Raw genomic sequence first — 288,358 nt, 5'->3', positions numbered from 1 at the left:
CCGAGGCCTGGAGGACGCCGGCCTGCTTTTGGTGTCCTGCTGTGGGGCAGGTGCGTCCCCCTTAGCCAGAGGAGCTGGAGTTGCTGGGGTCACAGGCAGGGGTGGCTGGTGGCTGGACAGCCCAGGACAGTCCTGAGTGGATTGCCCTGAGCCGTCTAGCGGATGCTCCTTCTCCCTCTGGGTGCCCGAGTGCGCCCCTGACTCCTTGAGGAGAAGGGGCTCCTGGAGGGAGATTGAAGTGCCCCATTCCCTTCTCATTGAGCCACTGCTGGAACGTTGTCAAGACTGAAGCGATGGTGTGCAAGTCCGAGCTCATATCTGGCACAAACTGCTGGACCAATGTCTCCATGGCGGTTGTCACCCTTCCAATGGTAACCTCGATGTTCTGGCATGTTGGTGCCACAACATCAGATTGAATGTACATGGACTCTTCCATCCTCCATTCTAATCTGGTGATGGCCTCTGACAACATTGCCTGCTGTGCCCCTGCCTGTCTTTGGAGCTCCAACATTTCTCTGAGGGCCAATTCCAGAGGCTTGCCATGGGATTCGGACTCAGCAGTAGCCTGGTCTCCAGCAATCCTCCCAGTGTCGGTAACCTTGGCTCTCACTGCCTCTGCCTGCTTGGACCAGAATCTGTGTTTTGCTCACCAGATGGTGACCCCGAACCTGCTCTAAAACCAGGTCCCACTGAGATGTGTGTCTCTGGACTGGTGGAGGTGCAGGTGAATGCAGTGAGGCCTCTACATCTAGTGGGACCTCAGCAGCCTCATCTGAGGTGGTTTGGGGGCTGGGGCTGATGGGCATGTTGGCAATGTGTTCTTCCTTTTCTTGCTGGTGCCTATAATAGAAGTGAAAATTAGCAATTGGCTGGATAGTCACCTACATTAAAAGGCACTCACTGTTTCAGTGGGTGGGAGAAGACTAGTGGATGGGGCCTCACTGGCTTGTTGGGAAAGCACAATCCCAGTTGTCACCAGCCAGTTCTGCCACCTGATCTTCAAAGTGGATGAGTGGCCTGAGATCCAGTATTCCCCCCTCTGGTCTGGTGTTATGTCCTCTGTTGTTATGGGCAATGTTTTCTTGCATAACGACAGATGGACAGACTGTGAGCAGGACAGATATCAAAGCAGATGATAAGCTTTCCTGCCTTCTATATGTGCTGAGTGGACTTGTGCAAGGGCTGAACATGTGGCTTGTGCAGGATGTGACAAAAGATAAAGATGTAAAAGTGTGTGTGAGAGATCAGTGGTAATGTCCCTTGTGCTGATGGTGTGTGAGATTCCTGTGAACTCTAACCCTGTAAATACCTGATGCCTATGGAGAATGTGAGTTGAGATTCATGAGAAGTTCGACTTACCCTGGCGGAGTGGATGAGATCTTTCGTCCTCTCCCTGCACTGGATAATGGTCCTTTTCTGGAGTCATTGGCTCTGACCACTCTGGCAAACTCCTCCCAAGCCTTAGTGGTGAGATTAGTGAACCTCCAGCTCCGATCACAGGGGTAAAGGATCTCCTGCCAGTGTTCAACTGCCTGGAGGACTGCCACCATTGCCTTGTTGCTGAACTTCGGGGCAGAGTGCTTGTCCCTTCTCGGGGCCATTACGGTACTTGCCACGACAGGTCTTGGGGTGCAGAGAGTGAAGGTGTGTGCAGGTGCCATTTAAATATGGTGCCCGGAAATACAATCTGATGAGCTAACGGCAGGGTGGATGAATCCCAGCCCACCCCGCCACAACCTACGATGTGCTGCACATTTATGCATACATAATGAGCTAAAAAGTGGACAATTTGGTGCGGCAGCCCACCATGCTGGTCTGCAGAAGCCACACTGTCTTTCCCACCCACCATTGCACTTATAGTCTTCAGAGCATAAAATTCTGCCCTAACTTTCTGTGTTCCTTTTTTGAGTACTCTGCTCTTTGTGTTCCTCGTATGAGTACATCCAAGTCTCTCTGAACATCAACATTTACAAATTTGAAGCCTTTTAAAACAATTCTGCTTTTCTATTCTTATTACCAAAGTAAATAACCTCACACTTCCATACATTATACTCCATTTGCTACTTTGTTGTCCACTTCCTTAACCTGTCTATATCTCTTTGTATCCTCCTCAGCACTTACATTCCAACCTAGCTTTTACTATCAGGAAACCTAGATATATTACTCTCGGTCTTTTCATCTAAGTCATTAATATAGATTGTAAATAGCTGAGGCCCTAGCACTGATCTTACAGCATTCCACTTATAACGCTCCGCCAACTTGAGAATGTCCTGTTTACTCTTTTGATTGAACCAATTAAACTAAATTACTAAAAATTAGGGACAAATTAAGAAGCAGCCCCTTAAAGGGATACTGCACAAAACAAAGACAAATCTTAAAGGAAACTTACAAAATTTAAAACAAAACGCAATTAAGGGGATCAATAAAGCAGCCCACTCCCTGAGGTACCCACCGGGCATGGAAGGCCTGGATGGACACCACGTCCTCCATCTCCAAGGACACCCGGCCACGAACACAGCTGCAGAAGAGGGAAGGCAGTCAGGACGGACGACCCCCTCGGTCGTCCACTGCTTGGACCTATTGATGATCAGCATGGCCAGGCCCAAGAGCAAGTTCATGAGGAGGTCCTCCTCCCTCCCCACCCCTCTCCACACAGGGTGCCCGAAGATCAGGAGCGTGGGACTGAAGTACAACCAAAAATTAAATGAAAGGGTTTTTAAGAAGCTGAAAAGGGAGTGCAGCCAATGACCTACATACACGTGGTCCATGGACTCCACAAGACTGCAAAAAATGCAAATGTCTTGGGAGCCCGTCCTACTCTCTCTTCCTGTCTGTTAACCGATTCTCTATCCATACTAATATATTGCCTCCAACTTCATGAACCCTTAACTTTTTGTGTAGCACCTCATTGAATATCTTTAGGAAATCTAAGTATACTACATCTATTGCATCCTCTTTATCTACCTTGCTAGTTACATCCTCAAAACACTCAAATTTGTTAAACATGATTTTCCTTTTGTAAAATCATGTTGACTTTACTTAATCATACTAAGATTTTTTAAATGTATCACTTCACATTTCTCATAGAATGACAGAAGAGAATCATAAAAATTTACAGTATAGAAAGGAGCGATGTGGCCCATTGCATCTGAGGTGGCTGAAAAGAGCTATCCAGTCTAATCCCACTGTTCAGCTCTTAGTCCCAAGTGCCAATGGCACTTCAAGTATGCATACATGTGCTTTTTAAATATGATGAATGTTTCTTCCTCTACAACACCTTCAGACAGTAAGGTCATCACTCTCTGTGTGAAAAAAATCTCAACTCTCCTCTAATTCCTGAACAATTACTTTACGTATATGCCCTCTGGTGTATGACTGCAGCAATGTTATTAATTGAGCAAGCCAAATCCCAGAGGGGAACTTGTTTTACTGATCATAACTTTTTTTTTGTATTTTGAAAATGAGGGGAAAACTACTAATCCCAGTAGCATAGAATCCCAGTAACACTTTTAGGATTTGAAAATTAGAAGATTTATTAACAAGAAGTAAAATAACAAACACGCAAGACTAAAATTACACAGTTAAACAGTCTCACAAAACATTCCCTCTAAAAAACCCACTTGGTCAAAGCACACATGTAAAATACTTGGCAACATTCCTTTAAAGATTCTAACCATAAAAATCCAGTAATATTATCCAAAGCAAAAAACTTCTGCTACTTTAATAAAGTACACCACGTGACTTCTCACTCTCTTCCACTGTGTTCTGGAACTGAAAGAAGTTCAGAATCAGATTGCTTTTGGAAAATAAAGGCTTTTCTGGCTTGAAACTGGGTGGCTAATTCAAATTCACAATTTTTCTCAGTACAGAGCTGGTCTCAGGACATCTCCCCCACACAGCCAACACTAAACATCTTTTCTTATATATCCTTTTCCTCTTTGATCTTAGACCCCATTGTTCTAAGCAGCTCATGAAACTCAATTTCCCAAAATATAAAAACCTTTCATGTTTTCCTTTTGCCCCCACTTTCAGGTAAAATAAAATTTAATAACTTTCCCTTGTTTACTTACAAAACCTTTGTAAGTTGTAAAAGTCCCTTATCACTTCTAACCTCCCTTTGAAATTTAACATCTGAAAAGCTAACTTCCTCCTTCCTTATAATGCAAATTTAAAACTCAACCTATTTACTCGTACATTCAACTTCACCATAACCTCTCATTAGAAATGCATGTATTTAGCATCTTTACCTTTCATCTCTCTGCTCCCAAAGACAAGCTACCTTTACTAACCTTCCCCCCAGTTTAATTCACACGCACTCACAGCTTTCTTTATGGAATCCCACCATATTCCCCAAAATATTTTTAAAAATATCCATCTTCACACAGGTTATTGACCTTCTTGCCAAGGGAAATAGGTCCTTCTAACCACAGCCTTTCTAATTTTCCCTCAAACTAAAATTTTCCAATTCTGGCAGCGTTCTCATGAATCTCCTCTGTAAACTTTTTTAGTGCAATCACGTCATTCTTGTAATATGGTGACCAGAACTATATGCAGTACTCTAGTTGTGGCCTAACTAATATTACATACAGTTCCAGCATAACCTCCATGTTCTTATATTCTATTTCTCATCAAATAAAAGAAAGCATCCTGTATGCCTTGTAATGGACAGGGATGAGAGAAAATTGAAACCCCTTTTCCCTTTCCTTATTGTCCGTAATAGTGTGTTTTTGAAAAGGAAGATGTGGGTGTCTCTTAACCCAAATATACGATCAATTTGAATAACCAGGAGCATGCTTTTTGTGGGTTTAAATAAAGAGGATTATTTATTTACGTGTTCACCCCAAAAATCTAATGCTAGGTCATTCACTCACCACTCACTTGAGGAAAAAAAACAGTTTAACAAAGGAATAGTTCATAATTCACATCGTGGTGCAGGCCAAGACTTTTCCACTCTTGAAGTATAGCTAGGTGAATTCAATAACTAAAGTTATGTCTCAAATTCATTACAGGATTCCCTTGAACAGGTGAATTTTTCAGCAGGTAACAAAGTTAGTTGCTTGTAGTCTTATTATTAGGAGGTCAGTTTTCTGTGATGGTGGACTTGAAAAGGAACAGGCTTGGAGACCTGACAATGTTGCAGAGTCCAGTTTTCAGAAATAGTTGTTGCTGCCTCTGCTGCTGATACACTTTCTTGCTGTGTTGTTTGCACACTGACTAGTTTCTCCTGGAGCTTGGAGTAAGACCGGTTATCTGAAGACAGTTTTGGTCAGGTGATCACATGATTAATACTGCTATTGTCCACCCAGAATTTTGATTTGAAGTTCAAAGCCATTGCTACACAATGGGGGATGGATGGTGGCCATTCACATCCACTTAGGATTTAAGTGGTTTCTGCGGCTCTCTTGGTTACACATCGAGCTCTGGGACAGTGGGTCTGCGAATGCATTGATTTTGGGTTCCAGGCAAGTTAACAAACAATAGGAGGTGTGAATTCCACAAAAGGTTTTTGTCTTGGTATGTCCATTCAAGGGATGACTATACCTATGGACATTCAGTTAGGACCCTAGTAGTGCACTCAGAGGAACCCAACTGGAAACATCCTTTCAGTGACAAAAACACCCCTTAACCTTAATTCTTTACTTCCTGCCACTGCTTGCCACTTTCCTTTGGATCTCATGGACTTTTACGGTTTTGACCAATGTGTCACGTGGGACCTTGACAAAAGCCTTGCTAAAATTAATATGGACTATGTCAAATGCACTAACCTCATCAACTCTACTTGTTTGTTTCTCTTTGTTAAATTTCATCTGCCATGTGTCTGCCCATTTCACAGTCTGTGTCTCCTGAAGTCTGTTTCTATGCTTCTTTGTTACATTACTACATTTCCCAGTTTCACTAATCTGCAAATTTTGTAAAGCTATCCTGCAAAACCTTATCCAGGTCATTAATACATATTAAAAAGCTTAGTCAGTGGTCCCCATTATAACCTTTTTAAAGGTATTTATTCTATTGAAATGTTGAACAACTTTCCATATTTGGTTTATTTCGTTTCATTGAATTTATCCTATTGAAAGTTCTGTACCTAGCTCTTGACTTTTATATTTCTGACTTTCAGAGCATGTTAAAATTTCTAATTCTGTGTTTCTATGACTTTCACTTTGGGTACATTTATGGTTTTATTTTACCTGAGTGACTCATGCAAGTGCTTTAAACCCAAAAACTGATTTCTATACTTTTTATACTGATTTTCTTTTGCTAAGTGGCACTACAGTGAATTCCATCTCTTACACCAGCATTTAATAAACATTCTAAACCCCTAATATTAATTTCCATCCTCTAGATTTAACCATGTCTCTGCCATATTTTAGTTTCTTGGTAATATAGAACTTGAATCTTGCTGAAAAGAGACATGTTCAGAATCACAGAATTGTCTGAAGCTTTTCGTCTTGCACTTATCAGCACAAACTTAAGAATGCCAAATTTCAAACGATCACAACAATTTATGCTACAGGAGAAAAGGGTGCTGATTGGTTGGCAAGACAACTCTGATTGGCCGAGGCATTGCCGTGGAGAAAGAACAGGAAACTATAGACTCAGTAGGAGTCTTCCCAAGCTCCTGAGCAATTCCAAGTCGACTAGCCAACCACTCAACACTCTTTTCTCCTGTAGTATATCCAATATTAACAAAGAGTTAATAAGATCCTTTGAGCAATTAAGTAGTAAAGTTCTTGGCTCAAGTCCAGGGAAGAAGCACCTCATGAATTGTAAACATGTCATGACGCCTCCCAAATATGTGGAACTCTATGTTGAAAGTAAGGCAGTAAAGAAAGGTGGGGAGGGGAGATGTTGTATAAGTGAAGGTTACTCATCTGGAAACTGATGCTTGAGTAAATATTTGTTGGGGATGATTGACGTAAAAAGGACCAAACTTTGATACATGCATCACTCAGAAGCAGAATTTTACTTTGCCTTTAGGTGAAGTAGAAATCTTTATTCATCTGTGTTAATTCAGGGGTGTCTATTTTTCTTCTGTAGGAACTTTCACATAGCAGATGTAAGAGGTATCCTTAAGTACACAAGTACATGACGCCTTTAAGGACAGAGGCCAGCTTGAGTGTGGCCAGCGGCCAGAATCAAGGACCGCTGGGGTAGAAATCCTGCTGCCTAGAGCTGCTGGCCAATCAGAGGCCAGCAGCTCCTCATTGTTGTCAGCACCACTGGGGGAGCGGTGATAGTTGCTGGGAATGCACACACAAGAGGCCCAGGATCAGCGAGGGACCCAGGCTACAGGTGATTGAGGGCAGGACGAGTGTCGCAGGAAAGGGTCACTAGCTAGGGGGCAGAGAAGTCAGAAGAAAATGTAAGGGAGTGGCTCTCAGTGGGCCCCCTTCCTGATGTTGGGTACCTCAGTCAGGTTTACCAGAGGTACTGGGATGAGGCCCTTAAGTGGATATTAATTGCCCATTTAAGGGTCTCAACTGGCATCAGGGCAGGAAGGCTATCCACAGGCCTTCCTGCCCTGGACTTCACTGGGGCAGAGGGGAGAAGGCGGTGGGGTCCCCATCTGTCACCTTCCCACTCTGGACAGAATTAAATGCCCTCCCCTGAGGTAGGTTTGGAGGCAGGGAGAGCATTAAATTCGGCCCAGAATGGCATTAAAAGATAAATTGCAGTTACCCAAACCTGTTACAACAGAGCTCAGAGGGTTACTTAATTGCGAATGGTCTAAGATGGAGAATGGTGAGAGGGAAGACAGCTCTGATATTGTCATTTGTGTGTAAAGTGGGTTCTGTAAGTGAACTGTAAGTCCAAGTGAGTCCATCAACTCAACACTCCAGAGGCTAATTCCTGTGTTCCATGGAAAGGAGGAAGTTGATCCAACCAGACCCAAGTGAGCGTGGGGCTATGTTTTGAACTTTGTTAATTAGACATAGACTTGAGCTGTGATAGACTTACTATTCAACTAACTTGTCAGCTATCTGAGAAATTACTCTTGACCAATCTTACTAATTTATCACTTCAGACTATAGTCACTGCTATAGTCAATACCCCATTTATGCTGATTTATAGTGAACACTGAATTGCCTTTGTAATCTTTGCAAATAATTTTGTTAAGTTGCTCTAAGCATTACTGATTGCTGCTCAACTGCTAATTATGAGTAAATTTATACATGTCTATTAAGTGTTTGTGAATGTAACTTTATCTTTAAGTTGTGATTTGAAATGAATAAATAGTGTTTAGCACATAACTTGTGTTCAGGCTTCTTCCTTGATGAATTGGCAACAAAGAATTAATTCAATTACTCAGCAGCTCGAGGGTAGCCTAATTGAGGGTTAGTGAATTAAATTAATTTTGATCAGTTTCCTCCTACTGAGCCCCATCCTCTCCCTCCTTACATCTGCCTTCACTGCTCTCCTTGCTTAGCGAAATATTGCATTTGGTCTTAATTCCATGTTTGTAATGGACCATCAACTGCTTGTATATTAAGAATGCTATGTGGGTCACAACATTCAAGTTAGATCTGAATGTGTCACCTAAGGAACTGAATCCTGACACACCCTCCTGCCATGACTTCGGTCCATCTGTTGGGTTCCTACAACATGAAAAGAAATCCAACATTATATGCTCCAAAACTTTATCCTTATTGTTATTTTTTTTAAATGGTCTTTCTGCTGAACAAAGAAAATATGGCTGCTGAAGTCACCTGACCACAGGGTTGGCCCTTTGGCTGGAAGCTACTCCCAGGAGTTTCAAGAATAAAAGCCTTTGTTTCTCAAACTTCTGGAATCTCACACCTGACATTGTTCAAACCCACTTTAAAGAGAACTACAGAGATGTTATTTTCACCTGTTAAGCTCACCTTGCTAGCGGAGTCTGTGGGTCTATCTAAACAATGGCTTCCCAAACTACAGACCCTCAACATGGATGGTACCTCTTTCAACAACAAATGACTGGGACATTATCAGTCCTGAAATCTAAGCCAATTCCAGACACTGGATAAACATCCTTTGAAGTCATTGTGGAGATGGAAGGTCACGTGACTCAGGTGACCACTTTGAAATCCCTATGAGAACTGAGAAATAGTCTGTCTGCTGTTTTAACATTCAACTGGTGAGCCACCAAGAAGCAGGCTCCTCCTGGCAGAACAAGAGCCTGCCCACCAAACCTGGCTCTGCGTACTTATGTTATCTTGCAGTATCAGTGCCAACTGAAAGCTAATCCTACAATCCTGATCTTCGGTCAGCTTAACGCAAACACCTACATGAAGGAATTCCTCATTGGAGTCTGGAACTCATGTGAACTAATATTCATTTTCCTGTGGTCCTTGGACTGTAAAACTCCTTTTCTTTATTCCCGACCCCCAATCCCCCCACTTTACTCTGTGTGTGTGTGTGTGTGTGTGTGTGTGTGTTTGTGTGCGCATGCACACGCGCAGGGAATGGGACGTTGCTAATGCTCCTTTTTCCAGGTTTTGAATGTGAAAAATAAACTAACCTTCTGAGTAAATCCTAACTCAAGATTGCTGTGGGTTATTAGTAAAATTGGATCACAAAAATAAAACCGAGGGATTGGGAAAACACGCCACCGCGTATTCTTTAAAAACTAATTCAAAACACCCTCTCTTTACAGACAGGTGGTAAGAGCAAATCAGTGCAGATTGACTGTGTCTCTCCTGTCCATAACACCATCCTAAAAGTAATAAATCCAAACAACACCCCTCCACCATTGAACATCAAAGACAACCCAGTATAAATTGGCGTCACCCACTCACCGAGTAGCAATTCCAACTTGGAGGAAACTAATACCCTCTTTTCAGCGAATGTAACACAATCCTAAATTGCTCCAACCCCACCAAACACCAAATTCAATCAACTCTTCCTCCCACCCCCCCCTCCATTGAATACCAAATTATCCCAGGACGGAAATGAATCTTCCATTTTGAGTAAATTTATCTGACAAAACAACTCCCTTAACACCCTTCCTTTATAGAATCATAGAATGGTTACAGGATAGGTGACCATTCAAGCCCATGCCATCTCTTTGAAAGATCAATTTAGCTAGCCCCACACCCCTGCCCTTTCTCTGTAACACTTTATTATTTTTTCCTTCAGGTTCTTATTCAGTTCCCCTTGAAAGCCACATTTGAATCTACCTCCACCAACCTTACAGGAAGTGCATTCCAGATCATAACCGTTTCCTGCATAAAAATGTTTTCCTCATCTCTCCTTTGGTTCTTTTGCCAATCACCTTAAATCTATACCCTCTAGTTCTCAAACCTTTCATCATTGAAAACAGTTTCTCTCTTCTCCTCTGTCTAGATGCCTTAAAATTTTGAGTACCTCTATCAAACCTCCTTTCAACCTTCTATATGTTCAGCTTCACCAATTTATCCACATGGCTGAAGTCCCTCATTCCCTGAACCATTCTCATAAATCTTTTCTGCACCCCTTTAAAGCCTTTATATCCTTCATCAAGTACAGTGCTCAGAAGTGGACACAATTAAGGCCAAACCAGTGTTGTATAAAGGTTCAACATAAATTCCTTGCTTTTGTTCTCTATACATCCAATTATAAAGTTCAGGAACTCATATGCATTTTAACCACTTCCTTAACCTGTTCCTGTCCTGTCACCTTCAATGATTTGCATACATATACAACCAGATCCCTCTGTTAGTGCACTCTCTTTAGAAGTGTACTTTATTTTATACTGTCTTTCCTCATTCTTCCTACCAAAATGTTTCACTTTGCACTTCCCTGCTTTAATTTCATCTGTCACATGTCCTCCCTTTCCACCAGCCTACCTTTGTTGTCTTGAAGCCTTATCATTATCCTTTTCACAGTTCACAACACTTCCAAGTTTTGTGTCATCTGCAAATTTTGAAGTTGTGTCCTGTACACCCAAGTCCACATATATATCAGGGAAAAAGTATTCCTACTATCAATCCCTGAGGAACACTACTGTATGCTTTCCTCCAGTGTGAAAAACAACCTTCATCACTACTTTCTTTCCTATCACATAGCCATTTTTGTACACATGCTGCCACTGTCTCTTTTATTCCATGAGTTTTTACTTTGCTGGCAATCCTCTTATGTGCCTTATCAAAAGCCATTTGGAAGTCCATATTCTACAAACAACTACATTACCCTCACCAGCTGTCTTTCTCTCTCTTCAGTGACCATGCTGTAAGAAGGTGTTGATGACTATGGACTTCCATGTATTGGTTCATGGTTATGCTTGGCAAGGTACTGCAGTGGTTTACCATTGCCCTCTGCAGTTCTTGGCTGACCAGGGAGATTCTCCTGCTCTTACCACCTGCCATAGGCATATTGGAAGGATTTGCAAATTGACAATTAATCTGTTTGATAGTGTTATGAATGCACCTTCCATGGCCATCATGGGACTGGAACCCAGAGCTTCTGACTCAGAGATAGGAACATCACCACTGCACCACATGACATCAAAAAACTCAATCAAGCTATTTGGCTTTAACAAGTCCACGTTGGCTTCTCCACACTTGTCCAAGTAACGTAATTTTGTCTCAAATTATCATTTCTAAAAGCTTTCCCACAAAGAGGGTTAAACTGATTGATCTGCCTTGAATCGTTTTGAGTTCTTGCAATACCACAGGAAATAGTAGCCTATAGGGAAAGGTTATATTATGAGGTTGCTGTCCATAACACTGTAGCGTTACATTTGTATTGTGCTCTGGAGTCATGATGAACTGAATTTAATGTATTTTTTAAAAACTCACTCTCTGTATCCGCCTGTACTCATGGAAATTCATGGCAATCATCCCAGCCTTGAAAGTTAATCAAACCTACTTTTTTCCCCCAAAATCTTTTCATTCTCCATTTTCTTTCTCTCAGCAACTGCAATTTCTAATATCCAACATAAAGTAACATAGTGACTATGGTCTGTCTCCCTTTCCGAACGCTTCACATTTTTTCAAAAAGCCTGCCACCTGGAGCCGTTAGGCTCGAGCGACAACGCAATTTGACCTGACAGCCGAGCGCGCGGCGGAGGGCCAAAGTAACCAGAACACGCAGGATAAAGGGGAGGGCAAAAATGGCCATGAATCCAAAGAGGAAAGGAAAAAGGGTCAGCTTCGAGGTCGAGGACGTGAGTGAAAGTGCAGGAGGGGATCGAGATGACCAGAGAGTAGAAGGTGAAAGTGCAGGAAGGGATGGAGATGACCAGAGAGTAGAAGGTGAAAGTGCAGGAAGGGATGGAGATGACCAGAGAGTAGAAGGTGAGAATGCAGGAAGGGATGGAGATGACCAGAGAGTGGAAAGTGAGAGTGCAGGAAGGGATGGAGGTGACCAGAGAGTGGAAGGTGAAAGTGCAGGAACGGATGGAGATGACCAGGGAGTGGAAGGTGAAAGTGCAGGAACGGATGGAGATGACCAGAGAGTGGAAGGTGAAAGTGCAGGAAGGGATGGAGATGACCAGAGAGTGGAAGGTGAAAGTGCAGCAAGGGATGGAGGTGACCAGAGAGTGGAAGGTGAAAGTGCAGGAATAAATGGAGATGACCAGAGAGTGGAAGGTGAAAGTGCAGGAAGGGATGGAGATGACCAGAGAGTGGAAGGTGAAAGTGCAGCAAGGGATGGAGGTGACCAGAAAGTGGAGGGTGAAAGTGCAGGAAGGGATGGAGATGACCAGAGAGTGGAAGGTGAAAGCGCAGCAAGGGATGGAGATGACCAGAGAGTGGAAGGTGAAAGTGCAGCAAGGGATGGAGGTGACCAGAGAGTGGAAGGTGAAAGTGCAGGAAGGGATGGAGATGACCAGAGAGTGGAAGGTGAGAGTGCAGGAAGGGATGGAAATGACCAGAGAGTGGAAGGTGAGAGTGCAGGAAGGGATGGAAATGACCAGAGAGTGGAAGGTGAAAGTGCAGGAATGGATGGAGATGACCAGAGAGTGGAGGGTGAAAGTGCAGGAACGGATGGAGATGGCACAGTGGAAGGTGAGAGTGCGGGAAGGAATGGAGATGGTCAGAGAGTGGAAGGTGAAATTGTAGTAAGGGATGGAAATGGTCAGGGACTGGAAGATGGAAATGTAGGAAGGGATGCTGGTGGTCAGAGAATGGAACATGAGGACACGGGAAAGGATGAGGATGGCCAGAGAATGGAGGATGAGGACACGGGAAGGGATGGAGATGGCCAGAGAGTGCAGGATGAGGACGCGGGAAAGAATGAAGATGGTCAAATGGAGGATCTAGAAGGCGAACTTGGTCAGAGCGAGGATCAGGTAGCCGGAAATGACAGGGGAACAGAAGGCGAGAAAGAAATCAGAACTGTAAGCAGTTTAGATGTTGCAGTGGAAATGATTAAAAGGAGGAACATTGACACCCCCATAGACAATGCAGATTCAATCTGCGTAGAAGTTTTGAATAATGAAGAGAAACCAATTAAAACGGGCATGGCAGCGGGTATTCGCCATAGAGCGATGAGGTGCCTGAGAAAATTAATGGAGCGCCTAAAACAACCTCAAGTAAATAGATTAACTTTGTACATTTTTGGCAGTGAAGACGCTGTGTTGAAAGAATGTGAGCGCGCCAGAAGTTTAGATACTTTCGTCATTCACCCTTACAGCACACTCAGGTAAACATACATTAATATTTAAGGTGTAACCCAAAATCTTGCATATTTACTAATTCGAGTTTGATTTAGATACCAAAATGTTGATTTCGCAGATTTCAGGCCTACATGAATCTAGCTGAGAGTAAAGCTTCAAATTGGTTAGAGATAAGCATGAAGGCCACGTTACCTTGCCAGAGAGACAAAACTGCAACTGCTCTGCTGAAATAATCTGTCTTGTCTGGATTAAATGTTTTCAGCAATGCGTCACATGCACTAGAACTAGTAACAAAATGAGATTTCTTGATGTCGAAGTAGTTTTCATCAAATTAATTTTAAAAGAAATCATAGTTACTACTGCTTCAGTAAAAGACTATGTGGTTGCTAAAACCAAATGACCTAGTCGTTTATCCCATTGCTACTTGTGGGGCCTTAAGGTCGCTGCCTTTCCTACATTCCCCACTTCAAAAGTACTTTATACAGCACTGTAGATGACATGGGGTGGCCAGAGGCTTTTACTGCTGTGGGAAAATATTAAGGCTGCAAAATTGAGCTTTGTGGTGCCAGCCCATCCTGCCAGACCATAGGCCTCACTCCTTGCTCATCATCGTGAACATTCAACCAATACTTAAACTTGCCAGTAGCTTTTCCTGCACATCCCCAGTTGTCACATCCCTCCATTCATTACACCCCTCTGGAATATATGTCACTCAAGTACCCACTTTGCCAATTGGCCTGTAGATGTCATAGCTCTGTCATATGTGCCACTATCCAACCCTTGATCTACCACATTCTGTATCTCAGGACCCTTGTCACAAAATATATGGGCATTTGGGGTACAAGGTGCCTTGTTTACTTTATCAGTTGCTCAGTCTGAGTTTTTGTAATTAATCCAGATTAATCATGAGAAATTAACTTTAAAAGTTTGCTTACCATGTTTGATAGAGTACTATCTTACCATCACGAACTTTTACCTTACCCAGAGCCTTTCAGTTTCCTGTGACCCTCTCCTTTATAAGCCACTAAATCTCCTGAATTGAAACCTGTCTCAGATGATCCCATATAAAATCTCAGCCTCTGAATTTTCTCCAAGACCACAGTCTGATAAAAGGCATTCGCCCTTCATGGAAAGCTTTCAAATGTGCAGAAAAAATTGAACCAATTGTAGTACATTCTAAAGCAGGACTATGGCACAGAACAGAAGGCAATTTAGAATTTTGTCCACAGACTAACTGATAAGGACTGTATCCTCCAATTGTCTGATGTGAATTCTTTGCATGAACTGCTAATGTAAAGGCATTTGTCAATTTGCAGCCTGAATGATCAGCTAAAATTTTATGCAGATTTCATCCATCACAACATGATGTATTTTACAAATACCATTGGTAAAGGGACACAGGTGCAGTATTCATGGCCATCATACTCAGATTTTCACACATATCTTTAAACGCGTCATTATCAAATTGCCATCCATTATAAGTCAGAGACTTTGTGGGTATCTCAAGCACACTCCCTATCTACTTCTCCATAATTGTTCTACAATAACTCTTTCTTCCTTAATATGTGCCATTGTAGAGATACTAAGTATGGTATCTGTGTTAACAAAATGTAGAATGAAAATATTTCTGCCGTTTCCCATACCTTTAGATCCATGGCAACTACCTTATTAAAGTGAGGTGGCCCATCTGAATATTATGTATGAGTAACGATTGTAGGGCATTGCTGATGGGTGAGTGATGGGTGTGGTGCATTGAGCAGTTTGTGTGGTTTGTGGTGTGATGGGTAGGAGAGGACAGTTGAAGATGCATTCACCTACCTTGACCATTCGTGTAAGGTCATTGAATATTTTGTGGCACTGGAGTCTGGTCCTTAGGGCCCACTCCTAGAGTTCACCTATGTGACTATCTGCTTCCATTCCCATTGCAGTTTATGCCTGGAGGGCAGCCTGTGGAAGGATGACCACTCTCCTCCTTTTGACCTCCTAAACTGAAGCTGCCAGCAATGTATCAGAGAACTTGGGAGCCCTCTGTCTGGCCTGTTTCTCCATTGGTCCCCTTATTCCTTCTCTGAAAAAATTTCTTAACCTGCTGTAGCCTGAGTGCACCTCCCCTTTAAGAGATGCAAGTTGCATTTAAGAAGTGTAGTAGCTGGAACTTGTGCTAGCCACGCAAGCACCAGGGCCCCCTGCTGAGCATGCAGCCAGTCTGCCGGGGTTTAATGTTGGGTTGCATGCCCCAATCATGCTGATGAGCAGATAGCATGAAGTTGCATGCTGCCTGCATCACATCAACCAAGTAGGATGGTGCATCGCAGCCCTCAAGTCCGAAAACATGTAGTATCACATTTTTAGCCCAGAAGTCAAAAGATTGAACAAAAATATCAATTAATTGAAATTCAACAGGTCTGACAGCATCTGGGGAGAGGAATACAGTTGACATTTCGAGTCCGTATGACCCTTCATCAGAACTAAGACATATAAAAATGAGATGAAATATAAACTGGTAGAAGGGGTTGGGACAGGAGAGCTCGACAGGGGGCCAGTGATAGGTGGAGGCCAAGAAGAGACTGCCAAAGATGTCATAGATAAAAGGACAAAGGGATGTTGACGGTGGTGATATTATCTAAAGGATGTGCTAATGGGGACATTAAGGGAAGCAAGCTGGTGGCAGATGGCCCTAATGCGGGTGGGGTGGGGGGAAGGGATCGAAATGAGCTAAAAGGTGGAGATGAAACAATAGATCGAAATAAATTTAAAAATAAGAGGGAAAAGAAAAAAAATAGTATAAAAAAATGATAAATTATTGGAAAAAGGGGGATCGGAAAGGGGGTGGGGATGGAGGAGAGAGTTCATGATCTGAAATTGTTGACAAGGCACTTTGCAGCCTTACCCGGAAGGCTGCAAAGTGCCTAGTCAACAATTTCAGATCATGAACTCTCTCCTCCATCCCCACCCCCTTTCCGATCCCCCTTTTTCCAATAATTTATCATTTTTTTATACTATTTTTTTTCTTTTCCCTCTTATTTTTAAATTTATTTCGATCTATTGTTTCATCTCCACCTTTTAGCCCATTTTGATCCCTTCCCCCCACCCTACCCGCACTAGGACCATCTGCCACTAGCTTGCTTCCCTTAATGTCCCCATTAGCACATAATATCACCACCGTCAACACCCGTTTGTCCTTTTATCTATGACATCTTTGGCAGTCTCTTCTTGGCCTCCACCTATCACTGGTCCCCTATTGAGTTCTCCTGTCCCACCCCCTTCTACCAGTTTATAATTCATCTCATTTCTATATGTCTTCGTTCTGATGAAGGGTCATACAGACTCGAAACGTCAACTGTATCCCTCTCTGCAGATGCTGTCAGACCTGCTGAGTTTTTCCAGGTATTTTTGTTTTTGCTCTAGATTTCCAGCATCCACAGTATTTTGCTTTTAATTAATTGAAGTTTTTAGTGTTCACCTTGGAATGTCGATGTAATTTTCAGATTTGCCAACAGCAAGAAAAATAGTCAGAATGAAAGTTATGGTTGACATAATTGCTATATATTTAAAACTGGAAATTCCAACCAAAGAACTGCAAATGCTGGAAACCTGAAACAAAAACAGGAATTGCCGGAAGCACTCAGGAGCTCAGTAAGCATATGTGGAGAGATATAAATAAAAAATGAGAGGGATGAAGAAGCAACATGGAAATAACTTGCATTTATTTACTATCTTTATCACCTAAGAAGCTCCTAACATGCTTTATAGCCAGTGAAGTACTTTTGAAGTGTAGTTATTGTTGTAATTTGGGGCAATACTACAGCCAAATTGCACAGAGCATGGTGAGATAGTGATATTTCTTTTATGTGATGTTGGCTGAGGAATTAATTTTGACCAGGACTTTATAGAACACTGCTCTTCTTTGTAAAGTGCAGTAGGATATTTAAAATCCATTGGAGAGAGCAGATTGTTTAAATTTGCATCCAAAAGATGATATGCACAACAGTGTCAACATAGATTATGTACTCAAGTCTCTGGAGTGGGATTAAAATTGTGATTCCCATATCAAGAGTCAATCCCATGCTACTTGGATGAAAACCAGAAATGCCAATTAACATTGGGAAATAAGGCAGCCTGTTTACACATTGCAAAATCCCACAAAAGGCAATGATGTAGATAGCTGGCTAATTTATTTTAGTAGTATTGGTGAGGGATAAATGTTGGATGGACAGAGTTTCCAAGAACCCGACTTAAACCAATTCTATTGACTTGACTGTTGTCTTTGTTAGAAATAAAAGCAATGTAAAACGTAGGAATGCAACCAGATTTAGAAGAATTTTGATTTTTTTTAGGAACTGGTTAAAAGGTGGCAGACAGAAAAAAATGTGGTTAAATCGATATCTTTAGCTCCTTCTTCATTATTCTTCCCAGTTGCCATCTCAGTTGAAGCCCAGAAATACAGAACTTTGGTGTCTTGCTTAAACCCGGCTTCTTTTCCTAATACTCTATCCACATTAACACTGTTTTGTTTCACCTATGACACATCAGCTGCCTCTGTTCTTATCCCTCCTGACTACGGCAGAAATCCTAATCCACACTGATCTATCAGCTGAACTTTTCTAATTCTTCCTTGCCAGCCTCCCAGCCTTTACCCTTTGTATTTTACAAGGCATATTGAATGCCAAGGCCTGTGTTTTCACCAAAACTAAGGTCTTAATTCCGAATACCCCAATCCTTGCTAAGCTTCTTATGTAGATGAGCGGTAAATCCTATGAGTGTTGTATTGGAAAACCCAATAGCCATTATTAGTCATAAATGTCAAATTTAGTTTTCCTAAGAAATATGCATTGCAAAATCAGATTGACACCTATCATTTATGTCTAAATATGTAAGATGCCTACATTAGCCCATCCTTTGAAGTACATATCACATTGATGGTTATGGAATAGGTGAGTCTGGAGGTGACAATCGTATGAATGGATATTTTAACAGCATATGAGCTGAGTTAGGGGCAGAAGCAAATGATGTTATGGAAGTAGAAGTAAGTAGTCTGAATGACAGATCGACTATGGGATTGAAGGCTTATTTTGGGATTGAGTAATCCACAGAAGTTGCAAACAGTTTGGTTCAGCAAGAGACAGTGGCTGGGGAGGGGGTGGACCTTTATGGTGAGGATTTGGAGTTTGTTTTGGGGGTCAGAGTTGATAGATGGAGGAAATTACAGCTCATCTAAGACTTTATATCAGGGCCAGGGAGATAAATCATGGGTCCTGGTGCTTCTCCCATTTCCAGACTCCTTATTCCACCCCCCCCAACTTTAATCCTCTCCCTCAATCATTAATTTCTTTCCCCTTTCAAGATTCACCAATCAATTCACTAAACAATCACAGAAATGTCCTCATAACATGATAGCACCCATTGTTGGCATCTGGTTACAAAGTATCAGCCGATATATATGCAGTATGGTTCAGTAATATTAAGAGTAGCAATGGTATAATGCAGTGATAGTTTGTGTACGCCCATCAGGTGATCCCACTTCGAATATTAAACAAACCAGTGAGTACAAATTTTATTTTAACAGTATTGTGCATTATTGTTAATTTGACAGGTAAATACCATATTATTATTTATAGCACTGTGCAGATGATAACATTAATTTTGGTGACTGCCTCAGCCCTCATTAACATGTTCTGTACATTGCACCACATGTACACGGTGACAGTAGATTCAACACTGGGGAAAGGATTGAATACTTGCAAGCCAGATTGCCAGAAAACTTTTCAAGTTTTGTTTTATTTATTTTGACTACCTGTTCTGTATAGAAAAGAAAGACCGTCTCCATGCTGCAGCTTGCGTTATTTCATTGTTGGAGAGTTGTGGAAGGGAAATCGCCAACAGGTTCATACAAACTTTTGAATTAGGAATAGGCCATTCAGTCCTTTGAGCCTGCTGCGCCATTCAATAAGATCAAGGCTGATCTGATTGTGGCTTCAACTTCACATCCCACCTGTCCCCAATAACCTTTGATAAAAACAGCCCTCTAGCTCTCACTCCCCCCCATGCCCTCCATGCCAATTTATGGCACTTTCATGCCCATTCACCCAGCATACATTCTAAACACAACCACTGAGCCCTATAGGAATAGTAGCATGTGTGAAACCAATGGATTTGCCATTGCCTTCTGCAGCATGGCTGATGAGGAAACTTCCATATTTACCACCTGCCATCAGTCATATTGGAAGGACTTACAGGCTGATAATCAACCTGTTTGGTCACATTGTGAACACATCTTCCCTGGCCATCAAGTTGTGGAGAGGGACTTGAACCCGGAGCTTTGTGCCTAGAGGTAGGGATGCTACCACTACACCACAAGACCTCCCTTCAAAGCTTTATAGATAGGGACTGATGAGAGAACACCAGAAGAGCTTTGGTAAACCACAAAAACTGTTCTTTTGGATGTAGCAAAGGAAATGGTGGGATTTGTGCAGTCTGTGTAATGGATAGGATTGGTATCTGGTGATACTTTTTCCCTGGTTGAAGCCAAGAGGGACACAAAGAGGAAAATGGATGTGGATTGTTACAAAGGTCTACAGACAGAAATTTAAAGAAAGCTATGAACTTTATCCCTCTTCTGAAGAAAGGAGACCTGAAACAGTGCAGTGGGATCTTGCTCAGGATCAGCCTGGAATGGACAGATCCAGAAAAAGACAGAGAGTGAGATTGCTGATGAGCAAGCTGGATTTCGAAGTGGAGGAGGAACCAGAGATCAAGTCACTAATCTTAGAATCATAATACACAAAGTCCAAGAACATCAGCAGGCAACTTGAAATGTCTTGAAATGTATCGAATGTTTCTGACATGATGCATCAAAATGTGATTACTTGTTCTACAACAATGACTACAGCAGACATGGTAATTGAATTCCTTTGAAATATAGAGTGAGCAGGACTTTAAGAATTCGCTTTGCCAAGCAGAAGCAGAGAAATCTGGAGAAGCTGCTAATGGTGCAGTTAGGAATCTCTCTCTCTGTCTCTTAAGTAAAGCCCTATCTCTACAGTCGAAAAATCAAACAGATGAGAAATATTGAATGTCCATCGAGACACCATCAGAGAGATTTTGGAAAAAGACTTGAGCAGAGAAACAGACTGAAGAGATTTATCTCTCTTGCTCTTTCTCCCTGTTCAAGAAATCAGTGTACCCAAGACCTACCAATGAACTGAGATCTTGTAAGAATTGCAACATCTTCTACATCTACCTGCTCCAAGGAACCAGATAACTTAAATTGGCCGCAGTGTTTAACGATCTACGCTTCAAAGACAAGCAAAGTACTTATAACCCTATATTCTGTTAACTTTCATTTGGTCTCTAACTTTCTTTACTTCTGCTACGTGTGTGTGTGTGTGTGTTATTAATTTTTCTTGGGTGTAGTGGCTAATAAACTTGCTCTGGCTCAAGAAAACCTTGGTGACTGGCTCCTTATTGTTCACTGAATAGATAGTAAAAAATACATTTGGATTCCCACATCCATGGGAAGAAAAAATTTAGAAACTTTTGTTGTGACTGAATTGAGGGGAGCCAGTTCACTCCTCCTCACCTGGTTGTAACACGTGGACCATGCTAAAGGCTGCGGAGAGGTAAAGGAAGACAAGGAGGAATAATGCACAAGGTCACACTCATAGAGTGTTGTTTGTTGGGTCTATTTCAGGGAGCACAAACCTGTTTGGAATGATTACAAAGAATCACCTTCAGAGGGGTTTCATGAGATGTAGACATCCTTGAACCCCCCTACTCCTGTTCTGTTCTGCTCCCTTTTATTGAGTGCTATCCGATCCTGCAAGGGGGAAGGCGAAAAGACAGTGATTGTATTGCATTGCGTCTGGGTGATGTGCCTAACAGAGCTGAATAGCTGGAGGCATGCGGACGCAGCAAGAGGTGGGTGTGAGCTGGAACCTTTGGAAGGTGTGTGAAGATGAGGTGGGATATTTAGATATTAGACCTGAGTTCTGAGTGCCTGGGATTGATGCTGAGTGAGTGATAGGTTTGTAGTATATTGAGCAGTATGAGAGGTTGGTGTTGGCGGGTAAGAGTTGCCATATGAAAATGCATTCGTTGGCCTTGACCACCACATGAGGTCATTAGACTTCTTGTGTCATTGTTGCCAGGTCCTCAGGTCCATAATCCAGAAGTTGACCTTCCTGGCCACCTGCTCCCAGTCCACCTCCATCTGAAGAAGTATGGGCAGATGATGAATCACAAACCCTGTGCCTGGAAAAATAGGATAACTGAATTTCTGACCCCCTTCTTCCTTTCTAAGACTACTTTCTTGACCTCTACATCTTCATCATCATCTTTCTCCTCATCTTGCTTTCAAAACTCTTATCTGTTCTTTCATCAGACAATAAGACTTATGCAAGAAGAATGAGTTGGGGGAAAAATGGGGTTTTTGAGAAGATTTTTAATGGTATAGAGTAAGATGGAGAGCTTGAAGCATATAGACATGGGACAGAATTTTACATCCCCCAGGTGGGTGTGCGCCCGACTTAATTGGATGTAAAATTGCGCAAGAAGACTTCGGATGAGCGTCCCGACGTCTTTGCACACTTGCGTGATATTTTGTTCAGCGAGCACGCACATAAGTCAGAAGCGCACCCGCCAACAATTAAGAGGGCAATTAAGCCCATCAAAGGCGCAATTGACTCTCATTTTTCATTGCCCATCCAACCTGGTGGATGGGTGAGTCAGCCAGGCAGCTTTTGCATTTTTCATCAAACCTCATCCAAGGGTGGGATGAAATTTTCGTGATAAAATAAAATAAAAATAAATATCATATCAAATATCACTTTTATCAGCTATATTTTCAGGTGATTGATTATGATGCATGAACACTTTTTTTCAGCTTTTAAAACCTTCATTTTAGATCTCCAGCTCCTTGAGGCAGCTGTCTGCCTTCAGAGAACTTTCTCGCAGCACTTACCTGTGCCCGCAGAAATGTTATCGGCCGCCCTTTTCCTGCCCCCAGCGGTGAGCATTTCACTGTGAATTTCACACTGGCTGGCCGTTAATTGGCCAGCCAGTGTGAAATCATGGTCGGGGGCCAGTCATGGTCAGGGGCCCATTTCCTGATCGCTCCTGAGCTCGCTGATTGGGTGCACCCACCAAAGGTAAAATTCAGGTCATGGGGTAGCTGTTGAAGCTGCTGCCACCACTGGCGAGACAGAGGGAAATAAGGATTCAGAAAAACAGACTGAGGACCAAAAGGTGTGGAAGGTGATGTAAAGCTACTCAGATAGGAGTGGATGATAAATATGATAAATCTAATGAATGATGGGGTGGGGGAAGGCAAAGGGGGTGGCAGGAAACAGATGTTGGTTGAGGAGGACTGGTGTGATTATGAAACAGGACTTCAGTGTGGACTAGGATAGGGACAACTGAGTTTTGGAACAGTTGAAGTTTATTGGAGAAATCAAATCTAGGGACACAAAAGAATGAGTCAGGATTTTAGCAGCAGTGGAGTGAGGTAAATTTGGAAGTGGGTGATATAATAGAAGTGGAAGTAAACAGCCTTTTACTTTTATTCATTCATTTACAGGATGTGGACATTTCTGTTTAGGTGAGCATTTATTTACCATCCCTAATTGCCCTTGAGAAGGTACTGAGCCGCCTTCTTGAAACGCGACAGTACATGTGGTGTAGTTACACCCACAGTACTATTAGGAAGGGAGTTCCAGGATTTTGACCCAGTGACAGTGAAGGAATGGCAATATAGTTCCAGTCAGGATGGTGTGTGGCTTGGAGGGGAACTTGAAGTTGGTAGTTCCCATGTATCTGCTGCCCTTGTCCTAGGTGACAGCAGTCACAAGTTTGGGAGGTGCTGTCGAAGAAGTCTTGGTGAGTTGCTGTGGTGCATCTTGTAGAGGGTACACACTGTTGCCACTGTGTGTCGGTGGTGGGGGAGTGAATATTTAAGAGGGTGGAAGTGGTGCCAACCAAGTGGGCTGCCCTTTTCCAGGATGGTGTCGAGTTTTGTGAGTGGTGTTGGAGCTGCACTCTTCCAGGCAAGTGTAGAGTATTCCATTACTCTCCTGACTTGTGCCTTACAGATGGTAGACAGGCTTTGGGGAGTAAGGAGGTAATTTACTTGCTGCCGAATTCCCAGCCTCTGACCTTGTTGCCACATTATTTATATGGTTGGTCCAGTTCAGTTTCTGGTCAATGGTAACCCCAGGATGTTGATGGTGGAGAATTCAGCGATCGTAATGCCATTGAATATCAAGGGGAAATGGTTAAATCCTCTCTTTTTGGAGATGGCCATTGCCTGGCACGAATGTTATTTGCCATTTATCAGCCCAAGTCTAAATGTTGTCCTTGTCTTGCTGTATATGGACTGCTTCAGTGTCTGAGGAGTCACGAATGGTGCAGAACAAAGTGTAATCATCAGTGAACATCTCCACTTATGACCTTATGATGGAGAGAAGGTCGTTAATGAAGCAGCTGAAGATGGTGATGTCCTGGAACTGAGAGAATTGACCTCCACAACCATCTTCCTCTGTGCTAGATATTACTCAAACCAGTGGAGACTTTTCCCCTGATTCCCATTGACTTCAGTTCTGCTAGGAGTCCTTGATGCCACACTCAGACCTAAATTTTCACAATGAAGGAGAGCCTCTCCATCATTGCAAAAATGGTGAAAGGGACGGAAATTCAGAAGCCCCCCTCCTGAACACGGCATCTTCCATTTTCCTGGGGGCTGGAATGGGTCTGCATCAGGATTTGCTCATGCGCATTTTACAGAGGCAGCTGCCCATATAAAATAACAGGTGCCTCCCGTCATGTCTGATGTTTGTTAGCCAGGAGTGTGAAACAAGATGTGTGCAGATTAGAAATGTGGAGAGGATGTTTCCTCTTGTGGAGAAATCTAGAACTAGGAGTCACTGTTTAAAAATCTAAACTTTGCAGAATCCTTTGGGAGGTGGGGTACCCTTTTGGAGAGGTATGGTCACCCTTTGGATATGGTCACGGTACAGCTTTGGGAGCGATAAGGTGCCTTCTGGGAGTGATAAGATGCCCTTTAGGAGAGGTATGGCACCCTTTGGGATTGTTGAAAGTGGACATGAATGTGTGTTATAAAGTGCACAAACTCATTAGAACTGTCGAGATCTGTCAAGAGGAACTGTCAAAAGCAACTGTCAAGAGAAACTGTCAAAAATGTCAAAAGCAACTGTCAAGAGGAACTGTCATAAATGTGGAGAGGATGTTTCCCCTTGTGGAGAAATCTAGAACTAGGAGTCACTGTTTAAAAATTAGGGGTCGCTCATTTAAAACAGAAATTAGGTGAAATTTTTTCACTCAGAGGGTCATGAGTTTTTAGAACTCTCTTCCTGAAAAGGCGGTGGAAGCAGAGTCTTTGGATATTTTATGGCAGAGGTGGATAGATTCTTGGTAAGTAAGGGGGTGATAGGTTATCGGCAGTCAGTGGGATGTAGATTTCAGGTTACTATCAGATTAGCCATAATCTTACTAAATGGCAGAGCAGGCTCGAGGGGCTGAATGGCCTCTTCCTGCTCCTTGTTCATATGGTGGATACTGGCTGAGTTGATGTGGTAGGTGTAAGGGCAAAGAGTGGTGGGTGGGGGAAGCATGGATTGACACAAATTTGGCACAGGGACTCTAAATGGACTTGGGGGGTGGATAGAGGGACATAGGTTGGTATGGAGGGTATGAAGTGTTATGGGGGCGGGTGGAGGAGCATAGGTTGGCATGGAGGAAATGGGAGTGTGTGGAGAGGTGAGTGGTGAGGGCTGGTGGACTGTTTTTTGTTTTAATGCTTTTATAAAAATCTTGGACAAAGATGCTTGGTGTGTATTGAGGCAGACCTACTGCCCAGCCCACCTCCACACCCAGCAGCCTCTGCACTTGTTCCACGGTCACTTGGTCCGATTCCCAGAGAATCCTGCCAGCCCAGAACAAAAATCCCAACTTCCGGAGCACTTTCTCCCGGGTTGGGTTTATGGAGCCAGGAAATGTCCCAACTCGGGAGCGAAAATTCAGGCCTTGGTCAAATGCTTCCTTGACGTCAAAGACAGTGACTCTCACCTCACCTCTTGAGTTTAGCTCTTTTGACCATGTTTGGACCGAGGCTGTAATGAGGTCAGGAACCCAAACTGAGCATCTGTGACCATGTTATTGCTGAGCTTGATAGCACTGTCAATGACCCCTTCCACCACTTTGCTGATGATCAAAAGTAGAGTAGACTGATGAGGCAGTAATTGGATGGGTTGGATTTAACCTGCTTCTTGTGCACAGACCATACAGATACCTGGGCAATTTTCCACATTGCCAGCTAGATGCCAGTGTTGTAGCTGTGCTGGAGCAGCATGGCTAGCTCTAGAGAACATCTTCAGCACTATTGCCAGATTATTGATAGGGCTCATAGCCTTTGCAGTATCCAGTGCCTTCAGCTGTTTCTTGCTATCATGTGGAGTGAATCGAATAGCTGAAGTCAGATATCTGTGTTCCTGGGGACCTTAGTAGGAGGCCAAGGTGGTTCATCCACTTGGCACTTCTGGCTGAAGATGGTTGCAAATGATTCAGCTTTGCGTAAGTAAACAGCCTTATTGATAGAAAGGATGTGTGGTTTGAAGCTCACTCTATGTCATGCAGGATGCCAAGATTTTGTATGGTCTGGTTCAGCTTGAGACCAGGAATGGAATGGCATCAGTGGAAAGGGAACAGAGTTTGTCATGGGGCCCAAAAATGATGGCTTTAGTATTCCCGATGTACAGTATCAGGAAATTTTGACTCACCTATGTCATTCAGGCAACCTAGTAGCATAGAGGTTATCATTGAATTGAGATCATTGGTGGAGAAGGGGAGTTGGGTATGATCAGCATGCTCCGTAAGTGATTGCTTTGTGTACGTTTTAAGTGAATAATTCATTTGTAATATAAATTTGTGACATGAGTTAAAACTGGGAGACTAAACTGCACAGCAAGAATGGGGAAAGATTGGTTAAAGAGTACTTATCATTTCAGAATAATTTCAGTTTTTATTCCACTCTTCACTAATTTTCACATGCTTCATCTCCAACAAGCTCCTTCCCTATCTCAATTTCTCTGACTCAATTTTTGGGCATAGGCCATCAATTAATATTCATTCTAAGCCCACCCACAGCTACCTTGACTGCACTTATTCATACCATGCCTCCTGTAAGGACTACATTCCATTCCCCCAGTTTCTCTGTTTCCATTGTGTCTATTCTGATGATACAACCTTCCACAACAGCCCTTCTGATATGTCTTCCTTTTTCCTCAATTGGGAATTCCCCCCTACACCACCACCACCAACGTCCCCCCCCCAACCAAACTGTGGTTGACAGGGTCCAACATGGATGGCACTGCAAAGCTGCCACTTTTTGTGATAGGAAAGTCCAAGGAGCCAAAAGAAAAAAAGAATTACCTGGAAAAACTCAGCAGGTCTGGCAGCATCGGAGGAGAAGAAAAGAGTTGACGTTTCGAGTCCTCATGACCCTTCAACAGAACTAATTCGTATGTTCATATATCAGGAAAGTAGACAAAACATATCAACAAAGGAAAAGGAAGATGATCATAATTACAGACAACTGCCCTGCACGCCCTCACACTGCTGGCCTGAAGAGCACTAAACTGTTGTTCTTGCCTCCCAATACCGTGGCCAAGCTCCAGCCAATGGATCAAGGGGTGATTAGGAACCTGAAAACCCACTACTGATGGCAGCTGATATCTCAGATTGTCGAGGCCATTGATAAAAAACAGGAGTACAATCCAACTCCAGTAGAGGCCATGTTCATGATGAAGAAGGTGTGGAAGATGGCGATGGAAACCACAATTGCCAACTGCTTTCACCATACTGGGTTCAAACAGATTACGACTGCAAAAGACGTTAAGAACTAGGAAGAACAGGGCGAGGTCAACCAACCCAATGACAAGGCTCTTTTCACTCAGCTGTGGGACACCAGCATGGAAATTCCAGCAGAGATAACCATGGAAACTTACGCAGAGATGGATGATGCCATACGGTGCACAATGGAACTAACAGATGCTGCTATCCAAGATGCAGTACATTCCTCAACAAAGGAGGCCAATGACCCAGAAGAGTCCAACGAATGCCTGCTCGCTCACCTGCCTGTTTCCCTTGCCGATTCCACAAAGATCATAGAGATGCTCCAGGATTTTGCACTGTAGCATGAAAACACCGAACACATATTTGCATTGAAGACATGATGGACTGTGTTGCTCATGCCCAAAAACAGCATGCTAAGCAGAAAAAGATTATGGAGATTTTTGGGAGCTAATTCTCAGCCTTTCTCAATGCAAACCCCTGGCCTTTTGCAAAGTCAGGTCATTATAAGGTGTGAACAAATTGAATAAAGTCTTTTTCACACATTTACTGCTTTACCATGTTTTCATTTGACAATTGAATGTGTTGTTCGTAGGCATATCAGGTTGCATAGAGAAGCATTCATGCAGGAACTCTTAAGCTATTACGAAGCTCCGCTTAACACAAATTAGGAGGGGGATCCCTTTGAGATTTTACTGTACTTCAGATTTCCAGCATCTGGAGTATTTTGTTTTTATTTTAGTATTTATCTCTTTGATTCTATTGTTTCTGATTGAGAATTGCCAATATCAATAGTCGTGATCTGATACCATCATTAAATGCTTTCCATTTGCAGGAGCTACTATATCGTGTATATGTTGGTGCTTACATTTGCCAATCTTATTATTACGCCCCTTGGAATCACTTTCTTTGATAAAGATCAAGGCATTAAAACAATAGGATGGAGAACCTTCAGTTTTGTATCTGACATATTGTATCTTGTCGACATCCTTATAAATTTCAGAGTGGGTTTCTTCAATGAAGATCGTGAGGTAAGCAATATAGTCTTCATAAATATGCATCACTGCATACTTAGTGAAAAGCCAACTCAAATGATTTCTCAGCAGATGCTATTTCAAAGTAGACCTCTATATTGAAAGAATACAGTAAATTTCAAAGTTAGACAGTGCAGAAGCTAAATAATTTACTGGAAGTTATATGCAATTGTGCCTGTCCTTATATAATATGCTTTAATTGACTATTTTTTCTCTTATTCTATCCCTGAACCAGCAAACTATTGGGTCAATAATGCTATCTGTTCCCCTAGTCACTGCTATGCATTATGTGCTGGCTTTTTACATTGTGGGGCCTGATTTCTGAGTCCTTCTAAAAACATTGTGATGCAACACATTATGAATGCCAGGCCTAGGAAGGTTCTTACTTTTTTCATAATTGAGGAAATGTGTCCATAATGTATATGGAACATCTAAACAGCATTTCAAATGCTCACTGTCCAGATAAAGGAGAAAAATTGGGCCTAAATTGGATAGCCCCCACCTGTTCAAAATGAATAAAGCAGCATGCAAACTTTGTGCGGCCTGCTAACTATAATGATTGTGGTGTGCAGTCCAGCAGTGAACATTCTGTTGAGTGACTGCACGAATCAGGGCCCCAAGTAAGCTAGCATCACTTAAAGTTAACCTGAACTAATTAAAGCCAGACTGTATCCCTGAAAGCTGAGATGCAGTATGGCTACAGCAAGGAAGGGAAGAGGGGAAAGAAACAGCAGGAAAAACATAAATAAATGGCGCAACAGGTCAGAGAGCATGCCCCAAGTTCTCCAATATAGATTTGGAGGTTTTGATGCAGGAGGTACGCAGGAGGAGAGAGGTTCTTTTCCCTTAGGGGCCCTCCAGGAAGATACTAAGAATGCAGTGGGAGCAGGTAACCATTGTAGTCAATGCCAGCTGTTTAGCTCCATGGACCTGAATGCAGTGCTATAAGATGTTTAATAATCTTATCCAAGTGGTCAAGGTGAGTGAATGCATCTTCAGATGCTAAAACCTACTAATTGCGCCACTAGTCTTACATGCTGTTCCATTCACCACGATGTTTCCATTGCCTACCGACAAGCTATCACTCACAATTCATACCTCCCATTTAAATGCTTCTCCTCACCCCTCACGCATTTAGCACTGCTGCAAGTTGCATACACACAACTTGCACAAACTGTCAGCTACTCAACTGTCGCAGATACATCACCAAAATACCAATGTGCCACACTCACTGACATAGTTCCTTCTCTCTTGCAGGACAAGGTGGCCAATAATAGGCAGCAGCTTTCTGGTGGGGGGCAGTCACGGTTGCAAGCACTCACACCTGTGGGTGAGAGGACGTTGCTGGCCATTTTTGCTGCATTTTTAGGCATGGCTGACGGCATGGCTGAAATCATCGAAGATATAGATGGGTTGGTGGAGTGGGCGGTAAGGTGGCAGATGGATTTTAATATAGAGAAGTGTGAGATCATACATTTAGGGAGGTCAAACAGTTACAGGGATTACAAAATAAATGGGAATATATTAAGAGGGGTAGATGAATTGAGAGATCTTGGCGTACAAGTACACAGGTCCCTGAAGGCAGCAGTTCAAGTAGACAAGGTTGTAAAGAAGGGATATGGAATGCTCTCCTTCATTGGTAGAGGTATAGAATATAAAAGTAAGGATATAATGTTGGAATTGTATAAAACATTAGTGAGGCCACAACTGGAGTATTGTGTGCAGTTCTGATCACTGCATTACAGGAAGGACGTAATAGCTCTGGAGAGGGTGTAGAGGAGGTTTACAAGAACGTTGCCAGGGTTAGAAAAATGTAGCTACGAGGAGAGATTGGATAGGTTGGGGTTATTTTCCTTGGAACAAAGAAGGCTGAGAGGTGACTTGATTGAGGTGTACAAAATTATGAGGGGAATAGATAGAGTGGACAGGATAAAATTGTTTCCCTTGATGGAGAATTCTAGAACCAGGGGACATAGATTCAAAATTAAGTGGCAGAAAGTGTAGGGGGGACATGAGGAAGAACTTTTTTACGCAGAGGGTAGTGGGTGTCTGGAATTCGCTGCCCAAGTTGGTGGTAGAGGCAGTAACTTTAAACTCTTTTAAAAAGTACCTGGATCTGCACCTAAAGTGCTGTAAGTTGCAGGGCTATGGGCCGGGTGCAGGAAGGTGGGATTAGAAAGGGCACCTGGGCTGGCATGGACAAGATGGGCCGAATGGCCTCCTTCTGTGCTGTAACTTTTCTATGGTTCTATGGTTATTATTTTCCTTCCTAATCTACATCTGATATTCCGCTTCACCCCATTCTGAAATCTGTTATGATTTACAGTCTATAAATGGTGTAACAATACACCACTTCCCTTCTCCCCAGTTCCCCCACCCAACTGTGACCTTGTGCCTTTATGTAGGAAATATAATGTTGTGGTGATAATGACAACCTGGCTCAAAAGAAGGACAGAATTGGATATTAAATATTCATGGATACAAAATGTGCATGAAAGATAGTGAAGGAAAGGCGACAGTATTGATTAAAAACAATATTACAATTCTGGAGTGAATATATAAATTAGGAGCAAGAGTAAGCCACTCAGTCCCTCGAGCCTGCTCTGCCACTCAATAAGATCATGACTGATCTGATTGTAAGCTCCCACCTAACCTTTCACCCCTTGTTTATCAAGAACCTATCTACCTCTGCCTTAAAAATGTTCAAAGATTCTGCTTCCACCGCCTTTGAGGAAAGGACTTCGAAAGACTCATGACCCTCGGGGATAAAAAATCTCCCTTCACCTCTGTATTAAATGGGTGACTCCTTATTTTTAAACAGCGACCGTTTGGCCTAAATTCTCCTACAAGAGGAAACATCTTCTCCCACAAGAGGAAACGCCCTCTCTCAGGATCTTAAAGGTTTCAACCGAGTTGCCTCTTACTCTTCTAAACTCCAGTAGATACAAGCCTAGCCTGTCTAACCTTTCCTTATAAGACAATGCATCCATTCCTGATATTCGCTTAGTAAACCTTCTCTGAACTACTTCTAACGCATTTACATTCTTCCTTAAATAAGGAGACCAATACTGTACACAATGCTTCAGATGTGGTCTCACCAGTGTCCTGTACAACTGAAGCATAACCTCCCTAATTTATATTCAATTCCCATTGCAATAAATGATAACATTCCATTAGCATTCCTAATTACTTGCTGTACCTGTATCCTAGCCTTTTGTGATTTAAACACTAGGATACTCAGATCCTTTTAAATCTCAGAGCTCTGCAATCTCTCACCATTTAGATAACATGCTTCCTTTTTATTCTTCCTGCCAAAATGGACAATTTCACATTTTCCCACATTATATTCCATTTGCCAGATCTTTGCCCACTCACTTAACCTATCTATGTCCCTTTGTAGCCTCCTTATGTCCTCCTCACAACTTATGTTCCTACCTGTCTTTGTGTCCTCAGCAAATTTAGCAACCGTACCTTCGGTCCCTTCATCTAAGTCATTTATATAAATTTTAAAAAGTTGAGGCCCCAGCACTGATCCCTGTGGTACACCATTCGTTATACCTTGCCAACCAGAAAATGACCCATTTATGCCTACTCTCTGTTTCCTGTTAGTTGGCCAATCTTCTATCCACGCCAATATGTTATCCCATAGAAACATAGAAAATAGGAGTAGGTCATTTGGCTCTTTGAGCCTGCTCTGTAATTCAATATGATCATGGCTGATCCCCTATCTCAATGCTATACTCTCGCTCTCTCCCCATACCCTTGCTTAGCAATAACCTGCTCACTGATGCCCAGTTTGGGTTCCGCCAGGGCCACTCAGCTCCTGACCTCATTACAGCCTTGTTTCAGACATGGACAAAAAAGCTGAACTCCCAAGGTGAGATGAGAGTGACTGCCTTTGACATCAAGGCCACATTTGACCGAGTGTGGCATCAAGGAGCCCTAGCAAAACTGGAGTCCATGGGAATCAAGGGGAAAACTCTCCACTGCTTGGAATCATACCTAGCACAAAGGAAGATGGTTGACGTTGTTGGAGGTGAGTCATTTTAGCTCCAGGACGTCACTGCAGGAGTTCCTCAGGGTAGTGTCCTTGGCCCAACCACCTTTAGCTGCTTCATCAATCATGATCATCATAAGGTCCCATTAATTTCTCGAGCACTATTGTTTTTTGCTAATGCTAATTTCTTTCAATTGCTCACTCTCACCAGACCCTTGGTTCCCCAGCATTCCTGGGAAGTTATTTGTGTCTTCTTCTATGAAGACAGAACTAAAGTAGTTATTTAATTGCTCTGCCATTTCCTTGTTTTCCATTATAAATTCTCCCATTTTGGACTGTAGGGGACCTACATTTGCATTGACTAATCTTTTCCTTTTTACATACTTATAGAAGCTTTTACAGCCTGCTTTTATGTTCCTTGCAAGTTTACTCTCATACTCTATTTTCCCCCTCGGAATCAATCATTTGGTCCTCTGCTGAATTCTAAACTGCTCCCAATGCTCAGGCTTGCTAATTTTGCTAGCAACTTTATATGACTCCTCCTTGGATCTAATATTATCCTAATTTCTTTTGTTAGCCATGGTTGGGCCGCTTTACCTGTTGTGTTTTTGTTCCTGTTATGACGTGGCAGATGATGTGTGCCAGGTGGACCAAATCTCTCAGAGTGTCATGAGTCTTTGGAATTTTCTTTCTCAAAAGGTGGTGGAAGCAGAGTCTTTGAATATTTTTAAGGCAGGGCTAGATAGGTTCTTGATTAACAAGGGGGTGAAAGATTATTGGGGATAGGAAGGAATGTGAGTTATAATGTGGTTATAATCAGATCAATCATGATCTTATTGATTGGCGGAGCAAGCTCGAGGGGCCGAGTGGCCTACTCATGCTCCTAATTTGTATGTTCATATCTTTCTACTTCACTTCCCATTCTAATGATGATTTCTATCATGTTATGGTCACTCTCCCCTGAAAGACCCACTCTAGGATAGCCTGTTCCCTAGTTGGCTCCTCAACATACTGGTATAAAAGACCATCTCGTACACATGCCAGGACTTTATCTGCCACAGTTTTATTACTAATTTGGTTTGCCCAGTCTCTATGCAGATTAAAATCACCCATGATTACCGTAGCACACTTGTTACATGCATCTCTAATTATCTGTTTAATGCCATCCCCTACTTTATCACTACTGTTTGGAGGCCTACAGACAGCTCCCTCTAATGTTTTCCATCCTTTGTTGCCTCTTAGCTCCATCCCGACTGATTCTACATCTAGATTTTTTGAGTCAATATCCTTTCTCAGAACTGCATTGATTTCATCCGAAACTAACAACCCCACCCCACCTCCTTTTCCTTTTTGCCTGTGCTTCTTAAATATTCTTGGATATTCAGTTCCTAGTCTTGGTCACCCTGCAACCATGTTGTAATCACAATCTTATTGTACCCGTTTACATCTTTTTGCACAGTTAATTCATTTGCCTTATTGCGAATGCCCACTACATTCAGATACATCTTTATTTTGTACTATGGCCCTATTTGCTGCTAGCCCTTGTTTCCTTTGCTTTCCACTTTTGCTTTTTACTTTTCTGCCTTTCATTTTTATCTTTGTTTCTCTCTCTTGTATCTCCCCATTCAGGTTCCCAGCCCACACTAGTTTAAACCCTCCCTCATAGTACTGTTGAATACCTCTGTGAGGATATTCGTCCAGGTCCTGCTGGGGTGCAACCTGTCCAGCTTGTACAGGTCCCATATTACCCAGAATCGGTCCCAATGTCTCAGGAATCTAAATCCCTCCCTTCTACACCATCTCTCTAGCCATGCACTCACCTGGTTTATTTCCCTATTCCTGATCTTGCTAGCACGTGGCACTGAGAATAATCTTGAGATTACTTACTGCCTTTGAGGTACTGCTTTTTAATTTGTTTCCCACCTACCTATATTCTGCTTGCAGGACCTCATCCCTCTTTTTACCTATTTTGTTGATACCGATATAGACCATGACCTCTGGCTGTTCACCCTCCCCCTTCAGAATGTCCTGCAGCTGCTCAGTGACATCCTTGACTCTGGCACCAGGGAGGCAACATACCATCCTGGTGTCACGTCTGTGGCGTCAGAAATGTGTATCTGTTCCCCTTACAATAGAATCTCCTATCACTATTGTGCTCTCACTCTTTCCTCCACCCGCCCCCATGTATGGCTGAGCAGATTGTGGCTCCATGTTATGACACAGCAGATCGTAAATGCTGAGTTGTTCAAATCCCAGAGGGAAATTTGAAACAGCTGTCGCAATTAATTTTCAAATTGTATAAATTTAGAGATGCGTGCCTTGAGTTCAGTAGTAATAAACCACGAAGTTTTATAGGTTTTTACAAAACTAGATTAAACATTTATTAATAAGAAAAATTATTTTAAATACATACATGGATCTACAAATTACTACTATTATAACTTCTAACTCCCCTAATCATTCTAACTCCCAGTTACACTTTTGTTAAGGCAAAGTAAGACACAGATCTTAAAAGACCCAGGCAAAGAAACATGCTACCCTGAACAAGTCGAATTCAAAGTGAGTTCTCTTCACTTCAGTCCATGGAGACAGCAGCTTGAAGCATAAATGCTGAAGGCTTTTTCACACTTTTAAGATCTTAAAAATGCTTACTCTTACACACAGCTTTTGCTCCTTTATACATATTTTCTCCTTTGAATGCAAATACCCATTGTTTCACTATGTCATTGGACTTTATCTCCCTGATAAGAAAACCCTCTCATAGCACTAAGTTTTACCAGTAATCTTTGGGGAAAATAAACACTCTGTTTTGGAACTTAACCTGGCTAGGTGACACATTTCACTGCTCCTTTGAAAACAATCAAGCCTGGTTTATTTCAAAATGCAACTGTTCCCTTGACACCTATGTTTTTAAGCTCCCCCATGTTTACCTAATTAATATTTCAAACCTAACCTCTCTTTTTACATCAAAACACCCAGACTAATTCAATTCAGTCACAAACAAACACACACACAGCCATACACATATCCCACTATTACTCTGTTTTACAATAAATTCCAATAACATTATGAGAATTATTATATATTCTTCACATCCCCCTCCATATTGAAAAATGAACCGTCATAATTTAAAAAGGTGGCTTCATTTTTATTAACCCATCTTATACTATCTCCTATACTTATCTATATACTTACACTATGACATTACCAGGTGCATGCATTAACATAATATATATATACAAATCCTTTGCATCAACAGAAATCATTCCAGTTCAGAGTCCAGGTTTTTAAATGTCCAATTTCCCTTAAGCTTCAACTCTTGATAAAGCATCTGCAATTAGATTTCCTCGTCGAGTGACAAATATAATCTGTAGATTAAGTGGTTGCAGTAATAAACTCTCTCTGAATAGTGTTGCACTTCTGTATCAAAATTTGCCCAGAAACTTTAAGGGATTGTGGTCTGTATAAACAATTGTTTCTGACGAATTGTTTGTCACGTAAATTTCAAAATGCTGCAATGCTAACACCAAACTCAAAGCCTCCTTTTCGATCATTAAATATTTTCTCTGTTATGCATTCAACGTCCGTGAAAAATACCCTATCGGTTTTTCAATTCCAGTGTCACCTTCTTGTAACTGTACAGCCCCAATGCCTATACTACTTGTGTCAATGGCCAACTTAAATTGCTTGGCCTAATTGGGTACTGCCAAAACTGGTGTCGTAGTTAATACAGTTTTCAAATGCCTTCTGACACTGCTGTGTCCATTCAAACTTCTTGTTCTTTTTTAATAGTTCAGTCAGTGGAGCAACCACACTGCTAAAATTTGGTTCAAATTTTGGATAAAACCCACTCATGCCCAGAAATCTCAAAACTTCTCATTTTGTTGTAGGCACTGGGAAATCCATGACAGCCTTGACTTTCACATCTCTCGGAGTCACCTTACCATGCCCAATGGCTGATATATATAACTTGTGCTTTTGCAAAATCACTTTTAGCCAAGTTCATTACCAAATTAGCTTCTTGTAATCGAGTAAATAATTCTTCCAGATGTTGTAAATGCTCCTGACACGTCGGACTGAAAACTATTAAGTCGTCAATATAAACAGCACAATTGCTCAGACCTGTAATTACTTTGTTCTTCAGTCTTTGAAATATTGCAGGTGCATTCTTCATACTAAATGGCATGACTTAAACTGAAATAGTCCATTTGGCGTCACAAAAGCCGATATCTCCTTTGCTCGCTCCAATAATGGTACTTGCCAATATCCTTTTAGCAAGTCAATCTTTGTGATAAATTTTGATTATCCCACTTTCTCAATACAATCTTCCAACCTTGGTATGGGATATGAAGCTGCTTTTGTCACCGCATTCACCTTTCGATAGTCTACACACAGGGCAGAATTTTGCCCTTGATGGGCGGACGCGCCCCACCGGCTCGTCGGCAGGTGGGCAGCAGATCACCTCCACTGAAACAGGCCCTGCTGCCATTTTGAGTGGGCGGGCCAACCACCCAACGGGAAGCGCTATGCGCTTCCTGTGTTGGTGGGGGGGGGAATTCCCCAACTGTCAGAGTGCGCTGTTTCGCACACATCTCCCTGAGATTTAGGGCTGCCTCAGGGAGAGCGCTGACAGAGTTTCAAACTTTAAAAATAGAAAAATAAAAAAATTATTAACATCTCTCCCTCATGTAACGATGTCCCACGAGCTGGGACATGTTAATAAATATCATGAAAACTTTATTAAAGTTTTTTAAAACAGACATGAAACCTCATCCTGCCAGTGGATGAGGTTTCATGTTTTTTCAGAAGCCCGCTGGGGCTCCTGGCCTGCCCGCCAACCTTAAGGTTGGACGGGCAGAGCCTTTAATTGGCTTAATGATCCTGTCAATGGCCTCAACTGGCCATTGACAGGTTGGCGGCTGGACAGCTGATTGTGCTGTCCGCCTGCCTTCCTTAATATTTAAATGGGGCAGGATGATGTCGGGGGTTCCCCCCGACGTCATCCCACGTCATTTTTGTGTCAGCGAGCAGGCCCCACCCCCAGCTCGCTGACGGAAAAATTCTGGCCACAGTCTTTGTGTTCCATCCAGTTTAGGTACCAGTACAATAGGCAAACTCCAGTTACTGCAACTAGACTCAGTGATATCATTTTGAAGCATGAAATCAATTTTTTTCTGTGCTTGTGATAACTTTGCCAGATTTGATCTACAAGGATGTTGCCTTACCGAAGATGCAACTTTTACAGACACATCATGTATAGCTAAACCTGTCTTCCCCAACTTATTTCCACAAATATCTTTATGTGACTGCAATAGCTTTTCTAAATCACTTTGACATTTTTCTGGAAGGTAACTCAATATTACATTTACATTTTCAAGTACCCCCTCATTATCCAGTTTGATTAGAGGAAAATCAATTTCAGAACCCTGAATTTCTACTTCTTTCTCATTATCTACTAATGCTAACACCTCCTCTTGGTCCTCTTCCCTGTCAAAGTACTTTTTAAGGATATTTACATGACACACCCTCTGCTTCTTTCTTCTATCTGGAGTATTTATTAAATAATTTACTTCACTCAGTTTGTTTTAAATCCTGTAAGGCCCACTAAACTTTGCCTTTAATGAGTCACCCAGTACTGATAACAGAACTAGCACTTTCTCTCCAGCAGCAAAATTCTGAGAGGTAGCATTCCTGTCTGGGTTCATTTTCATCACTTGGTGTGACATATTTAAATGTTCCTTTGCTAACTCACATGCTCAGTCCAATCTTTCTCTGAAGCTTGATAGGTAACCCAGGAGAGTAGTTTCTGAATTTTGACCCACCAATTTCTCACAAATCAATTTCAATGGTCACCTTACCCCATGGCCATAGACTAGTTCGAGAAGACTAAAACCAGTCACTGCATTAGGAGCGTCCCTAATAACAAATAACAAGGATGAAATTCCTCCATCCGAATCCTGACTGTATGCTGTCATCATAGCTTTTAGAATTTGATGCCATCTTTCTAAAGCCCCTTGTGACTCAGGATGAAAAGCTGTTGACTTAAATTGTTTTATCCCCAAACTGTTCATTAGTTCCTTAAACAGCTGTGACATAGGGCGGAATTTTCCATGCCGGTTGGTGGCAGGCATGATAGGTGGCGTGAGTGGACAATGTGGCGCAATTGGTTCCACCATGGCGGGAAGGCAGGTCGCGATTGTCCACTCAGCCCGCTGACAGTGAACCGCATTTCCTGCCACCAGTTGTCGATGACCTCATTGTAATACATCAGCATATTGTTATCAGGCCATCCTGCCAGGGTCTTGCAACCCCGCTGGATCGTCCGTCCACATCGGTGGGAAAGCACACTGACGTGTTTCACAACAGCACAGAGGCCGATGTGCACTTGGCGGCCTGCACTTTGGGTGAACTGGAGGTGAGTTCACAGCAATGTTCTGCAGAGCTCGCCAGGGTCGCCTGTTGCTTTGCAGGCTTCAGGCTTGTTAAGTGCCGCCCTGCTTCGGAGGTGACTTTTGAGCGTGAGGGGGATTGGGGGGGCAAGTGCAGCTTTGCCTCTGAGGCAACTGGTGGTGGGGGGATGGTGCAATGGTAGCCCTGCAGTTGAATATAGCGCAGAAGCATTTGGGGTTGGGGGTGTGGTAGGGTGGGTGAGGGAAGGGTCACACATTCGGGAAACCTGTAGAAAGTGACCATTCCTCTGCAACTGAGACAGTTCAGGCGCAGCCACATTGATATGATTGGAGTTGGGTCTCTAGCTTCTCTGCCCAATCGAGCAACGCAGAGGCACCAAAGTGCCACCAAGTGCTCCAGAGCTTTTCACCCTCGGGCACAGACTGCAAAGTAATGAGCGCTTTATTGGACTGTAGAACAGTTGGTCGACTGGACATGTTGTACAATCTCCATGCTAAAGCTGGCATTGGAGCAGTCACTGATGGAAACATTCACAGCTCCTTGCAATGTCATCATCCTGGTTTGGACCAGTCCCCCCATAGTTCAAGATAAAGGTGCTGCTTTGCAGCATGGATTAGGAGAATGCCTGTGCCTGAGCTGAGAGCACAGCATGCAGTCCAATGGGCAAAGCTGCAGCCAATCAGTCAGGTGGAGTGGGACAGAGATGGATGGGGTTTTGGACAGCCATGCAGCGGACTAATATCCAGCCATCCAAATGGTGGCCAGCATTTTGTGGGATGTGTTAAGGAGCCTTCAGACTTAACCAAGACAGGTTCTTAGTACACCTATGCTAACCCACGCATCTCTCTCTTTTGTCCTGCAGGAGGAGCACATCAGGATCATGGAGCCTGGTGACCTATTGTATGCCTTGTGGTTTACAAAGAGTGAAGACGATGGAGAAGAGAGCAACAGAGGCGCCTGGCTATGCAGAGGGAGGGACAGCACCCTCAGGAATCAGGGGCGGCTGGGGCTCCTGCACACATCGCTGAATAGCCACAGTGACCCGTTGCTGGTCGGCGCCTAGCTAAACCCAGTGCCCAGTGTCTATAGATGCCACCTTTCATTCCTGCAGATGACCGAGAATCCCTGTCACCGAAGACCGTGCATATCTAGGGAACTGGTCAGTCACATCTGCCAGCTATTGCAAGATTTGGTGCCACAGGGATATGGAGGGTATCCACTGCCAGTGGCAGTGAAAGTGACAGTGGTGCTCAATTTCTATGCCAGTGGCTCCTTTCAGGGCACCACAGGTGACATTTGTGGGATACCACAAGCTTCTACCCTCAAATGCATTCATGAGATCATGGATGCCAACTTCATAAGGACACACAATTTTGTGCATTCCACCTGGGAGCAGGACAGCCAGGATACAAGAGCGATTGGATTTTCCCAGATCTCGGGTTCCCCACAGGTGCAGGGTGCCATTGACTGCACTCATGTGGTGCTCAGATCTCCACTGCAAAATGCGGTCAACTATGTCAACCACAAAGGATTCGATTTGCTGAATGCGCAGCTACTGTGTGACCACCACAAATGCTTCCTGCCTGTCTGCGCACGGTTTCCGGGGATTGTGCATGACTCCTAAATTCTCAGTTGGTCACAGGATCCCTGAAGTCTTCCAAGGTCCACAGAAGCTGCAGGGATAGTTCCTTGAGGACAAGGGTTACCCACAGAGGACATGGGTGATGACACCTGTGCGGCGGCCTCACTGCAGCAGAGAGAAGGTATAATGAGGCTAATGCTGCAACTTGCAACTTGGTGGAGCAGACCATCGGGATGCTGAAAATGAAGTTCCAGTGCCTGCAATATAGTCCACAGAGGGTGTCACGCATCATTTTTGTCTACTGCTCCGTTTACAACCTGGCACTGCAATGGGGAGAGGAGCTGGCTGAGGAGGTGATGGAGGAGTTGGAGATCTCCACCGTTGAGGAGGATGTCGATTGTGATGAGGGTGTGGAGGTCTTGGAAGGTGACAATGATGGCGATGAGGCTCTTGCACTGGCCAGATGAGGCAGGCGCGCTCGTGAGACCCTCATAGCTGCTAGATTTGTGGAAGATGATGACGACATGTGGTGAACAGGCACTATAGATTCTTACATTGCATCTATGAACGTTTGACTCCAGTCTGGCTTATGGCAACACACATACCCTTTGTGATAATGCTCCTGTCATAGAGACACAGCAGAGGCCCTAATAGTCACTGAATTACAGGAGAATGATGCTGACATGCAGTGAGGACACTACATAGATCTTCATATAGCTTCTGAGAATGCCTGATGCCTGTCTGGCCGAGGGCAGCTCGCTTGCGCTCTGTGATCAAGGTCATATCATAGAGAGGCAGTCATGAAACTTTAAAAGCATGTGATCCTTTGTCTGCCTTCAGCACCTGAGCCCTTCAGGAGCACAGCGTCACTGGTCACCGATACTGAAGAGATGGAGGCCAGCCTCATCTTAAAGGTACTGAGAGCACACAGAGGGAATGACGGAACTCTGTGGTGCTTGCCTACGACATTCTGGCAGCAATGGCAACCACCGTCGAGGTGCAGGCAACAGTAATGTGTCCAGGGAGTGTGAGACCTGACCATCAGTTTGGTCTGAAGGCTGCACAAAGCACAGAGAAGAGGCCCTGGACTGAGACACCTTTATCTTGTGCAGAAAGGTTTCATATCTGAGTGACACGTACACTGTTCATTAGAACAAGGAGCCATAGGCAGGGAGACATTCTTGGTAGTTTATTGGCAGTAGTGAACATTATGTAGAAGTGATTAACACCTGTGCCCAGGCTGTGTAACTATATCTTCTTAACTTTCCTAACCCTGCAGCTACGTCTTCGTGCTCCCGGGCCATCCACAGCAGAGGTGGAGGCAATCTGCTGACTGCTATGTCCTGTCTGTGATGTACTTGGTGGACATCCTCTGAAGGGCTGAGAGCTGGAGGGCCCGGCCTGCTTTTAGGGTCCTGCTGTGTGGCAGTGACACTCTCCTCAGCCTGTGGAACTGGAGCTGCTGAGGTCACAGGAAGAGGGGATTCTGACGGGCCAGACACTCTGAGAGTCACCTGGATGGATGGTCCCAGGGTGTACACCTGCTGATCCTCCTCCCTATGGGTGCGCAAGGTTGACTGGCTGACTCCTTGAGGAGAAGGGGTAGCTGGAGTGAGATTGAGCTGCCCTGCACCCCTCTCACATACACAGTGTTGGAGGCCAATTATAGCATCAGCGATGGAGTAAGTCCACAAAACAGTGCAGGAGCGATGTCCTGGACCAAGGCCTCCATGGTGGGCACCATCCTACCAGTGTTGACCTCGGCATGTTGGCATGCTGGCGCTATTACCTCATCCAGAAGGCAGACGGTCTCCTCCATCGTGCCTTGCAACCTGAGGAGTGCAGCACACATCCCTTCTTGATGTTCCTTAGCTTGCCTTTGCAGCTCCAGCAACTGTGACGCGACCGAATCCAGAGGTTTGTCATCTGACTTGAACTCCGCAAATTTCTGGCTTCCAGCTCCTCCGAGTGCCAGACACCTGTTACAGATCAGATGGTGTGATGTGCTCACCTGAGCCTCGAAGAGATGGATTGCTTCATCCTCATTTATTCTCTTGATATTTTCAATAGCAAACAGTGTCCAGCATGAACTCCTCATAGGGAATCAAGGGCTTGTTGTTTCTGTGACCTTCCTCCAATATGAATCTATTTCTCTTCATTATGTGCTCTCTTGTCTTGCAAGCAGAGTCAAGATCATACAAGTTGCAGAGCTCAGATTGTGACAGGCAATGGCCATCCTGTCTATTTGTAGATTAATAGCAACATATTGCTAAATTATTTGAGAAGGATTTGTTGTCTTTTAATATTTAAATATATTGAAATTATGACATTTAAACAGACCATTCGAAGCTGCCAGCCTATGTTGACTTTTACCTGCCAAACAAATTGTACAAATCACAATTATCTGTCCTGCCTTGGTATCCATTTATCTCATTTTTCCTCATCCATCCGTGCAGTCTAATTTTGAATATTGATGCAGTTTCTGCTTCAATTGCTAATCTTGGAAGTGAATTTTACAGCTTCGCAACTCTATATGAAGAAGTTCTGTTTTCTCTTTTCTTCATACCAGATAACATCCCAATGAATATACAAAGTATGCTTTTTAAAGTATCAATATTCCTCCTGTAATGTGTTCCCAGTATTGGAAAAGATACTGTGTTGAGGTCTGAATAAGATTTTATGTAAGTTCATGATTATTGTTTGGCTTTTATGTTTTCTACTTCTTGATAAAATCCAGAATCCCATTTTACACTGTGATGTGATATGAGGAAAAGATTTTTCACCCAGAGGGTGGTTGGAATCTGGAACAAACTTCCTGAAAGTGTGGTGGAAGCAGGTTCGATTGAAGTATTCAAAAGGGAATTGGATTGCTACCTGAAAAGAGAGAAGGTGCAAGGTTATGAGGATAAGGCAGGGGAGTGCGACTAGGTGGAATGCTCTTTCAGAGAGCCAGGACAGATTCGATGGCCGAATAGCCTGCTTCTGCACTGTAAAGATACTGTGATACTGTGTCTGTAAATAAAGTGGTTTAGGCACCTACAAGCGGGGCCATATACCTCTGATGATCCTGTCATCCCTTTGTTTCTCCTCTAATTTTCCAATTATTTATCTCCAAAGCAAAAGATAAGGTGGAATCTTTACGAAAACATCACTGTGCTGTGTCTTAACTGAAATAATTTACCTAGCATCAATAGCAGTGCTGCAGCTATTAGGAAGCAAGAGTTAGAAAAGTTACAACTAATTCTCCAGTGGCAAGAACACTGTCTTAATAAGAAGGCCTTCAAAAGTACTGTCTAATATTTTATTTCACTAGATTTTTGCTTCTTAAGGTAGACCACAGGTGGTAAGAGAAGGAAAATCAATGATATACATCAGTACATAATATAAATCTGATCTGCATGTATTTGGTGGAACAATGACAGGTGCAAACACAATGGGCAGAATTTTGCCCTTGATGGGCGGGTGGGCCCGACCAACTTGGCAGCGGGCAGGCAGCCGATTGCCACCACTGAAACGGGCCGCGCTGCCATTATACGCGGGCGGGCCAGCGACTCCCATGTAGAATGGGAAAATCATTGCGGAGGTGAGCGTGCTCAGACCACTGGTTCCAATGGGGAACCGGCAGTCTGTATAAAGAGTGGCCAGCTGGCCTCGCTGAGGCAGTGCACCATGGTCACTTGAAAAGAGAGAGCGGCTGCTCTCAGAGGACAGGAACAGGAGAAGGAGGAGGGGGGCAGCCTGCAGGAGAGGCCAGCAGGGGGCCACTGTGCCCCTCGCTTCTCAGGTGCATGCCTTGCTGTCCTCCTCCAAGAGGTATCCAGCCGTCAAGATATTTTCTATCCAGAGGATGGGAGGAGGAGGGCCCCCTATGTCACCAGGCAGGCATGGGAGGAGGTGGGTGATGCAGTAAGCGCCCATGATGATGTGCGGTGCACAGGAACACAGTGCCGCAAACAATTCAATGATTTGCTGAGCTCTGGAAGGGTGAGTAACATGTTGGCCTTGGCCATTTGACCCAGCAGATAGCCTTAGCCTTTGAGCCTCCCCCCCACCCCCACCCAACATCTTACTGTCATTACTGCATTGGGCATTTGGCGCATGCAGGCTGAGCAAACAGGTAGAGACCATGCTTACATCAGCCTTGGTGGTTGATGAGAAGCTGGGTTCTTCCTGCAGCATATGTTGATGTTTGTCGCATTTGAGTAGTCTGGGGGCAACCTGCAGGGGATGCAGCTAGACACATACTCAGAACTCCAACACAGGTCATATTGATGGTGATGAGATGTGGAAGGGGAGCCTCAAGGTGTCGTGGCCAAGAGCCATCTGCTGGCCTCGGCGCTACGCCTCCTTGCCATGGGCGCTAAGTTCCATGTGTTATTCAAAGTGATGGACGCCGAATGTTACCAAGGTAGCCGTTGGGGTAGGGGGTTGGGACCAGCCATACTATCTTCTGGGGACTGATCACCAGTGGTGTGGACAGGAGCCGCTGGAGGCCTCAGATGGGCCACTGTGGTTGGGATGTGGCATGCGCGTGCAGAGTACATGAGCGATCAGCCCCAATAAATTCTCTTTTCTGTTCTGCAGGCAAAAACTAAGCACAATCAAAGGGAGTGCCAGAGGACTGGTGGTGAGCACGCACTGCTCCAGCGCCTCACCACCTTCGAGGAGCAGTCCATGGAGCTGGGGAGGAGGCAGGCAGCCAGGGCGGCAGGTGGCAGTGAGGCTGGGGTCCAGCGGCCAGGTATTTGAGGTCCACAGTCCCATCCACTCTGTTTGCCCACCATCCAAACCACTGATGGTTGCTGCAATCGTTAATGCTGCAACACTGCTCATTCACAGACTGAGACAGTCTGAGGTGTGGGTCATACACAAAGGTCCCTCGTCCCGTTGAGGATGTGTGTCTCCAGCACCTCCCAAAGTCACCTTATCCCATTTGTGACCACTATCCCCATGGCCTAACATGCCATGGCATCGCTGCTGCACAGCCAAAGGCATTTTGCATCTTAGGGGGATTGGTACCTCCACCACCCTTTCAGCCAGTGTGCCCCACATTATTCTGTCCAAAAGGTCCTCAGCACCTCACCTGTGAACCTCTTGGCACTCAACTTAAATAAATGCCACCATGTAACTCATCCCTGCGCCAAGGGGAAATGTTGCTTTCTGCCCACCCGTTCTATGCCCCTCATAACGGTATGAAGGTCAATAATGTGACCTTGCAATCTCCTGTGATCCACGGCAAATTTCACAAGTGTTTGCAATGTTTCCTCATAACTGCAACTATCCAGGCCAGTATGCACCCAGGTCAGGTACCTCTGCACTCTCCCCACTGCAATGGCACATAACATGCCATGTGGCATTCCTGAGGCCATCTGATCAGCCTGTCTGTATGCGCGTCTAATGTTTGGGCCTCCACTTGACTCTTTTCCACCCCACCAATGTTCGTCTCCTTAGGGTCTTGAAGGGTGAGCAACTTATGAGGCTGGGGGGGGAAAGGGATGAAAGATTTAACTGACTGAATGCTAATTGATGCACTGTCCTTGTTGTTAATTTCAGCATCACCACCGCATGGCCGTGCCCAACGACACCGGAGCCCCCCTTCCACACCTGAGGGCCAAGACGTGCAACTTGTGGCACATCATTTCAGCCAGCCAGGCACCAGCGCAGACACAAACACTTCAGTGGGGAATTTAACGTCGGCTAGTGTCCCGGTTCACAGGAGAAGGCACTTCACAATCGCTGGAGGAGATAGTAGGGACAGAGAGTGCCGATAGCGTCAGCAGCTGGAGGGATGCAGGGGACCAGGCACATGCTCAGTCCTGCACTGATGATGTGCCTCTGGAGTTGTCACCAATGCAACAGCTGCAGGACCAGCGGCAGGAATCGCGTTTGCATCTGGCAGGGTTGCATGAGGGTATGCTTCAGTTGGTCTCTGCAGTGGAGGAGTCCAGGCAGAGTGTAAGTGAAGGCATGAACCTCAGGACAGAGCTTCACGCCTCCTCCACTGAGAGATTGGCGACTCTCATGGAGAGGGTCTTTGATCGGATGGAGACTCTTCTGATTGGGTTACGCTCTGACGTGCAAGCCCTCACAACGGTAATGGCCATGGGTGGTCTTTCCACAATGTGGGAGATGTTCTGGGCACCAAGTGTTGGACCTCGGTGCCCATGTATCTGCAGTGAGCAGGGAGGTCCAATGTGACCTCACGTCGGCGCAGCAGCTGCCTGTCGTCGCTGCGAGCTCCTCTCAGGGCACTCCAGATGAGGGCAGCAGCTCCTCCACACCTCTGCCAGTCAACGTTGCATCCATTGAGGCTGCGACAACTGGGGAGGTGCCAGTTCTGGAACTGGCCACTCCCTCCCAGGCGGGGCCATCACAGGCTCCACGGGCCAGAGGACATCCGCCAACAGGACAGCAGAGTCAGCAGGCTGTCTCACAAGCCACTCCGAGTGATGGGGCTCGGATAGACACAGCACCCGTAAACGAAAGCATAAGGCACATTAGACACTCCATGGATATGTCATTGGTGATTTTGTGTTGGCCTTAGATTAGGGAACAAATTCTTATGTTTGTCATAGAGATGTTTCTGTTTTATGTTGGACAGAATGAAGTCCACTTTTCTGACCATGGCTGAGGGTGTTTGTGCTGCATTTGTATTTTTCACAGACATCTCATGAGTGTTTGAGTGGACATTGATGTTTCTGTACTAAGCCCTTAGTTGCAGCTGATGAGGTGGAGGATGTAGCACCTAAGTGCCATGTGTGGAAGCACCAGGCAATGCTAATCCTGCTGATCGATGTGTGTGGAGCTAGCTGAAGGTTCGTTGGATTAAATTGTCCCGGGTGTCCCTGCCTCCTTGGTGTAATAGCGGTTCGGCGTGCTGCCTCTCATCATCACCCTGTGCTTCATCCTCTGAGCTACTGCTGGATTCATCATGTGCAGCTTCATCCGCTGCGTCAAGGTCTTCATCGTCAACTGCACCCCCCACTTTCCAGCACAAGATTGTGCAGAGCGCAGCATGCTACCACTATCAGAGAGACGCGATCTGGGGGATTCTGGAGTGTGCCCCCTGAACGGTCCAAGCAATGGAAGTGCATCTTGAGAAGACCAATGGTTCTCTCCACCACAGCCCTTGTGGTGCCATGGCTCCTATTGTAGCGCTGCTCAGCTTCTGTTCTTGGATAGCGGAGAGCACCTGAGCCACCTTCGGAAGGATAGCCCTTGTCACCCAGCAGTCAACCATCCAGCTTAGCCAGAGCACTGAAGAGCCCTGGCACCTGGGAGTGTCTGAGGATGTAGGCATCGTGGGAGCTGCCTGGGTACCTTGCACAGACTTGTAGAATCAGCATCCTGTGATCACACACTATCTGCACGTTCATGGAGTGGAAGCCCTTCCTGCTGACAAAGGCACCGGGCTCACCTGCTGGTACCTTGATGGCCACACGTGTGCAGTCTATTGCACCCTGGACGGGGTGGGGGGGAAGCCAGCAATGGCCGTGAAGCCTCTGGCTAACTGTGCCTGACTTGTCTGGTCACAGACGAAGGTCAATGCCTGTCTGAACAGAGCGCCTGTAACCTGCTTGACACAAGTGTGGACAGCTGATTGGGAGACACCGCACAGATCATCCACTGAGCCCTGGAAGGAGCCAGAGGCATAGAAGTGGAGGGCAACTGTGAGCTTCAGAGCCACTGGCATGGGGTGTCCACCCGCACAGTTAGGAGAGATCTCAGGGCCAACCACTTGACAGATATAAGTGACTGTCTCCCTTACAGATGGAGCCTCCTTCAGCACCGCACCTCAGTCATATTGAGGTAGCTGCTTCGCCACCTGTATACCCTGGCAGCAGGATAGTGACGCCTTCTGCGGCTCTTTCCACCTTGGACAAACTCTTGGTCCTGTGGCCCTTGTGCCTGCGCCTGTCCTCCCAAAGGTGGTTCCCCTGGAGGCTGATTGTCCACTCCTGGCCTTCTCCTTATTCTATCCCTCCCTTCCTCCTCAGAGAAGCTGCCTCCAGTGGAGATGTCAGAACCCATGCCCAGGCTAAATGGAGGCCTCTGGAATGCTGTAGGCCTGATAAAGGTAACTGTCTGCAGACTGGTTTCAAAGTACACAAAAAGCCCTTGGAAATCGATGTGAACTGCTAACAATCATAGAAGCAAGTTTAAAACACTTTCTACATTAAATAATTCATGTAAAACATGAACAACCCCTCTGACTCCACATATCCCGCCAGTGCATGAGTTTTAATAAAAAATCTCCCGCCCGTTGGGCCTATGCGCCGAGCTGAAGTTTGCACAGGCCCCTCAAAATCGTCGACAATTGGCAAGTTAAGGGCCTTAACAAGGCCTTTAATTAATGGCAGGCGTGCGTCCTGTTGCCTGGTGCGCCTGCCGACCTAAATATCATGATGCCGCGCGCTGACATTGGGACACTCACGCGATGTCAGCGCGCAACATCTAATGCGCTGATGTGCGGGGTCCGCCACCCCCACGTCAGCCAGAAAATTCTACCCAATCAGATTTTTCTTTTGACGGAATCAGCACTATACAGGCCCTATTTTCCTCTACTGTTTGCCCCAAATCTGCTACAAAGCAGAAAATTTAAGGAAACATCTTGATTGAAAGGGAACACTATTTCATGTTGGCTGAATATAAGAAGCATCTTTGGCGACCTGTGTGTGTACCTTAATCACTGCCCCAATTCCTTGTTTTTTTCATATTTTTTAGCATTGTCTGGTTCATGTTTTTTTTTCAAGTTGCTGTCATATTTGTATTCCTTGTTAGAATCTTGAACTTCATCAATGTGTATTTTTCAACAGTTGATTATTTTTTTAAAGCATTGTTTGTAATTTTTTTTCAGATTTAGTTTTTGCCTTTACAAGGCAGCTATTTAGTTACAGTATGCTAATTAATAGACTAGCATGACAAATTTCAACTTTACATTGTTCTACAGAAATGATTCTTTATGTTGGTTAGTTTTCCTAATAGGGTGCAGCAACGTGATTTGGTGTCTTTACCTATAGGTAGTGAACTTGAATCCAAAAGATATTGCTATGCGATACATCAAAACCTGGCTTGTGATTGATCTAGCTGCAGCATTTCCTCTGGACTCTATATTATTCCTTATTAAGGTAAGGTATGCTGGATTTGCTCAAAAACAAATGACAAGCTAATTAATGTCTACAGGCTATAATCTATATTTGTTAGTCAAAGAAGTCTTGCGCATTGTGCAATTACTGTCCACAAATGTTATTAGCTATAAGTTTTTGTCAATATTTATAATGGAAAATTCCTTTGTAAACATTGAATCTAGAACTAGGGGTCACTGTTTAAAAATAAAGGGTCACTCATTTAATACAGAGATGAGAAGAAATTCTTTCTCTCAGAGGGTCATGAGTCTTTGGAACTCTTCCTCAAAACGCGATGGAGGCAGAATCCTTGAATATTTTTAAGGCAGAAGTAGATAGTTTCTTGATAAGCTAGGGAGTGAAAGGAGACTCAGGGGTAGGCAGGATTGTGGAGTTGAGGTTAAAATCAGGTCAGCCTTGATCTTATTGAAAGGTGGAGCAGGCTTGAAGGGCTTAGCGGCCTACTCCTGCTCCTAATTTGTATGTTCGTATGGTATTTTGTACTGTTATGATCCCACAGATGTTACTACTGGAAAAGCCAAATCTCATGGTGGAACCCGGCTTGATAGATCCTAACTTCTATTTTTTGTTTAGATACTTGAATAGTGGCCACTGAACAGAGTCACAGGAGTCAGCTGATGAACTTTTAACAAAAGAATAAAACATTTATTAAACAAGTAGATATGAACTATATTGCAATACTCCTTCACCTACAACTATACCTTTACAGATATACATAGATTCATAAGGATAATACAAGTTATAAAAGCTATTTTATGCTCTAATGTTCACAGTAAGTACACAGTCTATGTAAACCAGTAGGCAACCTGTGGTCAGACACACCACACTCTGAAACCAAGTGACAGATGCCACCCCAAACAGATGCTGTGGATCTCTCAACTCCCCCAGGCACTTGTTACACAGTGAGCCAACCTGTCTCACTGAACTCCATCTTTCACATGAGGGTTTCTAACCTCCACTCTTGAAGAACTCACTTTGGAATCTTGTCCCAAACTGGTGCTTTCTCTCAGACGCCTTCCACAAGGGCCCACCTCCAGGGTTTCAAACCCTCCTTCCATTGTTCCTCTCTCCTGGATCACCACGTGCATTCAATCCTTCCACGCACTCTCTCTCTGACTCAGCCGTGCCAACAGAACACCACTATCAATGCCCGTGGTAAAGAATTACAAACCTTCAGCTGCCCCCTCGGATCTTCTGGCTTCTCTGAAGCATATATTGCTTTAAATCTGCGTCTGGCAGCTTTCTCCCTTTAAGCCTGGAGCCTTTCACTGCTCCTCATGTTTAACTTCCCTTAAAAGGACCTTTTCCAGGTTCCTGTGTCAAGGAGCTATCATATTTTTCCTAATATTATTATGGGATATTTTAAAGCAGGCAAGTGTGTGTGTGTGTGTGTGTGTGTGTGTGTGTGTGTGTGTGTGTGTGTGTTTAATTTAATTAAACTAGAGACAAGTAGACTGCAAGGTTTAAATTATCAAAGAAGTGAGCTGTAAAACAGGCATTAAAAATGGAGATTAGTAAAGCATGGTGAGGTCAGTAAGTACAGTGTGAATGGAATTTGCATTTTTAGATAAGTGGAGAAATGTTTGATTTTCAAAGGGACATGGGTGAGAATTTTCTCCTCGTCGGAGGGGTTGGATGGGAACGAGTGCGAGCGGGCACATAGCCAATCGCTGCCCGCGATTGGCTGCGCACCGCCATTTTACATGGGCGGGCCAATTAAGGCCCGCCCAGTGTGAAACGCACCTGGAAGCACTGTGCGCTCCCTGTGCAGACAGGTGGAGTAGGCTGAGTCAAGGCTTGTGCTCTTTCGCGCATATGCGAGATTAGTTTGATTTTGGAAAAGTGTAATAAAAAATTAAGCCATGTCCCCTCATGTGACAATGTCCATGGATGAGGTTTCATGGTAAATGCGAAGGCTGCCTGGGCTCTTCGCCTGCCCGCCAATCTTAAAGTTGGACAGGCAGCTCCGCTAGTTAGTTTAATTGGTGTTTAAGTGGCCTTAATAGGCCTTTGACAGTTCGGCGGGTGCACAGCCGACTCCAGTGCTCGCCCGCCGAACTCAAGATCTGAATGACGTGTGGTGACGTCGGGTCGCACGCCCGACATCCCCGCACATCATTTTACGCATCAGCAAGCGGGCCCCGCCCCCATTCGCCGATCTGAAAATTCTGGCCATGGAAAAGGTTTACAACTGGCAAGATAAATAAAGCAAAGTAATATGCTGATTTTTCCGAAAATGCTGGCCATAACGAGAACATGAAAGATTTTACATTCTGGGAAAAGTAACTTCTAAAGACAAGCGGAAACAATGGGATTTACAAATCAAAAGGGATAAAATATATTTAAAGAAGGATGGAAGGCTGTGTGAGGTGCCGTCTTGTGAGATCTTGAAAGGTGAGTGTGAAACAGTCTTGGGGAAAAAGCCTCTGGTCACCCTGCAGAATTTTGCTGTTCTAGTAACCAAAGTTGTGTTAAAAACCTTTGGAAGTCCAATGTCCAGTGGGTGCTTGTGGTAATACTGCTGGATGACTGTATAAATTTGGAATCTGTTTGGACTGTTGCCTTAAGGCGGTGTGTAGTTGTGAGTCTGGTTAAGTAGAAATTTTGGGAACTGTATTTACTGTGTAGCTGTAATCTTGTGTGTGTGTTTTTAAGTTTTTCCTCTTTTGTTAATAAATGTTTTAATTTAATCTTTAAAAACTCTAAAGGCGGTAGTGGACTCATTACTTCTGGCTTCAGTGCACAAGTCTTCTCATAATAAGTACAAATTGCAAAATTGTTGTGATAGTGTGGCCAAGGCCTGAAATTTCCGGTTGGCGGAGGAGGCAGAGTGTGCGCAGGCAGGTGTAGACCCGATCACTGCCCGTGATTGGGTCCGCGCTGCCATTTTATGCGGGTGGGCCAATTAAGGCCCACCCAGAATATTTCTCGACTCCCGAGGATAGCAGGAGTGTCTGGGCAGCGGCAGGCGTGCACAGACCGCCTGGTCCAATGGCGACCCGGCAGCCTGTTTAAATGAAGGCCTGGCAGCCATTTCTAGGCTGTTCACAATGGCAAGTGCAAGGCCACAGCAAAGGGCCTCTATTGAGTAGGCCAGCCCGAAGGGTAGGCCAGCGGGACATGTCAGGCTGGAGGGTAGGGCAGGAGGATAGGCCAGGCTGGAGTACACGATAGGGCTGGGGGGACCACTGTGCCCCTTGTTTTTCGGATGACTACCTTGCTGCCCTCCTCAAGGAGGTGGCAGCACAGCAGGAGGTGCTGGTCCCCCAGGATGGGAGAAGGAGGCCCCCCCCCTCCACATGACAAAACGTGCCTGGGAGGAGGTGGCGGAGGTGGCGGAGGTGGTGAGCTCCTGCGACGTGGTGCGGTGCACCTGGATCCAGTGTCACAAGCGCTTCAGCAACTTGTTGCCCTCTGGTAGGGTAAGTATCATGTTGACATTGGGCATTTAACCCAGCAGATTGGCTTACCTCCCTGCTGACCACCACCCCCACCCCCCCCCCCACTCCCCAAGTCCAAATGTCGTGACTGCATTGAATCATTGATGGCATTGTCCTCTGCTGGGTGGGCAAGCAGACATTGCCCATGCTGAGGTCAGCCTGGGAGGCTGATGAGGAGATGTGTTTTGCCCCCACAGCATGTGTTACACTGAGTCTCACATGACTGGTTTGGGGGCAATCTGGAGGAGCTGCACCTAGGCGCTGTGTTAGAACTCCAGGACATGTCTTAGTCAGGGTGATGAGATGGTGGGAGGGGAGCTTCAAGGCGGCATGGCAACGAACCATCTGCTGCCCTCTGCGCTCCACGTGCCTCCTTGCTATGGAAGGACATATTATGTGGAGCCTAATGTGATGTAGGCAGCAAGTGTCCAAGGGGCGGGGTGGGGGGTGGGGAACAGGCCCAGCATCTTTGTGTGAGTGTTCGGCAGCAGCGGGGTGAGGAGGCACTGGAACCCTGATATGTCCCACTCTAGTTGGAGTGGGCCTTGGGCAAACAGAGTCCATGTGCAATTTGCACTAATTAATGCTCTTCTCTCATTTTCAGGAGAAGAATGCTCATAACATGGCAGAGTGTGCAAGGACTGACAATAGCCAGGCACAGATCACCATTCTAAGCCATTTCGAGCAGGAGGCCCTGGAATCTGAAGACGCGCCATGCGCCCAGGTCCACTGATGTTGGTGAAGCTGGGTTGACACAGCCAGGTATTTATGCTCAACAGTGAGGTCAGCATTGTTCTCCCAACAGCCATAGCACTGCTGATTGTTAATTGATTTAATTTTGCAACATGGCTTGACCATTGGTTATGGAAGGATGAGCGCATAATGATCCGGGGGACAGGAATGGACTTTGTCATTGTCTCCATGCTAAGTGATCCACTGTCTTTGTTCTTCCTTTCAGCATCATTGGAGTATGGCTGGGAGGAGGAGCAGCAGAGGGCCCGTCTCACACCTGAGGGGCCTGAAGACTCACCAGCGACACACTATTTCTGCAAGGCAGGCACCAGCACAGATACTAGCACCTTGGAATTTGAACAATGGCTAGTGTCCTGGGGCACAGCGGTGAGGGCACTTCACAGTCGCTGGAGGAGCTGGCAGAGACAGAGAGTGCACATAACACCAGCAGTTGGAGGGCTGCAGGGGACCAGGCACATGCTCAGTTGGTGCTTGATGATGTGCCTCTGGAGTCGTCTGTGACGCAGCCGGTGCAGGAAATGTGGCTGGGTGTGCGGGAGCATCTGGGGGGGATACATGAGGCTATGCTTGGCTTGGTCTCCATGGTGGAGAAGTCTACGCGGACGCTCACCGAAGCAATGAGCCATATGTCCAAGCGCCATGCATCCTCCATGGACAGAGTGGTCAGTGCTAGTGTGGGAGATGGTGTGGGCATCAAGTTTCCCAGCTCGGTTCCCATCCATCCATGGTGAGCAGGGAGGTCTGAAGCGACCTCACGTCGGCCTAGCAGCTGCCTGTTGTCTCTGCGAGCTCCTCTCAGGGTGCTCCGGATGAGTGTAGCAGCTCCTCCGCCCCTCTCCCAGTGACCGTTTCATCCACTGAGGCTGCAACAACTGGGGAGATGCCAGCTGTGGAACTGGCAGCTTCCTCCCAGGCGGGGCCAGCACAAGCTCCATGGACCAGATGACGACCGCCAAGGTCATCAAGGCCAACAGGACAGCAGAGTCAGCAGGCTGTCTCAGATGCCACTCCTAGCAATGAGGCAGCACCAAGATGTCGCACCCGGAAAAGAAAGCATAACGCACCTTAGGCACACCACGGGTTTTTCTCTGTTACTTTTGTGTTGGCCCAAGATGAGGCCCTTATGATTTTATTTGATTTGTAACACTCTTGTCTTTTTTTTGTAATAAGCTACTTTGTTTGACACATTAAATTCAGATATGTCACCATGACTGAGGGTGCCTCTTTTCTTCTGCAGGTGTATGGCTACCAAAACTGTAATGAGTGCTTTTTTGGACATTCAGCTTTATTAATAATGCCCTTAATTACTGTTGCTAACAGTTGTTTGGCAGATTTTGCACTTAGGTGTTGAGTGTCGAACCGACAGCTCAGGCTGATCCTGGTGGACCATCTGTGGTGTGCTAGCTGGAGGTTCGTTGGAGTAAAGCCTCCCGGGTGTCCCTGCCTCCCTGGACTATGCCCGGGTCAGCGTCTACCCCCTCAGCATTTCCCTGTGCTTTCTCATCCTCCGACTCACTGCTGGATTCATCGTGTGCAGCCGCAGCCACTGCGTCTATGTCTTCATCGTCCATTGTGTCCCCTCTTTCCAGCGCAAGATTGTGGAGAGCACAGCATGTAACCACTATCACCGAGACATGATCTGGGGGCTACTGGAGTGCGCCCCCTGAGCAGTCCAGGCATCGGAAGTGCATCTTGAGAAGACCAATGGTTCTCTCCACCACAGCCCTACGGAGGCATGGCTCCTAATGTACCACTGCTCAGCTTCTGTTCTTGGACAGCAGAGAGGCGTCATGAGTCACCTGAGGGGATAGCCCTTGTCTCCCAGCAGCCATCCATCAAGCCACGCTGGAGCACTGAACAGCTCCGGTACCTGGGAGTATCTGAGGATGTAAGCGTCATGGGAGCTGCCTGGGTACCTTGCACAGACTTATAGAATCAACATCCTGTGATCACACACTATCTGCACGTTCATGGAGTGGAAGCCCTTCCTGTTGACGAAGGCACTGGGCTCACCTGCTGGCACCTTAATGGCCACATGTGTGCAGTCTATTGCACCCTGGACATGGGGAATCCAGCAATCGCTGCGAAGCCTCTAGCTCGCTGTGTCTGGCTTGCCTGGTCCCAACAGTCGTGGATGAAGGTCAATGCACACCTGAACAGAGTGTCTGTAACCTGCTTGACTCAAGTGTGGACAGTTGATTGGGAGACACCGCAAAGGTCACCCACTGAGCCCTGGAAGGAGCCAGAGGCATAGAAGTTGGGGGCAACTGTGACCTTTAGAGCCACTGACATGGAGTGCCCACCCACACAGTTAGGAGAGATCTCAGGCCCAATCATCTGACAGATATAGTTGACAGTCTCCCTTGAGAGACAGAGCCTCCCTTGGCACTGCATCTCAGACAGGTAGCTGCTTCGCCACCTGTATACCCTGACAGCAGGATAGTGGCGTCTTCTGCAGCCCCTTCCGCTTTGGACTTACTGTTGGCCCTGCACCCCTTGTGCCTGCGCCTGCCCTCCCAAAGGTGGCTCCCCTGGAGGCTGAATGTGCACTCCTGGCCTCTTACCCTTCTAGCCCTCCCTTCCTCCTCAGAGGAGCTGCCTCCAGTGGACAGTTCAGCTCCCATTCCCAGGCTAAGGGAAGGCTTCCTGAAACCTGCAGGCCCAGAAAATATTCCTGCAGCAGAGTGCTGCTGACCTGAGGGTTAAGAGTCCGGGAAAAGCAGCTGGCATGTGTTTTGAAGTACTGCAGATCACACAGGCAAGTTTGTAAGACTTTCAAAAATAAATACTTGACTGTGCACATTCACAACCCCAGTGAGTCCTCTTATCCCACCTGTGGATGAGGTTAATACAAATGTGTCCTACCCGTCTGCCCGTTGCACCCATGCGCTGACCCGAAGATTGCACAGGCACTGAAAAATTGGCGTTGATTGAACACTTAAGTGGCCCATTAGTTAATGGCAGGCGCATGTTGGACATCATCACATGCCTGCTCAGCGAAATATCGCGATGGCATGTGGTGATGTCGGGAGGCTCGCCCAACGTCACCACTCATCATTTTACATGTGGACATGCAGGGCCCGCCCCTGCATTATAACGGGAAAATTCTGCCCCAAGTTTTCCTTGTGGATTTGGTCAGTCTGGCAAATATCAGCTGCCATATCATACCACCTGTCTTTGACTTAACTGTCCTCTTGGGACCTTTCCTGTTCCACTCCCTGGTTATGGGGACTTTTTTCTTTGGTTTTTCGAACCTGCTCCTTGCAGGTCCCTCTTCTGTCCTGCTTCTGTTGGCTACAGCTTCCAACTTCACTTTGAGACTTGCCATCTGTCCCTGTCTTATGCTGCTTCTGATGGCAACTCCTTTCAACCTTGGAGCACACAGAGCACCTGCAACCGACCTGAACTAAAACTACTTCCTGTCTCTGTGGAGCCTCCTGTTGCTAGGCAACAGCAGTTTTTTTTTTCCTACCTTGTGTTTGTTTTACCTTCCCTTCAAGAATCGTAAAATCTCATTAGAATGCAGGCACACAAGCAAAGCCTTAAATCTGCTGTTTCCACTCCAGAATGAAACTAGATCCCAGGTTTCAATTTATCATGGGAAAAATGTACATAAATATTTCACCATCATGGTTTGTGGTTGAACTAATTAAATCAATCAAAATGTTCTTAAAAGCATTTTATTTGCCTTTTTTCAATAACTGAAAATTCTAATATCCTTGACATTTTAAACAAAAAACAAAAGTGACAAAATTATACATTTCACAGTAATGTAAAATTGATCCATTGAATTGTTTTTTGTCTTTATTTATCATTTTATTTGAAAGGTTCAACCTCAAAAACCTGGGTTTTAATATAATATGTTGCCCATAGCAGTAACTCTGTTGGCTGAAGGCTGATCCTGCAGTCTAGAAGTATTTAACATGCACTAGGATGTTGCAGCACCTAAGCTACCAAAAAAAATAATATTTTTCTCTTTCAGTCTCTAAATCTATTTAATTGCTTTTCATGTTTTTTGGAACAAAAATTAGAGGAGGAATTTTGAATGCTTTATTCAGATAAAATGTAATCAGTGTTTTTCAAACAGAGGGGCTAAATTCAATAGCCTGGAAAAAAAAATGAAGGAATCACAATGCACCGTTACCTGCCCCCATAGATTGCAATGCAGGCAGTGCACCAACTTTGTGCTGACTGCTAACTTCAATAATTTTGGTGTCCAGGCAGTGTTGAATGTGCCCTTGGCACATTGGACAAATCAGCAAGGGTCCAATATCGTGAGTATCTAGCATCACTAGCCTGCACTGCTTAAAACTAGCCATCACCTTTTTAAGGGGAGGTGCATTGTGGCTGGAGCAGTTGCTCGCAATCATGCACAAAGGAATTGGACCCAGGATACATTGAAGAATAGTACAACATGAGAGAGAGTGGGCTCCAAGTTTTTCTGGGACCTTGGTGGTGGAGGTGGAAAGGAGGAGAGAGGTCCTGTATTCACTGGGAAACTAGAAGGCCTGCAGACAAACTTGGCAATGGGAGCAGACAGCCTTCGGAATCAATGCCAGGAGTTTAGTCCCAAGGATGTGCTAGCAATGTAGGAATTTCAATGAGCTTACACGAGTGGTCAAGATCAGCGAATGCAACTTCTAATGCTATATGCTTCTAGCCTTGGATGTTATTCAGATCACCGCATTTCCATCACTGACCTATCAACAATCTCTGTCAGTCAGGGCTCATGCCTGACATTCAAATGTTCTACTATACCCTCACACATCTAGCACTCCTGCAACCCTAACACGCACACCTTACAGCTTGCACATAAAGCCTGTTATTCAATCACAACAGTCACATAACTCAAATAAATTGCATGACATTGACTTACTCAAAACTCCCTTTAACTTACAGAACAAATTAATACACGACTGGAGGCAGCAGGAGCTAACTGGAGAGGGTAAGAAGCGTGTCTCCATATTTTAACCTCTGTGGAAAGCCAAGGCTGGCCATTATTCAGACCATCAAAGATGACAACATCCTCATATTGAATCCTCCTCACATCCCACCTTCCATTCATCCGACATCTTCTTCTTAGTTTTTCTGACTACAGATGGTGTAAGTATGCCACTGTTACTTTCCGACCCAATCCTTGTGACACAACCTTACTTGTGTGCCTTTCTTCTTTCAGTTACCCAAGGTGTGCAACCTAGCCAGACAATGCAGGAACTACAATATGACACTTGTAGCTACCAGCTCAAATATTAATATTATGCGTAATTTTGAAGATAGCATTGAGATGAGACCTGCATGTGGTGAGAAACTGAGCATGAGTGCCTGCAGCTTAGGCAAAGGTGCACACCAGAAAGCAAGACTGTGCATGAGTTCTGCTGAGTACTTTGATAGGGCTACCTACAGGGAACACTGTTGGGATTGATGAAGTGCTTGATGTATTGGGAAATCTGCCAAAAAGCCTGCCATTGTCAAGGAGCATGGGGGAGTCCAGCACCAATATGGCCCAGGGTTTTGTGCAGAGCTTGAAGCCCATCCTCTCCAGCATGGAAGTGATGGCAAGTTGCATTAACATACTTGCAGATCCAGCCTTGATGCAGTGACTGACGACCGATGTTTCACCTAGACCCAGGCTAATGCTTTGGGGACACAGATTCAAATCCCAGCATGGCAGCTGATGGAACTTAAATTTAATTAATTAATAAATGTGGAACTGAAAGCTAGTCTCAATAATAGTGGCCGTGAAACCATCATTGCAAAAACCCATCTGGCTCACGGATGTCCTTTAGGGAAGAAAAACTGCCATCCTGACCCAGTCTGGCCTACATGTGAATCCGGACCCTCAGAAATGTGGTTGAATGGACTTAAATGGACTAGCAAGTCACTCAGTTGTGGCAATTAGGGATGGGCAACAAACGGTGGCCTTGCCAGTGCCAACTACATCCCATGAAAGAATAAGAACAATGTCTGGGTACTGCATTGCAACCTCAAGCTGAAGTCATGAACAGTCAGCTTGCTACCATGTAAGCTCAAACTGCTGACGTGCAATTTTAGCTTGCTGCTGAAGACAGCTGCCATCATGGCTGTAAATACCAGTGTTCAAGGGGGCTTTCAGGGTGTGACAGCAGTACAGCAACCTGTTTTCCAAAAGATTAGCCTTCCCAATCCTGTCATTCCAACAGTACCTTGGGGTGGAATCGTCCCAGATTTGCACTAGGTGCGGTGGTGGGCGGGAAAAAGAACGTTTTACCCACTGGATACAGTGGCAGCTTTTCATGCCGTATTATCCCAATCCCGCCTTATTAATCGTGCATTTCTGCGAAACACACCGTTTCAGTGGTGGGCGGGCTCCCATTTGCCTGTCTTCCTGTAACCTTGCTGCTTCATCACGCCAGTGCAAGCTGCACACACATCTCTGAATGTTTCCAGCCCAGGACTGCTGTAAAGAAGATATGGCCACGAAAGGCAAGAAAACTGCAACCTCCCCTCCCCCCCGCCCCCCTGTTTAGTGATGTATCCCTCGAGTGCTTTTTGGACACTGGGGCCCTGCCGTGATGTCCTCTAACCCCGCTCTGGCCACAGGATGGGCAGCAATGTTACCAATCCAGCTTGGGTGGCGGTGTCAGCAGTGGTCAGCGCCAAAGCCTGCGAAAGTGGACAGCCACCCAGTGGCGCAAGAGAATGAATAATCCCCTCTGTTCCGCCAGGATGAATCACTCTTCTCATCGCTCTCAACTCACACACTTATAACCCATCACAGATCCACAGGGATCTCACTCACTGCCAGTTCAAGGAACATCACCATTCTCGCTCTCATACACACTTTCATTGTCCTCATCCCATCTATGGGACCACTCAACACCCACACATGCCAGGCATTACACTCTCTCCATATTTACTCATGCAGGACAAGCTGGCACACAACAAGAGGAAGAGGTTGCAGACTGGTGGAGGAAGGCCCAACATCATGGTCCTTGCGGACTTTGAAAACAGAGCCATCCAGCTGGCCTTTGAAGATCTGGACCATTCCTGTGCTGACAGTAAGGTCAGTGGTGCTCTACCAAGTGAAGATCCAGCAGTGCAATGTCCATCAGACAACAATGTTGTGAGTGATGTGTCTTGTTCCACAAGCCACTGCCATGCACTAATTATCTTCCCTTTTCTTTCGCAGGCACACCTAGGAAACAGCTGAGGGAGTCCACGATCCAAGGCTTCCAATCAAGCCCTGAAGACTCCTCGGAAGAAGAATCTGAAGGCACCCTCTTTGAAGACCCATCACAGTGCTCACCCACACCCTCCACCAGCGCAGAGACAAACACCTCGGTGGGACCTAGTTCTAGAGTAGCCTCAGGATCACAATCTGGTGAGCACATTGCACTGTCTGATCCGCAGCAGGTGGAGGCAGAGACTTCCCGGATTTCCAGCACTCAGGACTGCTGGAAGCCAGAAATCTGCTGAGTCCGAGTCAGATGACGAGCCCCTGGATTTGGTCATGGCACAGTTGCTGGAGCTGCAAAGGCAAGCTTGAGAATACAGGAAGGGATGTCCACTGCACTCCTGAGATTGCAAGGCATGATGGAGGAGTCCACCCATCTTCAGTCTGAGTTGATAGCTCATGCATGCCAATGCACCGAGCTCAACATTGGTAGGATGGCGGCCACCATGGAGACTTTGGTCCAGGACATCGCTTCTGCATTGCTGCGCAGGCTGAACTCCATTGCTGACGCCACAGTTGGTCTCCAGCAGTGTCAACACAAGAGAGGTGTGGGGCAGTTTGATCTCTGTTCAGCTTCCCCTTCTCCTCAAGGAGTCAGCCAGGAGCCCTTGGTCACCCAAAGGCAGGAAGATCAGCAGGTGCACACCCTGGGGCCATCCACGCAGATGACTCTGGGAGTATCCAGCCCACCCGAATTCCCCTCTTCCTGTGACCCCAGCAGCTCCAGCTCTGCAGGCCGAGGAGGGAGCCATTGCCACACAGCAGGACCCCGAAAGCAGGCCGGGGCCCTCCAGGTCTTGGCCCTCCAGAGCACACCCGTCAAAGTCATCACAGGTAGGGCATAGCAGTCAGCAGGCTGCCTCCACCTCTGCTGTGGATGTCAGCGGAGCACCAAGACATAATGGCAGGGTTAGGAAGGTTAAGGAGCTGCAGTTGCACAGCCTGGGCAAGGGTGTTAATCACTTGTACATAATGTTCACTAATGTAAATAAACTCCCAAAAGTGTCTCCTTGTCTATGGCTCTTTGTAAGGATGAGCAATGTTTATGTCACACAGATGTGAAACCTTGGTTCCTGCACAAAATGAAGGCAGGTGTCTCAATCCAGGGCCTCTTCCCTGTGCTTTGTGCAGCCTTCAGACCAAAGTGATGGTCTGACTTCACACTCACTGGACACATTACTGTTGCCTGCAACTCGAAGCTGCTTGTCATTGCTGCCAGAATGTTGTGGGCAGGTGTCACAGAGTTCTGTCTTTCTCTCTGTGTGCTTTCAGCACCTTTGAGGTGGGGCAGGCCCCCCATCTCTTCAGCATCTGTGATCAGTGAGGCTGTGCTGACGGCTGACTAAGTATCAGGTGCATTTAAAATTTCACGGCTGTATCTCCATATGACCCTGATCACAGAGCACAAACAAGCTTGGCCTCAACCAGTCAGGAGTCAGACATTCTCAGAGGCTATATAAAGATCTATGGAGTGGCCTCACTGTCATCATCACCCTCCTGGAATTGAGCAACTATTGGGGCTTCTGCTGCTTCACCATGACAGGAGCCTTATCAAAGAGGGTATGTGTGCTGCCGTCAGCCAGACTGGAGCCAAACGTTCACAAATGCAATGTGAGGATCTATGGTATCTCCTCACTACGTGTCATCATTATCCTCCACAAATCTAGGAGCAATGAGGGCCTCCCGAGCGCGTCTGCCTCACCTGGCCAGTGCGGTGGCCTCATTGCCGTCATCCTCACCTTCGAGGACCTCCTCACCCCCATCACCATCGACGTCCTCCTCATCAGAGGAGACATTCAGCTCCTCCATTTCCTCCTCAGCCAGCTCCTCTCCCTGTTGCAGTGCTGGGTTGTGAAGGGCGCAGCAGGCAACAAAGATGCATGACAGCCTCTGTGGACTGTATTGCAGAGCTCCACCAGTCCAGGCACTGGAACCTCATTATCAGCATCTGGATGGTTTGCTCCACCAAGGTGTGAGTTGCAGCATGAGCCCCATTGTAGCTTCATTCTGCTGCAGTCTGAGGCCACCCTACAGGTGTCATCAGCTACTCCCTCTGCAGGTAGCCCTTGACCCCGTTGAGTCATCTCTGCAGCCTCTGAGGACCCTGGATGACTTCAGGGATCTGATACCTACTGATAATATAGGAGTCATGGACGCTCTCTGGGAACCGTGCACAGACCTGCAGTATGCGTTTGTTGTGGTCGCACACCAGCTGAACATTCAGCGAGTGGAAGCCCTTGCAGTTGACATAGTTAACCACTTGTTGCCACAAAGACCTGAGCACCACGTGAATACAGTTGATGATACCCTGCACCTGTGGGAAACCTGAGATCTGAGTCAGTCCCATTTCTGTTGAATCCTGGCTTCCCTGGTCTCGGACGAAATGCACAGTTTTGTGCCTTTGCGAAGATGGCATCCTTGGCCTCATGGATGCATTTGTGGGTGGAAGCTTGCAATATCCCACAGAGGTCACCTGTGGAGCCCTGAAAGGAGCCACTGATGTAAAAATTGATCGCTGATGTAACTTGCATGGCCACTGGCAGTGGATGCTCTCCATGTCCCCGTGGCATCAAATCCTGCAGCAGGTGGTGGATGTAACTGACCAGTTGCCTAGACATGCGCAGTCTTCACGACACTGGTTTTCGGTCATCTGCAGGAATGAAAATTGGCGTCTACAGTCCTTGGGTCTAGCAAGGCGCCAAATGGCGATGGCTCGCTGTGGCTCTTCAGCGGCATGTGCAGGAGCCCTGGCCGTCCCTTCTTCCTGAGTGCGCTGCTCCTCCATCTGCACAACCAGCCACCAGAGTCGTGTTCTTCTCCTTCGTCTCTGCTCTCTGTAAGCCATGAGGCATACAGCTAGGTCACCAGGCTCCATGCTCCTGATGTACTCCTCATGCAGGATGAAAGAGAGAGACATGTGGGTTAGCATGGGTGTTCTAAGAACCTCTCTTGTTTAAGTCTGAAGTCCCCTTAACACATCCCAGGCAATGCTGGCCACCACTTGAATGGCCAGAATGTAGTGTGCTGCTTGGCTGCCTGAGACCACACCCAACTCCGACCCACCCCACCTGACCGATTGGCGGCAGCTTCACCCACTGGACTGCATGCTGTGCTCTCAGCTCAGGTGCAGGCATTCTCCTAACCCGCACCGCAAGGCTGGACTGAACCAAGGGGATGACATTGCAAGGGACTATGATTGCCTCCACCAATGACTGCTCCATAGCCAGCTTTCACAAGGAGATTGTACAACTTGCTCAGTTGTCCAATTGTTCTGCAGTCCACTAAAACACTCATTAGTTTGCAGTCTGTGCCCAAGGGGTGAAAAGCTCTGGAGCATTTGGCGGCACTTTCGTGCCTCTGCATTGGGCAGAAAAGCTATAGGCCCAACTCCAAGCATGCCAATGTGGCTGTGCCTGACCTGTCTCAGCTGTGGAGGAATGGTCACTTTATATAAGATTTCCCTAATGTGTGGCTGCTTTCCTCCTCACTGCCACTAACCACCACCCCCCCACCCCCCGCCGCACAAAATGTGCTCGTGCACTATTATCAACTGCAGTTCAGCCCTTGTGCACCCCCCCCCATTTTGCCTCAACCATAGGGCAGCCCTCCCCCACCCCTACCCCAAGTCACCTCAACTGCAGGACAGCCCTTGCCCCCACCCTGCCAACTCGCCTCAACCACAGACATTGCCCAGCACCGCACTGTCAGCCAGCCAGGAAAAAGTGACTTGCCTGTGCCCTCGCCTTACTGTGTAGCATCTCAACCTTGAAGTCAAACAGGCGTCCCCTGCGAGCGCTCTGCAACGTTACTGTGTACTCACCTCCAAGTTCCCCTCAAAGTGCAGCTCGCCAGGAGCATGCCTTATGAAACACGTAAGCGTGGTGCTAGCTTGGGGGGATGATTCGGGCAAGCTGGGCTTATAATGATATGCAGATGTATTACAATGAAGTTCCCGACATCCAATGGTGGGAAATGCAGCCTGCCATTGACGGGCAGAGCAGACGATTGCAAACTGCAGGCGATTTTGGCTTTGCTGGCATAATGTCTGCTCACACTGCCATGATGCCCGACGCCAGCAGGCATGGGAAATTCTGCCCTTGCTGTTGCCTGTCAAACAACCAGCCCAGATTATTGTCATCCATGCCAAGATGGTGCAGTCCATCTTGGAAACTGAGCCTTTTGAGGCCAGAGCTGATTGAAATCCCCTGCAAGTTCAGCTGCAGTCTATTCCACTGCAAGCCAGCAGCCTTTCACCAGCCATGCTGCAGCCACTGGGGTAGCGCTTCATGGGAGTCCTGAGACAGGCAAAAGCACCAAAGAAGACACTAATGGAATGCAGAAGAATTTTTCTTATTCTTTTAAGGGATGTGGGTGTGGCTGGTTAGGCCATCGTTTATTGCCCATCCCTAAGTGCCCTTGAGAAGATGGTGGTGAGCTGCCTTCTTGAACCACTGCAATCCATGTGGTGTAGGTGCACCTACAGTGATTAAGGAGGTCATTCTCAGTACAGACATCACTATAGATACCTGTTTATGAAGGGAGTTCCAGGATTTTGACTCAGTGACAGTGAAGGGACAGTGATATAGTTCCAAGTCAGGATGGTGTGCGGCTTGGAGGGAAACTTGCAATTGGTGATGTTCCTATGCATTTGTTGCCCTTGTCCTTCTAGGTGGTAGAGGTTGTGGGGTTGGAAAGTGCTGTCGAAGGAGTCTTGGTGAGTTGCTGCAGTGCATCTTGTAGATGGCGCATACACTGCTGCCACTGTGCATCGGTGGTGGAGGAAGTGAATATTTATGATGGAGGACGTGGTGCCAATCAAGTGGCTACTTTGATTTGGATGGTGTCAAGCTGCTTGAGTGTTGTTGGAGGTACACTTATCCAGGCAAATGGTGAGTATTCCATCACGGTCCTGATTAAAAGGTGGCCAGATTTTGAGAAGCCAGGAGGTGAATTACTTGCCACACAATTCCATCCTCCTATCTGCTCTTGTAGCCACAGTATTTATATGGCTGGTCCAGTTCAGTTTCTGGTCAATGGTATGCCCCCAGGATGTTGATAGCGGGAGAATCAGGGATCATAATGCCATTGAATGTCATGGAGAGATGGTTAGATTCTCTCTTGTTGGAGATGGTCATTGCCTGGAACTTGTATGGTGGAAATGTTACTTGCCATTTATCAGTCCAAGCCAGAATGTTGTCCAGGCCTTGCTGCCTAAGAACACAGACTGCTTCAATAACTGACAGTCATGAACACAGCTGAATATTGTGCAATCATCAGTGAACCAGGATGGTGTGCGGCTTGGAGGGCAACTTGCAATTGGTGATGTTCCATTGCATTTGTTGCCTTTGACCTTATGATAGAGGGATAGTCTTTGATGAAGTAGCTGAAGACGGTTGGGCCTAGGACACTACCCTGAGGAATTTATTGATGTTTGTATGCACCACAGTATGTTTGACTTGTAAATTTGTATTTTGACTTGGAATGTGTATTTTGTGTTGGCTTTTATTTTTGCACTGTGACAAGTGGACACTATGATGGTCATTTACAGAGGGGAGGTATGATGTGGGACTGGTAGTGAATTGGGAATTGGGGCTGTTTTTACTTTTATTGCAGTCAGATGAGGCTTGTGAGCAGAAAGTGATTGTGTTTCTTTCTTCTTCCCTTCCTTCTCCTCTTCTTCCTCCTCAACAAACATTCACTCCCTCCACCACCGACAAACAGTGGCAGCAGTGTGTACCATTTACAAGATGGACTGCAACAACTCACCAAGTTTCCTTAGACAGCACCTTCCAAGCCCACGACCACTACCATCTAGAAGGACAAGGGCAGCAGACACATGGGAACACCACCACCTGGAAGTTCCACTCTAAGCCACTCACCATCTTGACTTGGAAATATATTGCCATACCTTCACTGTTGCTGAGTCAAAATCCTGGAACTCCCTGTCTAGCAGTACTGTGGGTATACCTACACCACATGGACTTCAGCGGTTCAAGAAGATAGTTCACCACCACCTTCTCAAGGGCAATTAGGGATGGGCAATAAATGTTGGCCTCTGAATGCAAAGCATCCTCCCCTGAGAGATTGGGAGTCTCACGGTAAGGCAGCTGTAGCAGTTCAATCAAGAGTTTTTGGGGTTGAGTTCAGACCTGCAAGCCCACATACTGGTAGTGAGCTCAACAGGGTATTGCCAGTGTGAGAGATGGATGAGGCACTTTGTGTTCCTGCTAGCTTCTTGCCCAACTATGTTAAGCAGGGAAGTCCAAGCAAATCTCATTTGGTGGATGAGTGGCAGCTCTCTGCATGTGGGGGCTCCTCTCATGGTGCCTCTGATGATGATAGTAACTCCTCCGTGCCTCTGCCAGTGACAGTATTGTCTCAGGATTATGCGATGACTAAGGAGTGTCCTGCCACTGTGTAGGCCTTCACAGTCTCTGGCAACCAGAGGACACCCGGCATGTCATCTAGACCAACGGGGCATCTGAGCCAGCAGCCTGCCTCCAATGCAGCTGCCAGCTTTTGGGGAGTATCAAGATGAAGCACTAGTAAATGGTTTAAGAAATCACACTAAACACAGAAGAGCAATCACAGGTGATATATTTAGTTGTATAACTTGTGTTTTGTTGTTCCACATCACCTTATGAAATTAATATTTCACATTGTGTTCTTAATGTGCTATGAGTGGCATGAAGATTGGAATTCTGAAACTCAATCCCAAAAAGTAGCTGAGCATGAACATTGTTATTGTTATTTTTCAGATGAGGCGTAGGCCTAAGAGGGTATCAGGAGGGATTCACATGATCTGGGCAATGACTGCAGCTTTTAATGACATGGCATGAGAACTTTGGCAGCCTACTGGAAGCGCCTTTGACTGAATGCTTCCCTGGTCTCCTTGGCTCCCAAAAGCTGCTTCTATGCTGGCTCCTCAGCATGGCCCTGTTGAGGTTCATCCTTAGAGTCTGTTAATTGTTATCACATGTCTGGCTGTCTGTCCCAGTCTACCACCCCCACCTGATCTCCCCAAGAAAGAACCAGATTGTGCAGGACACAGCACGCAACAGCAATGAAGGACACATAAGCCGGTGCATATTGAAGTGATTTCCAGATTGGTCCAGTCAATGGAACCTCATCTTGAGCAGCCCTATCGTCCTCTTGATTATGGCCCATGTGGAGGAATGACTCGTGTTGCACCCCACTTCAGCAGGATTTCCAGGATATCTGATAGGTGTCATTTTTGGAGGGTATCCTATAGTCACCCCTAGCCAGCCATCCAATCATGCAGGGGTGCTGAAAAGCCTTGGAACCTGGGAGTACTAGAGAATAGAAGAATCAAGGCAACTCCCAGGATACCTTGCATAAACCTGGAGGATCTACTGCTGGTGATCGCACTCCAGCTGGACTTTGTGTGACCTTTACGATTCACAAAGGCCCCTGGCACTTCTGCAAGTGCTTTGATTGCCACTTTGGTACAATCAGTGATGCCTTGAATCTTTGGGAAATCAACAATGGCTTCAAATCTTCTTGCACTCTCTGCCTGGCTATTCTCATCTCTTTTGAAATTTATAGGAGTATTCACCCTCCTGAAGAGTGCATCTGTGACATGCTTTATGCAGTGGTGTGCTGCAGACTGTGACACACTGCAGGATCTTGAAATGAACCTGATGCATGAAAATTTAGAGCAACAGTCTGTTTGAACACCATTGGCATAATATGCCCCCTAGCATAACTGGATGCTATCTCAAAGCCTTTCACTTTGCAGCATGCCTTGTTGGCCTTCAATCCATTAGGGTTTGCTGCTTGCTCGTGGACAGACATGTTGGTGCTGTTTCTGGCCAGCTGGTCTCTCCCTTCTTCTCTCCTCTTCATCTGAGGAAGAACTTGCACCTGACAGAACAGTCCCCATATTTAAGCAGTTGGATTGCTGAGGTGCAGACTGACTGATGTTATGGTCAGGCTGTTAGTGGTCCTTTAAAGAAAGAAGTCTACTTATCCTCAAAATATTTGAACACCATGGTTCAGAAAACAATCCAGAAAGTCAAACGTAAGCAATACTCCTACCTCCATACTCTTTGCTCCTTCTGCAGCCTGAAATCTCTGGATTGAGAAAGTGCTCATTGTGAGATCCCCTCCTGCTCGTGCAGCACCAACTGTAAAACAGCACAGACTGTGCATTGCCTCTTTAATTAATTCAATTGCTTCTTTAATTGACATTGGGCGGGTTGCTGACTTTTGGTCATGCCTGCCCCCTGAAGTATTGCGATGCAGTATAATGATATTGGGACTCCCCCCAAAATCATCATGAGCTATTTTACATGTTTCAGGAATATCAAGTATCCACTCCCACGTCATAAAATCCAGGCCCTGATGTTTGACCTTGGGTTAAATAAGACCAGTGAGCTATGGATTCATGTTGGGAGCGGCCTTGCCGGAAAGTCCCACCCAATGTCAATTAAAGGGGCAACTGAACTAATTAAGGAGGCAATGCACTGCAAATTTAAGTAGCCCATGTGGTTTTATAGTCGGCTCACAGACTGCATGAGTGGAGGGATCTCACAGTAAGCATTTTCTTAATCCAGGCAGGCTATAAGGTTGCAGAAGGAGCAAAGAGTGTGCAGGTAGGGGTTAATATTTATTGCTTAATTTTGACTTTCTGGGAGTGTTTTCTGATCCACTTTGTTCAACTTTTTTTGGGAGATGGTAGAGGAGAATGGCAATTGGGCAGCAGCTGGTGTTATGATGTGGCAGATGATGTGTGCCAGCTGACCAAATCCATGAGGGAAACTTGGTTGTGCTATCACAATGGTTTTGCAATTTGTACTTATTACGAGAAGATGTGTGCACTAAATTCAGAAGTAATGAGTCCATCAAGACCTTTAGAGATTTTAAAAATTAAATTAAAATATTTATTAACAAAATATAAGATTTCAAGCCCATACATAAGACTACAATTACTTACTACTATAACAACTCCTAAAATTCCTAATTAACCTGATTCCCAGTTACACACCCCCTTTAAGGCAACAATCCAAATAGATTTTAGATTTTAAAAAAACCCAGCAACTTAGCACAGTATCCACTTGACAATGGAATTCCAAATAGTCTTCTCCAGCTTCAGTTACTGGACACAACCGACTTATGCACTAGTGGCTGGAGGCTTCTTGAAAGCTGTTTCGCAAACTGTTAAATCTTACATGGCCTTCTCCTCACTTGGCCTTTCATTCTCCTTTATATATGTTTCTCTCTCTCTATTGTTCCATATGTCTTTGGAACAGTACCTTTCCAATAATATAAAAACTTTCATGTTTCCAATATTGTCAGCAAGCTTTGGGAAAAATAAACACACTCCTTAGCCTTGCTTATCTGACTAGTAAACAGATTAACATCCCTTTGAAATCCAAACAATCCCTTCACTTACCTAAAAATACAAATTCTTTTCACCTTACAGGCTAAGTCAGCATCCATGTTTACTCATTAGCATTTCAAGCACATTTCTACACCTAGGGCAGAATTTTACATTCCGAGGGTGGGCACATGCCTGACCCGATCGGGTGTAAAATTGCGTTAGATGACATGATTTTATGAAAGGTAAATCATGTTTGAAAAATTTGCTAGAGTTCTTTGAGGATATAACAAGCAGAGCTGATAAAAGGGAACTGGTAGATGTAGTGTATTCGGATTTCCAGAAGGCATTCTATTAGGTGCCACATAAAACGTTATTGCACAAAATAGGAGCTCATGGTATTGGGGGTAATGTATTAGCATGGACTGAGGATTGGTTAACACACAGAAGACAGAGAGGTGGGATTAATGGGTCTTTTTCAGGTTGGAAAGATGTAACTAGTGGAGTGCCACAGGGATCAGTCCTAGGGCCACAATTATTTACTATTTATGTTAATGACTTGGAGGAGGGGCCAGTGTGTAGTGTATCCAAATTTGCTAACGATACAAAATAGGTGGGAAGGCATATTCTGATGAGGACATAAGGAATCTGCAAGGGGACATAGATAGGTTGAGTGAGTGGGCAAAAACTTGGCAGGTGGAGTTTGATGTAGGAAAGTATGAGGTCATGCATTTTGGTAGGAGATTATAATTTAAATGGAGAGAAACTCCAAAAAAGTGCAGCACAGAGGGATCTGGGTGTTCTTGTGCATGAAACACAAAAAGTTAGCATTTAGTGCAGCAAGTAAGGCAAATGGAATTTTGGCCTGTATTGCTAGGGGGTTGGAGTCTAAAAATAGGGAAGTCTTGTTACAACTGTACAGGGTGCTGGTGAGGCCACACCTGGAGCATTTGTACAGCTTTGGTCCCTGTATTTAAGAAAGGACATACTGGCATTGGAGGCAGTTCAAAAAAAATCACTAGGCTAAAAGCAAAATACTGTGGATGCTGGAAATCTGAAACAAAAACAAAAAATGCTGAAAAAACTCAGCAGATCTAACAGCATCTGTGGAGAGAAAAACAAAGTTAACGTTTCGAGACTGTATGACTCTTCTTCAGATTCACTAGGTGATTCCTGGGATGAAGGGGTTGACTTACCAAGAACGGCTAAACTGGTTAGGTCTTTATTCATTGGAGTTTAGAAAAATGAGGGGTGATCTTATTGAAACATATAGACTCTGAGGGGCCTTGACAAGGTAGATGTTCAGAAGATGTTGCCACTAGTGGGGGAATCTTGAACTAGGGGACATAGTTACAGAATAAAGGGACACTCATTTAAAACTGAGATGTGAAGGAATTTCTTCTCCTGAGAGTAGTGAATGTCTGGAATTCTTTACCTCAGAGAGTTCTGGAGGCTAGATCAAAGGCAGGATAAAATCTTGTATAGGAAATAAAAATAAATATCTGGGGACAGCATTTTTATGAGGTATGCTTTCAGGTGCTTGATTATGATGCATGGACATTTTTTTGCAGCTTTTTAGTGCTTCATTTCATTAATTGCAGGTCTGCAGCTCTTGGTGACAGCTGTCTGCCTTCAGGGAGCTCTCTAGAAGTGCTCACCCATGCCTGCGGTGACATCGTTGCCCGCTCTCTTCCTGCCCCCACCCCGGCAGAGCTGAGCTTTTCAGCGCGTGTTTCACACTGGCTGGCTGTTAATTGGTTGACTCTTAAAAATGTCCTCTGAAAGAGGACATATATGTTTGGGCAATAAACGCTGGCCTAGCCTGCGGTGCCCATATCCCACGAATGATTTAAAAAAATGCTATAATCATTTATTTTCTTTGTATTGGAAGAACTTATTAGACTTGTTTATATCCTGACATTTAACTGAGATGTTGGATCAGCAATACTAGTTACATTATAATACAGAAACTTAAAATAACATGGAATATCGAAAGAACATTTACTGTATTAAATGTTTTGTTTTGCAGATTGCTGGGTTTTATAGTTTCAGTTCATATACTTTCTCCAAATTTCTAAGATTCTTGTATTTTGGCCGGATAATATACTTGACACAACTTCTGCAAGTTTCCAGTATGATGAGGTGCCTTAAAGAATGGGAATTAGTAAGGAATTTTACACTTCAAAAATAACACATTTTAATGAGATATATATTTTTTGGAACAATTGTAACTGGGGCTTATAAGTAACTTGCTGCGTTTCGCTGAGTCTATAATTGTTGCTGATAAGAACCATACTTTCTCAATTACTTGATTGGAAATTGAAGTATTTAAAAAAAAACAACATAAAATCTAAATGCTGAGAGGTGGTATCCTGGCACAGTATTTGGACATGGGTTTGCACCTGCAGTCCTGTATATGGTGAGTTACCGATCTCAGCTATGCTATGCTTGGGACAACAAATGGATAATGGCAAGGGAGAAAAAATAAATTGGAGCGAGATCTGATTTTATCACTCCCAGTAATAAGTTTGGAGTGGTATTAGCAGAAGCTGAGAATTAGTTTGCCAACTATCTGTTTAACTGTAGTTGGTACAAGGCCCAGGGATGAAAAGTTAAAGGGCATTTGCCCTATAAAGACCCTAGATAGTTTGATTCTTATTTTACATTAACGTTTTTCCTTGTGACTGATCCCTTTGGATGTTTCACATTTTTTTCTTCAGTTTTAAAGAGGTGCTGGACAATTACCATCCTTTTGGGAGCCCTCATCTGACTGTGAAGACTCCTCCAGTTGTGGGGGCAGGGGAAATACAGGGACGGAAGTTTCTGGGACCACATCTGGAGAGGCTTGACAGCCCACAGTGATTTACCCTACACCTTAAGCAAAACGTAGACTGAATATCCTACAGGAGTTCGACAACATTTTGTGAGATCATTACACCAAGGTTCTTTGACTGGTACGTGTAGAATTGGCAATAGGCAGAAGAAAATAATAGCTTTGCACAAATTTGTAAAAAATAAATGCAAAACATTGGATTTCACTGCACAGAGCTTGAATGTGGGAAAGAGGAATGTGACTCTGGCTATAAAAAATTTAAACTTTACTTACATTGTGCAGCTGCAATCTCATAATTCATAATCAATAAAGCAGTAAGAGGTCCAAGGAAGAAATGTTTATAACAGCAGCAGTTTAGTAATAGACACATCGGGGCTGACTGCAACAGGACCAGATGGTTGTGCACCTGCAGGTCATGACAATTCAGTAGGAATAATGATTATTAAATTACATGAGTCCACCTCACATTATGGCCTTCCATGCTGTGAGCATTCATTCAAGTTAATATTCAGTAGTATTTGGAACAACAAAGAGGCAAAGTGTGTCCAAGAACCCCATAAAGGACTGTAGGTTGCCTCTAAATGTGAATGTCAAAATTTCAGAAACTTGACAATGCTATGGAGGCAGACTTTCAAAAGCCATCTGTAACTAGAATTTTTATGAAGGATCCAATGGATACATAATATAAGAATTGGATAAGAGAACACTAAAGAATCACAGAAATAACTGCAAACAAATATAGTGGAAGTAACACAAATAGCTAGAAACCAATAGCTATTGGTAGCAAGTCAAGAAGCCTACATTTTGGAAAGGGTTTCTGCAACACTTATTTCATATGAGCACTTCCATTACTCCAAGCACATTATGGGATAACCTCCAAATTTGATTAAAATTAAGGACCGTAATAAGACTAGTATACAGTAGGTGCATAGGCTTTAAGTGTCACAAGTGGTTCATGGTGGTGGTTCACAAGTATATTGTAGCATGCTGTGCACATATGACTGAACAGGCCTAAGGCGTCAAGCATTCCATAATACAGGAAGCCAGCATCTGATGTGCATCCGTCCAATGGTTGCTGGATATTTTATTATTGGTTTCACATATCTTGAATATTTTTAAAAAAGGTTTTCTGCCCTAACAGGTAATCTACTCATTGGCTTCTATCAATATTGCTCCTCAATCAGCCACTAGGAAGAGTGCAAACTTGTCCTATGCTTACTTATCCTTCAATTTTCTTTTTTTTTGGAAAAGCAATTGGCTTGTTCCCAGCATCTACACTTGATAGAATGAATAAGATCAGAAACTCATTAGATGGGCAAACTCAGGGGCCAATATACTGTACCTTTGTGCCACCAGTGCCAAAATGTATAAGGGGATTATATTAATAATTGAAGGTTTATCAGTTTTGCAGCCTCTTTCCAGTAAACTGAACAATTCATATGAACTTTGAGTAGCTCTAAATTACCTTTTCCTTTTCAGGAGCTTCATTTATAGATATGAAGTAAAGAAAGAAAATGCCAGCAAATATTCATCATGTCTGGCAGCATCTGTGGAGGAAGAAACAGTTAACATTTCAGGTTGATGACCTTTCATCAGAACTGGAAAATGTTAAAAACACAATAGGTTTCAAATGGGTGAAATGAGGGAGAGTGGGAAAAAGAACAGAAAGGAGGGTCTGTGATAGGGTGGAAGACAGGAGAGATTAAGTGGCCAAAGGATTAGTTGAGCAGTGCCAAAGGGAGTGTGGTATGGGCCAAAAAAAGGAACAAGAAACAAAAGATATGCCTGGAGCAGGTGTGAATGAACAGCTGCCATCTGAAAGCAAAAGCAAGTAAAAAAACAAGGCTAAGACTGAAACGTGCAAAGAAAAGAAAACAAAGTGGGGGTAGAGATTTCTGTATGATATTGTCAAAATCAATATTGAGTCTGGAAGACTGTAAAGTGCCTAATCCAAAAATTAGCTGTTATTCCTGAAGCTCACACTGAGTTTAGGTAAACCCAATACACTTTTTGATTAGGCTCAATTTAAGCTTGTGGAATAGCACCTTATCTTTTGCTTAGGCACTTTATATATATAGCCTTCTGGACTCAACATCGAGTTTAACAATTTCAGACCGTAATTTCTGTTTTGGTGGGTTGTCGCTACACATGGTGTTACTGCTTAGTCAACATTGTAGCTGTTAGCAAGAAGCCTTTATTAACATTGCTGAACTAGGTACATATTTACAGTGGAAGATAAGGTATGGAGAGGACCCCATGGCATGTTGTTACATGTTGCTACCTAGCTCTACGCTGTTGACCTAAGCTCTAGGTCAAGCGCCTTATTACATCACTTGTGGGCGATACTGTACTCAGTTCCAGGTTAACCCTTAATGTACCAGACCCTTCTACGACACCTCCCCCCAAGCCTTTATCCCCTGGATATAGACTGACAATAGTAACTTACAGTTTGATTCAAGGCTTGTGTTGTCATAAGTCTTGTGTACTTAATTTCAGTGTTGCAACTGTAACTACTGTAACTCTAAACTGCCTCATGATTAACACTATAACATTAACAGCATGCATAAACAGAGTTTGCACTACCCCATTTCCCCCCTTCAACTCTTTGAAATCAGAGTTTGAGGCAGTCTGGAGGTCTTTTACACTTGCCACATCTCATTTGCCATCTGGTTGGGAGCATGGTAGGATCTAGGGGCTGTTGATCTTGGTGGTGGATCGTTGGTTGAAGCTGAGTACAGATATGGCTTCATGTGCTTTGTCCATTGGCAAGTGTTGCACTATGTATGATTGGGCGGGTTGCTGTGGTGGTGGCTTGGTACCATGAGTGCTGGCCGTTTCTGGGAGGACGGGAGTGGTATCCATCTGGCTGTTGGTTGCGTCCCTTCTTCTTCTTCTTTTGCCTTTTCCGGCATCTGGAAGCCTGGGGTTGAGGGGCAGCCATCCTGTGGATGGAAGAAGAGTGTAGAGGTGGCTCACCTTTATTGAGCAGTGTTTGTATTGGGCTGCTACCTGGTTCCAGTGGACCCTGTGTTTTCAACATACTGGCTGGCAGTTGCTGGGGCTGTGTGTAGGTCTTCATCTCAACCAGATGCACTGTAGTCGCTGGTGGAGGCAGAAGCTCTTCTGAAAGTCGTTCTAGTTCTGGCCTCACCACTGAGGGTGCTGTGTTAACTTCTTGCACTGTGGGTTGGTCTGGCCCTCTGTTTGATTAAGGTACCTGAAAAGGAGAATAAGCCTCTGCGAACAGGGAAGAAAGGTTACAGATAAATTCAACATTTGAATGTGGTTTTGTGGTTGAGCCTTTGGGGGAATGCCGTTCTGGCTGTATTATTACTGAAGGCTGGTTTCTGCCCCGTGGAGTGTTCTCTCCAGTGATCAGTTCTTCCTTGGCGGAATATAATTCCTCTATGAAACCTATCAGGGGCACATTCTGTGATTGTTGTTCTATCAGTGGTTTTTCAAGAGCTCATGCGACTTAGTGAGAACTTCAACCTTGCCATTTTATGTTTTTGATCTTCAGCAGTTTGTTGACCACTTTGGGAATGTAATGTTGTTCCAAGGTTCCTTGCAGATGTGCAGTTGATTCTTTCAGCGCTGCAGTCTCATTGTTGTAACTCTTGGCTTCTTCCCAGAATAGTGAACATTCCTGAGCCTTCCTTGAAAACTGGGTTGTCAGTTCATTCAGAATGGCAGGAAATTCATTTTGTCTCGCTTTGTAATGTTCCCAAGGGACAAACCCGGACCTCAGTCATCGTTGGAGCATGCAAAAGTCCTTCAGCAGGTTTTTCTTTTTGTTGCGGCGCTCAAGTACTTCGTCTTGAGTCTTCTTGTAATTTAGCAGAGTCTCATTGAGTCTGTTGCTCAAGGTGTCCTGTATTTCGTCATGTTGCTGAAGGGTAATGGACTGTGTTTGAATCTGCTCTTGTAGGACAAGTAGCTGCCCTTTCAAATGTTTATTTTCTTGTTCTGCTCTTGCATTCTCGAGCTGTGTATCAATGCGTATGTTTGTCATTGCTGACAGCTCCAAAGCAGCTTTCTCTGAAGTTGCCTTCAAGGTCTTTGCCAGATCCTTGTGTTTTTCAAGGGATATGTATCAGTTTTTCAAAGTCTTTCAAGTCAATGAGTTCAGTGGGGGCTTTTCTTGCCTGCTATCATGCCTGGCTGTACTTCATGTTGAGATCTTCCAGCTCAACTTTGAAACGAACGTTTTTGGCTTGTATCTGTGCTTTTTCTTGGTCTATCTGGTGCAGGGCTTTTTCCTCATCATCCAGCTATTGGTATGGGTCAGGAAACATGTCTAGGTTGTCAAGAAAGAAAACATCAAGTGTTCTGGCCCAAGGTCCCCACAAAGATAACTCGGCTGAGGTTCTCGCCATGATGTGTCTCTTTGGTCTCCCTGTGTGGTTTGGGTTTTGGCTTTTGCCTTTCTTTAGTTTTGCTGGGGATATTTTATGGCTCTTCCAAGCTCTACACTCTCCTCAGCTTGAAGATTAGAATCTCCATCAAAGGTTGTTGACGGTTCCCTGAGACAGGTGTCGGATTCATCAATGCCCTGCATCAGGTATACGTGATTTGCAAGATCACCAAACCAGAAAAAAAATCATTGATCTGGTGTTGCTCTGATGTTTTGCTGATACCTGATACAGTTAAGTAATGTGAAAAATTGCTCCTCAAGGATGCCAGTTGCCCTGTTGGATTTTGTGTAGTGGCATTATGCATGGTGGAAATAATTTTGCAAGTGTGGATGTCCCTTTAAGAGATTGGAGGATTTCAAAATGGCGCTGCCTTTATTGCAGAGGAGAAGATTTTCACGTGCTTCAGACATCTGGCATGACTTTTTAAATGGCTGGGAGGGGGAAGAAGCCACAAAATGGCCATGGGCCGGGTCACAACTGTGGGTCAGTTGAATGGCGGCGGCCAACTGCTTGTTTGGTTTGGGTTGCAAGGGCAGAGGTCTCGCTGGCTAGGAAGCCAAAAATTTTGCAAGGCACTCAGGCTTTCGTTTAAATGGGGGTTTCTGTGTGTTTGAGGGTTTTTTCGTGTTTGTTATTCTTTTATTGCGCTCCTGAGTCAAAGTTCGGGCTAGCAACAAATGTCCAGTTGAGTTTTCTGCCTGTCTGGTTTTTAAAATAAATAGTTCACAGGACTGGCTTCCTTAGAACTTTAAAAAGGTTATGGCTGCTAGCTCTGCTTTGTTGAAGCTGCTTCAACAGGGATCCAGTGAAGACTTTAGCTTGAGCTTAACTTCTGTCCTTTTTTCTGCTGCCAGGATCTTATCTCTCTGGGGCTTTTCAGGTGAGTTTTATCAGCTTCTTGCTCCTTGGGTGAGGTTTATTTTTCAAAGCAGAAATTAGTTGCTGGTGTCCTTTTCTTGATTTCTTCAGTCTTTTTATAGAAGGTGTGGATTTTGATCTCCAGCTGTCACCATGTTTTGTTGAGTTTCTCTGCCCATGGTGTGTACTGCTTAGAGACCATTAAGCAGTCTTGTAGAAGTTACCAAGAAGTCTTTAATAGCATTGCTGAATCATGTACCTATTTATAGTAGAGGGTACAGGTATGGCGAGGACTCCATGGCATGTCCTTACATGTTGCTACCTAGCTCTACTTAAACTCTAGGTCAGCTGCCTTTTTACATCACTGGTGGCGATACTGTACTCAGTCCCAGGTTAACCCTTAATGTACCGGATCCTTCTACTACAATCTCTGCCTCCATTTCATTTCCATTTTTGCAGGTTTTGGTTTTATGCTTGTTTTGCTTTCAGAAAGCAGCTGTTCATCATTCTGCCATTCACACCGGATCTAGGCACATCTTTCGTTTCTTGTCTTGCCCCATTACCCCTCCCTGTGTCCCAGCACAACTAACTAACTCTTCTGTTATTTAATCTCTCTTCTTTTCCAGCCCATCACAGCACTTCTCTTTGTTCTTTTTCCCAACTGCCCCCATTTGACCTGCTGAAAACCTATTACATTTCTAACTGAAATGTTAGTTCTTTTTCTCTCCCACAGAAGCTACCAGACCTGATGAGTATTTCCACCGTTTTTTTTGTCTTTGGCCTGATTTTTCTGTTCCTGTTGGTGTCGGGTGTCATGGCAGGCAGGAACGGACAAAATGGTGAGAAGGCCAAAAATTGGTTTCACAACGTTATGAAACCAGTTTGCAATCGTCTGCTCCACCCGTCAACAGCGGGCTCCCTTTCCTGCCACCGAACGTCCAGAACATAATTTTAATACATCTGCATATAAGTATAAGCCCTGCTCGGCAGAATCATTCTCCCCATGCTGGATCATCTGGGCACATAGGCGGGAAAATACTCTGGTCAGAACATGTTTTGACAAGTGTGAAGTTGGGACTTACCATTAGAGCCTCGCTCAGATTGCAGACGTCCAAGGAGCAGAAGATGCTGGAGCCCTACAGCTACCCGACCCTGCGGGCACATGTGCATCGATGCTGTGTGGATTTATATGGACGTGGCTCCACTGCGAAGGAGCTCACAGAAGGTGGAATGTCACTGTTCTGGGGTCTGCTTCGGGACATCAGGGTCTTGTCCGTGGTCTACTGCAGATGATCATCAAGGGGATGGAGAGAAAGGTCTAGGTTTGACTGGGAGAGGAAGATAGACTCGGGTATGGTGGGAATGGAAGGTCTAAGTTTGACTGGGAAAGGAAGGTGTACCAGGATGTGGTGGGAGAGGAAGGCCTAGGTTTGACTAGGAGAGGAAGGTTCCTCTGGGTGGGTTGGGGAGGAGGGTGTAACAAGGGAGAATGCAGCAACTGAGGAGGTAGGTGTAACAGGGAGGAAGGTGTAAGGAAAGGAGTTCCGGAGGGGTGCAGGACTTTGGGGGCAGGAAGGAGTTTACAGGGAGGGCAGGAGTCCAGGGGGAGGAAGGAGTCCAGGGGAGGAGGGAGTTCAGAAGTGGGGGAAGAGCTCCTGAGGGAGGAGGGAGTTTGGAGGATGGAAGAGGTCTGAGAGAGGAAGGAGTCCGGGGGGAGGAAGGAGACCGGGTGGAGGAAGGAGTAAGGAGGGTTGTCCAGGTGAACGTGCAGGGGAGGGGTTTGTGGAGCCGATGACTGCCTCCTGGGGAGCAAACTGAGAGTGGGCTTGGTAGGAGGGAATGGTGAGAATGACAGGGCAGAGTAGGGTGGAAGGGTGACAGTGCGACCGCAGTGGTAGAACGGACAACAAAGGTAGATAGTGGGGTCTCGGAGGCAGACATGGACCCCAGGGGTGGGAAGGAGGAGGTCGTGGAGGTCAATGCGGATGTGGTATTCTCAGGAAGATAGGGAATGTCCATGTTCACTTGGACACCCTGGAAAGAAAAGGGTTCTGGTTGGTAGGCTACAGTGGGGAGGTGGAAGCGGGGTCAACTGTGATGGGGGAAGGGACATGGTGACTGGGGGAGGGGAAAGGATGGGGGATCTGAAAACATACTTTACAACCATCATGCTTCTGAAATCGAAATTGAGCAGAGTCTTGTGTTAGGCAGGCACAGGTTCTGCATGGGAGTGTGATCAGTGGGTGGGTGGAGATGCAGGTCAGCTCAGATGCGGGGGGATGCAGGGGAGGACTTGCGAAGCCTGTAAATTAAGCTGAAAGACACCATTACACATTACTCAGTGAAAGTGAATATATTTTCAGATTATAAATTGACTCAATTTGTTCACCCGTCCAACCACATGATCAGAAATTCTTAACGTTTCTAGGCCTATTACTTCTTCTAGGTGCTGCCCTGACATCCGCAGCAGGGATGGAGACAGCCCGTGCAATGGTTGGCCCTGTTGCCTCAGATGACTTTGGCATGTGTCCTCTGGAGATCCAAGGCCTTGAGGGCCCCGGCTTGCTTTGGCTGTCCTGTGGGCCAACTGCTTTCTCTGCAGTGACAAAGGACAAGTTTGAGGGGGTCACAGGCAAAGGAGACTTGGAGGGAGAGGACAGCCTCTGAGATTCCTGAGTGGATGACCCAGGGGTGCTCAGCTGCCACTCCTTTCCCCTTTGCGTGCCCAAGGCCCCAGCCTGAGTCCCTGAGAGGAAGGAGCACCTGGAGGGACGTCGAGGTGCCCCATTTCCCTCTCTCGTTGCCACTGCAGGAACTCACCCATGACTACCGTGATGGAGTGCAGGTCTGCGCACATCTCCACATTCTGCTGGATCAGGGTTTCCATGGTGTCTGCCATTCTTCCCATGGGGATCTGCATATGCTCTCATGTTCATCAGAGAGCTGGCAGACACACTCCTCAGACTCACATGACACTCTGTTGAGGGCTCCCAACAGTTGTGCGTTATGTTCCCCTACCTTCTGCTGACTCTTCACATTGGAAGGCCGAATCTAGAGCCTCGTCATCTGACTTGGACCTCAATGATGCCTCGTCCCTAGCAGTCCTTCAAGTGTTGAACCTGCTTCCTCCTGCTGCGGACACATGTCCGTGCAGTGACCATCAAATTGTGAACTCATGCCTGCTCTAGATTTAGGTCCCAGTGTGGTGTGTGTCTCTGTGCTGGTGAGGGTGTGAGTAAGCGCTGTGATGGGTCTTCCAGGCTACTTATTTCCATCTCTTCAATGGAGGAGGTGTCCTCTTGGCTGGAGGTGTGGATCTGGGTGGAGCTGAGGGACTGGCTGGCTGAGGGTGTTGGTCACTTGGCAGAGCTCCCTGTGAACCAAAGGAGAGATAGTTAGTGCATTGCAGAAGTCAAAAACAGGAGAGAGAGCTCTCACAGTTGTGCTGAGAGAGGGATGATGTGGTGCAGGATCCTCATGTGAGTATTCGCCACCATCCTCAACAGTCAGAGCAATGGCATGCTCCTCAAAGTGCATGAGGGGCCTAATGTGGACCACTCCACCCCTAGTCTGGGACCTCTCCCTTGTGTTGTGAGCCAGCTTCTCCTGCATGAAAACAGATGGAGAGAGTATGAGCAGGAAGCATGGCACATGAAATGTTTGTGTGCTGAGCAGAGCCATGGATGGGAAGAGGACGTGAGCTCCAGAGGATCTGAGCCTGATGGAGATGTGAGGGTGTGTGTGAGAGTTAGTGCTGTTGATCCTTGAGGTGTGAGATCCCTGTGGATGTGTGATGGGTTTGTGAGTGTGTGAGTTGAGCGTGATGAGGTGGTTGCCTTACCCTGGCGGAACGGATGAAATCATTCATCCTCTTCCTGCACTGGATGGCTGACCTCTTTTGCAGGACTTTGGTGCAGACCATCGCTGCCACTGCCTCCCCTGCAGGATTGGTGACCATGCTTGCTGGTCTTCACCCAGAGCAGGGGGCGAGGGTAGAGTACTTCAAGGCGGGCCTCCAGTGCATCCAGTGGGCGCTCAAGGGAGGTATCACTATAGCTGGGGGCAGCATGTTTCCTCTCTTTGGCAGCCATCAGTCCTCAGCAGCTTGCTATCCCTTGAAGAGTGCTAGCTCTGTGCAGGGGCGGCCTTTAAATATGACACCTGGTTCATTGAAAGCCTGAGGTGACAGCAGGGCGGGTGAATCAGAGGCCACCTTGTCAGCATCCCGGCATGTTTCCCAGGATTACATAATTAATGAGGCGGGAATGGGACGATACGACATGAATAGCCGCCATTGCAGCCGGTGGGAAAAATGTCCTTTTTCCTGCCTGCTACCGCACTTAGTGCAAATCTGGGATGATTCCGCCCTTATTTCAGATTTCCAGCACCCGCAGTATTTTGCTCTTGTTTTATAAATAAAAGTTTGCTTCATATGTAGTACTGATTAAAATCTTATCAGGAATGGCTAAAATTGTAAACTTTTCCCATAGATCTTCGCTAATTTTTAAAAAATATGTTTGTTTCTTTAGGCAACAGATCTAAATCTGGAACCAATACTGTTGATTCTGCGTACTTTTTCTGTTTGCTTTATCATGTTAATCATCTGTCATTGGAATGGCTGCATTCAGTTTTTTGTTCCTATGATCAAAGGATTTCCTCAGGATAGCTGGGTGGCAAAAGCAAATCTCACAGTAAGTAATAATCTTAATTATCTGGACTGATCCTTGTCAGAGATAACAGCAGTACTGGTTGGAATATTTTCCATTCTTCTCCCTTGTAATACCACCATACTGTCATCTCAGTATTACATTGCACCACCTTCTTGTAAGCTCTTCGTCAACTTAAATTCCTGAAACAAAATAAATTAACGTGATGAAGATTTTCTGAATATATCAAATGTGATAGGGTAATTTTTAATAGCCAATATGAAAGCTTTGAAAATTGCAGAGAACCTGGGAAAATTGTCTCAGGTCTTTGGTTTAACAAAATATTGCATGAAGGTTTTAATATTTTATTTCCATATTTCTTGTTATGTTTCTTCTTATTTGAATAAAATCCTTCACATGTTCTTTATATTGTGCTGTTTGCATATCTTTAATAAAGTTCTTAGAATAGGTAAATATTATGGCTCTCCAAACTTCCTGCTGGTTTATAAATGTTTCTATTTCTACAGTTTACTTCCACTGCATTTATAGGGGCATATTGTACAATTATCCACTTATGAAATAAGGTTGTCAGTATTTGCAATATAAGAAAAATCCAAGATGGGAAACAAAAGGGACTGCTTATTGGGAGCACACATCAGAATGGAGTGACAAATAGAAACTAAGAATAGCACCTCACAATGCACTACTGTTGTTAGTATCCTGCACCTTGAATCCACCCTGTATCAAGGTAGTGGTACCTACATCAATAGAAAAGAGGTCTGTTGGCATATATCTGAGTGGGACTGAGGTAATACATGGAGTGCAGTAAATTTATGACCACTAAATTTCTATCTGTCAGTTCGAGTTAAAATTGGCCCATTAAAAAGTTACAGCACAGAAGTAGCCATTTGGTCCATGAGACTTATGAAGGTACTCTTGCCAAATGAGCCAATTACTGATCTATACTTCTGCATGCCAATCTTTTCTTTCATATAATCTTAACAAGGTATCTTTTATCTTGATTTATTTTCTGGCTATTTAGCCAATAGCTATTTTCTGGTTGAGAACCCTTGTCTTCAACTTATATCTTTTCACTCCACTGAACTTAATGTGATATCCATTTCCTAAATATTGCCAACTTCTAGGTCAACTACGCATTATCGAGGACCAAGTCAAGAAGTGCTTCCTCCTTTGTTAGACTTCAAAAATGGTCCAGAACAGATTGCAAAGAAACAATCCATTTGTCCCCATAAACTTCTCTCCTTTTCCAGATTGTTTTTGAATAAAATAAACTGCCTACAATTATGACAATATTAATTTACATCAGTCTAATTCACACCTCTAGAACTTTCACCCTCACTTTTCTTCCCAATTTGTTCCATAATGTATGGGGATATGTGTGCTGGAATCATTGAAGGTGACAGAGCAGTGTGAGAAAGTTGTGAAAAAGATATAACAGGATCCTGGACTTTATAATTAGAGGCATAGTGAGGAATTGTCCTGCCCAGTTGGCAGCGGGCAGTATTGGCAGGCAAGAGGGGACAGTTCGGTGGGAGCGGCAGAAATTGGTTTCATGCCAGCATGAAAGCAACTGGGATCATCTGATGGTGTCTGCCATGGTGGAACACAAACCCCGCTGGAGGCTGGTTGAACCCAATTTGCACCCTGGTAATGGGGTGCAAAGTAAGGCCCGACTGGAATCACATCCCCCCATGCCCGATTTACTGTTACACTAGTGGGAAAACACGCCGGCCCAGAACACGTCTGGACAAGTGTGACATGCAGAAGTCGGGACTTACCGTTAGGGCCTTTCTTAGATCGCAGGCCATCCAAGGAGAAGAAGATGCTGGAGCCCTACAGCTACCGGATCCTGGAGGAACACATGCAGCACATGCTGGGTGGATTCTCATGACATAGCTCTGTCGCGAAGCAGTTCACGGAAGATGGGAGTTCCCCGTCGATGCTTTGGGTCTGCTTTGGAGCATCATGGCCTTGGCAATGGTCTGCTATGGATGATTGGTGAAGTGGGGGAAAGGAAAGTCCAGCTGTGAGTGGGAGAGGAAGGTGTCCTTGTGGGGGAGGGGGGGTAGATGGAGGTGAGGTTGGAAGTGGGGGTATGAAGGTGTCAGGTATGCGTGAGGTTGGGAGGTGGGGGATGAAGGTGTCGGTGGAGTGAGGTTGGGAGAGGTGGAGGTCGAAGGTGTCAGGGGAGCTGAGATGGGGGTATGAAGATGTGGTGGGTAGAGGTTGGGAGGGGTGAGGAGGGAGTACGGGGGTGGACAGTATAACGGGGGAGAATGCAGCAAGTGGGGAAGTAGGAGTAAGGGAAGAGGAAGGTGTAAGGGGGGGCGTTTGTAGTGGGGATGGTGTCCAGGGGGAGGAGGGTGTTCGGAGGTGGGAATGTGTCTGGGGGAGGATGGAGTTCGGAGAGAGGCTGGTGTCCGGGTGGAGGAGGGAGCAAAGTATGGCCTGACTAGAGTCGCCCACCCCATGCCCAATTTACTGTTACACTGGTGGGATAACACGCCTGCCCAGAACACGCCTGGACAAGTGTGACATGTGGGAGCAAGGTTAGAGGAGGGTGAAAGGGGGTGATGTTCAGGTGAACATGCAAGGGAGGGGTCTGTGGAGTCAATGACGGCCTCCAGGGGAACAAACTGAGGGTGGACGTGGTAGGAAGGAATGATGAGTGTGAGGCGTGGCAGGGGGAGCCGGTAAGGTGGGTGCATCAGCTGTGGTAGAAGGGACGGTGAGGATAGTTGGTGGAGACTCAGAGGCAGACATGAAGTTGAGGAGGTCAATGTGGATGGGGATGGGATTCTCAAGAGGGTAGGGAATATGCACGTTCACTTGGACATCCTGGAAAAACAAGAGTTCAGGTTGGTAGAAGACTGTGGGGAGGTGGAAGTGATGCCGGGGGTGAACAGTGATGGGGGAAAGGACATGGGTAACTGGGGTAGGGGAAAGGACCGGGGAGCTAACAGTATACTTCACTACCACCTTGGATGTTGAAATTGAAAGTAAGCAGAGCATCGTGTTGGACGGGCACAGGTGCTGCATGGGACTGCAACCAGTGGGTGGATGGAGATGCAGGTCAGCTCAGATGGACAACTGAAAGAGAACCCTAGCTGGCAGCACTGAAAATGCTTGGGACAGTTAGATAAGTGTGATCAACGAAGGCTCCACATGCATGGGAGAGTACGTGCACGAGGCACCGAAAGGCCTTGCCACACATACACTTCTCCCTCCAGAATCATTGTGGTCCAGCTGCAAGCAGCTAAACTGCTAGTGGGGTGGTGGATGCAATGGGAGTACTTACGAAGCCTGTCAATGAAGTTGAAAGACAACATTGCACATTATTCAGTGAAAGTGAATATATTTTCAGATTATAAAGTGACAAAATGTGTTCACCTGTGCAACCACTTGTGATCAGAATTTGTTAATTTTTCAATCCCTACCACTTCTTCTAGGCGCTGCCCTGATATCTGCAGTAGGGTTGGAGATAACCTGTGCAATGGTTGGTCCTGTTCCCTCTGATGACTTCGGCATGCATCCTCTGGAGAGCTGAGGCCTTGGGGACCCCAGCTTGCTTTGGATGTCTTCCTGTGGGGCAGCTGCTCCCTCTACAGTGTCAGATGATGAGGTTGAGGCAGGTCACAGGTAAAGGGGATTCGGAGCAAGCGGATAGCCTCTGAGATTCCTGAGTGGATGACCCTGGGGTGTCCAGCTGCCGCTCCTCCTCTCTTTGGGAGCCCGAGAGCCCCGGCCTAACTCCCTGAGGGGAAGGAGCATCTGGAGGGACATCATGGTGCTCTGTTGCCCTCTTGTGTTGCCACCACAGGAACTCACCCATGGCTACCACGATGAAGTGCAGGCCTGCGCACATCTCTGTATTCTGCTGGACCAAGGTCTCCATGGCGTCCGCCATCCTTCATCCTTCCCATGGAGACCTCCAAGTGCACCTGGGCACCACTTCATCAGAGAGCAGGTGGACACAGTCCTACGACTCACATGCCACTCTGTTGAGAGCTCCCAACAGCTCTGCATGAGGTCCCCCCGCCTTCTGCTGACTCTCCACATTGAGTTGGAAAGCCGAATCCAGGGGCTTGTTATCTGACTCGGACCTCACAGATGCCTCTTCCCCAGCAGTCCTCCAAGTGCCGGGGAGCTCAGCTGAACCTGCCTCTTCCTCCTGTGGACCACCAAATTGTGAACTCAAGCCTGCTCTAGATTTAGGTCCCATCAAGGTGTGTGTCCCTGTCCTGGTGGATGGCATGGGTAAATGCTGTGATGGATCTTCCAGGCTATTTATTTCCAGCTCTTCAATGGAGGAGGTGTCCTGTTGGCTGGAGGTGAGGACCTGGATGGAGCTGAGAGACAGGTTGGCTGAGGGTGTCAGTCGCTTGGCAGTGTTCCCTGTGAACCAAAGTAGAGATAATTAGTGCAGTCAAAAATAGGGGAGAGAGCACTCAGAGTTGTGTTGAGAGAGGGATGATGCAGTGCAGGATTCTCATGTGGGTATTCGCCACCAACCTCACCGTCGACACTGGCAGGGTCCATGTCCTCACCAGTTAGCGCGATGGCATGCTCCTCAAAGTAAGTAAGGGAACTAATGTGGGCCACACCACCCCCGGATTGGGACCTCTCCCTGGTGTTGTGAGCCAGGTTCTCCTGCATGAGGACAGATGGAGAGAGTGTGAGCAAGATGCATGACACTGCGTGGAATGTTTGTGTGGTGAGCAGAGCCATGGATGGGATGAGGACGCGAGCAATCCAAAGGAAAAGAGTCTGATGGGGATGTGAGGTGTGTGTGAGAGTTAGTGGTGCTGTCCCTTAAAGCGTGAGATCCCTGTGGATGTGTGATGGGATTATGAGCGTGTGAGTTGAGAGTGATGAGGTGGTTGCCTTACCCTGGTGGAATGGATGAGACCATTCATTCTCTTCCTGCACTGGATGGCTGACCTCCTCTGGTGGACCGCCTGCGGCAAGTGCCGGGGGTAGAGGACATCGCAGTAGCATTCCACTGTGCCCAACTGGCGTCCTAGAGAGGCATCACTAAATTTTGGGGCTGTTGTCTTCTTTGCTTTCGGGGCCATCTGCCACCAAGAACAATCCTGGTCTGTAGACATGAAGTTGGCTGTGCTCTGGTGTGCTTTAAATATGGCATTTGGAGTGAGGAAGCGCTGAGGTCATGGCATGCCCAGCAAATCCGAGCTCGCCTGCCAGCGATCTGGTGTGTTTCCTGTGAATGCATAAATAATGAGGTGGGACGGGCCAGGACAAAGATGATACAGTGCGAAACCTGCCATTGCAGCTAGCGGGTAAAGCAACTTTTTTCATGCCCGCTACCGCATTTAGTGCAAATCTGGGATGATTCTGCCCACAGAGTACAAAAGCAAGGAAGTTATAATGAACCTTTATAAGACGTTGGTTTACCCTCAGCTGGAATATTGGGCACAATTTTACGCCTCGGGGGCGGGCATGTACCTGACCCGATTAGGCGTTAAATAGCGCAAGAAGACATTGGGCAAGTGTCCCGACGTCATCCTGCATGCACACAATCCTCAGGTTGGTGGGCGCGTATGGGTGTCAGAGCCATGCCTGCCATCAATTAAAATCCCACTTATGGCCATTAAAAACCCAATTGATCCTGTTTTTACATTGCCCGTGCGATTTTGCGCTCGTCGCATGGGCAAAATGGGGAGGCAGGCAGCCCACATTTTGCAAAACCTCATCCAAGGGTGGGATGAAAAGGATCAGCAGCATTGCCATTTTGAGCAGTGAGGAGTTTAGGGGATGGTTTGCTGTTGGCTGCTTATTTGAACTTGGCAGCTTCATCTCAGTTCTGATTTTCATTCTTATCATTTCTAGGCTTCATTTCATGACTCATTGGTGTCTCCAAGACCCCCGGAGGATTTTGACATTGGAGCCTTCTAGGTATCAGACAGCCTTCTGTAAGCCTGGTAGTGGGGATTGTGCTCTCTGCTGAAGGCACCTCTGAGGAGGAGGAAGAGAGGACAGAAGAGAGAGGAGGCCAGGTTTCCCAATGCAACTTCCAGGGGAGTGACCTGTGGGAGGAGAGGCACAGACATAAGGGGCGCAGGGCCAGCATGTAGTCCAAGGCAGAAGGGGCCACAGAAGATGACACTATCCTGGTGCCAGGGTTTACAGGCAGTATTGCAGTACCTCAATATGTCCAAGGTGCAATGCCGAAGGAGGCTCTGCCTCCCCAGGGAGACAGTGACCTCCATTTGTCATATGATTGGGTCTGAGATCGCCTCCAAGTGTGTGGGTGGAAACCCTATGCTGGTGGCTCTGAAAGTCACAGTAGCCCTCATCTTCTATGCCTCTGGCTCTTTCCAGGGTTCAGTGGGAGGTCTTTGTGGAGTGTCCCAATCAGCTGTCCACAGTTGTGTCAAGCTGGTGACAGAAGCTCTGTTCAGGCAGACATTGATGACATTTATTGAGGTCAGCCAGGCTGAGTGAGCCAGAGGGTTTGCAGCAATTGCTGGGCTCCCATGAATCCAGGATGCAATTGACTGCACACATGTGGCCATCAAGGCGCCAGTGGGTCAGCTGGGTGCCTTTGTCAACAGGAAGAGATTCCACTCAATGAACGTCCAGCTAAGTGTGTGACCACAGGGCACAGACTCTGCAAGTCTGTGCAAGGTACCCTGACAGCTCCCATGATGCTTATATCCTGAGACACTCCTAGGTGCCAAGGCTATTCAGTGCTCCAGCCCGACTGGATGGATGGCTGCTGGGTGACAAGGGCTATCCATTGAAAAGGTGGCTTATGATGCCTCTCCACCAACCAAGAACAAAGGCAAAGCAGCATTATAATGGAAGCCATGCCTCCACAAGGGCGGTGATAGAGAGGACCATCTGAAGATGCGCTTCTGATGCCTGGACCGTTCAGGGGGATCACTACAATACCTCCCAGAGCGGGTGTCACTGATATTGATTGTATGCTGCACTCTCCACAGTCTGGCACTGGTGAGGGAGACCCACTGGAGGAAGACAATCTTGACGCAGAGGATGAATCCAGTGCTGAGTTAGGAGAGGAGAATGGTGAGGAGAATGAGGGCATGGTGGCAGACCTCTGTATCTCTCAGGGAGGCAGGGACACCAGGGATGCATTGATCCAATGCTCTTTCAGCTAAGCTGCCAAAGATCTGCTTCCACCTCGTGCCAGGGCTGCCACCTTTGGCCAGGATGTCTGAAATTACTCTTTTATTTGAACCCAAGGTCCACTCAGTGCCTGTGCATTAAAGTTTAGAGCCATTCATGTCCAGCATTACATACTGGCGTACCCTGCACCAAAAAAAAAAGTGAAGAATACTCAGGTCATTACAACAAAAACAAAATTTATGTAATGTTCACAATCAAAACAAATTAACATTACCATCTCTGGTGTTCATTTCCTCACCAGTAAACTAACATTATAGGACAGAAGATCACCCTTCACCAGTTCCTCTTGTGCTCATGGTGCCTTAAGCTTACGTTTACGAGCTATGTCTTGGTGTCCCTTCCTCATGCTGGCAGCGGCATTGGAGGCAGTTTACTGACTATGGTGTCTGGTTGGCCTTGACCTTGGTGGTCATCCTGTGGCCAGTGGAGCCTGTGCTGGCCCCACCTGGGAGGGAGCAGCCAGTGCCATGGCTGGCATCTCCCCAGTCATCACAGCCTCATCAGATGCCACAGTCACTGGCAGAGTGGCGGAGGAGCTGCTGTCATCCAGAGTGCCCTAAGAGGAGCCTGCAGAGATGACAAGCAGCTTGTGTGCCAATGTGAGGTCGCTCTGGACCTCCCTGCTTGCCATTGATGTGCGGGCACCTAACTAGGATACTGAATGCTTCATCTATCTCCCACACTAGCACTGATCACTTGAGGTCGTTGCCTGTGTGAGGGCTTGCAGGTCCAAGCGCAACCCCAGGAACCCCCGATTCTGTCCCTGGAGCTGCCTCTCCTTGAGAGTCACCACTCTCTCAATGGAGGAGGCATTGCGCTCAGCCATGAGGGTCAACCCAGTGCTTATGCTTTGAATGGACTCCTCCACCACAGAGACCACGGCACGCATACCCTCATGGATCTCTGCCAGAACCTCTCGCACATCCCAGTGGACATCCAGCATCTGTTGCCTAATGGACGACTCTAGAAGCTCATCTGCCTTTAACTCAGCATCAACCTGGTCTCCAGCAGTCCTCCGACTGCCGGCGCCCTGAGCACTCTCTGCATCTCAAGCGAGTGTGAAGTGCCCTCGCCGCTGTGCTTCGACATTCTAGCCGAAGAGCTAATGCCCACTATGGTACGATGTCTATGCTGGTGCCTAGTTCAGAGAGTGGATGTGACACAGGTGCATGTGAAGTCTGGCAGTCCTCTGATGTCAGGGGCGGCTCTTCGGGGCCTGCAAATGAGTGTCTGCTAGCGAATCTAAGGGAGAACAATGGCATGATTTTAGTTTAAGTCATCACACTGTCTCTGTGCATGCCAGGCATCCTGGTGAGACCATGGAGAACTGCATCATGGTGCCATTGTCTTTCAATGATCAATGGGGACTCCAATTTTGATGCTCCCATCAATGAAGGGATGATACAAGAATATTTTCACCATTCGAAACTCTCACCTCTGTGCACTGCACTTTTATCTTCATCTGACAGCCCAGCCTCTCCATGACCGGCTGACCAAGATGTGTGGCACCTCTCCAGATCCAAGGTGTCCTGCTCAAATCTGGTCAAGATAGGAGGTTTGGGGGGCCTCCGCCTGTCTGTGAACTCTCAATGTTGTTATGGCTCATCTTCTCCTGAAAGGACAGAGGAGCATTGATTAGTCCACTCTCCACCTGCAGTGCCATTGCAGCCTGGTCAACTCCACCCGAGGAACACCTTGAGTCATGGCCCTCAAATCACAAGGCACTCAGTCCAAGCAGCCAGGGCTTACCCCCTTGCCCAGCTCCAGCATCATTGACAGTTAGCACTCAGACTCTAACATCCCCGAGCGCCATTGGGGGACAGCCAGCTCTTAATATTTCACCACACTGATCCATGCCAACACAGTACTCAATGAGAGCAGTGTTGTTGAACCTTTTGTGGCACTGCACCCATGTTTGCCACACAACATCATGGCTGCTGACCTTGGCTGTCACCTCTTCCCAAGCTTTTATTGTCAGGTGCAGTGGCCTCCTCCTTCCGTCTCTGGGAACAAGGGTGTCCCTCCTGGCAGCCACCTCCTTCAATAGCACTGCAAGGCACTCATCTGAAAACTGGGGAGGCCAAGTGCCCACCCAACCTGCCCTCCTGCCTGGTGTCTCCAGCTGCCGTTGAGGTCATAACTTGGGCCTCCAGAATGCAGAAGCTACGTTCTTTCCTGGCACCCTTCAAGGAACTGTCTGTGCCATTTTTAAACCACCCGCTGGGTCGCCATTGGATCTGGCACCCGACAGACCACTGCCTCCGTCTGGTCCTTCTCAACCATTGGGAAGATCCGTTTCACGCTGGGTGGTTCTTAATTGGCCAGCCAGCGTGAAATCACAGTTGTAGGCTGATCGCGAGCGGGGCCTGTTTCCCGACTGGTCCTGAGCCCACCAATCGAGCCCACCGATCGCGCCCGCCTTCCAAGGATAAAATTCAGGCCATTGTGTCCAATTCTGAGCACTACACTTCTTGAAGGATATGCTGGCTTATGAAGGATATGTTGCGGAAAAGATTTATGAGAATGGTTATGGGACTTAATTTACCAGGATAGGTTGGAGAAGCTGGGATTGTTCTCCTTAGAACACAGAAGGTTTAAAGAAGATTTGCTAGATTATGAGGGGTCTAGATAGTGGCTGGAATCTTCTGCTCTGGAGACTAAGTGAAATGGTAGGTGGGAAAGTTGGCGCAGCTTGCACCAGCCAACGTGATGGGTTGCTGAACCAGATCGTCCACTGTTCCCCTTATTATATATACATGAGCAAACAGCATGCTGTATCTCATGGCGGGGCAGGATGGTATTCATCTGCCCCACCGTTACCTCAATGGTTCGCATTTCGGGGCGCCACATTTAAACGGCACCCATGCACACATTCACATTCTGCAGCCCAGGACTTATGGCAAGCACCAGAATGGCTCCCAGAAGAGACAAGCACTGTGCACCTAAGTTCAGTGACAAGTGACTGGCGGCACTCCTCCAGGCAGCCGAGGACTGGTGGGAGATCCTTACTCCCGTGATGGGCGCCAGAGATCCACCAATCTCACCACCAAGGCTTGGGAGGAGGTTGTCAGGGGGGTCAGTGCCTGTGGCCCTCAGAAGAGGACTGCTATCCAGCGCCGAAAAAGAATGAATGACCTTATCTGTTCCGCCAGGGCAAGCCAACCTTCTTCTCACTCTCAACAGTCTCAGAAGGCCATCAGGCATTTGCAGGCTTACAGTCCACAGGGATCTCACACATTACCAGCACAAAGGACACCACCACTGACTCTCTCAAATACACTTTCACATCTTCATCTCTTGTCACATCCTGCATCCTTAAGCTCTTACATAGGTTCTCTCAGCACACGCAGAGGGCATGCTACTTATCACCTGCTTTGGCAGCTGCCTACTCACAGTCTCCATCTGTCTTTTTGCTGAACAAGATTGCCCACAACAACAGGGAGAGATCCCAGACAGGAGGGGGTTGCCGGAGCTTAGGCCACTCACCACTTTTGAGGAGCAGGTGGCAGAGATGGCTGGCAAGGACAGGGACCGGTCCTGCACCAAAGGCAAGATCGGTGTCTCCCAACAAGCCAGTGAAGCCCCATCCACTAGTCTTCGTCCACCTGTTGAAACTGTGAGTGCTACTTAATGTACGTGACTATACAGCCAATCACTCATTGTCTCTTCATCTCTGTTACAGTCACCAGCAAAAAAAGCCAGCCAGCCCACAGCCCCAGCCCCCAGACCACCTCGGATGAGGATCCTAAGGACCCATTAAATGTGGAGCTGTCACTGCAGTTACCTGCCCTCTCCACCAGTGCAGAGACACACACCTCGGTGGGACCGAGTTTTAGAGCAGGCTCAGGATCACCATCGGCTCAGCACAGCACAGCACAGTACAGATTCTGGTCCACAGCAGGTGGAGGCAGTGATAGCCAAAGTCACCAACACTTGGAGGACTACTGGAGGTAAGGCTCCTGCTGTCTCCAAGTCCGAGTCCAATGACGAGCCTCTGGAATTGGCCCTCAGAGAGATGTTGGAGCTCCGAAAACAGGCAGGACCAAGTGCTAGCTAGATCCATAGCTCTGCATCATGCAGGTGGCGAGTGGGAACCACTGTAAGGATGATGTCTAGCTGTACATGTGGTCACGACGTCATGCTACAGGCCACCATGAGTGGCTAAGGTCCTGACTATTACTTGAAATGTAACCCACACCCAAGCCTGACAGACATTTCATGGAGGCCATTGAAAGATGCACTGAAATAGATTGATTCTAATGTGGATCACCATTAAAACCTCTAAGATCCACGTAGACCTGTCTTCAGTGCAGCAGTATCAGGAGACTAAAGCAAACTGCAAAATCTACACTCCTGAGGCTACATGATATCCTCTGACGCAAGTCTAGGATATGCATTGACCAACTACCATGTTAATAGAGCAACAAGCTTTGCTCATGTCGCTGCTGTGGTCAGAAAGGCGACTCACTGTAACTGAGATTGTGCAAAACATCATAGACCTGAGAAACAAAATGGGAAATAAGTGAAGTGGTCTTGAAATGACTGCTAGATGGCCATGACTACGCGAGAATAGAGGTGTGTGCGTCGAGGCTCCTGATGCCGAACTATTAAATGGGAGGACGCTGCTTTGGAATAAATGTCTGGCTAGCGTGGCTTGACTTAATCCCAAAGCTAGCTCTCTGATGGGCAATCGGCACGGTTATCTGATCGTGACAGTGCCACGGTTTCCTCATGCATATCAGAAACTGCTGGAATAAAAATGTAGCGGCCTCAAATAGAGTAGGGCAAAGCTCCGCTACATCTGATGTGTGCTTTTTATTATCAATGAAGTTACTAAGTAATGCCTAAATGCACTGTCAACATTTACTGGGTCACCTCACATCCAGATGCCAAGGCAATGGTGGATGTGAACTTGGGAAGCTCCAGTCTAAGGCTGGGTCATGAGTGCTTGTCAATGATCAGATGATGGTTCAGCTGAAGCTCTCTGTGTGCACACAAATGTGACCTGACTCGCAGGCTCGCATCCATGACTGAGAGTGACTGATCACAGAGTCCTAAAGAACAATCTCATGCTGGGGACTCAGTATGAGGATGAGGCCAGAACATTGTTCTAGCATAAGGATGGCTTGTGGAGAGATTCCACAGTCCGGACTCAGATCAGTCCTCAGACGCTCATGTGAGAACCAGTGATTGATTATTGTCCTCCTTGAGACATCTTGCAATGCTTCAGACATCCTGCCATGAGTGTACTGAAGTTTGCAGTGCGGCTTCTGCCTATTGAAGGCTGCCACAGGTAGTGAAATATGTACTGATCCTTATCCCATAACAGAATGGCCACATGCTCCAGAGGCTGCCTAGCCTTCCAAGGATGAGTCATTGTCCCGGAAGATTGGAACTACTCATTCAGAGATTGTTGTCCTTCATTGAGATGCTGAGGATAGCAAATAAGGTGTAATGTTGAGCCTCCATGGAGGGTCTAGGTGAAAGAGTCCCATATGATTTACTCATCTTCATCGTCCTGGAACCTTATGGCTGATACGTCTGGCTCATGCTATGGCCTCTTCCTCTTGGGCCTCAACATCCTCGCCCTCATCGAGCTCATCCTTCTTGACATCCTCCTCATCGGAGGAGACATGCAGCTCTTCCATTTCTCTATCTGACAACTCACCCCTGCTTTGGAGTGCCAGATTGTGTAGAGTGCAGTGAGTCACGATGATGCCAGACAATCTGGGAAGAATACTGGAGAATGCCACCTGAGCATTCCAGACATTGGAAATGCATCTTCAGCATGCCAATGGTCTGCTCAATGAAGGACTGAGCCACATTGTTCTTCTCCTTTGAAGCACTTTGAGGCTGCCAAATGGGTGCCATTAGCCACATCTTTTGGGGGGTAGCCTTTGTCACCAATGAGCCAACCTTGAATGCACTGAGGGCCCTTGAAGATCTGTAGCACCCGCAAATGACTCAAGACATAAGAGTCGTGTGAGCTCCCAGGGTATCTTGCACAGACTTGCATAATCTGCTTTTGGTGTTCACAAATCAATTGCATGTTGAGAGTGGAAGCCTTTTCTATTGATGAATCATTGCTGCCAGGGAGCTCTTAATGCCACATGTCTGCAGTCGATGGCATCCTGCCACTGTGGGAAGCTGGAGATCACTGCAAATCCCTTTGTTCTGGCTTCATCCAGGGAGAACTGGACGTAATTGTGTGCCTTACTGAATAGGGTGATGGTGACCTCTCAGATGCATTTATGAGCAGAGGATTGTGATATTCAGCAGAGATCCCCAGTGGAGCCCTGGAACAATCCATTCACAAAAAAGTTGAGTGCACCTTTAGAGCCACTGGCAATGGATGGACTCCCAAGCTGAGTGGCATCAGATCCTCCAAAAGAATTTTGCAAATGTGAGCCGCAAGATGCCTTAACAAGTGAAGGCGTCTATGGCACTGTCTCTTACTCATCTGCAAGTATGAGAGGTGCACCCTGGGTCACGCCAAATGCCTCCTTGGAATTGGTCTCTCTGCCCCAGCTTCTGGGACTTCATGGCGCCCTGCTGGCACATGTTCCTCCGTTCAAGGCTCTTTCCTTTGCACTGCCTAACAGTGACAGGCCCTTCTTCTCCTCCTCAGCTGTAAGAGAGCCATGGAAAAGACATTGCCTGCTGCCTCCATTCTGCACTTCTCTTCATCTCTGGGAAAATTGAACAGAAACACAATTGAACATAACCCTGTCAAGCTAGGAAGTCATTGTGAAGCCCTTGAGCTACCCTCATTCCAGGCATTCCATCCCTAGATCGTCCCTTGTAGTTGTAGCACAACCTTAAGGATCACTGGAAGTTGACCTCTCCGCCACTTGCCCTCTCATTGCCTCAAGCATGACAGCACTTTCAAAAAGGGGGTTGGATCTGGATGAATACAGCCAGATGCTATCAGCCTCAGTTAGGGCACTGTCAGGCTGTCTCTTTTGAGTAGACTAGAACCCAACCTTGCACTAATATAATGACTGTAAACATTGAGGTGTGTAAAGCCTGAACATCTCAGCTGCAATGTATAGAGGTATTTGGAGCATTTTGTATATGTACTCTAGACTACCCAATCAACATTTGGCCCCAAGCCTTAATGGATTATCACAAGAATGTGCACCATGAGTTAAGGTGCCCAAGTCCTTCAATTGGCTTTTGAGTCTTCCTAACATGTCTCAGCTGAGCCTTGCTCTCCATGTCCTGAAGCAGAAATTATTAGGGTGCCCCTTCAATCAGCCCAAAATTGCACTATTTGACTCCTCCCACAAGCCCTCAGACTCCTAACCTGGCGATTCTTTCCAAGGCTGTTTTTCAACTGTGTCACTCCACTGGCTGTCGAAATGGTGCTGCTCTGCTTCTGCTGAGACCAGTTTCCAACCACCCCTGTGACGGTCCAAGTCCCTGCTATCGCCCTGGAAGAGCATCATGTGCAAGTTTCCCTCCCTCCAATCACTCTCCTGCCTCCTCCTTTAATCATGGAGCCCATCGTAATTCTTGTAGATATCCCTGTCCTCCCCCTGAACCATTTTCTGTGGATGTCCTGATGCCCCATGTTGACCACACCCCTCCCCCTCTTGAGGCTCTATGCATGATGTCCTACCGAGACACCTCCCATGAGACAATTGAGTGCCCCCCCCCCCCCCACTTAGTTGTTAGTCCCCCATTTATAGGCTGCAGATACTTCCCCTGACTGTGAGTGTGCCATCTGTGGCCCAGTAACAAGCCACCAACCCCCAGAAACCAAATGTGAGGGACTGCCCACACCCTGCACACCATGCTGGTGCACCACTGACACACCACAGACAGGCCCTCTTTCTCCCTGGACTGGGCCCAAGACATGTGTGCCAGGAGCAGCCTTGTAGCCTGGTGTGCACTACCCCAGAACTACCTTTGCTTTCTGGCCCCCCACTGCATGCTGCGCACAGCCCCAGGACTGCCTTTGCTTTCTGACCCAACTACATGGTGCACACAGCCCCAGGACTGCCTCAGACTTATGTCCCCTCTTCTTTTCACCACAACCCCACCCAACTCCCGAGTCATTTGTCTCTGTCCACTCCTTCCCTTCCCTCCTGGGCTGCAGGTAACCCCGCCGCCCCCTCAGTCATTTGTCTCTGTCCACCTCTTCCCCTCCCCGTGTTCCAGGCAACCCAGCACCCCCTTCCCCGAGTCAAGTGTGTGCCTTCCAAACCCCCTCTCTTGCTTTAGTCTTGTCATACCTCCCCACCCCCTGAGTCAAGCCTGTGCCTTCCAGCCCCTTCCCTTGCCTCTGTTTTGTCTTACCCCACTCCTACCAGTGAAGCATGTTGCTTCCAGCCCCTTCCCTTGCCTCTGTCTTGTCTTAGCCAGCCCCCACACCATGTCAAGCATGTGCCTTCTAGTCCCTTCCTTTGCCTCTGTATTGTCTCACCCCACCCTCCCAGTCTACAGTGTATCTTCTATCCCTACCCTTCCCGCTGGTCTTGCCTCAGCATCCTTGGATGGAGTTGGAGCAGCCGTAGGCGCATTGTAGTGAAAGGTAGGTAACTGCTCTGCGCACAAACCTCGAAGTTGCGAGCGAAATACAGTTCGCCAGGTGCACATCAGTTATATCCAGTCGTGATTCATGCTGGTCTAATTAGCCGCTGGCGTGGCCATTTGATTGGAGTGGATTGTCATTCCGGCGAGCTGGGCTTTTAATGAACACTCATGAGATGCAAAGGCATGCAAATACGGTTCCCAACATGACAACCCAACCAGCCATGAAAATCAGGAGTGGAAAACTGCAATCCGCTTTTTCTCCAGCAGGAAACTGACTTTTGGTTGCACTCCAAATCTTCTGATCCTGCCCGCCACAATGCCTGCCACTGGCAGTACAGGAAAACCCTGTCCAGTGCAAAATTATAAGCGGTCTAAACAGTGTAGGCAGAAAATAATGTTACCATTGGCAGAAGGGTCATGAACTAAAGGGCACCAATTTAAGGTGACTGGCAATGGTGACATGAGGAAGTTTTTTTGTGCAGTAAGTGGTTATGATCTAGAATGTATCACGTGAGAAAATGATAGAGGCAGATTCCATCAGGTCTTTCAGAAGGGAATCTGATATGCACCTGAAGAGAAAAAACTTATAGGGCTATAGGAAAAGGTAGAGGAATGGAACTATTTGAGTTGGTTTGGCGGAGAGCCGGAATGGACATGATGGGTTGAATGGCCTCCTTCTGTGCCGTAATGATTCTATAATTAGACTGTCTCTTGTTGGGGCTCTTGTTGCCTGGTGTTTGTGTTAAAAAGAAAGACTTGCATTTAAATTGCACCTTTTATAACTGCAGGACATCCCAAACAGCCAATGAATTACTTTTCAAAAGTAGGGCTGTATTTCATCATTGAGATGGGTATTAAGAGTCTGGAAAATTCCCAGTCCGCCCGCCTCAGGAGAAAGTGCCTAAAGGGATAGGATTTTCATTGTGGGTAAAGGGGGGTGCAGGGCGTTGGGATGGGGAGGGTGCGGGCAGCAGTCATGCTAGCCAACCTGGGAAAAGGTTTGAGGCAGCCACAGGGGCTGCTGGGTGCAGATGCGGACTGTTTAAAAGGCCCACCTTTAAAGTTTCAGCTACTCTAACATCTGTTCATGGTATTACGTTAACCTTTGGTGATGGACTTTGTTAAGCCATTGCTCTGGTCACCACACACAATGGAAAAATGCCAGGAACTTGTTCTTGCAACTGCTCTGTCTCCAGCCTCTTTCGGACTTTCTGTGATTATGGGCAAAGTTATAATCTTCACTCCTGCCAGATCATTCCCCAGGAGTAGATCCACTCCATCCATGGGTAATTTCTTAACTCCGGGGCGTGCGTCCCGACGACATCACGCTGTCTCGCGATATTTCGTTCGGCAGGCGCGTGCCGGAGTCGGCTGCGCACCCACCATTAATTGAGAGGCCTATTAAGACCATTAAAGAACTAATTAACTTCAAATTTACGCTGCCCGTCCAACCTAACGGTTGGCGGGCAGGCAAAAAGGCCAAGCGGCCTTTACGTTCTTTAGGAAACCTCATCCATGAGCGGGATGAGGTTTCCTAAAGCTTTTACAAATTAACTGATAACTCTTTCTGAAAAATAAAAACATGTCCCATCTCATGTGACACAGTCACATGACAGGACACGTTTCATTAAATTTTTACTGCATTTTTAAATTTTTTAGAAAGCACTTCAACCTCCCTGAGGCAGCTCTGTGACTGGACCTGACTCTCCTCCCACCGCCCGCACAGGTAGTGCTCGCTACCACTCACTTATTACGCTGGGTGGGCCTGCCCATATAAAATGGCAGTGCGGAGCCAATCACGAGTGGCAGTCAGCTTCGCGACCGCTCCCACCTGACACAGGAAAAATTCAGGCCATGGAATTTACAGCACTGAAGAAAGGTATTTGGCCCAAGAAATTTGTGCCAGTGTTTGTGCTTCACAAAACTTTCTTCCACTCTGTTTACTTCTGGCTAGAAATTGCTTTAAGCTGATTTTTGGGCTGGGGACGGGGAGCTGGTTACAATTGGCAACCCCAATACCCTTGCAAATTAAGTTGGAGGGGTGGTGTTGATGCAGTTTTCTTCTATACACCTCATCTGCATGATTTTGCATTGGCCTGAGCAGCTCCAGTGGTGCTTCTCCATCCGCAAAGCAGCAACCTCTGCACAGAGTTTGGGGACCTGGCAACATTGTCTACAGATCACGTGATCCAGGCATCCCAGTCCTCTTAAAGGCTCAATGCCTATTAAAGGAAGGCTGCACACTTGCAATCATATCTGAAAGAAAATCAATTTTTCAACAATGAGGGGATGTCTCAGCAGGCAGATTTTTGATTGTAAGGGATTCAAAGGTTATGGGGGACAGGCAGGAAAGTTGGGTTAAAGCCACAATCAGATAAGACGTGATCTTATTGAATGGCAGGGCAGATTCAAAGGGCCAAATAACCTACTGCTGCTTCTAGTTCTTATGTTCTTATGAGCAAGTTAGAGGGCTCCCCACTTAAGTAACACCGTACTGGATGCTCTGGTCACTGACGTAGTCTCCAGGAGGAAGGCAATGTTTCCCCAGTTAGGATAGAAGTCCTCAAGATTCACCCTGACGCAGGAATGGGATCACATCATCTAGTTTGATCCTACAGATGTGGCAGCAAAACAGAAATACAATGACCTCACATGGGTGGTCAAGGTGAATGAATGCACCCTCACAGTAACATCTCATCACACCAACATGGCTGGTCAAGGTGAATGAATGCACCCTCACAGTAACATCTCATCACACCAGCAGGCCCCATCACTGACCTGAATGCACTCCCTGACATGCAGGCATCATGACTAACATTTCTGTTCTCCATCTCACTCATGCACATCTCCCAATGCTGCCAGCATTACACTAACTCTCTCCCTTGCTCCATATGCGCCCAGCTACTCAGCAATGGCAGGCACATCACCTGAGCACAATGCCCCACAATTACTTACTCTGCAGGGAAAGAATGGCCATGAAGCGAGGGAGATACAGAAGACTGGCTGGTAGGGGGTGGGGGGGGGGGGGGGGGGGGGGGGGGGGGGGGGGTTTGGTTGGGGGTGGGGGGGGGTGGTGGTGTGGGGGGGGGTGGTGGGGGGGGGGGTTAGTTATTAGGGGGTTGTGGTGCTGTCCACAAGTCCATCACCTAAGCCACCTGAAGAAGATTGTGCTACACATCATGGGACTAGAGGCAAAGCAGCCAGTGGCATTTGGTGCATTACAGATTATCCAGGATAAAGGTGACAGCTTATGCCCCTTTTCAACTTCCTCCTTCACCTGAGATATGGCATTCAGTCGAAGCTGAAGATCGTGTGACCATGGAACTCCTGCTTTCCTCCCCACCATCCCGATTTCTCCCCAACCTTCCCCCTCTGCTTTTATGCTTTGAGATACAGAAGAGTTCTCATTTGGCCAACCTCAACTCAGGAAGGAGGAAGAGGAAGAACTAAACGATGATAGTGATGAGGATGCATTATAACTGGCACTGCCAGGACCTTGAAGAATAACATAGAATGACAGTTAGCACATGGTGAATAACCAGACATGAGTAGGCTACAGCCAAGCCAGGGGAAAAGGATAGCTTGTGTGCCAGTTCCCCGAAGGGCAAGGCCAAGCATGACTTCTGCTGCAGGGGACAAGGGTGGGGCAGAATACAGGAGAATGCTGATGATGATGCACACTGAGAAACTTGAGGCATGGAGGAGTACAGTCCCAACACGCTGCAGGCCACATGCAGAACTTGAAGCCCACCCCTTCCTCTGTGGAATGGGTAGCCAACTCTATGAAAACACTGGTGGACTAAGTCATGATGGAGCCTTGGTAACCTCTGTCTCAGCTTTGACTGCAGCACAGACAGAAACCTACTGATGTCTCAATGTTGCAGTGGCAGCTCAGATGGAGAGTGTAAGATCCATGGGTGCTGCTGTGCAAGCTCAAATTGCTGTTATTGCGGGTGCTGATCCCAGTGCTCAACAAGGCTTGCAGACTCTCACAGCAGATTACTAGGATTGCTGAAGTGCTTTGCCATGGGAATCGCAGTGGCCTCGTGTAGGACAAGCCTGATGTCCTCCCTCAATGAGAGCATTCATGTCCCCACCATTACCACTCTGCTAATGCCCTTGCTGTTGCTAGTCAGTGAGCCAATCCAGTCTGCCGACATCTGTGTCAAGCTTGTGCAGTCAGTAGCTGGGCTTTCTAGACCGAGTTAAGGGCAAGGCCACTGGCAGTCTTCCCCAACTAAGTCAGCAGCCTTCCACCAGCCATGCTGCAATCACTGCAGTAACATACTTGGGAATACTGGAAGAGACAAGGGAACCTGCAAGACAGCCACTAAGGGAATGCACAAGAATTTTCCACTTGCCTTTTTGCTGTAGGGCTGCCATTTTCTTCCCAATATTTCGATCTGTTTGCCCACTAGTTGCGTTTCCTGTTCTGATCTACCGACTGACTGCCAATTCTTTTCTCTCTACTCCCATTGAGTATAGTTGTCCCTCACCAATGACCCAACCTCATTTAGTTTTGTCTGCTTTACAATAACCTTGACTATACACAACATCCTACTATTTAGAATCATAGGGCGGGACTTTCCGGCCTCGCCCGCGGACGGGGATCGTCCAGTCCCGCCGACAGTCAATGGACCTTTAGCTGGGCCACCAAATCTCCAGTGGCACGTCCTGCCATGATGGGGCCAGAAAATCCCGGCCAGAGTTACAGTATATTAGGAGGCCTTCTGGCCTGTCCAGCTCCTGCTAGCTTTCTGCAAGACCAATCCAGCTAGTCCCATTCCTCCACTCTTTACCTGTAGCCCTACAATTTCTTTCCCTTCAAGTACTTACTTAGTTCTCTTTTGAAAACCTCAACTGAATCTGCCTCCACACTTTCAAGAAATACATTCTATAGCATAACCATCCGCTGCATACAGAAGTTTTTTCTAATGTTTCCTTTCATCCTCTTGCCAATCAGTTTAAACCAGTGCCCTCTGGTTCTTGACCCTTTTGCCAATGGAATCAGTTTTTGTCTGTCAACTCTTCATGATTTTGAACACCTCTATCAAATCTCCTCTCAGCCTTCTGTGTTCTAACCCTGTCTTCTCCAATCTCTCCATGTAACTGTAGTCCCTCATCCCTGGAACTATTCCAGACAATCTTCTTTAAAACTTCTTCAAGGCTTTCACATCCTTTCTATCATGTGATGCCAAGAATTGGATGCAATACTATAGTTGTGGCTGAACCAGTGTTACATAAGGCTCATCATAACTTCCTTGGTTTAGTACTCTATATCTTTATTTATCAACCTCAAGGTGCTCAATGCTTTTTAATTGCTTTCTCAACCTGCCCTGTCACCTTCAACGATTTGTGTAGATATACTCCCCAGTCTTTTTGTTCCTATACCCCATTTAGAATTGTACCCTTTATTTTATATTGCCTCTCCTCATTTCTTCTACCAAAATGTACTGCTTCACACTTTCTCTGTATGAAATTTTATCTGCCGTATGATAATCTTGATAGATTAATGGCCACATTAGCAATAATAACTTTTTAATGCTAGATTTTTAAAAAAAAATTCAAGCTCATAAACTGCTATTATGAGATTAGAACTCACATCTCCAGATTATTAATTATTAACCAGATGATATAAACACTGCACAAACATACACTCCACAGGTATAATAGATATGCATTTTCAAAACAAAAACAGAATTACCTGGAAAAACTCAGCAGGTCTGGCAGCATCGGCGGAGAAGAAAAGAGTTGACGTTTCGAGTCCTCATGACCCTTCAACAGAACATTTTCAATATCGCCATATGAGCTTTTATCACATAAAATAACTGGTTAAACTTGCACACCACTCAATGATTTGAGATATCCTAAATATATTAATATTGCAAATTTGTGAACAGAAGAATTCTGCTTTATTTTACAGAAAGCATGGTGGGCTGATCAGTATTCAGCTGGAGTGCTTCGTGCTATCTCTCACACACTAAGCAACAGTTATGGGACAGGAGGCCTACCTACAGGTACTAAAATGTATCAAAGTACATCAGCAATCAGATCTAAGCTTAAAACAGAACTCAAGCACACTTATAAAATTTCCATATGAGTTTCCTGAAGAAAATTGACATATTTTACTAATGAGCAATAAATACTGCATGAAGAGAACCAATGTTTTTTATTCATTCATGGGATGCGGGCGTCGCAGGCTAGGTCAGCATTTATTGCCCATCCCTAATTGCCCTTGAGAAGGTGGTAGTGAGCTGCTTTCTTGATCTGCTGCCGTCCATGTGGTGTAGGTGCACCCTTAGTGCTGTTAGGGAAGGAGTTCCAGGATTTTGACCCAGCGACAGTGAAGGAACGGTGATATATTTCCAATTCAGGATGGTAAGTGGCTTGGAGAGGAACTTCCAGCTGGTGGTGTTCTTTATGAATTAGTTGCAGTAATAAATCTCTTGTGTATACTGGGATTTGTAGACTGGTTATTGAGATTAAGTTCAATGTCTATATGACTAAAATTTGAGCACCTACATTAATAAGGTTGTCTGCCATTTTTTGAGCTGCTGTCTTTTGGATGAACCAGTATATGGAGGCCCTGACTATCCTCTGAAATGATATATAATATCTCTTAGCACTGTGGGCAGGATTTTTAGGATGGCAGGGTTTCCCGCCTTTCCACCCAAAGAATTGGTGGGGAACACATACCACCCCCCGATCACAACAGCCTCACAACCATTAATTGGCTGGAGATGGGACTTTCGCCCCTTGCTTGAGCAGAATTCCTACCTCAGAGAGCTGCTCTGCAGCTCTGCAATCCCAGCAGCGGCAGCAGAAACCAGGACTGGAACTACAAGCAGTGTCAAGATTCTAAGTTTGGCAGCCAAGGACCAAGTAAGTGTGGGGAATCTCAGGGTGGGGAGGTGAGGTGAGGTCCAGGGAATGCGCAGGGTGGAGGGTCTTGATGGAGAGGCCATGAGGAGAGAACATGGGGCAGACCTTGGTGGGGTGAGCCCGATGTAGGAAAGGGACCCTCGAGGGAAGCAACCCTCCTGAGGCCCGAGCCTGGAGACATGCTGAGCTTACCCCCCATGCTCCTGAACTCCTCCTGCCAGCCTCAAAATTGAGGCTGGATGGGAAACAGTCCTTGAGTGGCCATTAATTGGGCCACAATTGGAGTGAGGGCAGGCAGGTTGTCCTCGGCCCCATGTAAAATTGCAGGTCGAATGTGACGGGAAGGCCACCTGTGGAATTCTATGCCCCCCTCCCCTGCTCCTTCAAGTCTGACTGTGGCGGACAGTAAAATTCTGGCCTATTAGAAGGGAAGTGGAAATCTCACCATTGCCAGATTTATCCTTCAATCAACATCAGTGAAAAGGATTATCTGGTTATTATCACATTGATGTTTGCGGAACATTGCTAATGTGTTTCCCATGTTACAACAGGAACAGCACTTCAGAAGTACTTCATTGGCTGTAAAGCACTTTGGGATGACTTGAGGTTGTGAAAGCTGCTATATGAATGCAATTTCCTTAATTTTTTAATTACGTGGTTGCTAATAATTAGCACATGGCACTGACATAGGAATAGGTTATATTAAGATAAGTCAGTATTTTGTATAGATGTTGGCCTCATGCCTCCATTTCTAATAACTTTCTATTACAATAAATCATCTGGCTACTGTTAGAATCTAGCTGATGGATTAGTGCACACAATTTATGAACTAAAAGAAAAATTCTTGTAGCCTGGATTTTCCGCTCCCATTTGCGGCAGGCATCATGGTGGGCGGGAGTGTAAAGTATCAGGAGATCGCAAAAATCACGACATAAAACTAGTTTGTGATTGTCCGCTCCACCCTGCAATTGCAGGCCGCGTTTCCCACCGCTGCACATCAGGAAGCTAATTTCAATAGATTAGAATCTCATTACAAGCCCTATTCGCCGGAATCATTCCCCCACCCTGGATCATGAGCCCACGTTAGCGTGCAATCACACCGACGTGTTTCACAAAGGTACATAAGCGATGTGCACCTGGCGACCTGCACTTCACTCGGGACTTCGGGCAGCACTCGCAGTCATCAGCTCCACGCTTCGCAGGTAGCACCGCATCGCTTTTAAGGGGGCTCATGGGCAAGTCTCTACCTACTAGACCAGCGGTAAGGTGCAGGTGTCTTTTCAACAGCTTTAAGGTTAGGGCTTGCTTGGGGAAAGGGAAGAAGTGGCTTCAGGCAAGAGAAGAGGCTGCAGGGCGAGGGCTGTACTGGGAAAGAGGGGTATCCCAGAGTGTGTGTGGGGGCACATATTGATCTGTGCAAGTGGCCTCAAAGTGGTGAGGGCTGAAGAGGCAGTCTGCAGAGGGGATGAGGTCAGATGGAGATGTGAGGGTGTGTGTGAGAGACTGCGTGGTGATTTCCCTTGAGCTGGCAGTGAGTGAGATGTCAGTGAATGTGTGATAGGCCTGTGAATGTGTGAGTTTAGAGTGACGAGATGGTTGACTTACCCCGGCAGCACGGATGAGATCATTCATCCTCTTCCTGCACTGGATGGCCAACCTTTTCTCTGCAGCATTGGCACTGACCACCACTGCCACCTCCTTCCAAGCCAGAGTGGTGAGATTGCTGGACCTCCTGTGGCCAGAGCTGGGCTAGAGGACATTACAACAGGCCTCCAAAGGGCATTCCATTGACAGGTCACTGAATGCTTCTTGATTTTCAGGGCCATGTCTTCACTGGAGCAGTCATGGGCTGCAAGCATTGAGAACTGTGCACGCAGCTGCAGTTCAGCCCCCGGAATGAGGAAACAGTGAGGTAACAGCATGGCAGGCAATTCAGAGGCTGCCCACCAGCAAAACAGTTTGTTTCCTGTGGCTGCATAATTAATGAGGTGGAAAATGGACAATATGGTGCAAAAACTGGCACTTGTGGCTGGCGGGAGAAACGAGTTTTTCACGCCCACCACTGCACCTAGTGCAATTCAGGGAAAATTCTGGCCTATGAGTTAAAATTACATTTTTCAGGTGATTCAGGAACGGAAATATTTGGGTCTACTAGGATGGGATACTTTAAAAAATGTTTTAACAACGTATGCAAATAATCTATTGGAAATTCAGGCTTGGGCTGATAAGTAGCAAGTGACACTCGTGCCACATGAGTGCCAGGCAATGACCATCTTCAACAAGAGAATATCTAACCATCTTCACTTCACATTTAATGGCATTACCACTGATGCACTGCAGCAACTCACCAAGGCTCCTTCTACAGCACCTTCCAAACCTACGACCTCTACCACAAGGGCAGCAGATGCATAGGAACATCACCACCACCTGCAAGTTCCCCTCCAAGCCAGACACCATCTTGACTTGAAACTATATTTCTGATCCTTCTCTGTAGCTGGGTCAAAATCTTGGAGCTCCCTTCCTAAGACCACTGTGGATGTACCTACACTACATGGACTGCAGTGACTCAAGAAGAGGGCTCACCACCACCTTCTCAAGGGTAATTAGAGATGGTCAATAAACACTGGCCTAGCCAGCAACACCTACATCCTGTGAAAGAATTTTTAAAAAACACCTTTAGTGAAAATTGAGGGGGATAGTGAGCAACTAACTTATTCTAAGGCCCTCCTAATTGCTCTCTTGTTGACCACTTTGACATATAGGAAATAGTTGAGATTGGATCACTATTAAAGTTGAATTCCTTCCACCTTTTTTAGGGAAGCAACTTACCTCTCAAAGTTGCTAATAATGGTTTACCAATGCACTACAGTACAGCAATATCAATCTCAAATCTATTTTGTTACAGTAAATATCAACAAATTATAATTCATGTAGTCAGGTATTTTTCATTGAACTATCTTACAGAATTAATAGAGGTTGCAGTCACGGTGGTCAGTATGATTTCTGGAGCTCTGATGCATACAATAATGGTGGCAAATGTGGCAGCTATGGTATTAAATGCAGATGCTCCTGGACGAATATACAGAGAGAAGGTTTGTGAAATTTAATGTGAAAAAATGTTTATGTCTAGTTAAAACTCGTAGACATGCCTAACAAAATCTAGTCTTCCTGTCTATGTCAGCTCAGCAATCAGCAATCTTTCAGTGTAAGATCATCTGGAGATTTTTTTAGAGTAAACTTGCATTTTTAGTTAATATCTAATGTTTAAATCTAGCTGTTCTTGATCTTTGGAAGTATCCTATGCTCCAAACATGTTTGCTAATTCAGAGGATGATTTAGAAACACAAGCCCCCATTGAAACCGTAAGACTTACTTAAGGTTGTTACTTAATTTACTGCAGCATTAGGAATCTAGCAGAAATGTTCTGTTGAAGTTAAAGGGAAACATTTGATGAAAAGGTTTGTCAGGCTCCATCTGTCGTTTGACACACTGGCCAGGGTTTTACAGCCCCTCCCACCCACTGGGTTATTACGGTCCTGCCGAACTGAATGGAGATTTAAATGGCTCGCTGCATCAGCTGGGGTGGGGGGGAGACATGCCATGGCGGGCCATAAAATCCTGGCCATTGATTTTTAATCCCAGAAGTGGGTGGGTTGGGGGCAGTTACATATTCCATAAAACAATGGGTGGGATTTACCGGCCCCGCCTGCTTCTGGGATTGTTTGGTCCCGCTGAAAGTCAATGGACTTTTGACTGGCCCACCGCATACCCTATGGCGGGGCCAATATCCCGGCCAATGACTTTTCAATTCTGGCTTTAGTAGTAATAGTAATAATATTAATAGGAATCCTATGCATATTGTACACTTCTTATCTGAGCATCAACATTCTGTCAAGTGATATCCATGTGGTTCTTGATAGGATTTCTCCTTATAAAGCTACCTATCACATAGCCAAACCTACAGTTTTACACAAAGGGTTAGATTTTAACAGCCTTCTGGAGACAGGCTGGAAGGTGGGATGGGTCATAAAATTGTGGCAGAATGGGAATGACAGTGGTGCGGCAACCCATCAACCAGAAGACAGTGGCCAATTAATTCAATTAAGTGGCCAACTAATAGCACTTTCCACCCCCCTGGCATTTTACCGGCATTGGGTGGGGTCCCCACTACATGGAGAGACTGCCAGGTAAACATGGCAGCCTCCTAGCAAGTTCCTGGGGGGGGGTACCTGCTATTCTTGGTGCTTCATGGCTCTCAGGGGGACCCCTAGCGGCAATGGCTGCCACTGCAGTTCCACCGGCACCACTGGAGAGCGGAAAGCACCAATCGCTGCATCCTTCCTGCCTGCCTGGCACTTTGAAAAAGAACTTCCTGTTAAAATTATACAGCTTTGGATATTTTTAGTCAGCTACACAGTGTCTATGAAATGTAAATCAGGGAGATGCCATGTTACAGAAGTACCTTTTCACAGGGCACCAAAATTAATCTCCAATGGATTGTCATAAAAAATGGAGCAAAATAAGAAGGCTTTAAAACTCGTTAACTTCTCCAGTTCTAGCAGGGGGGTGATCAACAGAATCCATGCGAGGATGAAAGCATCAAATAAGAGACCCATGACTTACATCAATAGGAAAGGCTCCCATTTCCCATTACACCAATACCTGTAATGTAGTACAGTGAATATTGCATTCATATGTAATACTTCATACATGAAGTATGCAGCATGCTTGGGACTGCCATGATAGCATCATGCAGTTAGTTACCAAGGACAGGCAAGGACCACTTGATCCTTGATACTGTGGCTTCTCATACCATTCAGAGTGATGCGCAACACATCAGAGGAGCATTAGAACTGTGTACATGTAGCCACCAAGCACCTGGCAACGCTTCGGATCTCTCCCCCACAACCCCCTCCCTCCTCACCGAAAGGCTATGCCAACTTTTATTCACTAGTGGAAAAGTCTGAATCAGATTTGTGGAGAATTCCATATGATTGCCAAAAGTGACGAAGAATTAAAATGTAACACAAGTTTAATTCAACAAGTAACTGAACACAAACTAGTTTTCAAAATCAACAAGATGCATAGAAAGCAAAACTTCCATTAGTATACGTAAACACCAAAATCTTGACCCTTCTCCCCAAAACTGCATAGGTGACCAATAATGGAATAAGTGAATCATCAAAAAACTTTGCCTGATAAACTCTCTATGGAACTCTACTGATGCACGTTGAGCCTCATCACTAAAATAACCGATTGCAAACGGACTCACCTAATGGCACCGACCTGAGAGTACAGATTCAAACTCGGTGCAATTCTTGCTGCAATGAAAATATTGGTTATATTTAAAAAAATCCTGCAATCTGCTGTTGCAATTTCAGTCAGACTTGATTTTTTAAAATCTGCATTCTGATTTCCATGCTACTCCAGCATTGTATTGTTTTAAATGGGAGTTGATTAAAGAACTGCTAATGTTTAAATGAGCTGATGCCACAAATTATGGTGGGTTCAGCTCTGGATCTAGCTGCTATGTGGAACATTGTAGTCATTGTGGCTTATAATAAAGGTTTAAAATAGTCATTGCATCTCAATAAATCTCATCTAAATAGCTAACTGCTCAATTCATGCAGTGGTGGGCGTGGGGGGTGGGTGGGAGGGTGGTGTGGTTGGTGGGAGTTCATCAAGAGACAATGATAATTTGCACATAGGCAAAGTCCTAATATTAAGTCCTGTAAGTCCTAGCAGTAAGATAAATGATGGGTTAATTTGTTTTAGGCATTGGTTGTGGGATAAATGTTGGTAGAAGGACATCCCTACCCTTTAAACCATGTCAGAAAGATGATTTCACTTTAATGCCTCATCTGAAAGATACAGCTCCTCTGAAATTGTTGTACTACATTGAAGCATTAACCTAGATTTTGTGCTCAAGTCAGTAGTGGGGTTTGAATCGTTGACCTTCTGTATGTGCCCCCACTGAGACAAGCTGAAACTTGGCTGGTGAAAACAACTAAATATAGCCAGGTAGCAAATGGAGAATAATAATGCAGTAATATACTTGGAATTTTGAAGCCATATATAAACTTTGATTTAGAAAGGTATTATGCAGAATGATCATGTACATATATGCAAGTCAGTCAGTTTAACCTCAGTCGTGGAAAAAATTCTTAGGACAGAATCTTCCAGTTGGCATGTGGGGGCGAGCCCTACACGCTGATGCATAAAATGATATGTGATGATGTTGGGCGACATCATTGTGCGCCATCGTGATATTTCGATTGGCAGGCGCACAGCGGAGTCAGCTGCATGCCCACCAAAATGTTAAGGGCCTATTAAGGCCGTTAAGAAATTAATTAAAGTTCTTAAGAATGCTGCCCATCCAACCTTATGGTTGGCAGGCAGACGAAAAGCCAAAGCTTCCTTCAAATAAATCAATAATTACAAACATGCCCCAACTCATGTGACACGGTCACATGAGGGGACATGTTTGAATAAATTTTTAATTCGATTCTGTCATGATTTTATTATACATTCAATCTCTCTGAGGCAGCTCCGTGCCTCAGGGAGATTGCAGCACTGATTCGTGCACACGCACGAAAGAGCGTTGGATCCGACTCTCCCTCCTCTCCCCACCCACACAGGTAGCGTTGAGCACTACCGGCCGTGCATTACACTGAGTGGGCCTTAATTGGCCTGCCTGCCTAAAATGGCGGTGCAGGTTTGATCGCGGGCTGCGATTGCCTTACACCCGCCCTGCCCGTTCCTGCCCAGTCTGCCCGCCATAGGAAAAATCCCAGCCTTAGAAACAATAATTTGGGACAATATTAACAATTCATTGGACAAGTGTGAATTAATTAAGGAAATCCAGCACACATTTGTTAAGGGCAAGTCATGTTTAACTAAGATAAAGGCAAAATACTGTGGATGCTGGAAACCCGAAACAAAAACAAAAATGTTGGAAAAACTCAGCAGGTCTAACAGCATCTATGGAGAGAAAGACAGAGTTAACATTTCGAGTCCGTATGACTCTTCTTCAGAGCTAAAAAATCTTGATTGCGTTTTTTGATGAGGGAACAGAGAGGATTGATATGTATATAGACTTCCAAAAGATGTCAGCAAAGTTGAAGCCCATGCAGTAAAAGGGACAGTGGCAGCTTGGATACAAAGTTGGCTGAGTGATAGAAACAGAGATTAGTGGTGATTGATTGTTTTTCAGATTGAAGGAAGGTACATAGTGAGGTTCCCCAAGGGTCAGAACTATACCACTTCTTTTCTTGATGTATATTAATGACTTAGACTTAAAGGGCATAATTTCAAAATTTGCAGGGGACATAAAACTTGGAAGTATAGTGAACTGTGAGGAGATGATAAACATCAGGAGAGCAAGGCGGCTGGAATGGGCACAATCTTGGCAAATGAAATCTAATGCAGAGAAATGTGAAATGATACATTTTGGTAGGAAGAATAATGAGAGGCAATATAAACTAAACTGTACAATTCTAAAGGAACTGGAATAGAGAGACTTTGAGGTAGATGGCACAAATCATTGAAGGTGGCAGGGCAGGTTGAGAAAGTGGTCAAAAGAGCATATGGGACTCTAGACTTTGCAAATAGATGAACATTTATAAAACACTGGTTCAGCCACAGCTAAGTGTTATGTCCAATTCTGGGCACAAACTTTAGAAAGGATGTGAAGGTTTTAGAGAGGATGCGGAAAAGATTTACGAGAATGGATCAAGGGACGAAAGACTTCAGTTACCTGAACATATTGGAGAGCTGGAGAAGAGAAAATTGAAAGGAGATTGGATAGAGATGTTCAAAATCATGAGCGTTCTATTCAGAATAGAGAGAGAGAAACTTCCCATTGACGAATGGATCATGAACCAGGGATACAATTTAATGAACCAAAGGCGACATGAGGAAAACCTGTTTATGCATCAAGTGGTTAGGGTCTGGAATGCACTGCCTTACAGTGTGGTGGAGACAGATAAAATCACGGTTTTCAAAAGGGAATTAGAAAAGGACCTGAAGGGGAAAACAATCACAGAGCTGTGGGGAAAGGGCCAGGGGAGTGGGGCTAGCCAAATTGTTCTGGCAGAGTGCTGACTGCAGAAAGACAGCAGCAGCAAAGAGGACTGTAACACCAATGACTTAAAAACCAGAGGCTATAACATCACAAGGTCTCCAAGTCTTTTCCTTTTTGGGTCCACTAATACAGCAAACTAACCACCTGGTAGCGAGACTACAAGCAACTAACTTTGTGACCTGCAGAAAGTCCATCCCTTTGAGAGAATCCTGAAACGACCTTGACATACGACTTCAGTTGTTGAAATCACCCTTTAAGAGTGAAGACATCTTCTTTATCAGGCCTACAATACCTGTTTTTCAGAAGAACCTAATCAAGTGAATTATGAACCTTTTTTTACTTATAACCTTTAAATGTGGACTATTTTCTTCAACTGTACTTTCCTTCAGTGGCTTTGCGTATGTGACTGTGTGTGTGTGCCATAGCATTAGATTTCAGGGTGAGTGCGTAAGTAAGCAATCCTCGTTCTTTATTTAAACCCATGAAAAGTTTGCTGACGGTCATTCAATTTGTCCACACACTCAGACGTTACAAAAACACACATCTTCCTCCCAAAAGCTTACTGACTACGTACAGTTGAAAAGGGAACAAAGGCTTCAGCAGTTCCCTCTCACCCCAGTCTGTAACATTTGACATTACTGTTTATTGCATTCAGTTTGGCTATCATACTCATTTTATTTTAATAGATAACACAAATATTAATAAAGCTATTAAAGTGATGTTTTTGGTTGAAGTCTGAGCAGAACTAGAGCTATGTCCAGTGTTCTAACAGCGCTTGTAACATAGGTTGATTTTAAATTCAGAATTCACAGTATGATTCAAGTCAATTAGATCTGTCCCTTTTATTAATTTTCTCCATTTGTGTTTTAAGTTGACTGGTCGCATTTTGTTGACACTATTTTGAACAAGTATGTAAGTTAACGCCAAACAAAATGTAACAGTCGCTGACATTGAGAATATATTCCACTATGTTTTTGAATACATTAACTTATATGGCGGAAATTCCAGGGAGTTGTAGGTGCAAAACAAAATGTATTACAGACATAGTTAAGTTTTATGTTCTGCTTTCTTTATTTCAGGATTGGTTCTCACTTAATTACACAGACAGAATTTAATGGATAAGGCAAATAAAAAAATGTGTATAAAGCGCGGTGCCACTGTATACTCCTGTATCTGCTCTTTTTTGGCCTGGTTGCTAAATTCCAACAAATTCCAAGTTGCGGGTGGGTATTTCTTCAAGCAACTCCTGTTATGCCATTACTTTCAGAGGTGGGACTGGTAAGATACTATGGCACTGTCCCGTCTCCCCCCCAACCCCCCCCGAATAATTTGCTGCCATTCCTTCAGCTTCAATAGCCAACGTAAGTTATGTGAGGTAAGCTTACTTCTTGTACAATGATCATAAAGGAACCTTTCTCACCATGCTGTATCTCAATGGCAATCATTCTCAGATTTATCCAGTTTGTTATCTTTCTCCTTTAACTATAAACTTCAGATGCAAATTTGCACTGAAACTCATCAAGTACCTGCTGAGAGTTAAAATATTTTACAAATATCATCATTGCAAATCGTAACCAAGTTGAAGAACTTTATTAGGTAAAACGTGCTCAAGTAAGATGTAGTTCATCACAAAAGGCTGCCGTTCGATTTATGGCCATTTTAAACTATTGAAGCATTTGAATAATGGATTAAACTTTAAAGAATAATTCTTTATTTTGTAATTTAGCTGTGCCAAGTGGAAGAGTACACAAAGAGTAGGAGATTGCCTCGGGAACTACGGATGAAGATTTCAAACTATTACAGAGAACGTTTTAATGGGAAATGGTTTGATCAAGAAGGGATTCTTTCTGAGATGACAGAGTATCTGAAAGAGGTATTGAACTGTGCCAAATGCATGACCTTCAAGGAAGTAATAAGTTTAAAATATGCAAAGAACTTTATTTGAAATACTTTCTAATGTAAAAATAACCAATTCTTCAGCTGGAATTTTCCACTCCCATTTGTGGTGGGTGTATTTGGTGGTGCGAGCAGAAAATGTCACGAAAAGGACCTAGTCGCATTTCCCAGCGATGTAAGTCCAGGACGTGATTGTCCTCTCTGCCCATCAATGGCGGGCTGCTTTTTCCGCCGTCCAACATGGGGAACTTAATTTTTTTGCATTTGCATCTCATAATTGTACACACATGCCTGAATCATCCCTCCCATGTCAAATTTAATTCCCAAGTCGGCATGATTTCAGAACAACGTGATTTATGACCGCCTTTAAAAGACGTGCACCTGGTGAACTGAACTTCAAAGGGAATTGGGAGATGAGTGCACACAACCTTACGCAACCTGTAAGACATCAAGGAAGAGGTGCTGCACATTCAGTGGGGGGCACAGGCAAGTCACTTTTTCCCAGCTGGATTTCGATGCAGTGCCAGGGCAAGGGCTCCAGTGCAGGGGGAGGCAAGGCAGCACAGACTGATGGAAGTACACAAGCACATGGGGGTAATGGGGTGGAGTGCTGAGGGAAGCAGTCATGCACTTGGAAAAGGTTGTCTTCCGCAGTTGAGACTGTTCACCAGCAGCTCCTTGACATGCTTGGAGGTGGGCTTCTGAAGCATTTCTGCCCACTCAAGCAATGCAAAAGCATGAAAGTGCCACCAAATGCTCCAGAGCTTTTCACCCCTCGGGCACAGACTGCAAATTAATGTGAGTTTTAGAGGACTGAGAGCAATTGGACGACTGGGCGAGTTGTAGAATCCCCTTGCAAAAGGTGGGCATGGAACAGTCACTGATGGAGGTGCTCAGAGCCCCTTGCAATATATTTATTCAGATTTGAACCAGTAAGCCTCATGGTTCAAGCTAACAGTGCAGGTTCAGATAATGCCTGAGCTGAGAGCACAGTATGCAGAAGAATGGCTGAAGCTGCTGCCAATTGGTCAAGTGGAGGTGGATGGGATTTTGGACAACCATGAAGTTCACTAAACACTGGCCATCCAAATAGTGGCCAGCACTCTCCGGCAAGCATTAAGGGGCCTTGAGACGTAGCCGGAGCCAGAGACTTAAACAAGAGAGGTCCTTATGAGACATATGCTAACGCTTGGATCTCTCTCTTTGATTCTACAGAAGGAGAACATCAGGATCATGGAGCCTGGTGATCTAGCTGTATGCCTCGTGGCTTACAAGGAGCAGAGAAGAAGGAGATTGCAACAGAGGTGCCTGGCTTGGCAAAGGGAGGAGCACCACCCTCAGGATGAAGGGGTGGCAGGGCAGAGCTGAAGATCCACAGCAAGCCGTTGCTTGTAGGCGCCTCGCTAGACCCAGGGTCAATAGATGGTGCTTGTCATTCCTGCAGTTGAGCGAGAACCAGTGTCGCCGAAGACTGTGCATGTCTAGGAAACTGGTCACTCACATATGCCACCTTCTGAAGGATTTGGCACCACGGGGACTTGGAGGGCATCAACTGTCAGTGGCAGTGAAAGTGACCATGGCTCAGTTTTTACGCCAGTGGCTCCTTCCAGGGCTCCACAGGTGACTTGTGCGGCATCTCACATGCCTCCAACCACAAGTGCTTCCGGGAGGTCATGGATGCTATCTCCACAAAGGCACAGAACTTTGTGCTTTTCGACTGAGATCCAGCAAGCAGGAAGCAAGAGTGCTGGGATTTGCAGTGATCTCTGGTTTTCCACAGGTGCAGGGTGCCATCAACTGCACTCACGTGGCGCTTAGATCTCCATGGCAACAAGCAGTCCATGATGTGAACCACAAAGGCTTCCACTTGCTGAATGTTCAGCTGTTTTGTGACCACAATAAATGAATTATGCAGGTCTGTGAACAAATCCCTGGAGCATCCACAACTTCTAGATCCTCAGCAGGTCTCAGATCCCTGATATCTTCCATGGTCCACAGAGGCTGTAGGGTTGGCTCCTTGGGGACAAGGGCAGCCCACAGAGGAAGTGGCTGATGATGCTCTTGCAATGGCCTTAGACTGCAGCAGAGATAGTACAATGAGGCTTTGGTGAAGCACACTTTTGGCATCTTAAAAATGAGGTCCTAGTGCCTCGACAGGTCTGGTGGAGCACTTCCGTACAGTCCCCAGAGGGTGTCGTGCATCATCGTAGCTTGCTGCGCACTTCACAGACTGGTGCTGCAACAGGGGGGAAGACCTAGCTGAGGAGGAGATGGAAAAGCTGAATATCTCCTTCGATGGGGAAGATGTCGAAGGGGGTGAGGGTGATGAGGTCCTGGAAGGCAAGGATGCTGGTGATGAGGCCATCCCAGTGGCCAGACGAGACAGGTGTGCCCATGAGGCACTAACAGCTGCAAGATTCATGAAGGCTGATAACAAGATGCAGTGAGGACACTCCTGACATTCTCACATTGCATCTGTGAATGTCTGACACTTTGTCATTAATCAAGTGATTAATGCCTGTGCCCATGCTTTGTAACCATATCTTCTTAATCTGGCTAATAGCAATTCATATACCCTCTGTGATCAGGCTCATGTCATGGAGACGCAGTAGAGGCCCTAAAAGTTGCAAGATTCTAGGAGGATGATGACGATATGCAGTGAGGAAACTCCATAGATCTTCACATTGCATATGTGAACATCTGACTTCTGTCTGGCTGAGGGCAGCTCGCTTGCGCTCTGTGAACAGAGACGTATCATGGAGACACAGCGGTGGTGCTTTAACAGCACCTGATCCTTTGGCAGCCTTCAGCACTTGGCCCCCCTTCAGGACCACACCGTCACCAGGCACAGATGTTGAAGAGATGGGGGGCCCAGGTGCTGAGATCACACAGAGAAAATCACAGAACTCTGTGGTGCCTGCCCAAGACGTTCTGGCAGCAATGACAAGCACCATTGATGATGTGTCAAGTGACCGTGAAGCCAACACTTTGCTCACTTTGCACACTGCACTGGGAAGAGGCCCTGGACTGAGACACTTGCCTTCATTTTGTGCAGGAACCAAGGTTTCACATCTGAATGATAGGAACACTGCTTAACGTAACAGAGCCATAGTCAAGGAGACATTGCTGGGAGTTTATTTATAATCATGAACATTATGTACAAGTAATTAACGCCTATGCCCATGCTTTGCAATCATATCTTCTTAACCTTCCTAACCCTGCCGCTACGTATTGGTGCTCTCCTGACATCCACAGCGGAGGTGGAGGCAGCCTGCTGACTGTTACGCCCTGTCTGTGATGACCTCGGTGGGCTCCCTCTAGAGGGCCTGCTTTTGGGGTACTGCGGTGTGGCATTGAAACCCACACCCCCCGCCACTGGCCCTGCAGAGCTGGAGCTCCAGTGGTCCCAGGAAGAGGAGAATTGATGGGCTGGACACTCCCAGAGTCACCTGGGTGGATGGCCCCAGGCTGTGCACCTGCTGATCCTCCTCCCTATGAGTGCCCTGCCCTCCTCTCAGATTGGCACTGATAGATGCCAGCAAGTGCCTCAGCTATGGAGTGCAGCTTCTGCAGCAGTGCAGGACCAATGTCCTGTACCAAGGTCTCCATGGCAGCTTTACCAGTGTTAACCTCGGTGCATTGGCATGTCGGCGCTATCACCTCAGACTGAAGGCGGCGGACTCCTCCGTCGTGCCTTGCAATTTGAGGAGTGCAGCAGACAGCCCTTACTGATGTTTCCGAACTTGTCTTTGCAACTCCAGCAACTGAAGTATGACTGAGTCCAGAGGCTTGTGATCTGACTCGGCCTTGGCAGATTCCTGGCCTCCACCTGTCCTCCCAGTGCCAGCACCCTTGGATTTCCCTGCCTCCACCTGTTGTGGACCAGACAGTGTAGTGTGCACACCAGATTGTGACGCTGAGGTTAATCTAGAACTAGGTCTCACTGAGGGGTGTGTCTCTGCACTGTCGGAAGGTGTGGGTGAGTGCTGTAACAGGTCTTCCATTGGTGTGTCTGCAGATTCCTCTTCCGAGGTGTCCTTGGGGCTGGAGTCAATGACCTGTCTCATGGCTGCCCTCGGCTGCTTCCCAATGTGCCTGTGAGAGGAAAAAGAGATGATTAATGCATGGCAGGGGGCTGTGAAACAGGAGACATCACTCACAGCATGGTTGTCTGATGGTTGTTGCTGTGCAGGATCCTCACTTGGTTGAGCGCCGCCAACCTCACCATCTGCGCAGGAATAGTCCACATCCTCGCCAGCCAGCTGGATGGTTCTATTTTCAAAGGCTGTGAGAAATTTGATGTCGGACATTCCTCCACCAGTCTGGGACGTCTTCCTATTGTTGTGAGATAGCTTATCCTGCATGGAGACAGATGGAGAGAGTGTAAGCAAGATGCCTGCCAGACCAGATGAGAAGGATGCTCAGCATGTGTGGAGTGTGACTAGCGCCATGGATGGCAAGGGGACACGATGGGCAGGGGAGATGAGGGTGTTTGAGAGAGTGAGTGGTGATGTCCCTTGAGTTGGCAGTGAGTGCGACCCCTGTGGATGTGTGATGGGTTTGTGAGTGTGTGAGTTGAGAGTGATGAGAAAAGTGACTTAACCTGGCAGAACAGAGGAGATCATTAACCCTCTTGCAGCACTGATCAGAGGAGATCAATTGTCCTCTTTTGGAAGGTGTTGGCACTCACCACCCCCACCACTGCCTCCATGCTGGATTGGTGAGCTTGGTGGCCACCCCCAAAACGGGGTGGAGGAGTGTGCGGCGGGTTTCCACTGTGTCCAGCAGGTGCCCCAGAGAGGCATCATTAAATTTGAGGGCTGCCGTCTTCTTTGCTTTCGGGGCCATCTGTTGCTAGATTGAAGTTTTGCTGGACTGCCCAGTCAGGGATGAGAAATTTCTGCTGTTCAATGGAATTCCGACTTTTGGATGATAGAATTTCACCTTTTTAATTTTTTACGACCTCTGCCGGCGCTCGATCACCACTACCTCCAACACGGCCAAAGCTGGGAGGAGAGAATCTCAGCTTGGAAAATCTCTAACAGTAACAAGGCCAGGAGCAGGACCTGGGGGGGGGCCATTGCTTAAACTTGCACCAGCCCAGAACCGGCTGTCATTACTTATCCCACCAGAAGGGCGCACACTGCTTCTGCCAGCTCGATGGAGCCACCAGGCTTGACAGGCACGTGATGGGATATGTGGAGCCTTGGCAGGGTTTGGGAGGTTGGGTGTAGAATAGCAGAGTCCAAGTCTCCATGGGGTTTGGCAGGGCTGGATGGAGAATAGGGTGAATGGAGATGAGGGGGCTGGGGTAAGGGGCTGCTAAGTGAATGAGTATGGAGAATGGTTTTGGGAAGATAGACTGCTGATGAGTGGTGGGGTAGGATGGATGGGGAGAGGGGTTGCTGAGTGAGTAAGGGGGAGTTGGGAAGAGGGGTGCGTTTGTGGTGTGGGGGAAGAGGGGCTGATTACAATCTATGGGCGGGATCTTCTGCTCCGGGACCAAGTCCTGTGGTGGGGCCAGGAAGTCGGATTACTGCCGCAAAGCGTAGCAGGTAAACCTGCCAAATCACTGATGTTCAGCTAACTAATTATGCAGCCGTGAGGTTCACAACGAGTCGGATGGCGGGGCGGGCGGCAAGTTTGCTGCCCCGCCATCAATTCCGGATGCCATATTTAAAAGGCACACAAACAGGACTTCATTATCGGCACCAGGACTCTGGAAGAAGTTTGAGCAGGAGAAGGCAGCAACTTCTGGCTCCCCACTTCAGCAGTACCTCCCTGGAACATTTTCTTGAGGCCGGGTAGGAAAGGTGGGATGTCCTCTTCTCCAGCGATGGCCGCAGGAGGCTACCTCAGCTGACCACGCCAGCCTAAGAGGAGGTTACCAGGGTGATCAGTGCCTGTGTGATCCAGAGGAAGACCACCCTGCAGTGCAGGAAACAGATGAATGATCTGATCTGCCCCACAATGGTAAGTGAACCTTCTACTGATTGGGCTTGCATTTATATTAGCCTATTTCCTTTGTGTATCTTTCAGCTGCTAGGAACGTGAGGAAACTATAGCGTTATGGCTATCTGAAGTCCTTCCCCCCGCTATGTGAAGAAAATATAGCGCTATGAACTCTGTCACTTTTCCTCTGTACTTCCATTTTCTCCCTCTGACATTGGCACATGGATAACATGCAAGTGAGATTCACTGCATAACATTGAAGAAAAGGAACATTTCCAACTTGACTTTCCCTTATTCAGGAAGGCATAATAATCCAAACTCATATCACCACTCATTTTGTCATTCAGTCATGGGACATGGGCATTACTGTCTAGGCCAGCATTTTAGTTGCCCGTTGAGAAGGAGGTGGGGTGATGCCTTCTTGAACCCCTGCAGTCCATGTGCCATGCTGTCAGGGAGGCAACTGCAGGATTCTCACCCAGCTATAGTCAAGGGATAGCCATGGACAGTGGTGTAGAGGGAAACTTGCAGGTATTGATATTCCCATGTGCCAGCTGCTCTTGCCTATTTAGCTGGTAGAGTTCACAGGTTTGGAAGGCGATATCAAAGGAGCCTTGGTGAGTTGCTACAATGCATCTTATTCATGGTATGCACTGTAGCCACTCTGTGTCTGTGCTGGGGGGCTCAAATGTTGAAGGTGGTGGATGGGGTGCCAGTCAACGGGCTGGTTTGTCCTGGATGCTGTGAAGCTTATTCAGTTTTTTTGGAGCTGCACTCATGCAGGAAACTGAAGACTACTCTATCACACTTCTGAATTGTGCCTTGTACGTGGTGGTCAGGCTTTGGGGAGTCAGGAAGACAGTTAGTAGCCACAGCATTAGGAGCCAAAGACCAGCTCTTTCATCAAACTTGCTCATATTCCATTCACCTGTCTCTACACAGGAGAAGACAGCCCACAACAGAACAGAGAAAACAGGTGGGATGCCAGAACTGTGACCCCTCACTCAATTCAAGCAGCAGGCATCAGATCTCACGGGGGAGGACAGAGACTGCGCCTACGCCGAAGACGAGGTCAGCCTCTCCCAACAGCCCAGGGGGAAGCATGAATTAATGTGAAAACTTTGGAAGGTGATTGGTTTATTCAATGCTTGAGGCAGTCACTCATTCTCTCTTTTCTCCATTCCAGGTTCCAGCAGGAAGAGGGAGAGGCCAACATCCTCCTCAGAAGAAAGCCCCATTTCCCAGCCCACCTGGGTGCTTTCCTGACATCTGCAGCAGAGGTGGAGGCAACCTGCTAGCTGTTATGCCCTCTTGTCTGTGATGACTTTGGCAGGTGTCCTCTGGAGGTCTGAGACCTGGAGGGCACCAGCCTTCTTTGGGCTTCCTCCTCAGGGGCAGGTGCACCCTCCTTGGCCTGACCAGCTGGAGTTGATGAGGTCTCAAGCAGAGCAGATTTGAAGTGGCCTGTGGACCTTGGAGAGTCCTGTGTGGATGCACCCAGGATGTCCGGCTGATGCTGCTCCTCACTTTGGGTGTCCAAGTGCCCCTCCCAGACTATTTAAGGAGAAGGGGAACCTGGAGGGAGGTCGAGCTACCTTGTTCCCTTCTCGCCTAGGCACTGCTGGAATGCAGCCAGGGCCTCCACAATGGTGTGCAGGTCCGAGCGCTTATCTTCCCGAAGCTTTGCATTCTGTTGGACGACAGTCTCAAGAGCATCCGCCATCTTCCCCATGGAAACTTCAATGCGCTCACCTGCCGGAGCCATGACTTCAGAGAGCACCTGGACGAATTCCTCGATCTCTCATACCACTTGGTTGAGGGCTTCTGATACCTCTGACTGATGTTCCCCTGCTTCTCTTTGCATTTCCAGCAATTTGTCTATGGTTGTTTCTAGAGGCTCTTCATTTGACTCAGCCTTAGCAGGTGCATCTTCTCCAACAGTCCTCTGAGTGCCAGAGACCTTGGCTTTCATTGCCTCTGCCTGCTGCAGGCACATTTGTTTGAAGTGTCCACCAGATTGTGAGCCCCAGCCTACACTAGAATTATGACCCAATGAAGTGTGTGTCTCTGTGCTGGAGTGTGCAGGTAAGCACTGTGATGGCTCTACAGGTGTGGAACTTTGCCAACTTTACACCAGACAAAGTGGTAGGGTTAGAAAAATTAAGAAGTTCTGAATTCACACTGGTGGCACGGGTGAACAATCATTGTATATAGTTTTGGCACTTCTGTGTCGACTTGCACTGTTTGGGAGTTTCTTGGATTTTCTGTTTGGAAGTTTCTTGGACTTTCTGTTGCTGTTAGTTGCTTTAAGTAAGCTTGCACTCTATCCCTTCCAGGTGAAGGACATCCTGGGGGACCAAAGGTGGGTCTCTCTTCCCTTTATGCATGTCACCGCATGTATCTATGGCTCTTTGGCAAGGCTGATGAGAGCCTTGTTTGAGAAGCTACCCTCTCACATTAGTCCGCTTATTTCCACAAACGTGGAGAGTCCATAGACAGACTTTTGCCTTGCCATAATGGAAATACTATCCACATGAGGCCTTGTTAGACATGCCCATGAACCGGAGGTTTGCAATCACGAGCTGGCAATATGTCCCTTAGTGACCATCCACCTCCTCTCTCCCTTCATCCCTCAATCTGATAGCAGCTGAGAGTCTATGGTTCAGAAGGAGTGGAAGCTGAACTACTTGCTGGGATCTGGTAGCATTGAGAACCCTCTGGGCCAAACCTGTTTCCTTGTGAGCTTCACCAAACTGTTATGATTTCAAATGACTGCTGCAATCATTGTTCCCATTATTGTTAGGGTGCTCCTTTAATTGTCCAGATGTGCTGATCTTGAGCTCCACCTACCCAAGAGGACCTTCCTTCCAATTGACTTTTTTACATTTAAACATGGCGGGCTTTGCCTTTCCACTGAGCTGCCTTGCCAGGGTAGTACACATCAGGATTAGCACCTACTCTACTACTTTTTATCCTCCCCCACCACCAGCTAACCTCCCCCCCTTTACTATCAATCCCCCCCTCTGTTACCCTTCCACCTCCCCCCATCACCGTGGAGCCTATAACAATCGCACTGCAAATGCATTCCTTTCCATTAGTGCCCACATCCCATGCCTACCTTGACCCTGCCAACTCCCCTTATCCATGCAACATTTCTTGTCCCCCTCGATAACCTTCCCGACCAACAGTGCACCCGAGAAACCCAAACTTTTACCTTCCTACTGTACTGTGTCCCAATTCCCCTTCAACTGTGACTGTCCCCTTGCAATCTCAGCACCTCCAGTTTGCCTCTCAGGGCATGGATGCTGATTCCACCCCACCTGACCCAATGCACTATAACCGCCTTCACCACCACCCCCCCCACCCACCTCCCTTGCAGAGTCACCCTTCCTGGATACCCTCCTTGCAGAGTTGCCTTTATCCCCTTTTGTGTGTTTCAACCCCCCTATTTCCTTCATGTGTTCCAACCCACACACCTTCCTTTGTGTGCATGCCACTTGCTGCATGATATACTGCCAGCTGGGAGAAGAGCAGTGCAAATGGCGAAGGTAGCGTCTAGTGGCAGGTAAGTGAAAGTGATCTGCCACGCCGGGTACATGCCCACTTTTGCAGATCAAGAAATGGAACAATCTGATTTCCCACTGGCAGGGCAGAAAATTTCACAAGGGTGCACGATTTGGGTCTGTAGCCCCATTAATGAGCATTCATGACTTACAAATTACAATCTTGACGTTCACCAGCGAGAACGACAGTCCGCCATGAAAGTGCTGAGGGGGAGATTGCTACTTGTTTTCCTGCCGATGTATTTTTGACTTTTGGTCGTGCCCCAAATTTTTCAGGCCCACCCGCCATGATTCTCACTGCTGGCGGGACCAGAAGATTCCGCCCAATGTGTGGGGTGGTTGGGGAAGGGGAATTTCACTGAGTCTTCTGTCACCAGGGAATTTTACTCTTCCGCCCTGGCGGGCGGTGGTGGGGATACATGAAATTGCAGGGACGGGATCCCCTCCAGGTTCTCTCCCGCCCTGCCCTTGCAGCGATTTTATGCTGGGTGCGGACAAGGCCTCGAACAGGGAGCCCGCCCTCGCCCAAATTGTGGCACTTAATTTGATGGCCACTTACGGGCCGTTTCCTGCCCAGCCTCAATTTTTAGGCTGGCGGGCGGATTGAAGATTGGTGGGGAAACCTGAAAATAAAGAAAGTTAGATCTTAGGCAGGAAGGGTCGCCTCCATCAGAAGCCCCCTTCTGACTGTGGGTGCCCTCCCCTTAAGATAAAAACAAAAAACTGCAGATGCTGGAAATCCAAAACAAAAACAGAATTACCTGGAAAAACTCAGCAGGTCTGGCAGCATCGGCGGAGAAGAAAAGAGTTGATGTTTCGAGTCCTCATGACCTCATGACCCTTCTACAGAAATGAGTGAATATTCACTCAGTTCTGTGGAAGGGTCATGAAGACTTGAAACGGCAACTCTTTTCTTCTCCGCCGATGCTGCCAGACCTGCTGAGTTTTTCCAAGTAATTCTGTTTTTGTTTTGCCCTGCCCTTAAGGCCTGGTGACCTCCATCCCCAACCCCCACCCCGGTCTATTCTCCTGAGACCCCAATCGATCCCTGAGCAACCCCCATGCCTTCCAAACCCTTCCCACCCTGGGACCCCGGCACTTAGTCTCATGCAGAATCATGCAGTTCCTCTTCTGCCACTGCTATTGCTGCAGGGAATGGAGAGATGCCAACCAATCAGAGCAGCTGGCAGCTGTCCAAGGCAGGACTTCCACCTGAGTGATGGGTGGAAGTGCCCCCTACTGCCAATCACTGCTCATTTGAGCATAAAATGGCTGCGGGGAAGCCAGAGTCAGTGGGGATGTATTCGCTGCCGACTCTTTGGATGGTGGGGTTTAATTCAGGCAATAGAAAACTTAGCTGACACCTACAAGAGTATATAAAATAACATTTTACAAAGAACTTTAAAAACACAGATTTTCAAAGTTAAATGATTTATGTGATATGCAAAATTTAATAATTATATACTGAATGTTACTATGTTGCTTTTTTGCTGTTTTGTTTTTGCTGGCATCACATTAATTTTCAAGAATTTTTTTAATATATTCGTTCATGAATTGTGGGTGTCACTGACAAAGCCAGCATTTGCTGCTGATCCCTGATTGCCCTTGAGAAAGTGGTGGCGAGTTAAAATGAGGTCACGTTGGAACATAGTCTGTGAAGAATTGCCGTAGTCCTTTCCTTCGCTTCACATGTACATAATCCAACAAGGTCACGCGCTGTTGTTAGTGTAGACTTCATCCTGTATTACATGCACTAACTGTATTGAATGATAAAATGCTGAGGTCATTTTGATGATTTGATACAAATACATTGGTCCACTTTCTTGACAGTAATAGAAGGTAAGCAGAGGGAAATCTAATGTTTCTACCCACTTGAACTCTAATAATTCCACCTATTTGAAGTAGCCTAGAAGCACTTGCATTTCACTGCAGATCATAAAAGGTGCTAAACTTACCTAATTCCTTGTCACAAGAAATTTTCAGACCTTTTTGTCTTCGGCCATTTCATCCCTGCCGGTGCCTGGTTTTCTGGTGGATAAATGTTCATCGGCTTTGTTTAGAAGTTTGGGCCCTTGAAGTCATCAGTTTAGTGCTTTGTAACAGAATTAGTATGCAACCTTGCTCTCAGGCAATCTACAATGTCCTATCCTCCTAAACTAGCTCCTGCAAACTTGCAACTGGTGAGTCTCTGCATATAGACATTTCCTCTAACCTACCCTCTGAAGTCAGTGCTAGTATTTGAGCTGGTGCTTGCGAGAGTCAGATTGAGCAATGATGTATCTTCCTAAAGTCTCACTTGCTTTTCCCACACATGCACTAGGGCTTCCACATTTTCTGAACCTGGAATAAAAGAGAGGGACAAGGTTTAGCTTGTGGTTTGAAGGGAGAGCATTTGCAGCTTGTTCTACAGTGTGTAGGGTGAGGTAGAAGTCAGGAGGAGCAAGAGGAGTAAATTTGAAGAAACTCTGTGTGACACCTTCAATGTTGCCTGTCACCATGGCCTTGACTCTGCCCATGGCCATGTTAGCAAGCACACTTTATTTGAGATGGGAGAGGGTGTTCAGGCAGGCTCTCCACCAGTACCATCTTCTCTTGCAAGAAAGGATGGAATTTGTTAGTAAGAATCTTGTGAGGTCTTCGGAGAATGTTCCTTCAAAGGCTGATAGTGTGTAAGGTGTGAGTGGTTGATAATTGAGGGTTGTAATCATGAGTATGTGAGTATGAGGAGAAGAAGGCATGGTGCAGTGATTGTACGATGGGAAGTGCGAAATGTTAGTGCTGTGATTCTGATGATTAGTGAGGCTATAAGTAGTGTAACTGTTAACAGAGAGTATGAGAGCTGCAAGTGAGATCACTGAATTTCTTTCAGCATTGCTACTATGTCCTGGGTGCTAAGCTCCTGACATTCACATACTCTACTCTTTAAATGAAATTCTTTGCTTCTATTACATGTTCTATTTTGCAATCTAGCCTGGAATTTTAAAAGTCATCCCACTAAAGCAGGCAGGTTCGAATGCCAGGCAGCTCTCAGGTTCATAATGAAAAACCTGTTTAGCCACCTAGTTGCCAGACAAGATTTATCTAAGCATCTTTTCTTCAAAAACAGTAGTTTGTGAATGTGATGCATTGTTTGGCTTGTTATTTTATTACAGGATGTTCTAACTTTCCTGTGCAGAAGTCTGGTCCATAATGTGCCAATGTTCCACAATGCAGATCCTAATTTTGTGAAAGCTATTATCATAAATCTGCATTATGAAGTCTTTCAGAAGGATGACATAATAATAAGAGAAGGTGCTGTGGCAGAAAGGATGTTCTTCATTGAATCTGGTATTGTTTCAGTAGAGACAGCATATTATCAAAAGCACCTTTCTGATGGTGCTTACTTTGGAGGTTAGTGAACATAAGATCTTCAGTAGTGGAAATGCTAAAGGGGCTGGGAAGTGCAATGTATTAGAATTATAAAATTATATTTGTGGGAGTACCTCTCAATTTAATTGGAGCATCCTGATTTTTAAAGTGAATTTAATTTGTCTTAACTTCAGATCAGCATTCCTGATTACATACCAAGCCAATCTTGGAATTAAAAGAGTTTGGGGAATAAAACAAATCTGAAGTGCTTAATTGTTTTCCCCCATACTTCTCAGTCTGGACTTCTCTTCCTGCTCCTGCACTGTCCCCTGGTCTAATGAGGAATGTAGCACCAGGAGAGGCAGAGGTAGAAACCTGGTGAAACTGCAAGATAGGACTGCATGCATACTAAATAGTGGAAGTGATCAAAGCTCTGCAGTCAAGCCCCATTCAGACGCTCAGTGCAGACATGATGAGCCAAATGGCCTCCTCCTGCACTGTAATAATTCTGTGACGCTGTGATATGAATGGTGGTGGACATTTTTAAAAAGTGTTCATGGGTTATGGGCATAACTGGGTAAGGTCAGCATTTATTGCCTATCCCTAATAGCCTTTGAGAAGGCGGTGGTGAGCTGCCTTCTGAACCTGTAGTCCATTTGGTGTAGGCACACCCATAGTGCATTTAGAGAGGGAGTTGCAGCATTGAGTGCTGCTTGAGTTCACAGAGTGTGAAGCCAGGAGGGAGGAAGTTTTAAGGGTTAATTTATCTCTAAAGTCTATTTTTTAAAATTTAGCAATTAACTAAAAAATACTATTTAAGTTCAGAGGTTAAGTTAAGTTTATTCCGGTCTTAAACAGAGATGTACAAGCTCTCTGAGAGCAGTTGAAACCAGTTAATTTGATATCTAGCTTAAACCGTTTTTTGAGCTTTAGCAGAGCTTGATACATCATTGTTTTTCAGAAAGTATAAATACAGTGGTTTCTGAGTGCTGCTTGTCTCAGTGTGAAGCCAGGAGTTTGGTGAATGAGAGCTCAGTGAAGAGGGAACCTATAAATTAATTAAGAGAAGTAAATCTAATTAACAAAATAAAGATGGCAGCATGGGTGATGTGTCATGGCTGCAGCATGTAGGAGCTCCTGGATGCCACTGCAATCCGTGGCAACCACATCAGTATGAATTGTTTGCAGCGTGAGGAACTTTGGCTCAGAGTTGATGATCTGGAGGCTGTGCTGCAGGCATTACGAAGCATCAGGGAGGAGGAAAGTTACCTGGACATGCTATTCCACAAGGCAGTCACACCCCTTAAGTTAGAGCCATCTGATTTGTTCAGTGGTCAGGGACAGGAGGGTGTGACTACAAGACAGGCAGGTAAGGGAATCGAGAAGGTGGGAGTGGAGGAGCCTTAGCCTTTGCAATTGAGCTGCAAGTTCAAGGTTCAAGGTTCTTGCAGCATGTATGGACAGAAGCGAGGACTGTAGTGTGGATGAGCAGGCTAACCACGGCACCATGGTACAGGAAACCATTCAAGTGGGGGGAGTTAAAAGAAACATAGTGGTAGCAGGGGACAGTATATTCAGAGGGATATCACTGTTCTCTGCAGCCGAGAGAGAGAATCCAGAAGGCTGTATTGCCTGCCTAGTGCCAGGGTTCAGGATATCTGCTCAGGGCTGGAAAGAAACTTGCAATGGGAGCAAGAGGATCCAGTTGTTGTGGTCCATGTAGATATCAACAACATAGGTAAGACTAGGATAGAGATTCTGCACAGAGTATAAGGAGCTAGGCACTAAATTAAAAAGCAGAACCTCAAAGGTACTAATCTCTGGATTATTACCTGAACCAGGTGCAAATTGACATAGGGTGTTTCCTCTTGTGGGTGAGTCCAGAACTAGGGGGCACTGTTTTCCAGTTAGGGGTCGCCCTTATAGGACAGAGATGAGAAGAATTTGTTTCTCTCAGAGTCGCATGACTCTCGAATTCTCTGCTTCAGAAGGCGGTGGAGGTGGGGTGTCATGATATGGCAGGTGGTATTTGCCAGGCTGACCAAATTCACAAGGAAAACTTGGCCATGCTATCAGAATGGTTTTACAATTTGTATTTATTACGAGAAGATTTGTGCACTGACTTCAAAAGTGATAAGTCCACTAACACTTTTAGAGATTTTAAAAATTAAATTAAAACACTTACTAATAAAAGAAAATAATAAAACACATACATAAGATTACAGTTACACGGTCACTTAATATTATAACAATTCCCAAAATTCCTAGTTAGCCAATGACACACCCACTTTAAGGCAACAGTCCAAAATAGATTTTAAATTGATAGCGTCAATCCAGCAAGGTTACCACAAGTACCCACTCGACAGTGGAATTCCAAAGACTTTTAACATAACTTTGGTTACTAGAACAGCAAACTTCTGCAAAGTGGCTAGAGGCTTTTCACACAGTGTACCTTTCAGATATTCCATGGCCACGCACTCATAGTCTTCCAATCCTTCTTTAAATATATTTCTTTCTCTTTAACTTATAAATCCCATTGTTCTTCATATCTTTGGAATTTACTTTTCAATAAAATGAACATCTTTTATGTTATCATTATAGTCAGCACTTTTGAGAAAAATCAACGTAATAACCTGCCTTATTTACCTTGTTAATTGCAAACATCCTACCATGTCTCTTTGAAAACCAAACATCTCTCCACTTATCTTAAAATGCAAATTTCATTCACACCCTATCCGCTGAGACTTTACCCTTGTTCACTCATTAGCATTTCACATGCCCATTTATACCTAATTTTTTTGATAATTTCAACCTTTCAGTCTACCCATCTCTAATTTAATTAAATCATACAGATACAGCCACACAGACAGTACCATCCACACACTTACAAACATAAGTCTACTTTACAATACCCACAATATTATGAAAAATATGCTCGTTTCGTGACAGGGGTCACTGAACATTTTTAAGGCAGAGGTAGATAGATTCTTGTTAGGCAATGGAAACAAAGGTTATCGGGGGTAGATGGGAATGTGGAACTCGAAACACAAACAGATCAGCCATGATCTTATTGAATGGCAGAGCAGGCTTGAGGGGCTGAATGGCCTACTTCTGCACCTATTTCATATGTTCGTATGTTGGTAAATAAGAATAGAGACGAATCCATGGCTCAAAGGCTGGTGTGGGATAAGTAGGTTCTGGTTCATGGAGCACTGGCATCAGTACTAGGGAAAGTGGGGGCTGTACCTTTGGAACAGACTTCACTTGAACTGTGCTCGGCCTAGTGTTCTAACAAGTTGTATAACAAGGGAATTAGAGAGGGCTTTAAACTAAATAGGGGGTTGGGGTGGGGACAAGGGAAGATAGAGTAAATTAAAGGGAAATGACAAGGCAATTAATCAGTGTAGCATTAAAAGTAATGATAATCAGAGTATGAGACCATAAGACATAGGAGCAGAAATTAGGCCAATCGGCCCACTGAATCTGCTCTGCCATTCAATCATGGCTGATAAGTTTCTCAACCCCATTTTCCCGCCTTCTCCCTGTAACCACTTATTTTTAAGCAGTGAGGGCCAGTGATAGGTGGAGGCAAAGGAGAGATTGCCAAAGACGTCATAAACACAAGGTCAAAGGGGTGTTGACAGTGGTGATAATTAGCTAAAGGATGTGCTAATGGTGACATTAAGGGTAGAAAGCAGGAAGAGCAAGTGACAGATGGCCCTAGTGGGGGTAGGGTGGGGGGAAGGGATCGAAATAGGCTAAATGGTGGAGATAAAACAATGGATAGAAATAAATTTTTAAAATAATAATATAAATAGGTGAGATCCCCTTAGGATCTTATAGGTTTCAATCAAGTAACATTCCCCAAACAATATGTAGGGACTGAAACCCATTCAATGTAATGCCTTTGAATTCCATCTACACACATTTTTTAATAAACGTGGGAGAATGCTGAGCTAAAGAGTTTGGATATCAATGCATATGTGCTACTTATGCTAAATTCATTGCAACATGAAAATACAAATGGTCAAACAAAATATTAATGCTTTTACATACTTCCGATAAGGAATAAAATATCAACGTATGGCAGGAAGGGACAGTGATTGCAAACTTAAGTGTGTGCCAGCAGATAGGGCCAGAGTTTACAAAAACTGTAAAAGAACAACTGAATTAAAGGCTCTGTGTCTGAATACCTGCACTAAAACAGATGAAATGTCAGCTCAAATAGAAATTCATATATATGATCTGATAGCCATTAGAGAGACATGGCTAAATGGAAACCAAAGCTGGGGTCTGAATATCCATGGGTATGTGACATTCAGGTAGGGTAGGAAGATGGGAAAAGGTGGTGTGGTGGGTCTGTTAATTAAAGAAGTCATTAGTACTGTAGTGAGAGATGACCTTAGTCCTAAAGGGCAAGACGTAAAATCAGTTTGGGTGGAACTAAGAAACAGCAAGGGCCAGAAAACGTTGGTGGGAGTTGTTTATAGGCCATCAAACAGCAGTGTAATGTAAATCACAGTACAAATTAGGAAATTAGAGGGGCATTTAACAAAGGTAAAAGAAACAGTAATGATGGGGCATTTCAATCTATATATAGGCTGGGTAAACTTAATTATACTAATATTGTGGAGGATGAATTCTTGGAATGTATGCAAGATAGTTTTCCAGAGCAGTATGTTGAGGAACCAACTAGGGAACGAGCTATTTTAGATCTAGTATTGTGCAATGAAAAAGGGATAATTAATAGTATTATTATAGCCTTTAGGAAAGAGTGACCATAATATGATTGAATTTTACATTAAGTTTGAAAGTATGTAGTTTAATCAGAGCCTGGGGTCTTAAATCTAAACAAATGAAACTATAAAGGTATGGGGAGCAAATTGGCTATGGTAGATTGGTATGATGGTAGACAGGTAATGACTAAGATCAAATAACTAATACAATGTTTACAATAAAAAATTCCTTTAATGCGCAAAAACCCAGCAAGGAAAGTGCTCCTACCGTGGCTAATGAAGGAAATCAAGGATTGCATTAGATCAAAAGAAGAAGCAGACAAAATGCCTAAAAAATGCTAAACCTGAGAACTGAGACAATTTTAGAATCCCGCAAAGGAGGATCAAGAAAAAGATTAAGAAAGGGAAAATAGAAAATGTGAGTAAACTAGTGAGAAACATAAAAATGGACTGTAAAAACTTCTATAGGTGTGTAAAAAGGAAAAGATTAGCAAAATCAAATGTGGGTCCATTACAAATGGAGTCAGGAAAATTTATAATGGGGAATAAAGCAAAGGCAGAGAAACTAAACAAATATTTTCTGTCTGTGTTCACAGAGGAAAAAACTAAAAGCCTCCAAGAAATAATGGAGAATCAAGGGACTAGTGTAAACAAGGAACTGCAAGATATTAATATTAGTTAAAAAAAAGTACTAGAGAAATTAATTGGACTTAATGTGGATAAACCCTCTCGACTTGATGATCTACATCCCAGAGTGTTGAATGAGGTGGCTGCAGAGATAATAGATGCATTGGCGGTCATCTTTCAAAATTCTATAGACTCTAGACTAGTTCCTGAAGATCGGAAGATGGCAAATGTAACCCCACTATTTAAGAAATGAGGGAGAGAGAAAACTGAGAACTACAGACCTGTTAGCCTGACATCAGTAGTAGGGAAAATGCTAGAATCTATAATAAAGGATCTGATAACTGGACACTTCAAAAGTAATGGTAGGATTGGACAGAATTAACATGGATTTATGAAAGGGAAGTCGTGTTGGACAAATCTGTTGGAGTTTTTTGAGGATTTAACTCGCAGAATAGAAAAATAGGGGGAACCGGTGGATGTGGTATATTTAAATTTTCAGAAAACTTTTGCTAAGGTCCCAGACAAGAGGTTAGTAAACAAAATTAAAACACATGGGATTGGGGGGAATATACTGGCAAGGATTGAGAACTGGTTAATGGACAGAAAACAGAGGTTAGGAATAAATGGCTGAGTTTTAGGTTGGCAGGCTGTGACTAGTGGGGTACCGCAAGGATCAGTGCTTGGGCCCCAAATATTTTCAATCTATATCAATGATTTGGATGCGGGGATTAAATATAATATTTCCAAGATTAAGATGACACAAAACTAGATGGAAGTGTGAGTTGTAAGGAGATTGCAAATTCGCTTCAAGGGGATTTGAAGAGGCTAAGAGAGTAGGCAAAAAATTTGGCAGATGGAATACAATGTGGAGAAATGTGAGGTTATCCATTTTGGTAGGAAAATACAGGGTACTTCATAAATGGTGAGAGGCTGGGAAATGTTGAACTTCAAAGGAACATGGTGTCCTTGTCCATGAGTCACTGAAAGCTAACATATAGGTACAGCAAGCATTTAAGACGGCAAGTAACATGTCTCACTGCAATGAAACAGAGCCTTGGTGAGACCACACCTGGAGTATTGTGTGCAGTTTTGTTCTCCTTACCTAAGGAAAGATATAATTGCCAGAGAAGGAGTGCAACAAAAGTTTACTAAATTAATTCCTGAGATGGAGGGATTGTCCTATGAGGAAAGATGAAATAGACTGGACTTTTATTCCCTGGATTTTAGAAGAATGAGAGGTGATTTCATTCAAACATACAAAATTCTTACAGAGCTCAACAGGGTGGATGCAAGAAGGATGTTTCCCTTGGCGAAGGGGCTCTAGAACCAGGGGACGCTGTCTCAAAATAAGGGGCAGGCCATTTAGAACTGAGATGAAGAGGAATGTCTTCATTTAGAGGGTGGTGAATCTTTAGAATTCTCTGCCCCAGAGGGCTGCGGAGGCTCAGTTTCTGATTGTGTTCGAGACTGAGATCGACAGATTTCTACACATTAAAACCATCAAGGGATACGGGAATAGTGCAAGAAAATGACATTGAAGTAGAAGATCAGCCATGATCTCATTGAAGGCCGGAGCCAGCTCCAAGGGCTGAATGGCCTACTCCTGCTGCTAATTCTTATGTTCTTATTGACCCAGTGACAATGAACAGACACTGAACTGAAAACAGTGATATATTTCTGAGTGGGGTGGATGGGATCTTGCAGGTGTTTGCGTTCCCGTAGATCAGCCACATTTGTTCTTCTATGTGGTGGAGGTCGTGGTTTAGAAGGTCCTGTCCAAAGTGCCTTGGCAAGTTGCTGCAGTGCATCTTAAGGAAGGTGGGCAGTGCATTCACTGTGCGCAGGTGGTAGAGGGAGTGAATGTTTAAAGTAGTGGAGGGGTGCTAATCAAGCTGGCTGCTTTGTCTTGGATGGTGTTGAGCTTCTTCAATGTTGTTGGAGATGGATGCATTCAAGCAAATGGGGAGAATTCCATCACACTGCTGACTAGGGCTTGAAATATTTGGGAGCAGTGGGTGAATTAACCCTCTAAAACCCCCAAAGTGCCCTGGAAAATTCAATCACAGGAGTGACCAATGAGAGAAAGTTGCCCTGGTACATGGGAGAGACAGAATCTGTGATGAGCTGCTCCTCCAATCACAGATTTTATTTCTCCCAATCTTCTGCTCCTCCAGTGACAGAATCTGTGATTGAAGGAGCAGCATAGACAGGAGACCGGGGGCGATTTTTGTTTTCCCAAATAGTTGCTCACTGGGTCAGCTTTTCAAAACTGTTTCAAAATTTGCTTCCCACCATTACCAGCTGATAAAGTTTTTACAGCATTCTCTACATGGCAGTTAATGACTCCTGTCAAGTGAAAATATAGTTAGAAAGCTGTTTTAGCATCTAAATAAAATGATAAAATAAATGAGTTTTAAATAACAGACATTAGAGAATGTGAGTACTGAATCTAAATTGATGGAGATCTGGAATTGTCTAGTAAAACTATATCATCTTATGCATGCATAGTTCTTTTAATGTGTCAAAAAGACAGTATATGAAGAGTTGTTGATGCAAACAGGTCTTATAACAAGACATGGAAGTACCACCAGAACAAATCTGATAAGTAAGCACTGTTAGGTGCTAATACTTTCAATCACATAATAGCTTTTATGTGACCATAAATGCATTATAAATCAAAGAAGTTTTATGTATGTCTTGATGTTTCTTTGCATTCTTTTCAATGCGGCTTGTGAGTCTAGATTTTCTGCTATAGGTGTACTGTAGACCCATATGGATAGTGCTGGGTCTTAAACAGACTTAAATAGACATTATTGATGTAAGGTTATTGACCTGAAACAGTAATTCTTTCTTTTCCGCATTGCTGACCAACTTGCTGAGCGTTTCTAGTATTTTGTTTTTATTCCAAATAATGACCAATTTTCTGATGTTCGATTTTTAAAATAATTTTGGGCATAGATTTGGATAGGGTACACACTAGTGGAGCAGTGTTGGCAGTATTGGGGTAGATCTTGGCTTTCTTGGAATAATGGAAAACAGATCAGAACAATTTGGGAGAGGTGCAAAATGGGTGCTGACTCAGCATCACCCGCGTTACAATATCAGACAGGTCAAGATCTACTCCTAACGGTGGGAGCTAAAATTTGCCCAGATGGACCAGAGAGAAGCAAAGCACAATCGAGAGAGGTAATTGAAAACACATGTAAACAGATCAGAAACACATCAGTCCACCGTTACAATAACTCCATCTCTGACTCCCTCAGCATTCAGCCCTTTCACAGATCCTGTGGGTGGCTCTGAAACGAACCTTTGGATTATTGAATTTATATTTTGCTCATTCTGTGCTTGACAAGCAACACTTGCAGTAAGAAAGGAGCCTTTTTCTCTGCAGGATCTGGACTGGAACCCTTGCTCTCACTCCCAATTTATCCCTTCTCCCTCTGGGAGTAGCACAGGGCAGGATTTTCTGAGCTCCACAGTGAAACCTCACCTCTACCTAGGCTTGCATTTACATAGTGCTTTTCATGACCACTATACATCTCAAAGTGCTTTATAGCCAATGAAGTACTTCTTTGTTGAAGTGTAGTCACTGTTGCAAAGTAGGAAACACAGCAGCTAATGTGTGCTCAGCAAACTCCCACGAACAGCAATGTGATAATGACCAGATAATCTGTTTTTGTGATATTGACTGAGGGATAAATGTTGATCAGGACACTGGGGATAACTCACCTGATCTTCTTCGAAATAGTGCCATGGATCTTTTACATTCACCCAAGAAGGCAGAAGGGGCCTCGTTTTAAGGGGCATCTCATCTGAAAGATTGCAACTCCTTCACTGCAATCTCCCTCATTACTGCACTGGAGTGTCAGGCTTGATTTTTGTGCTCAAGCCTTCAAGGCTCTTTGAAACCACACTTGGTCAAATGTGACCTTGATTTCAAGGGCAGTCACTCTCACCTCACCTCTGGAATTCAGCACTTCTGTCCAAGTTTCGATCCATGAACTCTGGAACCAAATGGTTCTGTGGACCCAAAGTAAACATTGGTGACCAAGTTATTGCTGACTAAGTGCCTCTTGATGGCACTGTCAGCGACACCTTCCATCATTTTGGAGGTGATTTTATTTTTGTTCATTGAGCGATGTTAGCAAGGCCAGTATTTATTGCCCATCCCTGGTTATCCTTGAGAAAATGGTGATGAGCTGCCTTCTTGAAGTAGTTGTGTAGTTGGTACACCCACAGTGCTGTGAGGGAAGACATTCCAGGATTTTGAAACAGTGACAGTGAAGGAATGGCGATATATTTCCAATTCAGTATGGTATGTGAGTTGGAGAGAAATTTGCAGGTGGAGGTGTTCTCATACACCTTCAACCCCTATTCTTCTAAGTAGGAAAGGCGGTGGGTTTGGAAAATGCTGTCAAAGGAGCCTTTGTGAGTTGCTGCAGTACATCTTGTAGATGGTACAGACTACTGCCACTGTGCGCCAGTAGTGGAGAGAGTGAATGTTTAAGGTGTTAGATGTAGTGCCAGTCAAGTGGGCTTCATTTGTCCTGGATGGTATCAAGCTTCTTGAATGTTATTGGAGCTGCATGTATCCAGGATAGGTGCGGAGTATTCCATCACATTCCTGATGTGGTAATAAATGGTGAAAAGGCTTTGGGGATTCAGGAGGTGACCTGATTTTTTAGACACAGTATTTATATGGCTGGTCCAGTTAAGATTCTGATCAATGGTAACCCCCAGGATATTGATGGAGGGGGATTCAGGAATGGTAATGCTTTTAAATGTCAAGAGGAGATGGTTAGAATCTCTTTTATTGAAGGTACTCATTGCTTGTCACTTATGTAGCACGAATGATATTTGCCGCTTATCAACTCAAGCATGAATGTGGTCCAGGTATTCCTGCATGTGGGCATGGATTGCTTCAGGACCTAAAGAGTTGTGAATAGTACTGAGATATGTATAATCATCAGCAAACACTGCCACTTTGGAATCCAATTGAGGTAAGGTCATTGATGAAGCGACTGGAGAAGGTTGGGTCTGAGATATTACCTGAGGAAATCATACGAGCATATGAATTTGGAGCAGGACTAGGCCATTCAGCCAGTTGAGCCTGCTCCACTATATGATAAGATCATGGTTGATCTGATTATGGCCTCTACTTTCCTGTCTACCCCTATCTCAGACTTAAAAACATTCAATGACCCTGCCTCCACTGCTCTCTGGGGAAGAGAATTCCACAGACTAACAACCCTCTGAGAGAAAAAAATTCTCATTGTCATTTTAAATGGGAGACCCCTCATTTTTGAACTGTGCCCCCTAGTTCTAGCCTCCCCCACAAGAGGGATCATTCCTTCAGCATCCACCTGTTGAGTCCCCTCAGGATTATATTTTTCAATAAGATCACCTCTCATTCTTCTAAACTACTGCAGTGATGCCCTGAGATGAATGACCTCCAAATATCACAACTATCTCCCTTTGTGCTAGGTATAACTCCACCCAATGAAGAGTTTTCTCCATGTTTCCCATTGACATCTATTTTCTTCAGGCTTCTTGATGCCATAATTGGTCAAATGCTACTTTGATGTCAAGGGCAGTCACTGTCACCTCATCTTTTAAATTCAGCTCTTCTGTTCATATTTAGATCAAGGCTGAAATGAGGTCTGGAACCAAGTGGCGCTGGTGAACCAAAACTTAGCATAAATGAGCAGGTATTGCTGAGCAAGTGCCAATTGATAACACTGTAAACACTTTGCTAATGATTGAGAGTAGACTGATGTGTTGGTAATTGACCAGATTGCTTCGTGGACATGACAGACCTGGGCAATTTTCCACTTTGTCGGATAGATGCCAGTGTTGCAGCTGGACTGGAACAGATTGGCTAGGAGCGTGACTAAGTCTTCAGTACTACATAAGAACAGAAGAAATAGGAGCAGGAGTAGACCACAAGGTCCATTGAGCCTGCTCCGCCATTCAATACGGTCACGGCTGATCTTGGGCTTCAACTCCATTTTCCTGCCTGCTCCCCATATCCCTTAATTCCCTGAGAGACCAAAAATCTGTCAATCCCGTTCTTAAATGTATTCAATGATGGAGCATTCTCAGCCCTCTGAGGTAGAGAATTCCAAAGATTCAGAACCCTTTGAGTGACGAAATTTCTTCTCATCTTAGTCCTAAATGATTGGTCCCTTATCCTGAGACTGTGCCCCTGTTGTTTAAATTTCCTGACCAACGGAACCATCTCTCAGCCTTCATTCTATCAAACCCCTTCAGAATTTTGTAGGTTGTAATGAGATTACCCCTCATTCTTCTAAACTCCAGAAACTATAAGCCCAATTTACTCAGTCTGTCATCATAGCACAACCCCTCCTTATCCCAGGTAACAAGTTAGTTAACCTTCGCTGTACTACCCCAATGCAAGTATATCCATTTTTAAATGTAGAGACCAAAACTGCACAGCACTGCAGATGCTGTCTCAACATAACCTGTATAATTGCAACAAGACTTCTTTATTCTGGTACTCCAATCCCCTTGGAATATAGGCCAACACGCCATTTGCCTTCCTAACTGCTTGTTGCATCTGCATGCTAACTTTGTGTTCCTTCTACAAGCATGCCCAAATCTCTTTGAATATGAACACTTACAAGTTTCTCACCTTTTAAAAAGTATTCTGGCCGGAATTTTCCGCCCCTGTTGGTGGCAGACGGAGAAGGAACAATATGTTGGGAAGGCCAAAAATCTGTTTTATGTTGTCATGAAACCAGTTTGTGATCATCTGCTCCACCCATCAAAGGTGGGTTGCCTTTCCAGGCGCCCAATGTCAGGAACCTAATTTCAACACTTTGGCATTTCATTATAAGCCCTGCTCACTGGAATCATCCCTCCCACGCTGGATCATCCAGGCACTCACAACAGAATTTAAAAGGCATGCACCTGGTGAGCTGAACTTCAAGGGGAACTCGGAGGTGAGTGCAGAATAACATTGTGCAATGCTCACTATGGTTGCCCTTTCAACTTCAAGGAAGAGGGGCCACGCATTCAGGTGAGGGCACAGGCAAATCCCTTTGACCTGGCTGGTGGACAGTGCAGTGCCGAGGCAGGGGACTCTGGTTGGGGGTGGTGGGGGCGGATGGGAGCACAGTCTGTTGGTAGTGCACAAGCACATGCGGGGGGGCTGAGGGGGGGTGGGGGGAGGGGGGGTGCGGGAAGTGCCACGCATTGGGGAAACCTTGTATAAAGTGAGCATTCTTCCACAGCTGAGGCAGTTCAGGCACAGCCACACTGATATGCTTGGAGTAGGTCCTCTAGCTTATCTGCCTGCTCAAACAATGCAGAGGCATGAAAGTGCCACATGCTCCTGAACGTTTCACCTCTTGGGCAAAGACTGCAAATTAATGAGCATTTTAGGGGCTGCAGAATAATTGGACGATTGGGCAAGTGGTGCAATCACATATCATAAGAACTAAGAGCAGGAGTAGGCAATTCAGCCCCTCCAGCCTGCCCCACCATTCAATACGATCATGGCTGATCTCATTTCGGCCTCAACTCCAATTTCCCGCCCTCTCCCCATAACCTTTCAACCCATTACTAATTAAAAATCTGTCTATCTCCTCCTCAAATTTATTCAGCATCCCGGCATCCACTGCACTCTGAGGTAGTGAATTCCACAGATTCACGACCTTTGAGAAAAGTAATTCCTCCTCATCTCTGATTTAAATCTACCACCCCTTAGCCTAAAACTATGGCCTCTCATTCTAGAATGCCCCAGAAGGGGAAACATCTGCTCCACATCTACTTTGTCTATCCCCTTTAGCATCTTGTATACCTTAATTAGATCTCCTCTCATCCTTCTAAACTCTAGCAAGTATGGGGCTAAACTGCTCAATCTCTCCATATAAGACAAGCCCCGCATCTCTGGAATCAAAGTAGTGAACCTCCTCTTAACCATCTCCAGTGCAACTACATCTTTCCTCAAGGGGACCAAAACTGTGCACAATACTCCAGGTGCGGTTTCACCAATGCCTTGTACAGTTGCAACACTTCCCTATTTTTATACTCTATTCCTTTAGCAATAAATGCCAAAATTCCATTTGCCTTCCTTATTACCTGCTGTACCTACATACTAGCTTTCAGCGATTCATGCATGAGGACACCCAGATCCCTCTGCACTAAAGCATTCTGAAGTTTCTCTCCATTTAAATAATAAGTCGCCTTTTTATTCTTCCGACCAAAATGGATAACCTCACACTTATCCACTTTAAACTCCATCTGCCAAATTTTGGTCCATTCACCTAATCTGTCTATATCCATTTGTCAATTTCTTATTTCTTCATTGCAACTTACTTTCCCACCTATTTTGGTTTCATCTACAAATTTGGCTATAGTACCTTCTATCCCTGAATCCAAGTCATTAATATAGATTGTAAATAGTTGGGGCCCAAGGACCAAACCCTGTGGCACCCCACTAATTACAGCTTGCCATCCAGAAAAAGACCCATTTATCCCAACTCTCTGCTTTCTGTTGGTTAGCCAGTCCTCGATCCAAGCTAATATATTACCCCTAACTCCGTGTGATCTTATCTTGTGTATTAGTCTTTTGTGCGGCACCTTATCAAAGGCCTTCTGGAAGTCCAGATGGACTACATCTACAGGATCCCCATTATCCACTTTGCTTGTCACATCTTCAAAGAACTCTAGCAAATTAGTCAAACACAATTTACTCTTCATAAAACCATGCTGACTCTGATGGATTGTATTTTGACTTTCCAAATGCCCCATTACTACTTCCTTTATAAATGGATTCCAACAATTTCCCAACGACACATGTTAAACTAACTGGTCTATAATTTCCTACTTTCTGCCTCCCTCTCTTTTTGGAATAAGGTCGTTATATCAGCATTTTTCCAATCCACTGGAACCTTTCCAGAATCCAGGGAATTTTGGAATATTATAACCAATGCATCCACTATCTCCGCTGCCACTTTCTTTAAGACCCTGGGATGTAGGCCATCAGGTCCTGGGGACTTGTCACCCTTTAATTCCAATAGTTTGCTCAGTACTTTTCTCTTGTGATGGTGATTCTTCTAAGTTCCTCCTTCTCTATATCCTCTGCACTACCTGTTACTATTGGGGTGGTATTAGTGTCGTCCATTGTGAAAACTGAGGCAAAATATTGATTAAGCGTCTCTGCCATTTCTGCGTTCCCCACTATTAACTCCCCAGTCTCGTCCTCCCAGGGACCAACATTCACTTTAACTACTCTCTTTCCTTTTATATACTTGTAGAAGCTTTTGCTATCAGTATTTTACATTTTGCACTAGTTTTCTTTCATAATTTACCTTTGCTCTTTTTATTATTTTTTTAGTAACCCTTTGTTGATCTTTAAAAGTTTCCCAATCTTCCAGCCTGCCACTGACCTTTGCAACTTGGTATGCCTTAGTTTTTGCCTTTAAGTTATTTTTAACTTCGTTGCTTAGCCATGGATGCTTTTTCCCCTCTTACCATCTTCTTCCTCATTGGGATATATTTTACTTGGGAGGAATTGAATATCGCCTTGCAAAAGCTGGCCATGGTGCAGTCACTGGTGGAGGTGCTCACAGCCCTTTGCAATGTCTTCATTAAGCTTTGGACCAGTCTCCCCCATGGTTCAAGCTGGTTAGGAGGATGCCTGCGCCTGAGCTGAGAGCACACCATGCAGTCCAGTGGGCAAAGCTATTACCAGTTGGTCAGGTGGAGTGGGGTGGAGGTGGGTGGCATTTTGGGCAGCCATGCTGCGCACTAAACTCTAGCCATCCAATGGTGGCCAGCACTGTCTGGCATGCCTTGAGACGGAGCTGGAGCTGCACACGTAACCATGAGAGGTCCCTAGGAGACCATTGCTAACCCACGAGTCTCTCTTTCATGCTGCAGGAGTACATCAGGAGAATGGAGCCTAGTGACCTAGCTGTATGCTTCATGGCTTATAGGGAGCAGAGACGAAGAAGAGAGCGACAGAGACGCCTGGCTGGGCAGGGGGAGGAGCAGAATCCTTAAGAAGAAGGAGCGGCTGGGGCTCCTGAACATGTCGCTGAAGAGCCACAGAGAGCCGTCGCAGGTCAGTGTCTAGCTAGACCCAGCGTGTACAGATGGCACCTGTCATTCATGCAGATGACGAAGAATCAGTGGCCAAAGTCTATACATGTCCAGAGAACTGGTCAGTCTTATCTGCCGCCTGCTGCAGGATTTGGTGCCACAGGGACCTGGAGGACATCCACTGCCAGTGTCCGCGAAAGTGACTGTGGCACTCAATTTTTCTTCCAGGGCTCCACAGGTGACTCTGCAGGATTTCACAAGCCTCCACACACAAGTGCATCCAGGAACTCATGGATGCCATATTCGTGAAGGCACACAACTTTGTGTATCAGGAAAGTCAGGAAGCAAGAGCACTTGGATTTGACCATATCTCAGGTTTCCCAAAGGTGAAGGGTGCCATCAACTATACCCACATGGCGCTCAGATCTCCATGGCAATAAGCAGTCAACTACGTCAACCGCAAGGGCTTCCACTCACTGAATGTTCAGCTGGTGTGTGACCACCACAAATGCATCCTACAGGTCTATGCATGCTTCCCAGGGCGTGTCCAGGACTCCTACATTCTCAGTAGGTCTCAGATCTCTGACGTCTTACTGAGGCTGCAGGGTTGGCTCCTCAGGGACAAGGGCTACCTCAGAGGACGTGGCTGATGATGCCCATGCAGTGGCCTCAGAGTGCAGCGGGAGAAGGTGTATCGAGGCTCATGCTGCAATTCGCACTTTGATGGAGCAAACCATTGGGATGTTGAAAATGAGGTTCTGATGCCTGTACCGGTCTGGTGGAGCCCTGCAATATTGTTCACAGAGGGTGTGACACATCGTCATCACCTGCTGCGTCCTTTACAACCTGGCACTGAAACAGGGAGAGGAGCTGGCTGAAGAGGAGCTGCATGTCTCCTCCAATGAGGAAGACATCGACAGGGATGAGAGTGAGGAGGTCCTTGAAGGCGATGATGAAGGTGATGAGGCCATCGCAATGGCTAGATGAGGGAGGTGCTCTTGGGAGGCCCTCATGGCTGCTAGATTTGTGGAGGGTGATGATGACATGCAGTGAAGAGGCACCATAGATCCTCACATTACATCTGTGAACATTTGACTCCAGTCTGGCTGATGGCAGCCTCCTCAGGTTTTCACATAGCCTCTGTGAAGATCTGTCAGCTGAGGACAGCTCATTTGTGGTTTGTGGTCGGGGTCATATCATGGAGACACAGCTGTGAAACTTCAAATTCACCTGATCCTTTGACAGCCTTCAGCACGTGACCCTTTCGGGAAGGTCTGACGAGATGAGGGGCCAGCCCCACCTTAAAGGTGCTGAGAGCACATGGAGAGAAAGACGGAACTCTGTGACGCCTGCCCATGACATTCTGGCAACGATGCCAAGTACCATCGAGGTGCAGGCATCACTATTGTAGACAGTGAGTGTGAGGCCGGACCATCACTTTGGTCTGAAGGCTGCACAAAGCACAGGGAAGAGGCCCTGGACTGAGACACCTGCCTTTATCTTGTGCAGAAAGGTTTCATGTCTGAGTGACATGAACACTGCTCATCAGAACAAGGAGCCACAGGCAGGAAGACATTCTTAGGAGTTTATTTACAAAATTGAACATTATGTACAAGTGATTGACACCCGTGCCGAGGCTGTGCAAGTACATCTTCTTAATCGCGGTGTCTGCTGGCACTCTCGAGGCCTTCTGTGCTCGGTGGGCACCGCGGGGACTGGGGTGTTTTGTTGACCCCTTTAATCACATTTTGATTTAAAGTGTGTAAGGTTCCTTTAAACTTTGTTCTTGGTTTTACAGCTGACCTGAATTAGGGGCTGTGCCTGATTTATCCCAATTTTGTTGATTTGGTTTAATTGTTTTGACTCTATAAGAGTTATATCTTCTTAATCGCGGTGTCTGCTGGCACTCTTGAGGCCTTCCGTGCCCGGTGGGCACCGTGGGGACTGGGGTGTTTTGTTGACCCCTTTAATCACATTTTAATTTAAAGTTTGTAAGTTTCCTTTAAACTTTGTTCTTGGTTTTACAGCTGACCTGAATTAGGGGCTGTGCCTGATTTATCCCAATTTTGTTAATTTAGTTTGATTGTTTTAACTCAATAAGAGTTACATCTTCTTAATTTTCCTAACACTGCCGCTATGTCTTTGTGCTCTCCCAACGTACACAGCGGAGGTGGAGGCAGTCTGCTGACTACTACACCCTGTCTATGATAACCTTGACAAGTGTCCTCTGGAGGGCTGATACCTGGAGAGCTCCAGCCTGTTTTTGGGGTCCTGCTGTGTGGCGGTGGCACCCTCCTCAGCCTGTGGCGCTGGAGGTGCTGGAGTCACAGGAAGAGGGGATTCGGATGGGCCAGACACTCCCAGAGTCATCTGGGTGGATGGGCCCGGGGTGGCGAGCGGCTGGTCCGCCTCTCTATTGGTGTGTGATGGCCCCTGGCTGATTCCTTGAGGAGAGGAGGAAGCTGGAGTGAGTTCAAACTGCCCCACTCCCCTCTTGCATTGACACTATTGGAAGCCAACTATGGCGTCAGTCATGAAGTTTAGCCCATGCAGCAGTGCAGGACTAATGTCCTGGACCAATATTTCCATGGCAGCCTCTATAATACCAATGTTGACCTCAGTGCATTGTCATACCAGCGCTATCAACTCAGCCTGAAGGCGGATGGATTCCTCCATCATGCCTTGAAATCTGAGGAGCGCAGCGGACATCCCTTCCTGATGTTCCTGAGCTTGCCTTTGCAGCACCAGCAACTGAAGTATGGCTGAGTCCAGAGGCTCATCATCTGACTCTGACTCAGCAACATTCTGGCCTCCAGCAGCCCTCCAAGTGCCAGAGACCTGGGAGGTCCCTACTGCTGTCTACTGTGGGATCAAACAGTGTGATGTGCTCCCCAGGTTGCAATCCTGAGCCTACTCTAAAGCTAGGTCCCACCAAGATGTGTGTTTCTGCGCTGGTGGAACATGTGGGTGAGCGCTGTGACAGGTCTTCAATGAAGATGCCTTCAGATTCCTCTTCAGCATTTTATTTGGCGCTTGATTGGAGGCCCTGGTCGTGGATTCTGTCAGCTGTCTCCCAGATGTGCTTGCAAAAGAAAGAAGAGATAATTAGTGCATGGCAGGGGACTGCGGAACAGGGGAATTGACTCACAGAATGGTTGTCTGATGGATGTTGCACTGCTGGATCCTCACTTGATTGAGCACCGCTGATTTCCCCATCAGCACAGGAATGGTCCAGACCTTCGCTCGCCAGCTGGATGACTCTATTTTCAAAGTCCGTGAGGAACTTGATTTTGGGCATTCCTCCACCAGTCTGCGACCTCTCTCTCTTGTGTGCCAGCTTGTCCTGCATGAATACAGAAGGGGAGAGTGTAAGTAGGATGCCTGCTAGGCCAGATGATAAGTATGCCTGGTATTTGTGGGCAGTGAGTGGTGCCAGTGACAGGATGAGGACAATGGAGGTGTGTGTGAGAGAGTGAATGGTGATGTCCCTTGAACTGGCAGTGAGTGAGAGCCCCGTCGATGTGTGATGGGTTTGTGATTGTGTGAGTTGGAGGTGATGAGAAGAGTGACTTACCCTGGTGGAATGGAGATCATTCATTCTCTTGCGCCACTGGGTGGCAGTCCTCTTTTGCAGGGCATTGACACTGACCACTGCTGTCACTGCCTCCCAAGCCGGATTAGTGATGTTGCTGGCCCTCCTGCGGTCAGAACGGAGCTAGAGGACATCACAGCAGGCCTCCATGGTGTCCAAAAGGTGCCTGAGAGACATGTCACTGAATCATGGGGTTGCAGTCTTCTTGCCTTTTGGGGCCATGTCTTCTGTGCAGTACCCTGGGCTGGAAGCACTGAGAGCTGTGCGCATGGCTGCACTTTAAATATGGCGCCCAGCATGATGAGGCAGTGAGGTGATGGTGCGTGAATGAGAGCCCGCCCACCATTGAAACAGCGTGTCTCCCTGGAAAGCATGATTAATGAGGCGGGATTGGGATGAGATGGTGCCAAAACATGCCGTTGCGGCCGACGGGAAAAATGTTCATTTTTCCGCCCGTTACCGCACTTAGTGCAAATCTGGGACAATTCTGCCCTAAGGTAGCTTTATCCCTAGTCAGTTCCACAACGTATTGCTCCAAGAAACTGTCACAATAGCATTTTACATACTCGTCTTCTGGACCACTCTGGCCAATTTGATTGTCCCAGTCTATATGAAGATTAAAGTCTCATTTAATTATTAGTTATAACAATTATTACATTTCCTTTGTTACAAGCTCCAATAATTTCTTGTTTAATGCTATATCCAACAATATAACTATTGTTAGGGGGGCCTATAAACTGCTGCCGCCAGTGTTTTCTACTTTTGCTATTCTTATTTTCCACCCATACTGATTCTACTTTATAATGTTTTGAGGCCAGATCCTTTCTCACTTATGTCCTCATATCATCTTTTACTATCAGGGCCACCCCTCCTCCTTTGCTATTCTGTCTGTCTTTCTGAAATATTGTGTACCCTGGAATATTTATTTCCTTTACATCTTTGATCACCTTGTAAGCATGGCCAGAAACTTATCTATGTTGGGTAGACTGGGTGGGAGAGGGTAGGGGCAAGCATGGAGCTGATCACCAACTGCGATTGGCAGCGCGCCGCCATTTTACGTGGGCGGGCCAATTAAGGTCCGTTGAATGTGATGCACGGCTGGTAGCACTTAGCGCTACCTGTGCAGGCAGGGGGAGGAGGGAGAGTCGGGGCCTGTGCTCTTTCACGCATGCACATGAAAGAGCACAGCAATCTCCCCAAGGCTCAGAGGTGTCTCAGGGAGATGAAGTTGATATTAAAATAATTAAATAAAGCATTTAAAAAGTTATCTAAGCATGTCCTCTTGTGACTGATGGGACATGTTTTTATATTTTGGGAAAATGTTTATTTTTTTTAATAAAACCGTCAGGAAACCTCAGCCATCCGTGGATGAGGTTCCTGAAAAACGCGAAGGCCACTTGGGCTCTTCGCCTGCTCACCAATCTTAAGGTTGGAAGGGCAGCGTTGTTAATAGGCTTGATTACCTTTTAATGGCCTAATCGGCTACTGACAATTTGGCGGGCGCACAGCCACCTCCACGTGCGCCTGCTGAACGAAAGATCTAAATGATGCGCGATGACGTCAGGACCTATGCCCGATGTCATCTCGCATCATTTTGCATGTCGATGTGTCAGGCCCAACCCACACGCTGATGGCAATATTCTGGCCCATGTTTCTGTAATGCGATTCAATCTAAATCATTTACCTCTATTTGTGCCACTAGTTCATTTATCTAATTGCAGATGCTTCATGCATTCGGATAAAGAACCTTTAATTTCAATTTTTAATTTCTATTCCCTGCAATGTCCTTATTTGCTGATGTACCCCATGAATCAAAACTCCTTCTTCCCACACCAATCTTTGAGCCACATGTTTAACTCTCATTTTTGCTTAACCCTATGGCAATTGGCATGTGGCTGAGGTAACAATCCTTTGATGTCCTACATTTTAAATTTGGACCCTAACTCCTGAAATTCTCTTGGCAGAACATCATTCCTGGTTCTACCTAAGTTGTTGGTTCCCATGTGGATCACGACAACTGGATCTCCCGCTCCAAGTTCTACTCCAGCTGCGACAAGATGTCCTTAACCCTGGCACTGGACAGGCAACACAACCTTTGGAACTGCCAGTCATGGCTGCAGAGAACAGCATCTATCCCCCCGACTATATGGTCTCCTCTCACTACCACATTCCTCTTTGTTCCCCCAACTTGAATGGCATCCTGCACCATGGTGCCATGGTCAGTCGCTCATCCACCATGCAGTCCTTCTCCTCATCCACACAGGTTGCAAGCACCTCGTACCTATTGGACAAAGTCAAGGCTGAGGCTTTATGCTGGGTCCCCATACCTGCCTGATCTGCAGTCACACCCTCCTGCCCCTGACCCTTGATAAACTTTAAAGTTCTGCCTATCCTAAAGGGCGTGACCGCTTCCTGGAATAAAGTGTGCAGCTAACTTTCCCCCTCCCTTATGCATCACAGTGTCTCCAGCTCGTCCTCCAGCTCCTATAACCAGCCTTTGCTGTATCCATTGTACTCAGACGTTTCTTGATATCACACGGAGTGAATCACAGTGGCTGAAGTCTGGCATCTACGATGTAGAGGACCTCTCAAGAAGGTGGTGATGGATCATCCACTCGGCACTTCTGACTGAAGATGGTTGCAAAAGCTTTAGTCTCGTCTTTTATTCTGATGTGCTGGGTTCCCCATCATTGAGGATGGGGAGTTTGTGGAGCCTCCTCTTTCTGTTAGTTAATTGCCTCCCACCATTCACGACTAGATGTGACAGGACTGCAGAGCTTTGATCTGATCGTTGGCTGTGAAGTTGCTAATCTCTGCCTATAACTGTGCTGCAGCTGTTTAGCGTGCATGTAATCCTGTATTGTAACTTTAGCAGCTTGGCACCTCATTTTTAGGCGTACCTGGTGTTGCACCTGGCATGCTTGCCTACACTCCTCACTGAATCAATATTAGTTCCCTGACTTGATGGTAATAGTAGAGTGAGGTTACAAATTGTGGTTGAATACAGTTCTGCTGCTGATGACCCTCAGTGCCTCATGAATGCCCAGTTTTGAACTGCTAGATCTATTCTGAATCTATCCTGCTGAGCACAGTGGTATTGCCACACAATATGATGGAGAGTGGCCTCATTGTGAAGTCTGGGACTTTGTCTCCACAAGGACTTTGCAGTGGTCACTCCTACCAAAACTGTGTATCTGCCATTGTAAATTGGTGAGGACAAGGTCAAGTAGGTTTTTCCCTTTTTTTGGTTTTCACTACCTGTCACAGGCTCAGTTGGGTAGATATGGACTTCAGCACTGAACCTGCTGAGTCAGTCATGGTGCTACTGAGTCATGCTGGCTGACGGACAAGTATCCAACCTGAATTATTACCCCAGTGCATTCCAAGTGGTGTTCAACATGGTAAAGTACTGATTCATCACCTAAGGGAGGACAATAGGTGGTAATCAGTAGCAGGCTTCCAAACCCACGTTTGATTTGATGTCATGAGACTTCATGGGATCTGGAGTCAATTTTGAGGACACCCAAGGCCACTCCCTCCTGACTGTATGCCATTTGGCTGCAATATCTGGTGCATCTGTCTGGTGAGATAAGACATACCTTGGGATGGTAATGAAAAAGTCTGGGACAGTGGCTAGAAGCTGTGATTCTGTGAGCATCACCATCTTAGGGTGCTGCTTGTGTAGTCTATGGGACAACACTTCCAATTTTGGCGCAAGTTCCCAGATGATACTTAGGAATGCTTTGCAGGGTTGACCGGATAGGCTGTGCCTTTGTTGTGTCCAATGCCAGATGGTCCATCTGGTTTTATTCATAACATATTTTTTGTAGTGGTTTGATACAACTGAGTGGCATGCTAGGACATTTCAGAGGGCAGGACATTGCTGTGGGTCTGGAGTCACATATAGACCAGACCTGGTAGGTACAGTAAATTTCCGTCCCTAAGAGACATTAGTGAGCCAGATAGATGTTTAACAATCCAGTAGTTTTGTGGCAACCATTAGCGATAGTATTTTCTTCTTCTAGATTTATTTAATTAACTGAATCTAAATTCCCAGCCATGTGGTGAGGTCTGAACTCATGTATCCCGATCGGGCCTTAGGATTAGTAGTCCTAAAACATGACCACTATGCTACAACAACCCATAGTAGTATGATAGCTGAACTCCGCTGTCAAGCCTGTGAAAAGTCTCTGGGCAACTGTATGCGGGGTTAAAAGCAAAAGCCATTCCTTCACTTCTGAGAGGAAAATCTGGAGAAAATCCATACCACTTTTCTAAAGAACTGCAAATTATATTGTGTTAATAGGAGTACAGATAAAAACAGCAAAGCTGATGTTATTTACTAAAATTCTTAATTTTTTTCAGAAATCTGTCTTCTCACTAAAGGTTTTCGGAAAGCAACTGTGCGAGCATTAACTCTCTGCAAATTATATTCATTGTCAGCAGAAAAATTTAATGCCTTGTTAAAGCAATTTCCTGCTGCTAGGGCGGAGATACTGCAAGTGGTAGCCAAAAGGCAACAAACCCTTAAAAGTAAGTGACAATCCAGGAGACCATTTTTTGTCTTTTGTAAGTGATACTGGTAGGGTATTTCCTATAATTCCAGTGACTCTCTGGATGGGTGGAATTTAATGACCAAGGAGAAAGTTGGGAGGTGATGGAGCCATATAATGGGGCGATGGGGTGGAAAGGAGTAGGGGTGGAGAGGCGGTTGCCTTCCCGACACTCCCCCATGCCCCGCCCAGTCAAGTCCGAGGCAGAAAATGTTGAGGACGGTCTTCCCACCTTTAGGCCAACTGAGGCCCTTAAGTGGCCAGGTAAGTGCCACTTAAGGGCTTCATTCAAGGGCCTCAGCTTGCCACTACCAGCAGCAGTGGAGGGGGTCCATGCCATGTGGGCAAGCTGCTGGGTATACCTTGGCAGCCCTGCCAGCAGCGAGGGGGAAGGGGAAAAAGACCCTTGTGCTCAGGCACCATGACCAATGGCAAGGTTCACCCCTGTGGGAAGAGCACCTCCTACCTTTTAAATTGACCCCTCTCCCAGCCCTGCTCATTTGCTGGTGCCAACCTGACTGGCTCTCTTGAGGCCACCAAACTTGCCTGTGTTCCAGGGCACCATGGCTGCTTCTCCTCCAGGGCCCCTGCAGTGCCAAGAATGGGCACTACTCCCAGTAGTGCTGCTGGTACTGAAGAGCTGCCAATCTCTGAATGGCAGCCAGCTCTGGGAGACAGGACATCCACCCTGCAGGACCTGGGAACACCAACACCAACCAGGTAGTTGCCAGATTGGCTCTTAAGCGCAATGGGGTGCCCAGGAATGGCCACAGCAGGGTCACTATCAGCTCTCCAGTCAGTGGATGGGTCTATTGTCGTCACCAATGGCATTCTGCAGTCTCTCTCCATTTAAATAACGTTCTGCTTTTCTATTCCTCTCGCCAAAGTGGAAAACCTCACATTTTCCCACATTATACTCCATCCGCCAAATTTTAGCCCACTCACTCAACCTATCTGTATTTCTTTGCAGACTCTTGTGTCTCCTCACAATTTGTGTTCCAACATAACTTTATCATCAACCAATTTGGCTACAATAAACTTGGTTCCCTCATCCAAGTTATTAATTCATAATATAGATCGTAAATTGTTGAAGCCCCAGCACTCATCCTTGTGGCACACTACTACTCACAGTTTACCAACTGAAAATGACCTTTTTGTTCCAACTCTCTGTTTCCTGTTAGTTAGCTAATCCTCTGTCCATGATAATATATCACCCCCAACACCATGAGCTCTTGTATAGTAACCTCTAATGTGGCACCCTATCAAATGGCTTTTGGAAATCAGCTGGAAATTCCCGCTCGAAGACAATGGACCTTTTGCTGGTCCATCAAATTTTCCATTCCACCTGTGACAATTCCTGTGGCAGGCAGTTTTGGAAAATTTTGCCCACTCTAATAAATTTGTCAATCAATTTCTCTTTCCCAAAACACTGTTGACTCTGATTGTATTATGATTTTCTAAATATCCTGTTGTTATGTTCTTAATAATGGATTCCAGCATTTTCCCAATAATAGATGTTAGGCTAACTGGCCTATCATTTCCTATTTTCTGTGTCCCTCTTTTCTTCAATAGAAGTGTTACATTTTCATTTTTCCAATCCGCTGGGACCTTTCCAGAATCTAGAAAATGTTGGAAGATTGCAATCAATGCATCCACTATCTCTGCAGTTACTTATTTTAAAATGTCTAAATATTGGAGTTACATGAATTTTTAGAATTTATTCTTTCACAGGATGTGGGCATCGCTAGCTAGACCAGCATTTATTGCCTATCCCTAACTGCGCTTAAGAAGGTGGTGGTGAGCCACCTTCTTGAACCGCTTACTTTGTAGCAGTCTGATTTAACTGTATGGCTTGCTAGGTCATTTCAGAGGGCATTTAAGAGTGAGTCACATTGCTGTGAGTCTGGAGTTGCATGCAGGCCAGACCATCTAACCATTGCCCCTTGACAGTGCCATCACTGAATCCCGCACTGTCAACATGCTGGAGGTTACCATTGACCAGAAACTGAACTGGATTGGCCACATAAATACTGTGGCTTCAAGAACAGCTCATAGGCTAGGAATCCTGCGGTGAGTAATTCATCTTCTGACTCCCCAAAGCCTGTCCACCAATTACAAGGCACAAGTCAGGAATGTGAAGGAATATGTTCCTCTTGCCTGGATGAGTGCAGCACTAAGAACATTCAAGAAGCTTGACACCATCCAGGACAAAGCAGCCTGTATGATTGGCATCCCATTCACAAACATTAACTCCCTACATCACAGTGGCAACAGTGTGTACCATCTACAAGATGCACTGCAGGAACTCAACACCACATCTGGAAGTTCCCCTCCAAGCCACTCACCATCTTGACTTGGAAATATATTGCTGTTCCTTCATTGTCTCTGGGTCAAATTCCTGGAACTCACTCCCTAATAGCACTATGGCTGTACCTACATCACATGGACAGCAGCGGTTCAAGAAGAAAGCTCACCATCAACTCCTCAAGGGCAATTAGGGATGGGCAATAAATGCTGGCCTAGCCAGCGACACCCACATCCTATAAATTAATTTTTAAAAATCAGATAAGGATGGTGGCTTTCCTTCCCTGAAGGACATTAGTGAACTTGATGGGTTTTTATGACAATTGACAATGGTTTCATGGTGACCAGCTTTTATTTTAAATTTCAGATTTATTAATTGAATTTAAATTCCACGGGCTTCCTTGGTGGGATTTGAACTAGTGTCCCCAGAGCATTAGCCTGGGTGTCTGGATCATTAATGTTAAGTAGGTTACTGTGATTCTTACAGTGTGGTTGTGTTTGCACATGTGATTAACTGTTTACTGTAATGTACTATTTATTTGCATGTTTTTCTTTGAATGAAATTGGGTTGGTTTAGATTTGAATGCAATGAAAGGAAGTTTCCTTTCAGTTTATATGAAGTCAGTTTAAAGAAAAGGAGAATTTATTTTTTAAATCCAATAACTGTTTTGAAAAAAAATATGTTTTCAATTTGCTACATGGTCTCATTTCATTGTGGCTACCCAACCAAAATTACCTTCAGTCAGTATAGTCATGGTCTGACAAATGTTGTCAGATACCATCAGTTGATGAATGGATGCTACCAAGGGGAACAAGAGGCCACTGATGAAAGCCCTGAGAGCAAGGCACAAATGCCATTTCCCTTGCAAATACTGGGGTGGAATTTTTGGTAGGCGTCGGTGGGTGGGGAGGGGGGTGGGGGGGTTGGTGGTGGTGGTGGTGGAGAGAGTGGGGGTGCGGGGGGATGGTTGGGGGAGTGGTGGGAGTTGGTTCTCCTGATGCCCAATAGTAACCAGGATGGAAACTTTGAAAAAACAGTCTAATTGGCTTTTTGCACATTTTCCCTGGAGATTCTGGTAAAGATACGATGAGAGATTGGGAAAATCCCCATAGGGCAGAATTTTACGTCCCATGGGCGGGCATGGACCGACCCAATCGGGTGTAAAATAGCATGCGATGACATCAGGGGAGCATCCCGACATCACTGGGCACTCGCGTGATATTTCGATCGGCAGGCGCATGCGGTGCCAGAGCTGTACCCGCCATTAAATAACAGGTCACGTAAGGCCATTGAAAAGCCAATTGACAGTGATTTTCCATTGCCCGTGCAATTTCGCGCTCATCGCACAGGGAAAATGGGCAGGCAAGCAGCCCACAATTTTAAAAACCTCATCCACATATGTGGCCATCAAGGCGCCAGCAGGTTAGCTGGATGCCTTCGTCAACAGGAAGGGATTCCACTCCATGAACATGCAGATAGTGTGTGACCACAGGATGCAGATTTTGCAAGTCTGTGCCAAGGTGCCCAGGCAGCTCCCACGATGCCTACATCCTCAGAAACTCCCAGGTGCCAGGGCTCTTCAGTGCTCTAGCCCGACTGGATGGATGGCTGCTGGGTGACAAGGGCTATCAGTTGAAAAGGTGGCTCATGACACCTTTCCACCACAAAGAACAGAGGCAGAGAAGTGTTACAATATCAGTCATGCCTCCACAAGGGCGGTGATAGAGAGGATCTTAAGTCTTCTCAAGATGTGCTTCTGATGCCTGGACTATTCAGAGGTCCACTACAGTACCCACCGAGAGCTGGTGTCACTGATAGTGGTTGCATGCTGCACTCTCCACACTCTGGCACTGGCAAGGGGAGACCCACTGGAGGAAGAGGATCTTTATACAGTTGCACTGGCCACAGATAATGAGTCCAGTAGTGATTCAGAAGAGGAGCACAGTGAGAAGAACGCTGAGGGCATGGAGGCAGACCTCTGTAACCTCCAGGGAGGCAGGGACACCAGGGATGCCTTGATCCGAAGCTCCTTCAGCTAGGCTGCCAAAGATCAGCTTCAACCTCACGCCAGGTCTTCCACCTCCATCCCGGATGTCTGAAATTACCCTTTCATTTGCACCCAAAGTCCACTCAGTGCCTACGCAATAAAGTTTCGAGCCACCCATCTCCAGCTTTACATACTGGCGTACCCTGCACCACATTAAATAAAAAAGGTGAAGCATACTCAGGCCATTACAACAAAAGAAAACTTATCTCATGGTGACAATCATAACAAATTAACAGAACCTTCTCTGGTTTTCAACACCAGACCAGTTAAAATAAACAAAACATCACACAACAGAAGATCACCCGTGACCAGTCCCTCTTGTGCTCATGGTGCCTTAAACTTTTGCTTGTGAGTGCTACGTCTTGGTGCTCCCCCATCACTGGCACCGGCATTGGAAGCAACCTGCTGACTCTGGTGTCTTGTTGGCCTTGATGAATTTGGCGGTTGTCCTCTGGTCAATGGAGCCTGTGCTGGCCCCGCCTGAGATGGAGCGACCAGTACCACAGTTGGCATCTCCCCAGTCATCACAGCCTCCTCAGATGCCACGGTCACTGGCAGTGGGGAAGAGGAGCTGCTGTCATCATCCAGAGCGCTCTGACAGGAGCCCAAAGAGACGACAAACAGCTCATGTGCCAACGTGAGGTCACTCTGGACCTCCCTGCTCGCCATTGATGGACGGGCACCTAGCTGGGATACTGGGTACCTCATCCATCTCCCACACGGATGCTAACCACCTGAGCTCAGTGTAAGGACTTGCAGGTCCGAACGCAACCCCAGAAATCCAAGACTCTGCTCCTGGAGCTGCCTCTCCATGAGAGTTGCCACAGTGCTCATGCTCCACATGGACTCTTCCGTAACGGAGACCATGGCATGCATACCCTCATGGATCTCTGCCAGATCCTCTTGGACATTTCGCTAGACATCCAGCTTCTGCCGCCTAATGGACGATTCCAGAGGCTCATCATCTGCCTTTGATTGCTGGCGCCCTGGGCACTCTCTGCCTCCGCCTGGACCTCAAGTTGAGAGTGAAGTGCCCCTTACCACTGTGCACTAACACTCTAGCCGAAAAGCTGATGCCCACCAAGGTGCTGGTTCAGAGAGCGGTTGTGATGCAGATGCTTCTGAAGCCTTTGGAGTCAGGGTTGGGTCTTCGGGGTCCTGCAATTGGGTGTGTGGTGGCAAACCTAAAGCAAAACAATGACATGTTTAAGTTGTCACACTGTCACTGGGCATGCCAGGCACCCTGGCGAGACCATGGAGATCTGCACCACGGTGCCACGTTCTTCCAATGATCAATGGGGAATTCAGCTTCGAGGCTCCTATCAGTGATGAGACTACACAAGAATGTTTGCAGCATCTGAAACTCTCACCTCTGTGTACTGCACTCTTACCTTTGTCTGACACCCCAGCCTATCCATGGCCAGTTGACTGAGGTGCTTGGCGCCTCTCCAGTTCCAAAGCGTCCTGCTTGTATCTGGTTAGGAGTAGGAGGTTAGCTGGCCCTCTGCTGGTCCTCTACCTTTCAATGTTTTTATGGGCGATCTTCTCCTGAGAAAACAGATGAGTATAGATGAGTCCCCTCTCTACCTGCTGCACCATTGCAACCTGGCCAACCCTACCTGAGGAACAACTTGCAGGGCACACCCAAGTCATAGCCCTCAAGCCACGAGGCAATGTCCAAGCAGCCAGGTCTCACCCCCTTGATAATTGGCACTTAGACTCTAACACCCCTGAGCTCCACAGGGGAATGGCCAGACTTTAACATTTCACCACACTTATCCATGCCAAAACAGTACTCACCCTTCTTGAGCACAGTAGGTCGTTAAACCTCTTGCAGCTCTGGACCCAGATGCGCTGCACCACATCATGGCTGCTGACCAGCACTACCACCTCCTTCCAAGCGCTTTTTGTTAGGTTCAGTGGCCTCCTCCTTCCATCCCTGGACACAAGGGCATCCCTCCTGGCAGCCACCTCCTCCAGGGGGACCGTGAGGCAATCATCAGAAAACTGGATTGGGGGGGGGAGCGCCCACTCTGCCCTCCCACCAGGCGTCTGCACCCACATTACTCTCCATAATTTATACTCATCTGCTCACAACACTGGAGTTCTGCTCATCGCCAGCAGCCTTCCAGGGCCTGACTGTGCTGGTTTTAAACTGGCAGCTGGGTCACCATTGGACAGGCCACCACTTGCTGACCACTGAAGAGCCGCGTTTCACGCTGGGCGGGCCTTAATTGGCCCACCAGCATGAAATCATGGTTGGGGGCCGATCGTGGCCGGCAGACCATTTCCTGAACGTTCTTGGGCCCACCCACCACGCCTGCCCGAGGATCTCAAAATTCTGCCCATAGAAATTCTACCCTGTTATGAACATGGCTATTGAGGCATGAAACTCCAGTTTCTAGAAAAGTGCAGCACCTGGTTTGGAGAGTCTAGTGAACATGGTAGCAAACCATACTCCTAAGTCGAGGGCAAATGTCTGTTCCCAAACAAAGGAAGCATGGATGAGACATTGCCTGTCATAATGATGCCACATCGGCCAAAGCCAGCCAAACACATTCAATAACTGAAGATATGGCAAACAATGAACTGGAATAGCTAGCCAGGCTGAGGATCAATGGCCTAATAATTTAAGGAAGTGGTAATCTTCACAGCAGTGAGTTTTACCTGTGGTTGACCTTGTCTAGATATCAAGGTCGAGGTCGATTTTCAGTTAACGGCTGCCTGCTTGTCATCTGACTCAGCACTCCTGAGGCAATTTTCAGATGGGTCTGTAAATAGAGAAAAGGCAGTGCACCTTTTCCTAATCAGAGGCTGCATAAATATACAAATCAGGGCGCTATTCTTGTGGTAGGAACCCGATTGTAATTTTAAGATACAAATAGGCCCAGAAAATAACTCTGGCCTGCTGTCATACTGTCCAAGGCATTACATGGCATCAACTCTCTTTCCATTACCATCCCTGTCCTAGGATGACCTGCTGGTTGGCTCAGTGTGAGAGTTGTCTGATTTCCCTTCTCCTCACAACCACTGAGCTGAAGCTCACTGGAAGCATTTACATTAAATTAAGCCTGAACCAAAAGACAAAAAGCTTTGACAGCAGGTTTCTTTTTTCAGCAATACTCAAGTTCTGTACCACCAAGGACTATTGAAGAATTTACATGCACATAGCCGCTTTACCTGGAAAGGGCGCTTAAAGCCCTGGACCACGGTGTGGGGTAAAAAACAGAGGGACATCTGTTTCACTTCCTGCAATTGAATTGCAAATAATTGACAACATAGGAACACTGGAGCAGGAGTAGGCTATTTGGCCCATTGAGCCTGCTTTTCCATTCAATTAGATCATGGCTGATCATCTATCTCAATGCTATATCCATATCTTTTGACGTCATTAGTATCCAGAAATCAATCCATTTCTGTCTTGAACATGCTCAATGATTGAGTTTCCACACCCCCCTGTGGTAGAAAATTCCAAAGATTCACCAGCCTCTGAGTGAAGAAATTTCTCCTCATCAGTTTTAAATGGTCTGCCCCGGTTCCAGACTTATCAGCCAGGGAAACCTCCTATCTACATCTGCCCTGTCACAACCTGTAGAGTTTAGTAAGTTTCAACGAGATCACCTCTCATTCTTCAAAACGCGAGAGAATACTGGCCCAATTTTCTCAATTGCTCCTCATAAAACAATCCTGCCATCCAGTGATTAGTCTGGTGAACCTCCTTTGCACTCCCTCTGTGATAAGAATATCCTTCCTTAGATAAGTAGACCAAAACTACACAATACTCCAATTGCAGTTTCACCAAGGTCCTATAAAATTGCAGCAAGACATCTTTACTCCTGTACTGCAATCCCTTTACGATGAAGGCCAACATACCATTTGCCTTCCCAATTGCTTGCTGCACCTGCCTGCTATCTTTTACTGAGTCATGAAGAAGGATATCCGCAGGTCCCCGTGGACATCAACCCTTCCCAAACTCTCACCATTTAAGAATTGCTCTGCCTTTTTTTCTACCAAAGTGGATCACTTCATACTTATTCACATTATATTCCATCTGCCATGTTCTTGCCCATTCACCTAACCTATCCAAATCCCCTTAAAGCCTCCTTGCATCCCCCTCACAACTTGCTCCCGCCTGGCTTTCTGTCTTCAGCAAATTTGGAAATATTACATTTGATCCGCACATCCAATTCATTTATATAGATTGTGAACAGTTGTGGCCCAGTACTGAGCCTTGCGGTACCCTACTAGTAACAGCCTGCCATCCTGAGAATGACATGTTTATTCCTACTGTCTATTTTCTGTTTGTTAACCAATTCACAATCCATACCATTATACCCATGCCATGTCCTCCTGTGTGGCACCTTATCAAAAGCCTCTGAAAATCCAAATACACCACATCCACTGGTTCTTCTTTATCTACTCTACAGTGACATCCTCAAAAAACTCCCAACACGTTTGTCAAACTTGATTTCTCTTTCATAAATCCATGTTGACTCTGCTCAATCATATCATTGTTTTCTAAGTCTACAGTTATCACATCCTTTATAATATTCTGACACTTTCCCTACTACTGACGTCAAACTAACAGGTCTGTGGCTCTCTGTTTTCTCTCCCCACCCCCCCCCACCCTCCCACTTTTTAAATAATGGGGTTACATTTGTTACTTTCCAGCCTTCGGGAATCTTTCCAGAATCTATAGAATTTCGTTGGATAACCACCAATGCAACCACTATCTCTGCAGCCACCTCCTTCAACACTCTGGGATGCAGCTCACCAGGTCCAGGGGATTTATCAATCTTCAATCCAATTAATTTTTTGAGTACTACCTCTTTATCAATACTAATTTTTTTCAGTTCCTCATTTCACAAGCCCCTTGGTTCCCTAGTATTTCTGGGAGGTTTTCTGTCTTCCTACATTGTGCCGTAACTTATCCTGTGCAAAGAGAGAAAATGAAATCGAGAACAATTGGGTTTCAGGTACCTTTGTCATGCTTCCCCTCTTACAAATAATCCACCGGATTGTGTGCTATCTGATTGATGCACTGCAGGTTGTCATAAGGGTTCTGGGGCTGCACCCTCCAGAGCGGTGAGCCCATGCAGCAAAAAGGATAAGGCTCACAGAGGCATTGCATTAGCGTGCTTGCTGGTGCCTTCAACACCTAATCCCCTACAATCCCCCACCCCCGCCCCCAGACAGCATCTGAGCTCTCTGTGTGAAAGGGTCAGGGACCCACAGTGGCTTCTCCACCTGCAGACTAGATGGACTGCAGTGAGGCCCTGGGCATCACCTAATCATGTTGAATAGCTCTTTTATGTATGGGCCGCATGGATGGTGCCCTTGCCAGTGAGGGCCATGTTCCCTACCATTCAGTGAGGCGAGAGTGAGCAATTGAGGGTTCCACCCTGGTGGTGCCAATGAGGTCATTCACCTGATTCTGGCACTGTAGGGCAGTCCTGTGGTAGAGGCCATGGAAGACAGACGCAAAGGCCGGGATTTTCCATCCCCCCACTCCTGGCAAGGGCAGGAGTGTTTTTGCCTTGGAGCCCAGTGGGAATTCGCGCCAAATTGCGAGATGCTGGGCTCATTAATTGCGCAGTCAGGTGTTTCCTGACATCTTGCCCTGTGAGGCAGGCTGGATGATCTGCACACTGCTGTCATATCCAGGTGCCATATTTAAAAGGCACCTGGACATCAACCTCTTTGTTGCAAACTCACTGTTGAAGGAGGAGATGGCCTGGTGATCTCAGGGAGCTCTGGCCTCCAGATTCAGTGATGCTTCCCTTGATGTGCTGCTCAGTGCAGTGGAGGCTAGGAGGGGCGTCCTGTAGCCCAAGGATGGAAGGAGGAGGCTGAGCTTTGTCACCAACCCTGCATGAGAGGAAGTCGCCAAGGAGGTCAATGTCCACTGCCTCCACTGCGGGACTGCCCCACAGTGCCGGAAACAGATGAATGACCTCTTCTGCAGTGCCAATGTAAGTGAACCCTCAACTGCTCACACTCACCTCACTGAATGGTAGAGGGGACCTGGGCCTCAGAGGCAAGGGCACCATCTGTGCGGCCCATACATAAAAGAGCTACTCAAAATGTTAAGGTGAGGCCTACAGCTCCATTACAGTCCATCTAGTCTGCAAGCGGAAAGGCCACTTGGGCTCCTGACCCTTTCACACAGAGCGCTCAGATGCTGTCTGGTGTGGGGGGAGGGTGGGTAGGGGGTTAGGTGTTGAGGGCACCAGCAAGCACTGCTAGTGACGTGCCTCTGTGAGCCTTATCCTTCTATCTGCATGGGCTCACCGCTGTAGAGGGTGCTGCCCCAGAACCCTTGTGGACAATCTGCAGTGCATCAATCACATGACACACAATCCAATGGGTTATTTGTAAGAGGGGAAGCATGACAAAGATGCCCACTCGATTGCATTTTCTCTCTTTGCACAGAAGAAGTTACGGCACAATTTACGGCAGAACAGGTAAGGTAATTAGGGATGGGCAATAAATGCTGGCCTAGCCTGTGACGCCCACATCCAATGAATGAATAAATAAAAGACAGCAGGAGAGAGAGAGGGAAGACAGGTGGGACCCTGCTTGAACTGAGGAACCTGTCAGAGTTCAAGGAACGGGCAGCTGAGGTGGCCGGGGTGGAACCAGACCGAGCCTTTGCAGATGGAGAGGTCAGCAGTGGCCGCCATCCAGTAAGGATCCATGCATAATGTAGTCACATAGAAACCTAAGGGTCATGCGTTCCTCCATGTTGGAGGCAGCTCATGCAATCACTCACTCTCTCCTCTCTCACTTACAGGTGCCAGCAGGAAGGGGGAAAGGCCAGAAGAAGCCCTGTCCAGCAGTACCTCCAGTCCACAGAGAACCGAGGACTTTGGGGAAGAGAAAGAAAGTGCACCGTAGAGCCATTACAGCAGTCGCCTGTACCCTGCACCAGCCCAGATCTAGATCCAATTCAGGCAGGGTCTCACATTCTGGTGGTCATTGCACAGACATGTTTTCGCAGCAGGAGGAGGCACAGTCAGCCGAGCTCACTGATACTCGGAGGACTGCTGGGGAAGAGGCATCTGCAATGTCCAAGTTGGATGACGAGCCTCTGGGATCAGCTCTGCACAAGATGCTGCGAGAGGCAGGGGAACACCAGGCAGAGGTGGCAGAGGCCCTCAACAGTGTGGCATGTTAGGCGGGGAGTCCATCCGCCTGCTCTCTGATGAAGTGATTCAGACATGTGCACACATGGAGATCACCATGGGGAGGATGGTGAACGCTGTGGAGAACCTCATTCAGCAGAATGCCGAGTTTCTGTCGGAGGTGCAAGCAGACGTGCACTGCATCACTCTAACCATGGGTGAGATCTTGTTGTCAACATACGAGAGGTGATGGGACACCTTGATCTCCCTCCAGGTGCCCCTTCTCCTCCAGGAGTCAGGAAGGGCCCTCGGGCACCCAAAGGGAGGAGGAGCGGTTGTTGGACACCCCTGGGACATCAACTCTCTGAGGGTGTCCGGCCCTTTGGAATCCCCCTTTCCTGTGACCCCTTCAGCTCCATCCTCTGTGACCAGAGCAAGCACTGCTGCACAGCAGCACAGCCAAAGTAAGCAGGGATCCTCCAGGCCTCAGCTCTCCAGGGGACGCCTGCCAAGGTCATCTAAGATAACAACGCAAACTGGTTAGCAGACTGCCTGCACCACTGCTGTGGGTGTCGGCAGAGCACCTAGAAGAAGTGACAGGGAATGAAAGATTAAGAAGTTATGATTTCACATGACATTGCATGGGTGCACTATAATTGTTGATGTTCTTTCACTCTTGTAAATAGACTACATTTGTACTTTAATGAAGTCTGATGTGGTTTAATTGCTATTCATAGTTATTAAACCTGTGCGCCCCCGTCCCTCAACCCCACCTTCAGGGGGATACCCAGGCTGGGTCTGTGTCCCCCAGAATCATGCATGTGCAGTGAGGCAAGTTTCTTTGCCAGGGTAAAAGCAAAATACAGCAGATGCTGGAAATCTGAAACAAAAACAGAAAATACTGGAAAAACTCAGCAGGTCTAACAGCATATGTAGAGAGAAAAAAAACCCAGACTTAATGTTTCGAGTCCGTATGACATCTTCAGAGCTCTGAAGAAGAATCATAAGGACTCAAAACGTTAACTCTGCTTTTTTTTTTCTCTCCGTAGATACTGTTAGACATGCTGAGATTTTCCAGCATTTTCGATCTTTGCCTGAGCCCTTGCGAGCCATGCGTAAGAAGCCTCCCACACAGGCTGGGCCTTTGCCCTTCACACACTCACCTGTTGAAATGCCTTAGTATTGTCAGTACTACATGCTGGGGGTTCACCTTCAGTTGTCCAGTTGAGCTGACCTGCCGCTCCGCCCGTTCCCGCTGACCCAACTACCATGCAACATCTCCAGATCTCCACCTCAAGTCTTTAGATAGTTGCAAGTGGCCATGGTGGATGTGACTTTTCAGGTAGAGGCCAACACCTTCCGAACTCCCCCTGTGGTCCACCCCCTCCTCCATAATTATTGACCCTCCTCGTGTGATCTTTGACTTCCCCACAGTCACCCTCCGTCACGTGCAAGTGAATATCCACATCCCCTAGCTTCCTGAGGAGCCCACTCCCATGACAATAGACATGCCCCCCCTCATCCTGCCAATCCCCAAAATCTGATTTTACTTCCATGTCCCCTCCAACAACCCTCAGTGTCTCTTCACCCGTCATCGCAAAAGCCTCACTCTCTCAACCTACCAGCTCCCACCACCCTTTTTAACCCTCACCATCCCTTCCTATCAACAATTCCCTCAGTATGCTCGCCCCAGGACTCATCAGTTGACACCACGGACCCCCTCCCTCTGAACCTCTTTCCCTACTCCCCCACATGCACTGCAGACCACCCCCATGCCCATTCACACCTGCACACTCCCCCTTTCCCGTTCACACTTGCACAACCCCCCATTCCTGTTCACACTTGCATAAACCCCCCCGATGCTCATTCACACCTGTACAATTCCCCATCCCCATTAGCACAAGTGCAATTCCGCCATTCACACATGCACAACCCCCACATGCCCATTCACACCTGTACAACCTCCATGCCCATTCACATTGTACAACCCCCCCATCCCCCCATGCCCATTCACACCTGCATGACGCCCCACATGCCCCATTCACACCTGCACAAGCCCCCATGCTCCATTCATACCTGCACACCTATTCCCGTTCACACCTGCACAACACTCCCCCCATGCTCGTTCATACCTGCTCAACATCTCCCATACCCCATTCACACCTGCACACTACATCCCCCACCCCCATGCCCTGCTCACACCTACACAACACGCTCCACCCCGGCCCGCACTCCACCACAACCATTTCCACCCTCCCACTCCATAAACCACCTCACCCATTCCACCACCCCCACAGCATCTCTCTTTTTCCCCTAATGCCCCCAACCTTCCCTGCCCCCCTTCAAGCCTCCACACCTGCCCCACCTCTTCATTCCTCTCCTCCCCATCTAACCCCTGGCCCCCCCCAGCAAAGACCATTGCCACCTCCCCCCCAAAAGTACCTTATGCAACCGACCACCTGCAGTGCGAAGATCCACGTCCTCGAAGCTCCAGCAGTGAGAAGATCCATGTCCTGGAAGCACCTGCAGTATGAAGATCCACATCTTAGAAGTTCCTGCAGTGTGAAGATCCACATTCCGGAAGCTCCAGCAGCTCTAAGATCCAGGTGGGAGATGTTCCGTCCATCCACTGCTGCACGTGGTGTTCCAGAGTACACAGTCACTGGAGGCCTCCATTTTCCACTCTCTGCAAGCCGCCCCAAGCCTTTTTCCGGGTGAGTCCTGACATGCCCACGCCATGAACATATCTGGACCTGTGTGATATCCTCTGGCGGCGCAGATAATTGGACGGGAGGGACAATTCTGGTTGGGGCTTCATCTGCATCCCATTAACGGGATGTAAATGGCTTCATGCCAGCTTCTGGTGGGAGTTGCGACCCGCCATGATGGACAGGAGCACACGTTCACACTGTCACTTCACACTGGTGGGAAACCGAATTTTCAGCTCCTGCCGCATTCCCCCATCCCCAACCACCATTACACCTGTTGCTGTTGGGACTGGAAAATCGCAGCTAAAGTAATTGTTCAGTTTCTCCCTCATTTCCCTGTTCTCCATTATAAATCCTCTTGTCTCCGCCTGTCTCCTTCAGAACCTCCAAAAAAGAGTCATATTGGACTCAAAACATTCTCTTTCTCTCTCCACAGATGTCAGAAAGGCTGAGTTTTTCCAGTTCTTTCTGTTTTTATTTGGACAGTTATAACCCAGTTCCTGAATCCACAAACAAAACTTTCCTTAATTTGGCATTAATTAGTACTAATTTCTATTCATACTGATAGGTGTTAGAAATGGAAATGTCATAGTATTTCAGTAGGCGTGCTCTTTTGAAGTTCAAGCTAAGGCACACCGCTGACTAAGAAGAGCTTTACTGTGTATCTGGACTGTGCCACATCTATGTGCCCTTGATGTTGACACTGAGTGCTTGTAATGAGAATGTTCTTCAATCCATGGGGCTAACTTCATTGGCCTTGATGAGTGCAAAGAATTAAAAATTGAACTTTGTGGAGGTGGAATTGGTGTTCAATGGAAAAGAAAAACAAACGTTGTGTAGAACAGGCTGTTGATATGCTTTCAATTTGCTACCGCTAAAAAGCAGTTTTACTCCCTATTCCCAATTTGTAGTTCTGCTTTATGGGCTGAATTTTCCCCCCATTGGGGAGGAAGTTGATGGGCGGGCGCGTGCAGGCGCGCTTCCGATCAGCGCCCCCAATCAGAGGCATGGCGCCATTTTACGTGATGCCCGCAGGGAAACACTATGCGCTCCCTGTGCGGGCAGGGGGGAATGCCTAAATTCGAGAGTGCGTTCTTTCACACATGCGCACGAAAGAGTGCACCCATGTCCCTGAGGCTAAGTGCTGCCTCAGGGAGATCAGCTCTATGTGCAAAAATATTAAAAATAGAAAAAAAAAATCCCTTACATGTCCCCTCATTTGACAATGGCACATGAATTGGGACATGTTCATAATTTCCATAACAACTTCATTAAAATTTTTAAAACCCTACATGAAATCTCATCCCGCCTCTGGATGAGGTTTCATGTTTTTTCTACTTCCCCCCGAGGCTCCCGGCCTGCCCGCCAACCTTAAGGTCCACTAATTACATTAATTGATCTGTCAATGGCCTCAATTGGCCATTGACAGGTCGGTGGGCGCGCAGCTGATTTTGCTGCACCCCCACCTTCCTGAAAATGTAAATGGGGTGGGGTGATGTCGGGCGTTCCACCCAACATCATCCCACGTCATTTTATGTGTCGGCAAGCGGGCCCCGACCCCACTCACCAACGGTAAAATCCTGCCCTATGTTACCAAGCAAGCATTCTTTGTTGGTTTTGTTAACCTGCTTTTTATCTTGTTTCATTGCCAGAAGCCATAGATCGCTGGAAGCCTGATAATTATCCTAATCCTCCATAATGGATATGAAGAATCAATAAATCTGTATATTCTGTATTTGTATGATATTGTTTGAAAATCAACCACATTAAAAAAATAAACTCTATAGTTATTGCTTGTCCTTTATTAACAAAGCTAACCTTTTAAAAAATAATAAAAATGAAATAAAAATAATTTTAAGAACTGTCAGCTGTGGCTCAATTGGGAGCACTCTCACCTCAGTCAGAAGGTTGCGGATTCAAGTCCTGCTCCAGGGGCAGGATTTTTTGGCCCCACCCACCGCCAGGATGTCTGGTCCCACCGAAAGTCAATGGACTTTTGGTTCACCTGCCACATCCCCCGTGGTGGGTCCCGCCACGATGGGGTTGGAAAATCCCAACACAGGCTGTTGGAAATTCAGCCTTTTGGATGAAAGATTAAAGGCTCCATCTGCCCTCTCAGGTGGATGTAAAAGATCCCATGGCACTATTTCAAGGACCAGGAATGTTATCCCGATATCCTGGCCAATATTTATCTCTTAGTCAACATCACAAAAAGAAATTCATTGATCAATATTACACTGCTGTTTGTAGGAGCTTGCTGTGCACTAAATTAGTTGTTGTGTTACCTACCAGTGACTACACTTCAAAAGCACCTAATTGGCTAGAAAGCACTTTAAGACATCCTATGGCGGCGAAAGATGCTAAATAAATGCAAGTCTTTCTTTGTTAAAAAGAGTATATTGTTTTAATCTCAAATAGAATAGCATCATAATGGCAACCTTGCTTTCAACCCTGAAAGTAAGCTACAAAGAATACATGATTTGGTTAATAATTGGAGATCCTTTGTCAATGTTGCAAAACCTGAACATCAAGGCACCATTGGTCACATTGGACAGAATTTTCTGCTTGCCGGGTGGGCGGGCCCAACCCAATCTCCGGCAGGTGGGGAGCCGATCTCCGCCGGAGAAGCAGGTCCCGCCGCTATTTTACGTGGGTGGGCCAATTAAGGCCCGCACAGCATGACGTCCGCCGGGAAGCGCTATGCACTTTCTGTGCGGGCGGGGGGGGATTCCCCAAAAGGGAGAGTGTGCTCTTTCACGCATGCACACGAAAGAACGCACATCCCCCTGAGGCTAAATGCTGCCACAGGGAGATCGCTGACAGTTTTAAAAAGGTTAAGAATAGAAAGAAATTCTTAACATATCCTCCTCATGTGACAATGTCATGAGATGGGACATGTTCATAAATTACACTAAAACTTTATTAAACTTTTAAAATCCCTATATGAAACCTCATCCCACCGGATGAGGTTTTATGTCTTTTCTATTGCCCGCCGGGGCTCCTGGCCTGCCCAACAACCTTAAGCTTGGACGGGCAGGGCCTTTAATTGTTTCAATGATCCTGTCAATGGCCTCAATTGGCCATTGCCAGGTCGGCGGGCGCACAGCTGATTTTGCTGCAGCTCCACATTCCTGAAAATTTAAATGGGGTGGGGTGACGTCGGGGGTTCCGCCCAACGTCATCCCGCATCATTTTCCATGTCGGGAAGCGGGCCCCGCCCCCTGCTCATCGACGGCAAAATTCAGCCCATTGATTCATGGTTGTAGCTTGACTATCTGGGCATGAGTTATTTGTGGAAAATCCAAAGATCTTCCCCTGACTGTTCATGTCATCAGGAAGACACTGATGGCCATAAGGTCCCATAAAGAACCACCATATCAATAATTTATTTTGACATCCTGGTAATCCCCATTTTTAGCAACTAATAAATGTTAAGTAGGCTATTTAAAGGTATTCAGATGAATTCAGGGCATACCTATCGACTGCTGTCTATAGATAGAGGGTTGAGACTAACCCAGCCCCTCCCCACACCCCCTCGACCTGGAACCATTAATAGAAGCAATGAAAGTAATTTGCCTTTTTTTAATATAGAAGCATCAAAATAATGTAAGACATAAATGTTTTGAAATTGACCTTAAGTCATTTTCGAAGAAAGTTGTTATTGACATAATGAAAATGTTAATTTTCCAACAACAACATATTTATATAATGCCTTTAACGTAATGAAACATCCTAGGGTGCTTCACCAGAGTATTATAAAATGAAGTATGACACCAAGCCATATAAGGAGATATTAGGCCAGATGACCAAAAACTTGGTCAAAGAGTCTCTTAAAGGAGCAAAGTGAGATAGAGAGGCAGAGTTTAGAGAGGGAATTCCAGAGCTTGAGGTCCAGGCGACTGAAAGCACAGCCTCCAATAATGAAGCAATTAAAATTGGGAATACTTATGAGGTCAGAATTGGAGGAGCAAAGATATCTCAGAGACCTGTGGGACTGAGGAGATTACAGAGGTAGGGAGGGACTAGGTCATGAAGGAATTTGAAAGCAAGGATGAAAATTGTAAAAATCAAGATGTTGATCAAGAGCCAACGTTGGTCAGTGAGCACAAGAGTAATAGGGGAACAAGACTTGGTGTGAGTTAAAATACTGGCAGCAGAGTTTTGAATGACCTCAAGTTTACAAGAGTGTAGAATGTGGAAGACCAGCAAGGAGTATATTGGAATATTTGAGTCTAGAGGAAACAAAGGCATGGATTAGGATTTCAGCAGAAAATGAGCTGAGACGGACAAAGTTGAGTGATGTTACTGAAATGGAAATAGGCGGTCTTAGCGATGATGCAAATGTGAGGTCAAAGCTGAACTCGGGTTCAAATGTGACACCAAGGTTGCATTCAGACTGACAATCTCAAGACTGTTGCCAGGGAGAGGGGTGGAGTCAATAGCTAGGGAATGGAGTTTGGAACAGGGACCAAAACAATGGCTTTAGTCTTCCCAGTATTTAGCTGGAGATAATTTCTGTTCATCCTGTATGGATGTAGGATAAGCAGTCTTATAATTCAGTGGAGAGTCAAGAGAGGTGGTGGTGAGTTAGAGCTGGGTGCCATCAGAGTACTTGTGAAAACTAGTGCTGTGCCTTTGGACGATGTCACCAATGTCTAGCATGTAAATGAGAAATAGGAGGGGGCATAGGATAGATCCTTGCGGGACACCAGAGGTAATGATGCAAGGGCAGGAAGAGAAGCCATTGCAAGTGATTCTCTGCTTACAATTAGATGATAAGAATAGAACCACATGAGAGCAGTCCCATCTACCGGGATGACAGTGGAGAGGTGTTGTCAAAGGCTGTAGATAGATAGAGCATATATGGTATGGGTTTCCCTCTGGGGATTCCATTGTTTGTGTCTAGGTAGAGAAGGAAAGTATAGGAACTAGAAGAGTGCAACATCATGCATTCAAGGAATTGCTCCATGGGTAGGGTACGCAAACCATGGAGAACCCTTATCTCAATTTTTTTCTGTAGCATCTGAGAAGGTTGCATTTCTGACACCATTACAGAGATCTGCGAGCTGCTGGAATCTGCTTTGATTTTCTTGAGTAAGTGCAAAATTACTGCATTGTTTGGCTATGGAAGTGACACAGCATTTATTTTTCATGCATCCAGGAGCTTCCAAGTGGCCTCTGGTGACGTTAGTCATATCAGTCAATTAATTTTTGATTTCTGCATTAGACATTTCATGATGTACTGTTCTGAATGCCTCTGAATTTGTTCAGTTCTTCATGAATCCAGCAAAGCAAAAAATAGAGGCAACAACTTCCTAGCAGCTGAACTGTTATAATTAGGCTCCTTAGACAGCACCTTCCAAACCCAGGACTGCTACCATTTAGAAGGACAAGGACAGCAGGTGCATGGGAACACCATGACCCAGAAGTTCCCCTCCAAGCCACACACCATCCTGACTTGGAAATATATCACCATTCCTTCACTGTCGCTGGGTCAAAATCCTGAAACTCCCTCCCTAACAGTACTGTGGGCATACCTACACCACATGGATTGCAATGTTTCAAGTAGGCAGTTCACCACCACCTTCTCAAGTGCAATTAGGGATGGGCAATAAATGCTGGCCTAGCCAGCGACGCCCACTTCTCGTGAACAAATAAAAAAAATGGATAATGGCATTGATGCCACATATGTAGCCATAAAATAAATCTGTTTGAAATCCTCATAAACTTAACTTATGAAGGATTTAATTTCCTGAACGTGCAGGCAAAGTGTTGGTCACTACTTCATAAGAACATAAAACATAGGAGCAGGAGCAGGAGTAGGCCATCTGGCCCCTAGGGTTTGCTCAACTGTTCAGTAAGATCATAGCTGTTCTGATTGTGGACTTAACTCCATTTTCCGATCAAAAATCTGTATAACTCAATGACCCAACCATCAATGGTCTCTGGGATAGAGAATTCCAAAGATTAGCCACCCTCTGAGAAAAGAAATTCCTCCACATCTCCATCTTAAATGGGAGAGCCTTTATATTGAAACTGTACCCCCTAGTTCTAGATTCCCCACGAGGGGAAACATCCTCTCGGCATCTACCCTGTCAAGCCCCCAAAGAATCTTATAATTCAATAAGATCACTTCTCGTCCTCCTAAGCTCCAATGAGTATAGGCGGAACCTGTTTAACCTTTCCTCATAAGACAATCGCTTCATCTCAGGAATCAACCTTGTGAACTTTCCATGAACTGCCTCCAATGCAAGCTTATTTCTCTTTAAATAAGAAGATGGTGGCATACTGGTAATGTCATTGGACTTGTAATGCAGAGGCCCAGGCTAATGCACAGCCAACATGGGTTCAAATCTCACCACGGCAGTTGGTGGAATTTAAATTCAATTAATAAAATTTGGAATTGAAAGCTAGTCTCAGTAATGGTGATCATGAAACTATCACCAATTATCATAAAAACCTATCTAGTTCACTAATGCCCTTTAGGGAAGGAAATCTGCTGTCTTTACCTGGTCTGGCCTACATGTGACTCCAGACCCACAATAATGTGATTGACTCTTAACTGCCCTCTGAAATAGCCTAGCAAGCCAATTAGTTCAAAGGTGATTATGGATGGACAACTTGCCAGAGATGCCCACATTCCATGAAAGAATGCAGAAAAAAACTGTAGGCAGTACTCAATGTGGTCTTACCAATGCCCAGTACAGTTGTGACAAGTCTTCCCTACTTTTATACTCCACCACAATGCAATAAAGACCATCATTCTATTTGCCTTCCTAATTATTTGCTGAACTTACAATCTAACATTTTGTAATTCATGCACAAGGACACCTAGATCCGTTTGTACTGCTGCATTATGCAGACTCTATTTAAATAATATTCTGCTTTTCTTTTCTTCCTGCCCAAGTGGACAACATTACACTTTTCCACATTGTACTCATCTATCAAATTTTAGCCCACTCACTTAACCTATCTATATAACAATTTGCAAACTCTTTGTGTTCTCCTCATAACTTATTTTCCTACCTATCTTTGTATCATCAGCAAATTTGGCTACAATATGCTTGGTGCCTTCGTCCAAGTAATTAATATAGATTATAAATAGTTGAGGCCCTAACTGATCCCTCTGGCACCCCAATAGTTACAGTTTGCCAACCTGAAATTGACCCTTTATCCTGACTTTCTGTTTCCTGCTAGTTAGCCAATCCTCTATCCATGCTAATATATTACTCCCAACACCGTGAACTCTTATCTTGTGCAGTAACCTCTTATGTGTTACCTTATAGAAATGCCTTGTGGAAATCCAAATACATAGTAGAAATCTGGGATGATTCCATCTATTAAGTGCGGTAATGGGCGGGAAGGACGTTTTACCCGCCGGCTGCAATGGCAGCTTTTAACTCCGTATTGTCTTCTTCCTGCCTTACTAATTATACAGCCACAGGAAACACGTCGTCTCACGAGTGGGCAGCCTCTGAATCACCCGCCATGCCATTAGCACATCATTTCCTCACGCCAGGTGCCATATCTAAACTGTAGATGCGCACACAGTTCTCAATGTTAGCAGCCCAGGACTACTCCAGAGAAGACATGGCCCTGAAAGCCAGGAAAAGTTCAGTGACAAGCCACTGGAATGCCTTTTGGAGGCCCCCTGTGATGTCCTCCGCCCCTGCTCTGGCCGCAGGAAGTCCAGCAATCTCACCACTCTGGCTTGGGAAGCGGTGGCAGTGACGGTCAGTGCCAACACTGCACAGAAGAGATTGGTCATCCAGTGCAGAAAGAGGATGAGTGATCTCATCTATGCCACCAGGGTCAGGCAACAACCTCATCACTCTGAACTCACACACTCACAAAGCCATCACATATTCACTAGCATCTCACTCACTGCCAGCTCAAGGGACATCACCACTTGCTCTTTCACACACACCCTCACACCTCCATCTGGCCTCATCTCCTCTGGAGATTGCCTCCTCAGCCCTCACCACCTTGAGGCCACTTGCATTGATGTGTCCCCACAACATCTTGAGATATCAATCTTCCTCAGTACAGCCCTTACTCTGCAGCCTCTTCCCTTGCCTGAGGCCACTTTTCCCCCTTCCCCAAGCAAGCCCTGGCCCTGCAGCCATTAAAAAGCCACCCCCACCTTATGGCTGGTCTGGTAGGTCTGTTTCCTGCTTTTTGTCTCCCTTTCTTGAACAAAGGTGTTATATTGTGGTTTTCCAATCTGCTGAGACATTTTCCGAATCTAGGGAGTTTTGGAATAATTGTATGCTGTTAAAATCGGGATGAGGGGAGTGTACAGATAATCTAGCCCCACTACTCCACAGGTCGTACCATTAGTATAAATGTTCAATTCACTTACCAAAATGGCTAAATATTTATCTTCGCTACTGTTAGACCCAGAAAAAAAGAGACTTTAACCAGGCTCCTTTCAATAAACTCGGAATGATTGATTTATTATAAAACAAAACTTCTTTTTAAAATCAAGATTGTTATGATCCTAGCTGAGGTTACCCCTAGACAAGCCTGATCCCAGGGTGGAACCCAGTTTGATAGATCTTAACTTTTATTTGCTTGTTTAAATATGTGGAGAGTAGCTACTGAAAAGAGCTACAGGAGTCAGCTGGTGAACTTTTAACAAAAGAAGAAAACATTTATTTAACAAGAAAAGATGAACTATATTACAATACTTCCACACCCACAACTGTACCTTTACAGATATATACAGATTTTTAAGGGTAACACAAGTTACAAAATCTATCTTATACTTTAATGTTCACAGTAGGTACCCAGTCCATGTACCAATAGGCACCCTGAGGTCAGATACACCACATTCTAACACCAAGTGTTAGATACCACCTCAATCAAATGCTATGGATCTCTCCTCAACTCCACCAGATTCTTGTCACACCGTGAGCCAACCAGTCTCGCTGAACTCTGTCTTTCACACAAGGGTTTTCAATCTCCACTCTCCAAGACTTCGCTTTGGAATCTTTTCCCAAACCGATGCTTTCTCTCAGACACCTTCCGTAGGGAATCACCTCCATGGTTTCGAACTCTCCTTCTGATATTCCTCTTCCCTGGGTCACCACATGCATTCAAGCTGTCTTCCATGCACTCTCGCTCACTGACTCAGCCGTCAATAGTACACCACTGCTTCACATGCCCACAGCAAAGAGATACAGACCTTCAGCCGTTTCTTTGGAGCTGCTTGCCTCTTGCAAGCTGTTCTCACTTTAAATCTGCTTTCTGCAGCCTTTGTCTCTTTAAATCTGAAGGTTGGAGCCTTTTTCTCTGCCCCTCACTCTTAACTTCACATAACAGGACCTTTTCCAGGTTCTTGTCCTTTCTTTGACCAGAAGATCTTTGGACATTCCCCTCTTCCACTCCCCTGGATTCTTGGGTTTTTTTTTTAGCTTGGAGCTGGCTATCTACCTCTTCTAGGCTGCTTCTACTTCACAGCTCTCTGCAAACCAACTGAACTCCACAGCTTCCAAATAAAAACTGATGGTTCTCTTCTTCTGTGTGTGTGTCTGTGGGAAGGAGCTGCCTCTCGGGCCCCCTGTTGCTAGGCAACAGTCCAATCCTTCCACCCTTGTTTGTTCACCTTTTCTTTAGGAGTTGTAAAACTCCTAAATAGAAATGCAAGCACCTTTTTAAAGTGAAACTAAAACTCAATGACTTTTCTTAACACAGATACAGAAATACAAATCAAACTTAAACTTTAAAGCTAAAATTCATTGCTACCTCCTAAAATTACCAATATAACTTACTTAAACTATCTCTATTTCCTTACACTATCCATTCCCTTTGGAGGAAAGAAAGCTTCACAACAATGAAGGCTTCTTTACAATGGCCTTACATCCACCTCACACAAACTTAATATCACATACCTCTAACAATAGCTTATTATCTATTATACAAATAAATTTTCCATCTTGTGTCACAACTATATATCATATTGTACAATTACAAAAACATACTTAAACAAAGTCTATAAATGTAATAAGCTTAGCAGAACTTATACATCATAGCATTATCATAACTCAACTTCTATGTTTCTTTTGCCTCTTATTCCCAGTCTTTAACTCAGCAAAGAATATTTAATTTAAATCTATAGCCAAATCGTCCTTTTCGTTTGCTGTAGGCGTAATTCCATCTTCAGGCTCATTTTCCAAACTCAAATGTGGTAAATTCTCATTTCAATTTAACAAAGTCAAAATTGTATTTTTGTGAGTTAACATCTCATTTCTTCTCTGATCAAAATTTCTTTTTGCCATTTCAAGAATGTTATTGAGATGCTTGTTCATACAAAAGGGTTTTGTATTCCTGCTTGGTTTGATCTTTCAACTTTTTCTGACATTGTTGTTTCTCCAGATCCCAATTCAAGCTGGTCTTTTCCATTTTTTTGAGCAGTGTCAATTATATTCTCCCTATGTAGTTTCATAGTTTGTTCCAACCCTTCAATTCTTTTGCATTATCCATGAACTATATAATTTCATTGCTTTCCAGATTTTGCATGGTCTTTTGCAAACTGTCCACTTGCCTGGATTCTAACTGTTGTATTTTGTATATTAGCACCAGCAAGCAAATCAGTGTCTCTGGTCATTGACTTGAAAGAGTCATTTTGTTGGCAATCCTTGATTTCCATTCTGCATACACTTCAGTTGTTTTCATATTGTCCATTACTGAGGTTGACATATCAGTAATTTTACTTAGATCAGTTCTTTGCTCAACTGGGCCACAATTCAACAGAGAGTTTTTATTCACAGGAACAACTTTGGAACTGTAACACTCCATACCACACATCTTCCTCTTCATCTTCTCCAGATTTCACTGCAGTTCAAGAATCTCATTGCTCTTTTCATGACAAAGTTCTAACTGTTAATTAGTTTTGGTTTTTAATTCTGCATTCAACCAATTATTCTGATTTACCAATAATTCCTTTTCTTGTTCAAGGCACTTTCCATGATATTTTAAAACATCTACTGATGCTTCAAGTTCATCAAGTTTTAATTGAAGATTGACCTTTGTTAAATTTGCTTCTACAAGTTTATCATTTAGGCATTTCAATCTTCAGTCAAGTATTCTACTTTCTGTGATTGATTCTCAATTGTTCTCACCGATTCTCTCTTTTCATTAGCAAACTCCTCTTTCATACTTGAAAGTTGATTCTCTACATTAATCAGGTTTTCCTTCAATTGCTTGTTATCTGCAATAATTGTTTCATTTTTGGCCACAGTAGTTTTCTGAAGTTGGTTCAGATCAGCATGATCAACCACCTGCTGCAATACAGTTGTTGCCACATTACTGTCTCCACTAGCCAAATCATTACCCAGAATAAAATCCACCCCTTCAATAGATGATTTAGGAATAATTCATGCTGTAAAAATTCCATTTACAAAATGACTTTGTAAATTAACTTTTCACAAAGAAACAGGTTCATAAATTCCATTAATGCTTCTTATTAATATTTTTTCTTCATAAAACTACATGGAATACAAATTGTATCATCAGCACCATCAATGATTGATCTGCCCCTGTATCTCTCAAAATTTTAATCTGTTTACTTATTTTGTTGGAGGAGTAAGGGAACACTTCTCCCTTCGACACAAAATATCCAGAAACTCTAATAGCCTGACTTCTTTCACCAGTAATCAAAGAAGAATTCTCTGGACTACCTTAAACCATATCCCCCTTTCCCTGTATGTCCTGAGGGAACACGTTTCACCTGTATTACAACCAATTCCTTTCCGATGCAACCTTTTCTGAGGATTCCTTTGGCATTCCTGCTACTGCAATAGGGCTACCATTTAATCTCCAGCAATCTGCCCTGACGTTCCCCACCTTGTTACAATGAAAACAGGCTTTCGAATCTCGCTTCCACTCTCAGTATCTTCCTTTCTGGTTTGAGAAGAAATTTCCTGAGAATTCCCAACTGTCCCTTCTCTTCCCTGGCTACTTACCTTCCTTTCACCTTCCCATCTTCTATCCTTGGGTTTATGAAGATGACAATAAAAGGGTTTAGATTTATGGACCCGTTCATAATCATCAGCCATCTTCAGTGCCTGTCTAGCTGTTTTAACCTTCTGGTCTTCAACATGGATTCTAACAACAAGGGGAAGTGAATCTTTAAATTCTGCCAAGAGAATTATTTCTCTAAGAGTTTCATACATCGTCTCTACCTTTAATGTCCTTATCCAACGGTCAAAATTACTTTGCTTTACCCTTTCAAACTCAATAAACATCTGCCCAGACTGTTTCCTTATATTTTGAAATTTCTGCCTATGTGCCTCAGGGACTAACTCATATGAACTCAGAATAGCCTTTTTTTACTACATCATAATCCACTGATACCTCTTCTGAAAGTGAAGCATAAACCTCATGAGCTCTACCTACCAATCTACTCTGCAACAGTAATGTCCAGATTTCTTTTGGCCACTTCATTTGCTTAGCTACCTTTTCAAATGAAATAAAGAATGCCCCTACATTCCTTTCCTCAAACTTTGGGAGAACTTGCACAAACTTAAACATCTCACCACTAGGTTTTAGGGTGAAGTTTTTTTCATCATCAGAATTTTAACTTCCAGCCTTGGAAGTTGGTATTCCCTTTCTCATTCCTTCTCTCTTTCCCTTGCCGCTCTTTCTTAATCCTTCTCCCTTGCCTGAAATTCTAGTTCCAGCTTCCTTTCTTTCTACTGCCTGTCCACTTGCTCGCTTTGAAATGCCTTTTCACTTTCCTTTTCTTTTGCCTCTAGCCTTTTCAATTCCAATTCTCTATCTTTTTCCTTTTTCCTCCAGTTCAAGTTTCTTCATTTGTAACTGAAGTCTCACTACCTCCAGTTGTGACTCACTCCCTAGAGAACGTGGCTCTCTAGTATCCCTTCCAGTTTTACATGCTGTGCTATTATCCCAGCTATGTCTACTTTCCCCTCCCCTTTGGGTAATTCTAACTGTAGCTTATCCACCAATTCCATTAGCTTACTCTTGGTTAATTTCTGTAAAATTAATCAGGGTTACATTTTCCATCTGTAAAAAAAGTCTTAGCAACTTCCAAAGCCATTTCGAATTCCAACTCGCATAATATATCTCACAGCAACTCCAATTCCAGTACCTCAGTATTTCCATGTACTTGTTAAAAGGATTCACAGATCCCACCAATGTACAAGGGTTTCTAATTCTAGACCAATTATTATTCCACGTCCAATCACCCGCTGTCTGGGTTTCAAAATCGCACAAGAGTCCCCACGTTGCAATGATCCCAAGCTGAGGTTACCCCTGGACGTGACTGATCCCAGAGTGGAACGCAGCTTGATAGATCCTAACTTTTATTTGTTTGTTTAGATACATGGAGAGGGCTACTGAGCAGAGTCAACAGAGTCAGCTATTGCACTTTTAACAAAAGAATAAAACATTTATTCAACAAAAAAGATTAATTATATTACAATAGTCCTACACCCACAACTATACCTTTACAGATATATACAGATTTGTTACAAAAGCTATCTTATACTTTGATGTTCACAGTAAATATGCAGTCCATGTAAACTAATAGGCACCCTGTGGTCAAACACACCACACTCTGAAGCCAAGAGCATGATCTTCCGGTCGGCGAGCGGGGGTGGAGCCTGCTCACCGACACGTAAGATGATGCGGGATGATGTCGAGTGGAACTCCCAACGTCACCCCACGTCATTTCCGTTTTCAGGTCGGTGGGGGCACAGCCGAGTCAGCTGCGTGCCCGCCGACCTGTCAACAGCCTATTAAGGCCATTGAAAAACAAATTAAGGTCATTAATGCACCTGCCCGTCCAAACTCTTTCGTGCGCATGTGCGAAAGAGTGCACTCCCTGCTGAGGGAAACCCCCCCACTGCCCACATAGGGAGCACATAGGGCTTCCTGGCGGACTGGGTCTTAATTGGTCCGCCAATGTAAAATGGCGGTGCACCTTCGATCGGAGGCGCCGATCAGAGGCATGCCCGCCCTCGCCTGCTACTGCACTTCCCCCCCAGCGGGTGGAAAATCTTTTCCCAAGTGACAGATGCCACCTCAACCAGATGCTATGGATTTCTTCTCAACTCCCTCCAGACGCTTGTCACACTGTGAGCCAACCAGTCTCGCTGAACTCAGTCTTTCACATGAGGGTTTCCAATCTCCATTCTCCAAGAACTTGCTTTGGAATCTCTCCAAAACCAATGCTTTCTCTGAGATGTCTTCCACAGGGGTTCACCTCCATGGTTTCAAACTCTCCTTCCGATGTTCCTTTCCCCGGGTCACCACATGTATTCAAGCTTTCTTCCAACCGCACTCTCTCATCGACTCAGCTGTCAACAGTACCATTGCTTCACATGCCCATAGCAAAGAGATACAGACCTTCAATTGTCTCTTTGGGCCTTTTTGCCTCTTGCAAGCTGTTCTCGCTTTATATCTGCTTTTTATGGCTTTTATCAAATCTGAAGCTTTGAGCCTTTCTCTCTGCCCCTCACTCTTAACTTCACTTAACAGGATCTTTTCCAGGTTCCTGTCCTTCCTTTGACTAGAAGGTCTTCTTTGGACTTTCCCCTCTTCCACTACCCTGGAGTTTTGGGGGTTTTCCTTAGCTTGGTACTGGCTATCTGTCCCCTTCTAGGTTGCTTCTGCTTCACAGCTCTCTGCAAAACAACTGAACTCCACAGCTTCCAAATCAAAACTGATGGTTCTCTTCTGTGTGTATCTGTGGAAGGACCTGCCTCTCTGGCCCCCCTGTTGCTAAGCAATAGTCCAATTCTTCTACCCTTGTTTGTTTAGCTTTTCTTTCGCAGTCGTAAAACTCCTCATTAGAGATGCATGCACCTTTTTAAAGTGAAACTAAAACTCAATTTGACCTTTTTAACACAGATACAGAAATACAAATCAAACTTAAACTTTAAAGCTAAAATTCATTCCTAACACCTACAAATACCAATATAACTTACTTAAACAATCTATTCACTAACACTATTTTAAACACCTTTTAAAATTCCCCAGCGTGCATACGCACACACACACACACACACACACACAAAGGACAAACAAATAACTGCAGAAATGGGCAGTTGAAGAAATAAAATTAAAATGCTAAAGCTCACAGGGTTTTGACGCTATCGATTTGGTGCTCCCTTGTGCGAGGACGGATCGCTGGTCCCAGTAATGTCTGAAGATTCTCACCAATTAGGCTTCATTTCCTCCTTTCAATGGAGGAAAATAGAGCCGGATCAGTCCTTCTAATCTCAGCCTCTCGGGTTTCCAAATACATACAAGTTCCCCTGAGATGAGGATTCCTAACTGGATACAAATAAGCACATTGTATTTCAAGCAAAGCAAGAATAGTGCAATCTGGGCAACTTTTCCCCTTCTCATTTCATTCCCAGCTGATTTCAAATAACAAGTTCAAAACCTAAATCGCCTCCATCAGGTGACTTCCAGTAAATCACCAGGCCTTTGTGTTTAAAGCAGTCTTTTTTCCATCAATTAAAGTGATTGCAGTTCAAATAAACAAATAGGTCTCCTCCAGAATTGCTATGCTGGTCCTTTAGCTGACACCATGTGATTTCCTACCCACAATCCATGGTGAATTTATGACCGTAGTCTTAAAATAAATCCAGGTCAGTTCCCAGGTGTCCAAATAATACAATATCCTTCCAAATTTTAAAAGAAAATATAGTTCTTGTAGATACGGTTTGAACAATTCACTTCATTTGAGATATTTAGGGAACCTTGTGGTTATTTGATTGATCCATGGCTGAAAACATCCTTTTTGAAATCCAAGGAGAGAGAATGAAATAGGTTAGTTCAGTGAGCATTGGGTGTTATCAGGATCACTGTGAAACAGACCGCTGGAATTTAAGTCCATCTTCAAGACACTGCCACATTTAAAATTAAATAATCCTGCAGTAGCAATACACCTATATGTCTTTGTTTAGATATTAACATTTTTTTCACAAACTCTGTAAAATTTGATTTTTTTGAAAAGTAATAGGTAAAATAAGGTTACATTGAAGTGAATTCTCTTTTTGGTTATTAGTCAAAAATATAATAAAAGCAAAATACTGCAGATGCTGGAAATCTGAAATAAAAACAGGAAATGCTGGAAAAGCTCAGCAGACCTGGCAGCATCTGTGGAGAGAGAAAGAATTAGTGTTTCGAGTACAATATGACTCTTCTCTGTTTCTCTCTCCACAGATGCTAATTTTTTCCAGCATTTTCTGATTTTGACAAGTCCTGTTTCCACTTATTTATGATACTATTAATCACTACATGGACAGATAAACGCTGGACATGGAAATAATATCCAGACCAATAAAATCGCATCGAGAAACAATCAAAATAATATATGCTGATATATTACAATGTCAAATAAATCATTATATATTTGTCACGCTTTTGAAAGTATTTGTGTAATGTCATATTTCTCCATTTGGACAAAACATTTTTAAATAAATATATAGTTTATTATATTTTAGTGTCTATCTTAATGCACAATCACTTATTTCGCTATCTGAATATTTATATGAAGAGTTAAGGGATTCTGCATTTTACCTCCTGGTTTACTTCAATGTGATTGCGTCCCCTGCTTGCTGACATTATTACTTCTGGACGGATGGAGACCTCCTTGACTTGGCGCCAGACTTAAACTGCTGTGGGGAAAGGGGATGTCCATGCTACAGAGATTACTAACTCATTATGGGCAGTTTAATTCAAATTCAGCAGCAAGTGGCGTTGCTTTGCCACTGACTGTAAAATCCAGGCCATTGTATTTCCCTTTTTACTGTGGAGATGCTCTATTGGCATGTGAAACGTAGCAAAGTTGCATTGTAACAGATCTTAATCACAGTAACTCTAGTCCAGCGCCTACGTGAACTGTCAAATACTTACCTCCCGGTCGGCTAGCAGCAATGGCAGGAAGATCGATGCTCAGTTTTGGGAGACTAGTGGCCAACCCCCAAAGGTAACAAAAACAAAAACAGAATTACCTAGGAAAACTCAGCAGGTCTGGCAGCAGGAAAGAGTCTTGGACTCGAACTCAAGTTCTGTCGAAGGGTCATGAGGACTCGAAACGTCAACTCTTTTCTTCTCCGCCGATGCTGCCAGACCTGCTGAGTTTTTCCAGGTAATTCTGTTTTTGTTTTGGATTTCCAGCATCCGCAGTTTTTTTGTTTTTACCCCCAAAGGTTGTCGACCCTATTACCCTCGTTCAATATTTTTATAACTAATATACTAAAATTTTCAAAAGAAATGGAAAAAATAAATGCCGCTCTTCTCCTGAATTACCTGCAGCTGTGTTTTAGAGATTCTTCTCTAATTCCTAGAGAATCTGGACAGTCGGTAACCTTGCCCCTGGCTGATGTACTGACCAGTTAACCAGTAGATAAATATTCCACGACGTCTATGACCCCCTTCCCTCAAGTTTCAGATCAAGGAAAAAAATTAGAACCAGAATAATTTTCTCTTAAAAGATTGATTGATGGGGGGGGGGGGGGGGTGGTGGAGGAATGTGATGACATTAATTGAACAAGTTTATTATTATTAGAAATTCCTAACTCCCTTTCTCTGAAACGTGTTGCTGTAAACATACTAGTGGCTAGGTGGCGGAGTACGTGGATGTTCTCACCCACTCTGGGCCTCTCCTTCGCTGCGCCTGTTGCTATGGTTACCGTACGCTACAAAACAAGATTGCTGCTGAACGGATCCCTCCGGCGGAAAAAAAAAATGGGGCATTTAAACGGATGAATTGCAATCAATAACGCTTGGCGGGGTAATTCGCGGTCTTTCAAAGCGCAGCAGCATGAGTTTCACTGTCAGTCAGAGTCTGCAGGAGAAGCAGCGATTCAAACCGGAGCGAGCCCATGACTACATCTATGGTAAAGCAGCCTTACTATTGCTGTACTGCCTGCTGTTAGACTCCTTTCCAGATATCTTCCTTTGTCGTTTTGTACGGTTTCTTTTAACTTTTAAAAAAAATACACTCTTCCTCTCCCTCCTTGATTTGCTGCAATTTTCATTCTCCTTTCGTTACCGTGCACCCTCCAGTGCATCGTCCAAATGGCCCTTTCTGATGTGTGAATCCAGGTAGTGTACGTTGGCGAGCTGTTTGGCTATGCAGCTGAGTCTAATGCCGCCTTCCCTGGACAGAGAGATAGTAATTCGTCTCGGATGAGGGCGCAAAGCGGGCGCTATCCGATACGCAGTCCCTGATATTTAATCCATCTTGAACCAAGTCCCGCCCATGAACTGGTCCCAATGTCCCAGGAATCTGAAACCCTCCCGCCATTTTTCTTGCCATACGTCAACTTGCCAGATCCCCTATTTCTATTCTGAACAGCTTGGCACTGGGAGTAATCGAGAGATCTTTTAGGTCCTGCTTTTAAAACCATGCATACTGTTCAAGACTAAAAGGAGCAACAACCTTGACCGATTTCTCCTCCTCAATTTAGTGGTACCGAGGCCAGTTGTACTGCTTCAATTCTAATTGAGATTAACAAATTCAGTACAGGCCAGGGATTGGAGCTGGGACCAGCCTGGTGTCTGTGGAGCTCTACCAAGGCATTTCCTCACTGATCCATTGGGGGAAAACTTACTAGATTTTTGTTTTTTCTATATAGTTTCTCATTCATCAGGAAATTACCAACTTCACCACTGTAATAATTTAATTGTCAATTAGTCACCACCTTCTCGAGGGCAATTAGGGATGAGTAATAAATGCTGGCCTAAAGAAAACAAACATAATTTTCTAAAGGATGTTTTGTGCTTCAGTTCGCTATCCTTGACAGTAAAATTTGCGGTGCTGTAGTCTGTGTTTACAAATTGTTAATAAACAAGGGATCTTTCAATGATGTAGTCATTGACACAGTTGTGTTATCATACAATCAATTTTACCTCTTTAGTTTTCTCATTTAAGTTGTTAAAAATATGGATAAAAACAAAATGGAAAAATTGCTCAGCAGCTGTCACAAGTAGCACAGTCTGATGTTACAGGAACTGAATCTATATAAATCAGAGTGACAATACTATTTTAAAAACAAAATCTAATGCTCATTATAAAATATTATTAGTACAGATGGCCATTTTGAATGTTAATAGGTTGAAGGGATTTTTATAGTTTGATAACTTTTCATGGCAGCAGGTGGTGTAGTGACTGAATAGTTAAGCTCAGTGCTGTATCTGTCACTTTTCCCAGGTGTATTAAAGCAGGAGTATTTGGTTTGAGCATAGATAATTCAACATAAATTTTAAAAATGCTTCCCTGAGGAGAAATAACAATACATTGAAACTATATCTTTTTAAGAAGTACTATTGTTTTCATAAATATTTTATGGCATAAAAGGAGGCCATTCATTGCATCATGTCTGTGCCAGCCAAATAAGAGCTTTCCAGCCTAATCCCACTTTCCAGCTCTTGGTTGGTAACCTTGTAGGTTACTGCACTTCAGCTGTGTATCCAAGTGCTTTTTAAATATAATAAGGGTTTTGACCTCTACTTTGAGTTCTGGAGCCCCACTACATATCGGATGAATAGATTTCTCCTCAACTCTCCTCTAATCCTTCTGCCATTTACTTTAAATCTATGCCCCTGGTTATGGACCTCTCAACCAAGGAAAATAGGTCCTTCCTATCCACTTTATTTAGGCACCTCTTAATTTCATACATCTCAATTAGTTCTCCACTGTTAGATCCTGCAGCTCAGCAGGTAGCTCCCCTTCCCTGAAGTTCTGAGTTCAAGTCCCTCTCCAGGAGTTATTGACCACAAAAGGAGAGTTTGTGAAGCAGTTCAAGCAAGTTGATAATTAGCCTGCTAATCCTTCCAACACTCTCCCACAGGGAATTAAAGTGAGTGAAGATACAAATTAAACAGTTCTCCTCTGTTATTGGGAGGGCAAAACAACCCCAGCCTGTCCAATTTTCCCTTAGCTAAAATTCTCCATTCCCAGCAACATCCTGGTAAATCTCCTCTGTACTCTATCTAGAGTGATCATATTTTTCCTGTAATGTGGTGACCTGAGCTGTACCTGCTACTTTAGCTGTGGCTTAACTAGTGTTTTCTGAAGTTCTAACATAACTTCTCTTATGTTCTATGCTGTGGTTAATAAAGGAAAGCATTTTGTAATGCCTTCTTAACCACTATCCTTTTGTTCGCCTGCTTTCACAAATTTGTGGACACATAGGCCAAGGTCTTTCTATAGTCTCTGTTCTTCTATACTTCTTAGTATCTGACCATTTCTATAGTTATTTATTTATGTTTTTTTATTTATTTTATCCATTCATCACTAAGGCCAGCACTTATTGCCCATCTCTAATTGCCCTTGAGAAAGTGGTGGTGAACTGCCTTCTTGAACCACTTCATGCCATTTGGTGGAGGTACAAGGCAAGCACATTGTTTTTGAACACATCATTCAGTGGCATTGCACCTCAATTAGTAACTGTGTTTGATAGTACATTACTATTTAAACATAATGATCCATGGTATTTTGCTTATATTTGAGATATTCTGGAAAATCTATTCTGTTCAATTATTTGCTCATTTATTTGTACAATTTAAAAGTGTAGTAATTGCATTTTTCTTTCAGCTTTCTGCCTTTCTATCAATACCAGTGATCATTGCCCTGAAGTGTAGTACTTATGGTATTGAAATAGTAAACCAGAGGTTGTGATTTCAAATCTCAGTGGCCAGTTGTGAAATTGCATTCAATAAATTTGGAATTTTATGGGGTAGCATTAAAAAAGTCACCATAAAATCTTAATGCAAAAGCTAAACACTGGATGCTGTGAATCTGAAATTGAAACAGAAAAATGCTGGAAATACAGAGCAGGTCTGGCAGCATCTGTGGAGAGCTCTGATGAAAGGTCACGGACTTGAAAGATTAATTCTGTTTCACTTTCCACAGATACTGCCAGACTTGCTGAGTATTTCCAGCATTGTCTGTTTTTATTACCATGAAACCTGTCAGATTATTGTAAAAACACAATTGATCAATAATGATTTTCAGAGAAGGTAAACTACCACCGCATAACTCCCACCCCATTCTATGTTTGACTCTTATGGAGGACCTTTGAGGTGTTATAGCAGGATTCTCAATTGTTTTTAGGGTAACAACTGAGAGGCAATAAATGTGGTCATGCCAGCATGCCCAGACCCAGATAACGAATAATAAAAATAAATTGCTGAAAAAAGAGACGCCGAAGCTTTTCACCTTGCACTCATCAGGACATCAGCAAAAATACAAAATGCAAAGGGAACAACAATTTTTATTTCACAAGATTGGTTGGTTAGCAAGTGGATTCTGATTGGTAGGACATTACCACGGAGAATGTACCAGTTAACTGATGACTGACTTTTAAATGCCAAGCTTTGTTTAAATTCAAACCAAGCAGGTTGACTCTGATTGGTCAAGGCATTGCCCTGGGGAATAAACCAGGGCATGGCTGTTGCCTGTTCTGTTCAGTTGAAAGAGGCGCAATGTGTGTACATGTTCTTTCTGCTTGCAAAGAACAGGGTTCTGTGTATTAATATATGTAGCTTCTAGCACACATAAGTGTGCCCACACTGTGAGCCTGACTGATAATCTTAAGTTGGTTGTCAGCGTAATTCTTAGAACACTCAGGATTGTTTAGCAAATGTTGTCCAACCGTGGAATCCCATCTAACGTTGGACACTGTGTTTTGAATTTTGCAAGTACGGACTGGTTGGTGATGATCAGTACCTTGCCTTTTGCGAGCAGCCAAGGAGACACTGGTGTGGACTTGATTTTCCAGACAGGCTTCTCATTAGAAACATCAAACTTTATTTACAGGCTGCAGCAGCAATTACATGCTCCCATTAAGCTTCACAACTAGAAGAAGAACTCCCACTCTAAGGTTCACCGCGCTTAGGGCTGATTCGATCACACTTTTGCACGATACTATACAACAAAATAAGTCTTAAAACTAAAATTATTACATTCCTTAAAGCTACAATTACAACATCCCTCCCCTTTAAATTTTTTGTACAGTTTGTATTTACAAGAACTCTACCTTCATGGCATTACAAATATATACAAGGGTCATGGAATTATAAGTTCAGTCTGTCAGGTGGTTTCCGAATCCAGGCTCCATGACTTTCGAATCTCTTACTGGATCCACATTATCTGGGACTGCAGCAACATCAGGTACCTCTTTAGCCACAGGCAGTTCAGTGTTATCTACAACGACAGAGACATCTAGTATGTCTACCCATGGTTAAACAATTTCAACAGGGATCACAGTTTCTACAATGGTTGCAGGTAAAACATCATTTTCTTGGGGTATCTCCCTTCTTCTCAAATGATGCACGTGTTTTCAGGTGATTCGGCCCTCCACTTCTATGTGGTATGTGAAGGGTCCGGTCACAGAAACTATTACAGCAAGTAACCAACTCAATCCACCACCGAGGTTTCGTACATATACTGCTTCACCAACAGTAAATTCTTGCTCACGACTATGCAAATCACGAGAGCCTTTTGACCCCCTTGACTTTTCTCCACCTTCCCCTCCAAATTGGGAAGTACCAGGCTGAATCTCACTGGAAGGCATCACTTCATAAGTAACTCTGAAGGCGTTCAACCTGTAGTAGTGTGGGGGTTTGTTCTGCAGTGAAACAGGAAACATAAAAGTTTAGTCTCCGTTGATCCTCCTGATAATTTTTTCATCCCAGCTTTAAAAGCCTGTACTGCTCTCTCAGCTAATCCGTTAGACGACGGATGATATGGTGCCATCTTTACGTGTTTGATACGATTTAGGCTCACAAATCTTTGAAATTCGGGGCTAGTAAACGCAATACCATTGTCAGAGACAATTACTTCTGACAATCCATGTATAGAAAAGCTCTGGTGTAACTTTTCTGTAGTTGGACATGATATTGGCAACCTAAGCTCGTACACATCTAGCCATTTGGAATGTGGTCAATTGTTAGTAGGAACATGGGGCCTAGAAAAGGACCAATGTAATCCATGTGCAGTCTCACCCTGGGCCTACCAGGCCATTCCCACAGGTGCAATGGGGCCAAAAAACAGGTAACTTCTGTAGTTGTTGGCATTGTATACAATGTTTAACCATCTTCTTAATATCACTGTCCATGACCGGCCACCAGATGTAACTTTGCATGATCATCTTCATTCTTGAGATTCCTGGATGTGCGCTGTGCAACTCTGCCAAGAGTGGTTCCCTTCCTTGTGAAGGAACAACTACTCGTGTACTCCATAACAGGATACCATCCTAATGGCTCAATTAATTCCTTTGCATGAAGAATGGCTTCAATTCATCAGGGACCGGTCCCTGGGACCATCCTTCCAACATTTGGTCTCTCGCTCAAGATCATGATTCATCCAGTCTCTTATCTGCCTCTTGTAGACTGGCGAGGAATCTAGGAAATTCATCATTAATACAATCTCTTGGGGAATTGGGGCATGTTCATTGCTCTCCTGCAAAGGAAGGCGACTTAAGGCATCAGCATTGGCTATTTGCATCCCTGGTCTTTGCACAAAAGTGTATTCGTATGCTGATAAAATTAGAACCCATCTTTTGAATTCGTGCAGAAGCAGTGGGAGAGAGAGCTTCACTGAACAGACCCAAGAGCGGTTTGTTGGCAGACACTATCATAAAGTGTCAGCCATGTACATATTGATGGAATTTTTTAACTCCGAAAATAATCGATTGATCCTTCTTCCTCAGTTTGTGAATACCCTTTCTTGGCCGTGGAAAGGGTCCTGGATGTGTAGCCTATCGGCCTTTCTGAACTGTCGTCCATCTTGTGCGATAGTACCGCTCCTATGCCATAGATGGACGCGTCACAGGTTAGTACCAGTTCCTTTGTTGGGTCGTAGTGTACTAACAAGTTTGAAGAGTACAATAGTTGTTTAACTTTCTCGAAGGCTTCTTCACGGGGTAATTTCCAAACCCACTTAATAAGGAATGTAGAGGGGCTAGGACCATTGATAAGTTGGGTAGAAATTGACCATAATAATTAAGCATACCTAAGAATGACTTGAGTTCAGAGACATTTTTAGGCAAAGGTGCCTCCTTAATAGCCTTAGTCTTTTCTTCTACCAGGTGTAACCCTTGGGCATCCACCCAGTGGCCCAAATAAATGACTTCACTTGCCTGAAAGGTACACATTTTTCTTTTTAAGTACACTCCTTCCAAAAATTGTTTCAAGACTTCCCAATATTAGCCAAGTGTTCAGTTTCCATGAAGCCTGTCATTAGGACGTTGTCCAGGTACACCACGGCTTGATCCTTGTAATCCTTGTAGCAAACTCTCCATCATCCTCCGGAAAATTGTGCAGGCCGAAGAAACACCGAAGGGCAGAAGCATGTATTAATATAACCTTTCGTGGGTGTTTATGGTCACAAACTCTCTGGAGCTATCATCCAGTTCCAGCTGCTGAAACGTGTGACTCATATCTAGTTTAGTATAAGTTGTTCCTCCTGCTAATTTAGCATAGAGGTCCTCAATCTTGGGGATAGGGTACTTGTCCAACTTGGCAGCTTTGTTTACTGTTAGCATATAGTCCACACGGATCCAGATGATCTTATCTAGTTTTAAGACAGGGACTATAGGTGCTACCCATTCTGAGAATTGAACCGGCTATATGGCCCCCCAGTCTCTCTAAATAGTTCAATCCAGTGTCAACCATCTCCTTCAGAACATATGGCACCGACCTTTAAAGAAACGAGTTGCTTCTGAGCCAACAAAGATCTTAGCTTGTAGGCATTTGATTCTCCCTAGTTTGTCTTGAAAAACCTTGTCATATTTCTTTAGCAGCTCTGACAGTCCGCCTACTCGCAGCTAGAAAATTTCCAGACCAATTTAGTTTAATTTCTTTCAATGAATCATGACCCAGAAGGCTTGGTCCTTCACCTTCTACTATCATCGCTGGGAGTTGTGCTGTTTGGTGCTTATAATAAACAGATACAATGGTAATATCTTTCATTTGGATTGTTTCGCCAGTATAAATTTTCAATTTGGCTGAAGTCTGTTCCAAATTCAATTGTTGAGTAAAAGCAAAATACTTCGGATGCTAGAAATCTGAAACAAAAACAGAAAATGCTGGAAAACCTCAGCAGATCTAATAGCATCTGTGGGAAGAGAAACAGAATTGACATTTCGAATCCGTATGACCCTTTAGAACTCTGAAGGAGGGTCACATGGACTCGAAATGTCAGCTCCGTTTCTCTCTTCACAGATGCTGTCAGACCTGCTGAGTTTTTCCAGAATTTTCTGTTTTTTGTTTCAATTGCTGAGTACTCTTGTTTAAATATTTGAATGTGTGCTCTCCCACTACAATGGCTGAAGCACCAGTGTCCACTTCCATCATTAAAGGTTTTCCATTTACCTGCAGAATAACAGTGATTGGCTCAGTCTTCTCTACCTTTACATTAAGTAGGGAGTAAATATCAGAATTGTTGGTTTCTGGTTCTTCCACATTATGTACTTCGATTAACTTAGTTTGCTGCCTGGGCGCCTGTCTCAATCTTGCTTTACATTGCTTCAGTATGTGCTCTCTTTTATGGCAAAAATAGCACTCCACCATTTTAAAATGGTAGGTTTCAGGAGTATGATTGCTTCCAATTGGTAACAATTCATTTTCAGATTTACTGATGAGCTGTTTCCTGTATTTAAATTTTCGGGTAGCAGCACTGTCTCCTGCTTCGCAGTGGAGCCCAAGCTCTTCACGCCACATCCGGCTATCTGCTCCTGGCCCAACTGGAAAATGGCGCCATTTTGTGGACCTTATATAGCCTGAGCGTCCCATTTGGCGCTTTCCATCGTGAGTGCTATTTCCAATGTTTTTTTAAAATTGAGGTTTACTTCAGCTAATAATCGTCGTTGAATGGCATCATCTTGCACACCTCAGACCAAATGATCCCAGAGCATATCACTAGGCATTTCCCTGAAATCACAGTGTTCAATCAGTTGTTTCAATTTCGCCATGTATATAGCAATGGTCTGCCCGGGGCTATAACCCCTGAGTTAAACCTGATCCTCTGCATGGTCACTGAAGGTTTTAGATTGAAAGTGTCCCTTAACGGGGTCTACCAATTCACCAAAGGCCTTCGATTCGGGGGCGTTCAGGGCCGTCAAACTTCAGATTAAATTATAGGTTTTACTCTGGCAAATGCTTAGGAGAATTGCTCTCCTCTTTTCCTCCCCTGTTATTTCATTTGCCTGGAAATAGAACCCAAGACGTTCTACATATTGACACCAATCCTCTGTGGATGGCTCGAAGGGGTCAATCCTGCCAAAATGTAGCATATCTGATGAGTATATCTTGCTTTTTTTCTTTTTAAACAAAATACTCACAGTCACTGGGTGAGGATCAATCCTGTGGAACCAATCCTGTCCTTATCACCAGTTTGTTATAGACCTGATTTTCCAGACAGGTTTCTCATTAGAAACATCAAACCTTATTTACAGGCTGCAGCAGCAGTTACATGTTTCCATCAAGCTCCACAACTGGAAGAACTCCCACTCTTCCCCGTGCTTAGAGCTGAATAGTTCACACTGTCACGTGATACTATACAACACAATAAGTCTTAAAGCTACAGTCACTACATTCCTTAAAGCTACAATTACTACAGATATGATCCACCAGTCTCTAAGATGTATGGCCTACATACCTAGCATCACACCAACACTGAAATTCATGTTCCACATTACTCTTTGTGTGATAGACACAATAGCTTTTTGGCTTGACAGCAGTCCTCTGTTAGTGGTGAACACCACTCATGTTGCTACTGAATAGTAGCAGTGTGGAATGGCTAACTTCACCTGTTGCTCAAATTTTTGAGGTACATTGCCTTTCTAAGGAGTAGAAACATGAGTGGTGTTCACCACTAACAGGATGCTGCCATCAAACCAAAAAGATGTTCTGCCCATCACACGAATAAGAAATGTGATGTATGACTTTCAGTACTGGTGCGATGCTAGGGATGTAGGCCGTACATCCCAAAGACTGGTGGATCATATCAAACAGCATGTCCCTTTGGAGGTTCGCATAAAGTAAGGTACTGATCATCACCAACCAGTCTGTACTTGCAAAACTCAAAATACAGTGTCCAACAATAGATGTTATTCCATGATTGGACAACATTTGTTAAACAATCCTGAATGTTCTAAGCATTACACTTACAACCAATTTAAGATTATCATTTGGGCTCACAGTGTGTCACATTTATGTGTGCTAGAAGCTACATATATTAATCCACAGAGCCCTGTTCTTTGCAAGCAAAAAAAACACGTACACACATTGCGCTTGTTTCAACTGAGCAAAATAGGTGACAGCCATGCTCTGGTTTATTCCCCAGGGCAATGCCTTGACTAATCAGTCAACCTGCCTGGTTTAAATTTAAACAAAGCTTGGCAGTTAACTGCCAGTCTTCAGTTAACTGATGCATTCTCCATGGCAATGCTCTGCTAATCAGAGTCCATTTGCCAACCGTTCAGCACCCTTCCCATGAAGTATAAATTGTTGTTCCCTTTGCATTTCATATTCTTGTGAATGTATTGATAAGTGCAGGACAAAAAGTTTCGACATGTTTCTTTTTAGCAATATTTAAGTAAGTGACTAAAAATAAATCCTAACTTTTTTTGGTGGTGTACTTGTGTGATTTGGGTGAAAGGCAAAATTAGGGCACATATCCACCATTTTATTGTCCTGTTTTAGAATTCCAATGGGGAGTAGGTGGCCACTTCTGTCCATCAGCTCCATTGTTGCATTATAAGAATTGGGACTGTTGAGATAGCATCCAAATTTAGAGGTTCCACCTTTTATATGGTAAATGTATAAGCAGCATAAATGATGTTCACAATGTCATTTCCAATGGCAGTCCATCTTATTATAGATTGATTGCTGACCTATGAGAGATTGATTGCTAATAGGAAAATGGCAGTGATACAAAGGAACGTGTTACGATGAAAATTTCTTCTTTTGGCTAGAGCTATCCTTTGCCCCTTACCACCAATGCTGCTAGCATGTCTACATGAGATGGCAAAATTCCAATGACCACTGTAAGTAGTGTAGGTGCCCAGCCCATTTATATAAATGACCTAGGGATGAGATTTGCAATGCCAATGCTGGGACAGACTGACAGGCAGAAATCCTGCTGTGCTGTAAATCTGAGCTGCAGTGGCTCAACTGAAATTTCCAAGCCACGTTTCCCTGCTGGGTCTCCAGCAGTTTCAGCTATTGCTGTTTTTAACTTGGCTGTGTGGTTTTCAGAAATGGCATCTTCCCAGAATATACATGTAATTAACTTTTGTATGAATTACAACACAATGAAAATATAACCAAATTAATGAATTTATTTGGAAATTTATATTACACTTAGATGAGTTCTTAAAAACAAGTTAACTACTTGAAACTGAGGGATTCATGTTGGTGACTCCTATTATCAGTGGTCATCCTTATTGTAATTATATACATCAATACTTCTTATCAAGTTAGAAAAAAATTCTGATGATGAGCTATTGAATAACAAAATGACTTCTTTTGTCCGTCGCAGATCCTTTGTATTCAGTAGCTAGCGAGAAGGATCATGCCAAGATGTCCATGAAGGCATTCACATCCGTTAACAGATTAGTGAGTACTGGCAAATGTATTTTATCAATGTGATGTGATCTAAAAATAAATTATTCACTAGAATAAGTTGAGGGGTAAATGTGTTGGCAATTCTTTCAGCTTACTAATGAAACAAATAGAAATTCATAGAATACTTAGCTTGGCAAATATATTATTGTCTAGCATCCTCTATTGTTATCATTTTTTTCTGGAAATATTATTCAATCTCTATATTTTTTCTGAATTCCCAGGTTTCTTCAGATAGCCCTTCTGCCATAGTGATATTTTGAGATGCATCTTAGATGCTTATGACAATAATTGGTACAGCTATCTATATTCTATCCTTTCCAATCCCACATGACAAATCCTTTTGGTTCTCTCAGGCACTGCTCTGGATTGTCCTTAAGGAAACTGCCCATTTCTGGACAGCATAAATCAGGCTGGCAAGTAAAATAGGGTGAAATTCTGCCTTTAAAAATGTTCACCAGATTTTTCTTTGCAGGACCTGCTATGATTCTGATTTGTGTGCCAGATGTGCCACAACTGAATTTGAATGAAGTGGGCAGAGGCATGGCCAAATGTTCCTTATTACCCTGCCTTTCTGCCCATTTGCACCTGAAAACTAAAGCCATTGCAAAGGTGGCTCACAGGCAGAAAGAGATCAAGAAGGTGACTGGCCATAAACTGTTTTTGTTTGGACTTTTTTAACTTGAAACTGCAATATTTGAGCATTTGTAGGAACCTTGTTGAATTTGCTAAGGATTTAAAAGGTACCCTTCATAATTAAATAATGGACTTATCTCTGGGGCTTCCTTTTTTGCTGACTTTTTAGCAGAGGAGGGTTAATATGGAGGAGGAAAGGATGAAAACTAGGAGAACACAGCATCATATGCACAGTCAACATCTGACCTATAGGTATTTGTATCACAGAGGACCATTCTGGATTTTTCATATAGGGAGTGTCCACGAAGTTTGCACTTTCCTCCTGACACCATCACAAAGATGTGCCTCCCTTGGACCCTGACCTACATCCTCTTTCAATTAGGGGCTCTCACTATCTTGTCTGTGGCTTTGACAGCATTTTTATGCATCCAGATGCTTCAGAATGACTCCTGGTAACATAATCACATCAGTCAATGAGTGGGTCAGTGCTTCATTAGACAGGTCATGGATGCATTTTTCAGGCATACTGCAGTGTTGATTTTGACTGGAATGTTGAATGTTCCACAAAAAAAGGACTTAATTTTCCTCCCCATGTACAGTCTCTTCCTACCGACATCTGTGACTCTTCCAATACCCTACATCACTTAGACCATAAGAACATAAGACACAAGAGCAGAAGTAGGCCATTCGGCCCATCGAGTCTGCTCCGCAATTCAGTGAAATCATGGCTGATTGATAATCCTCAATTCTGCTTGTCTGCCTTTTCCCCATAACCCTTGATTCCCTTACTGATTAAAAATCTATCTCCGCCTTGAATATACTTAATGACCCAGCCTCTACAGCCCACTTCGGTAAAGAATTCCACAGATTCACTACCCTCTGAGAGAAGAAATTCCTCCTTCTCTCTGTTTTAAATGGGTGATCTCTTACTCTGAGATTATGCCTTCTGATCCTAGACTCCCCCACAAGGGGAAACAATCTCTCAGCATCTACCCTGTCAAGCCCCCTAAGAATCTTATATGTTTCTATAAGGTCGCCTCTCATTCTTCTAAACTCCAGTGACTACAGGCCCAACCTACTCAACCTCTCCTCATAAGAAAATCCCTCCACACCCGGGATCAGCTTAGTGAACCTTCTCTGGACTGCCTCTAATGCCAGTATATCTTTCCATAGATAAGGGGACCAAAACTGTTCACAGTATTTTAGATGTGACCTAACTAGTGCCGTGTATAGTTTTAGCAAGACTTCCCTATTTTTATACTCCATCCCCTTTGAAATAAACATTCCATTTGCCTTCCCTATTCCCTGCTGAACTTGTATGTTAGCTTTTTCTGATTCATGCACGAGAACCCCCAAATCCGTCTGTGCTGCAGCTTTCTGCGGTCTTTCTCCATGTAAATAATATTCAGCTCCTTTATTCTTTCTGCCAAAGTGCATAACCTCACATTTTCCCACATTTTATTCCATCTGCCAAGTTTTTGCATACTCACTCAACCTGTCTTTATCCCTCTGTAGAATCTTTGTGCCATCCACAGCGCTTGTCTTCCCACCTATTTTTGTGTCATCCGCAAACTTGATGGTAGTACATTCACTTCCCTCGTCCAAGTCATTAATATATATTGTAAATAATTGTGGTCCCAGTACTGATCCCTGTGGCCCTCTACTAGTTAAAGGCTGCCATCCTGAAAATCACCCCCCCTCTTATCCCAACTCTGTCTTCTATTAGTTAGCCAATCCTCTATACATGTTAATACACTGCCCCCAACTCCATGGACTCTTATCTTATTAAGTAGCCTTATGTGTGGTACCTTATCGAATGCCTTCTGGAAATCCAAATATATTACATCTACTTGTTCTCCTTTATCTATCCTGCTTGTTACCTTCTCAAAGAATTCTAATAAATTTGTCAGACATGATTTCCCCTTCATGAAGCCGTGCTGACCCTGCTTGATTATATTATGCATTTCTAAATGCTTTGCTATTACATCCTTTATTGTAGACCCTAACATTTTCCCAACGATGGGTGTTAAGCTAACTGGCCTCCAGTTACCTGTTTTTTTGTGTCCCTCCCTTTTTGAATAAGGATGTTACATTGGCAGTTTTCCAATCCTTTGGGACTTTCCAGAATCTAAGGATTCTTGGAAGATTACTACCAGTGCATCCACTACCTCTGTAGCTATTTCCTTTAATTTCCTAGGATGCAACCCACCAGGGGACCTATCGGTCTTTAACCCCATTAGTTTCCCTAGTACTTTTTCACTAGTGATAGTTATTGTACTTATTTCCTCCCTCCTCTTTTAGGAGGTAGCAAGCAGGATAGATAAAGGGGGAGCCAGTAGATGTAATATATTTGGATTTCCAAAAGGTGTTCAATAATTAATACTAATTATTTAGTAATTTTGGAACGCTATTAGTGTAAAGACGAAAGTATTCATTCAACTCCTCTGCCATTTCTTGGTTCCCCATTATTATTTCCCCAGCCTCATTCTCTAAGGGGCCTATGTTCACTTTGGCATTGAAACTGCAATATTTGAGCTCTTCTTTTTTGTATATTTATAAAAAACTCTTACTGCCTGTTTCTATATTACTTGCTAGTTTATCCTCAAAGTTTATTTTCTCCCTCTATTTCTTTGGTCATCTTTTGTTGGTTTTTGAAACTTTCCCAATCCTCTGGCTTACCACTAATCATTCCCATATTGTATGTTTTTTTTCTTTCAACTTGAAACTATCCTTAACTTCCTTGGTTGACCATGGTTGGTTTATCCCCTTCCTAAAATCCTTCTTCCTCCCTGGGCTATATCTTTGTTGTGAGTCATGAACTATTTTCTTAAACATCTGCCATTGTTCATCAACCGTATTTTTCCGCTAAACTCGTTTTCAAGTCCACTCCATCCAACTCTGCCCTCATTCCTTTGTAATTACTCTTATTTAAGTTTAGCACAGCTGTTTCTGATCCAAGTTTCTCATTCTCAAACCGAATGCTAAATTCTACCATGTTATGGTCATTGTTTCCTAGGGGATCTTTTACTTTGAGATCATTTATTAAACCTGCCTCATTACACATTGCCTGATCCCTGATTGGATCCACAACATATTGTTCTAGGAAACTGTCCCGAATACACTCAATGAATTCTTGTTCATAACTACCTCTGCCAATTTGATTTACCCAATCCACATGAAGATTAAAGCATGATGATTAATGCATTGCCTTTTTTACATGCCCTCATTATCTCCTGATTTTTTTCTCTGTCCTACAGTATAGCTCCTGTTAAGGAGCATATAGATTACTCCCACCAGGGTTTTCCTCCCCTTGATATTTCTTACCTCCATCCATCTAGTTTCTACATCTTCTGATCCAAGATAATTTCTTGCTATCGTGCTTATTCCTTCTCGTACTAACAAAGCTACCCCACCAACATTATCTTCCTGCCTGTCACTTACCCCTGAATATTTAGTCCCTAGCTTTGATCTCCTTGTAGCCATCTCTCTGTAATGGCTGTAAGATCATAACCATTAATCTCTATTTGTGCCGTTAATTCATTTATTTTGTTCCAAATTCAACGCACATTTAAGTAAAGAGCCATTAATTTGCCTTTTTTACAATTTTTTCCCCCTTTGACTCTATTTGCTACTTTTTTTTATGTTTGTACACTCTGCCCCTTCCTGTCACACTCTGGGTATCATTATCTAAATAGCTGCCCTGCAATGCTACCATATCCTTTTGCTTTGTAAGCCTATGTATCCCCTCTCCAGAACCCTCCCCCCTTCTATTTAGTTTAAAGCCCTCCCTACAGCCCTAGTTATTTGATTCGCCAGGATACTAGTCCCAGCACAGTTCAAGTGAAGCCCATCACACCAGAACAGCTCCCTTTTACCCCAGTACTGGCGCCAGTGCCCCATGAACTGAAATCGCATCCGTTTCCAATTTCCTGGCCCTAACCATTTCCTTTTCACTTTTCACCAGAATGGACTCAGAGCTCTCTGCTTCTTCCTCAAACAGAGGCCCAACCAGTCCATATCCACCACCACCCTCCTCTGCCTTGCTGAGCTTGTTCTCACTGAACAACTTTTCCTTCGACTCCACTCATTTCCTCCAAATAAAAGGTGTTGCTGTGGTTACCCACATGAGTCCTAGCTATGCCTACCCTTTTGTGGCATACGTGGAACATTCATTATTACAGTCCTACATGGGACCTCTCTCATTTCTTTTTCCATTACATTGACAACTGTATCAATGCTATTTCCTGCTCTAGCCATGAACTGGAAAATTTCATTGACTTTGTTTCCAATTTCCACCCTTCTCTGACCTTCACCTGACCCATCTCTGACTCTTCCCTTCCTTAAATCTCTCCTTCCCTCCATCCTATCACAGATTTTCTGTTTTGTGGGCACTATAAGACCACATTTGGAGTAATGTGTACAGAATCGTTCACCTTATTTAAGGAATGATATCACTGTGTTGGAAGCGGTTCAGAGAAGGTTTACCAGACTAACACCTGAAATGGGTGGATTATCTCATGAGGAGAGGTTGGACAGGCTAGGCTTGTATCCGCTGGAGTTTGGAAGACTAAGAGGTGACTTGATTTGAAACATATAAGATCCTGAGGGGTCTTGACAGGGCAGATGTGGAGAGGATGTTGCCTCTTGTGGAAAAATCTAGAACTAGGGGTCACCCTTTAAAAATAAAGGGTCATCCATTTAAAACCAAGCTGAGGTGAAATTTTTTCACTCAGAGGGTCGTGAGTTTTTGGAACTCTCTTCCTGAAAAGGTGGTGGAAGCAGTCTTTGGATATTTTTAAGGCAGAGGGGGATAGATTCTTGTTAAGCAAGGGGGCAGTGGGTTATTGGGGGTAGGTGCGATGCAGATTTCAGGTTACTATCAGATCAGCCATGACCTTATTAAATGGCAGAGCAGGCTTGAGAGGCTGAATGGCCTACTTCTGCTCCTTGTTCATATGTTTGTTCTTCCTGCCCTCCTTACCTTTCTACTGGCTTAAAAGCTATTACATTTCTTTCTATCTTCAGTTCTGATAAAAGGTCATCGACCTGAACATTAACTCTGTTTCTCTCCACGGATGCTACCTGACTGCTCCCTATTTCCAGCATTTTTGTTTTTATTTCAGATTTTTGTGTCTGCTATATTTTGCTTTTGTATTAGTGACTGATTCAGCAAGGTCTTGAATACTGCCAGGATCTTTGTACAACAGACAATTGGAATTCTGAAGTCCTGTTTTCAATGCCTGGACAGCTCAGGGGTGAAGAAGGAAAAGGTGCTGCAGCCCAATCTGCTCCTTGTGGCACTGAATCCCTGGAAAGAGAGGAGATAGGCCATGACAACCTGTTGTCAGAAGGATATGCTAACAGGCAAGAGATCATCAACAACAACTTCCAATTAAAAAGGTTACCCTCTATTGAATGACACAATAAAGCCCTTCACAATTCCTTACCTTTCTCTCCAGATAACTCTTCAGTCAATCTGTAATACTCTCAATATCTTCTCTGGGAGAGAATATTTAGAAACATCAATCTCCATATTTTACATCTCCCTTGATAAAATATTCAAATATGTTGACTTGTCAGAAATGTATCTGCTAACTACCATTTGTCCCTTCATTATGCCACACTGCTACTTGTTAAGAGGATGATTACCCCTTGTGTCAAACACTCTTTTCACATTTAACCTTAGTCTTTTACTTCGACAAGGTATTACCTCACTATTGGATGGTTGTGAAGTTTGTGACCAGAACTTTATCGATGGAACTATTGAGGACTGATGGGCCATTCATCACAATGAAGCCAATGTTCTTGAAGGGCTTCTTTCCAGAGCCATATTGCTGTGTGCCTAATATCTAGTAGGACCAGACTAGAAGCTACAGTCTGTGCTGGTTTTGGAGAGAGCCACATTGATGCTGAAATATTGTCATTGCCAGTGAAGAGCAACAACAAAAGTGGCTGCAATTTGCAGTCAACTGGTGATAGGCACGGGCTCAGCTGGGCTAATTGTCTGCATTTTAGCGGTTGAATAATGCCAATTAAGTACTCAAAGCCCCAAGTTTGCATTCTCTTCAAGTAGTCATTGCCACAGTGGAAATACCAAATACCCTTAAAGCCTTTTCCTGATGTTTTGAAGTTGATTTGATTTCTGGACCACCAAAGGCACCAGGGTCTTTCTCATGTTATACCTTACCGCCTTCATTGAATGCAGATGTAGATGATAACTTCTCCAACATTTCCATAATCTGCACTGTATGAGAGGACTACTTCCTTCTACTTCCTGCACTTGTGATCCAAGCTACTAAATCATCTTAAAGATTGGACTCTGAGATCTTGTTCCTTGGGTTTCTCAACCATGACCTGATGTTTCTTCAACATTCTCCCAGCACCTCCTGCTCACTGGTGCTCTGTGATTCACCTGTGATGCCTCATTTGGCTCAGCAGTGCCTTCATTTCAAGTGTGTCTATATGGGTTGGTACTTGGGGAAGTAAGGGGCCATAATGGTGTGAGTGAATCAGTTGGAAAAAGAACCCTCTGGAGATGTCAGGCTGTTTATTTGATGTAAGAGTTCAGCAGCTCTGAGGGAAACAAAGGACACTAAATTTACTTCCTGATTTGTGAATCCACTGGTTAGAGTCATACCTAGCACAAACAAAATAATTGAGTTGTTTGGAGGCCAATCATTTCAGTGCCAGGACGTCGCTGTAGGAGTTCCACAGGGTAGTGTCCTAGGCCAAACCATCTTCAGTTACACCACCAATGACCTTCCCTCCATCATAAGATCAGAACTGGGCTTGTTTGTTGGTGATTACACAGTTTTCATTACCATTCGCAAATCCTCAGATAAGGAAGCAGTTCATGCTGACTGCATGCAGCTAGACTTGAATAACACTCAAGCTTAGGTCGATAAGTAGCCAGCAACATTTGTGTCACACAAGTGCCAAACAACGACCACCTCCAACATGTGAGAATCTAACCAACCTCTCTTGACGTTCAGTGGTATTACCATTGCTGAATATCCCATCACTAAAACCCTGAGGGTTACCGTTGACCAGAAACTTAACTGGACCAGCTATGTAAATACTGGGGCAACAAGATAGAATTGAAAAGTAGGGATGTTATGCTAAACCTGTACTAAATCTTGGTTAGACCATCCTTAAAGTACCATGAGCATGAGAATACATAACAGGAAATAATTGATAGGCTGGGTCTCTTGTCTCTTGATAAAAAGAAGGCTAGAGCCTGTTAGCATTGTTGAGGGTCTTAGAAAAGGCTGCCCTTGGTCAGGATTGATGGATACTGTTGGAATCAAGGCTCCTGGTAAACTTTACCTTTTATTGAACGTTCTACTAACTATATACTGTACAAGACTTCACATAGAACTATTGCCCAGCGTAATCTGTTGTCATGTGATCTTACACCACTGATGATGTAGACTTTATTTTTGCATATTTAACATTAACCTTTGAAATGACAGAGAAGTGACCTAATAGCGGTCTTTAATATTTTGAATGATTTGTGAGAAAAGATGGAAGGAGGATCGAGTGAATCATAAACAGCATCATGGACTGGTTGGGACCATATACCATTTGTAAGAGCAGTTCAGAAACTGGGAATTTTGCACCAAGTAATTCATCTCCTGACCCCAAAGCCTGTCCACCATCAACAAGGCACAGGTGAAGAGTTTAATGAAATACTGTTTACTTTCCTGGATGAGTGCAGCTCCAAAAGCACTTGAGAAGCTCAACAACATCCATGACAAAGCAGCCCACTTGTTCTGCACCCCCTCTTATGCATTCACTCCCTCCACCATCAATACACAGTGTATACCATATACAAAATGCACTGCAGCAACTTGTCACGCCTCCTGTGACAGAGCCTTCTGAACCCATGACCTCAACCACCTAAAAGCACAAGGGCAGCAGACGCATGGGAACCTCTCCAAGCCATATACTATCCTGACTTGGGACTATTATCAGCATTCCTTCCAGGATCAAAACCCTGGAACTCCCTTTCTAACAACACTATGTGTGAACCTACACTACATGAGCTACAGCGGTTTAAGAATGCAGTTTACCACCACTTCCCCAATGGCAATTACAGATGGACAACAAAAGCTGGCCTTGCCAGCAATGTTCACATCCAGTAAAAAATGTAATTGAGCAATGGGAAAAGATGTTTCAAATCATCAGAATGTCTGCGCACAGCAACAACTCACAGTTCTGTAAATTTCCCATCCCTAATAGCTTTATTGCAATGCCTTCATTTCCTATTGATTCCTGCCCACAAGTTGTAGAGCTTCCTCCTCATGCCTATTGAGAGTCATAGAGGTCTACAGCGCAGAAAAAGGCCCTTCGGCCCATCAAGTCTGCACTGGTCAAACAAGTACCTAACTATTCTACTCCCATTTCCCAGCACTAGGCCCGTTGTAGTCTTGTATGCCATGCCATGGCATTGCAAGTGCACTTCCAAACACTTCTTAAATGTTTCGAGGGTTTCTGTCTCTATCACCCTTTCAGGCAGCGAGTTCCAGACTCCAACCACCCTCTGGGTGAAAAATTTCTTCCTCACATCCCCTGTAAACCTCCTGCCCTTTACCTTAAATCTATGCCCCCTGTTTATTGATCCCTCCACCAAGGAGAAAAGTTCCTTCCTGTCTACCCTCTCTATGCCCCTCTTAATTTTATACACCTCAATCATGTCCCCCCTCAATCTCATCTGCTCCATGGAAAATAACCCCAGTCTATCCAATCTCTCCTCATAACTAAAACTCTCCAGCCCAGGCAACATCCTGGTAAATCTCCTCTGCATTCTCTCTAGTGCAATCACATCCTTCCTTTAATGCGGATTCCAGAACTGCACGCAGTACTCTAGCTGTGGCTTAACCAGTGTTTTATACATTTCCAGCATAACCTCCCTGCTCTTATATCCTATGCCTCGGCTAATAAAGGCAAGTATCCCATATGCTTTCTTAACCACCTTATCTACCTTTCCCAATACCTTAAGGGACTGGTGGACATGCACACCAGGTTCCCTTGGTACTTCCCAAGGTCCTACCATTCATCGTGTATTCCTGTGCCTTGTTTGTCCTGCCCAAGTGCATCACTCACGCTTATCTGGATTAAATTCCATTTGCCAATGATCAGCCCATCTGACCAGCCCATCTATATCCTCCTGTAATCTAAGGCTATCCTCCTCACTATTTACCACCCCACCAATTTTCGTGTCATCCGCGAACTTACTGATCAACCCTCCTACATTCAAGTCTAAATCGTTTATATATACCACAAACAGCAAAGGAACCAACACCGATTCCTGTGGAGCCCCACTGGTCACAGGCATCCAATCACAAAAGCACCACTGGACCATCACCCTCTGCTTCCTGCTACTCAGCTAATTCTGGATCCAATTTGCCAAATTGCCTTGGATCCCATGGGCTCTTACCTTCGTTATCAGTCTACCATGTGGGACCTTATCAAAAGCCTTGCTGAAGTCCAAGTAGACTACGTCAAATGCATTGCCCTCATCTACACACCTTTTCGAAAAATTCAATCAAATTGGTCAGACATGACTTCCCCTTAACAAAACCATGCTGACTGTCCTTGAGTAATCCCTGCCTCTCCTAGTGTAGATTAATTCTGTCCCTCAGAATTGCTTCCAACAGTTTCCCCACCACTGAGGTTGGACTGACTACCTGTAGTTCCCTCATTTATCCCTTCCTCAACCGTTTTCTGTGGACATTTCCTTGAGAGCATATTGTTAGATGCAAGCAAAATACCTATTACTCAAACAGGAAATGTGATATGCAATGGGGAATGACAGGAGGGGAGGTGTACTCATCAGGGGATCTTTTGTACCTACTAAAGGTCTCATTAATTTTATCTTATGCACTATTGGCCGGATTTTTGCTCCTGAGGCAGGTGGCTCAAGTCCATAAATTTTCTAGCTCAGCATACCCGTCTCAGGAGAAAGTGTCCCAAATGGCATGATTTTCTTTCTGGGGGGTGGGGCAGGTACTGGATGGAGTTGGGTCTGCCACCCCCTGATGCAGATCACCCCCCGATGCGGCCACAGGGGCTGCCAAGAGCTGAAGCTGGCTGGTTAAAAGGTTGATTCTCTGCAAGTTTGTCTCAGTTGTTTTCTTAAAAATTAGGCTCTCCAACCCTCACCCTTCATACCCCTCATCCCTCCTGCACTCCCCAAGCCCAACCATGCCAAATCATGCCAACCTATGCCCCACTCATCCCCAATGGTCCCTCTTACCCTCCTTGCCCTCAACGATCCCCAATGTATTCTCATAACCTCCTTGCCAATCCATGCCACCAACTCACCCCATTGCCTGTTATAGCCTCCAAGTAAACTTAAAGTCAATTCATGCCTTCATAACGCCCATCCCACCTGCCACCCTTTGCCCTTAAACCTCCATGCCAACTCACCCAGTATCCACCATTGACAAACCTCAGGAGTCACATTGAGATGAAATAAAATAAAAATTTAAATATGTATTACAGCTTTCAGTATAATAAACTAATACTCCCATTCTTAAAAGCCCGTTTAATACATTTAAACCCCCTCAAGTACTAACCCCTTATTAAAACAAGCATTTATGACTCAACATCAAAGACAGCTAACCCTTTAATAACCTCTTTGAGCTGTCAATCAAACTGTGAACATACAACATCCACCCCCCCCCCCCTCCCCCAATGGCCGTGATAATAATACACTGTGGAAAGCAGCAAAGCATTAATAATGCTATAATGATATCATTTAGATTTATGTCAACAAACACCTGATGAAACTGCTAGAACATATTTTGTCAACTATCACAAACAGGCAGTTTCTTTTCAGTTTTTAAGGGCAAGCAATTTGAATAACTTGACAGCTTGAGTTTTTTCAACTCTCACAGATACCTGAAGGCAATTTTTAAATCAATTTTTTATAGGGCTGCCCATTTAACTTGACAGCTTGACATTTCTGCAGACTTTATCTACCCTTCAAGAGTGTTTACAACTCCTCTAAAGATTTGTATTTCCCATATTGTAGGATGAGGCCCTTGTTCCAGCAAAAATGGAGTCTGTTTGGACACAACACTGAGTAGTATTTGAGAGTTTTGTTCTTTGATCACTGTAAATCTCCCAGATAGCGCACTTACTTCTGGTATTACTTTTCAATGTTCAGGTGCAAGTCCAACTCTCTCTCTCTGTCTTTCTATACATTTTGAGCAACCTGCTGTGCATGTGGCCATTATCTTTACCTGCAACAATCTGATATGGTTTCCCTCCCTCCCAGGATGGATATCCAGTCAAAAGTGAATCTTGCTGAATCTAGCCTTGCACAATCAGTAAGACACATCCAAGGAAAAGATGATTTAATACCAGTAGGAACACATGGGAAATGTTGCCCTGCCATTTTACTGAAAGTGTCAGGAATATCCTCACTGTTTTGCCATATTGCCTGGTATCTGCTATTTATTGCTTTTCTTTTCACTGTGCCAATGGATTCTCTCTGAAATTAGCCAAGTAGGGAGCGATTACTTTTTGTCCTACTTATACATATGTAATATTTGTTTTTGAGCACTAATACACCTTCAAATGTATCAGATTTTCACAAGCACTAATCTATGACTGAATTTCTTGAGATGCACGGTTGTATTTGAAAATGTGCCTGCATGTTGTGTTGCCTTCAAGTCATGCCATAAATCATTATCATGTCAAGATTTAAGATAAGCTTGATAATGATTTCTGCAGATTAGAAATGCATTTTCTTTTTTTTTTGCAACAGTAGGTGTACACAGGAGGCCACATGTGCAACCACATTACATTATAAAAACTCTAAAATGCCACCTGGCTGATAGAATATTTGTAAAGAAATAGTGAGCTGCTGAATGATAGAATATGTCACAAGTTATTATTTATTGATTTTGACATAAGCAGAATAAATTAAGTAATTATACAATTTATTGCCACTAAATGTCAACAGTGTCCCTTTGAAGAGTGCAGAAATGTTTACTACATTGACTTATCTTGCTAATTTGCCTTTATATTAAATAGCAACATAATTGAATTTTCATAACTATATATTTTTGTTAGTGTGTGCTTTGAATAATCGCCTTTGGGCCTAGCCATCACAAATTCTATATATTTCTTTCATCACACAGAAAAGAGTACCTGACTATAAGACCATGTTCAGTAATTTGCAGCGTTTCCCAAGCTACACCTTTCAACTAGATCGTAATGACCCTGTCCCGAAATTTGTTGATCAACGCTGGAAAGGATGTGGAGAAAGAAAACAAGAAGCCATCAAGCACCTGGCAGCGTAATTGCTATGTCCTTTCTAGATAAGCTAAATAGTCAATTCCACATATAGCTTTAAGTAAATCTTATACCTGGAGTACATACATATTTGAAGAGCACATCTTGCTACAGATACCTGTTTGAAAAATCATATTTACTGCAAAAATAAAATTTGACATTGTGAGTAGCATTTAATGCAGGCAACAGGGATCTCACCTGTTGGCTGGAGAGCTGGCAAGAGCCCTGGGTCGCGTCCTTTAGGAAAGGCCTGATGAAGTTAAGTGCCCAGCAGGCAGTGATGGACCTTCTCTGGGATAAGAGCCATGGAGCCAGAGGTCCCACCCCCAAAACCTGCTGGCCAATCAGTGGCTGACATTGCAGGCCATGTCAGTGGAAGTGGTGGCCAACGAAGCCATCAAAAGCCCAGGATCATCAAGTGACCTCAGGCCACAGTGAGTGAGAATGGGGGGTCATGGGAGAGAGAGGGGGTTGCAGCAAGGGCAGTGTGGTGGTTTTCAAAGGGCCCCTTCTTCCTGATGCCGGTCCCTCAGGCACTGAGTCCTGGCAACAAGAGACCTAACCCCCCCACCCCCCTCCGGAAACCCGCTTGTTCACTTTTTGGGCTCCCTACATGCTTGAATACCAGCAGCAGCAGGGTGAGGCCCTTTTACATTAATTGCCCACTTAAGGGCCTCAATTGGCAGTGGGACGAGATGGCTGTTCATGAGCCTTCCCGCTCCAGACTTAACGAGGCAGAGTGGGAAGGTGGCAAGATCCCTACCCTCCCATTAAATGGCCCTCACTAATGGCCATTTTTAATTGTTTACACCATTTTTCTGGAAGTTCTTGTGTTCTTCTTTTCATTAGCAGATGGTGTTTGAACCAGCTGCTTCAAAGATCTTCTCAGTGCAAATGTGTGTTAAGCAACGTTTGTCAAACTGTTCAGTGTAAAACTCATCTCAGCCAGTTCTTTCATGCACTCAGGCCTCAAATTTCAAAATATCAAAAGAAGGAAAGAAAATGACAGGAGATTTGTGCTGATAGGGTGAGTTAGCACATTTTCTCTTTATGGCTAGAACCTCTATCTGAATGTAGGTAAGGTTGATAGCATGCAAGTCTTCTCTTTGTTGCCTTGTAAGGGTACTATGTGAAGCAGTTCAGAGAAAACTAATTGCAATTCAGCAAGAATATTGTTTTTAAAAAGTCAATGTAAAGTTTTGACAAGATTTATTAATAAAGTACATTGATTCTTGTCTATACTTAGAGAATGCTTTTGCTTAGATTTCATGCTTTTGTCTTTTACAACAAGAAATAGCAAAATTGATTCAAACCCACTACACAAATATTTCCTTTTCTTGGCAGACATGACCCTTCTCTTAAAATGCAGTTACAAATACAGCAAGATCCACAAGTGAGCGGTAAGAACCGGTACAAGTATTTCACAAGGTAAGATAACTAAAGACAATTTTTGTTAGCCAGTATTTTTGTTAAACACAGCATGAATAACAAATGTAGAATATCTGACTTTACTCTCATTTTGCTTAATTTGAATTACTGAATAATTTGAAGTGTGCCATAAACACCTCCAGTACTATACTATTCCAATTATTGGATAATTCAGACATTTTATTGCACTTTCAATGGTTTGTTGCTCATATATGCATTTGTTATAAAAACATGGCAGTTTCATTACATTTTGAGGTTCTTATGCAGATCAATATTTCCAATGTATTCTGTTTACTATGATGAACTGGGCTACTTTGTATTATTGCTTTGCATATATTAGTCACTGTCCAGCTGTTACATCTGCGGGCTTTAGTTGCACAGAAATGTTAAGGTTTTTGTGGAACAGGAGCTAAATAGCTCAGTTTTCCAAACTGGCAATATGCAGTGTTGCACAATGTCCTTGGAACTTTTTGCATTTATTCAGAGTATCCCATTCAGTGGCTCTATCAGAAATGCATGGGCTTTGCTTGTTGACTGTCAAATAACAACCTCTATCTTCCTTTCAAACAGCACATTTTCTAATGATTTAGTCAATCCAAATCCTTGGTCCCTTTAAAGCTCAGGCACATAATAAGTTTTTGGGTTTTGTGCCCCTTAACTATTATGGGAATGAACTGGTTAAAGAAAAGTTCAGTTGTGAAACTGAATACCTTAATGAGATAAAGTCAGAAGGTGTATTAAGACTGGGCGGGGAGCCCACGATGACTTCTCTTCTTGCAGCTTTGGTCTCATGGTCGTCAAACTTCTTTCTCTGTCTCTGCATGTCTTTCCCTCTCCCTCTTTTTTTTTTGCAAAAGTATACTTTATTCATAAAATATCTTCAACCACATTCCAAACCATTTCAAAATCACCATTGCAAAAGTACAATCAGGTTCAACTTTTACAACATGTATCACCAGGTGCATCAATACAAACAATGAATATTACAATCAATTGCAGACATTCATTTTGAGCTGTACAGCCCACGGGGCTCTACACAGTTCCCAGTCCCTCGGTGCACTGTGGCAGAAAGGTCTTAGGCAGCTGCCCCAAGCTTTAGTGCGTCCCTAAGCACGTAGTCCTGGACTTTGGAATGTGCCAGTCTGCAACACTCGGTTGGGTTGTGCTGGAAGACCAACAAGTTTCGGGCAGACCAAAGAGCGTCTTTCACCGAGTTGGTGATCCTCCAGCTGCAGTTGATGTTTGTCTCAGTGTGTGTCCCTGGGAACAGCCTGTAGAGCACAGAGTCCTGTGTCACAGAACTGCTCGGGATGAACCTCGACAGAAACCACTGCATCTCTCACCAGACCTTCTTTGCAAAGGCATAATCTACAAGGAGGTGAACAACGGTTTCTTCCCCACCACGCTCATCTCTTGTCTTCTGGTTTCTAGTTTTCTGTGTTACATGGCCTTATTCAGGAGGGATGCTTTTATTCTGGTTCATATCCAGTTAACCCCTCCCTGTGCCCAGTCACAGTTCATGTGAGCAATGCTAGCCTCACTTGATCACATAATGTGTCATTGTTATCCTATTTCCTTTTATCTCAAGGCTGCTACATCCTGTTGCTGCTTATCTCAAACAAAGCCCCTCTGCATTAGTTTACACAAGCAGCTTCAATGTTTAGCTTTCAGCTGCATTAAGCTTTTGAAACTTGACATCTCCAAGAATCCCTTAACCTTAGCATCATTATGTGCCCTATTTCTAAGTTTTCCCATCTGCCATACTACCAAGAGGGGTTTCTGATAAAATTTGTAGCCTTGTTACTGGCCCTATAATCTTACAACATAATAGTAGTCATCATGTACGAGATGAATAGTGGGTTACCAGTGGCTATTCAGGAGCAGCCGCAAAGTATGTAGGTGAGAGAGAAGCTCAAGGCAAAGCAGGGGCAGGGTCTCAGCCTGAGCTGAGTTGTACCTCTTGCCTGTATGGTCTGACTTTTTTTACTTACACTGGGTCATGAGCTGCAGGTTCCATAAGACCATAAGATGTAGGAGCAGAAGTAGGCCATTTGGCCCATTGAGTCTGCTCCACCATTCAATGAGATCATGGCTGATCTGATAATCCTCAACTCCACTTTCCAGCCTTTTCCCCATAATCCTTGATTCCTTTACTGATTAAAAATCTGCCTATCTCAGCCTTGAATATACTTAACAACCCAGCCTCTACTGCCCTCTGTGGTAAAGAATTCCACAGATTAACTACCTGACTGGCACTGGTGTATTTGGGAGCTGATGCAATATGTTTTGGTGAGAGAGAGTGGCTAGGATGGGACTTAGTAGTTAAGGGACCAGAACCTAGGGTTTGGAGAGTGAAACTACACAAATCATGGGACAGAGGTGGAATTTAGGATCCAAGGCTTAGGAAACAAAATGAAGGGCATGGTATGAGAGTAACTGGCTTGAATTAAGTTACTGAGTATTTCTCTTTAAGAGGAAAAGGGGAGGATAGGACTTAAGCGGAAGGTCTTGCTGCAGAACAGAAATATAGTCTACAGGGTAGAAATACAGTAGGGTTTGCTGAAGGAAGTCAGAGCAGGAGTGGTTAGGCTTGGTGTAGGATCTATAGAGTGGAATTTGGCCAGATGGCAGGGAGTAGAATGGAGCATGTGGGTAGAGAGAGGAGTACTTATGCAGAGTAGGAATGGAGAGGAGCAGAGCATTGTATCAGAATGGGCATCAGCGTACTTGAATCAAGAACAAGCACTGGTGGAATAGGAAGAGAAGTATTCAGCAGGAAATGGAATGCCTGGACATGGAATATAGCATTGTAGCAAAGATGGGAGTGGGCATTTGGAATCGCAGCTTAGCGCTTAAACAAAGAGTAAATCACTGAGCTGGGACAAGATGAGTAGCACTCTGGAAGCAGATTGTAAGTTACAGTGCAAAGCATATACATTTAATCGGTCTCTAGTAACCACATGACTGATAATCCATTAAATGCCACTTGACCACCATGAAGCACTGAAATGTCTGACAAAGGACATTCATGTGTTATGTTTAAAAGGACAACTGGCATGGATGTATAGGGTACAATAATATTGTGGCTAGGATCCTGGACTAGCAACCCAGAGACTGTGGGCTGAATTTTACCAGCTTTTTTGAGACAGGTTGGGAGGTGGGAATAATACGGTAAAATGGCAAAGGCAGGAAAGATGGAAGATGAGCCAGCCACCCAGAGCTCATTCCGCACCCCCCCCCCCCCCCCCCCCCATCTATATGCATCTTTCCCACATTAGGGGGCCTGCTGCTGTGTGGGGAGACCGTCCAGTGACACTTGGCAGCCTCTTGCATCAAGGTCTTCTGTGCTGCATCAGAGCTCATTTCCTGGTCTGTTGTAATATTTCCATTCTACTATTTCTTGCTCAGTGGCTTTTGTAACCAGTTCCAGCACCTGCTACATCCAGAAATCAACCCACCTTCAAGAGGTGCAACCTGGTTTAAAGACTCAGTTTAACTGGTGCTTTTCTTGCCTGAACTTTGGAACCCTGCTGAGGCGTGCAGCCACTCAACAGTCTGCTTAACAGTATTATTTAACTTAGCAGACAGCACAAAGTTTGCAACATTTATGGACAGGCACAAGTTAATCATGCCATAATGACCAAGCATATTTTCCAGCCGAAACCATTTTCTCTCCCGTCATCTCTAACATTACAGAACTCCCTTAGTACATGCTCAAGTCCTGGAGAAGTACTTGAATCTATAACCTGCTGATTTCAGGTGAGAATTCGGGCAAAAGTTCAATTTATATAAAAGAAATTGTAAATATGCACCTTCTGTGCTTAAGGATGAATGTGTATATCAGATACATTTACATCCAAATACATCTTGGATGCAGTGGTATCTGCTATTTTCTAATAAGGACTCCTGAGACAGAAAATCCAGATACAGGTATTGGGACTAAGAAAAATGTTAGTTTGTCGATTATCCCTGGAAATATACTAAGCCAATTCTCAATAGATAGAACAAAGCCAAACAAAGGAACATTTTTAAAAATTCATTTAAGGGGTGTGGGCTTCGCTGACTGGCCAGCATTTATTGCCCATCCTTAGTTGCCCTTGAGAAGGTGGTGGTGAGCTGCCTTCTTGAACCGCTGCAGCCATGTGGTGTAGGTACACCCACAGTGTTGTTAGGAAGGGAGTTCCAAAATTTTAACCCAGCGACAGTGAAGGAACGGCTATATATTTCCAAATCAGGATGGTGAGTGACTTGGAAGGGGAACTTCTGGGTGGTGGTGTTCCCATCTATCTGCTGCACTTGTCCTTCTAGGTGGTAGTGGTTGTGGGTTTGGAAAGTGCGTCTAAGGAGCCTTGGTGAATTCCTGCATTGCACCTTGTAGATGGTACACATTGCTGCTACTGTGTGCCGGTGGTGGAGGTAGTGATTGTTTGTTGACGTGGTGCCAATCAAGCGGACTGCTTTGTCCTGGATGGTGTCCAGCTTCTTCAGTGTTTTGGGAGCTGCACTCATCCAGGTAAGTGGGGAGTATTCCATCAGATTCCTGACTTGTGCCTTGTAGATGGTGGACAGGCTTTGGGGAGTCAGGAAGTGAGTTACCCATCGCACAATCCCAAGTTTCTGGCCTGCTGTTGTAGCCACAGTATTTATATGGCTAGTCCAGTTCAGTTTCTGGTCAATGGTAAACCCCCAAGATGTTGATAGTGGGGGATTCAGTGATGGTATTGCCATTGAACATCACGGGGCAATGGTTGGATTCTTTCTTGTTGGTGGTGGTCATTGCCTGACACTTGTGTGGCACGAATGTTACTTGCCACTTGTCAACCCAAGCCTGGATATTGTCCAGGTCTTGCTGCATTTGGACATGGTCTGCTTCAGTATCTGAGGAGTTGCGAATGGTGTTGAACATAGTGCAATCAACAGCGAACATCCCCACTTCTACCTTATGATGGAAGGAAAGTCATTGATGAAGGAGCTGAAGATGGTTGGGCCTAGGACACTACCCTGAGGAACTCCTGCAGTGATGTCCTGGAACTGAGATGATGATGTCCAACAATCACAACCACCTTCCTTTGTGCTAGATATGACTCCAACCAGTGGAGAGTTTTTCCCCGATTCCCATTGGCTCCAGTTTTGCCAGGGCTCCTTGATGCCACACTCTGTCAAATGCTGCCTTGATGTAAAGGGCAGTCACTCTCACATCACCTTGGGAGTTCAGTTCTTTTGTCAATATTTGAACCAAGGTTTTAACGAGATCAGGAGCTGAATGGCCCTGGGGAACCCAAACTGGCATTAGTGAGCAGGTTATTGCTAAGCAAGTGCCACTTGATAGCACTGTTGCTGACCCTTTCCATTACTTTACAAATGATGGAGAGTAGACTGATGGGGCAGTAATTGGCCGGTTTGGATTTGTCCTGCTTTTTGTGTACGGGACACACCTGGGCAATTTTACACATAGCCGGGTAGATGCCAGTGTTGTAACTGTACTGGAACAGTTTGGCTAGAGGCGCGGCAAGTTCTGGAGCACAGGTCTTCAATACTATTGCCAGAATGTTGTCATTGTCCATAGCCTTTGCGGTATCCAGTGCCTTCAGCCGTTTCTTGATATCACATGGAGTGAATCGAATTGGCTGAAGACTGACATCTGAAATGCTGGGGACTTCCAGAGGAAGCCGAGATGGATCATCCACTTGGTACATCTGGCTGAAGATTGTTGCAAACGCTTCAGCCTTATCTTTTGCACTGCTGTGCTGGGCTCCTCCATCATTGAGGGTGGGGATATCTGTGGAGCCACCATTCGAGACTGGATGTGGCAAGACTTCAGGGCTTAGATCTGATCCGTAAATTGAGGGATCGCTTAGCTCTGTCTATCACTTGCTGCTTATGCTGTTTGGCATGCAAGTAGTCCTGTTTTATAGCTTCACTACGTTGACACCTCATTTTTAGGTTTGCCTGGTGCTGCTCCTGGCATGCCCTCCTGCAATCTTCATTGAACCAGGGTTGATCCCCTGGTTTGATGGTAATGGTAGAGTGGGAGATATGCCAGGCCATGAGGTTACAGATTGTGTTTGAGTACAATTCTTGCACTGCTGATGGCCCACAGCGCTTCATGGATGCCCATTCTTGAGTTGCTAGATCTGTTCAAAATCTATCCCATTTAGTACGGCGGTAGTGCCACACAACACGATGGAGTGTATCCTCAATGTGAAGGCAGGACTTCGTCTCCACAATGACTGTGCAGTGGTCACTCCTACCGATACTGTCATTGACAGATGCATCTGCAGCTGGCAGGTTGGTGAGGATGAGGTCAAGTATGATTTTCCCTCTTGTTGGTTCCCTCACCACCTGCTGCAGACCCAGTCGAGTTGTGATGTCATTTAGGACTCTGCCAGTTCGGTCAGTTGTGGTGCCACCGAGCCACACTTATTGATGGACATTGAAGCACCGCACCCAGAGAACATTCTGCGCCCTTGCCACCCTCAGTGCTTTATCCGAGTGATGTTCAACATGGAGGAGCACTGATTCATCAGCCAAGGGAGGGCGGTACATGGTAATCAGAAGGAAGTTTCCTTGCCCATGTTTGACCTGATGCCATGAGACTTCATGGAGTCTGAGTCAATGTTGAGGACTCCCAGGGCAACTCCATCTCAACTGTGCCACCACCTCTGCTGGGTCTGTCCTGCAGGTGGGACAGGGCATACCCAGGCATGGTGATGATGGACTCTGGGACATTATCTGTAAGGTATGATTCTGTGAGGATGGCTATGTCAGGCTGTTGCTTGACTAGTCTGCGAGACAACTCTCCCAATTTTGGCACTAGCCCCCAGATGTTAGTAAGGAGGACTTTGCAATGTCAACAGGGCTGCGATTGTCATTTCCGGTGCCTGGGTTGGTGCCGAGTGGTCCGTCCGGTTTCATTCCTATTCTGTGTCTTTGTAGCGGTTTGTTACAACTGAGTGGCTTGCTAGGCCATTTCAGAAGGCATTTAAGAGTCAGCCACGTTGCTGTGGGTCTAGAGTAACATGTAGGCCAGACCAGGGAAGGATGACAGATTTCCTTCTCTAAAGGACATTAGACATTAGTGAACCAAATGGGTTTTTACAACAATCGACAATGGTTTCATGGTCATCATCAGACTTTTAATTCCAGATTCTTATTGAATTCAAATTCCACCATCTGCTGTGGTGGGATTTGAACCTGGGACCCCAGAGCGTTACCCTGGGTCTCTGGATTACTAGTCCAGTGACAAGGGACAGGGAGGGAAGAAGATGGAAACTGACCAGATCAGTCCAATTATGCATTAGTGTACCTCTTGTTGGCCATTTGTGGATTATGCTGACAGAAGTCAAAGAGATGGTTGCTTTGCTCCAATGAGTAAAGAAATTGGGTGGGAGGAGACTAAATGATGAAGAGAAAAAAAGATTTGAAACCTGTTTGATGTATTTTGCTTTTTTTTTTAAAAAATAATGATTTTTTTGGTTCTTACGAGCAGTCTTACGTTACAATTTTTAATGGTTATATTTTCTGTTTGCTTTACAGACCCGTTATTCCCTTTGTACAACATATACCTGTGAATACAATTCTGGATGTGCCCAAGTAAGTTCATATTAACTTTTTATGGAGGTTAATGATAACTTTGGCTTGTTGTATAACCCTTTTTCTAGAGAAGGTTGGTAGGAAGGGAATTAACTGAATCAGTTGGGCTTATTTCTGTGAAAATAGTTTCTGTTCTTAGATTAAGCAAGTCATTGAATGAAAGTAAAGGATTTGAATTTGAGAAAAGTCATCAACGTGAAATGTCAAAACCATTTCTGTCTTCAGAGATGCTGCCAGATCTGTTGAGTATTTCCAATATTTTCTGATTTTGTTAAAGATTTGAATGATGGATTTTAAACCTAGAAACAGCAATTTACTGCTGCTTACTGAGATTTATGGTGATATAATAATAGAATTTCCCTTGTTCAGAGGGCATTTTTAAGATATTGCTATGGGTCTGGAGTCACATGTAGGCCTAACCAGGTAAAGCCATTAGTGAACCAGATGGGTTTTTACAACAATGGTTAAAATTAGACTTTTAATTCCAGAATTTTATTGAATTCAATTTCCACCATCTGCTGTGGTGGGATTTGAACCCTGGTCCTCAGAGCATTACACTACACGACTGTCAACAGGCACTTAACAGGAGGGGTTTCAAATAAAATTTGACGGCAAGCCACATAGAAACAAAAATGATAAAAAGCTTGGTTAAAGAGTCAAAGTTTTAAGGAGCACCTTAAAGGAGAAGAGGGAAGTAGAGGGACTAAGAGGCTTTAGAGGGAATCTAAAGTTTAAGCTCAAGGCAGCAGAAGGCACAGCCACTAATAGTAGAGTGATTAAAATTGGGGATGTGCAAGAGCCCAGAACTGCAGGAATACAGAGATTTTAGACAATTGTAGCAAAGGGCATATACATTACTCGCATGTAACACTTGGGCAGGATCCTCTGCAAGAACTTAAAACTAAAATGTTTACAGAGCACCATTAGGAACAACATTCCTGTAAGTATTTTAATTAACTCCAGATAGATTTATAAAGTGCCTCTAAAATCCAGCAGACTTCTTGTGCACTTTGAGCCAGGTTTGATCCCATGTTGAAGTTAGATTGAGTTTGACAACATATAAAATATATGTGACAATGTGGACGGAATCATCCGTGCCCGCTGGCAGCGATTGCCACGACTCACTGGGGATAGTATGCTGTAATATCAAGCCCCACTGTTCCCCAAGCTGTGACAAATGTGAAAGTTTGACCAAACCACCAGATTGCCCCAATTCTACCAAACTGTTTAATTTAGGTTAACAGAATATGAGCACCAGGTTTGTAAACTTAATAAGTAAATAACTGTTTCTTGAACAAATTGTCTTTAACTAGTGGCAAAAGAAAGAAATATGAACTGCTAACTTCTAACCTTATAACCTAACTCTACCCCTTCTTAAACCCCTATATTACAAACGCACGCACACATAATACGCACAAAATGTGGATTTTAAGGGTGAGATAAAACAGTTCAATTGCACCAATCCGGAGTACAGGATCAGATGGGTTGATTTTGATTGATGTCTTCCAAATTCCTTGCAGTTTGTTGATGACTCAAGGTGGTCTCTCAGCACTTTCAATCCGTGGTTCACTGGCTGAAAAACTTGCTTTTCATTGTCTCTACTGGTGATTTTCACCTTTTCCTCTTGATAGGGATTTTCAGAGAAAGCAGGGTACAGAGATGTGAGGAATAGCTAGCAAGCCACTATGGCAGAATTACTGGAATCTTACAAACAGAGGAGAGAGAGGTTTTCGGTCTTCCCTCTTTGCAGGCCAGGAGCTGTAGTCCCTGCACTGTTACCACACAAAACCCTGGTCACCTGGTCAGGAGCCAATTAAAATGCTGCCGTCAAACAGTACCCCTTAGTCCAGGGCTCCTTTCCAGCACCATCCTGTTCTTTTATGACACACTCTATTCCAGGATAGCAACATTGTAGATATTCCTCATCCTATTCCAGTGAGCATGTCTTTTAGCCGCAGCCATGGTAGTTTTTTAAATCCACAGTCCAATTTTAAAGCCACAGTCCAAGAAAAATAAAAATGGGTTCTTTACAGGACATCATGGCGGGCATGAACAGACAATATGGCGAGAAGGCCAGAAATTGGCTTTATGGCGTCATGAAACTAGATTGCGATTGTCTGCTCCACCCATCAATGGTGAGCCATGTTTCCCATTGCCTCATGTCAGGAACATAATTTCAATACTTTAACATCTCATTATAAGCTCTGCTCACTGAAATTATTCCCCCAAGTTGGATCATCCAAGTATGTCAGTGTGATTGCATGCCGATGTGTTTCACAACTGTACGTAAGTGATATGTACCTGGCAACCTGCATTTCGCTCGGGACTTCAAGATTTGTTTTGCCTACCTTGCTTCGGGCTGCACTCACAGTCATCAGCACCAGGCTTCGCAGACAGCACCACATCACTTTTACGGGGACTCATGAGCAGGTCTCTACCTACCAGACCAGTCATAAGGTGAGGGTGGATTTTCAATAGCTGCAGAGCTACCGCTTGCCTGGGGATGTGGGAGAAGTGGCCTCAGGCAAGGGAAGAGGCTGCAGGAAGAGGGCTGTACTGGGGAAGGGGTGTATCTGAGGGGGTGTGTGGGGACACATGTTGATCTGTACATGTGGCCTCAAGAGGGTGAGGGCTGAGGAGGCAGTGTCTAGAAGAGATGAGGTTAGATGGAGATGTGAGGGTGTCTGTGAGAGAGCGAGTGGTAATGTCCTGTGAGCTGACAGCGAGATGCCAGTGAATGTGTGATAGGCTTGTGAGTGTGTGAGTTTAGAGTGGTGAGATGGTTGCCTTACCCTGGTAGCACAGATGAGATCATTCGTCTTCTTTCTGCATTGGATGGCCAAGCTCTTTTGTGCAGCATTGGCACTGTCGACCACCACTGTCAGCACCCTCCAAGCCGGAGTGGTGAGATTGCTGAACCTCCTGCGGCCAGAACAGGGGTGGAGGACATCGGGTCACTGAACTCTTCTTGGTTTTCACTGGAGCAGTCCTGGGCTGCAAGCATTGAGAACAGTGTACATGGCTGCTGTTTAGATATAGCACCCAGTGTAAGGAAACGGTGAGGTAATGGCATGGCGGGCAATTCAGAGGCCGCTAGCCAGCGAGGCGGCATGTTTCCTGTAGCTGCATAATTAATGAGGTGGGAAGCGGATCATACGGCGTGAAAACACGCCCGCTACCACACTTTGGGTGGAATCAACCTGGATTTGCACTATGTCTGTAAAAGCTTCCCCATCATTGATGTAAAGCTGACTGACCCCTAATTTCTGGATTTATCCCTCTCCCTTTTTAAACAGTGGTGTAATATTTGCTATCCTCTGGCAGCCACCCCCCTCCCCCTCCATATGAGTTATATTAATTTTTGATTGTTTTTAATCCAAATCTAGGAACCATTTAAGTTTGCATGAGCAAAACAATTAAATATTATAATGCTGGCTAAAATGTGCATAGTTTACTTTAAAGTTCCTTGATAAAGTGGCATATTAAATTTTTTAAAAGTAAAAAGCTTTAATGGTTGTAGGAGTTATTTGTTGCCATTTTAGACTGCATCATAATTCAGCTGTCACATAAGTCAGAGTCCTGAAATACAAAAAAAATGCTCATGATAAAGTAAAGGCAATAAATGCATCTTATCCTTCAAACATTCTGTTATTATAAGACATTAACATTTTAGTATGGGGAGAAGAAAGGTTAGTTCTCCTATGAAGCAAACTAAATGTACTTTATTAACATATTAAACACAGATCTAAAATAATATTTGATAACTTAAATAAATTCAGAAGCTTTTAATTGCTTAAATTGTGAATAGTGACAGTAACTAGAGCACACAGATTTAAGATGACTAGCAAAAGAAACCAGAGAAAACATGAGCAATGTCCTGCTAAGATGCATGCATGCACAGCCACCTGAAAAGTACTATGCAGGCCTAGTTCCAAGTACTACATGTGCGCGACTGCGCCAAATAATTTAAAGGGACTGCGCAATGAAAAAAATTGGCTGTGCACAATAATGACATTTTCAAGGGAATGTTGGACACAAGGAAACATTTTTTTATATAATGAGTTGTTGTGATCTGGAATGCATTGTTTAAAGGGTGATGAACGCAGATTCAATAGTAACTTTGAAAAGGGAATTGGATAAATAAAAATAAATAAAAAGGGGAAAAGTAAGGGAAAATGGGACTAGTTGGTAGCCCTACAAAAGAACCAGCACAAGCACGATAGGCTGAATGGCTTCATTCTGTGCTGTATCACTCATTGATTCTGTGATAATTCAGCTAGAAAGGTATCAAGTCATGGAGACCAGAGGGATCAGATTTGCTACCAAGTCCACTCATCTCAGCCTAGGCTGCAATTGTCTTCAGTGCCCTGGACTAAAGAGAGAAAAAATTAATTTACTTGTTGATTTACTGATTTCTATCTAACATGTTTAGTCTGAAAAGTGTACTTGTTTTCACAAGTGCACAGGACCAGGTTTGTCTGTAACATGCTGAGCAATATCCCATGACCACTGTCCAGACTCAGACATGAAGAATTGCTACTTGGAAGCAAGTTATTAGAGGGTGGCCAGTTCCTGCTGACTCATACACCAACAACACTCAATTCCTTCAAACAAAAATGAGGAAAAACTATTGGGGCAAATTTTAAAAATGTCATAAACTTTGACAATTAGCGTACAATGAATTCTTAAGCTGACTTTAATAGCCAACACAAAAAAATATAGGAGGGGAACAGAAGAAGAATAATGTTGACAATATTTTAACAGAGCATTATCCTTGGAGACACACAATCAGTGTGTCCATCAGAAGAATGAAGTGGCTGGTAATCTCAACTCTGGGGGTAGAAAAACATAGGATGTAATTTAATGTAGGTGACAGGGGTCTCGCCTGCCAGCTGGAGAACCAGTGAGAGCCCCATGTCACCTGTTTTCAGGAAGGTCTGCATTAGTATGTCCAATTAGGCATTTAACAGGGCAGTGGCCATCCTTCCTGAGATCAAGGACCCCAGGGGCAGCTCCTGCCTGCCAAGAGCTGCCAACCAACCAGAAACCAGAGGCTCTTCATTGTTTGGCAGCACCATTGGGGAAGGTTAGCTACTGCTATAAAGCGCCCAGCTGAAGCCCAGGCCACAGATGAGGGAAGGCAGGAGGGGATCACAGGAGAGGTGGGGTCAGCAGCAGAGGTGGCTCTCAGCAAGCTCCCTTTTCCCGATCCCCTTTCCCTTGATCAGGCACTGAGTACCTTTGAACGAGGGACCTCCCTGGCACCCCCCAGAAGTCCACATGCAACCCCAACAGAGTTCTGCATGGCATTTCCCCTCCCTGCCACTGATTGAATACCAGTGGCAATGGGATGAGCCCTTAAGTGGGCATTAATTGCCCACTTAAGGGCCTCAATTGGTGGCAGGGTGGGGAGACAATCCGTGAGCCTTCCTGCCATGGACTTAAGTGAAGAGGTGGTAAGGCAGCAGAGCTCCAGGAAGGTGGCAGAGTCCACATGCCAACCTCCTGCCTGAGCCATCGGCTATCAAACTTACTATGGGGGAGGGCATTAAATTCTGCCCATAGTTTTCCCTTTCTATGTGCAGTTTTGCCTGTAAACATCAGCCTTACTTTTGTGGTAGGGTTCATGCTTTTGTCAGATGTTGTGGGTTTAAGTCCCACTCTTGAGACTTGAGTATATAGTACAAGTTGCCTCTCCAATGCAGTACTTAGGGACTGCTAGACTATTGGAGACATGATGAGACATTAAACCAAGCCCATTCTGCCCTTTGAGTTGAACATAAATGATCTCATAACACTATTTGAAGAAGAAGAACAAGTTCTCTGTGTCCTGCTTAACATTTATCCCTCGGCCAACATCAATAAAATATATTAGATTATCTGGACATTTATGTTATTGCAGTTGTGCACAATTGGCAGCCATATTTCTGCATATTACAACAGTGAATATACTTCAAAAATACTTCATTAGCTTTGAAACATTTTGGGATATCCTGAGGTTCTGGAAGGTGTTATATGAGGGGGCATCTCATAGAAACCTATAAAATTCTAACAGGACTAGACAGGGTAGGTGCAGGAAGGATGTTCCCGATGGTGGGGGAGTCCAGAAGCAGGGGTCACAGTCTGAGGATATTGGGTAGGCCATTTAGGACTGAGATGAGGAGAAATTTCTTCACCCAGAGAGTGGTGAGTCTGTGGAATTCGCTACCACAGAAAGTAGTTGAGGCCAAAACATTGTATGTTTTCAAGAAGGAGTTAGATATAGCTCTTGGGGCAAAAGGGATCAAAGGATAGGGGGAGAAAGCGGGAGCAAGCTATTGAGTTGGATGATCAGCCATGATCATGATGAATGGCGAAGCAGGCTCAAAGGGCTGAATGGCCTACTTCTGCTCCTATTTTCTATATTTCTATATGAATGCAAAGTTTTCTTTTCTTGAATGGTTTGGGGAAGTATTTGTCTGTCTATGTGAGAGCCTGAGTCTACTAGAAGCTAGAGAGCCAATTGTTACCTGTGATAGTATGGGTCCATCCTGGTTTAACAACATGCACCATTAAAAATGAAACCATGGAAGTAATTTACTTTTATTATCATCACTGTTCTAAAATTTATTTTCCTGTAATTCTTTTCAGGGGCAGCTCCCCAACTAATTTTGAGGAATTGAATGATCAATTTGTACCTTTACGGACGGTGGGGGTACAAACAGATTACCGGGACAGTGAAACACAAACTGAACCATACTCTCCAGAATATGTGGTGCGACCTGGATCAGCTCCTGAACTCCTTACACTTGCTGCATTGAAATTTGGTAAGTTGTGTTTAAACTAGGCCAATATGCAAGAATAAATAGTAAATTAATAAACATTAAAGCAGAATAATGCAGTACTGATCTCTGATCATTTGAGGAGCACTCAAGACTACTCTTTCAGTTGTAATAAGCAAGTTAAAGTAAATAATTCCCCCTAATTGATCCCCCTTCCTAATAAATATTCAACAAACCAAACAGCATGTGGTCCACAATGCACAAAATGAAAAAAATCAGGGACATTTGTTTTGACTGAGTGCAAACTCATATCTGTTTTAGAATCTTATTTTCACATCTGTGTGATGTAGTAACTTCTGTTAAACTTACTTTCATAGATCTGATTTTTGATAATGCCTGTTGATTTGCTTTTGCATTACGTTATTATGATGTAATTGTGGCTGTAGCTGAATATCAAATGTGCAGCACAAAATGGACAAATATAATTCAGTCACCATTACAGATGCTACCTGAAATGGAGATAGCAATCAATTTTAATTCAAAAGCAACTAATGTGAGGGTTGTCAAATAAATTAACACTTCAAAAATAAAAACAACTTATTTTTTTCATGATTGAAAACACAGATGGCCTAATGAGTTCATGCATTGAAATATACAGATTAGGAAGGCCCCAAGTTTGATTCTCTATTTGTGTTGAGTTGACTGATCTCAACCAAGATGAGAGAAGGTATGCTGCATTTGGCCTCAGTGCTCCTCTGAGACGAAAAAAACAGTTAGGCTTTCTGTTTCTGAATGCTTCTGAAAGTGCATATAGTCATTCTTTGGGTGAGGACGGAATTAAACTTGCCTGTGATGTCTACACATTGAGCAGGATTTTACCAATGGTGAGCGGGGTAGGGGCCTGCTCGCTGACACATAAAATGACATGGGATGATGTTGGGCAGAACTCCTGATGTCATCCCGCCCCATTTAAATTTTCAAGAAGGCGGGGGCACAGCAAAATCAGCTGCGTGCCCACCGACCTGTCAATGGCCAATTGAGGCCATTGACAGATCAATTAAAGTACTTCGTGGACCTGCCCGACCAACCTTATAGTTGGCAGGCAGGCCAAGAGCCCCGGCAGCAACTAGAAAAAATATGAAATCTCATCCAACGGTGGGATGAGGTTTCATGTAGGATTTAAAAAATTTTAATTAATTTGTAATGGAAATTATGAACATGTCCCAACTCATGTGACATTGCCCGCCCATCAACATCTCTCCCCCCCCGCCACCCACCACCACCCCCCCCTCCCCCGACGGAGGGAAAATTCTGCCCATGGTCTTGCCAACAGTTTCATCTAGGCTCAATGATGAATAAAGAAAATAAATTGAAGAATAATGAGGCCAGTAGCAGCATTGCATGCCGATGTTTGGCTCAAGTTATGAATGTAAACACTGCTTCTTGTTCCTTTGATACACTGGGCAGTGAATCAGTCTTGCATCACGTTTACTAATTCTGATTCTAAACTGGATGGGTAGTCCAAGTTTATATTTGGCTGATTGAAATCACCTATTAAAATAACTTCTCTAACACCCCTTCTATAATTTTAAATAATTTAACCTTCTTATGCTGACTTGGCTGGCAGTGGTGAATCATTACTATCAGCTTGGAGCTTTTTTGTGTATTTAACCAGAATAGTTCATTCTGAAGTTGCATGCATTCTTGCCTTGTGAATGCTGACATGTTAATGTTGAGCATTATAATGATGTTTTTTCTTCTCTATTTCTCTTTATCTTTATTTTCTTTCTTCTTTCTCTTCACAGCCTGCCTATAATGTTTTATTAAAACTGTGGGGCTTGGAAAGAGAAAGAAAGAAAGAAAACATTGTCAGACTGTGAAACTGGCAATTACTGGTGCAGTCTGTACAGGTGGGACAAGTATTTTTTTCACTGCTGGAACTAGGTTGTCCCACTATGAAACTCTTAAGAAGTATGTTCCCTCATGAATTTCTGAACTGCTGTTTAACTATATGGAGGCTAATTTAATTCAAAAGATAATAACATACTGAAGGAAGTGAATCCAATTTTAACTTTCACTTAGTAAATCCACAGAGGATTACTCTAAACATATCATAAATTCTAATGTATCAGGCATATTTTCAGAAAGGTGTTTCTGACCTGCAAAACAGAGGTTGCAATGTGCAACAGAGATCTATTGTCCTGTGTAAATGCTGTAGGTACAACTTGCGTAGTTTTTTAAGTAAATGTAAATTAGGCTTCTGAAGAGAAAATAAGGATGGCTTGTCCTAAGAATCCTTGAATATTTGTAGAATTTGCTTTCCTCTTAAAACATAGTCAAGACTTTTCAACTATTTAATGAATGAAATTTTCTCATGTGACCACAGGCCGAGGCTTACCAGCAGGCTTAGCGGAAGTGGAGATGATTGAACGTGCACGAGCAAAGCGTGCTTGGGAAGCTACCCTGCCTCCATTGAGTGATCACTCACAACATGAGAAGAGGAAGAAGATGATGGAGGCTATGGAAAGAAATGAGTGGGCATTTCGGGAACAAGAAATTGAAAAGTAGGCATAAAGTTGCACCCTAAAACTGAAAGCTGTAAAAGAGTCTCAGTTGAATGTGCTTATAACAATAGTTAGAAGGGAGTTAAGACTAGGAAAATAAATGATTCTATCTGGACTTTGTTGTAGGCTATCACTTCACTGCAGTATAGTGTGTGATGTACTGTCAGAGGTGCCATTTTGCAAATGAAATTGTAAATTGAGGCCTCATCTGCTCTATAAGATAGACGTAAAAGATTCTATAGTATTATTCAAAGAAGGGCAGAGGCGTTCCCTTAGTACCCTGGCTAACATTTATCCCTGAATCAATACCTCAAAAAAGCAGATGATGATCATTTATTTAATTGCTGTTTGTGGTTCTTTGCTGTATGTAAATTGACAGCCAATTCTTCCATTGCACACTGACTACACTTCATAAATACCTCATGGCTGTAAAGCACATTGGCATGCTATTTGAGACATCCTTTGGGGAATCTCTATCTTTGTAATCACTTCCAGTCCCACAACCATCTAAGATATCTGTGCTCACCTAACTCTTGGCCTCTTGGGCATTTCCAATTTTAATTGCAACACAGTTGGTAGCCAACCAACATCTTCAGCTGCCTAGACTCTAAGCCCTGAAATTTCCCTCACTAATCTCTCTGCCTCTCCACCTTCCTGTTTTCCTCTCCTTAAAACCTACCTCCTTGACCAAGCTTTTGCCATCTGCCTGAATATCTCCTTATGTGTTGGTGTCAGATTTTACTTTAACACCCTCCTGGTGAAGTGCCTTGGGACATTTTATTGCATTAAAGGTGCTATATAAAAATAAGTTGTTGTCCTTAGATCATGAACAGTGCCCTATAAGTGCAAGTCTTTCTTCTAGTCCTGATATTATGTACTGTCTTAGAATGACCAATCTAACACATTAATCATACAAAGCAGAAATTAGTGTCTGCTCTGGTTGGACAGGTAACCATCTATATCATTGGTAAAAAAAGGTTCTAATTTCTAATAGCTATGAGACAGAGAGAAATGGATAGAAAGAAGGAAAGGTACAAATAGAGAAAAGGACAAATAAGCAGTATTTTTCTTCATTCTAACGTGATTTCTCTAAACAAAAACAAGCTGAACTTTGAAAAGAAACCATGCTTTTTTGAAGAAAACAGATAAGAAAGATAGAAGACAAACTTACTAAGAATGAAAAGGCCACTGGTGTCTTGTCACCTGCCTTTAGGGAGAATGAATGGAAGTGGGGGAGCGGATAGAGGATAAAGGGTAAGGTGACAGTGAAGCTAGGAAAAGGGGAGGATAAAGGGGTGTGGGTAGTTCAAAGGGGAAGAAGTTGGGTAGTGATAAGAATGGTAGGAAGGGGACTGGATAATGGGAAGGAAAAGGGATAGGGAACATAATAGGAGCTGTGAGGCTGGGAAACTGGTATGTATCTGGGGGAGGGATGGAGGCAGCTGCTGTGGGACACTTTTTTTCCCTGGACCCCTTGCACCAAACACAGAATGTAGCTGTTAGTAGCTCCTTTTCCAACTCACCATGCCATACCACCTACCATTTCCCAGCCAAAAGTAAAGTAAAAAGAGGTTAAAATTTTCCCGAGCTGATTGAGGCAGGTTTGGAATCAGGAGGAGGCCACTGTGAATTTTTTTTTTTAATTGCCACCAACATCCTGTTATGTTCCCACCTCCATCCATCTTTGCCAGGGGTGAGTTAGGAGTGAAGTCGGTAACCCCCATTTGAGGCAAAAAGGCAATCAGAGTTGTTACACATGCAAGCACTTAAGAGCCATTTTGCGCATGCAATGGCTCTTTACCAACATCACATGGGCCACACATTTGTGTAAGCACAAATTGTATTAGCTTAGAGGAGGCAAATGCACAGTAGGAAGACATTGAGGCCTGAAACTGACATGAGCTCAGCTGTACAAAATGGGAAAGTGACAAGCCTGAGGTTAACCATAGGTAGATGGGCAAGTCATAGAGGCTGATATTATTGATTTATGGTCGGGGTAAGCAACCTGGTGTCCTTCAGGAGACTTGCACACTTCAACAGTAATACTGACCATTCTGTCCGTGAGTTCACACAAGAACATGATGTTTTATCTGAGATAGGATGGACTTCTGAGGAGGAAGTACATCATCAGGAACATTAGCAGCCACAGCAGGAGGATATCAATGGCAAGAGGAGCAGCAGTTGATGCATGCAATTCGGGCACATGGAGTTGGATGCAACAGTGGGGATGTCTGCGGGGCAGGACATAAAAGAAGGTGCTATCCTCAACACAAGGTCTATAGGCCAAGAGTCAGCTTTTTGGACAAATCTGAGCAGCAACGCCTCCATAGGTTGTGGCTCTCAAGACAGGTTGTCACAGATCTCTGTGCATTTGGAGACAAACCCAAGGCCAGTCGGAGCAGGTAACCACCCTTTCCCAGTTGCATTCAAGGTGACATGCTGCCAAGTTTTCTTTTTTCTGGATCATTCCATAGGGCAGCAGCTGACATCCGCAGGATTTCACAATCTGCAACACTTAACCACATAACACAGACGCTGGATCCCTTCTACTTGAGGACAGCAGATTGTAGTAGATTTGAGACAGATGGACTGTCAGCTTCACCTCCCCGGCAGGCTCAGAATGTGATACACTGTGCCCATTTGGCAATCAAAGCTCCCTTGAAGCAGCCAGGTGTATTTGTCAACAGGAAGGGATTTCATTCCTTCAACACATTTGGTTTTCAACCAGTGAATAAGAATCATGCATGTGTGTACACGGTTCCCAGGTAGCTGCCATGACCCTTTCATACTGAAGTAGTCTCAGGTGCTTTAACTCTTCACCCCAATTCTTCAGTGGATGGCTCCTGGATGACAAAGAGCATTACCTGAAGACATAGTTGGATGACACCAGTACAGAGCCCTACCACAGAGGCACACAAAGGATACAATTGTTGCCATATAGCGACCATAGTGTAGGCCATTGGCTTGCTTAAAGTGCAGCTCTCATGTCTTTACTGGTCAGCAGTCCTCTGCATTGTGGTGGTCTGCTATGTCCTGCACAACTTGATGCTTCAGAGAGGAGTTGGAGCTGGAACCAGAAGATGATGTGTAGCATATGGCATCCAGGGAGTGTGGCAAAGCATGACAGTGCAGAAATTCTGCTCATGCCTGTTACCATAGATCTGCATGCCAAAGAAGCCTGCAATACCCTCAACCAGGAATGCTTCTTCTGAATATGATGCATGCAGCACTGCTCTCTTGCCCCAGACCCCTCAAGCCAGCAATTGTATATATATTCAACACCTCCCCCCAGTCTGTTGTCATCGTTGTGGGTCTTAGAAGGGGTTGTTCATGATCTGAACTTACAGAGACTGTTGGAGACAAGACTGTTGGTAAAATCCACCTTTTGTTAAACATTATACTAATGATGTACAATACAGACTCAACATGAGGCTTCACGTAGAACTATCTCCATACTCTGTTGTCATGTGATCTTATGTCACTGATGATGTACACTATATATTTACATACTTAACATTAACTTGTTATCCTACAGCTTCCCCCAAGTCTCTACCTTCATCTCTGGTTCACAGAGATTAGCATTGTGGTGATTTCACCAATCTCCCTGAGCTTGTTCTCATTTCTCTCAGAGGTTGTATGGAATTCAAGTTCTCCATGTTCTCAAACCTGTGGAGCAGTGTGATTCTTTCAAGACTATTGATTCTCTGTTCAGGTTGTTTTCCTGATCATATGGGTAGTTAGTCCATACCATTGATGGTGGTCTTCTTGTAGAGGGAAGTGCACTTCTATTTCTTCTCAATATTCTGCTTTTAGTCTCTATCAGGTAAGATCTCTTGTGTCTTTTCTAGTACTTGGCCTTCTTGATTCTGGTCTCTATCCTGACTGATTCATCTGGTTGGAGTTCTAGGTAAATCACGCACTGTATGGCATTGATTGCGGTTTCTGCTCTGATTTTCATGATACTCATCCTCCTCCTCCCTTACTCTCTCTATATCAGTTGCTTTTAGACATGACAGAGCATATGTGGAAGAACAGGAAGTTGAGTCAATAGACTTCTTCCCATCAGAAGTTCTGATAGAGCCAAACCATTCTGAAGTAGTGCAGAACAGTAGTTCAACAATGCTAAGTTGATATCACCATTCTTTTTCAACAAAGCTTTTACCATTCTTACTCCCCTTTTCACCTCTCCATTTGCTTGTGGGTATCTGAATGAAACGGTTGTGTGGAAAAATCCATAGTCTTCTGTAAGTTTCTTGAACCATTCAATCACAAACTGTGGGCCATTGCCTGAAATGATGACACCTGGGATGCCATGTGGGGCAAAAATTTCTTCTAGTGAAGCTGCAAGATTCCCTGATAGGCGGCTTCCCTCGCCCATTGCTGCATGTTCCAGGGTCCATGGTCACTGGAGACCTCCATCTTGAACTTCAGAGGCAGCCACAGGCTTTCTTCAGGTAAGCCCTGATATGTGCACGCCACATTGGTCCAGACATGTTCTGGACTGGCATGATTTCCCACTGGTGGCGCAGACAATTGGGAGTGGGGGTGATACTGGTTGGGCCTTCATCCGCACCCATTAGCGAGGTGAAAATCAGCTTCACACCGGTCAATGGCAGGAATTACGACCCACCATGGCAGGTGGGAGAGTGAGATCCTGCCATCATTTTACGCGGGCGTGAAACCAATTTTTGGACCTTCCACTGTATTCGTGGTCATAACTCACTTTCTTGTCTACCCCCCATAACCCTTGACTTCCTCGTCTATCAGAAGCCTATCTAACTCAGTCTTGAATAAATTCAATGACTCAGCCTCCACTGCTTTCTGGGGAGGAGAATTCCACAGACCAACAACGCTCTGACAGGAAAGATTTCTCCTAATCTCCATCTTAAAAGGGAGACCTCTCAATCTTGAACTGTGTTCCCTGGTTCTATGATGTGGAGAGTACATGGTTGCATTTCCATGTAGTGTTGAACCATCAATACTTCATTATGCCAAGGCCATTGCTATGTGAATGCATCTGCTGAGTATGACTATTAGTTTGGTCGATCATTGAGCACATGACCATCTCCTTCAAAAGAGGCAATGCTTCAGGCCTGATGAAAGGTTATCGACTTGATACATTAACTCTGTTTACCTTTCCACATTGCTACATGAGTATTGTTGATTATTCCCCATTTTCATTTGTGTTTCACTAACTTGACTGAATCTTTTGATGAGGTAACAGAGAAGGTTTATGAGGACAATGTGGTTGATGTAGTGTATGTGGACTTCCACTTTGATGAAATGCAACATAATAGGCCTGCCAGCAAAGTTGAAGCCGAAAGAATAAAATAGGCAGTGGGAACATGGCACGAAGTTGGCTGAGTGATGTTACGATTGGTCCCCAGGCGAAGTTCCCCCAATTTGTTATGATCCCGGACGAGGTACCCCAAATTTTTTGAGCTGGCTCCCCATCTTTATTCAATCCCCTCGGTTGGTCACAACAAGATTATTTTACAAAGGATCCCTTCCTTTGTGGATATCTTTTCCCAATCCAAATGTATTTATGTTTTAAAAGGAGCAAATTTAACAAGGCTGCCTTGAGTCAAAGAAAGAGTTAATTTGTTACTAAAACATGAGGAAAAATAAAACACAACACTCACAAACAGATTAGAAATGAGAAGTGAGTCCAGAAATAAAAGTTAAAAAAGATATATTAATCAGTCTTTGGCTTGTCCATGAGGAGTAGATGATGAAACGTTGCAGCCATTAAGTTGGATGGTTCCGGTAGAGCCGACTTTGGGCAGTTAAGTGGTTGGAGATTCTTGGTTCTGCAGATTAGCTGAAAGGAGTTGTCCTGTTTCCTTTTTGACTGTAACTTTGCTGAATTATGACTTGCTTCCAGCAATTAGAGAGAGAGAGACTTTTTTTACCTGCAAGTGCCTGGTTGATGTTCTTCAGCTCTGACCTTCACAGCACACACCAGCACCAGAACAGAACACTAAAACTAGTGCACACAGACCAGGTTGCAGATGGCTTTTAACCCCTTTTCTTATGTAGTCCTGGAAGGTAAAAACAAACATGCCTTTTTCCCAGAAACTGCTTTCTTTCAACTCAGTTCATGTCCACAGTCTGGGATATAACTCAGCAGGAGATGGTTTCTGCTAAGATGGTAATCAGTTTTTTTTTTGCATTGCACCTTTTCCTTTGAAGTGCCTCTGTCTGAAGTAGGCATTAACACCTTTTCGATGTGACATTCCGTTCTCTGGACCAGTTGATCAAGTGTAATCCACATAGGAATTTTCCACCAAATGGTTACTTTACAGTCTTAGCCAGCTTTTGTCTGGTGCATGTCTCACTTAAAACTTCAATATGTCCGTAAATAATTCAGGGCTATGATCTATGGTCATGACAGTGACAGGAACCAGAGAGCTGTGAACATGTGTTTTTCAGACTGGAGAAAGATATATATATTATTGTAAATATATAGTGATGTTCCCCAGAGGTCAGTGTTAAGACTTCTGTTTTCCTTGATCTATATTAATAACCTGGACTTGAGTGCATAGAGCACAAATTCAAAAGTTGCAAACGACACAAAACTTGGAATTATAATGAACTGTGAAGGGGGATGGTGGTACTCTTCAAGAGATCATAAGCAGGCTGGCTGGTAGAATTGGCGTGCACATGGCAGAGGAAATTTAATGCTGTAAAGTGCAAACTGATACATCTTGGTAGGAAAAACAAGTAGAGGGAACAATTCTAAAGAGGATGCAGAAGCAAACATACTTGACTGAAACATATAAAATCCTGAGGGGCCTTGACAGGGCCGATGTGGAGAGGAAGATTCCTCTTGTGGGAGAATATAATACTAGGGGGCCTCTGAATAAAAGTAAGGGGTTGCCCATTTAGGACAGAGATGAGAGTTTTTATCTCTGAGGGTCGTGAGTCTTTGGAACTCTATTCCTCAAAATATGGTGGAAGCAAATTCTTTAAATATTTTTAAGGCAGAGGTAGATAGATTATTGATACACAAGGGAGTGAAAGGTTATTGGGTTAGGTAGGAATGTGGACTTGAGGTTACAATTAGATCAGCCATGATCATATTGAATGGCAGAGCAGGCTTAAAGGGCAGAATGGCCTACTTCTGCTCCTAATTCATATGTGCGTATGTTCATATGTAAAGAGACCTTGGAGTAAATATGCACAAATCATTGAGGGTGTTTGGGCAGGTTGAGAAAGTTTTTAAAAAGTCATACCAAATCCGGGGCTTATAAACAGAGGCATAGAGTACAAAAGTAAGGAAGTTATCATGAGTCTTTATAGAACACTGTTTCAGTCTCAACTGGAGTATTGTGTCCAATTCTGGGAATTTTTTTCCACAAACTTTCTCTGGAATCCACTGCCTGAAAGGATAATTGACACAGGTTACAAAGTAATTTCCAAACGGTCTTGGAGATATACTTGAAAAGAAATAATATAGCACTTTTAGCATTGGTTCCTCTGTTACTGTGCCTTTTGTCAAATGTATTGCCATAATTCTATCAGGCTGTAGCAGTTGTAGCTGTCAGCCTTGCATTGTGAATGTAATAAATGCATCCTTTTACGTCTTGTACTTTTTCTTAAGGCTTCAGGAAATTCGACTGGATGTTTTGATGAATTTGTTGAGCCAACGGGAAGCAAAACAACAGGAAATGAATGTAAAACGGGTTGATGCAATTTGGTCAAAACTTCAGCAAAAGAAAGGAATGGCTATAAAGAAGATAAGATTAGAGCATATTAAAGGTACTGTTAGCTTCATTTAGAAGTGTATGAGTGACTATTTCTTTGACTTGTCTTTCATTTCTCACCTTTTTTCTTGTTATCCTTCACCATCGTTTCCTCTGTAAACAAATAGAACCTCTGCTAAAGTATTATGCAACTTACCTTGGAAATATGTGTGTGTGGCCTAGGCCACCTTTCTCTGTTTGTTTGCAATTTAGTATACTGTCAGAAACCATGGGAGAAAAACTTATCAAACCACTTTGTCATAGCCCTTAATTAGTTTCCTTGTTGCTGGACTCCATACCTGCTCTTTCATTTTAAAAGAAATAGACTTCCATGAAGGGTAAAGTCTTTGTAAATTAATCTCGTACATTTTATGTAATGTCATCATAAACTCTTAAGTTACTAAGTTTATCAAGCTGGTTTATATAATCTATCTATATTGATGGGAATGTTGGTCCAAAAGCTTTCCTTAACATTTTAGAACTCATTCTTTATTATGCTCCAATGTAGTAAGTGTCCATACTGGGAGCAGAGCCTTTTAGGATTTGCCTGACAAGATTTTTTGTTTGGTTGCTTTTTTAGAGAATGGGAAATAGAAGCCAGTAAAGATGTGTTGGATTCTATTGAAATATCAGACATTTTCCTGTGCTCTGTGGATAAATTCTATTTTGTTTAGATATATAGTTACAGCTAGGCAAATGATCAGTAGATTAGCAGGAATTAAGCAAGAGTACTAACACATTTCTCATCATGTTGCTCACTGTGATTTGTACAATACATTGGGCAGAATTTAGTTCCATATGCATGGATCCCCTTGAGCCCTGTGTCACTTCTGTGCAGGAGTCTCAACACTATTTAAATGTAGTTAGGCACACGACTGGCCAGCATTGAGCCTCCAATGCAATTAAGGCCTCCATGAGCAGAAACCCCACCCCCAAGAGCTGTCAGTCTATCAGAAACCAGTAGCTCTCCATTGCTGGCAGAGGTATCAGGAGCATGCCTGCTGCCATTAGTGCTCCAAGGCCTACCCAGAGGATCAACGCTGGATCCCTGGCGACATGTGAGTGGGGTGGGATGGTGTTTGTGGTGAGGGAGTTGCCAAGGAGGGTAGGTCCGAAGCAAAGGCAGGGGTTTAGTTTTCAGTGGGTTTCCTGCCCCTTCCCCCCCCTTTTCTGATGCTGGGTCCCTGATCGGGCACTGAGCACCTGTCAACGAGGGACTCCCCTCCCCACTAAACCGCATGCAAACCCAACAGGAGTTGCCAGGTGGCCTTCAGAAACCATGGGAGACCCATGCGAGTCCTGTTTGATTCCTGAACCGCCACTAAATACCACTGGGCTCTCGGATAGTTGGCTTCAAATGGCTCATTTATGGGCCTAACTGGCATCCAGTGGGCAGGGTTTCCACCTTTGGCCCTTCCTGCCCCCACTACATTGGGGTCAGTTTTCCCAAGCTGAGGATCAGACGTGGAGACTCCCACCAATTCTCCTGGCATCCCGCCATCATGGCCACTCTGGTGGGCTCCACTAAATTCAACCCATTATTTATAACAATGGAAGCATTTGACAACTAGCTAATTTATAATGTAACTGACCACCTCTGACTTAATATAAGTGGCCAGTTTAGGTTCAACATTTTAACTTTTAAAAATTGTCCTAAGTTCCGATTTGGCAGTTTCTCAACAGTAATTGATTACTCTGTGACTGATGGCTTTCAGGAAACTAGACTTTTAAATTTTTAATTACCTCTCCGCTACAAGGAACAATATTGGTCAGCTGGAGCACACAGGAAGAAGCCTTTAAACCCAGAATTTCTGGGGTACAAATAACAAGAAATATATTATGTACCATATGTTTCTCATGCATGTTGCCATATGTTTTAACATATGTGACTGGCTTCATTATGGGCCACCATTCACTTCATACACAATTTTTAGATGACCACAAAAAGAGTGTAGTAGATTCCCATTCCATTTTAAATTCCTTTCTGGCCAGAATACACCAGTTTTCCAGGACAATTGTGGAAGAAATTTGTGTATCAAACAGGGTATCATACGGTTGTTTCAATGCATTCTGGGCCAACCTCCCATCTTCAAACCTCCCTAAACCTGAGCTCATTCGAAACTCTGGTGCCCGTATCCTAATTCATATCAAGTTCCCTTTACCCATGTCTCCGTACTCACTGATCTACATTGGTTTTTGGTCTGGTAACACCTCAATTTTAAAACACTCATTATTGTTTTCAAGCTCCTCAATGGCCTCGCTCAATCCTTTCTCTGCATCCTCCTCCAGCTTTACAACCTTAAGACCTCTCTACTTCTTCAATGCTAGACTGTTGCACATCTCCGATTTCCATTACTCCACCATTGGACCTAGACCTTAAACTTTGAAATTCTCTCCTTAAACCTTTCTGCCTGTCTCTCTTGCTTCAAGGCACTCTTTAAAACCTACTTCATTGCTCAAATCTCCACAGATGCTGTCAGACCTGCTGAGTTTTTCCAGCAATTTTTGTTTTTGTTTCAGATTTCCAGCATCTGCAGAATTTTGCTTTCACCTTTGGTAGAGGTCAGGTGCCCTTTAGATTTGTTAAAAGTAGGCATAAATGTGCTTAGACAGTGCATAAGCACAATACTGTCAATCTCATTGGAACTGTCAACAGACCTGTCAAAATCAACTGTCAAAACTGCCCGAAACAACTATCAAAAGCACCTGTCAGAGGGAGCCGTCAAGGCTTTTAAAAGTCCTTCCCTTTAAACCTTTGAAAACAATAGGCGGAACTTTCCGTGCCAGCTGGTGTCAGGTGTGAGTGGGCAATATCGTGAGAAGGCCAGAAATCAGTTTCACGATGTTGTGAAACCAGTCTGCGATCGTCCACTCAGCCCATCGATGGTGGGCCACGTTTCCTGCCATCTGGGGTCAGGAACCTCATTGTAATACATCTGCATAGCACTATTAGGCCAGCCTGCCAGGATCATCACCCTACGCTGGATCGTCCGCTGACATCGGCATGATTATACACCGACGTGTTTCACAACAGCATATATAAGGCGTGCACTTGGATGGGCTGCACTTTGAGGAGAACTTGGAGGTGAATGCACAGTAACATTTTGCAGCACTCGCCCTGTTGGACTTCAAGATTGAGGCACGTTGATGGGGCCGGGGGGTGGGGGCAAGGGTTGCCCTGCGGTTGAGGCGACTTGGGGGTGGGGACAAGGGCTGACCTGCAGTTGAAGCAACTTGGGGGTGGGGGCAAGGGCTGCCTTGTAGTTGAGGTGACTTGGAGGTGGGGGCAAGGGTTGCCCTGCGGTTGAAAGTAGGGCACAAGCACATGCAGGGTTGGCGGTGGTGGGGAGAAGCGGTCACGCATGAGGAAACCTTGTATAAAGTGCCCATTCCTCTGCAGCTGAGGCAGTTCAGACGCAGCCACATTGACATGCATGGAGTCGGGTCTCTATCTTATCTGCCCACTCAAGCAACGCAGAGGCATGAAAGTGCCACCAAGTGCTCCAGAGCTTTTCACACCTCGGGCACAGGCTGCAAACTAATGAGCATTTTAGTGGACTGCAGAACAATTGGACGACTGGGCACGTTGTATAATCTCCTTGCTAAAGCTGGCCATGGGAGCAGTCACTGGTGGAAGCATTCACAGCCCCTTGCAATGTCATCATTCCAGTTTGGAGCAATCTCCCCCATGGTTCAAGCTAACAGTGCAGCCTTGCAATGTGGGTTATGAGAATGACTGCACATGAACTAAGAGCACAGCATGCAGTCCACTGGGCAAGGCTACTGCCAATCGGTCAGGTGGAATGGGCAGAGGTGGTTGGGGTTTTGGGCAGCCATGCAGCGCACTAAACTCTGGCCATCCAAGTGGTGGCCAGCATTCTCTGGGACGTGTTAAGGGGCCTTCAGACTTAACCAAGAGAGTTACCTAGTATACCCAAGCTAACCCACGCATCTCTCTCTTTCATCCTGCAGGAGGAGTACATCCAGGACCATGGAGCCTAGTGAACTAGTTGTATGCCTTGTGGCATACAGAGAGAGGAGACCACAGAGAAGAGAGCGACGGAGGCCCCTGGCTGCGCAGAGGGAGGAGCAGGACCTTTGGGAAGAAGGGGCAGCTGGGGCTCCCGCACACGCTGCTGAAGAACCACAGCGAGCCGTCATTGGTCAGCACCTAGCTAGACCCAGGATGTTTGACACTGTCTTTCCTTCCTGCAGATGACCGACAACCAGTGTCGCTGAAGACTGCCCATGTCTAGGGAACTGGTTAATCACATCTGCCAGCTACTACAGGATTTGGTGTCACGGGGACATGGAGGGCATCCATTGCCAGTGGTCATGAAAGTGACCACAGCGCTCAATTTTTAAGCCAATGGCACCTTTCAGGACTCCATAGGTGACCTCTGTGGGATATCACAAGCCTCCACCCACAATTGCATCCATGAGGTGGATGCTATCTTTGCGAGGGCACACAACTTTGTGCATTTCGCCCAAAATCAAGAGAGCCAGGGTGCAAGAGTGATTGGATTTGCCCAGATCTTGGGGTTTTCCACAGGTGCAGGGTGTGATCAACTGCACTTATGTGGAGCTCAGATCTCCATCACAGCAAGGGGTCAACTATATCAACCGTAATGACTTCCATTTGCTGAATTTGCAGCTGGTGTGCGACCACCATAAAAAAGCATTCTGGAAGGTCTGCGTACGATTTCTAGGGAGTGTCCACAAGTCCTTCATTCTCGGTCATTCACAGATCCCTGATGTCTTCCAGCATCCATAGAGGCTGCAGGGTTAGCTCTTAAGGGACAAGGGCTACCCGCAAAGGACGTGGCTGATGACACCCATGCGGCGGCCTCAGCCTGCAGCAGAGTAACGGTATAACAAGACTCATGATGCAACTCACAGCTTGGTGTAGCAAACCATTGGGATGCTGAAAATGAGGTTCTGATGCCTGGACCGGTCTGGTGGAGCCCTGCATTGTAGTCCACAGAGGGTGTCAAGCATCATCGTCGCCTGCTGAGCCCTTTACAACCTGGTACTGCAACGGGGAGAGGAGCTGGCTGAAGAGGAAAGGCAGGAGCTGGAGACCTCCTCCGATGCAGAGGATGTCGACCGTGATGAGGATGAGGACATCCTCGAAAACAACAATGACGGTGATGGGGACCTTGCACTGGCCAAACGAGACAGGTGTGCTCAAGAGGCCCTCAAAGCTGCTAAATTTGTGGAGGATGATGATAACATGGAATGAGGTGACATCGTGGATCCTCACATTGCATCTGTGAATTTTTGACTCCAGCCTAGTTATGGCAGCATGAATACCCTCTGTGATAATGCTCCTGTCATGGAGACACAGTGGAGGCCCTAATAGTCACTTGATTGCGGGAGGATGATGACGAAATGCAGTGAGGACACTCCATAAATCTTCACATAGCCTCTGAGAATGTCTGACTGCTGTCTGGCCCAGTGCAGCTCGCTTGCGCTCAATCATCAGGGTCACATCATGGAGGCGCAGCCATGTAACTTTAAAAGCACGTGATTCTTTGTCCTCCTTCAGCTCCTGACCCCTTCAGGAGCACAGCATCACTGGTCACAGATGCTGAAGAGACGGGGGCAAGCCCAACCTTAAAGGTGCTGGGAGCGCACAGAAAGATTGACGGAACTCCGAGACGCCTTCCCATAACATTCTGGCAACAATGACAAGCACTGTCGAGGTGCAGGCATCACTAATATGTACAGTGTGAGGTTGGATCATCACTTTGGTCTGAAGACCAAAGCACAGGGAAGAGGCCCTGGACAGAGGCACTGGCAGAAAGGTTTCACATCTGAGTGACACGAACACTGCTTATGAGAACAAGGAGATTAGGCAGGGAGACATTCTTGGGACTTTATTGACAGTAGTTGACATTATGTATAAGTGATTAACACCCATGCCTCGGCTGTGCAACTAATTCTCCTTAATTTTCCTGCCGTTATGTCTTGATGCTCCCCGGACATCCACAGCGGAGGTGGAGGCAGCCTGCTGACTGCTACGCCCTGTCTGTGATGACCTTGACGGGTATCCTCTGGAGGGCCAAGGCCTGGAGGGCCCCGGCCTGCTTTCGGAGCCCTGCTGTGCGACACTGGCACCCTCCTTGGCCTGTGGAGCTGGAGCTACTGAGGTCACAGGAAGAGGGGATTCTCCTGGAGTCACCTGGGTGGATGGCCCGAGGGGTGCACCTGCTGGTCCTCCTCCCTATGGGTGCCCAACAGCCCCTGGCTGACTCCTTGAGTAGAAGGGGTAGCAGGAGTGAGATTGGACTGCCCCACAACCCTCATGCGTACCTACTGTTGGAGGCCAACTATGGCGTTGGCGATGGAGTTCAGCCCCTGCAGCAGTGCAGGAGCGATGTCCTGGACCAAGGTCTCCATGGTGGCTGTCATCCTACCAGTGTTGACCTCGGTGCATTGGCATGCCGGTGCTATCATCTCAGCGTGAAGGCGGACGGACTCTTTCATCTTGCTTTGCAATCTGAGGAGTGCAGTGGACATCCCTTCCTGAGAAGGGGTAGAGTTTAAGCTATAGAGTTAGAAGTTAGAAATTTATCTTTCTTTCTTCTACCACTAGTTAAAGACTATTGGACAATAAACAGTTGCTTAATTATTAAGTTTACAAACCTGGTGCTTGTATTCTGTTAACCTAAATTAAACAAGTAGGTAGGATTGGGGCAATCTGGTGGTTTGGTCAAACTTTTCACGTTTGTCATGGCTCGGGGAACAGTGGGGCTTGATATTAGAGCGCACTAGCCCCAGTGAGTCATGACACTATCTGCTTGTCCTTTGTTTGTGTGTGTGTGCATGTGTGTGTGTGCGTGCTGGGGGAATTCTTTAGGAAGAGATAGATTGTTATACTTCCAGGTTACAATTGTGTGTTAACCAGTACTTGCAACTTGTTAAAAGAAGTTTTGTTTTAAACTAAATTAATCATTGAGTTTTTTTGAAAGAAGCCTGGTCAGAGTCTCTTTTCTACTGGGTACTAGAGGTATAGGTACACAATTGGCTATTTCAGTGAGAAAATTAAACATTTAAATTAATGGTACGGTCTGCAGAGTAGTGGGGCTTGATAATTCACACACTCATCCGATCCCAGTCGTAATGATACCGAGAAACGGCTGCAGGCGCTGGATACTACAAAGTCTATGGGCCCTGACAATATTCCAGCAATAGCACTAAAGACTTGTGCTCCAGAACCTGCTGCGCCCTTAGCCAAGCTGTTCCATTGCAGCTACAACACTGGCATCTACCCGGCAATGTGGAAAATTGCCCAGTTATGACTTGTACATTGAAAACAGGACGAATCCAACCTGAGCAATTACCACTCCTTCAGTTTACTCTTGATCATCAGTAAAGTGATAGAAGGGGTCATCAACAGTGCTGTCAAGCAGCACTTGCTCAACAACTTGCTTATTGATGCTCAGTTTGGGTCCCACCAGGGTCTTTCTTTTATCACTAGTTAAAGATGATGTGTGACTGAACCTCATTACAGCCTTGGTTCCAACATGTACTAAAGAGCTGAACTTCAGAGGTGAGGTGAGAGTGACTGTCTTTGACATCAAGGAAGCATTTGACCAAGTGCGGCATCAAGAGGCCTGAGCAAAACTGGAGTCGATGAGAATCAGAGAGAAAACTCTCCACTGGTTGGAGTCATACCTAACACAAAGAAAAATGGTTGTGGTTGTTGGAGGTAAATCATCTCGGTCCCAGGATATCACTGCAGGAGTTCCTCAGGATAGTGTCTCAGTCCCAACCATCTTCAACTGCTTCATCAATAACCTTCCTTCCATCATAAGCTCAGAAATGGGGATGTTCGCTGATGATTGCACAATGTTCCGCACCATTTGTGACTCCTCAGATAATGAAGCAGTCCATGTCCAAATGCAGCAAGACCTGGACAATACCAGGATTGGCTGACAAGTGACAAGTAATATTTGTGCCACCCAAGTGCCAGGCAATGACCACCTCCAACAAGAGAGAATCTAACCATTGCCCCTTGATGTTCTATGGCATTATCATCACTGAATGCCCCACTATCAACATCCTGGGGGCTACCATTGACCAGGAACTGAACTGTACTGGCCATATAAGTACTGTGGCTACAAGAGCCAGTCAGAGGCTAGGAATCCTGTGGCAAGTAACTCACCACAGGAATCCCCAAAGCCTGCCCACCATTGACACTGCACAAGTCAGGAGTGTCATGGAATACTCTCCACTTGACTGGCTGAGTGCTGCTCCAATAACACTCAAGAAGCCTGACACCATCCAGGACAAAGTAGCCCAATTGATATCGCCCCACTCACAAACATTCACTCTCTCCACATTGACGCACAGTGATAGCAGTGTATACCACTTACAAGATGCACTGCAGGAACTCACCAAGGGTCCTTGATAGCACCTTTCAAACCCATGACTGCTACCATCTAGAAGGATAAGGGTAGCAGACACGTGGGAACACCACCACCTGGACATTCCTCTCCAACCCACTCAACATCCTGACTTTGTTGCTTTACTGTTGCTGGGTCAAAATCCTGGAACTGCCTCCCTAAGAGTTCTGTGGGTGTACCTACAGCACATGGACTGCAGCGGTTGAAGAAGGCAGCTCACCACCACCTTCTTGAGCGCAAATAGGGATGGGAAATAGCCTGCAGCACCCACATCCCATGAAAGAATAAAAAAAGTGTTGCCCCACACTACAAATGCTTTTGTTTCAAATTAACAATTTTGCAATTTTTTTTGTCTTTGGCCAATGCTGCTGAGTTAAATAGCATCATACAGAGTGGTGAGCATGGACATTTCTTGCTTGTTTCTGAATAGGTTGGATGCTTCAGGTGAAGAAGAGGATTTAAGTGGGTGCTGCCAAATGGAGGTGCAACAGCATCTGAGATATCCTATTCATAGAATCATAAAATAGTTACAACACAGGAGGAGGCCTTTCAGCCCATCATGTCTGTACTGGCTCTCTGAAGGATCAAGACTCCAGGGTCTGTATTTATAGACCTCTCCGCACATACCTGAATGTGTCAGAAGAGATCTGTCTTCACTGCTTCTGCTCCACAAACAGACTACCATACATCTGTACCATACATCTGAAGGGAAGCTCACCATCCTGCAAACATTCTGTTCATCTGGTATCTCTGTTCCAAAAGGAACACAATAAAAGATATTGGCCTCTCTAAAAGCAACATGTCTTTTATGTATGATAGAGAGCAGCCTGATGTGGCACATATCTTTGGGTTGGCCTGGAGGATTCCAATAGCATGAAGTTTCAATGAAGCTGAAAGACAATATTACACATTATTCAGTGAAAGTGAATATATTTTCAGATTATGAAGTGACAAAATGTGTTCACCCGTGGAACCACTTGTGATTTTGGCATTCATCCTCTGGAGAGTCAAGGCCTTGATGGCCCAGGCTTTCTTTGGCTGTCCTCCTGCAGTGACAGAGGACGAGGTTGAGGAGGTCACAGGCAAAGGGGACTCGGACAGAGCAGACAGCCTCTGAGATTTCTGAGCGAATGACCCAGGGGTGTTCAGCTGCTGCTCCTCCTCTCTTCGGATGTCCGAGGACCCTAACCTGACTCCTTGAGGGGAAGGAACACCTGGAGGGACATTGAGGTGCCGCATTTCCCTCTCAAGTTGCCACTGCAGGAACTCACTCATGCCTGTCGCGATGAAGCGCAGGTCTGCACGCATCTCCATGTTCTGCTCGACCAAGGTCTCTCTGGAGTCCACCATTCTTCCCATGGAGATCTTCATGCACACACATGTGGGCAACACTTCATCAGAGAACAGGTGGATGCACTCCTTCGACTCACGTGCCACTCTGTTGAGGGCTTCCAGAGCTGTGCGTGATGTTCCTCTGCCTTCTGCTGACTCTCCACAATGAGTTGGAAGGCCAAATCCAGAGGCTCGTCATCTGATTCAGACCTCACAGATGCCTCTTCCCCAGCAAGCCCCCCGAGTGCCAGGGAACTCGGATGAACCTGCCTCCTACTGCTATGGTCACATATCCATGCAGTGACCTCCAGACTGTGAACCCAAGCCTGCTCTGGACCTGGGTCCCACCGAGGTGTGTGTGTCTGCGCTGGTGGAGGGTGTGAATAAACACAGTGATAGGTCTTCAATGGAGAAGGTGTCCTCTTCACTGGAGGTGAGGACCTGGATGGAGCTGAGGGATTGGCTGGTTGAGGGTGTCGGTCACTTGGCAGAGCTCCCTGTGAACCGAAGCAGGGATAATTAGTGCATGGCAGCAGAATCAAAAACAGGAGAATGAGCATTGACAATTGCATTGAGAGAGGGATGATGGCACACTCCTCAAAGTGAGTGAGGGGCCTAATGTGGGCCACTCCATCCCTGTCTGGGACCTCTCTCTGATGTTGTGAGCCAGCTTGTCCTGCATAAAAATATGGAAAGAGTGTGAGCAGGGTGCATGCCACGGCAGATGATAAGGATGCGTGGAATGTTTGTGTGGTGAGCTTCATTAGATAGAATGAGGATGTGATCTCCAGAAGATGTGAGCCTGATGGAGATATGAGGGTGTGTGTGAGAGTTAGTGGTGTTGTCCCTTGAGGTGTGAGATCCTTGTGAATGTGTGATGGGTTTGTGAGTGTGTGAGTTGAGAGTGGCGAGGTGGTTGACTTACCCTGGCAGAACGGATGAGACCATTCATCTTCTTCCTGCACTGGATAGCTGACCTCCTCTGTACTCCAGTGGCGCTGACTGCCGCTGCCACTGCCTCCCAGGCCAGATTGGTGACTCTGGTGGAACTCCAGCCAGAGCGGGGGCAGATGCCATCACGGTGGCCTTCCGTTGCATTTATTAGGTACCCCAGAGAGGCGTCACTAAATTTGGGGCTGCTGTTTTCTTTGCTTTCAGGGCCAGCTGTTGCCTGGAACAGTCCTGGTCTGAAAACATGAAGTAGGCATGCGCTCTGGTGTGCTTTAAACATGGCGCCCAGAGCAAGGAAACACTCAGGTCACAGCAGGACGGGCAAATCTGAACCCGCTTTGTTGCATAAGGGAGATCACTGAGATTCTAACCCAAGGGAGCTGAATACATCTGATTCTGTCTTGCCAGAGACAAGCAGGCAGACTGAGCACATGGCTTGGCAAGGATTGCAGGCTTCCCCTTTGTGCAGGATGCTGTTCATTGACCATTGGGGTGCTAAACCAATGCTTTTGTTGCCAGGACTTCTCTAGAGACCTGCAGTACTTGGCAGAGCAAATGTCAAGATTTGTGGTGGTCCTGTTGTATGCCGCAAAACCCTGCCATTATAAGGGCATATCCCTTCCCGCCAACTCTACAGCAATTAGCCAAGGAGCAGGAAGAGGAAGGGAAGAGGCAACCAACATCTCTTTCCAGCTAGGCTGATCATCTTATCTGACTTTGATACTGAATTACGACTCCAATTCCCATTTCACCACCAAAGAGCTGAACTCAAGAAGTGAGGTGAGAGTGACTGCCCTTGACACCAGGGCAGCATTCGACTGAGGAATCAAGGAGGCCTAGCAAAACTTGAGTCAATGGGAATTGAGTAAAACTCTCCACCGGTTGGAGTTTTACCTGGCACAAAAGAAAATGGTTGTGCTTGTTGGAGACCAATCATCTCAGCCCAAGGACATAGCTGCAGGAGCTCCTCAGAATAGTGTCCTAAGCCCAACCATCTCTAGCTGCTTCATGAGTGGCCTTTCCTCCATCATAAGGTCAGAAGTGGGGATGTTTGCTGATGATTGCACAGTGTTCAGGACCATTCGTGACTCCTCAGATACTGAAGCAGTCCTTATGCATATGCAGCAAGATCTGGATGGCATTCAGGCTTGGACAAGTAATTACCTAATTGCCTTTGTGCCACATAAGTGCCAGGCAATGACCATCTCCAACTAGAGTGAATCTAACCATCTACTCTTGACATTCATCCATCATTGAATCTCCCACCATCAATATCCTGGGGGTTACCATTGACCAGAAATTGAACTGGACTAACCATATAAACACTGGCTACAAGAGCAGGTCAGAGATTGGGAATTCTGCAGTGAGTAACCCATCTACTGACTCCCCAGAGCCAGTCCACCATTTACAAGGCACAAGTCAGGAGAGTGATGGAATACTCTCCTTTTGCTTGAATGACTGTGGCTCCAACAACACTCAAGAAACTTGACAGGACAAAGTAGCCTGCTTGATCGGCGCCCCATCCACCAACTTAAACATTCACTCCTGCCATCATTGATGCACAGTGGCAGTAGAGTGTACCACATACAAGATGCACTGCAGCAACTCATGAAGGTTCTTCTGACAGCACCTCTAACAACTAGAAGGACAAAGGCAGTAGATGCATGGGAATACTGCCACCTGGAAGTTCCTCTTCAAACCACACAACATCCTGAGCTAGAACTACATTGCTGTTCCTTCACTGTCATTGGGTAAAAATCCTGGAACTCCCTTCCTAACAGGTCTGTAGGTGTATCTACACCAAATGGACTGCAGAGGTTCAAGAAGGTGATTCACCATCACCTTAAGGGCAATTAGAGATGAGCAACAAATGCTTATTTTGCCAGTGATTCTCACATACCATGAAATAATTAAAATAACTAATTACCCTTGTGGATTCCATTAGTGTCCATCTCCTGTGTGCCTTTACATGTACTAATATTTTTATACAGTGCTATCCCAGCAGCTGCAGCATGGCTGGTAGAAGGCTGCTGACTTTTATGGATGACATGCAAATAGCCTTCCAGGACAACCTCGAGTAACACACACCCTAAAAGGCCTGACTTTGGACTGAACCATCTTGGCATGGGTGGCAGGAGTGCGGACTGGCTGGCTGTCATGCAACAGCAAATGCACTGGCAGGGTGAGAATATGACTGTCTTCCAGAGAGAAGATGGCAGCTTCCTGTTCCATAGAGCCACTGCCACTTTCCTTGGGCCGTTACCTTAGCATTCCTAATAATTTGTTGGAGAGCAGTTTGCTGGATGGCTGTGCCACCCTGCAAGCTCCTTTTAGGCACTGGTATCAACAGACATGATGGCAGGTTGTAATGCAGCATTCTGAGAGCAGTCTGGCAGTAAATTGACTTTACATTACAGCAGTCTGAACTTCCTCTGCAACCCCAGATGTTGCGTGGCTTCTGCTTGTTCTGCAATGGAATCGAAGATGTCAACCAATGCATCATTGTTGGGTCCTCAAGTGTTCCAAAGGTCTGCACAAAGCCCTGTGCAAAGATTTTGCTGGATTCCTCCATGCTGCTTTACATTGTATGCTTACTTTCTGACGGGCCTGATAGTGCACCAAGCATTTCATTGCGCATACCCATCAATCTTCTTCTGTAACTTGCCCTATTGAAGTCATCATCTGAAATCTCTGCAGAAGAACTTGTGTGGAACTTTGCACTCATGTGAGCTGGCACCTGTGCTACTCTTACTTCCAGCAGGCTGCAGGTCACTGGTGTCCGGTGTCTCATCATAAGCAAATCCCACTTTGAAACTGTCCTCTGAAGTACGTGCAGTGTCAATATTTGAGCTGATGGCTGTAAGTGTGAGAGCAAGTAATGATGTTTCTTCTTCACCTCTGACTTCTTGCTCTTGCACCTCCTGCCTGAGCTGGTTGCAGTTCTTGGGAACTGAAAAGCGGAAGGCACAAGGGTAGGGCTGTGGTCAGGGGAGAGGGTAGAAATTAAGACACATATGCTTATACCATCTACAGCTTGTAAATCCATAGAGGTTGGGGGATGAGAGAGAAGCAGGATGTGAGAAGGAGGATTAGGAATGAGGATACTGTCACCTTTGATGGTTTCAGCCCCACCATGGGCTACAACCTCAGCCATGGCTACTTCAATGATGGCAGCCATCGCCTCCTCCATGAGGGTAGGGATATGCAGCTGGGCCTGTCCCCCACTGATTCGCTCCTGCTGCCTCTGGTTATGAGCCAACTTGCCCTACAAGAAAAAGGGAAGTGTGATGCAATCTGTTTGGGTGATGCGGCTCTCATGATTGAATAACAACTAGCAGTGTGTGAAATGCGGTGTGAGACTTGCAGCAGTGCTCAGTGTGTAATGGTGAGGTGTAGTTATGAATGTTAGTTATAAGTAATGTTTGATGCAAGCAGGAGCCTGGAAAAAGGAATTCAAGGGAAGCAAGGAATGAAATTTTACTAAATTACCCTTTTCTGTGTGAAATCAGAAGGCCGTAAAAGTAAGTTTAGCTATTCATACAAAATGTTTCACACAAGCGTAATTTCTTTATTAGATATTGCTGATTTGGGGTGTCAGTATCTTTGTAATAATTCTGGGAAAAGAAACAAAATTGCTATCGGTTCATTTTGGTGTTGGAGCAAGAATTGTTGAGACTATGGTTCTATGATTCTGTAATTCCATGGACAGAATTTTAACTGCCAAGGGATGGTGGTGGTTAGGGTGGGAAATGGGGCAGGGAGAGGGTCAGATGAGGGCATGGGTTTGGGTGCAGGTGGGCAATTAAATCCCTGAAAAGTAACATTGCGTTGGGAACCTGACTAGATCCCTCCCGCTTCCAGGTTTAACCTGGGTGGGTGGGAGGCACCTGTGGAGCTATCAAGGAATTGATTAAAATATTTAAATCTCCAATTAACTGAGGATTTAAACTAGCATTCTGGATTTAGCATCCAGTGCATGGGTTTCTTGAGCTGTGTGGAACATGCGAGAGTTAGCCAGGTGAGAGAACAGTGGGGAATGCTTCTTCAGTGAACAGGCTGCAAAGCCTTCAAAGAGTGAAACTGAATTGCAGCCATGCCTAGGTGAGAGGCTGATGCTCACAGCGGCTGTTCAAAGGGTGTGCTTTCATTGTTTGACAGGTGCTTTCCAATTCTTGGAAATCAGTTCACCTATCATGGAACTTACTCACTTCAGTCTGCACTTCCCTCGTTTCAGCCTTCATTTTGGCATGGGAGCGCCTCAAGTAGTTCGACCTACTTCTAATGAAGCATAAGAGGAGAACCAGTGCAGCACTAGCTGCCTTCTCGTCAGCCACGTGCCACTCCATAGAGGGGATAGCCACAGAGATCTGCCTCAAAGAAGGTGAAACCCCAACACAGGGTCAATAGGACATGAATGAGCATCAGAGCCTTAGGAAGCCCAAGCTTTGACAGCAGGATTGCCGATATCTGCAGCCCCCCCTTCCCAGTGAACAGTGGACATGAATTTCCAGTAGCTGTAAAGGTGGCTATCACTGGAGGCCAGGAACCACCCCCACCCCCCCCCCCCCCCACCTCAGAAACACCCTGTTTCTCTTCCTCTCCCTGGAGTTCTGTTCTCTTTTCTCACATGAGGACGGACAATAGAGGCTTATGAATGTGAGGAATGGATTGTGTGCGGAGGACGGAAGGGCAACATTTATGTAGAGTCATGGGTTTGAATTGATACAAAGGTGAAGGCGAATGTGATGGTTGGCTGTTCAGGGGATGTGAGGAGGTGCCTGGAAAAGACAGGAATGAATGGAGCTACAAGGAGTGTTGGCCTGAGGAGTGTTGTGCAGGAGAATGCTGGGAAATTCACCTCACTGCATTTCCTCAAACCACCAATAGGACCGCAAGGTAAGAGTCAGAGACCTGGGATTGGTTGGAGGGATGTGGGATGAGGACAGCCTTCCCAGGCCTCATTTCCATTTCTTTCATTGCTGGAGCCTCAGGAATCGGTATACTGTTCAGCCATTCTGACCACTGGTCAGATCCCTTTAATTTAGAAATCCTTCCTTTGACAGATTTGGCGCACTGTTCTGCAGCCCCTTCCCCCAATTGGTTGGGACTCCAGGAAGCAGGATGCTAATGCCATGGCTGAGTTAAAGGGCCATCGTAAAGCCTACTTCAATAGCAAATAGACTCCCAACCTGCACCAAGCTTTTCCCATTGAAAGGACTATTTAGATAAAATTCCACCCTATCTCGTAGTGCTTTTATCTCTCACACAGAGGATATTGGACTAAGGATCAAAGTTTAAGTTATATAAAAATGCATTCTGATATTTTAACATTTGTCTTGCTAGAAATAAGAAAGTTAACAGCCAAGAGGAGAAATGTGGAGGGGACGCTTGAACGGCGTAGCCTCATACAGGACTATGCAAACTATGGTTCACAGGTTTATGCACCGATCTCTCGAATTGGCCACTTTCCAGACCAGAATTCAGAGCGTTTCATTGTGAAAAGTCATTTTCTATCCACATTTAATGGTAAGTTAATGTTTCGGATTCCTTTGTCATCTGAATGTCCAACTGGCAATCTTCAACAATGTACAGTCATTTTTTAAGATTTGTTCATGGGATGTGGCTGTCGCTGGCTAGGCCAGTATTCATTGCCTGTCCTTAACTGCACTTGAGACGGTGGTGGTGAGCCTCCTTTTTGAGGTTCTGCAGTCCATTTGTTGTAGAAACACCCATAGTGCTGTTAGGAAGGGAGCTCCAGGGTTTTGATCCAGCAACAGTAAAGGAACGGTGGTATAGTTCCAAGTCAAGATGGCGTGTAGCTTGGAGGGGAACTTGTAGATGGTGGTGCTCCCATACATCTGCTGCCCTTCTAGGTGTAGCGGTCACGGGTTTGGAAGGTGCTGTCGAAGGAGCCTTGGTGAGTTTCTGCGGTGCATGTTGTTGATGGTACACACTGCTATCATTGTGCATCAACAGTGGAGGGAGTGAATGTTTAAAGTGGTGGATGGGGTGCTAATTAGTTGGGCTGCTTTGTTCTGGATGGTGTTGAGCATCTTGAGTGTTTTTGGAGCTACACCCATCCAGGCAAGTGGGGAGTATTCTATCCTGACTTGTGCATTGTAGATGGTGGACATTCTTTGAGGAGACAGGAGACGAGTTACTCACTGCCATTGAATGTCAAGGGGAGATGGTTAGATTCTCTCTTGTTGGGGATAGCCATTGCCTGGCACTTGTGTGGATTGCACCAAATATAACACATTCCTTGAGATCCAAATCTCTTCATACTGACTCTAGTGCATAACCTGTAGTTCAATATTAATCCTTAGGTTTGGAAATAGAACTTTACCCATTTTTAACTAGTTTAAATGATCCAAGTGGACACAGAGAGGATGATAGTACTTGCTGGCGTTTAAACATGGCTGATACAAAAGTGATTCTTGGAAGAGTTATAAATGCAAATTTTCTTCCTATACGATGAAATCAAGGTTGTGTGAAAATTTGCATTGTCTGAAATAATTCCTCATGGATTAATTATAAAATGGAAGTCTCATTATTTCAGTTTTCACAGTAGTTATTGCCGGAGACAAAGGGTTGCTGGCTAAGACCAGAGATTGTGGGTCGGGGGGGGGCGGGGGAGCTGCTGGCAAGACTGTGTGGGAGGGGTGGTGACCGGTGACCATGGGGAGTGGTGCTGGCAATACCGGAGACTGGGGCAGGAGGGGGTTGGGGAGACTGGACACTGGGGCAGGGAAGCTTTGAGGGAACAGTGTGCACAGCATCAACAGAGTGAAGGAGGCCCAAAAGAATTGTCCAAATACAAAACTATATCCTTTGTAACATTCCACATAGAAAATATTTTACTTAAAGTCTGCCTCCTCGACCCCATCACCGCTGTGCAAGCTGCTCCCTCAAAGTTCCTTGCTGCTCCCAGTTACTCCATGCTGCTCCCCAAACACACCTTTGCCCAACTCGCTTCCCCAACAGACATACTCAGAAGTCCCTCTCCCCAACCTCCCTTCCCCCCCCATTATCTCAGCAGCCCTTCTTCCAAAACCCCCTCCCCCACTCATTCAACAACACTTAGGCCTGCTGCTGGACCCACCTCACAACTACCCACCTGCTGAACAACTTTCAGAGACAGTGAGTGAATTGTGAGTCTAGAATGCTGGTCAGTCCTCCTGCTCCTCATGGCTGAGTGGAGGGGGCTGCATTTGTGTAGCATCACAATGTGCATGGGCATCCACCAAAGATGCATGGGCAGTGGCAAGAGGAGACTCTGAGCAGTCTCCCAGTTGCTGCCTGGAGAAACACAGGACAAATGATGTCTTGGGAAGCCAACATATAGGGTACAAGATAAATTGGAAAATTATGGGACAATCCTATAAAACATGGAACAGTTGGACACTCTAGGTCTGCTGCATCTTGTCTCATTCAGGCAGTTGACAAGCTAGCAGCCAGCCTTCTCCCAGGATCATGGACCCAGGGGCGCAAGTTCTGCCTGCTGGAAGCCAATCAGAGGCTGGCAGCTCTTCTGTACTCAATAGCGCCACTGGTGACGTGGTGACTGCTGCTGATTTGACATCCACCTGAGGCTTTGGATTGAGGAGGGACCCAGGCTCAGGTGAGTGATGACGGGTGTGAGTTGAAGGTTGGGAGGATCATGCGGTGTCGGCAGCAAGGGCAAGGGGATAGCTTTCAGCGAACACCCATAACCAGGCGCTGAATGCCTTTGAGTGAGGGCTCGCCTCCAGCCTGGGAGCTCAGAGACAAACATACCAGGGTTAATACCAGCAGCTGCGGGATGAAGCCCTTAAGTGGGCATTAATTGCCCACTTAAGGGCCTCAATTGGTGGCAGGCCGGGAAGGCCGTCTAAGAGGCTTCCCGCCATCTACTTAATTGGGGTCAAGGTGGGAAGTGCCAGATTAAATGCCTCCCCACCACTAAACTTGCGATGGGGGAGGGCACAAGATACAGCCCTTTTCTCTATTCCATATTAATGAAAGGTACAAACTTTTAAAAAGTGCACATATATAAGTAAGTTCGTCTTAAAAATTGAATGAGATTTTTACTAATAACAACTGTTTTGAGCTCCTTCAGGCCTTGACTGTACATTTCAGTTTTTTTTTAGGTATACTAGAGTTGGAGGAAGCTTTACCAGATTTTGTTACTCAACCGCGCATACAAATTCGGAGACCAAGAAATACAACAAAGGATGGCCTCTTGAAGTACGCTGCTCGTCGAGAGATGGAGCTGGCTAAAATTCACAAGGTAAATGTTAGTGATCAGATATTAGTTTAAGAGCTTGTTGGTTCTGGTTTTGTAGTTTTGTTTTTATAAATTTAGAGGAAAATGTGAGTAAATAATTGTTAATACTGTCTCCAGTACTGATGACCTACCCTCGTAAGAATGGTGCGTAGCTTCAACATCTTATCTAATCAGATATTACCTGCCAGGCCAACTGGTAGTGTAATTTATCCACGTAGTGGCACTCTTGCCGTACCCAAGCCTACCTGAAGCTTAGGAGGCACCACTTCCCACACATCCTGCGTGAGGCGGCTGGAGTAGTGCATGTTGGTACGTCCCCAGTATGCACTCAAATACGTTGAAAGAGCAAGATCATGACATACTTGATGTCAACAGGCTGATGCAATGCACAGATAGGCCAACAAGTGTGCAGAGAATGCCATCCTATTCACTCCTGAAACAACAGGCATGATAGGGCTTGTTAAAATCAACACAAGTTGCAGCTAAGGTTCCTGGATTTATGTGTGCTCAGGCAAAGTTGGCAGAAACACTGATGAGTTGTTGGTGGAGTTTAAAGGCTTCTACTGACCCATGAAAGGAAGAAAATAACATTGCCTTGCATAGGTATGAGACAATAGTTACAGTGCACTTGCTGTGCAACATAAGCAAGACATGTAGAGGAAGAGGTAGAGACGGGAACCTCTATGAGGAAGGAGGACTCCGCTGAGAAGGCCTAGTCCAAGAAGATCTTCCAGGAACACCAATCCTACCTTGAGATGAGCCAGAAGGAGTGCCCCAGGAGGCTTCATTTCATTGAGGAGATAGCAATGGAGTAGTGTTACTTCCTGCATGAAGACCTGGAGCCTCAAATCAGGGCAAGGAAGGCCTTCCCAGTGGCTTTAAAGATCACCTTTTCATTCTTTGCAACTGGTTCCTACCAGGTGAGAGCAGGTGACATTAGCAACATGTCACAATTTGCTATTCACAGAAGTATCTGAGAGGTGATAGAGGTATGGGGGAGAGAGGACTTTATTGTCTTCTCATTCAGGAGGGAAGACCAAGATGAAAGGACATGCGGGTTAGAGTTGGGGGTCACAATGATGGGGTGGGGGGTTGGGTTCAAGAGGCCAGATGTGGGTTAAGTGGGGGGATGACCTGGGTGGGGGGGGGGGTTGCCCAGGGGGCCAAAGAGAAGGATCCCCCCCCTGCCCCTTGCCTGACACCAGTCTGACCAGCTAAAGCTGCCAGGCTTCCTGCATGGCATGTCCTCCCACCATCTCAGTTAAAATACTGGTGGCGGCAGAACAAGGCCCTTAAGTCACTATTAATTTGCTGATATAGAGCCTCGATAAGCTCAAGGGTAGGCGAGCTGCCTGAAGCCTCCCCAGCCCCCATTAAATTTCAGACAGATCGGGAGTGGGCAAGTAGTCAGCAGGAAGGCCTCATGCTGGATTTTATGTGCCCCTCACCTTCAAACCTGCTGGTGGGAGAGTGATAAAATCCAGCCCTTAATTAATTTCTCCTGAGCATAGTAGGCCTGTTATGTAACATTAAATAAGGTTAATTTTCAAGAGTTAATTACACACTCCATGTGTGCAGATGCCTGTTTTCCTGATTCAGTTTCACTTGTCTGTAGTGTCCTTAATTTTGCTTTGACAGTTTGCAATATGAACATAACCTTTACATGCATACCATACATTTTTATATCAAAATTTAAGCATTGTTTTTCTGTCAACATTGTTCTTATTGACATCTCATTTGAGCTGTTACAAATGTAATCCCCATCCTTCTTTTACAGGTACATACATTTCAATTGGCAAGATTTTTTAACCCTTTCCTACGTAGTTTCAGTACTCTCCTGGTCAGCAGTCCATTTTCCAGCCTCCATAAGCTTGAGCTGATTCAAAACTACGCTGCTCATATTCTAACCAACACCATCTAAATTTTTGCCATGGAGGCAGGAAATTGTTTTGTTCTCAGGTCACAAATCAGCCTCCGGGGACAAACAGATTAAAGTTAAACGTTTTGTGGAGGTAAAGCCTTAATTGGTATGAAGGGTTTCCTGTCCACTTAGAGCCATTGGGGGCAGGAATGGAAGTTGGTCAGATGAAGTGGGCAACTCATTTAGGCATCCCATGGCAGCCATCACTGAGGCTGCCGATTGTCCTTGGGAAGAAACTTGTTGAATGTACCAAAGTCTTTCAGGGCACCGGGGGGAGTGAGATATCGCAGGGGAGCTGGAGGCCTGGTACCTGGGACAGAGCTGCCCCTTGCTTCAATGCCAACCTAGATCAAACATTGGAGGCCGTGAGGGAAAGGAGGGTGGTCCTTTTTCCGGAGGATGGCAGGAGGAGGCCATCTCATTGCGCAGCCGGGGTACCACTCTGTTCAGCATCCCTCCACCTCCTCTTCTCTAACCTCCTGCTCTTTCTCCTCCTGGGATGAGCTGTTCCCTTCCAGGAGGAGGACCCCATCATCCTCAAGGCGTAAACCTCTCTGGAGAGCCAGTCCAGACACTGGAATCGCATCTTCAAAAACCCAATGACCCCACATTCAATGTTTGTTTTACTGATTAGGATGCATTGGTTGTCTCACCTCTGTGCCTCTGTCTGGAGCTCCTGCAGAGGGGTGAGTAGCCATTTCTTCCTGGATTATCCCTTGTCCCCTCAAACAAGTTCTTAACAAGTGTTTATAGTAAGTTAATTGGCCCTACTAAGGAGCAGAGAGGGATTGACATCCTGCCCTCTCCCAGATGAGCATTTCTAGTGCCGGGAACGGCATCCTGAAACTGACACGCCTTTCCTCCCCTCATTGAGCAGGATTCTCACCTCAACACCATTTCTTGCACTGAGCAGGATTTTGGCCATGGCTACCCCACCATTAGCAGGATTTCACACATTCCTTCTCCTTCCTCTTCCACTGAGAAAACTTTCATAATTCTGTCCTTCCCACTTCAGTGAAAAGGATTTTGGCACCAGTGAAAATGAATTCCCTCCCCCACCACCCTGAGCATTATCCGAGCAGGAGTTTATCCCCCCTACTCAGCAAAATTTTGGACCTACACCTCCTCTACTCTGAGCAGCATTTCAGTCCAACAATCAATCCTCAAAAAGATTGTTTCCGCCTCTCCTTCATCTTCCTACACTCCCCTCCTTCCCTCCTCTTCATTCCCCTCTAATACTGTAGCCTCACATTGGACATGTTGCTTTGAAAATACTAGCAGTGCTTTGATTTAAGAAATATATTTTATATTAAGAAAGTGGAATACCCTATGATTCACTGATGTTTAATCTAATCATGACTAGACAATTTAAAGAATTATGGTAAATACTGTAAATTTATAGATTTTGTATTCATAAAACTCAGGCTATACGGGAAGCAAGATTTAAAGGAGAAAAACCAGAAAAACCACTTCGCTTTCTGTTCAAGATTTTAAAACCTGTTCCTCGTCCTCCAACACCTACAGTGGAGCCACCATCTGAGGTAAGGGAAAAATTAAAAATGCTACCCTTTTTTTCCCTATACTGTTATCTTCAAAATAAAAAATAATAAAAAAATAAATGGACTTACACTGGTCGATGAAAAGCTTGCCCAAGGGGCAAAATGTGAAGGCAACAGAAAAGTTGATCAGTTGGGTTCTCAACTGAAAGGAAGATGCAACTTTTTCATGTTTTAGTATATACCACTTCTTGCATTGTTAGAGCGACCTGCTGATTTTACTCAATTTGGTAGCTCAGTGGATTTAAGTAATTCCAATCGATTGCACAGTGGCACCAGTGATCCTCTGCATTTTCCAAAATGCACCAGTGTGCTGACAGTTGGCCATCTATGTCATGGCATTCAGTGGAAAACAAGATAAGAATGGTGCGGATACTGGATTAGGTGATATAAGTTCCATCAGGCTGTAGGAAACAGGCAGTTATTCTGGATAATTTGTAAGTGGTTATGCCAGGGTTTCATCGCAAATTATACAAATGATAGTGCAGTGTTCAGCCTGGAACTGACCTCATGCAATATGTTCATATCAAGTTTCTCAATCTGCTATTTTAAAATAAATGGTTTAACCATCCATTACTGAACAGATAAATATGCTAGTGTTTGGTACTATTGTACAATGTAATTTCTAAGCTGGTTGTAACTCCTCTATCTTTCTTTCTCCACTAACATCCTTCAACGAACTGCACCTTTCATTCGCTAAATTTGAATTTACCAGGATTGTATTATTGAAATAATGTGAAACTATTCAAAGAAATTTAAGAAGCATTGTTAATTGAGCCCTGCATCTCTAATATATTTAAAATGCTGAACGGTCAATGCACTTTAAAGCTATTGCACTTGAAGGTGGAGCTGTGTGCATAGTTATGTGGCATAATGTTGCATGATAGGGCCACCTTAAGGAAAAGAATAGTAATTCATCTTTGGATCCATTCAGCAATGTCTTTTAAAAATTATTTAAGGAACCTGAGGAGCCATTTTTAAAAAAAGACAAAATGCATAGCTTTAGAAATCAATTTAAAAGCTCAAAACCAATGTACATTACAGTTCCAGTCTTGGCCAAATGCACAGTTGACAGAGATAGCCACATGCGCCCCACAAAGCAAAATAAAGAACTCAAAAAAGGCTTCAGAAAGATAAAATGAAGTTGTAGATAAGGTGAAATTATGCCTTATGAGCACAAGAAACTGCATCATCCGATGAGTAAACTGAAGCCACCTGAGCATGTACAGAACAGATGAAGGGAAGAAGCTGATTAACATTCGCAATAAATTGAAAGCAGCATTGTGAAGATTCTAAATTTAATACTGAAACCTAAACAAAATCTGCCCCCTCCCTAGTCTCTGTCTTATTCCCATCTCTAACCCATCCACTCCTCTCCTTTCTCCACATCCTCTCCAGTCCATTCTCTCTGAACCCTCTCATTGTCAGAAGGTTCTTGATTCAAGTTCCACTCCAGTGTCCTGCCCAATATTTATCCTTCAATCAACTTTGCAAAAATCAGATTATTTGATTATTATCACATTGTTGTTTATAGAAGTTTGCTGGGTGCAAATTGGCTGGAGTGTTTCCTACATTACAACAATGATTACAGCTCTAAAGTAATTAATTGTCCGTAAAGCACTTTGGGATGTCCTGAGGTTGTGAAAGACACTATATAAAAGCAAGTCTTTTATTTTTTTTTCTCCCTGCCTATTCTCTTTTCCCCTCCCGCTCTTCTTCCTTATCCTTGTCTTTACCTTCCTCTCTCTTTTCTTCATCACTTCTCTCTCTTTGCTCCCCTGCTCACATCACTACTCCTCTCACTATCCCTCTCTTTCCACACCATTTCTCATCTCCTTTAACTCAAGGGGGTTGGAATACAAAGGTGAGGAAGTGATCTTTCAGTTCTACACTGGACAAAATCTGAAGTACAGGCTTCAGTTTTGTGCACCAAACCTCAGGGAAGATATATTGGCCTTGGGGAGGGTACAGTAAAGGGTTGAATTATGAGGATAGGACATGTAAACCTCATGGCTTATAAATTTAGGAGCACCTAATTTTTGGGCCCTGACATTTGGCCTCAGATTTCATTGTCATATTGCCTGCGTGGCACTCCACCACATTGGTTAATGGCAGACATGAGGAATCTTTACCCATGCCTGCAGCAGGTGTTAGGCCCACATTTGTCAAAGGACCCAACACCTTACTGAAGTGCCCACTCCAATACTCGTTTGCCCAAGAGAGGATCAAGTGAAGAAAAATCAAGCCACTTTTTAATGTCACAGCAGTCCTCAGTCTGGTTGGGTGTTCACAGTCAGAGTCAGTGACCGCCAGTCCAGGGAGATCAGGAGGACCTGGAGATTAGGAAAAGCAGGAGTGGGGGAATGTTATGACGTGGCAGATGATGTGTGCCAGGTGGATCAAATCCACGAGGAAAACTTGATCACACAGTCACAACAGTTTTACAATTTGTATTTTATTTTGACATGTGTGCCCTGAATTCAGAAGTAATAAGCCCACCAAAATTTCAGATTTTTTTAGGGAATACTAAACATTTATTAACAAAAGGAAAGATTTCAAGCACGTACATAGGTCTACGAATTACTACTATAATAACTCCTAAAACCCCTAATTAATCTGGCTTCCAGTTACACCCCCATTAAGGCAACAGTGAAAAATAGATTTTAACAGATCCAGGCATGTCAACACAATACCTTGGACAGTAGAATTCAAGGTGGTTTTTCCCAATTTGGTTTCTGTAGACAACAGGCTTAATGCACAAATACTGGAGGGTTTTCACACTTCTGGTAGATCTTACGATGTCTTCCCTGACACATGGTCATTCTCCTTTATGCGTGTTTTTCCCTTTTAATGTAAATCCCATTGTTCCCACATGTCTCTGGAACTTTACCTTTCTCACAATATAAATCTTTTCATGGTGCAAATATTATCAGTAACCTTTGGGAAAAATAAACACACTGCTTAGCCTAGCTTCTCTGGCTAGGTGTAACTTCCTACCATCTCTGAAATTCAAACCACCCTGATTTATCTAAAAATGTAAATTCTCCTCACCTCACATTCTAAAACTTCAGCCATGTTTACAAATTTAGCATTTGAAACTTAGCTTCTTTTGATGAGTCAAAGCCTCCAGACCAGCTGTTTCCAACTCAATTAAATACCACACCCACACACACACACACACACAGACACAGAGAAACTATCGAAATGCCACTATTAACCTACTTTTGCAATAAAGCACAATATATTATGAGAATTATTATACTTCCACGACAGGGAGAGTGATTAGGGTCAGGGCCGGGGAAAGGACGAAGGTTGATCAGGGTAGGGCCCAGAAAGGGAAGGATTGGAAATCAGCGATTGGGGAATCAGGAGCATTGAGAGCACTCCTGCTCCTCCTGGCTCTGCATTTAGGTAAATTACTTATCTTCTTGATCAGTAGGTGTACAGTAGTGCTGGATTTCTTAAGTGCAACCCACAATGGCACTGACTGCCTCAGAGCAAACCATTGTTGGAGTGTTAACCTCAAGCATGTGTCAAGTTCTTTACATTTGCAAATAAATGTGCTGCCGGCATGGATAAAGGTCACCTCTTATTTGCCATTGCCTAATATGGTGGTTAGTGCACTTCTGGCCAGAAGCATGTGTGAACTTCTTGTCTGCTATTTTGGCATGTTGAACACTCTACCCAAGAAATAGGTACTACGAAGCCCAATTTCTGGATCATTTGTTTTCTCTTGAGTTTAGAAGATTGAAGGATGATCTAACTGAGATGCTTAAAACATTAAACCAATATATTAAATGCAGAAAAACCATTCCCTTTAGTGGAGGAAGAAAATGAGTCAAAATAATCTTAAAAGTAGATATATTCCACCTCTCTGCTGAGCCTTGATCTCCATGTCTTCATCTGGTAATTATTAAGGTGCTCCTTCAATCAGTGCAAAAGTGCAGTAGTCAACCCCTCCCACATGCCCACAGACCCTTCCCGTGGCGATTTTTTTTTTCAAAGATATTATTCTACTGCATCATTCCATCAGACTATCAAAATGATGTAGCTATGATTACATTTTGTGACCAGCTTCCAACCTCCTCCTGTTACTGTCCAAGCCCCTCCTATCCTCCTTGATACTCATCATGTCCAAATTTCCATTCCTCTGATCACTCTCCTGCCTAGCTCCCCTTTTAACCTTGGAGCCTATCGTCATTGTTGATGATATTCCTGTCCTCCTCCTGAACTGTTTTCTGTTATGTTCCCATGCCCCATGTTGACCTCATCCCTCCCATTCTTGAGACCATATGCACCCTGACTTACAAAGACCGCGTCCATGAGACCATCGACTACCCAACTTGACCGTTCCCCATTTACAGGGCTGCAGATACCTCCACTAACCGTGACAGTGCCATCTGCTGCCCAGTACCAAGCCACCACCCCGCAGGACCTAAAAGTGTGAAGGACTGACCACACCCCAAATACCATGCTGTGCACAACCGAAACTGCACAGACAGATCTTCCCCCTTCCTGCACCGGGACCAAGACATGTGTCCCATGCATAGCCCTGTAGTACAGCCCCTGTGTGGTCAACAGAGCCCAGGACTGCCTTTAATTTCTGCCCCAGGCAATGTAGTCCACACAGACTAGGACTGCCTTTAATTTCTGCCCCTGACAATGTGGTCCACACAGACCCAGGACTGCCTTTAATTTCTGCCCCCGACAGTGTTGTCTGTACAGCCCCAAGGCTGACTCATATTTCTGCCCCCCTCTTCCTTTAAAACCTCCCCTTCCCTACTTTGCTTCAATCTGTCTCCCCTTCCAATCATGCATCTGCTTCCCACCCCTTCCTCCCTTGCCCCAGTCAGCACCCCCCGTCATGCATCTTCCTTCCATCCATTTCCCCCATTCCTCCAGTCAACAGCCCCCCCACCCCCAGTCATGTCTCTTCCACCCCTTCCCTCTGGTCCTGCCTGATGCTGAGCAGTCTCGGCACTGGATCGGATCAGTGGTGAGATATGGCAGCAGCACAGTTAAATATAGGCGAATGTTGTGTGTACAAACCTCAAAGTTGCAAGTGAAGTGAAGGTCGCCAGGTACACACCACTAATATATGGTTGTGAATCAGACCAGTCTAATTACCACTGGCAGAGCAATTAGATCTGGAGGGAGAACATTAAAAGCCCAGCTCGCCAGAATAATGAGTATTCATGATATGGAAATGCATGTAAATGTGGTTCCCAACATGGTTTAGCGGGAAAGTTGACCTGCCATTAGTCCACCATGAAAGTCGTGAGGTGAAGATTCCAACTTACTTTCCTGCTGGCGGTAAACTGACTTTTGCCATCACGCCAAATTTTGTATCCCCGCCTGCCACAAGTCCTGCCACTGGTGGGACCGGAAAACTCCGCCCAATGAGTACTCAAACTGATACAAAGTGCTGAGAGATACTGTCCTGTCCTGGGTCACTGGCAATGTGCTGTTCCAAGCATACAACAAAAAAAATGGGCAAATGTTAGAATGCTGGATCCTAGACACAACTTCCATCAGAGCTTGCATTATAAAATATTAATTGTAAATGATGGTTGTGTGATTTTGTGTATGCTTGAATGGGAATGAGTAGGAAGGAAAGCCAGATGTAACGAGTTATGTTACTATTTTCTTCCTCAGGAGGCCTATGGCTTCACCTTTCACTGCTTCCATCACGTTATTATATGAAAGGATGAGTTTTCCTTCATGTAATGTAAGGTTTATAACTTGTGAGATCTTGTGCAATTCAGGCCTGATCCCTTGTAGTCTGTGCTATCTTCTCCAACAAATAGAAGCAATGTTCAGAAATTTTAAGTCAAAGGAGAACATCCACAATGAATGTCAGGTGAAAAATCTGCAGTTCATCCAGATCAGTAGGTGATTATACATTATGCATCATGCAGTTAAGTTGCAGGGTAGGGGAAAGATGAAGCTTGCTGTGAGTGATACCTTGCAATGCCATAGCAACACTGTTGAAGAGAAACAAATTTGCAAGAAATTTTAAAGATACTGAAATTACAACTTGGATTTTCCTTGGGTCCCACTCAGAACGTGGTAGGTTTTATTGATTACTCTATGATAAGATGCCCCTGTCAAAGTGGTTATTCAAATTTTAAATCTCACCCTTTAGGCAACACTACAACACAGGATGCCATGAACATGATGGCATAATGATGGAAAAGATTTTGTACATAATCATCTCATCCTTCACATCCTATTAGAATTTGGTGACTGCAATTCAATCTCAAAGGTCACATTGGAGGTGGAGGGAGCTAGAATATTCCTTTTCCCAACTCAGAGGTGAAAGGAGGAGGGAGAGGGAAGAATTGAAAAAAATATCTAGTACAGAAATTAATATTCCTAAAGTAGAACAAATTATTCATCTAAACCACTGGATAAAAGCTAAACTGAATTGGCAGATTTTTTTTTATTGGAATTTTTGTTACAATAAACAGCTTACTATTTAGAGGCAACAACTAAAACACTTTGACTGCCTTAAATGCTTCTCAGTGTATACCTGGTTTCCACTGCATTATTCCTCTTTCTGTACTCAATGTAGTGTTACAAGTCTGTAGGATTCTGGAAAATATTTAATGATATTATGTTTTAATTAATAAGACTTTAATATCTGATATTAAGTGAAATTATATAAACATTAGGACTATACCCCAAGCTTCCTTCTTAAACCCAATGTGCTTCTAAAGAGAGAGATTCGATTTGATGGACAATACCTTCACTAACACATAATATGTTATCATTTCTTTATTTAAGGGAGAAGAGGAAAATTATCTGGCTATCATTTATCTGCAGAAATTAATAAGAGGAAGGACTGTGCAGAATATGGTATGTTTTTATGGAGTCGTTATAGATTATGAAATAAATATAGGATTCTCAAATTTATCAACTTGTGCATCATTGTGTACTTTGGGAGAATTTGAGGAACTGCAACTTATAAACTGTGATAAGAGAGTGGAAGAGCTGTATGTCATGTTATTACCTCCACCATTGAATGTGGGCAGAGGTAATGTTTTTGTCTTTGTTAGACTGTTTGTCTATAAACAATATATCTCAAAAACTAATGTATGGATTTCAGTGAAACTTGGCACATAGATAGGGTAAGGTCCAAGGAAGAACTGCCTAGCTTTTGGTGAAGTTGCAGGTCTGGATCCTGGTTTTTTTTAAAGGATCCATCTGTTAATATTGGGAGATAGGACAAATTTGTTTTTTCTTTTGGAATATTGTGGGTTGTTTAATTTAGGATGTTGTTGATTGTTTTAGAATGTTATGGATTTTCTCAGCTGTTGTAGTACAATTTGTCACAGCTGTCAAAATGTGAGCAGAGTTTTCAGAGCAGGTTGTTGGATATGGATTGGCATTAAGCCTCCTCAGTGAGATGGTAACTCTGAATAAAAACATTTATTTTTTCAGTTTTGTAGTTAGAGCATCAACCAGGCAGAGAAAAGACTCAATGAGGGGTTGCATACTTATAACAACGTTGAGTTAACAGAGTATAGCGGATGTATGCACTCTACTAAAAGCCCTCTTTTCACTAGTTACTTGTGCAATAGCAAGTTGATTTTATCAGTTCTCACCATTTGATAAAGTTCTGCAATAATAAAACAATGCATAATGGTGGGAAGGGCATACAGCTTTTGCACTTACTGACAACAACATATCAATGCTGGCAGTTTTGGTGACTGTACAGTCAGGCTATTCCAGCCATCCAACTTGAAGTTGACATGGGATAGTTTGGATAAAATAAAAAGCACTACTGGTAATTGTGGAGCTGTGGGACAACATTAATGCAATCCATGATCTTGTAGATGTTTGAAGGCAAGGAGAAGCGTATAGAGCTGATTCAGGAACTTCGCACCACTCATGCCCTCCAGGAGGACAGACAACTACTAAAGCAAGCAGAAATGCAGGCTATATTGGCTTTGCAACATGAACAACATCTAAAGCAGCAAAAGGTGACCCAACAAGTTTTGTAATATTTAATGGAAATCAGTACTGTTAGAATTTTGTTCTGCTTTCTTTGTTATTTATGATTATGTGACTGACCAAATAGATAGAAGTAAAGTTCATTTAATCACAGAATTCACAGAATTTTAATGGCATGGATGGAGGCCATTTGGCCCATCGTGTCTGCACCAGCTCCCCAAATGAGCATTATGACCTGGTGTCATTGCCCTGCCTTTTCCCCTGCACATTGTTTCTATTCAAATAATCATCTAATGCCCTCTTGAATGCCTCAATTGAACCAGCCTCCACCATACTTCCAGGCAGTGCATTCCAGACCCAAAACACTCATTGCGTGAAAAAGTTTTTCCTCACACCTCATGTGCTTCATTTGCAAATCACTAAATCTGTGCCCTCTCATTCTTGATCCTTTTACAGGTGGGAACAGCTTCTCCCTATCTACTCTGTCCAGCCCCATCATGATTTTGAATATCTCTATCAAATCTCCTCTTAGCCGCCTTCTCTCCAACGAGAACAGACCCAACCTCTCCAATCTATCCTCATAGCTAAAGTTTCTCATCCCTAGATCCATTCTTGTAAACCTCTTCTGCACTCTCTCCAATGTGTTCACACCCTTCCTATAAATAGGCACTCAGAAACTGTACACAATACTCCAGCTGAGTTCTAAAGAGTGTCTTATATAAATTCAGTATAACGTCCTTGCTTTTATACTCTGTGCCCCTATTAATAAAGCGCAGGATACTATATGCTTTATTAACTGCTCTCTCCACCTGTCCTGCCACCTTCAATGATCTATGCACATATACACCCAGGTCTTTCTGCTCCTGCACCCCCTTCAAAATTTCACCCCTTATTTTATATTGTTTTCCAACATTCTTCCTACCAAAATGCAACACCCCACACTCCTCCACATTGAATGTAATCTGCTACCTATCTGTGCACTCCACCAACTTGTCTATGTCCTCTTGAAGTTCCACACCATCATCCTTGCAGTTCACAACACACCCAAGCTTCATATCATCCACAAGCTTTGAAATTGTCCCCTGCACACCAAGATCTAGATCATTAATATACATCAGGGAAAGCAAGGGTCCCAATACCAACCCCTGGAAAACTCCACTACAAACCTTCCTCTAGCCTGAAAAATATCCATTGACCATTACTCTCTGCTTCCTATTTTTTTCAGCCAATTTTGTATCCACGTTGCTGCTGTCTATTTTATTCCATGAGCAATAACTTTTTTCACAAGTCTGTTGTATGGCACTGTATCAAATGCCTTTTGAAAGTCCATGTACAACACATCAACATCATTACCCTCATCAACCTTTTCTGTTACCTCTTCAAAAAACATGATTTCCCCTTTAGAAATCCATGCTGGCTCTTCCTTATCAACCCATATTTTTCCATGTGACTATTAATTCTATCCCGAATAATTGTTTCTAGAATCTTGCCCACCACTGAACTTAAACTAATTGGTCTGTAATTGCTGGGCTTATCCTTACAACCTTTTTTTGAACAAGGACGTGATGTTTGCAATTCTCCAGTCCTCTGACACCACCCCTGAGTCTAGGGAAGTCTGAAAAATTGTGGCCAGTGCCCCTGCAATTTCTACACTCACTTGCTTCAATATCCTTGGAGGTATTTCATCCAGTCCCAGTGCCATGTCAACTTTAAGTACTGACAGTCTATTCAACACTTCCTCCTTATCAATTTTGATTGCTTCTAGTAACAGAGTTTCCTCATTTGTCACCATGACCTGGGTAGCATCTACCTCATTGGTAAAGACGGATGCAAAATATTCATTTAATACCTCAGCCATGGCCCGTTCGTCCATGTATAAATTCCCTTTTAGGTCCCTAATAGGGCCTACTCCTCCTTTTACCACCCTCTTACTATTTGTTTGCCTATAGAAGACTTTGGGATTCCCCTTTATGTTGGCTGCCAGTCTTTTCTCATAATCCCTCTTCACTTCTCTGATATGCTTTTTCACCTCCCCCCTGAACCTTCTGTATTCCTCTTGGTTCTCAATTGTATTTTCTACCTGCCATAAGCACATTTTTTCTTCTTTATCTTAATCTCAATCTTCTTTTTCATCCAGGGAGCTCTGGACTTGTTTTCCCTTTCGATGGAATATATCTTGATTGTGCCCGAACCAATTCTTTTTTGAAAGTAGCCCGTTGTTCAGCTACAGTCTTTCCTGTCAATCTTTCTATCTGGCCCAGCTCAGTTCTTGCCCCATCGAAGTCGGCTCTTGTCCAGTGAATTCTTACTCTGGATTGCCTATCATCCTTTTCTATCATCCTAAAACGTATAATACAATGATCACCGTCTCCTAAATGCTTCCGCATTTGATCTACTTGACTTATCTCATTTCCAAGAACCAAGTGTGTCTTTTCTTGTTGGATTGGTCAAATACTGTTGTAAAAAATTCTCCTGAACACAATCTAGGACTTTTGCCCCTGTCTGCCCTTTACACAATCACTGTCCCAGTCTACACGTGGGTAATTAAAGTCACCCATTATAACTACTCTATAATGCTTGCATCTCACTGTAATTTCCCTGCAGATTTGTTCTTCCACGTCCTTCTCACTATTTGGCAGTCTATAGACTACACCTAGCAATGTAATTGCAGCCTTTTTGTTCCTTAGCTCCAGCCAAATTGATTCTGTCCTACAACCCTCTGGGACATCCTCTTTCTCCAGCACTGCAATGCTCTGCTTAACCAATATCACCACCACTCCTCCTTTCCTTCCTTTCCTATCTTTTCTGAACACCTTGTACCCGGGAATATTTAACACCCAGTTTTGCTCTTCTTTAAGCCAGGTCTCTATTATCACCACAACATCATATTTCCACATGGCAATCTGCACCTTTAACTCCCCAATCTTATTTACTATATTCTTATGTATTCACATACATGCATAGTAACCTTGATTTAGATTTTGTTACTTTCTCCCTTAGCCAACTTTAACTATTAACTTACTATTCTCTACACTAGTGCTATCTGTCCCTCCCAGTATCTTGTGTACCCTGGTATTCCTCCCTAATATTTTCTCTTGGTTCCCACACTTTTGTCAAGTTATGAATGGCCTAATACTTTATATGGTGCATATTTTTATCAAGCCTTTAAAGAAGATTGGGAATAATAAAGAGCTCCACATTCTGTTAAATATTTTTCTAAAAGCTGACAATTCTTTTTGTGGCCTGCAGTGGCTCCTTTAAAGCTGCTGGTTAGACCAGAGAGCTGGTTTTCCTGAATGTAGTCAGTCTGGTGCCAAATTGGTAAAGGAGATATCAAAAAGTGTTTTATTTGTGAATGTAAAATGCCTTACACCTTATTCAAGTGTGGACTCTGGATTCCTATTGTGATGCCTAAACCAATATGGTGGGTGGCACACTGATGTAGAATGCATGCGTGCACACCACACACAATGTTGGAGGCTTTGGTGACAATTTTACATCTGTAAAATGGGTGCCTAATCATTGAATTTCTAGGCCATTCTGTTTCAGGTGCTTCTAATATATATTATGAAATAAAGCTGTAGGCACATATAACACTTCAGAACATTCTGCAATTTAAAATTGACATTTAAACAAGAGAAAAAGAGTAAAATGCAGAATAAGTTAAATTTCTGTTAGACTAGATTATTAATCTTTGCTAATGATTGGTTTTACAGCAGACAGTTATAAACTTATTACAGTTAGTATGAATCCTTTTTTTCTTGCTATAGCATTCTACAATGGACGATTATCTCTCACACATTGAAGGCCGTGTACTCGCAGACATGTTTGACTTCCTGAATAAGGAGCTGCTGCGGCTGCAAGAGGAACGACGCATCCATGCAATTGTTATGTTGGCCGAGCGTCGCCGTCGCATCAGAGAGGCAGAAGAAAGTGGCTTACGTCAAGTAGAGGAGAGACGTAGAAGGGAAGAGGATGAAATTTTCAAAGAGGTCAGATACTTGCAATATAAAATTACATCACAGTGAAGTCCTGCCTTTCGCAGGGGTTACATTCCCAAGAAACCTCGCAAACGGTGAAATCACGAATGACGAACGTGCTTTTCAATCGAAGTCAATTAGATAGAGTCCAGCAATGTGAGGGCAGTATTGGTTTGTGCAGTTACTCTACAGCAAATTGTGGTATAGTACCTCTATATGACAGCAGGGGAGCCTCTGAGCAATACAAGACATGTATTGCAAATTTTAAAAAGAGATGATCCTCATTTAAGAAAAACATGAATCCCCTCAAAACTGGCAGACAAAACTGGTGAATATTTCAGAATTGAACAGAGCCATTATTGCAGTTCTGGATCGAGAGATTCTGACATTTCCACGTTAATCTCTCCGTTCAGACTGTACTTCAGCTGCAACCATTCCAGGCACCGCTTCTCACCCCTGTCAGAAGGTGTGCAAAAAAAGACAATTAAATGTCTGTGGTCAAGACCTGCTGGGCTCCCCCATTTTTCAGCCGCCTCCTCCAGCTAATATTTTAGTTGGCATTAGCACCAGTTGTAACTGGATTGCCAGACTGAATACCTTTGATTTAACCTGTTGGTTGTGGGATTTCTTACCCCCGTCTATTGCATGCTGCTTCTGCTGTTTAGCATCCTGTGTTGTAGCTTCACTGGGATGAGACTTCATTTTTGGGTATGCCTGATGCTAGTCTGGTCATACTCTCCTACACTGCTCATTCAAATAGGGTTGGTCCCCTGGTTTGATGTTAAAAATGGTGGAGTGAGGAAAATGCCAGGCCATGAGATTACAGATTGGTGTTGAATACAATTCCGCTGTTGCTGATGGCCCACAGCTCTTTAAGGATGCCCACTTTTGAGCTGCTAGATCTGTTCTGAGCCAATCATATTTAGCATGGTGGTAGTGCCCCACAACATGATGGAAAGTGTTCTCAGGACTTCAACTCCACAACGACATTGTGGTGGTAACTCCAACCAATTCTGTCATGAACAGCTGCATCTGTGGCAGGTTGCTCGGTGAGGGCAAGGGTCAAGTAGGTTTAACCCATGTGTTGTTGGTTCACAGACCGCCCAACACACAGGCCTAGTCTGGCAGATGTGTCCTTCAAGACTCAGCCCTTGGTCAGTACTGATGCTACTGAGCCACTCTTGGTGATTCACATTGAAGTATCCTAGCCAGAGTACATTCTGTGCACTCTACACTCAGATCTTCTTCCATTTGATGCTCAACACAGAGGAGTATTCATCAGCTGAGGCAGGGTGGTAGGTGGAAATCAGCAATAGGTTTCCTTATCTGTGTTTGACCTTGTGTTTGCCATGAAATTTTATTGGTCTTCACTGACCCAGAGGCACTGCAACCACAGCCCCCATACCTGCTGCTGACTTAGTTTGGACAGGTGACCAAATCCTCTGGCCTCCTTGTATGGATGCACTAAATCAGCACAACACCACCAAAAAAAAATGCAATACTGTCACAAGCTTTACAGTAGCAGAAGTAAGTTAAAAACACCTCACCTGAAAGTTGAATTGGCTCTTTAATTAGCAATAACGGGTGGGAGGGTGGGGTCCCTTGTGCAGTTGAACGCTCATTCAGCTATAAGTAATTGGCACAGGCATTTTCTGAATTTGCATAGTCCAAATTTCAAAACTGTCTGTCAAATCAGTTGGAATGGCTGACTAATGTCACAATCAGAGCACTCCCGATGCTCTCAGTATATACATGCTAGCACCCTTCCCAGCATAGGGTGCCACGCCAGAAGCACTGTTCATGCCATTTGCTGACCTCAAGGCTTCCACAGCCTATGCACCAGTGGTGCCACAGAGCCCAACTTCCTGGCCTAGAGGTTTGCTGTCAACCTTCCAGGTCAAAGAAGTTGAGTGATGGTGAGAATCCCTTAAGGAAATTGTTAATGTAACCATTTATTCACTCTCTTCCTCCAAGCTATGTCAAGTGATTTTCTATTATCCTTGTCTGGTGCAGGTTGTTAAAGTACACCAGACCACAGTGGACTCTTATTTGGAAGACATCTTGTTGAAGTCTGTGCAAGATACAGCAGAGGATCAAGCACGCCAAGAGATCTGTAAAATGGCTGATGAAATCAATGATATTGCCTATGAAATTGAACAGCAGTATGTAGCTTTTAATTACTTGTTTTGTGTATTTAAATTTGGTCAGCTGTGAATTTTATTATCCTGATCAAAAGACAAAATCAAAAGTTGAATCAGAATAACGTTTGCCTTTTTGTGGCATTTTCTACCCAAATTCCATCTTTAAAGATATGTGTCTTTGAAATCCCTCTATTACTCTTTCATTTACAAGTTCTATCATTTAGGATATAGTTTGCATTCTTTTCTTCAAATTAATCTCCTTTCTCTGCCTACTTCTCTGCATTGAATTGCATCTGCTCAATCCTATCTATACCCATCTGCAGTCACCTATATTCTTCCTGACGTTTTGCCATGCCTTCTAATTTGGTATCATTATAAGATTTCAATATCATTTCTCTTGTATCTATATCCAAAACATTTATATGAATGAAAAACAAGAGATACCAGCACAATCCCTAGGTGCACCATTACTCAGATTCTGCTAGTCTGAAAAAGAATATTTATTTCTAATCTTTGCTTTCTGTCCTTTCACAACCTCTTTATCCATGCAGTTACATGAGGAACATATTATGGTAAATCTGACACAAACTCATTTCACCTTCTGCAGCATTGCATTGTGTTACTAGGCCTAGGAATAGAAAACTAATATAGACTGCAGAGGCATCAAGTATATTGACATTCAGCTTCTGCAAAGCAACACACATGCAGACAGTAGCACTCTGGATCATGGGGAAGCCTGCAAACCACAAGACTTTGCAAATATTCCAGCTCCAGCTTGGAAGGAGCCCAAAGTTGATGGCTACAGTCACCTTCACAGCCACTGGCAATGCGGTCCTCACCCTGCTCTGAGGCTGTAGTTGTGGCTGCAGCAGTGAAATTCCAGTGATAATGTCCTACGTGGAATGCAGATATCTGACACACTATCCCTTCCTGAGGTTCAAGTTGAGGAATTTCTCCTTGAACGCTCTGGATGGCTATGGCCACCTGCTGAGTGTTGTTCTTTCCCCCCTCCCCCAACACCACCCCCCCCCCCCACCCCACTCCTCCACCCCTCTCTTCTAGCAATTTTCCCTGCTCTGAATAATTACATCTCATTCTCCCAGTCATTCTGTATTTCAAAGGAAATGTCCACTACTGCACCCATGTCAGGGAACAACTGGTTTGTGCAGAAGCCTTGATGTCAAAACAAAGTTTGTTAGCATGTGCCACATCACTTTTTTTAGACTTTAGCAACATTAAACAATTATGAAAACCACATAACTTTTCTACAATTGTAGCATCTGCCAGTAGAAATTAATCAGCAACTAACCGAAAAATAGTTGATGAACCTTAAATCGTGCTGGTGGGATTTCGGGAGGTCTTGTGGTACAATGGTAGTGTCGCTACCTCTGGGCCAGAAGCTTCAAGTTCAAGTCCTGCTTCAGGACTTGATGGCCATGAAAGATGTGTCACAATGTGGCCAAAATAGTTGATTCTCAATCCGTAAATCCTTCCAATATGCCTATGGCAGGAGGTAAGAGCAGGAGTGTTTCCTGGTCAGCCATCTGCAGAAAGCAACGACAATCCACTGCAAGGCTTTGCCAAACTTAACCATGGAACAATCACAGAAGTCAATGGGTGGGGGGGTGCGAGGGGAGGGCGTTCCTTCCTGCTCCTGAACAGTCATTCGGTTGTGCATGATTAAGACTGCACATTAGCTAGAATGTTAAGCTCCAAAATGGTAGCGTGGTATCAAATCAGCGTTGCACACCAATTGAAATCACAGATTTGCTTATTTTAAATACTTTCAGGCGGATGCTCACTGTATGCAGCTTACCGCCCTAACCATTATGGCATCTGGCATGACTCACATCACTTACAGTGCTCAAAACCCAGCACGAGAAATCTGAATTTTGCTGCTGCAGTGATTTATTCTGCTAAAAAGTAATTCAATCTTCATTTTCTCATTAGCCGGACCCATTTACAATCGGAAGAGATTGTTTCAGAATTGGTCCACAGCTTCCTAATTCCAGAAGTGCACAAAATAATAATGAGGGACAGAGGTAAGAAATATTCAAGTGTGTGGATAGAGAATGAGAAACATTAACCCTGATATTAACTGGGAGAATGGGAGGAACAGAGGTGTACAGTTGGCAACCCTCATGTCCTCCTTTTTTTTCTTTCATGTGTTGCAGGCATCTTTGGCAAGACCAGCATTTGTTGCCCATCCCTAATTGCCATTGTGAAGGTGGTGGTGAGCTGCCTTCTTGAACCATTGCAGTCCATGTGGTGTAGGTACACACACAGTTAGGAAAGGAGTTCCAGAAATTTGACTCAGTGACAGTGAAGGAATAGCAATGTAGTTCCAAGTCAGGATGGTGTGTGGCTTGGAGGGGAACTTGCAGATGGTGGTATTCCCGTGTGTCTGCTCCACTTGCCCTTCTAGGTGGTAGAGATCACATGCTTGGCAGGTGCTATTAAAGGAGCATAGGGGAGTTGCTGCAGTGCATCTTGTATATGGTACACTGCTACTACCAAGCATTGGTGGTGCAGGGAGTGAATTCCCAGCCTCTGACCTGCTTTTGTAGCCACAGTATTTGTATAGATTGTCTAGTTAAGGTTTTGGTCAGTGATGCTGGAACAGCTTGGCTAGGGGCACAACTAGTTGTGATGAGGCTGAGATGGAACATCCACTCTTCAGTAAAGTAATGGAAGGGGTCATCAATAGTGCTATCAAGTGGCACTTGCTTAGCAATAACCTGCTCACTGACAACCAGTTTGGGTTCTGCCAGGGCCACTCTGCTCCTGACCACATTACAGCTTTGGCTCAAGCATAGACAAAAGAGCTGAACTGCCGAGGTGAGGAGAGAGTGACTGCCCTTGACATCAAGGCAGCATTTGACAGTCTGTGGCATCAAGGAGCCCTATGAAAACTGGAGTCAGTGAGAATGAGGGGGAAACTCTTCGCTGATTGGAGTCATATCTAGCACAAAGGAAGATGGTTGTGGTTGTTGGAGGTCAGTCATCTCAGCTCCAAGACATCACTGCAGGAGCTGCTCAGGGTAGTGTCCTCGGCCTAACCATATTCAGCTGCTTCAATCATGACCTTCCTTCCATCACAAGGTCAGACGTGGGGATGTTCGCTCATGATTGCACAATGTTCAACACCATTCGCAACTCCTCAGATGCTGAAGCAGTCCATGTCAAAATGTAGCAAGAGCTGGATAATATTCAGGCTTGGGCTGACAAGTGGCAAGTAACCTTCACACCCTACAAGTGTCAGGCAATGACCACCTCCAACAAGAGAATATCCAACCATCACCCCTTGATGTTCAATAGCATTACCATCACTGAATCCCCACTATCAACATCCTTAGGGTTACCATTGACCAGAAACTGAACTGGACTAGCCATATAATACTTTGTGGCTAGAGGCTAGGAATCTTGCAACGAGTAACTCGCCTCCTGACTCCTAAAGCCTGTCCACTATCTACAAGGCACAAGTCAGGAGTGTGATGGAATACTCTCCACTTGCCTGAATGAGTGCAGCTCCCACAACACTCAAGAAGCTTGGCGCCATCCAGGACAAAGCAGCCTGCTTGATTGGCACCACATCCACAAACATTCACTCTCTCCACCACCATTGCACAGTAGCAGCAGTGTGTCCCACCTACAAGATGCACTGCAGGAATTCAGCAAGGCTCCTTCGACAGCACCTTCCAAACCCACGAGCATTACCATCTGGAAGGACAAGGGCAGCAGATAGATGGGAACACCACCACCTGGACATCCCTCCAAGTCACTCACCATCCTGACTTGGAAATATATTGCTGTTCTTCACTGTCACTGGGTCAAAATTCTGGAACACCCTTCCTAACAGCACTGTGGGTGTACCTATACCACATGGACTACAGTGGTTCAAGAAGGCAGCTCACCATCACCTTCTCAAGAGCAACTAGGGATGGACTATAAATGCTGGCCCAGCCAGCGAAGCCCACATCCCATGAATGAATAAAAGCAAAACATCTGGCTGAAGATGATTGCAAATGCTTCAGCCTTGTCTTTTGCACCAATGTGCTGGACTCCTCCATCATTGAGGATGAGGATATTTGGGGAATCTCCTCCTCCTGTTATTTAATTATCCACCACCATTTAACTGGATTTGGCAGTACTGCAGAAATTTGGTGTGATCCATTGCTGTGGGTTCGCTTAGCTCTTTGTATTGCTGCTTCTGCTGTTTGGCACACAAGTAGTCCTGTTTTGTAGCTTCACCAGGTTGACCCCTCATTTTTAGTTATATCTGATTCTGCTCAAGGAATGCCCTCTTGCATTCTTCATTGAATCAAGGTTGATTCCTTGGCTTGATGGTAATGGTAGAGTGAGGAATATGCCAGACCCTAAGGTTACAGATTGTAATTGAATATAATTCGGCTGTTGCTGACGGTCCACAGCTCCTCATGGTTGATAAGTTTTGAACTGCTAGATCTGTTCTGAATCTATCCCACTTAGCATGGTGGTAATGTCTCACAACACGATGGAGGGTATGCACAGTCTAAGGATGGAGTGTGGGGATGCCAGAGGAACAACAAAGTGGGCTGGGAAGATCACAGGCCAGAAGAGGGACATTGATGAGTGAGTTGGGAGAGATTGTGGTTCAATGGGGGTATGAATACAAGAACTGGGAATGATTGGAGATCAGAGGGCCCATCAGTGGGAGCACTTTAAGAAATTAGGGGAGATTGTGAGAAAGTTGTGGGAGGCCAGGAGAGGGCTTGATGGGGGCTGGGGACAGGAGGAAACTGGATGAGAGGTGGGGTCTGACCTCTGCAGAGATAACAGGTGGACTGAAAGGAAGCACTCCTGATCCTCCTAGTCCACAAGCAGTGCTAGGAAAGTACTTAACTGTTCCAAGCAGCAATCCCCACCTCCCTTTACATTTCAGATTTTTCCTGAGCTTTTTTACGTTTTTACTTCTCACCCAACAAATACTCACCCATTTTAAAAAAATCCCCCAGTTATATTTGGATTTATTAACAAAACTAATTTTTGAATATGATGAACCAAATATGAAGGCAGGGGCTAAGTTGAGGTCTAAAAATCTCACATTTTGCGAGTTGGACCATTCTGTGAGGCCACATGTGCTCTGTTTTCTTTATTTTGCTGTAATTTGCAAACTGATATCATTCCTCAACTTCTCACTGCATCTATGCTAGCAGACCCAATAAAATCAGTGAGAAATGATGTAAAATGAAATACTAGGAGAGGTTTGTTTAATTCTCACTATTATATATTAAGTATCCATGTCTTTAAGGTGGCTTTAAGAGGTGATCAATGTGGCCAAAAGCAGTTGCTTTCTTTGTGAAGGGTAAGTATTCATAAATGCCATCAGAAGTGGACGTTTTTCTCAATGCGCTAAACTAAAACATTGGCCAGGATTTTACGGCCCCATCGCAGCGTGTCTCCCCCAGTGGATGTGGCACGCCATTTAAATCTCCATTCAGTTTGGTGGGATTGTAATATCCCGGGCGGGAGGGGCCTTAAAATCCTGGCCATAATCTTTAGGAAGGGTTATGTAATTTTATAAACACCTCTAATTTTGCTTTAGAATTTCATGAGACATGTGCCAAGAATCATTTTTCTTCTTTTCTTTTGACAGTAAAACAATTCCAAAGTAGGCATCTCCTTGTTGCCCACCACATCATTCATAATGAGGCTGAACGTATTATGACAGATGCAGCTCCATCTGTATCACCATCCAGCAGTGCTGCAGCTGATGTTATGAATCAGGCACTGAATGAGGTTGAGAAAGAGATGAAGAAGACGTATGGATCATAAGTGAGGAACAAGAAAGTTTTAAATTGGCACCTGAGATTAGGAAAAGGAAGTGGAGAGTAATTTTCAATTGCATCACTTGGGTGGCATGTGCTGAGTAGATCACATACTTATAGAACTCGTCCTATTTTTACAAAAGCTAAATACTGTAGATGCTGGAAATCTGAAATAAAGACAGAAAATGCTGAAAGTATTCTGCAGGTCAGGCAGCATTTGAAGAGAAACAAGGGCCCAGGGTTTTTGCTCCCGAGGCGGGTAGTACGAATCAGGAAATTTCCCGGCTTGCAGCTCCCATCTTGGGAGAAACACCCCCAAATAGTGCAATCTTCATTCCAGCATTGGAAGTTGGTTTGGGGTGGAGGATGGTGGTGATGGGGTGGTTGCAGGATACATTGTCAGGCCTGCCACCCCATATGCAGATTGAAGGCAACCACACAGGCAGCCAAGTGCCAAGGCAGGCTGTTTAAAAGGCCTGCCTCAGTTCTCTGGTACTTTCTTACAGTTGTTTCATTGGATTTTAAGCCCTCTAGCCCTCACCCATCATACCCCAACACCCTCCCACCCACTCTGCATGCCACCTCCATGCCCAATTCCAACTTAATGCCAACACATGCCCCACCCACCCCATGGACCCTTATAGCTCCCGTGCCAACTCACCCATTACCCACCATGGGCAGACCTCAGGAGCCGTGTTGAGATGAAATAAATAAAGGTCTAAATATCTATTATAGCCATGACTATATTAAAACATATAGTTTTAAAACGTATAGATTCATTGAAGCCTGTTCAAAACTTTAAAATCTCCTCAAGTGCTTAAGCCCTATAAAAACAAACCTCACATCATAAATGACTAATCCTTTAATAAGCTTTTTTTGATCTATCAAACTGTGAACTTAAGACGCCCTGCTGAGATAATTATAGCTTATGGAAAGCAGCCAAGCATTCATAATGATAGCCCTTGGAGAAATGTCAACAAACAGCTATTGTAACTGCTAGAACAAAGTTTCTTTGACGCTCACTGACACAGACGGCCTTTTTTTAATTTTTAAAGGGGTGGGGATTTAAATATCTTCACATCATGACAGTTCTACAGACCTCATTTTTCCTTCAAGAGCATTTACTTCTAGTCTAAAAATTTGTGACTCTCACACCATGGTTTAAGACCCCTACAGTGAAAATTGGGTATTTTTGAACTGTGTTGAGTTCAAATGGCCCTGCTGTGTTCAGGTTTCCCTTATGTGTGAATCATGCCCACCCCCTTTCCCCTATTGGTAAAGATAGTATCCGTCGTAAATGGCAGAGGGACTTCCACATGTAGGTTCTGGCTACCATTTTTATAGGTCTGCAGACTCTCCAGAACTCCATGAAAATCTGGGCCAGAGATAATGTTTCAGGTCGATGACCATTTGTAACAGCTTTTAAGCAAAACTAGAGGAGAAAGAGAGTTGGGGGTCGGAGTGGGGAGGGGGCAACATAGGGCCACTTTTTCTGTGATAGGGTGGAGGCCAGTGTACCTCTCATAGGCCCATGTTTACTTTCTCTAATCACTTCATGAGATTAAGGGACATGCACAATTTTCCAATCTAAAGAAACAGTTCCTGAATCAAGAGAACTTTGTAAGATTTATAGTTGGGGTATCTGTAATGTTCTCATCTACTTCCTTTATAACCCTGGGATGGAAACCATTTGCTCCTGGGGGTTTGTCACTTTTTAGTGCCTTTATTTTCTTCACTACTGTTATTTTGCTTGTGTTAATTTTTATTAGTCCCTGATCCTGATTCAATATTGGTTTCCTTGGGTTGTCTGGCATGCTGACTTCTTCCTCTGCTAAAAGTGCTGATGCAAAGTAATTATTCAGCTTGACAATATCAGTATGATCAGTTTTTAAGAGGCCCACATTACTCCTGACCCTTCTTTTCCTATAATGTAAATCATTTTTGTGTTGATTTTGATATCCCTCGCAAATTTCCGTGAACAGTGTTTCTGACCTCCTTTCCTCTCCAAAATCTTTGAACGTATTATCACCTCCCAAATCTGTTCCCACCTTTCTCAGCATTCCATGTTTAAATCTCTCCAGTCAGGTTTCCATCCATGCTACAGTACCAAAATGACTTTTACCAAAGTCACAAATAACATCCTATGTGACTGTGACAAAAGTAAACTATTCCTCCTTGTCCTTCTCGATCTGTTTGCAAACTTTGACCCAGATGATCACTCCATCCTCCTCCATTGAAGTTTGCCTCACCTAACTCTAGAATATTCATAGCTGTTTCAAGTTTCTCCCTTCCAAAGCATTACGTTGAACTTGATTATATTATGATTGCTATTACATAAATATTCACGTATCAATTGGTGTTGACTAAATCTGGCTCAGTATTCATTATTAAATCTAATATGGCATGTCCCATTGTTGGCTCTAGGACATATGCTGCAGGTAACTATCCCAGACATACTCAGTGAATTCTGACGTGTCAGTCTGCTTCTCACAATGTGTATGAAAAAGTCCCCCATTAAAACTACTCTGCCTTTTCTCCAGTCTCTACACATTACCTCACCCCTAGTAATGTTCTTGTAAATTTCTTCTGCACCATCATCCACGCCCCTCCCTCCCAAACCTTTGACATCCTTCCTAAAGTACGGTGCCAAGAATTGAAAACAATACTCCATCTGAAGCATAAATAGTCTTAAAGATTTTGCGTAATTTCCTTCCTTTCTACTCTTTGCCTCTATTAATAAGGCGCAGGATTCTATATATTTCAACTTGTCCTGCTGCCTTCAAACAGTTATGTACATACACCCCTGGTCTCCCTACTCCTGTAAACCATTTAAAATTATAACATTTTGTTCATATTGCTCCTCATCATTCTTCCTACCAAAATGTATCACTTCATATTTCTCTGCATTAATTTTCATCTGCATTGTGCCCATTTCACTAGTTTGTCTATGTCCCTCTGAATTCTGTTACCATCTTCCTCATTGTTTACTATGTTTCTGAGTTTTATGTCATCTGCAAATTTTGAAATTATCCCCTGTATTCCCAAGTCTAAGTTCTTAATGTGTATCAAAAATAGCAATAGTTTTAATGTCAATCCCTGGGGAATGCCACTGTGTATATATACTTCCCTCCAGTCTGAAAAGCAACCATTTTCCTCTACTCTCTGCCTCTGCCCCTTAGCTACTTTCATAGCCACACTGTTACTGTCTTTCTAATCCCATAGGCTATAATTTTGCTAACAAATCAATTACATGATACTTTGTCAAATGCCCTTTGAAAGCCCATATACACAAAATCAACCACACTATCCTCATCAAAACTCTCCTTCATTATTTTTGCCAAAGAACTCAATCAAGTTAGTCAACCACAATTTGCTTTTAACAAATCAGTACTGACTTTCATTTATTGTCTCATACTTTTCCAAATGCCAATTAATTTTATCCCATATTATTGTCTGTTAAAATTTCCCCACCACTGATGTTAGGCTGACTGACCTGTAGTTAACTGGATTATCCCTCTGCTCCTTTTTAAACACAGGAGCTACATTTGCAATCCTGTCCTGTGACACCATCTCCAAATTGAAAGAAGCTTGGGATGGTGTCAAGGGATCTTTTACATCCATCTTAGAGGGCAGGTAGGCCCTTGGTTTAATATCTCATTTGAATGGCAGCATCTCCGACAGTATAGCACTTCCTAAGTACTGCCACATAGGTGTTCAAGGTAAAGCCCGATCACACCGCTATAATTGGGATCAACTATAAGACAAAGAAATGGAAAAAGACCAGGGGAAGAAACTGCAGGCAAGAATTGAAAATTAATTCTCCAGTTCAAAAGGCATAAGTAGACTTTTGGAAGGAAATGATTGTCTAGGAATATGAAGTAACTAATATTCTTTGCTTTAGATGATAAACATTTTCATGTGTTTATTGTCTTATTAATGTTGCATAGAAAGCTATATTTTCAGCTGGGTTAGAAGTAAAAATAACAACTGGAACCACTTTGAAAATAAATTCAACCAGGTACTTGATAGAAATTACAGCCTCTCGGATGGTTACTTTTGAATGGATTCCTATACACTTGTATTTTAAGTGAACCAGAGTGATTAATTTGCTTGTTTGAGAAAATATGAGAAGTTACAGATAGATTGTTATACAATGTGTGATACACAGTTATTACACATAACAAATACTTGAAATGAAGGATTCCAGTAATTCTAATAAGCCAGTATGGTGTCATTTGATCTTTTAAATTAGACTTACAGTCTCATAACTCCTGATTAACAAAAAGCACAGAGCTTCAATTGATTTTAAAGGAAACCATCATAAAAAACTCAGTTATAAACATATCTGTATATTATGAATTCTGCATACTTGCAGCTGAGTTTAATAATCCAGTTACTGTTTGAGCATGTTTAAATGTTATTGAAACCATGTTCTTTTCTTTCAGCTATTTACTGCGATTATTTCATCCACTACTCTGAATATTTAAGAAAGAAAGAAAATAAGAAGTAACTTTAGAGTTTATTTTGTTCTTTTTAACATGCACTTTATCCATGAGCTCTTTCACTAACTAGAAATCCTTAAAATAATTAAATAGACATAAATTTGTAATAGTACACTAACAATTTGAACAAAAAATAAAATGTTTAACTAGCATTGTTGTGTGCTCATTAGATGAGGTGCAACATGAAAATATCACTCAGACCATCTGTTTTCACCTCCGTAACATCACCCAACTTCACTCTATCTCAACTGATCTGTTGCTGCAAGCCTCGTTTATACCTTTGTTATCTGACTTGATTATTCCAATGCACCTCTGGTTGATCTCACGCATTCTACTCACTGTAAAATTAAGGCTATCCAAAACTCTGCTGCCTGTGTCTTAACTCACACCAAGTCCTTTCATTTATCATCCCTGTATGCCCTGACCTTTATAGGCTCACAGTCAAACAATATCTTGATTTTAAATTCTCATCTGTTTTAAAATTCCTCAATGTTTTCACCCCATTCCCACCTTTGTAATGTCCTCCAGCCCTACCAGCACTCCAAGATATCTACACTCATCTAATTCTGACATCTTGAGCATCCTCAATTTCAATTGCTTGTTGGCCGTGTCTTCAGTTGACTAGGCCATAAATTTTGGAATTCCCTCCCTAAATCTCTCTGCCTGTCCAACTCGCTTCCCTCTTTTAAGACACTTCTTAAAACCTCTCTCTTTAACCAAGCTATTGGTCATCTGATTTAATAGGCAGAATTTAACCCAGCTCATCGCAGTAGGAACCTTGGTGGCCAGGCCCACTTAATCACATGAGAGGCCCCACGTCAATCTTCTGGTGGAGGTTGATGCAGGATTCCCAGCTGCTGATAATGGTGGTAATTAGGCTCATTAATGAATCAATTGTTGCCCATTATCTGAGCTCACCACCATTGATTGCTGACTCAAGGCTTAAATGGGAGCCACACAACCATACCGCACCTCCCAAAGCAACTCAGCAAACTGCTGAAAGCCACACTTCATCTTGCCTCCTATCTCCTGCCACCCTCGCCAATTCCCAGGACCCACACCTCGTGACCCCATCCTGCCTCACTCACCTTTAGCCTCGGGTCCCTCATTGTTCCTGGGCCTCCTAGTGGGTGCATTACTGGCAGCTGCCACCACTCCTGGTGGCACTGATGGGAATGAGGAACTGCTGGCCTCTGATTGGCCGGAAGCTCTTGGCAGGCAGGACTTCTGCAACCTGGGTCTCGACTCCAGGGTGGCTATTTTTGTTGCCTGATGAGCAATTACTTTCATCAGCTTCCCCCCTCCACAGAACTAATGGGGTTTCTCCAACAGGTGAGACCCTCGTCCAGTTGATTAAATCCCACTCAGTATCTCCTTATGTGGTCCAGTGCCATATTTTGTTTAAAATACTCCTGTGAAATACCTTAGGGAATTTATTACATGAAGGACATGATACAAATCTAGGTTGATGATGTTGATTAACCATATCTGACTGGGATAGACACAAGCAGATTGAGATTTGATTTAAGTCATCACAAGATCACTTAAGGATGCCAACAGTCATTCAGCCTTCCATAATTACCCTACACATAGCACATTGCTGCAGCTAATTGTTTCTTAAATGATTTGTGGGTTTTAGCCTCTACAACTCTACCCAGCATTCATTTTTTTATGTTGATCACCCTGTGTCCTAAAGTTACCTTTTACTATTTTGAATCTATGTCCCTTCATTCTGGCCCCAGATTAAGGTAGTATGCCAGATTAACTTTTTCTAAATTAATTATTACTTTGTGTACCTGATAAGATCATGTCTTAGATGCATTTTTTTACTTGCTGAAAAGCCTGAGTGTCTCTTGTTCTTTCCCATAACTCAGACCACTGGCACTAAGGGTCAGCCTCATGGTTTTTTTCCTGCACTGTTTCTAGTGCTTGAATGACTCCTGTGTTTATCAGCAACTGGAACAGGATACATTCCCCAAGGTTGAAAGTGACCAGTGCACTGCACAATTTGATCATGAATTCTTCTGACTTTTATTCAATATTTTAGCTACATAGTTGGACATTCTGTTGGTTTTGTTAATTGCTGCTCTGCATTGATTGGATCTGCTGAGTATTAAATTTAGCAAAACTCCTAGGTCTCTTTCAACTCATTCTTTGTTATTTCAATATTATTCTTGAATGACGTAGTTAAAACAGGAAATTCTGGGAACACTTAAGTTTGGCAGCATCTGTGGAGAGAGAAACAGAGTCAACGTTTCAGATCTGTGATCTTTCATCAGAATCAATTCGTAGCATGCTTGTGCCCATGCAGATTAAGGTGGATAAGACACAAAATTTGTCTCCTTGCCACATTTGAATAATTCCAGCTTGGTTTTCTGCATTTTCAGCATCGCTCTTTCCTCAGCACTGCTGATGAGCTCTGCGAACAGCAGGAGGGCCAGGTAGTGTTGTTGTAGGCCACATAATTTAGAAAGCATACTCTTTCTTAGAGGCAGAAGGCAGGATTTAATGGCCGCAACAGTGGCCTTGTCCACCAGCCAGAAAGCCAATGGCAACCTCTGTTTCGGTTTTGAAATGCAACATTACTAAATGTCCTTTCTGGCTTGCTGTAGTCATGTGACCTCTGCCACGAGGGACTATTGCTGCAAGCAGCTATCTTACAATCAGTTCAATAAATACTTTCCTCCAAGAAGCACTGTAGTCTTTGACCTTGAAATATGGTATCAGAGTGGAGCTAAAATAGAGTTTGAAAACCTGGCAAAGCTGTAGAGAAGCCACAGCTACTAAAAAGGAAACACGGGTTCAAATCTGCTAAAGGCTGCTGAAAAAGGACAAGGAAAAGCAAACAAAACCAAGGCTGCAAGTAAAATACTGGGTGAGTTAAAATCACTGTCAACTTTCCCCTCACTGCTCCAGTGGAAGTGAAACGTGATATGTGGCAGAACTGACAGTTTTTCTACTTCCACTGGCAAAATTACAAGATTGCAACAGATTAAATAAACAAGCTGGAGTCAATACAAGTAGCCACATTTCCAACACTGCTGGGGAGAGACTGCTACAAATTGTATTCCATCCTAAGTCTATCTAACAAACAAAAGAAACAGATGAGAGATTTTGAATGCCTTGAACACATGCTTTGAACCCCATGTGAATGTAACATACGAATGCTTTGTTTTCAACACTAGAACATGAGGTGAAAAGGAGTCCATTGATCAGTATGTGACTGCAGTAACACAGCTTGCAGAATCATGTGAATTTGGGCAACTAAAAGATGATCACATTAAAGTTAGGATTGTCTTAGGCATAAGAGACTCCTCAATGAGAGCAAGTCTACTGAAAGAGTAGAGACTTTTTCTCAAAGTGATAGGCATGTAGAAATGTAAATTGTCAGCTACATCACATGTATGGCAGAACTGACCAGGAGATACATTATGCTGAGAGACACTCCAGGCCGAAAGAGCAAACAATAACAGACAAAGGGCAGGATGCAAATACTGCATTGGCCATCATACAAAGGAAAAAAGAAGGATTGCCCAGTGTGGCAAAAGCAGTGTTTTAACTGCAAGAAGCCAAATCATTTCGCACACAAGTGGTTGTCTAGAAAGGAGTACAGCAAGCCTAAACAGGTGGCCACTAGAGATATCAGCAGAAGAGTCTAATGAAGCACAATACATGTCACAGCAGTTTGGTTCTGTCAAGTCTATGGGTGATAAATAATTTGTGTCTGTTACAATGATGACTGCAAGAGATCAAGCAAACAAGAACTGTCAGACACTGATGTGTCATGTAACATCATGACCTTCACAGAGCTGTACAAGTGGCTCAACATGGCAAATCAAAAATGAAGCCCTCAAAAGTAAGGTTCAGGCTATATGGTGGCACAATACTCATACTGAGACGACAAATTAGTCTAAAAGCCAAACACAATGGCAAGAATGAAAATCTGGAGTTCCAGATCATAGATGGTATGCAACAGCCATTCATCTCAGCTGGAGAAAGTCTAAAACCTGGACTGGTAACCCTGAACGTGCCAACAGAGATGTACATCATGTCACAGCACACAAAACCTTTGACTGCCTAACAGATACTAAAGGGGTACAAACATATGCTTACAGGGTTGGGACGTCTACCAAGAGAATATCATCTAGAAGTAGATGAGAGTATAAGACCAATTCAGCATTTGCAGAAGCAAGTTCCAGCTGCCCTCAAGTCAAGCCTAAAAGATAGGATAGAAGAGCTGGAAAAAATAGGAGTAATCAAAAAAGTGACAACTCCTACAGGCTGGATTAGCAGCATGGTAGCAGTGAAACAAACTGGAAAGCTTATGCTTAGACCAAAACAATCTAAATAAAGCACTGAGGGGATCTCACTACCCCATGCCAACCATTGAAGGAATTTTGCCACAACTTGCCAAGGCAAAGATCTTGACTACCCTAGATACGAAGAATGGTGGTTGGCAAGGGAAGTTGGATAAAAGCAGCAGCTTTCTAGCTACATTCTGGATGCCATTCAGGAGATACAGATGGTTGTGCATGCCAATTGGCATTTCTATGGCTCCAGAAGAGTATCAACGCAGACAGCACGAGATAATGATCTTCCCGGAATGGAAGCCACAGTGGATGATCTACTAATCGATAGATGCGGAGACACACTGGAAGAAGCCATAGCCAACCATGATCAGAATTTTATACAACTGCTAGAGAGAGAGCTTGCTAAATGAACCTGAAGCTGAACAAGAAAAAATTGCAACTGAAGATACCTGAAGTCAAGTACATAGGTCATGTATTGACAGAAAAAGGTCTTCGCCCGGATCCTGACAAGCTGAGAGCTGTAGCAGCCATGCAGTGACCAATAGATGTGAAAGCAGTGCAACAATTTTTTGGATTCGTAAACTGTTTAGCAAAAAATTTGCCAAATTTGGTGTTGGAGTGTGAACCATTATGCAAGCTCACTGCCAAGGATGTGTAGTGGCACTGGGGCACAGGCAAGAAGCAGCATTCATGAAAATCAAACAGCTAGTGACGACAACACCAGTGCTGAAGTACTATGATGTCAATGATGAAGTGACTTTGCAGCGTGACACCAGCGAGACAGGCCTCGGAGCAACCCTTATGGAGCAAGGAAAACCAATCGCATTTGCATTCATGTCACTAAAGCAAATGGAAAAATGCTACACTCAGATCGATTAGTGTGTGCCTGGCTATTATTTTTGCACGTGAACATTTTCATCAATACCTGATTGGAAGAGACAAAGTAACAGTGGAGTCCGACCACAAGCCACTTCAAAGCATTTTTCTCAATCTGCTACTGCCTGCTCCAAAGCATCTGCAAAGAATGTAACCTCATTTATAGAGATATCATCTGGACGTGACATACAAGCAAGGGAAACAGATGTATATCACTGACATGTTGTTGAGAACAGCACTCCTCATAAGGAAAGTTGAAGATGCTACAACAGAATGCAAAATCTTCCAGATTCAATATGAGGCAGCAGCTCAACATGATCTAGAAGCCATCACCCTAGCAGAGGCATTGGGCAGAATCGTCCACTCCCATTGGCATTGGCCATCATGATGGGCATGAGCGGACAATATGACAGGAAGGCCAAAAATCGGTTTCATGCCATCGTGAAGCCAGTTTGTAATTGTCTGCTCCGCCCATCAATGGTGGGCCACTTTTCCCACCACCGGACATCACTTTAATACACCTGCATATCATTCTAAGCCCTGCTTTCTGGAATCATCCCTCCATATTGGATCATCTGAGCATGTCAACTTGATTGCACACCGACGTGTTTCACAACTGTATGTAAGCAATGTGCACAAGGTGAGCTGCACTGCACTCGGTCTTCAAAGTTTGTTTGCCTACCTTTCTTCGGGTAGCACTCATGGTCATCAGCGCCAGGCTTCTTATGCAGCAACGCATCATTTTTAGGGGAACTCACGGGCAGGTCTCAATGTACCAGACCAGCCGGAAGGCAGACGTGGCTTTTCAACAGCCGCTGGGCTAGGGCTTGCTTGGGGACGGGGGAGAAGTGGCCTCAGGCAAGGGAAGAGGCTGCAGGGTGAGGGCTGTACTGTGGAAGGGGTGTATCCTAGGGTGTGTGTGGAGGCACATGTTGATCTATGCAAACGGCTTCAAGATGGTGAGGGCTGAGGAGGCAGTCTGTAGAGGAGATGAGGCCAAATGGTGATGTGAGTGTTTGTGTGCGAGTCAGTGAGTAATGTCCCTTGAATTGGCAGTGAGTGAGATTCCAGTGAATGTGAGAGTTTAGGATAATGAGATGCTTGCCTTACCCTGGCAGCATGGATGAGATCATTCATCCGTTTTTTACCTCTTGTATGCAGCATTGGCACTGACCACCTCTGCCACCGCCTCCCAAGTCAGAGTGTTGACTCTGATGGGCCTCCTCCGGCCAGAGCGGGAGTAGAGGACATCACGGCAGGCCTGTAGAGTGTGCAGAAGGCATCCCAGGAATGTGTCACTGAATCAGTGGGGCTGCGCTCTTCTTGGCTTTTGGGGCCATGTCTTCACCAGTGTCCTCCTGGGCTGCAAGCATTGAGAAGTGTGCGCACAGCTGCAGTTTAAATATAGCGCCCTGTGTGAGGGAGCAGCGAGGGAAAGGCGTGGTGGGCAAACTGGAGGCCGCCCACCAGTGAGATGGCATGTTTAATTAGGTGGGAACAGAACGATATGGCATGAAAACCCACCAATGTGGCTGGCAGGTAAAACGTCCTTTTATCTGCCCACTACCAAACTTCGGGCAAATCTGGGACGATTCTGCCCATTGAATCTGACAGACAAGCACTTTGCTCAAATCAAGTGAACTACCCAACAAGCTGCAACTCTGCGATAAAAACAAAAAAACTGCGAATGCTGGAAATCCAAAACAAAAACAGAATTACCTGGAAATACTCAGCAGGTCTGGCAGCATCGGCAGAGAAGAAAAGAGTTGATGTTTCGAGTCCTCGTGACCCTTCAACAGAACTACTATTTATCTAGTTCTATTTATCTAGTTCTGTTGAAGGGTCATGAGGACTTGAAATGTCAACTCTTTTCTTCTCCGCCGATGCTGCCAGAGCTGCTGAGTTTTTCCAGGTGATTCTGTTTAAGCTGCAACTCTCCTAGAGTTGCATGAAATAGTGATGAAAGGATGGCCTGAGAGTATTGGTATTGTGACCTGTGTGATCATAAGAACATATTGGGCATTTCAAAATGAATTGACATGGTAGCATCCTGTACAAAGGAGTCACCATCCCTAAGGAGATGGGAGGAGAGATGCTGAGGCGCACCCATGCAAGTTATCAAGGAATTGAATGAAGTCTGGGAAAGAGAAGTGTCCTACTGGCCAAACATGAGCAATGAAATTAAAGACTGCATCGGTCAGTGCGGTGCTTATAATGAATACCAAGCTAAACAAACTGGAGAACCTTTGATGATGCATATATCCCAGACAGACCATGAATGAAGCTGGGATAGATTTCTTCACTCTAGCAGGAATTGATTATCTTATCACTGTTGAATATTATTCTGACTTCTGGGAGTTAGACCAACTGACTTCAACGACAACAGGA

At 44.6% G+C, this 288,358-nt stretch overlaps 1 protein-coding gene across 1 annotated transcript; it reads left to right on the top strand.

Annotated features, from left to right (window-relative positions):
• The first annotated feature begins 184,026 nt into the window (after positions 1-184,026).
• Positions 184,027-280,873, top strand: cfap91 (cilia and flagella associated protein 91). The gene is made up of 18 exons (XM_041211705.1): positions 184,027-184,193; positions 194,846-194,922; positions 207,717-207,874; positions 209,215-209,298; positions 216,835-216,891; positions 223,522-223,697; positions 226,039-226,216; positions 233,820-233,977; positions 249,999-250,181; positions 252,785-252,924; positions 256,267-256,383; positions 263,185-263,256; positions 264,237-264,383; positions 268,125-268,346; positions 270,348-270,496; positions 272,426-272,517; positions 276,111-276,289; positions 280,728-280,873. Exons 1-17 carry the CDS (start codon positions 184,118-184,120, stop codon positions 276,287-276,289), a joined length of 2,265 nt encoding a protein of 754 aa, XP_041067639.1. The 5' UTR covers positions 184,027-184,117; the 3' UTR covers positions 280,728-280,873.
• Positions 280,874-288,358: the final 7,485 nt, after the last annotated feature.

This window comes from Carcharodon carcharias, chromosome 18 (genome assembly GCF_017639515.1).
Source record: "Carcharodon carcharias isolate sCarCar2 chromosome 18, sCarCar2.pri, whole genome shotgun sequence".
Classification (NCBI taxonomy): Eukaryota; Metazoa; Chordata; class Chondrichthyes; order Lamniformes; family Lamnidae; genus Carcharodon; species Carcharodon carcharias.
This window is presented reverse-complemented; position numbering and strand designations above follow the sequence as displayed.

What these genes read in the sequence shown, in the direction of transcription:
- cfap91 (XM_041211705.1), top strand. Translation starts at nt 184,118, where the DNA reads ATGAGTTTCACTGTCAGTCAGAGTCTGCAGGAGAAGCAGCGATTCAAA. An exon ending in ACTTGCTGCATTGAAATTTG is followed by an intron (nt 223,698 to 226,038) that starts GTAAGTTGTGTT and finishes ATGTGACCACAG; the next exon opens with GCCGAGGCTTACCAGCAGGC. An exon ending in AACATCTAAAGCAGCAAAAG is followed by an intron (nt 264,384 to 268,124) that starts GTGACCCAACAA and finishes TTCTTGCTATAG; the next exon opens with CATTCTACAATGGACGATTA.